At 39.3% G+C, this 288,358-nt stretch overlaps 1 long non-coding RNA gene across 15 annotated transcripts; it reads left to right on the plus strand.

Annotated features, from left to right (window-relative positions):
- The first annotated feature begins 33,315 nt into the window (after window positions 1–33,315).
- LOC147372256 (uncharacterized) lies at window positions 33,316–136,622 on the plus strand. 15 transcript variants are annotated; one of them, XR_015164857.1, is made up of 11 exons: window positions 33,316–33,388; window positions 33,644–33,792; window positions 61,446–61,596; window positions 62,172–62,276; window positions 62,856–62,966; window positions 63,501–63,692; window positions 64,732–64,860; window positions 94,582–94,742; window positions 101,053–101,256; window positions 132,182–132,344; window positions 132,441–136,622. It is a non-coding gene; the product is annotated as an uncharacterized LOC147372256 (long non-coding RNA). The 15 variants fall into 15 exon arrangements; XR_015164853.1 differs by having other exon boundaries at window positions 94,582–94,696; XR_015164848.1 differs by having other exon boundaries at window positions 33,318–33,388; window positions 62,168–62,276; window positions 62,770–62,966.
- The last annotated feature ends 151,736 nt before the right edge of the window (window positions 136,623–288,358 follow it).

Below are 288,358 nucleotides of genomic sequence, written 5' to 3' on the forward strand. Positions count from 1 at the left end.
TTTTATTACTGCAGAAAAAAAAATTGGAAGCTTTCCTCTCTTTTCTGTAGTCTGCAACAATTTGAAATAGAATGAGAATTAGCTGTTCTTTAAAAGTTTGTTAGGAGTTTTTCTGTGAATCAGTTAAGCCTTGGGACTTTTTTGGAGGGGGTAGAGAGATGAAGCTATTTCACACATTTCTTTATTTCTTCTACAGTAATTGATCATTCAGATTACATCTCTCTTCTGAAGTCAGTTTTACAATGTCACATCTTCATCTCAACCAGATTTTGAAATTAATTTGGAAAAGTTGTCAGTCAAAGCCATTTGAAATGATTTCTTAAATTTCTTCTGTATTTACAATTATTTCTTTTCTGTGTTTATATTCTCTCCTTTCCTGATTGTATTACTTAATAGTTTATCCATTTTACTGTATGTGGGCATGTTGTTGTTGCATTATATTTAAAAGCCATTTTTTAGATTTGTTAGCTCTCCATATGTTCTATATGCTAATTAAATAACTTTTGCTTTAATGTTTACTTTTCTGATTCCTTATGTTTACCTTATTAATCTCTAATATCATGAGTTGGATTCTTAATTCATTCTTCTTGTTTATTCATATGAGTATTTAAATATGACTTCACTGATGATTCCTGCTTTAACTGAATCATGTGGTTCTTATATGTAGGGTTTTATTGTCAGTTTTCAGACATTTTTCAATTTTGCTTTATGAATATTCTTTTTGACCTAATAGGTGTTTGAGTTTTTAAATTTTCAAGTGGTGGGTGGTTTTTGTTTTCTGATTTGTTCTGTTGCATTGAGATCAAGTATTAATAATATTTTCAGTACTGCTTCTTCTTGGAGTTTCTTGGTGTTTACTTTGAAGCTTAAATATGTCTTTCTCTAATGACTATTCATTTGATATCTAATAATAAAAATAATCAGTTTTCAAGTTATAGGATTTAATATATATCCATTTGAGCCACCATATTAATTTTTAGGCCTCTTTATGTATAATGTTTGTATATATTTATGTATAATGTTTGTACTTTTGATATGTTATGGACTAAAGCGAAGTAACTGTATTTCTTATTACATCACTTGTAGTTTTTGCTTTAGAAATAGTGATAAATTTTGGTAAGGAGACACTGAGAGCTTCTTTGTGGTTTGTACCTTTTCATATTATAAAGAGTTTATTTGTCTTAGTTAACACTGTGTGCTGAACCAAATGTTAGTCTGAGATTAGGATCACAGTTCCGGTTTCTTTTTGTTTTTATTATACTTGCTATGCATTTGCCTATCTTTTTGTTCTCAACTCTTCTGAATCTCTTTGCATTACCCATCTTTTATATAGCACACAATGGAGTTTTCTCTGTAATACTAGCTACACATCTTTTTCTTCTAATAGTTGAGATTAGACCATTAACATTAAATGATATGATAAATATGTTTGATCTTAGGTTTGTTACTTTGTTTGGTTTCTGTTTTATTACTTTCAAATACTTTTACCATGTAACTTATTTTTATTGCTTTATGTGTGTATGTTTTTTCTGATAAATTTGAAGATTTATGGATTTTTTTGTACTTGCTTATTGTTCCAAAGGTTTTCATAATTTCCTTTATCCTCCACTTCTTTAGCATTATCCATTAATTCTCTACCCTGAGTAACAATCTTATCCATCTTTCCTTCTTCTCTCTTGCTATTCAGTTTTAGAAGATAATCTTGCCTTTATTATATATATATTTTTTAGTATTAAACCTCCACCAATTTATTTTTTCCATTCAACTTCCTAGTTTTATTATTTTTAACTTTCTATTTTATATTGGACTAAGCCTCTTGAGAAACCTGTATGCAGGTCAGGAAGCACCAGTTAGAACTGGACATGGAACAACAGACTGGTTCCAAATAGGAAAAAGAGTATGTCAAGGCTATATATTGTCACCCTGCTTATTTAACTTATATGCAGAGTACATCATGAGAAACGCTGGGCTGGAAGAATCACAAGCTGGAATCAAGATTGCTAGGAGACATATCAATAACCTCAGATATGCAGATGACACCATCCTTATGGCAGAAAGTGAAGAAGAGCTAAAGAGCCTCTTGATGAAAGTGAAAGAGGAGAGTGAAAAAGTTGGCTTAAAGCTCAACATTCAGAAAACTAAGATCATGGCATCTGGTCCCATCAAACATGGCAAATAGATGGGAAAACAGTGGCTGGCTTTATTTTTCTGGGCTCCAAAATCACTGCAGATGGTGACTGCAGCCATGAAATTAAAAGACACTTACTCCTTGGAAGGAAAGTTATGACCAACCTAGACAGCGTATTAAAAAGCAGAGACATTACTTTGCCAACAAAGGTCCGGCTAGTCAAGGCTATGGCTTTTCCAGTGGTCATATATGGATGTAAGAGTTGGACTGTGAAGAAAGCTGAGCATCGAAGAATTGATGCTTTTGAACTGTGGTGTTGGAGAAGACTCTCGAGAGTCCCTTGGACTGCAAGGAGATCCAACCAGTCCATCTTAAAGGAGATCAATCCTGGGTGTTCACTGGAGGGACCGATGTTGAAGCTGAAAGTCCAGTACTTTGGTCATCTGATGCGAAGTGCTGACTCATTTGAAAGGACCCTTATGCTGGGAAAGATTGGGGGCAGGAGGAGAAGGGAATGACAGAGGATGAGATGGTTGGATGGCATAACCAACTAGATGAACATGAGTTTGGGTGGACTCTGGGAGTTGGTGATGGACAGGAAGACGTGGAGTGCTACGGTTCATGCGGTCGCGAAGAGTCAGACACAACTGAATGGCTGAACTGAACTAAAGTTGATTAACAATATTATGTTAGTTGCCTTTTTATAACCACCTTTTTGCATTAAACTTTTACTTTTTTCCATAATATGTCAGCTTTAATTGATTGACTTCCGTCTATTTTGAGAAAAACACTGTGCTTAAGTTTTTTTTTTTTATCTTCTATCTTCTCCAAGCTGTTGTTAGTTATAACATTTCTAATGTTTATATCACTATATTCTCTTATATCGGAGAAGGCAATGGCAACCTACTCCAGTACTCTTACCTGGAGAATCCCATGGATGGAGGAGCATGATAGGCTGCAGTCCCTGGGGTGGTACAGAGTCGGACACGCCTGACACAACTTAGCAGCAGCAGCAGCAGCAGCATTCTCTTCATACTTGTTTTAATCTTAATCCTGCCTTAAAGGGATTCAATTTTTGCCAGTGGTCTTTTGCCATAGTATTTCCCCAGTTATTTCTGAATTTGCTTAAGTTTACTTTATAGAAGATTCTTTATACATGAAGTTCTTATGTGAAATAGTCTCTGAATTATTTAATGTTTTAAACTGTTGATTATCTTTTAATGTCTAAATGGCATTTTGGCTGCTGTTGCTGCTAAGTTGCTTTAGTCATGTCCAACTCTGTGCAACCCCATAGATGGCAGCCCAGCAGGCTCCACCATCCCTGGGATTCTCCAACCAAGAATACTGGAGTGGGTTGCCATTTCCTTCTCCAATGCATGTTGGCTAGTTTCTGATTATAGGGGCTTCCCTGGTAAAAAAGTCCACCTGGGTTCAATCCCTGGGTTGGGAAGATCCCCTGGAGAAAGGAAAATCTACCCACTCCAGTATTCTGGCCTGGAGAAATTCATGGATTGTACAGTCCATGGGGTCGCAAAGAGTTGGCCATGACTGAGCAACTTTCACTTTCACTTAGATTACAGGATGACACTGTTCTTCAGGATCTTGTAGGTTGTGTATTGGCTTGAAGAAGTTTAAGGTAACCAGATTTAAAAATTTTAATTACTGTTTAAGGTACTCAGCCATTTTGCCAGGAGAAACTTTGTATTCTTTGTTTTGGTATTCTTTTAATCTATTTATTTCTACTTAGAGGATAATTGCTTTACAATATTGTGTTGATTTCTGCCATACATCAGTGTGAATCAGCCATAGGTATACACATGTCCCCTCCTTCCTGAATCCCCATCCCACCTCCCACCCCATCTCAGCCTTCTAGGTTGTCACAGAGCCCCAGTTAGTGCTCCCTGTGTCATATTCTAATAGTTTCTCAGTACTAAGTACTCAAAGTCATTATATTCTGGGAATACTGTACCTTCCCTGTAGGATGATAAAATTCTTTTGTTATTAAAAATTTTTTTTTCTTTATGTATTTTAACATTTGCCCTATTTCATTACTTCAGTTTTCTTTTTCTGAGACTCCAATTATGTACATGTTGGAATTCTTTTTTCTTTTTTTTTGCTTGTCTATTAGTGCTTGAGTTCTTTGTTTCTCTGCTTCCTCCTCATCTTTTTCTTTTCCCTCTCTCCTCTCCTCTCTCACGCTCATCTTTTCTTTCTTTCTTCCTTCCATTTGATTTTACTCATTTTTAAAATTTCTGTCCTTTGTATCTCTTACTGTATTTCAGCAGTGTCTGTACTCTCTTAATATGCCTAATTCATACTCATTTCTTAATTTTAATTTTTTTTCACTGTTTTTGCAGATCTCTGGGAACTCCTATCTCTTGTCCAGTTTCCTATTTTTCCTCTGGGGTCCTTTATTACAAGTTATGTTCTTGCTTCTTAGAAGTAATTGTCCTCTTAATAGTAGTAGTAACATTTAATTAGATATTTGTCATAGTTTTCATCTACTTCACTGAAACCTTTTTGCAAAAATATTTTGGTGAGTCTTCTTCATCTATCACTACGTTTGTGACTCCTTTTTTTAGTTTTTTTTTTTAATAGTATCTCTATATATTATCCTTATCTGTCCTTTACAAATTCACCCTGAAGTGGAAAATGTATCATCTTCTGAACCCACCATTTGCAGGAGGTTTCTATGTATGAGCAGGGAAGACCCGAGATCATGTTTTAGCTGAGTAGGAATTTTCTGTTTGACCCAGGTAAATTGAGATTTTGTTTAGCCTTACCTCTCCCCAGTTAACAGAAAGAGCCAGCTGTGGGGTGGTTCATGATACAAGCTCTCTTTTCTCCTCACTGCCATAAGTTGCCTCCTGCAAAGTTTAGCTTTACTACACTATTTTTATTTGGCTGGGATTCTTTTGTTTTTCAGAACCAAGTCATATCTGAGGAAACTCCCCTCTCTAGCTGGTTTGTTATTATTCATTCTGTAGTAGAGCAGACATTTAGATTTTTAATTTATGTTAGGGAAATAATAATTTAATAGGTCTCTATGATCTCTGCAGCTGAGGGAACTCCCCTCTTCATTCTTCTGCATATACCTCCACATGATCTATACTGCTATTGGTAGCCACTCCATCCATTTTCTGATATAAGGCTTCAACTGTATCCTAATTTCATCAGATATAGAGCTTTAATTTCTTACTCACATTCAACTAATTTCTTTGAGGGAGGAGAATTTCCAACAGGATAAAAGGAAAATACTAACTTTATACCACAATATTAGAACCAGAAATATTTCTGTTTCAGCAGCTTAACCTGAATATTTGATTAAAGTACTTCAGCCATGCTTTTCCATTTTGATCAGAAAAAATCATGTCTCATGTAACCCAGATTGACACTAGTGTTTCATTTACCAAACACTTATTCAGACCCCTTTTCTTCAACAAATTTTAATGATGTATTTCTGATTATTTTTAATAAAGATTAAATAAATAAAACCAATTTACCTTATAAAATTGATATTTTAGCCTTTATGCTAAAAGTAGGAAACAATGGTCCCCAAGATCTTATATGCAGAGTACATCATGAGAAATGCTGGGCTGGAGGAAGCACAAGCTGGAATCAAGATTGCCAGGAGAAATATCAATAACCTCAGATATGCAGATGACACCACCCTTAGGGCAGAAAGTGAAGAAGAACTAAAGAGCCTCTTGATGAAAGTGAAAGAGGAGAGTGAAAAAGTTGGCTTAAAGCTCAACATTCAGAAAACTAAGATCATGGCATCCGGTCCCATCACTTCATGGCAAATAGATGGGGAAACAGGGGAAACAGTGGCTGACTTTATTTTTCTGGTCTCCCAAATCACTGCAGATGGTGATCGTAGCCATGAAATTAAAAGATGCTTACTCCTCGGAAGGAAAGTTATGACCAACCTAGACAACATATTAAAAAGCAGAGACACTACTTTGCCAACAAAGGTCCATCTAGTCAAGGCTATGGTTTTTCCAGTGGCCATGTATGGATGTGAGAGTTGGACTATAAAGAAAGCTGAGCGCTGAAGAATTGATGCATTTGAACTGTGGTATTGGAGAAGACTCTTGAGAGTCCCTTGGACTGCAACGAGATCCAACCAGTCCATCCTAAAGGAGATCAGTCCTGGGTGTTCATTAGAAGGACTGATGTTGAAGCTGAAACTTCAGTACTTTGGCCACCTGATGTGAAGAGCTGACTCATTTGAAGGGACCCTGATGCTGGGAAAGACTGAGGTGGGGAGAAAGGATAACAGAGGATGGGATCGCTGGATGGCATCACCAACTAGATGGACATGGGTTTGGGTGGACTCTGGGAGTTGGTGATGGACAGGGAGGCCCGGCATGCTGCAATTCATGGGGTCACAAAGAGTTGGACACAGCTCAGCGATTGAACTGAACTGAAGATCTAGAGGACTAAACACCTAATTTTAAATTGTGTTTTTACTTTTCAGTAAAAACAATAATATGACTAGAAATATAGTTCCTTAGAACTGTTAATGTTTGATAACCAACCTGATTTCTGAATCAATTAGTCAAAGAGTGCTTATAGCTGCAAAATACAACCATATTGTTAGAGCAGCCTCATCAATGTATGAAATTAAGTCTAAGCTCACCATAATGACTAATTTAATTAAGAGAGTCTTTCTTAATTGGAGATACTATAATAGAAAATACCCCTAAATTATATGAATTGGAAATAAGAGGAAAACTCCTTAAAGGAATTCTCAGAAATTATATCAAAATAATAATAATAAATTCAGAAAGGACAGTCTATCACTTTCCTATTTCTTAAAACTCTTAAATATATTCCTATTCCTTTTAGAATAAAAATCAGAACTCCATGGGCTTCCCTGATGGCTCAGACAGTAAAGAATCTACCTGCAATGCAGGAGATGTGGGCTCAGTCCCTGGGTCGGAAATATCTCCTGGAGAAGGGAATGGCAACCTACTGCAGTATTCTTGTCTGGAGAATCCCATGGACAGAGGAGTCTGGAGGGCTACAGTCCACGGGGTCACAAAAAGTCGGACATGACTGGGCAACTAACACTTTCACTTTCAAGCATAATCAACCAAACTTTCTCTGGTTTGGCTCTTACCTACATCTCCAGCTCCATCTTCCATCATGCCTGTAAGTTGCCTTTTCTAGAACAGGAAATCTTGTCTATTTCCCTCATGCTTGGCATGTACTTTTCTGTTCTTGGGCCTTTGCACTTGTTTTCTCTCTGCCTATAGAAACTTGCCCATTATCTTTACTTATTTAACTAATATTCCTCTTCAGATCTCAGCTCAAGGGTCTCCTCTTCCAGGGAGCTTTCCCTGGCCTACAAGACTAGCTGTCTGCTGTATTTTCTCACAGAATCTATCCTTTTCTTTTGCAATTTTAATGTCTTCTCCACTAGCTATAAGGTCAGCAAACATGGCTGTTTTTGCTCAGTATTTTATTCCCAGTGCTCATCACAGTGACTTTCACATCATAGGCACTTTATAAATATTGGTTGAAAGAATTAATAATGATGCTTAGCATTTATTGATTGCTAACCTTGGGTCTGTCTAGTCACGGCTATGGTTTTACCAGTGGTCACGTATGGATGCAAGAGTTGGACTGTGAAGAAAGCTGAGCACCTAAGAATTGATGCTTTTGAACTGTGGTGTTGGAGAAGACTCTTGAGAATCCCTTGGACTGCAAGGAGATCCAACCAGTCCATTCTAAAGGAGATCAGTCCTGGGTGTTCATTAGAAGGACTGATGCTAAGGCTGAAACTCCAGTACTTTGGCCATCTCAAGTGAAGAGTTGACTCATTGGAAAAGACTCTGATGCTGGGAGGGACTGGGGGAAGGAGGAGAAGGGAATGACAGAGGATGAGATGGCTGGATGGAATCACCGACTCGATGGACATGAGTTTGAGTGAACTCTGGGAGATGGTGATGGACAGGGAGGCCTGGCTTGCTGCGATTCATGGGGTCGCAAAGAGTCGGACACGACTGAGCGACTGAAGTGAACTGAATTTTGGGTCAGATATCTGTGTTATTTTATTGGAGATGGAGATTTTTCTTTTAGCAATTATGAAGTAAAGCAAAGGAAAAAAAAAAGAAGAAAAGGAAATAAATGAATTTAATTAAATGTCCTTGAGGAAGAATTTTTGGTCTTGCAAAGTTTTGCATATTTACTTCTTATGTTGGTTGAATATGAAAGGTACCCAGGAGTCTAGAATTTGCATTGAAGGTATCTAAACTCTTAAGCTTATAAAAATATGCAAGGAATCTAATGATAGATTTTTAGAAGATATATTTGGCATTTTCTGCTTGTAATTGGATTAGGGTTACAAGCCAATCAAATTTTCCCACACATTTTTTTGTTGCCACCCTTGATCCTATACTAAACCAGAAAGCCTAAGGTAGCAAGGGGGGAATACATTTTTTTTTTCCCCTAGGGCTTTGTCTTCTGGAACCTAATGAGAAGTTTGCTTTGGCTTTTGATTTTTAATTTCTCATATTTATTCCACTTTGTGGCACCTTCTGGATATTCTCCTGTTCAGTGCTACTTTGAATTTTGAGAGAAGAAAGTGAAGTAGTAGGAGAAGGAAATGGCAACCCACTCCAGTATTCTTGTTTGGAGAATCCCATGGACAAAGGAGCCTGGTGGGCTACAGTTCATGGGATCTCAAAGAGTCAGACACAACTGAGCAACTAACACATAAGTGAAGTAATTAAGAATTACAGAAGGTTAGAGCTAGAAGAGGGTGTAGAAATTATCTGTTTGATACTTCTCATTTTACAGATGAAGAAACTGCTACCTGGACAGCATGCATGCCAGAACAGTGAAGAGAACTGTAGCTTCCACAGTCCATTCTCAACCATACCTGATCATGGAAAAAAGACAAGAGTTAGACCCAGTGTTGAACCTTGCTTATATATCAAAACTAATTTTCTCATAGACTTGGCTGAAACATAGAATTATTAAGAATATATGTTTTGAGAATACATGGATTTTATATAAACATCACAATGAAAACATAAAAGCATTTCAACTTTCAAGTCTATATTCTTTAAGTATGATTTTATATCATATAGAAGTTACCATTTTTGATCCACATGAAAACTGTACGGCAGAAAGCACATACAGATCTTTGCCATAAGTATGTCTGTGTTTAATTCCCAGCCCCTCCACTTACTAGCTGACATTGAAATAGAAGGGAAGGGGGCAGGGCACAACTTTAAAACACAGGCAAGGCCAGTGACATGGACATAGGACATGACAAAGACTGGTTAGAACCAAATGGGTCCAAGATGGTGGAAGAGTTGACTTCCAGTAGACCTCAAACCTCATTATGTGCTCACTGTAATACATTAGCATTCTAAATGACAAACCCACCAGCGCCATGCCAGTTCTGAGACCAACCAGAAGAGGTCAAAAAGTGGGCAGTGGCCCATTTCCTGGACATCTCCACCCCCTTAATAAGTGGAATAATCCCCCCACTTATTAGCCTATTAAATTACCCAGCCCATAAATATTAGCCCTGCCATATTTTGAAGCTTGCTCTCTCTCTGATCTTTTAAGATGGTCCACATTCTGTCTATGGTGTGCATGTGTCTCTAAATAAATCCGCTTCTTACTGTCATTTCATCTCAGAATTCTTTGCAATGAAGCAAAAACCTCAAATTCACCAGTAACAACACTTTGGGCAGAATACTTATACTTAGAACCTTGGTGTCATTATGTGAAAAATTAAAATATTGCTACCTGTTTAGAGCCAGACATTTTGGAGTGTGAAGTCAAGTGGGCCTTAGAAAGCATCACTATGAACAAAGCTAGTGGAGGTGGTGGAATTCCAGCTGAACTATTTCAAATCCTAAAAGATGATGCTGTGAAAGTGCTGCACTCATTATGCCAACAAATTTGGAAAACTCAGCAGTGGCCACAGGACTGGAAAAAGTGAGCTTTCATTCCAGTCAAGGGCAATGCCAAAGAATATTCAAACTACTGCACAATTGCACTCATTTCACAAGTTAGCAAAGTAATGCTCAAAATCCTCCAAGCTAGACTTCGACAGTACATGAACTAAGAACTTCCAAATGTCCTAGCTGGATTTAGAAAAGGCAGAGGAACCAAAGATCGAATTGTTAACATCTATTGGGTCATGGAAAAAGCAAGAGAATTGCAAAAAAAAAAAGCATATGCTTCTGCTTCATTGACTACACTATAGCCTTTTACTGTGTGGATCACAGCAAACTGTGGAAAATTCTTAAAAATAGGAACACCAGACCACCTTACCTGCTTCCTGAGAAACCTGTATGCAGGTCAAGAAACAACAGTTATAACCAGACATGGAACAACGAACTGGTTCAAAATTGGAAAACAAGTATGAAAAGGCTATATGTTGTCACCCTGCTTATTTAAATTATATGTGGAGTACATCATGTGAAATGCTGGCCTGGATGAAGCACAAGCCAGAATCAAAGTTGCTGGGAGACATACAGGTAAGCTCAGATATGCAGAAGACACTACTCTTATGGCAGAAAGCAAAGAACTAAAGAGCCTCTTGAGGAAGGTGAAAGAGGAGAATGAAAAAGCTGGCTTAAAGCTCAACATTCAAAAATCCAAGATAATAGCATCCGGTGCTATCACTTCATGGCAGATAGATGGGGAAACAATGGAAACACAGTTCCTGCAGATGGTGACCACAGCCATGGAAGTAAAAGATGCTTGCTTCTTGGAAGAAAAGCTATAACAAACCTAGACAGCTTATTAAAAAGCAGAAATATTAGTTTGTCAACAAAGGTCCGTATAGTCAAAGCTATGATGTTTCCAGTAGTCAGTTGTGGATGTGAGAGTTGAACCATAAAGAAGGCTGAGTGCTGAAGAATTGATGCTTTTGAACTATGGTGCTGGAGAAGACTCTTGAGAGTCTCTTGTATGTAAGATCAAACCAGTCAATTCTAAAGGAAATCAACTCTGAATATTCACTGTAAGGACTGATATTTAAGCTGGAGCTCCAATATTTTGGCCACCTGATGCAAAAAGCTGACTCATTAGAAAAGACCCTGATGCTGGAAGAGATTGAAGGCAGGAGGAGAAGGGGACGACAGAGGATGAGATGGCTGGATGGCATCACCGACTCGATGGACATGAGTTTGGGTAAACTCCAGGGGTTGGTGATGGATAGGGAGGCCTGGCGTGCTACAGTTCATGGGGTCGCAGAGTCGGACATGACTGAGCGACTGAACAACAACAGCACCTGTTTAATAGACAAATATTTTTTGGGATGTTAATAAGCAGATAAATACATATTTAATAACACAATACTTTACAGATAGCTATAAGGAGTACATGATATGACAGTGCCTGGAGTATAAAACCTGTGTGCTAAATCTTAATTTGCCTTCCTTTTCTGAAATTCGCGGAACTGCTCATCTCAATCAGCTTGGGTGACGTTTTGCTTTTCATCCTCCAGAGACAGACTTTTTGAGATCTCCTAGGGAAGACACCATTGGAAAATATTTCATGTCAATGTTACATGACATGGAACATGTACTGAGAATTTTTTTTTTTGTACTGAGTATTTAAGTGGTTTCTAAAATGACCCCTATGGTGGTTGCTGCTGTAAATGACAGGAAAATATGCATGCTTTTGTGATTGAAAATTGCTGCTTACTGGTACACGAAACTTTTGTTAACATATTGATGGAGAATATTTGCATACTAGTTTTAAAGTTCTGTCAGTTTAATATATTTGACTATCAACAAGAAAACAACACATTTTTTTGTACAAACCATCAAGTCAAATTCAGTATGCCTCATGAAGCAGATTAAATTCTTCAGAAGGCCATTGCTACATGACACTTGAAGAATATATCACTTCAGGGTGAAAAATTGCTTCAGATCCTGGCTTTTTCTACTTAGAACCCTATGGCCTTGGGGATTGGCAATAGAATTTAGTGGGATAATTAACACTGTCTTGGGCTTCCCTCATAGCTCAGTTGGTAAAGAATCTGCCTGCAATGCAGGAGACCCCGGTTTGATTCCTGGGTCAGGAAGATCCACTGGTGAAGGGATAGGCTACCCACTCCAGTATTCTTGGGCTTCCCTTGTGGCTCAGCTGGTAAAGAATCTACCTGCAGTGTGGGAGACCTGGATTCAGTCCCTGGGTTGGCAGGATCCCCTGGAGAAGGAAAAGGCTACCAACTCCAGTATTCTGGCCTGGAGGATTGCATGGACTATATAGTCTATGGCATCACAAAGAGTTAGACACGACTGAGGGACTTTCACTTCACTCCACTTCTTCAAGGTCCCAGAACCAAGAAGAAAGAGTTGAATTACCTTCCAGGTGTCATATTGTTGTGGAAAAGACATTGGACTAGAAATTCAGAATCTTGCATTTTCTCCTACCACTCTTTTTGTTGTTCAGTCACTCAGTTATGTCCAACTTTTTGACCCCAGGGACTGCAGCACACCAGGCTTCCCTGTCCTTCACCATCTCCTGGAACTTGTTTAAATTCATGTCCATGGTGTTGGGCAAGACCACCTAACCTGTTTCAATTCTCAGTTTCCTTTTTAATAAAGTTGTAGACCTGAAGTAAACTCTCAGTAAAGGAATAAAATTCTGAGTCTGTCTCATTTACTAGAAAGATATTTTCCCAAGAGCCATGGGGATCCAGAAACTGAGATTCCATTGTCCTAGAAGGGAGCCTATAATATGTTTACACCTCATTCTTTCCTATTCTGTGTATTCAGTGTTAGTCACTCAGTTCAGTTCAGTTCATTCACTCAGTCGTGTCTGACTCTTTGCAACCCCATGAATCGCAGCAAGCCAGGCCTCCCTGTCTATCACCATCTCCCGGAGTTCACTCAAACTCACGTCCATCGAGTTGGTGATACCATCCAGCCATCTCATCCTCTGTCATCCCCCTTTCCTCCTGCCCCTAATCCCTCCCAGCATCAGAGTCTTTTCCAATGAGTCAACTCTTTGCATGAGGTGGCCAAAGTACTGGAGTTTCAGCTTTAGCATCAGTCCTTCCAAAGAACACCCAGGGCTGATCTCCTTCAGAATGGACTGGTTGGATCTCCTTGCAGTCCAAGGAACTCTCAAGAATCTTCTCCAACACCACAGTTCAAAAGCATTAATTCTTTGGCGCTCAGCTTTCTTCACAGTCCAACTCTCACATCCATACATGACCACTGGAAAAACCATAGCCTTGACTAGACGGACCTTTGTTGGCAAAGTAATCTCTGCTCAGTTGTGTCCAACTCTTTGCGATCCCATGGGCTGTAGCCCACCAGGCTCCCCCTCCATGGGATTTCTTAGGCAAGAATATTAGAGTGAGTTGCCATTTCCTTCTCCAGGAGATCTTCCTGACTCAGAGATTGAACCTGAGTCTCCAGCATTGCAGGCAGATTCTTTACCACCTGAGCTACCAGGGAAGCCTCCTTAAAGCTGTTAAGGATGGCATTTTGTACTCCCTTCCCACTGTTGCCTTTTCTAGGCCAAATATCCTTATTACTCTACATATTGATGTGGTTTCAAGTTATTTTATCAACCTGGCTGTGCCATCTGGATGGGCCCCCACAGCTCATGGTCCCGTCACATGCTGGATCCCTTGACTTCAACATAATACTCTTTATAGAGTGTCTCCAGGGCTGAGGACAGAGGCCAAGATTTCTTAGCTACAGACCTGTTTCAGGTTTCTCCATCTTATCTGCAATAAGTCTTAGGACAATGATCTGCTTGTTTGGAAAACCCCTATCAAAGAAGGAAATATATTTTGTTCAGGATTACTCATTTCTTAAAGAATCCAGGGGGCCTTCCAATTTATTCTGTTTCCTTTGTTAATTGCTCATAACATAGCCATTCAATTATTTCTAGTAGCATTTTCTCCAGTAGTTGATGTCAGACTCACTGATTTATAGGCTCATAAATCTAGAGGACAAAAAATGATCCTACCTGTTCATCGTATTTGTGACTTGAATTTTTTTCAAAGTCCCTAAATGCTCTTTTTTAAATCATCTCACTTCTTAGTCCCTCTAAGCCAAACTAGTGCTTCCAGAAGCCTGGATTTGAATGTCTTTGGGTTGGTCATCCACTCTCCAATCCACTCAGTCCTTACTAAGCTTTCTGTTTTAATCTAGCATTTTCATACATTTCTGGGACAGGACTGGTTCATGGAGGATTTTGAGTCTATAGGCTATATTATTTCTGTCCTTTTTATCTTGAGGGTTATTTCCCTTGGTAATGAAGATGGAATCACAAAAGGAGTTGCTACCTTTGCTCACACTGGATTCCCTGTCTAGAATCTTCTCCACTTTTCCTACATAGACTCTTTCAAACTTTATATCACTTGAGAGCAACAATAACAACTATTTATTGTGCGCCTACCATATCCTGGTTGCTGAGAAATGAAAGGAGATATGAAAATGAATGTGTTCTGATCCCGGGCTCAGATTCTTGGTCCTATGTGATGGAGTAATGTGTAAAGCTGGACTTACAGTGTGGTGTGAATGATGTGTTTTTGCATGTGAACTCAGGAGCCAGACTACCTAGCTTCAGACCTAGGCCCAAAACCTAGTGACCGTTTAGCCTGCAAAAAGTTTTCAACTGCTCTGTGCCTCAGTTTCTTCATCTGTGAACTGGGGGTAAAATTAGCACCCCCTTGTAGAGCTGTTGCGAGAATTAAAGGAGCTAATGGCATCACTGACTCAATGGATATGAGTTTGAGTGAACTCTGGGAGTTGGTGATGGACAGGGAGGGCTGGCGTGCTGTGATTCATGGGGTTGCAAAGAGTCAGACTTGACTGAGTCTGACTGAGTACTGAACTGAATGCATATAAGATATTTAGAATAGTACCCAGCATGTGTAAAATTTCAGTGTTTGCTATCATTTCCATCATTCTTAAAATATAAGTATAATAAGGAAACCATTCTCTGATCACCTTCCTTCCCTCATATAACTACTTCCATGTATTAGATGTTTCTTCTCTTTGCTGTACTACTCTGTGTATATGTATATATTTATAACAGCCAATGCTAAAATGATATAATGTAATGGTCTCTCTCCAAGGTACTGGTGGTATTATATTGAAATCTTTCCTCTTGTTTGTTTTTTTTTTTTAATTTAATTTTATTTTTAAACTTTACAATATTGTATTAGTTTTGCCAAATATCGAAATGAATCCACCACAGGTATACCTGTGTTCCCCATCCTGAACCCTCCTCCCTCCTCCCTCCCCATACCCTCCCTCTGGGTCGTCCCAGTGCACCAGCCCCAAGCATCCAGTATCGTGCATCGAACCTGGACTGGTGACTCATTTCATACATGATATTATACATGTTTCAATGCCATTCTCCCAAATCTCCCCACCCTCTCCCTCTCCCACAGAATCCATAAGACTGTTCTATACATCAGTGTCTCTTTTGCTGTCTCGTACACAGGGTTATTGTTACCATCTTTCTAAATTCCATATATATGTGTTAGTATACTGTATTGGTGTTTTTCTTTCTGGCTTACTTCACTCTGTATAATAGGTTCCAGTTTCATCCACCTCATTAGAACTGATTCAAATGTATTCTTTTTAATGGCTGAGTAATACTCCATTGTGTATATGTACCACAGCTTTCTTATCCATTCATCTGCTGATGGACATCTAGGTTGCTTCCATGTCCTGGCTATTATAAACAGTGCTGCAATGAACATTGGGGTACACGTGTCTCTTTCCCTTCTGGTTCCCTCAGTGTGTATGCCCAGCAGTGGGATTGCTGGATCATAAGGCAGTTCTATTTCCAGTTTTTTAAGGAATCTCCACACTGTTCTCCATAGTGGCTGTACTAGTTTGCATTCCCACCAACAGTGTAAGAGGGTTCCCTTTTCTCCACACCCTCTCCAGCATTTATTGCTTATAGACTTTCGGATCGCAGCCATTCTGACTGGCGTGAAATGGTACCTCATAGTGGTTTTGATTTGCATTTCTCTGATAATGAGTGATGTTGAGCATCTTTTCATGTGTTTGTTAGCCATCTGTATGTCTTCTTTGGAGAAATGTCTATTTAGTTCTTTGGCCCATTTTTTGATTGGGTCATTTATTTTTCTGGAGTTGAGCTGTAGGAGTTGCTTGTATATTTTTGAGATTAGTTGTTTGTCAGTTGCTTCATTTGCTATTATTTTCTCCCATTCTGAAGGCTGCCTTTTCACCTTGCTAATAGTTTGCTTTGTTGTGCAGGTTTTAAGTTTAATTAGGTCCCATTTGTTTATTTTTGCTTTTATTTCCAATATTCTGGGAGGTGGATCATAGGGGATCCTGCCGTGATGTATGTCAGAGAGTGTTTTGCCTATGTTCTCCTCTAGGAGTTTTATAGTTTCTGGTCTTACGTTGAGATCTTTAATCCATTTTGAGTTTATTTTTGTGTATTGTGTTAGAAAGTGTTATAGTTTCATTCTTTTACAAGTGGTTGACCAGTTTTCCCAGCACCACTTGTTAAAGAGATTGTCTTTAATCCATTGTATATTCTTGCCTCCTTTGTCAAAGATAAGGTGTCCATATGTGTGTGGATTTATCTCTGGGCTTTCTATTTTGTTCCATTGATCAATATTTCTGTCTTTGTGCCAGTACCATACTGTCTTGATAACTGTGGCTTTGTAATAGAGCCTGAAGTCAGGTAGGTTGATTCCTCCAGTTCCATTCTTCTTTCTCAAGATAGCTTTGGCTATTCGAGGTTTTTTGTATTTCCATACAAATTGTGAAATTATTTATTCTAGCTCTGTGAAGAATACCATTGGTAGCTTGATAGGGATTGCATTGAATCTATAAATTGCTTTGGGTAGTATACTCATTTTCACTATATTGATTCTTCCAATCCATGCCCAGTTAGACCTAATTGATATCTATAGGACATTTCATCCCAAATCAATGAATTTCACCTTTTTCTCAAGCGCACATGGAACCTTCTCCAGGATAGATCACATCCTGGGCCATAAATCTAGCCTTGGAAAATTCAAAAAAATAGAAATCATTCCAAGCATCTTTTCTGACCACAATGCAGTAAGATTAGATCTCAATTACAGGAGAAAAACTATTAAAAATTCCAACATATGGAGGCTGAACAACATGCTGCTGAATAACCAACAAATCACAGAAGAAATCAAAAAAGAAATCAAAATTTGCGTAGAAACTAATGAAAATGAAAACACAACAACCCAAAACCTGTGGGACACTTTAAAAGCAGTCCTAAGGGGAAAGTTCATAGCAATACAGGCATACCTCAAGAAACAAGAAAAAAGTCAAATAAATAACCTAACCCTACACCTAAAGCAACTAGAAAAGGAAGAAATGAAGAACCCCAGGGTTAGTAGAAGGAAAGAAATCTTAAAAATTAGGGCAGAAATAAATGCAAAAGAAACAAAAGAGACCATAGCAAAAATTAACAAAGCCAAAAGCTGGTTCTTTGAAAGGATAAATAAAATTGACAAACCATTAGCCAGACTCATCAATAAACAAAGGGAGAAAAATCAAATCAATAAAATTAGAAACGAAAATGGAGAGATCACAACAGACAACACAGAAATACAAAGGATCATAAAAGACTACTATCAACAATTATATGCCAATAAAATGGACAACGTGGAAGAAATGGACAAATTCTTAGAAAAGTACAACTTTCCAAAACTGGACCAGGAAGAAATAGAAAATCTTAACAGACCCATCACAAGTACGGAAATTGAAACTGTAATCAAAAATCTTCCAGCAAACAAAAGCCCAGGTCCAGAGGGCTTCACAGCTGAATTCTACCAAAATTTTAGAGAGGAGCTAACACCTATCCTGCTCGAACTCTTCCAGAAAATTGCAGAGGAAGGTAAACTTCCAAACTCATTCTATGAGGCCACCATCACCCTAATACCAAAACCTAATAAAGATCCCACAAAAAAAGAAAACTACAGGCCAATATCACTGATGAACATAGATGCAAAAATCCTTAACAAAATTCTAGCAGTCAGAATCCAACAACACATTAAAAAGATCATACACCATGACCAAGTGGGCTTTATCCCAGGGATGCAAGGATTCTTCAATATCCTCAAATCAATCAATGTAATACACCACATTAACAAATTGAAAAATAAAAACCATATGATTATCTCAATAGATGCAGAGAAAGCCTTTGACAAAATTCAACATCCATTTACGATAAGAACTCTCCAGAAAGCAGGAATAGAAGGAACATACCTCAACATAATAAAAGCTATATATGACAAACCCACAGCAAACGTTATCCTCAATGGTGAAAAATTGAAAGCATTTCCTCTAAAGTCAGGAACAAGACAAGGGTGCCCACTTTCACCATTACTATTCAACATAGTTTTGGAAGTTTTGGCCACAGCAATCAGAGCAGAAAAAGAAATAAAAGGAATCCAAACTGGAAAAGAAGAAGTAAAACTCTCACTATTTGCAGATGACATGATCCTCTACATAGAAAACCCTAAAGACTCCACCAGAAAATTACTAGAACTAATCAATGAGTATAGTAAAGTTGCAGGATTTAAAATCAACACACAGAAATCCCTTGCATTCCTATACACTAATAATGAGAAAACAGAAAGAGAAATTAAGGAAACAATTCCATTCACCATTGCAATGGAAAGAATAAAATACTTAGGAATATATCTACCTAAAGAAACTAAATACCTATATATAGAAAACTATAAAACACTGGTGAAAGAAATCTTGTTTGTTTTAAAAAGTTGTTATCTCAAGGTTACCTTTCCATCCACTGTTCTCATTCACTCTCTCTTGGCAGCCCCATGACCTATCTCTGATATTGTTTGACTTCCTTAAAATATAACAACTAAATGTAATCAACTTAAAGTTAATTCCTGACATGGAAGGGTCTTTAGGATCTCACCCCCAGTGCTAGTTTTCATTATTTCATTCTCATTGGTCAGTGCCCCAGCTATACTCTTGTTAAATACTTTGAATTTCACTTTTGTTTTATTCCTCTGCAATTTATATAGAATATTTAGTTAAATAATTAGTGTTAGTCACTCAGTTTTGTCTGACTGTTTGCAACCCTATGGACTATAGCCATCAGGCTCTTCTGTCCATGGGATTCTCCAGGAGTGGGTAGCCATTCCCTTCTCCAGGGGATCTTCCCAATCCAGGGCTTGAGCTTAGGTCTTCTGCATTATAGGTAGCTTCTTTACAGTTTGAACCATCAGAGGAGCCCTTATACAGAATAGAGGTCCAAATTTTTTTATTGATGATTCCTAAATTAGAAAAGAACTGAAAACCAAGGTTTCTCCCTCCTCCTTCTCTCCATCTTCTTTCTTCCTTCCTTTTTCCTTCCCCCGCCTCTTTTTTCATCCTTTCTCAGAGATCTCTCTCTCCTTCAACTTATACTAAAATACATGTGACCACAAGTCTACACATGAACTGAGGGATGGAGTTTACAATCTTTATTTGTTATTCCATTTAGTATTAAACCAATATGTTTCACTACAAAATTGTTAATGTATTACAACCACTGCCTCAGACTATACTGGGGATTTTTTGAAATAGTGTGTATATTATTTTATATTTCCCCCACATTTTTGAATTCTAAAACATGTCTGTCTCCAAGAGTTTCTGATAAGAGATTTGTGGATTTTACAGACTTTCCCTTCAATTTAAACCTTGGCCCTTCTGTATAAAGGGCTTCCCTGATAGTTCAATTGGTAAAGAATCTGCCTGCAATGCAGGAGAGCCTGGTTCGATTCCTGGGTCAGGAAGATCTGCTGGAGAAGGGATAGGCTACCCACTGCAGTATTCTTGGGCTTCCCTTGTGGCCCAGCTGGTAAAGAATCCACCTGCAGTGAGGGAGACTTGGGTTTGATCCCTGGGTTGGGAAGATCCCCTGGAGAAGGGAAAGGCTACCCTCTCCAGTAATCTGGCCTGGAAAATTCCGTGGACTGTATAGTCCATGGGGTTGCAAAGAGTCAGACACAACTGAGTGATTTTCACTTTCACTTCTTTCTTCTGTATAAATTGTGTGATGTTGAACAATTTGGTTAACCTTTCTCTATATCAGAAACTCTCATCTTAAAATGGAGATAGTATTAATATCTCTCCATAGAGTTCCTAATAGAACTCAATAGCTAACATATGGAAACTGCTTTAAACGTTCCTGTTTCATGGTAGGCACTCATTTATTAGTAACTATTACTTTTACGTTTGTTGTTGCTGTTTTTATTTGAGGACAAGGTGTGCTTTCCAACTTCATGCTTGTATAGTACCAACTGCACAGTGAGAACTCTGTAACAGCTTGCTGGATAGCTGCATGAATGAATGACTTCATTTCCCCCCAGGAGTGAATTGATCCCTTTCCAGTTTTTTTTTTTTTTTTCCCCCTGAAAAACAGGTTAAACAGGTTAAAATGCTTGTTTCATTTTTCCCTTTCTGATAGCATCGTATAGTAATAGCTCTTGGGCCTCCTATTCTTTCCATGCTTGGATATATGTTTTTCTTTCTATCTTTTTTATATGACTCTATTCAATCAAGCACTTTAAAAATGTACACTGTCAAGCAACACTGCTTTCTTCAAATTTTCCTTATTCATATTTTTTTTATGCTAAAGTTATTCTAAGAATTCTCATCATCCTTGAGACCTCTTCCCTCTTGAGTTCTTCCTGGCACACATAGAATCCCATCTATATTTCCCTAAAACTTTCTGAAATCCACTTAACATAGTACATATTTCTCTTCTGTGGCTACTACAAACCACAAGAAATAGACATGTTCTTCCTAGGCTACCATCATTTTAACCCCAAGAAATATTGTCTTTTGTCCTTAGGGTCTATTTTGGTTTCCAGCAAAACACACAACAGCATCTCAGTACATTTTTGTTTTAAAAGAATTCAGTGCTTCCTTATTGGTCAGAATGAAGCTCAGTGACTCTGCCCCATTCATTGTGTATTCCATCTTCTGAGAGTCAAAACTATTGCAAGGGTTGACTTGGAGGTATCAGGTTGTTCCTTTGGAACAGAAGGAGACTTTCTGAACAAGCGCAGATCATTGGAGTTACTCAACATTGTCATGTCTTATTCCTATAGTTATTTATTTTATAAATTGTCTTTTCTAGCGGGGATATCTGCAGAACTCCCCAATGGCATTAGCCTTCTTGTTCCTTTTCTCTTTCATTTTTATTCAAGTTCTTTTTATCTGCATTTCTCTACTGGCATCCTCTTTTTAGGTACACTGTGTTTTACTTCCACCACTTCCATTAAACATATTGATTTTGAGCAAAATACACATTTTCATTGTCATAGTCTTATCATGACTCCTATCATTTCAAACATCAGAAATACTTTAAGATCATACCTGTTTCTTTTGTTGACTGTCTCATTTCAATTTATTGTCCAAATATTGCTCATTCATAAATATGTATTGGAATGTACATTTATTATTTATGACACATTTCCTGTTACTTGAGAACTTATGCACCTTTTACCTACTGTTCATTAGTCATATGAACCTCTTTTCTACAATTTTTGGGCCATTTTCCTCTCTCTCAAATGCAGTTTTATCACTCTTATGATCTAGTTGGAAAGTCTCTGCTAAGAACATTCTTCTTAGAACACATTGTCCTTTACCAGGAGTTTTTTATGCAGGAAATGTTTATCATGTTCCAGAAAGGCAACCCTGTTCCTTGACCCTATATAACTTTCAGGGCTTTAACTTCCTGTTACCAGTGGCCTGTTTCTTCATTCAGTAGCAGTTATGTACTCTCATGGTCTTGATTGGAACTATTCTCCCTCTGATATCTCAGTTTCAGACTGTAGTCTCACATCCTTCAGTCTCATTTATTGTCTTCAACCTTGTCAAAACCAACAGCCCATTAGCCCTACCCATTCTCATTTGGGAGGAGAAAGGAAAGTCTTCTTTTCCCTCCTTCTCAAGACATGATTCCATAGTCCATTAAAACAACACAGCCTAGCAAATGTTCCAATTCATTTTATCTAATATCTTTCTCGTTTTTCTTGGCAAAGCCCCAGACTGGTAACTTCTCAGATGAAATGGTTAAAGTTCATTGGGAAAAAAAAATCACACATGCATCCAGAGTTTTATTTCATTTAGATTCAAGACTGTAAACCTCAAATCTGCCTGACAGCTCATCTATATTTATCTAGTAAACTCATATTTCTACCCCACCAATGACAAAGACTCTCTCAATGAATGACAAACTCTGGACAGATTCCTCTGAGCCCTTTCATAATTAAGCCCTGACCTTGGGCTCTGTCCTTGGCTTGCTTAGTCCAGTTTTAGCAAAAATCCTGCTGAGTCAGTTTAGAAAAATCTACCATCCTTGGAATCTGATTACCCTTTTTTGTTGTTCAATTGCTCAGTCATGTCCGACTCTTTGCGACCCCATGGACTGCAGCACCCTGGGCTTCCCTGTCCTTCACCATCTCCCAGAGCTTGTTCAAACTCATGTCCATTGAGTCAGTGATTCCATCCACCCATCTTGTCCTCAGTCGTCCCCTTCTCCTCCCACCTTCAGTCTTCCCCAGCATCAGGGGAGTCGGCACTTCGCATCAGCTGGCCAAAGTATTGGAGTTTCAGCTTCAGCATCAGTCCTTCCAATGAATATTCAGGACTGATTTCCTTTAGGATTGACTGGTTTGATCTCCTTGCAGTCCAAGAGACTCTCAAGAGTCTTCTCCAACACCACAGTTTAAAAGCATCAATTCTTCAGTGCTCAGCCTTCTTTATGGTCCAACTCTCACATCCATACATGACTACTGGTAAAACCATAGCTTTGACAAGATGGACCTTTGTTGACAAAGTAATGTCTCTACTTTTTAATACACTATCTACATTTGTCATAGCTTTTCTTCCAAGGAGCAAGCATCTTTTAATTTCATGGCTACAGTCACCATCTGCAGTGATTTGGGGACCCAAGAAAATAAAGTCTGTCACTGTTTCCCTCTATTTTCTGATCAAATCCTTTATCCCCTCAACTCTTGGTATCTTATCACCCTGGCCTCCCTTCAGCAAGAATCCTGTCAGGTTGGTTTAGCTAGAATCCGCCTTACCCTTGATGTTTCTTTCTTCTTAAAAATTTACCACCCATTAACACCCACTGTTCTCCTTGGCTATAAATTTCCACTTGTCCTTGTTGTATTGTGAGGTAAGCTGATCTCTCTTCCCTACGGCAAACCCCCCAAATGCAGTGGTCTCTCTCAAATAGTCTTCCTACTGTCTTTCATGGGCTTCCCCGGTGGCTCAGATAGTGTCTTTAACAAGTGTTATGAATAATTCTTTAACACAAAATGACATATTTCGTGCTTTCTTTTCAAACTTCCAGATCCTTTCTTCTCCCCTTGCTCTTAGCTGATCACTTTGACTCACACTTTGTTCTCTTGATCTGTGAGGAATATCCTCCTCTTTTTAGCCCCAAATCTACACACCTACATGCTTCTTCTTAGATCTTCATTTCATTGCCGCCTGTGATACTGGTGGAACCGTGCCTTCTCTAGAAAGTTTCACTCTTCCACGGGTGCTGTAAATTCTACCCCTTCTTGCCTTGTCAAAGTCTTCAGCTCTTCCCTCGTTCTCTCTTTCTCCTCAATCAATAAAGTCTTCTTTATACATGGATGAATCCCATCATAGTTAACATGCTCCAGACTCTTCCATATTGAATGTGTAGAAGGAAGTCTCCCTCAACTTCACCTCCTCCCCAACAGTTGTTATACCATCTGCTTTCTTTCATGACCAAACTTCCCAAAGATTTGTCTAAATGTGAGATCTCCACTTCCTTACCTCTCAGTCATCCCTTGACCCATTTCAGTGTAGTTTTTACCTCTGGTATTCCATAATGTCACCAATGAACATTAAATTTCAAAGTACTCTTTTTTATTTCTATATTCCTTGACCTTTTCATAATATTCTACTCAGCTGACCATTCCATCCCTCTTGAAATAGCTTCTTCTTATCTTCTGGGGCCTGATGTCTCTTTGTTTTTTCCTTATCTCTTCGGTTGTTTCTCATCTCCTTTTGTCATACCTTCTGATGTTGACATTTCCAGATCTCTAGCTTAGGACTCATTTTCTTTTATTTTTTCTGTACAGATTTTTCCTAGATGATTTTTTTCCCCTGGAAATGAAGTATCTTTAAATACTACCTGCTGCTGCTGCTGCTAAGTCACTTCAGTCATGTCCAACTCTGTGGGACCCCATAGACAGCAGCCCATCAGGCTCCCCCATCCCTGGGATTCTCAAGGCAAGAACACTGAAGTGGGTTGCCATTTCCTCCTCCAATGCATGAAAGTGAAGACTGAAAGTGAAGTCGCCCAGTCGTGTCCGACTCCTAGCGACCCCATGGACTGCAGCCCACCAGGTTCCTCCATCCATGGGATTTTCCAGGCAAGAGTACTGGAGTGGGGTGCCATTGCCTTCTCTGTAAATACTACCTATATGCTGAAAACTCACAGTTTTATGTTTCCAACCCAAACCATATCTCTGAGACATCCAAAGATGTTTCAATCTAATGTATCCAAAAGTAAACTTTTGCTCTTCCCACCCCATCAAATATGTCCTTTTACTGTTTTCCCCTTCCCATAGTTGTCATTCACAACAATCTAGAAATTGTTACCTCTCACTTCTGACTCACTACCCACACCAGCCTATCCATCTCCACATGTTAACAATTCTTCCCCCTCCGTCTACTCAAATCCATCTTCATTTTCCCATCTTGACAGCATCTCCCTACTCTAGGGCACCAGCATCTCTTTACTGGGTCTCTACAATTTATTTGCTTGTCTCTACATTTGGGTTATTCTAATCTGTTTGAAACATGGCATCCAGAATGATCTTTAAAAATGAACTTTGATCACATCACTTCTCTGTTTAAACTCTTCAGTGATACCCTTATATGTTTAGGACTAACTGACTTGAAGCCACATTCTGTGCACTCTCTAATGAAATTATAAACCACCATCACCCTCACTCATCTTGCTGCATTCACATTGGTCTTATCTTCATCTTCTTCAAACAAGAATGATCTTCCTTTGTCTGGAACACTCATCCCATACAAGTGGTTTGTGGTAGCTTCATTCTTCTGTTCTTGCATTACAGATGTTGTTCTTGGAGGCACTATGATTTTATTTAATACAATATATATTTTATTTGCTTGTTAACTCCTTTTCCCCTCTATCTCCTCCTGACTAAGCTCCATGAAGGCAAAGATAATGGCTCTTATTTACAAATGTACACCAGACATCTACCAAAGTGTCTGGTATCTGATGTGTTCAATAATAATTTGTTCAGTCACTGAACCCAAAATTTTAACTGGCAAGGTCTTTAGTGCTTCTTTGACTCCCATTTTATTCTCTGTGAGGTTCAGTAGTATGGTTCAGTATATCGGTAGGAGATTTCTTTGTTTATTACTACTCAGTGTCTTCTCACACTCAACTACGCCACTAGCCAGGATAACTCAAGGGAATCCCTATTCCTTGATCCTCAAAGAACTTGACCAAAGTAGCATCCTTTAACAATGTCTACCTACCTTACCATCTTTTAAGATTCTCACCATATAAATCAACTCATGGGACTTCCCTGTTGGCTCAGTCAGTAAAGAGTCTGCCTGTAATGCAAGAGTTTGATCCCTTTGATGAGAAGATTCCCTGGAGAAGGAAATGACAACCCACTCCAGAATTCTTGCCTGGGAAATCTCATGGACAGAGAAGCTTGGTGGGCTATAGTCCATGGGGTCAAGAGAGTCAGATACAACTTAGTGACTAAACCATCACCACCACCAAGTCAACTTATACTTTTCTCTTTCAAAATCCATATTGTAGCTACTTTATCTGATGAAAGTGGAATGAAAAGAAGAAGAAATCTTATTATGGTATATAATTTTGTTCACACTGAATAAAAATTCAGAATAGCTAGCCTATTTAGGCTCTATGCTCTTTGGATATTAAAAAAAGAAAAAAACCTGACATGGAATAGAGTATTTGTTGTAATAGCCAAAGGGAAAAGTACATAGATTTCTACATCTTATGGAAATTCAAAGGTTTTAGTATGAAATATACAAAACTATATCTATTATGTAGCTTAAGTACATTGATAGAAATGTTATTTTTTTTCCTAAAATGACGATTATATTTACTGTCATTTCAATAGTTTAATATATATAAATAGAATATGTACTTCTGTGGTAATTAACAATGGTGCTATTTTCATCATAATCTTAAAAAACAATTAACAATGGGGCTATTTTCATCATAATCTTAAAAAACATATTTAAAGCTTAAAGTTTACTTGTAAAGCATCTATAGCATTGTGACAAATCCGATATATTTAATAAGTAGTTAGAGAGTAGACATTTCTCTTAGGAGTATAGCAACCTATAAGTAGGATTATTCAGGTGCCAACATTATTAAATAACATGAAAGCTGAAAGAAAAATCAGTTTAACATTTAAAATTCCCTTAAATGCTCAGTTTTAATAGGGAAAAGAAGTACATAAAACAGTGTACAACCAGATTAAGTACTGAGCCATTACTTTATCAAGGCTAGAAAGAAATGAGCAAATTTCTTCCCCAGGTTTTTACTGTTTTGCTAAGGACAGTCTAGATTAATTTGAAAATGCAGTGCACTTTTCTTAACAGAAAAAAATTTGAATCAGCTGATAGATAAGAAGAATAAACACTGAAGTAAACATTGCAGCCGAAACTAAAGTAACTGAAGTGAAAATGTTTTCATAATGAACTTTTATGTTTAACAAGCCCAGACACTTGGAACAGTGTAAGCTATATTAAACCCTTTTATGAAAGGATTATGTTTTGTATGATGAGTGTTTTAATATAAGTATGGTACACAGCGTAAAATACAACTACATTTAACTCAAAGTAATTACGAGAATTCAGGCGAAATTATTTTCTCCTGTACTATCACATTGATACAGAAAAAAAAATTCTTCTGGAACCTTTCACCAACATGTCTCTGTTTCAATTATTTTTGGCAGTATATATATTGCGTCTCTGTCTCAGCTACCTTTTATATCGACAGTTGGTAGCACAAGCCTTTTAACGCACAAAGGGTAGCAGCTCTTCAGCCAATCTGTGATAAAAGGGAAAAAATGAAATCACTATGGAAACTGCAGGAAGGATCTAAAAGCTCTCTTTATAAAGTAAACGTCTGATGTTTGTGACTGCAGGGGTAAAAAATTCATAAATCTGTGTGATGCTATCATTTCTGATTTGTTATCACTGCAAATGCCAATTGGAAGCAGCCTGACCTTAGCTTCATTAAGTGTCTGTTCAGAAATAGTTACTATTCAACAGGAGGAAGACGGGGGCCTGCGGAGAGGTCAGGGGTTTAAGCGGGTAGTGTGGGACAGAGGGAAGAAACTAATTTGCTTCGAATGTTTCTTTTCTCATTTGATTGTCTTTTTCTTTTAAATCACAGTGACTTGATGGAATCGGGCACAATGAATTTGTTCTGCTCTATGTTTTATTTTGGTTTGTGTTTCATTCAGAAATGGAATAAACCTCAGACCCAAATTCAACTTAGAAAAGTATGTCTGTTTTTGCTTTTGAATTGAAAGAAAAGAGGGGGAAAAAAAAATCACTCACCCTCTCCTTTCAATCAAAAAGCAAATAAATACCAAGGAGAAGTCTTCTCACTTTAGCACCCTGGACCCTTAGGAGTCAAAAAGGAAGGATCCTGACTACACAAGCTGTGATGAATTTGATTTGACAACAGACAGCAACAAACACCTGTGTTGAGGAGGAAGTTTCAGAATATCTCATCAATGCTCAGAAGTTAAGTGACTTTTAAAAGAGTTATATGGATGTTGAAATAAGGAACTTTTTATTTAATAATAGTTCACCTGTGGTGGAGGGACTATGAGGTCAAGAGGACACTGAAAAATTCTCCAGTGTGAAATTCTGCAAATTCAATAGTAGCCTTAATTCAGAGGAAGATGAAAATTCAAGTAAGTAAACCAGTTTCAGCATTGCATATGCTACGATGCTTGTCTTTTCAATGTTTGCAATTGAATACTACTTCATTAGTCAGATTCTCAGGCAATAGAGACTGTGACTTCTTAAAAAAAAGTTTATGGCAACTTTATCACAGTTGTAATGCATTGAAATGAAATGTCAAAGATTGATGTGCATGGTAATTGATTTCATATCGTCACGCTCTATTTAGACAATTATAAACATCGCTAATCTAATGTTTCAAGGTACTTACGAACAATTAGTGATTCTGTACCAGCATCTCAAACACACTTTTGATGATGATAATATACTGAGGTGAGTTCTATAAATCCTAAAAGGGCTGTTGTGTAAATTATGATTAGAAAAAATATTAGAGTTTTTTTTTTTTCCCAGTGAAATGATTAAGGATTTGAAAATAAAAACAGGAGCATTCTAGTTGTAAGCATGTAAAAATTCAGCACAATTAGCAGAGAGAACACTTTGCTTTATAATAATATACTTGTTTAAAATAAAAGAATATGACATCTACCATTTCAACTTTATTTAACTTCTACAATTACTAATGACTAACTTGGCTGTTTGTGCAGCCTTTTCAATTTCCATGGTGCTCTCGTATTAAAAGGGTGTCGTTAAATGGTCAGTGATACAGAGTCGAATGAAAGTGTGTATTTGGGTAGCCAAACATAAATATGTGCAGGCTTTCATTTGAAAATATTTAAATGCCTCATACACACTGACTTCACTGATGCTTTTTGTGCATATAATGAAAACCAATTATCTGTGGAGAAAACTTGACTGGGTGGAAGGAAATTAAATTGGTTTTTAAAGACTTCCTTAAACAGCAGTAGCTAGGGAAAGCTCCAATAACATTTTCCCTGAAGATTGTAATGACTTTACCATATTAATAAATCATGCTTTATCCTGACTTTTATCAAAAGACTTGGATGGGAAGACTTCACGTGACAGAGTGAAGAGAGGGGAGCACTTCCAGTTGGAGCTGTGGGGCATCAGCCACTCTCCCACTTCCTGTGAAGCTCTGCAAACAGCTGTTGGAGAAGTCAGGTAGGTCCTAACTTACCCGAAAAACAGGATACAGGATACTTTTAACAAAACTTCCAATTGTAGTTTCTTGAAGGGAATATTCTGTGATTTTTAAAATGCTGTACAAAATAAATGTGAGGAAATCTTGACTAACTTTTCTGCCTAATTTCCTCTGGGAGTTTCCCAACTTCTTCCCTATGTTTTTGTGTTGAATATGAACTCTCATCAATCAGCTCTATGTTAATTTTTTTTTTCTCATTGTGCTGTAAGTCTGAGACCCCTTAAGGAGAACATTTATGGAAACATGGAAAACATATTGTTTCCTTTACACATGGAACAATGCAAATGTTTTTCCTTTGTTACTATTCAAAATATTAGCATTCTGTTGTCTCTACCTATCTTGTCAGATGTGACTTCCAACAGCTCTTGGAGAATAAGGAAAACAGAATACCCTTATCTCCAAATATCTGGTTGCTTACTAATTAATGAATAAAATATATGGAGTTTTTCTGAAACCAAATGTTTCCCTAATTTAAACTCTGTATCAGAAAGTTGATTATGGAGACTCTATATAATATGTATTATTCTGCTGCAGTGAGGGGATTGTTAGGGAAAAATGCATACTTTTCCTTCTATTAATTACCAAATGGCTGAACTGTTAAATACTGCCGGCATTTAGGTGGTGTAAAGTAGTCTCTAATATTTTCCAACAAATTTTCACTAACTTTTCACAACAGTGCTCCTAGAAATAGTGTTTTCACTTAGTGAATTAAATGGAAATGTAAGTAGCATTTATCCCATCTTGGATCTTAAATGTTGAGAAGAGAATTTATATATTCCACTGTGTGTTTTCTAGTCAGCCAGTTGCATGATCAAATTTTTAAGATATTGGTTTTGAATATAGCAATACTTTCCTCTCACACAAGAGAAATTTTGTTTCTCTCCAACTCTCAAGAAAGTAAAGTTCTGTGGAATACATCCACGAGGAATCTGTTTATGGCACTAAATACCCAGGATCTAAAGGTGGTTTCTGAAGTTGTTTGTAGTTTTGTATTTTTTTTGTCCTATTAGAAATACTTCGTGATACTGCCAAGCATGGCCAACTTGCAGCTGTTAGAAATCTCAATTCCACATGAGCTTTCACTCTGAACCAGAATTTACTTTCTAATCTCAAATCGGCCAACTGAGATAAGACAAAAACTTTTAATTAGAATTTTAATATGTAATCCAAGCCATTTATAGATTATGCACAGAGGTGATCTTCTATATATTTAAATAACTGTGTGGAGAAGTTAGATAATATTTAATTTGGTGGGGAGACTATTTTTAACTTTGCTGGAGTCTGGTTACCTGCGATGTTCCCGGAGAGTCACTCAGAAGTTCTATCAGCATGAGGTTTATTGTGTGAATGAGTAACTGAATGTGTCTGTAGCAAGTCCTGGGGGTAAATTATAAAAATTGGACTATTCTGTAATATAATGAAGATATTCTGTTTTCCTTTCACGTTTCTTCTGGGAAGCCTAATTTCGCATCTCCGTGTTCAAGTTATGTGGATGAAAAGAGAGAGAGAGACGCAGCCGTGTACCAGGGGAATTAGCCAACCCCTTGCTACCGTTAATGAGTGGTGCCCCTCACCTCATGGGTTTATTCCTCAAAAACCCAGCACATGAAACAGTTTTTTTCCCTTTCCTTTCAAGAAACAGTTGGCACTTTATGTTGGACTTCTGCTTGACATGAATTATTTGGCAAATTGGGGACTGAAGTGTGAATTATAAACTTAGGGCTGTGTAATAGGCTTCAGGGGTGTTCCAGGGACAAAGTCATCCTAGCAGAGTTCTCACAAAGAACTTTATTGAGAAAAAAAAGTGATCTTTTCCCTCACTCATAAAAGAACAACAACAAAAATGTATAGCTGGCTGAAATACTGATTTCCGTTTATACACACACACACTTTGCAGGAGTGCATCCTCGGGTTTTTTATTTCCATGTGCACATGACTCTCATTAATGTTGATAACCCTCTGCACATGCTTCCAGAAAATAATGGACCCCGACTGTGAGAACTGTCAATATTCAAACATAGTAAGAGCTGAATATTTAAAATCTGTTTGGCACACCAAGCTTGGTTTTTTGAAGACAACAGAAGTTGGACAGAAAGATCAAAAGAGAAAAAAAAAAACCACCATAAAAGATAATGACATCTGGATGGGGCCTGGGTAATGCTCTAATTAAATGTACTTACACCTAAGTCTTATCACATGCTCAGGAGCAGAGCTTGGATGCCCCTTTTAAACTGGTGCATTAGAAGCAGTCGTGGGAGCCTTGCCTGCTAGCTGTCCCCTTCTCTGTGATCCAGTTCTGTTCTATATGTGTACCTATAATCTATCTTTCTTTCACTGAATGGCCTTCTGCTATTTTGCTATTAAGACAGTCATGATAAATTGGATTATCCCTTAAGCTTACAAAGATATGTGTGTTCTTTAAAATGGGTTTGAAAAATGTCTGTTTCTTCCACCTAGCAAAAGCAGGCTACAGGATTCTCTTGTTTTGTTGCTGTCTCATAGGTGAAGATGAGTTTAGTAAGAGACCTTGCATACTTTTCCTCCCTGTTCAGGTAACGTCTTGACATCCTTTCCTATCTGAGCATAATAGAAGCTCTCCCTGAAGACCATACAAGAGGTAGACTTCCAGAAGTCACCACATCAGGCAATTTTAACTTCGAAAAGAGTTCTGTGTTAATTGCACAGAGTTCTAGGTAAACTGGCCTAACTTGAACTGGTTTCAAAATGCTGCCATTTAGGCTGTGAGACAGTATGAAAGGAGGGAACTGCATTTGTTACGTCTTGTTTTTTGTTTTTTGTTTTTTTTCCTTTTTTTTAAATAGTCTTGAAACATCATGATGCAATCTCTTATTTGGTTCTTAAAAAAAAATAAAACAACACTAGGTATTTAGAAGAAGCTCCTGGGCAGCATGTAAATATGTATAGCATATCTCATTACTATTAATAGCCATGCATGCTTTAACCTTCCCCTACAGCTTTGAGTATTTCCCCCCTGGCTTTGTAAAGTGATGCTTGAGTGTGGGTCTTACCAAGGAATTTCATAGCCATTTTATAGACTCAGCAGCACACTTACTATATCAGAATACGCACACTGTTTCTTGCGTAAATGTGAACAATTAATAACATTAGTGTTCTTTATGGAAAAAAGTCCAAAGTGCTTGTGGATTAAGGCTTTGCGGGGTGCATAAGTCTATCTCTTATTTTAACTCAGTGAGAAGCTACTTTTTCTTTTGTTTTTCTATTACCTGCCTTTTAATAGTGCTAAACAATCAAATGCAAGGAATTTTGCCTTCTTTCACTTTGCAGAATAAAATTATTCAGTTGATACAGAAGATAAAGGTTAGAAACCCACTGTCATCTAGAAGGTCCAGGAATTTAGAGAATCAGAGGTACTCCCTGGGTCTCAGGATCCATCAGGGGAAACAGAGCCCAAGTTATTTTTCTCTGAGCTTCCTTAATTTTATTTTACTGCCTTGGGCATGATTAGGACAATGGTGAGGCTTTGAGGAGGGAAGATGTTTGGGGGGTGCTTGAAATATCTAATGGGGTCTTCAAATGTCTAGTCCTTCTGGAGACCAGAAAGACTCCAACCCCTAGGAAAACAGAGGTCTCCTGAGCAGTTTTTGTGCGGAAGGAATTTCGTGCGCCACACCCCTCTGCAAAACGTTGGGACCCCTTTGGCTCAGGTAACCCCCTTCATATTCTAGGCTGCTTTCCAGAGCCACAATTGCTCCCCTCCTTTTAAGACTGGCTGTTCTGTTCATCTTGGGTGCCAAGATTTTTCTTTTACTCGCTAAGCCTTCCCCATATAATCTAATGCTTCATTTCTTCCCAGAAAAAATAAGATAGTTGCTTCAAATTCAGCATTTCAATAATAGTAGTAAAAAGTCCTTCTTTGTAAAAGGTACAGGGTCAGTTCCTGCCACAGAGCTCATCTGCATCATCTCCGTTTCTCTCTTGTGGATGAGGAGAAGACCTTTGCATTTGACCAAAAAGCACTAGTAAATAAGGAGTTAAAATGAAGGCAGGCTCACTGGTTTGCTGAGATCTGTCAGAGTCTGACTGGCTGGCTACATATCTGTCTCTGGAACAATAGGTACCTGTATTCTGCACGGACTGCTGGGCAGCGCTGACACTCTGGAGAAGGTCTGCCTCTGCACTTTCCTGGTGAGAATCCCCAATGACAGTTCCACTTTTCAGTGGAGGAGAAAAAAATATCTGTCTGCTCTCCTGATGAAGGGCAGAGCTTTGATCATTTTTATTCAGGCTTGTCTTGGCCGGAGGTTTCAGGTTCTTAGTCTCAAGTCAGCAGTCTCTCTCTCTCTCTCTCTCTCTCTCTCTCTCTCTCACACACACACACACACAAGCACACACATCCACTCCCTCCCTCTCTCTTACTCTCTCTCTCATTTCCCCTCATAGGTTCTATGCAGGCAGATGAGTACCACAGCTGTAACTGAGGCACACGGCAATAAACACAGTGGAGCCAATTTCTACGATGGCGAGAGAGGGGGCATCAGAGTTGACAACAATGACAAGGACCCAAGGACCGTCCTTCTGACAAGTTTCAGGTAAGAAAATATTTATGCCCCGATTCTTGTATTTTGCATCCTTGTGGCTGAGAGAGACATTGAGCTAGAAAGCAGGAGTCTCGATAGGGAAATATTTGTCTGAGAGTATCATCTGCTGTCACTTGCCTGCAAACCTGTGTTCTCAGAGCTTTGTTAGTAGAATCATCGGAGGTGAGGTGTGAGCGGGGCTGGGCAGAAGGGTGAGTTGCTTTTTAATGTCTGTCTGGTGACATTTATCGTGCTGTTTAAATTCATATCTGGAAAAAATGCTGTTTGATGATAGTTAGCAATGTTTTGGGTAACATAGAACATATGGCCGCGTAGAATTCAAGGATGCTCTCTCATTCTTAATTTGTAATTATTTTTACACTCAACTGTACTGAGGTCAGAGAGTTTTAAAAATTAATGAGATTCCCTGTGGAGTTCAAATAGTAATGCCTACGTGAGCTGTTACAGAAAGATAGGATTATGCGGATATATTTTTATCATAGATTTAACTCTCTTTTTTGAATGTACTCCATTTGAAATATTTGAATTGTACAGTAGTTTATGGAAGCTTAAGTATTTAGAGATTTTTGTCCTTAATTTTTTTTGTTGTTGTTAATAACCTGGAGAAATTTTGTCAAAATTAGACTGTGGAAGATGAATATTTTCTGTGGAGTTATTGCTAAAACTTAACAGATATCATTGCTATGACAATGGAGAATACCTTATACTTTCGAGGAAATGACAAATAAGGAATGAGACAGATGCTAAGAAAATCTGCAAATTGCTTTCACCTTAAGTAATAGAGAAAAATTCAGGAGATGGGGTAAAAACTGCTGGCATGAACAAAGAAGCGGGTGTATACAGAGATGAGAATTCTTTGTCACAAAAATGAATCCAGGGCATGGATTTAGGAGGTTAAGTGATTTCTACATTCTTGGTGCCCCACAAAATGGGTGAGTCCAGGCATTTAAAAACGTACCGAAAACTTTCATTTCCCACAATTTAAAAACATTGTTTGTGTTCCTGATACAACACATTGTTTAAAAGAGGGGAATTGGAAAGCAGTCTGAGTATACAGTAATCGGGGCTAAAGATGCTTTTTATCCTGAGTTCCCCATTTACAAGACCCATTCTGAGCTTCCTGTGATATATTGTTATGTAAATACTGTGCAGCCAGGGAAAGCAGTACTATGGAGATTCAATTTACTTTGAAAGTTGTTCATTATAGCAGGGATGAATGTTATTTATTTGATGTGATTCAAAGGCTGGAAATGACTTTTTCATTGTGGCGCCTTTTGTAATGGGTGCAGGGTGATCTAATCTTTTTAATTTTGGCTTTCACACCAGTGGAGATGAAAAGAGATCTGAACTCATTTATCGGTTGCTAGGTCCTTCTAGAGACCCAAGTCCTGTTCTTGGTTGCTATGGCCAGTCTGACCTCAATCTCTGTGGTTTTGGGGACTTAAGCAGTCTTTTTTTTTTTTTTTTTAATTGAGGAGCATGTACCTTGATTTATGTCCAAAATTGTGGCTGAACGTCTTTGTCTGCAAGTGATAAATGGTGGCGAACCATTCATCAGTTCTTACAAGTAAACACTGCTGTCCCACTAAAAATATGTTTTGTTCTGAGTTAATGGTATGGAACAAGGCAGCCTCCACACTCAGCTATCTTTTATTGTGGAGGGGCCTCGGAAACTTGGAGCAAAGTGGAGGAAATTGGCATTCATTTTCTTGTCTGTTAGCATTTCATTCCTGATTCGGATGATGCGGCTGTAGGTGGACGGAGGATGAGAGGGTAAACCTTCCAATTCTTTCCTTTCTCTTTAGTTGGGGCTCCTTATGAAACAGGCCTTCTTCGGATGCCAGGATTCTGCTGGGGCACTAAGAAGTCAGGAGTAGTTTCTACGATGGGGTTGGCCTCCGCTTGGCAACTGCCACGAAGAGCTGAGGCATAGACGGGCGGGTGTGCTGCGACTGGGTTGCCTTCAGTTTCATGCCGACTCTTTGAGGGAAAGTTGTATCCATTATTGGTGGCTCCTAGGAACGTTCTGCCTCCATGCTTACTTAATGGTCCCCGGACGTCCTTGCATTCTAGAACCTTGTTAAAAGGAGCCTTGGTGATTAAAGAGGCTGTGGAGTATACAGCTCGTGCTTAGCAGATGAGCCTGCGTGCATTTCCCCGTTTCCTTAAAAACTGATTAATTGATGCTGCGGGGAGCACACAGTCTGCTAATAAGATGATGATAACAAAAAGGTATCAGGAAAGGCATTTATGGCTTATAACTGCCATCTGATTCCTTCCAAGAGAGATTGCGGCTTTGTAGTGTAGTTTTCTCTTTTAATAGTGATATGCTAATGGTTTTTATTCTAAATTGGCCAACACTGAGTATCTCCAGGAAAAATGGGTTCCATAAGAAGTGGCATCCTCCTGGAACTGAAAGGTAAAAATTAAACATTTTTTAAAGTGCAATTTTCAAACCGTTTCCGTGTACTTCTTACCAGTAACATTAGAAAACTGCTTTCTAAATGAGTGTTTAAAATTTAAACCCTTGGTCTAAACATAAAAGGTTTAAAGAAGAAACTATCTTAGGGAATTTTATTGTTAGTCATTTGCTAAAGATTGCCTAGGTTTTATTAACAAAAAACAACCAGACAATTTGTATGTTTACTTTCAGCCTTGAGAATAAGTAGATTTTTATATTTTAGAGAAAATGGTCATTTTGAGGATCAATTAAAATAATCTTTATCTGTTTTATGTAAACTTTGTTTTTAGAGCTGGTTAGAGAAAACAGGATTTGGTGATATAGATGGTCTCTTCCAGCTTAAAAATTCTTCAAAATGTGTTAGTTTTCTGAAAATACACACAAGGATGCATTAATTAGTGTAATTGAACTAATTCAACTAATGTTTAGCTCTTTAGTTGAACAGCAGTTAAAAGTTCTATGTTCTGTTGAACAGGCAATAATTTTGGTGGATGTAATTTAAGAAAAATTGATTTTTGAAGATATTTTTACTTAACTGCTACTTTAGCACTTTAATAAGAGTGAGGTTTTGCAAAGCTTAATTGTGGCTTCTTAACTTGGGTTTCTTACTTAGGTCTTCTTGAAGGTAATGCATTGTATGAGTGGTTAATTTCACGAGGAATATTGAATTCCAGGTATCGGAAGGCACATATTTCCCAGGATGTGGTATGTATGTATGTGTGTATATGGACATATTTTAATATAAAATGTCTTATAAATTTCACATTGTGTTTTGCTTTACTGTTATTTCAAAAGATTTAAGTGAATGTCGAATAGCGCTCAATTTCCTGAAATGATTAAATTCAGTCTCTGAAGAATCTGGGGAACAGGCCTGTAATGACATTTTGATGACTTTCATTTTAAGGTGTAATAGAAATTGAGTAAAATATTTTAATAGCTATTGTCTAATATCTCATTCCAAATACAATGTTTTTATTGCTCATTCTAGCTTACAATTTTCTGGTGATAATAATGTTGGCTGCTGATTGTTTCTTACATAGAAATCATTTTATCCTTATGTAGAAGTATTTTAGAAATGTCTTCATGAATTTATCTCAGCTGAAGCAATTGTACTGAACTCTTGAGACAAAATAGTATTTCCTGATTCCTCCCATTTTAATTTGGTACTTCCTTACAATATTTAGGTGTATCTTAAAGGAACATATTAAATATTACATATGATAGTTTGTGGTTTAAAGAAGAAAAAACAGTCATTCATATAAGTCAGGGAAGGCTGAGGAAAGAGAAGGAATAAATATTGTTACTGGCCATTATCACAAAATTAATTTGATTTTTCTTCCAGATATCATGTATTTTTAAAAAATTTTAAACGTGCTAACAAATAAAAAATATGTGTAAAATACGCAGTTATTATATCTCTTTACCGAATAGGTAAGTGTAAATATATAAACTTATATGATTGCACCTAATGTTACCAGAAAAATCTTTGCACCTCAATTCTTTCAGGAGATGTAGACACAAGTTAAGTTAAGCATATGGCTTTTAAAGAAATCTTTTGAGAACTGGAGTTGTGACACATTAGATCAATTTTCATGTTAAGTCAAAATGAAATCCTTAAATCAGTTTTTCTGTGTATGTTACACAAAGCCATTAGCTTTCAAATTGCATTGTTCTAAATGCTAATTAGAAAAAATTTATGTAATTTAACTCGACTGTAGTGAATATTTAAAGTCAGAATATAATATTATTGCTGAATTAACATGCCATAAGTACATTTTTTAAAGTAAAATTATGCTCTAGTATCAGATTATTATCCTCTTCTAATGTGTTTATTGAATTTTCCCAAGTTTGGTTTCTTCTTGTAATTAATATTCCTTTCAACACACCAGTGTTGCAGGGTTATAGGTTCCTCTTAGTTGCTTTCTGCCTCCTATAGCTTTGGTTTTTGTCTTTTTGGTATAACATTATTCTGTCACCTAGAAAGTTGTATTGACTTTGAAGGTATTTGTCTGAACTATTTGTCTGAGTTTGGGGTTAAAAAAAAAAAAGAAAAAAAAAGAAAACCCCGAACTTGTTTTATTAGAAATTGTGTATAAAGTGCTGAAAGAGTTGAGATGGCCTTGGGATGTTGTTCAAGGGGTTGATTTTAGGATATAGGATTTTCCCAGTAGTGGCAAGTTATTTGTATAATTCAATAAAATCTTTCCTTCAGCTACATGAGTTTATTTTCCACAAAATAGTTTGCCAGGTGACAAGCTGTAAATGACTCTGACCATCAGCAGGGAAATTCCTTATAGAGAAAGAACGGGGAAGGGAGGGGCCTTTTAGACAGCTAACGGGCTTGCCCCAACTTACTCTCCAAGCATGGTGACAAGGGCACATGGGAAGGTTTTATCTACTGATTAATCACCTCCAAGATCCAACAGCAGATTTTAATTTGCACAGCCAACAGTCAAATACTTTTGTTTAAATGATACCAGCATGATTAGAGAAAATAAAAGTTTTTCTAAAAAGCTGAATTGTATACTCTAGCACTCACTAATAATTAACTGAAACATTTAAAACTTATTCAGATTTTAAAATTTGAAAATTGTAATTTGCTTAATGGTGTTTATAATTTTTTAATTAAAAAAAATGGCCTATATAGACTCATAATGGCCCCAAGTCCTTCTAAAGGCTTTGGACTTTATGATCCTACACCATATAGTAAACAGAACCTTTTTCCATTTTTAGTTATGTCTCTAAGCCATTATTTGTATTCTTAATGTTGTTTGGCATTATTTAATCACAATGATTCATAAATCCTTGAATTTCTTGCATTTTTCTGACAATTGAGTTTACAGTCCAAAAGTAAAGACTCAAATATACCATAAGGCTAGGAGTGTCCTTAGAGAAAGGAAGACAAGGTGGCTTACCATGGTCAGGAACATATGGTGTAGAGTTAACTATCACAATCTTAAGGGTTTAAACATAATTTACTACAGACATCTTTAAAAATATTGGATTTTTAGGAAATGCTTGAAGACAAATTCAGTTTGCTAGAAGTTTGAAACATAGGTATCTAGTAAATTATAGCACTATCTTTCCATAAGGATTTAGAAAATATTCATTCATTCATTCCACCAACACTGATTCAGGGCCTACCCTGTATCTTTGTAGCTCTTAATTTAATATTCTCCAATGATTCAATATTCATTATTTGCCTGATTTTGCAGATGATAGCAAGCTCACCAATTATTCATACATCATCGATCAATCACGTCACAATCCATATCATTTTGGAACTTGTATTTCTCTTGCCTCTTCTTTAGATGGCTTAAAGTAAATTCTAGGCATATATACCAGTTTAGAAGAATATATTGGCAAAACAGTCACAGTGAGTTTTAATAAGCTGTCTTATTGATATTCAGGCCCACGATGCAGCAAACAAGTTGGATTTATCGCTTTTTATGCTTTCTTCCAATGCCTCTGATTCTATTTTAAGGGACCTCTACTTCTAATTATTAGTGGCTAACGTTTCTTTTCCGTTTGCCAGTCAATTTCCTAAGCTCTTTATCTTTGTTCTTTCAATTACATTATGAGAAAGGTGGCATCATTGACCCTCCTTGCAGATGAGGAAAATGAGGCTTTAAGAAGTAACTGCCTGGGGGTCAGCAAGCTAGTAAGCAGCCAAGATGACTTAAACCCCAGGTCTTTCAGGCTCTATTCATTCCTCTAGTCACTAAGCAAATATTACTGAGCATTTATGATGGCCTTGGCTGCTCAATATGTTTAGAAAAAAGAAGCGTCTCTAAGAGGCAAACCTCTGCCCTTACGCAGATACGCACAAGCACTTTGACACTTTCATTATGTTATTTTCCTTTGCATCTATGGATTCCCCAGAACCCATAGGATAACATTTTAAAATTTCAAAACTTCTTCAGAAATCTCACCATTTGACTTCAGTCTTTTTTTTTCTTTTTCGATTGTGTTATTGTCTATTTGTAGCCAGGCATTTTCTACACTGGAAGGTTGATCTGCTCATTGCCCCCACAAAGTTTGCCTTGCATTTTCTCTGATGAGTCCTGCACCTGAAACACTTTCTGCTGCTTTCTCATTGCCTCCCATCCTTCAGTGTCTGGGTCAAAGCCAACGGTTGCTATGAAGCCTGTCTTAGAAATGAACTCCTAAGATTCTTTTATCTGTGCTGATCATTTGACATGTGGCATTTGTAATAAGTAAAGTGGCTTGTGGCTGGGTAACATCTCACATATTTCCTGTGTCCCAGTCACTTCGCTGTTTATAGATGTGCCCAACTGACATGTTGGCAAAGAGTTCAGAGAATCCTCAGTAAAATCAGAAAGTAGAAAAGCTAAGAGTGGAAAGTTTGGCAGCAGGGGCCCCACTGCCCATTACAGTGCCTGGCATAGATCATACAGCTAATACACACTTGAGGTGGGGATATAAGGAAGAGAGACCAAAGAGGGGGAGATGGACAACAGACAGAAAGTTCACAGAGAAAAACAAAATAATATTTCCAAATTTACAGCCCAGGGCATTCAAAGAACTTTAAATATTTAATAAGGGTTGGGGAGCCTGTTAAGGGTTATATAGCTACACACAATAAGCTTTACTTTCATGTATTTTTGCTTCTTCTGAGAATAAACTGTCACTTGTATCAATATATATCCATGAGATACATACTGAACTTTCTGATGTTCCTAAGAGAAAATACAATTGTGTCCTGTTTGTACATGTTTTCATCACTATTAAGGCCCACAATACAGAAGTTGCTGGCCCTGCCTTTTTTTCCCCACCCCCTCCCCATCAGAAAACAGCCAGTCTCTTAACCAACATAAAGCTATATTAGTTAGGATTTTTTTTTTTTTTTTTAGTAAAATTCAAATTCAGCATTCAAACTCCTCGCACAAATCTCTTATATCAACGAGCAGCTCTTCTGGTTAATCTTACTTATGTTTTTACTCAGTTGTATTAAAAAATGTAGCCTTGAACTCTCAAGGGAAATATTTATGTCTTTATTTTTACAGATTCTCAAACTCAACTGCTGAAGTTAGGAAGTGTACTTCATAGGAAAATACAGGTGGATATTTCTTAAAGCAACTACTATATCTGACCTCTGCCATGGAGCTGTTTTACTGACTATAAGAGTCATGACTTGTGTACATAGATATGAATATAGGGCTTACTTCAAGAAGGTATTATTCATACCTGATACATACATAACATGTACTAATTTTCTTGGGTGAAGCAAGTTGGAAAGGTTGCACCCTGAACCACTGAACATGATGGCCGATGTGCACCCTCTAATTTATATGGAGGTCCTCTGCTGAAGCATCCCCATTCTTTGGGCATCCCTGCAAGCTAATTGAGATAAGTGAGGATGCAGCTTGGGCCATGAGGCTTTATCCTGCTCTTAAGAAACAAGAAACATTACTGCAGTCAGTATTGTAATAGTTGCAGCTGAACTGTCAGTAAGAGTTCCAAATATGAAACTGTTCCAAATGCGTATCTGCTTATCTCATGCTGTGTTGCTGTTGGTAAAATGCAGAGGATGAGCTTGCCTCCCTTTTAACCCTAACTTTCTTTGGTCCTTTCATTTTGACACTAATTTCAGGCATGAGCCTTGGCACTCAGCTGCAGTGTGTAATTGTTGGTATCTCGCGGGTGCACAATGGAGAACAATATTTAGTCCCTGTGATTTGCCGTAAGGACACACCACATGCAGTTGGAAAGGGAAATATTTAATCACCCAGTTTTCTCCATGCAGTTTCAATCAGTTGAATCCTTTGAAGATTTTGTTTTCTCTAAGTTAACTGGTTGTTTTGTTACTGCTCAGGTAAAACCTTTAGATCACTCTTGAATTTGGACTGTGTAAATTTGGGGACATTACGTATCAGTCTGAATGGACAAACAAAGAGAAGATATTTTTAAATATGCTATGTTAATAACTCATTTTGGTCAGAAGATTTTTTAGAAAAGTTCCTTGAGTCCTCTGTTTCATTGTTGGCTGTGGACTTAATATGTAAAAGGCTCTAAGTGACACATGAATAATACCATTCCCTTTTTAGGCATATTGTGTGATGATGCTGTTGATCTTTAGAGGAAATTCCATTTGGTGACATTTACAAAAATAGTTTCATGTTAGCAGCTTTTAATTTTAATTTTTTAAAAATAACAAGAATGGTATAACTTGCAAGTGACAAGAAAGTCACCCAAGAGGCATGTATAACTACATAATGGAAATATGAAACATACCTTGTCACCCACCTGATGTTGTGCTTATTTGCAGTCCAGGGAAATAGCTTTGACAAATAGAAAAAATGGCATAAGAATGGAATTATCTGTGTAAACAGGCAGTGTGTCATATTAAAGATTGAGATCTATGTTTTTTTAATTTTTAGGGCTGGTGCTTTCAAAGTGCAAGAAAGATTTGAGTCCAGAGTTTAGTCTTCATTGAACTTTACTCCTGCAATGCAGTGCAATGCAATGCAAAAAAAAAAACATTTCAATTCACCTTGCTGCTTATTGGATTTCTAATATTTATGAAAATTTTAACCTCCTCTAGACAGTTATCTCTTTAAATTTTTATTTAAATACATTAAATAAATACATTTAATAAATACATTTATTAATATATGTATTAAATACATTAATACATGTATTAAATAAGTACATTAGGGAATATCAGTACATGTGGTGAAGAATTTGTGATTCTTTACTGCAAACAAAATATTTTTAAAGTTTGGGATTTCTACCGGTTTAGGGCATTTTATTTTTCCTATTCCAGGTTGAGTGAACGTTGGTATAACATATGATGTTCCTAACTAAATCAGTCTCTCTTTTACTCAATAATCATAATTATTTCATAAATTTGGGAAGAATTCAAATCATTTATTTACTTAATTATTCAATTGGCTTTTCCCCCCTTAATTATCTTGTCTGACCAGTGTTGCTAAAGGCACTCTAGAGGATTTTATAAAAGGAGAAAATATGATCTTTCTCTCATCAACTATAGTATAATTGGAAAGAGAAAAAGAACTCTAAAGAACTAATTGGATAATATAATAAAATTACTCCTAGTTATCATGCTTCGGTACTGTGAAGGGAGAAGCTATTTTCTCACAGGTGGAAAACAGTATTAACAATCAAATATAGCTTTGGGGTTCAGAAGATTGTTTCAGATTATTTGTTGTGAGAACAATAATGACAGCATTTAGAATAAAGGCTAACTTCTTGAAAATAGATTTTACATCTTTTAATTGATTTCATCAGCAAAAAATTTTCCTTTCATGACGATTTTAAAATATCAAGTGTGTTGCAAGGTTAGTCAATTAATTCAACTGTCCAAAACTTTTAAATGCCTTACTTTAATCAATTATTTATAATAGAATATGTGTGTGGGGATTGGTGGAGTTTATCATTGCCTTATTTGCACTTCATGATATTCTTCCAAAATTTGAACAGACATGTAAATTGAAGTTTTTTTTTTTTTTTTTTTTTTTAATACTTCAACTTCCTTGCTATCTTGAGAAGACAGGCTAACATAATCTCTAAAATGGAAAACTTTTCAAAGCTGTCTTTAATAGAATCTCTGGTTGTTTAAAGCCCTGCCCATAGTTTTGCTCTCTGACAGAGGTATTACACCCATTCACCCACAATAAAATAAAAACACTATTCCAAATAAAACCTAACATTAAGCAAAGAGCTTGGGGATAGGTTTAATTTTAGTTCCTATCTGGAATACAAATTTTTAAGATTTTAAGAAAAACCAGCAGTTTTGCTTGCATATTGATTCTCATCTTCCAAAGCCAAAGACTAGTCAGTCAAAAAAAATTTAAACTTAACAAGCCTTGAAATGTTTATCTTTAGTTACATTGAGAACTGTGTTGAAAAACCCAATAATAATTATTCTTTTATCTTGAGGAGTATATATTTTGTAGACATAGAGAGAAGAACCTTGACCCATTTCTCTTTTCTCAGGAAAGGAAAGAATTGGGGAGGGAAAAAACACACTCCAATCCCACCAGAATTTCCTATGGATAGGGTATGGCAGCCACCAAGCAGGGGAAGACAGATGTCCTGTTTTTAAGGGTTTCTGGGAGGGCAGCAAAGAACTGTTTCTCCTGGGGATCCTAGTGTGTGAATGGACTTATAATAGATATTCATCATGGGGAAGATCAGACAGAAGGATACTTAATGAGACCCACTTGGAGACTAGACAGAAGCATCCTCTCTAGAATGTAGCAATTCTCGATTCTCAGTGTCTTCAGGAAGCAAGGTTCACCATCTACCTGTCTAAACAGGTAATGAGAGCAGACACATGACACACCCCCCTGTGACTTATAAATTCCTTCACTGCCCAAAGAAGGAACTCCTCTCACTGCTGTCTGCTCTCAGCTGTATTTCATCTTGATAGCTGTTTGCAGTAGAAACTTTTGAACTCCATGCAATGTAAAGTTATGGTTGAAAATTCCTCAGTAGAATTTCTCTTTTTTTCTCTCAGGACAATTTGGAACATGAAGATTAGAGACTTAGAGACAGTCTGTCTAACCTAAAACTATACATTTGGGCTCACACCACTTGAAGAAAAATGAAACAAATGGAAAAAAAAAAAAAAAAAAAACACTTGAGAAGGTCAAAGAGTCCTACATCTGGGAATATGGAAAATGGTTAAATTTGTGAACCAAAAGAAATAAAGTGTTTAGGAAAAAAAGAGATCAAGTTTGTGCTGAGTTAGAGATTCACTGTTCTCAGTTGCATTTGCACTTGCTGCATCATGAAGTCTTACTGTCTTCTCCAACTGTAATTTTAGCATCACACTTCTCAAAGTAAATAGGTTTGTGTGTGGACATTGTCACCTTGTTCATTCTTTCAGGGGTTGACACGCCTCTTTGGTCCATCTCCTGCATGATCACACTTAATTTAACTTCGGCACAGCTTGCTCATCGTCATACAGTTCTTTCCCCCAATAAAGTAGCCAAAGTGTTTTGATGGATGATGCTTCCAAGGGCAAAGGCTGCATTTTATGTTTCATTTGGAAATATGTAAAGGTGAAATTGAAATTAGAGTGTCCCATCCATGTCCAGGAGCATGGAGCCGTTTTCGTTGCACCTGTAGTGAATACACATCTTTCCAGTAATCTACGAGGGTCAGATTTTTCAGGTTTATGTTCATTTTTTAGGCAATGTTGACTGGCCATGGTTTTGATCCTTTTTACTTTTGAGTTTAGTGCTCCATGATTTGAGGATCTTGAATAGTTTCTGAGAATCTAATATTCCAGTATTTGAATAAACATTTTGGAACAAAGGTGTATTAGAATGCAGGCTTCCTAGAATAATCATCAGGATGGCATGTAGAGGATCTTCTCAGCTGATGTCTCCTCTTCTTGTTCACTTCAGAGCTCTAAGTTAAGCAACAGCCTTTGGGGCAGGAAGGGTAGAAACTTTGGAAGCAAATCAAATTAGATCCAATCCCAGACCTGCTGTAACCTTGGACCAATTGTTTAGCATCTTTGAAACACCATTTCTTCCTCTGCAAAATAAGGATTATAACACCCACTAGTGTTTCTTGGCCATTTCCCACATTCCAGATATCATACCCACATGCCTATGAGGCAAGTACTATTATTATCCGCAGTTTCCAAATTACCACACTGAGCTTGGAGAGGTAAAGAAAACCTACTTAAGCATACATGGTTGTTAAGTATTGGGGCCTCTTTTTGGTTCTTTTATTTCTGTAGAATTTGTTTTTAGGAAAAGACTTTCAGGATCAAAAGGTAGGCACAAAATAAATTTAGTTAATTTTCAAAAATGTCATTTAGTTTCAAGTGTTTGACTCTGAGAAGCAGTGTTAAGGCTGTAATTTATATTTCACTATGTAGCCACGCTGCGGACCGAGGCTATTTGAGAGTGGCTCTGTAAGTGGCCGTGGAGGACTATATGCTATGAGAGCTGCTTTATGCTTTTATTCTTGAAGATGGTGATGGTGCTTCTCATTCCGATGAGCGCAACTCCTTCTCAGTAAAGATTCTGGATAAATGGCTGTTACGTGGAATTGAATGCTAGTCTACAAGGTAATTGTTGTGCCTCAGAGGAAGAGTGGATGCCATTTCCAGAAGAGCTTGACATTCTCAGGGAGGAGTTTTGTAGCCTTGAAGAATTTTATATGTGTGATTTTTATGACCCTTGATAAAGAAAAAAGTGAGTATTATTTACTATTATTTACTAGAAATTTCAGGCTTTCATTCTATTGCGGCTTCACCTGCTGCACGTTCCCCATTCACAAGACATGTCTAACTTCAGCTTCTTCTCCTACTTCATCTGCAGGCTCTTGAAGTCTGTGGGAAGCCCCGGTGTGTGTAGAAACACGGAAATAGCACAGTCTCTTTGGTTGAGAATAACATGTCAGTTTTCTTTCCTTGCTTTTGTGTGCTTTCTGGAGCTCACCCATGCATGATGTTCCAGTTGACTTCAAAGACAAGTCTGTGGTTGGATTAGCTCCACAGGACTGGGAGCAAGGTTTTTTTTTTTTTAAAAAAAAAAAAACAGGCTTAGTGCTTTCTAAGCCCACTGAGGAGCTGATAGAGCTATGTGGTTATTAAGACCACATAGCTTGTGGTTCATTATGTCCTCCTGGAAGAACAGGTAAATTTGCATACCAGTTTCTAGATTATTCTCACTATTAAAGTTATGTTTTAAGTGATGATTGAACAGTACCAGAAAGGGTTGACTTACAACTATATAATTCTTGCACTTGGGAGCTTAGTGTCTAATAAAGGAAATACAGATATAATACATTTGGAGTGGGAAAACACCACTGAAGTTATGAACATATAAGACATGCAAATCATAGGGTAGTTTTAAGTGTTGAAAAAAGGGATGGTGTAGTGAGTGGCATGTGGTTGAGAAGTTACAATGAAGGTATGTTTGCTTTCCAGACATTGCCAGCAAAGGCAGACTTCTTACATAAGGCTGAAGCCAGGAATTGCGAGGGAAAAAGGGGAGAAGACTGAGTGAGTTGAAGGCATCATCACAAAGTTGGGACGCATTTTGGGAGAAGGCCTAGGAATGGAAGGGTCATGAGTGGGCATCAAGGGCTTGCTGGAGAGGAATACGGCTGACTCGAGAGGGCAAAGAGACAGGGCAGGGTGAGGTGCCGCTATGGACTGCGAAGCTAGGAGAGCCTGTGGAACAGAGTGTCCATGAAACGTTGACTATTCAGGAAGTAGGAGTCATGAGGTCCAGGAAAAATAGGGAAGCAGCCCTAGCAGTTCTGCTGTGTATTGACCATAGGCTTGCTCATGAAATTTGAAAGCCGTGTAAAGGCAGATGAAGAGTTTTAATTTTCAGAAATCAGAGGACCAGATCAAAGAGGCCATAATAATTCAGGCAAGTGACTGCCAGGTTCTACACTGGGTCTGTAGATGTGACGTGAAATAAAAGGGGGAAAATTTAGTAGACGTGAGTTTGAGCAAGCTCTGGGAGTTGGTGATGGACAGGGAAGCCTGGTGTGCTGCAGTCTATGGGGTTGCAAAGAGTAGGACGTGACTGAGCAGCTGAACTGAAGGGAATAATCACACAAAATAACATTGATGAAATCCAACAGCACTGAAGGTGTACTCAGAAACAGTGAAGGACAGAAAGGAATTAAAAATTGTTCAAAGGTTTTGCTTATTTGATGGGAAAATTACAATAGGGTGAGATTGAGTGAGGGTATGTAATAAATTCCAGAAAGAGGACCCAACATACTTACTGCGTGTTTTTTCCTTCTGTCTCTGGAATGAAGAAGAAAGAGACGTAAGGCTATTTCTTTGCACTTTGATTTATCCCATTTTAGATCCAGGATCACCAAGTATTAACATATATTCACATATTGAAAGCTAAAGCATTTTTCCTTTCCCAGCTCCCATACACTAGAGTTCTCTGAGGTCCTCTCATCCGGCATTGTCTAGGGAGACACTACAGAGAGAAACTGCAGCCTGTGCGGTAACCAAAGGCACAGCCTCTGTATTACTGAACCTCAGATTGAATCTCGACTGTGGTTATGCTCTAGTGAATAGAGCTGAAAGGGAAACGAATCATTTGTCTCCAGAAATTGTCATTCTGACTCTGCCTTTGGAGACGCTGGCATGTGTGCTGTGGCTGGAACAATCCTGCTTTGATTTGTCATCAAACACTTGATATTGGACTTTGAAAAAAGAAAAATATTGTGTGATTCAGATGACTTTTCATTAAAAAAAAAAAGGACTACGTGTATAAACTCTCTTTTCTAATTCTTATCAGTAGGTATGTCTCTCCCACGATATATGCCATAATTTAATGACCTTGGAACTGTTGATTTACTTCAGAACATATTTGATGTAATTTCCTAAATCTTAGAAAATGTAATGGGAGTTTTGGTCATAATTTTCTTTTAGCTGGAAATTCTGGATGAGGAAACCATTTCATAGTTAAAATGAAGACTGAACTTAGAGGAGGGACTTGCATAAGGTCACAGGGCTAGGTGGTGACAAAGCCAGGAGACTCTCAATTCTATTTATATCCAGATGAGCCTCTATTTATGCTGTGCTGGCCTTTCCCAGTGTAGGAGACTCTAAACTGTAGAAAACTAACGGCACGTATATTTGCCATCAACCAACAAATCAGATCATTTTTTTCTATGTCTCATAATGTGGCTGCACATCTATCACAAAGGCATTATTAGGAAGTATTATCACTCTAGTAATAACTGACAGGGCTTAAATAGCGGTTAAGAAAGAGATTTTTTAAAACAGTAATTATTTAAGAAAAAAAAATCTGTTCTCTGATTTCTTCAGGAAATATCATCAAAGAATTGTGGATCTGCCTCTATCTTATTTCATGCTTGCTTGCTAAAGAACCTGCAATCCCAGGACTAGGGTTGATTGTCCAGAAAGTTTCTCCGTGTGAATGTAGTAGAACAAAAAGGACAGTTGGAAGAGAAAAGGGAATGGGGTGGAAGGGACATTGGTGGAGCCATAGCTGAGTTTACTTTGGTATGGGTTGGCACTCAGGCATCTAAGATGACTCAGGTCATCTGTTCAAGCGTATCCCTGTATTTTTCCTGTCTGAAAAGTCCTTTCCCTTGCCCTGTCCATCTTCATTCCCATCTCTCTACTCCCCATCTTATTCAGACCTCTTAAAAATGTGACCTGTATGTGCTTTGCTCTTTGTCTTGTCTCCACTTTACAGTTCCCAGCATCTAATACCTGCTTTAACTTCACAATGGAGCTAACGATTCTTGGATTGCTACATCCAGTGGGCTTTGAGATCTTTCATGAAGCTCTGAATTTCTGGTGCATTGATCATTCTTTCCTCCTCAAAGTTCCCTACTACCCTGGCTTCCATGGCACCATTCCCACCAGATCATCTTATTGTTCCTTCTCTGTCTCTTTCATGGCCTTCTCTTCTTTTTCTTCCCCAAAGTTCATCCTTAGCCCATTACTTTTCTCACCCACCACACTTGCCTTTTATACTCTTATTTACTGCCCGTGATTTACAGTTACTCAGAAATTTTAAATGTAATTTGAATTTCCTTACTGCAATTCATACTTGAATATCCAACTATCTGCCCTGTCCATTGGGAGCCCTCCAAACAAACATGTGTAAACAAACCTCCTCATTGTTCCTGTAACCTGATTTTTCCATTTGTGGTCTCTGCATAGTCTTGTTTCCACAAGACTTCTGCCTACTCATTTACCCAAAACTACAGACCCCAGAGTCATTTTTGGCTTCTCATTTCCCATCTCTGTTGCTTTTCAAATCAAACCCATTACCAGGACCTGCTAACCTTCCATCCTAAATACTTCTTAAATCTGACTGTACTGACCATCCTTACTACCACTGTTGCAGGCCAGACCTGCTGCCACTTGCTGTGGTTTATCTCTTGCTTGGGCATCTGTGCTATTCAATGACTTTTCTTCCACCAGCCTTGGCACCATCATATCCGTACAACCCAAAGTCAACCTGCCACTTGCAAGTTTAAAACCCTCCCATGTTTTCCTGCCATGCTGGATAAAGCCCCAAATGGTCGCATCTTAAATTCTATTCCTAAATGTACTATTTCCTGCCTCTTGAAAGTCTTATCTCTAACGGTTTCCTGTTTTAAACTTTGCTCTCAAGCAGTACACAATAGCTGCAAATTCTACATATAAACCACATCATTGCTTTGCTTTTACAGACTCCTTGGTCTCTCAGTCACTTCTCACTCCTCTTCCCTCGCCCCTCCTAATCTTCCTTCCATCAACACAAGTAAGTGTGTTACCTCCTCCAACAATCTTTTCTTTACATGTCTCGTCACCCTCCACCTGTCTGTTCTTATCAGTACCCTGTGCATATGCCAGTCATTGAATTAACTCTGATTTTCTGATTTGTATTTTTGTGAGCTGTACAGTCCACCAGTAGCTGTGAACAACTTGTTAGTTACTTACTTCCTTCAACTAAATTCAGATGTTCTTTGATAAGAATTCAGTACAGAAACACTTGGTCCCACTGCTGGCAACTGAGTCAGGAAGGTGAACATTTAAATATACATGTGTGTATATATATCTTTGTATATGTGTTGTGACTTTAATTTAATTTTACTTTTCCTTCTGAACAGTACTTTAGTCACAAATATACAAGTATCTTTAACCTCTCTCCCAGCATCCACACCTTACTTATGTTTTACTCCCCCAGAAAAGCTGAAATTTAAAAAAGACTAAATTATTGACTTGCACAGAATACCACAATTCATTTAGAAGAGTCGCAAGAGTCAGTTACAATGTCAGAGAAAGTATTTTAAAGGTGTATTTATCCACATTTCAGATATATATATTTTTTGTACCAATAAGTAGCACACTGTGCTTTGCTGTCCTCCAAAATATGACAAATGTTATTTTCTCAGGGAGAAAAGTAAGGTTTATTTTTTGTTAATGAAATGCCAGACAAGCCCAGCCAACTTGCGGGGCATAATTAAATTGGAGCATCTTTGGCAGTTAGCTATGTAGCTCCATCCATGCAAATGTTTTGCAAAAATTTATCTTAAGCAATTTTTTTTTTGCCAGATTCTTTTCAGGATAAAGTTGGGACATTCAGGAATTGGGGCAGTTCTCAAAGCATCATAAACATGTCTAAAGACTGGTTAAATAAGATCCATTATTGTCCTAATTATTCAACTCCAGCCTTTCTCCCTACTCCCGACTACAGACACCCGAACTTTAGCACCTGGCCCATATGGGAGTGAATGAAGTGGCAAAGTTGAGATTTAAAAGCTTTGCTTGTAAAGTCACTCCAATGTTAATTTGTATTCTCTCTACCTATGTTTTACAATGCTACTTACTCACTGTACCTTTTTGTTCTTCCTAGTATCAGAGAGGAGCACACATTCCTTAAGAATTTACGAATCTCCTACAGAAATAGATTCCCAAAAAGAACACACCAAAGACTTCCCTGTCAGTCCAGTGGTTAAGACTCTCTGCTCCCAGTGCAGGGGAAACAGGTTTGAACCCTAGTCAGGGAACTAAGATCCTGCCTGCATGCTCAATGTAGCCAAAAAATAAACAGACACACACCCCAAAGTGGAAAATAGACAGATAGGTGCATTCTGTTTTATAAGCACATGGTCCAATTTTACTTAACTTATTCTTTGTTCTAGCTATTCACCTCTTCTGTTGTAGTGCAAAAGCAGCCACAGATAATACATAAATAGACGAGCATGAGTGCCTTCCAGTGAAACTTTACACAAACAGAGGGCAAGCTGAATTTGGCCCAACAGTCCTAGTTTACAAACTTCCCATTTAACTCCCTGCCTCTGTTAGTAGCTCTTTTATTTTGATTTTCAAAGGGTGGACATAAATATTAATGCTCACTCCTACAATGAATAAGATTTTAGGTTATATTAAAGACACACACATGAATTCTTCAAAGTTTAGAAAAGATGGATTTTTAAGATCTTTACTATATTTGAAGTTATTGCTTGTACAGTTTTAAGTTTCTTGAGGAGAGTGAATAGAGGATAATTCGTCTTCTGATCTCACTTTACCAAAGTGCCTGGTTCATGGTAAAGGTATATTTTTAAACAAATGAACAATTAGGGCCAACTCATAAGTCAAATTGGTCATATTGTAGATAAAATATTAGACCCAGTTTTTAAGACTCTTAGTTCTTGTGCTCTGTTCTGTCAAAGGATCCTAGCTTAGCTGCATTGATAATGGGATAAAGAATGGTGCCCTTGGCAGTGGGGAAGCAGTGTGTGCTACCTGGGCCTGTGTTCTAAAGCTTGTGGGGATTTTCTATGCTGAGTATATATGCATAGGTTTATAATAAGTAGGGTGCAACTTTTACTCTACTGCCTTAAATCTGTCCCATTAAAAACAAGAAGGAAAACCCTTTTAGCTGTGAACGTGGGCTGACAAGCATGAAGGGTTTACTACTATTTTCGATTCCTTAGATTTCAGGTTATTGTGGGCATGGTGTCCTGGGTGAAACTTTGAAAGCTCCTGTGATGGCTAAATGCCAGAAAAGATGCTTACATCAGTCAAAAATAGCTCTTCTACAGAACTCAGTTACCACCATGGAGTAGTAGGCTTAATTATAAAAGACATGGATATATATATGGGCCTCCTGGTGGCTCAGACGGTAAACAATCTGCCTGCAATGCAGAAGACCCGGTTCTATCCCTGGGTCAGGAAGATCCTCTGGATTAATCATTCCATGCTAGCTGGAATATCCCTCATTCTTGTTTATGAGAGTACTGCCCATTATAAAACTACTTCATAGTTTTCTCCCCCGCCCCTACAATAAGTGCTGTGAAGTGCTTATAGCAGTATTCCAAAGATGCTTGTGTTAATTACTTAAAAGAGATAAAATAGTCCTTCTCATGGTGGGGAAATGAATATCTACTTTTATTCATCTAGTTTTAATTGGTTCATGGATGATTGTTGATAGCTTTGTGCCAAATGTGTCCTGTAACATATTTTTCTGTGACTATTTGCATTTATAATTATACAACTATAAGAGCCTATGCCTGCATTTGCACACGCATGCACATAAGCAGATTATTAATTTCAAGGAGACAGTTCAGATGGTCAAGCTCAGAGCAGGGATCATGATGACATGTATCTGCCCTTTGTGACAATGGTGTCCTAATAGTACAGATTTCGAGCCTCAGAATATTCTACCATCCTACAATAATTGCTCCATGCTTTTAGCCATATTGAAAAAGAGCATCTTTAGTCCTTTACGAAAGTGAAAGTGAAAGTCGCTCAGTCATGTCTGACTCTTTGCGACCCCATGGAGTACACAGTCCATGGAATTCTCCAGAATACTGGAGTGGGTAGCCTTTCCCTTCGCCAGGGGATGGATCTTCCCAACCCAGGCATCAAACCCAGGTCTCCCACATTGCAGGCCTGGTTCTTTACCAGCTGAGCCACAAGGGAAGCCCTTTATACCTTACTCTTCAGAGACAGTTATTTTTAAAATTTCCAAATTCACTTGCACCTCTATTCTCTATGGGATCTTCCCATCTCTTCCAACTGTGCCAAACTATGCCAAAAATAGGAGAAAACAAGAAGAGACTATACATGTCATTCATGTTGGCTGAGAGATAAGCTGAGAAAGCAAGAATTGTATGATGGAGGATTAAACTGTACCATCATTTGAAAAACAAATTCTTTTCTTTCAAGCTATATATAACTTATCCTTTGTAAACTGAGTGAGACTATTAATAGTAATAATTATAGTAACAACTTTCCTTACATTCCTCTATGCCAGTAACTTCAAAGTCCTCCTCAAACTTGAACTCATTTCATCTTTTTGACAGTCTCATCCATTAGTCAGGACAGAGCTTATTATTTTGTCTTTGCTTCCCACCTCTGCAGTTACTTCCTGCTGCTCTTTCCAAACCTGATGCACCAGATTCAGAGAAGTAGAACTCCTGCCTTGAACACCTAGAAGTCATTATGCTTGGGCAGCATGCTTGGGGATATGTTAGAACATTTCTGCTGTGGTTAGCATCGCCTTAGAGCACAAAATCAGTAAAGAGCTCAGGTCAGGTAACTTAGTATTACTGAAGTTATGCTACTTTTTTGAAATAGAGACAGATGACAGTATAAAAATGGATAGCATGACTTAATTCTTCAAATTTATTCTCAGTTATATCACAGAGTGATTTCAATTCCTACCATTTCTCCAGTAAATTAGTCACTGATAATCATAATTATGACCCTTAGGTGCAATACAATAATGAAATGCCTCCTGAATTATTAAAATAGTATTAATTTATGTCTACCCTGTATGTCATTTTGAGGATTTTACTGCATTATCATTTTTTGAAAACTGGTCACCTGTACATATGATATATACATAAGATTAAATTTTAGTAATGGTAATATTTTTTAGAAGAAAGCCGTATTCCTAGTGTTGAATAAACATGATTATATTTTATGTGGATTTGTCCCCTAGATTTCTGTTTGGTGTCCATGACGTATTTGCTCATTAGGTCAAAGTTGTTATTTGAGAAGAGATAATGCCAAGCATTTGTATGAGGTTTTATTATGAATCAATGCTTTCATTGCCACATACACTGCCCAATTTATCATATAAGCTTCAAGAGGTATTATTACCAGCATTTTATAAAGTAAGCCTCAGGGAGTATGTGTGGTTTGCTCAAAGCCACATGGCTAATAAGTGGTAGAGAGGAAACCCAATCCCATTTGTTCAAGTCAAGGATTTTTTCCATCAAACCACAGCCATCTCAGAAACTGGTCTCCCAGAATTGTGGCAGAAGTTTTAGCCAACATTGGCCTCTCTACTTGTAAACCCATCTGGCAGAGTTCTTTTCCTAGAGCTTGTCAGAGGCGTTAATATCAACCAACAAATCCGAGATTCAGAAAACTTGTTGTAATCCCGATTATCAGTGAAAAGGGATAATGTCCCCAGTATTAGATTGCATTCCATCCACCTGGAGAGGTGCATAGAATGCAGCGTTTCGCAGAGAGATGACTTTATTTATCCAACAATACAACCAAGACTGTGATAAAGTGGGACCCTTTGTAATAGCTTTTTACCATATATGAGAATAGTCAGCTTTGAAAGGAACTGGAGATGTGGGCATTCTCCATTTACCTTGGATACAAAACAGATTTTCTGCCTTTGATGAAAAGAACAGGCAGTGCCCATTCTAAGGACAGAGTGTGAAATAAGAGAGAGCTCTGAGCTCAAGGTTTTATCATCACCTCCTGGTTTTATTTTTTCCATTCTAGTCAGAAAGCTGCTTTGAAACAAGCTGCCCTGATATTAAAAAGTGACATAGAAAAGTCACTGCCTTGAACTTGCTCATATGAAAAGTGGTACAAGAAGGTGAGGGTCACCTCAGAAGGAGAAGTGCCTTCACCATTAACAATAATCTATAAGGAACAAGCAGTGTTTGGGAGGTAGGGCTGAATTCAGAGAAATAGAAATCTGAAACATTAGGGCGGACCTCTGCTTATTCATGAGATATGACTGGTGCTGAATGCAAATTTCCAACTAGAATAAAACTCATAACAAAGCTTTCTGCACTCATTCATTCTGGAACAGTAAAGAGCATGGTCTTGTATTTATTAAGCCATTTCTAATTATTTCTGACAAATCAAATACACTGAGGATATAAAGAAGAGAAGATTGGGGAGGGGGGTTTATGATGTCAGTCTTCAAAGAATTGAACAAGTGGCCCAGAAATGAGGCCCCATTTCCTTAAGACTGACACTGCCACCTAATAAACCAACAGAGAAAATATTTAAAGGAATTTTGTCAATATTCAAGGACTAGTGTAATTTTAAACAATCAGGCATATGGCAAGATCAAGCTTGATGTCATGGTCATTTTGTGAAAAGCTTGTCATTTTGTGAAAAGTTTTTGTGAAAACTTGTGAATGAAAGGGAAGGAGAAATATTTAACTGTGGAGTCGAGGTAAGGAGATGGATACAGGAAGCCTGAGATTCCAGTTCTATCTCATCTGACCTTACTGATAGGCAAATTATTCCACTGAGTCAAAATAGCAGAGATGAAACAACCAAAGTTTCCAAAGAAAATAATTTCTAGTTTCACCACAGAAAAAGTTAAGTGTTGTATTTGGAACATCTGAGATGTGTTGTCTCATTAAAATTTATGATCAGAATTAACTCACATTCATTCTAAGAACCAAATCACCTGGGTTTGATCTGTGTAAGCAATCATAAAAAAAAAAGGGTAATGAGAAATGACAGCAGGTCCACAGAGTGGTCAGTGAGGACCACTCGGCAGATCTGAGTTTTCTCTTCTCCTCCATTTTTTTTATCTTTTGGGTGTTGGGAAATCAATGTCATTGGTTGATGTTTGCACATGATAAGAAATAAGTGACATCCTTTCTAAAATCACTCTGGTTAAAGGATTTAAGTTACCTTAGTGAAAAGTGAAAGTATTAGTTGTTTCAATCATGTCCAACATTTTGTGACCCCATGGACTGTAATCCATCAGGCTCCTCTGTCCATGGAATTCTCCAGGCAAGAATACTGGAGTGGGTAGCCATTCCCTTTCTCCAGGGGATCTTTCTGACTCTGGGATCAAACTGGGGTCTCTGGCATTACAGGAAGATTCTTTACCATCTGAACCACCAGGGAGGCCCTAAATAGCCTTAAATGAGACCTAAATATGTGGTGATAAGGAAAAATAACACTGCTACAAGAACATGAGAATTTTATTTGTGAAGGATAGTTTTGTGCCTGGCACATCACTCCATTGATTTAATGATGCTTGCAGATAGAAAGCCTGAGCATGGGATAACCTTCCCACAGCATTGCTGAGGCAGTCCATTTCTTTGCTCTGGATGGCTCAGCATTTCAAGTGAGAAACCAAACTGTGCTCTTTGGCTCCTCATCACTCCCGTTCTCCACATGCTTTTGGTTGCAGAACACCAAGCAGAGCATCTCCTCTTCACACCCCTATCATTCGTGTAGATAATTCCCAGATGAGGCTGCTGACCTATCTTGCCAGTAGAAGACGGTTGTTTCCAGGACTTTCCACTTTCCTCAGAAGAATTGAGTTGCTATCAGGAAATGTACATTTCCTGTAACACTTCAGCCACCTTCTTCTACCTTCATGAATTCTAATCCTAGAATTGCCCCTGACTCAATGATCTTTTAGGCTGATGGCTTTCTGGGATGCACCATTGTTATCTGGAGAACTGGAGACTGATTATTGAGGAAACTTCCTTTCAGAATGAAAGGTTTGTGTGTTAGTAAGTCTGAGCCTTCTGAAGGTTGATGGTGGTCAGCTTCTGGACGTGCACATGTAGGATCAAAATGAACACCTTGTGTATTTCTCTTACCATTCCTATTTCTGTCTTTTTATGCCAGATGAGACTACACTCTGACCCCTTTATTCGAAATTTTAATTCTTGACTAGCTTTTTACATCAATGCTTTCTTCTCCTCAGGATTGTCAAAGAATATCTATCCCATGTTTGAGGCACTGGGAAATGAGGCAAGTGCCCCCTACTCCACCCCCCTGCTCACTGCCAGCCCCTTGGGGACCGGCAAGTGGTTCCCAAGTCCCATGGTCCCTGGACCAAAAAAGGATATTCAGTGTATCCTGAGAATATTCAGTGCATCCTGGGACTATCCAGCTGAAAGCGTGAGCTTTACCTCAAATAGCTTCTCCGTAGTTCTCTTTGGGGGCCTCCAGGCTTCTTGCTCTCTCTCTGGTGGCCGTGTCCATTTTAGAACTGAAAGAAAAAAAGGTTCCAATCTGTTCCTTTTTCTCTGTATAACTCTTAGAGAAGAGCCCGATGCTAGTAGGCATTCTGCGAGTCATCTTCTTCTAGTGCTTACATTACTCTCTCTTCGATGGAAATGTCTATTTTAGGTTCCTAAGTAGCCATTTCTAAGTCTCCCTTTTGACCTGAAAGAGTTAGGACTTAAACATAAGTCTAAGTTTTTAGAATCTAAAGAAAAGAAGGGAGCAGAGAAGGAAAAGACAAGTGAGGAGGGTGGACACTTTTCCTGCTGCTGAACAGTACGGTTTTAAAATTGCATCTTTGTTGTTTGTGTCAATGTCTCTTCAGTAAAGCTGTGCAAAAATATGGATTGTGATATAAAAGACAAACAATTAAGCAAGTCATCCTTTTATGCTACTTAAAAGTTAACCATATAGAAAAGCCTACTGGCTCTTGAAGTGAGTTTCTGACAAAATTTTAAGCTCTGATGATTTTTTCATATTCTGTAATTTGTCTGTGCTCTCACCAAATAGAGGAGAATGAAATTATTTGTGGAGTTATGTCATGGTGAATTTTAAAAACCAAATTGTCCGTGGGTTGAAAGAATTGCCTGTGACCACAACCAATTTTCCTAAAATCTATATTAATGCTTTTACACTGAAATGGTAAAACTTTTGATGGTCAGTGCTTAGTTGCAGCTCAAGTCTAATCTATACAAACTAAATGTAGTAATAACAAGACTATATTTTTTCGAGCGCTTGCTCATGCCATGCACTAGGTTAAGTGTTTTGTGGGGATTAGTTTATTTAATCCTCATAACCCTCAGTGTTAATACCATTTTTATTCCCATTTTATAGATGAGGAAATTAGGTTGTCGAGAGATATTAGTAAATAACTCATGCAACTTGTGAAAAGTAGTACTGTTAGGAATTGACCTCAGGAGGCCTGACTCCATTAGGCTACAATAGGTACCTGCTCTACTGAAAGTCCCTATTCAATCATTTTCCATTCTTGCAGTTCCTTCTATGATTTGATATATATTTTATGTTCAGTGAACATCTTCCAGAATTTAAGTTTTAAAGGAGTAAATAGTATCCCGAATGATGATCAGTGAGAATCAGTTTTGCTCTGAGGTGCATTGAACTTATTCTGACAGAAGGAGATGCTGGCTCTATATAGACGACAATGCCCCAGGAAGAAGGGGATAAATGAGCCTGGGGCTCATTCATACCACGTTTTGATATGAATCTCTACACATAATGACATTGGTTTGGTGGCTGTGGCCAGGCAAGTACAGGAAAATCAGTGTCACATGACTCTGAAGCCAGACTGCCCTGATTCAAATCCTTCCATTTTCAAATCCTACCATTTGCTGACCAGGTGATCTGGAGTGAGTGCCTTGCTGCCTCTGTGACTGTTTCCTTATCTGTAAAAGAGAGACAATAGCACCTCCCTTACAGAGTTGTTACAGGGATTAAATGAGTTCATGTCTATAAAGCATTTAGAACAGTGTCTGGCACACAGGAAGTACCACAGCGTGCTTGTTATTTCATCATCATCACCACCATTGTCATCATGACATCATCGTCACCACCGTCATCATGACATCATCGTCACGGTGACACTATCAACATCATGAGGTGCTCAGACATGGTGTGGCAAAAACACCAACAGTGGTTTTATATTTAGACATTCTTAGGGCTTTTGCATGGGAAAAGATACTAGATTCAATTTATCTTAGATAGAGTTGGCTACATAAAGTGATTCTTAAATCACCTAGATTTATTTTGGTTTTAGAATGAGTGGTAGTTTATAAGTTAGCCAACAAATGTCTTTTCATGACTTGGTCCGGAGGTGGGATTTTGCGCCCTGCCAAGGGGACCTTAGCATCTAACTCGAAAGATTATTAAATGGAGAGACTAACCCCAAACCTAAAAATCTGAAGATAAGAGTAGCAAAAAGTGGGGGGAGATAAGTCTACCTGCATTAGGGTAACTAGAGTTTGGGGTTTACATAGCATAAGCATAGCTAACTTATTTTGGGGCACTGTAAAGTGAAGCTCTGAGAGTGCAGTTCTGATTCATTCCCACACATTCTTCCTTTCTTCAAAGGGTTGGAATGGATGCTCCCTAACACACTCTGAGGCATCTGTGGGCGTGAGAGAGGCTTTATTCCTTCAATGCAATTTGGTCCAACTCTGCCTTCTCACCGATGGGGGGATCCTGGCAAAATTCCAAATGTGATTAATGTTGTATCTATTATTTCACAGGGTGGAGTGTGTTTGGGTGGATGGAGGGGGAAGCCTATAATTTCATAGCTGTTAGAAGAACATTTCTGCTAAATCTCTTTTTATTCTAAAAATTAATTAAAGGATCTCCATGTTCAAGATGATTTGATGGTATAGTACTGTCCCCAGAATAGAATGCAATCCCAGTTGCTACTAAATCTTAATAGTGCAAGTTAGAAGAGTGTAAATACTTCCTACAAAATATCCATTACCATTTTGACCCATTTTTTTGTGAGGTTGAACTAATCTTTTTAATTAGTTGAACTCTGAAGATTGTTCTCAATAAATATAAAGTCAGAGCTATAAGTTTTATCTAGATCAGTTAAGAAAAGGTACTGCATTTTAAAATCATGCCATCACTGTCTTGTTTAGGAAGAATATGACTTGGATTCAACCAAATGTTGAATTATCAACTATTTTAATATCCACATTCATTGTCGCCTGTGAAGTGTAAGCGTTCTTATTTTTTGTAGGGTCTTTGAATTGCATCCTAAATGACTACCATGTAAATAAATTAGAATAACAATCACGCCATGCCTTTTTTGTCGTCATGGGTCATTCTCATCAAATGCTTAGTAGTTTCATTGCAGTTGTGTAATTAGGTGCAGAACCTCCACCCGAGCCTCCATGGATCAGCTATGTGGACTCTAGCTGCCAAAGGCGCTTCTCCTTCTGAACCGAGCGCTTTGCTCAGCCAGTGTAGACATGGCCTGATAAACAATGGAACTTCTCCTTTGAGAACTGGAGTCTGGACTGATCTAATTCTTTAACTCAAAAATGTGCACAGGTTTGATGAGCAGTTAAAATGCCTATGTTTTAGTAAAATGGGAGCTTAAATTGACAGTAATGTGAAGAATACCATAATTTCTAATGAACTTGAAGGCAGTAGCACTCTCTGTTGTGCAAGCTAATCAAGGGACGATCAAATCAAAGTTTTAACATGAGCTTAACTATCTGTGGCAGGGAGGCTGTTCTTGCAGGTTTATATCTGTCAGATCTTAACACTAAACCTGTCACAGAGCAACATGGCTGTGTCACTTTTAACCAAGATGTCACATGTCACATATATTGTGAGAAACGACCTGCTTTGTGTTTTCCTCTCTAGGATTTTACAAGGAAAAGCGAAGGAAAAGGGAATTTTTTTAACACTGCATTTTTTATTTTGCAGATTTGCAGCCTCATGGAGCGAGTGACGGAGTGGGTTGCCAACTTGTAGTGACTCCACTCAGCAGCGCAGAATGGCTTCGGGAAATGTGTATTCAGATAAGCCCAAAGAAGTCTGCCCAGGGTGAAACAAGTACCTTTGAAGTTTAAATCAGGTGTGTGAAGAATGCTGGAAACATGACTTCTTAGGTTTTAGATTTTTTTTTTAATATTTATGTTTCTCAAGGAAACTGATGACTCTTGCCTGTTCTCCTAGCTCTTTTAATGCTAAAGAACACACCCTAAAGTGTAACCCACCCTCTCTCCTAGGATTCAGTATGCTCTATTCCACTGCCTGGAAGGGTCTTCTGTTTTATCAGAACTTTTGATTTTCAAGGCATGATTGTGATTTTCATATTTAAAAAAAGGTTTTGATTTTGGAGGTATTTTTAAATTGGGAATTGAAGTTTGATAGGCTTTACCATTTGTCTATTTTCTTAAAATAATAAGTAGTAATTGTAACATATGTGTTAATTGCAACATACTTAAGAAAGTAACAATCAAGTTGCATTTTAAAACTATATGTTCATGTTATCCTTAAAAAGTTAAGTGGATCAGAAAAATCAAGCGAAGCTAATAAGTTTTTTAGAAAGTGTAAACCACATTTCCTTGCAGGATGAAGTTGTGCTTAATAGCCTTTTTAATTTATTCAGAAACTACACAACTTTTGTTGCTATATTTTGTTAGAAAGGAAGGAGAGGCTGTTTCTACAGGTGTCAGAGAAAAATCGATACTGAGCCACGGATTATTGAATCCCGTAGAACCATGGAGGCTTGGCAGTGAAATTCTTCCAAAGGTGAGTAAGGCCATTGATTTTCCTTTTCATACAGAAGAAATATGACACAAGGAATGGAGGCTAAATTTAGACTGGAAACAAGTCTGATTTGAAACTATGCCTTTAGAAAATTGGTGACTTTTTTTTTTTTTTCAAAAAAATTAAATGAGGCAATCCAATGAGAATTTGGACCATATATTTTTCTTAAATTCACTTCTTTTCTTTATTCCTTTGGGGAAAAATTATCTTCTGACCAACATCTTATCTATAATTCAGATCCAGTGATTTCCTTGTGGAATACTTGTGTTGTACAATACAAAACAGTCTCTCTTATAAACTTACAACCAAGGAGGCAATATTCCTTCAGTTTCTAAGAGAAAGCATGTTACTTATGCAATCAAACTTAAAAATATGTGCCCATTACTGATCTTCCTGATTTAAACTGTGTATTCTTCCTGCTAATCTATGCCAGAATTTTTAGACACATACTTGCTTGTTTGTGTACTTATTTTAGGGTTTCTTCTAGATTTCACAAAGTTGAAAAACTATACCTAATGCATTGGTGGTTTGACTGCATTGCTTAGCGTTCCGTCCATGCAGGCAGACGGTGTTCCTAGGTTTGGAAACATAAATCCCAGGGGAAGTGAGCTGAAGAACATCTTATGCATCACTCATCCTATTATGAGCCCTATGCTGCTCCATCTCTGCAAGGTAAGCAATATATTGTGAGTTGGCTTCCGGCAGTCGAACATGATGTATGCTCATGGCTCTTGCTTCCAAGCGTATGTTTTTGGAACTCATAATGGGGAGTATAGAAATCCTTTTATAAGTAAAAGAATAATTGGAGCAATTTAAGTTACTCACACATGCTCTAGCTTGCTCATCTGTCCCCAGGTAGCATTTGATTGTTCTACCCTGGGACCTACATTCTATAGTATTGTCTTCCTCATGTGAAGTGAGGTGGTAAATTGGTCATTTTCATAATGAATTTGAACAGAGTAGATGATCAAGGAAGATAATTCAGGCCTCCAAGTAGAAAACTGCCAAATTACCACGCTTTGCTATGTCTGGGGGTAGGTAAAATTTCGATTTTCATACTTTGTGGGATCAAAAATTGATTAAAAGGAAGTTAAAAATATGAAATGCTAGCAAGTTTGTGGTAATGCATAGGATTATCTTAATATTTCTTTCTTTTTGATATCCAGTGGGAAATTCTTAGCACTCTTTTTCATCTTGAACTTTCAGATTGGCTGAAGCAATAGTAACCGCAAAAAATTGTTTATGATTTGCATTCTAACTTTCCATCATTTGGTTAATACCCTGACTCTGATTACCCAAGAAAACAATGTTCTAAAAGAAAGACTATTAGAGGGTTGCTGCTGCATTATTGGTGAATAACGTGGAAAGTGCAACATTCTAGATGTCCCATCATAAGAGGTAAGGTTTTATCATGTCTCATTAAGTTGAGATAAAAGTTAATATTATTTATTATGGTCCCAGCCTAAAGAAAATTTTGCATTTCAGTTTGACACAGAAAACCATAATATAAAGCTTTACATGCATTGTCTCAATGGTGACCAGTTTCAGGGATTTAAAGCTAGGCTGTTTAATGTATTTTATTTCTGCATAAATTATGTTCTTTTTATTGTTTTCCCATCCTTTCCAGCTCAGACAATTATAACTCAATGTATCATGCATATTTAAGCAAAAATAAATTATGTACACGGTAATTCTTTTGGGGGGAAAAGGCAAACTATTCTCTAACCTTTGATGAAGTTTAACTTTTGATGTGTGAGTTCTTAAATGCGATCAAACCAAAGACAGTGAAATGCTTGCTTTGAAGTATTCTAAAATTAACGTAGGAACTAAAGATTTCATGGTAAGTGGCAGCCTTGTGTTTACTGTTATAATAATATAAATTCTGCATGGGAAGAAAAAAAGTACAAAGTATGATGGAGAGGTGATGGAGGAGTCAGACATACGGAAAATTCCAGGTGCCCGTAGATACAGTGTGAAGATTCTCAAATATCTAGTCATCTCTATTTGGTACAGATTGGCCAAAAGATCTCATTGGCTCTTTTTTGTAGCCCAAAAAGCTTAGTGTTTTTAACATCACTATGCTTTAGGTTTATACAAAATTCTCCCACAATATGTACAATATATCTTATTGATGTCTGAGCAATGTAATAGCAGCCATTCTCTCTTTGGATTAAGTACATCCTATGACTTTTCCTAACATGTTGCAAAGAATTTCCACTAGATAATTTGTAGTTTGTAAAACATGAGTTTTTGAGGGGGAAAGTGGCAATTAATGGAAGCATAATTATCTTCAGTGTGAAAATAGTCTGGGAGGCCAGCTTTGGCAAGCAGTCTTTGACTCATTACCATTTTCTTTGCTTGCTTTGTTCTCATCCTTCGGGTTCTTTCTGGATCCATCTCTCTTTTGTTTCCCTTTGACTCCACTGTTGTATTCCAGTTGGCCCTTAAAGAACAGAAACAGAGCAGTAAGACTGCGTGGCTACATTTTCCCAGTGCCACCAACTGAGAGTTAAGCTGACTAACGTGTTGAAAGCCCAGCCCATTTCGTTCACAGCAGGCATGGCAGGTAAAAGCATTTCTGTATTAAAGTACATGCTTTGTTTCTTCAAGCTCTTGGTCTCATTTCTCTTGTTTGCCAGTTGGGGGGAGAAACAAAAGTAGGTTGGGGACCAAATGCCTGGGGTATTTAATCAAATGCCCAGCGACTCTTGATTATAGGATACAGAAATTTCACTTTTGAGGATTAACTCTGGTGGATTTTGTCAATCCAAATAGGTATCTCCTTCTACTCAGCATGTTATTGGGCTACTTCCTACCACTGACGAAATCAGATGTCATGGAAGAATCTCAAGTAGTTTTAATAACTCTTGGGTTAGCAGAAACTAAATGTGCAGGGAGAAAATTGCCATTAAATATAGGTTTTTGTGAGGGTTCTCAAGTTGTACATTTTACAACTTGTGTTATTGTTTGCTTCTATTAAAACAAGAAATTGAGAATTGATTTCTCTGTGTTCTGTTAATTTGACCCCTCTTTCCTAAGTGGTAGGTATAAACCTCTTTAAATATTTTATGAAGATCACTTAATCAAGCAAATATCCTAACACATATCACTGTGTTGATCCCTGACCCTTTGACCTGTCACTCTGCCACGTTGGTTGCCTTTTTCTGATATCCTTGCAGAGGAGAATTTAGGGAGCAGAAGGCATGAGGAAAGGTGTTAGTCTTCTCCCTGAGCAGCAGTGGGCAGTGGAATTGTCCCCTTGGAGGTGATTTCCTTGTGAGTGGTGAAATTGGGATGAATAATATCATTTTGCATTTGTACTGAATATATTATTAAGGAGGCTTAAGGGTACGATGTAAGAGTCATCTCAGAGGGATAAATGTAATATACATTTAAGGTGGGAAGACTAGTGCTCTGAGATACATCTGATTATTGAGATACAGCTGTAGCAGGCTTTATGAATAAATCAAAATATTCCTCACATGGTGCCCACATGTCATATATTAAACAAATTTTACCAAACCTCTTCTTTCACTGGAATTAGAGGCTGTACTTATACCTTCTTACGGTGACGTATAAATTTTGTTTTATGTTCTATGACCATCCTATGGCTATTTCTTATCAGACTCAATCAAAAGTTAACAGAGATTGCCATGGAAAAATAACTCTCCTTTAAAATGTTAGCAAAAATTCAATTGATAAATATATGTTTTCACATATATTTTTTCATTTATATATCTACAAACACATGCATACATATATATGAATGATTAAAGGCTTATGGATATCCACGCCATAACTATATCTGGAATTTTTTCAGGAGTGTGAAGTCCCTCCATTTTAGCCATTAGATGGATTCTTTAGCCAATTTGACCTTAAGCTGACAAAGATTTTCTATTTATAAATATCCCTTGGGGTCCTTGAAGAATCTCTGACACTCGTTTATTTTCTAAAGAAAGGTTTAGGATCAATAAGTTCAAAATATTTCAGACTTACCATGTACTTCTTTGCTTAACTAAATCAGCATTGTCATGAGGATAGCCAGAGTCTTTGGGACACTTGAGATGGCTGTATTTTAGTGGATGAAGTGACCTCCCAGTGGTCTAATAGCATGATATCTCACATTTGGGTAGTTAGTGCTTTCAGGTTTTCAAAACCCTTTCCCAGTATAGTCATGGTTGATAGCCATCCCTTCTATAGGCAAGGGACAGAAGGGTGGGGGATAAGAATGATTTTTTTTTTTTTTTTTTGCATTTCTATCTGTGTGTTTCTTTTTCTAATTTGTTGAATGCAACATGCTGGAGTATTAAGTGTCTTTCTTTTGTTTTTGGATCAAATAATTGCATGAAGTATGAATACATAATTGTTGTGATGAGGAGAGAGGGAAAGAAACGGTTTCTTTTCAGCTACTGTGGTTCTTAGGGGCCATGGTGCTCCCTGTTAATGAGCTAAGAGGAAGGATGCACCATTTCTTTCTAACAGAGCATAAAGACAACAGATCCTTTAAGTCAATTCACGTTTAAATATGAAGGTCAGTGATCCATGACCAGCTTGCATATGTGCACACGCATATTCATATGTATATACTTGTCCAGATTTTTCAGCCAAGTTAAAAAAATGGTGGAAAGGAGAGAAGAGAGCCTCTAGAGCCTGGGGAGTGGGGTGCTGACCCAAACAGGTGCCAGAGCAAGTCTGTTTTTAACTTGAAGTTTTAGGTTAGACATTCAGTTACATTTTAAAATATTTTATTCTTTATGTATTGTGATTGCTTTATTATTTGAAAAACTTTTAATTTACTTTTCTTGGGCTTCACATTTATTGAGCTTCTCCTATGTGCCAAACACTATTACCCCTCCCCCAACACTGTCACATATTCTGGATAGTCCTATTAAAGCCTGAAAAGCAGAGAGCAGAGATATATACAAGTTTGTGAGCCAGATGAATTGGCAATAGATAGGTGACTTGTTGGAGAAGGAAATGGCAACCCACTCCGGTGTTCTTGCCTGGAGAATCCCAGGGATGGGGGAGCCTGGTGGGCTGCCGTCTATGGGGTCATACAGAGTCGGACACGACTGAAGCGACTTAGCAGGTGACTTGTAAATCACTAATTACCCATACTGTGTACATTTTCTACCTAGGGATTTTAGATGAGCATTGTCAGAATTTAGTAAAAAGCCCCATCAAATCTGTAGGATTTTGTTGAACTTAAAGCAATTCCTTTAGAAGGTTACATTTTTATTGTCTGTTTTTCAGAGCTACAGAAAGTTCTTTTTTTCCCATTTCTACTTTGATAGATGTTCCACACTTAAACTTTTATGTCTTTCCACTTTCACTCTTTCTCTCCTTGTTTCCTGTCTTTTCTGAAGCTAAACTGCTACATTCTTTTCCTTCTTAATCCAATTTTTGTATATTTGATGTATATTAAACCAGGAGATTAAGAGCGCAATAGGTGGAAGGCTCTGGCTTCTTTGCTACTGAGTGCTAAGTTGCTTCAGTCATGTCCAACTCTCTGCGACCCCATGGACTGTAGCTCACCAGGCTCCTCTGTCCATAGGATTCTCCAGGCAAGAATACTGGGGTGGGTTGCCACATCCTCCTCCAGGGGATCTTCTGGACCCAGGGATTGAATCCACATCTCTTGCATCTCTTGCATTTGCAGGTGGGTTCTTTGTGTCACCTGGGACTGGGTCTAGAATATTGATGTGTGTGTGTGTGTGCGTGTGTGATGACGAAAACACTGCAGCTTAGATTTGGTGCACAAAGGTAGTTGTTAAACTGAAATTAGATTGACTGGTTTGAATTCTCGTTTTACCACTTACTAGGAGGAGCCTGGTAGGCTGCAGTCCATGGGTTGCTTAGAGTGGGACATGACTGAGCAACTTCACTTTCACGTATTGGAGAAGGAAATGGCAACCCACTCCAGTGGTCTTGCCTTGAGAATCCCAGGAACGGGGGAGCCTGGTGGGCTGCCATCTAAGGGGTCACATAGAGTCAGACACGACTGAAATGACTTAGCAGCAGCAGGAGCTGTAAAAACAGTTTCTAAATTTACTTCTTCAGCTATAAAATGAGGAAAGCAGTCATACCCACCCCCATTTGGTTGCTGTAAAGATTAAACAGAATAATAAGTATAAAACACAGTGCTTGGTAGATAGTAAGAGGTCAGTAAATACAAGCAATGATCAGAGTATTACTAATTTTTATTGCATGTTAGTGCAGATACATGCATACGCTGTATACACAGTTTTCTAAGCAGTGCCTTATTCAAAGAATAATGGCTAATCTTAGGCAAGTTGTGAAAAGTCAGTATCTCCCTTCAGCATTGCCAGCTTTTATTGTGTAGCTGCATTCTCTCCTGACTCCCTTTGAATGCCCAGTGTTTGCCTCTCTTCTTGCCTTTACTGGTAAAACCTCCTTTTAAGTAAGGACCTGAAAGTTATCCTCACAAAAGTCTAGATGACTGAGAACTTTTGAGCCGTTGTGTTTGTCAGGGTCCCTGAATTCTTATCAAAGATCAGATGCAGAGCTGATGAGATTCCAGGCACCTGGAAGCAGCTGGAGAAGTTTGTTTGACAGTGTGATCTCTCCTTTGCCTCTTGAAAGTCTCCTCAGAGTGGGAACAGTTAACTGGGCCAAGGAGTAAGGTTCCTTCTGCTGCCCGAGGTGCCGGCATGGGTTCTCCTGGAGGTTGTCTGACATCCTCAAAGGCTGCCTCTCTCTAAGCCCTGGGGCCATTTAGGAATGTCTGTCTGCTTTTCTGTTGTTGTTGTTTTTTTTTTTTCCCCATTTGTGTGTACGGGTTTTGTATTTAGTGATGCCTTAGACCACAAGCATTAATCCTTTGAACATTTTTTCCTAATACTCTTCTTTATTTTTAGATATACATCCACTCACATATTCATTCTTGGTTATTCGCTGTATTTCTTTCACTAAAGCCTGTATTCATGATTTAAAGTTTTTCACACATCACACTATTATTCTGAGACACGCTCTTGAAATATTCTTTTTTTTTAATAGCACCCTATTTTTTTTTATTCAAACACGTCATATTGTGGGATACAAAGTTGGAATATGAAGTCGTGAAGGAAAATAATTATGCATCTATACAAATGGCCATCGTCAGATTAAAATGTAGTGCTTACTTAATTCCTTACATAAAAGTATATGGCTCAAAAATTTAAACAAAAAAGACTTAAAAACGTTGAAAAATATGCAAGAATATGTTGATAATGTTTTTTTATTTTATTTTTTTCTGGAAATTCTTTTTTTATTATTTTATTTTATTTTTAGCTTTACAATATTGTATTGGTTTTAATGTACCTCTACTTTACCTGTATTTTCTGTGCATAAGTTTGAGGATTTGAAGGACTGGGTTCATGTTTCAGGTATGCCTACACAAGGAACTTATGGCTGGTAAATCGTTTCTCAGCTTCAACTGGTCAATGGAGGGGGCACCGCTTTGTGTTGTAAGCCTCAGCTGCAAGTGTGTTGTAAACTCAAAAGTGAGGTAGAAGCTTTTATGGCTTTCTTTTCAACCATTGTGACTGCCTTCTCAAGCAACATTTTTCTGGAAGGGCATGAAAAGATGCATTGTGTTTAGTAATTTGTGAAAGAGGAGACAGGATTTTCTCCCATTGACATTTTTCCTTATTATCTAAAATAGCTCTTCTGTGTATTCTTATGATACCTCTGTCCGTTACCTTCTGCCAGCATCATGCCATATAATGCAGAGACAGCCCAGACAGAAATTCTTAGATGAAACTGCAAGAGGAGACACGCCTACTGGAGTACAGAAGGGGCCTGTCTGGATGGGCTAGATCCACAAACTGTTTTCTCAAAGGCCCCAGATCATTCTTTTGAGCATCTGTGTGCAGCATGGTCAGTCTGAAATGCTGCTAGGTCACTCGAAAGTTTGGACTGAGCCCATGAACCATAACAAGATCCTCTATACAAATGAGAAGAGATGATTACCTACTATGCTTAGAAAAAAAAAAAAAAAACTTTCAATAATAATAACTGCTAATTTTGGGGTTTTAGTAGATGCCAAGTAGGTGCTGAGTTACAGACATTACCCAGTTATCTAATCCTTATAGAGGCTTTGTGATATGGTATTATTATATTCATTTTACATTCGAGGAAACTGAAGGCAGACACCAAAGCCAGTGTTTTCAGTTTTTTTCCCACAGATACTGGGATATAAACAGCATTATGTGCATTTTGCAGATAAGACTGTCGAGACACAGGGGTTTGAAACAACTTGTCCCCGTGGCTCTGGGTGGAAGCACTAGACTCTCCTGCAGGTCTGCCTGACCCTGCACACCAGGCACCACTGCCATTCTGAGTCGTGTTTCCCTCTTAATTTACAATCTGATGCAGATTAATACTTTCATAAAATAGGATAAAATTGAATGACTGGAAAGATAAAGTTAAAAAAGGCATATAAAACACAAATACTTCTTTATTATAAGATTCAGCGAACATTAAATTACTCTCACATGGCTACAGGCACTTCCAAATCCTTGCTTGCAGTTTCTGGCTTAGCTCGTTGTGGATCAGTAACAAAACTGCTTGCTCCAGCATCCGTGCAGACAGTGCTTTGAGGAGCACTGTCTTAGGCCTTTGAAATATGAAGATGAGACAGTTTCCTCATTCGACAACCTAAGTCTTATAGCCATAGATTTAATTTAATAATACCCGGGTTGGAAATATACTAAAACACAGTTAAAAGTCAGGGCCCTTGTTGTGTGTGTGTGTGTGTTTTAAATCTAACTGAAGTTAAATAGAATGTCGTAACAACATACCAACAGGAACGAAATTAATTTTGTATGGAATGTGGCTATTACATGAAGGCCTATCCTCTTGTAACCTCCATAACTGAGATATGTAGACCACTGTAAATTAGCTTATTTGATATAATAGAGATAGCCCCATATTGAGAGTATATCCGTTTCTCTCCAGAGGACATGTTCATTGTTGTATCAATTCATTAATATTCTCTCCCACTGTCTCCAAGTAGGTGAAAGAAATGAAAAGAAGTATGATAACAAAGCCAGCAAAGCAAACATTTCTGGTTAGTTTCCACTGTGACTAGAGAAATGCTTGTCACCTGCTCCTTCTTGCTGGACAGAGCAAGTTAGCTTCACCATGGTCCCTTTTTTGGCATTCCTAAAAGCAAGTCTTAAAATAGAATGGCCATGAAAACAGCGAACACACGTTTCCTGGGGAGGACGGGGTCTGCAGCAGGTGCCTGTCTCCATATCCATCTGGAGAAGCGTCTGCAGGAAATGGATGAGGGGGGAAGGCTTAATAAACAGAATATGTCAGAGTTGCTGTTTTTGATGTTAATTAGCAGAATTGTATCCCGGATTTCAAGAAAATGCTTAGTTTTTGCCTGATTCCTAGCCCACCTTTCCAAGCATATGACGGCTGTTCATGCTGCATTTACATGGTATTAGTGTTGGTTATGGAGAAGGCAATGGCACCCCACTCCAGTACTCTTGCCTGGAAAATCCCATGGACGGGGGAGCCTGGTGGGCTGCAGTCCATGGGGTCGCTGAGAGTCGGACACGACTGAGCGACTTCCCTTTCACTTTTCACTTTCATGCATTGGAGAAGGAAATGGCAACCCACTCCAGTGTTCTTGCCTGGAGAATCCCAGGGACGGGGGCGCCTGGTGGGCTGCCGTCTATGGGGTCACACAGAGTCGGCCATGACTGAAGCGACTTAGCAGCAGTGTTGGTTATGGAGCTTCCCTGGTGACTCAGAGGTAAAGAATCTGCCTGCAATGTAGGAGACGTGGGAGATTGGGTTCAATCCCTGGTTCAGGAAGGTCCCCTGGAGGAGGGCATGGCCATCCACTCCCGTTCTTGCCTGGAGAATCCCATGGACAGAGGAGCCTGCTGGGCTACAATCCACAGGGTTTCAAAGGGTCAGACAGGACTAGAGCACACACAGTGTCGGTTATGGTTAATCTTAATTGAGTTTTAGCTTCTCGGAAGAGGTGCTAGATTTGAGGATCTGTTTGTATCGATCATTGTATCATGTTGTGTCACAGATTCTCTGCAGCCAGTGGTGGTAAAAATAATGGCAGAAAATACAGAGGATCTTTATTTCTCCTTATAACGGAGCTCTTTGCTGACCATGACATTGGTTATCTTAGTACACTGAAATTCTAATGAAACTCCATTCTTGTCCTTAAGCAATGCCCTATCTCGATATCTAGTTTGTTATTCAGATTTGCTGCAGTCATACACACAGCGATCATTCATTTATGGAGTATATACTATGTGCCGGGTCATATGGGAGGCACAATTATGAGGACTTGATTCCACCTTCAAAGAGTTTCCGGCCTGACTGGGGAAGCAGAGGGATGCAGAGATAGATTTAGAGTTTTGTAGCATCTACTACAATAAACAGGGATGGACTGACTTGTGAATGTAGGAAAAGTGACTCACTTGGGGTATAGAGTCAGAAAGTGCTTCACAAAATGAGTGACAGGCAGCCTAGGTATATAAAAATCAAGAAGCATTTTAAATTTAGTAATGGTAAACATACGGGCTTCTCTGGTGGTTCAAAAGGTAAAGAATCTGCCTGCAATGCAGGACACCCAGGTTCTATCCCTGAGTTGGAAGGATCCCCTGAAGAAGGAAATGGCTACCCACTCCAGTATCCTTGCCTGGAGAATTCCATGGACAGAGGAGCCCAGAGGGCTATAGTCCATGGGGTTTCAAAGAGCTGGACATGACTGAGTGACTAACACTACACTCCTAAAGACATATCAATATTTTTGCACAGTGTCAGTTTCCTTGGGTTTTCATTCATGGTGTGTTTTCTTAGGACTCACTAATAGATCTCCCAGTGGAACTACTATTTTTATGGAATATTTTGTATTTCTCTACTTCATGCATCATATTGCTTGTGTCTGGACAATAGCTAAAAGTTAGGAGTGGTTTAAAGCAAAATTTTATTTATGATCTCAATATCTCCCTACTGACTATCTTTGCCATATTGATTGCCAGCAGCTTTCTTCTAGTTTCAAAAACTTACCATCTGCTGATGGTTTTTATTTCCTTCTTCCCCTACAATAAAATTCATTAGTAATTAATGAGTTCCTAACTGTTAAGTAGGACTTTAGCCTTGCCTCAAAGATATTTAAGATAAGACATACCTAAAAAAAAAAAAAAAAAAAGACATACCTAAGATAGCGTTTTATTTTTTAGAAAGCTTATAGTTAATGAGTCTTAGCTATAGGAACCTTGACAAACAGAGGCTTTTGTTTAAAAAAAATAAAGAAAATTAGTAAAACCAGAAGGAGACTAGAGAATGTTTTAAAACATCCTTCCCCTTGCCTTGTTTTGTTTTTTTTTGAGGATCCCAGGAAAAAAGTATGATACTTTTAACAAAGTAAATAAGCATTTTTTAAGAATAAAGATTGTCACTATTTATTGCTAACTGACAGTTTAGACAAAGCCAACAAGGAAAAAAGATTATATTAAACAACAGGAAAATTTCCCATGAGCTAAATTGCTGTCTCAGAATTTGAGACATTGGATGAGGTCACAAAGAATTTAAGTGTCATTGCTAAGAGATGCCATAACTATGGTATATGTCAAATAAAGTGTGAAGGTAGCACATCTTTATACAAGTTGAGAAAGTGGTGAGAGTGAATCCCAGGATTGTATTTTTGAACAGACACACACTTTGTTCCCATCCAGAATCCTGCCGTTCTGACATCAATAAAGACATCTGAACATCTGAAGAAGCTGATAGGAAATGCTCGATAAATGTCAGTCGCTGTTCACTTATTAAGTTAGACTGATATAATTAAAACACTATTTTTAAACAGAAAACCAGAAACTTGGCACCAGACTTTTACATGTGCCAGACACAGTTCTTCTAGGGATTGGAGACACAGCGTTGAATGAGAAAGAGTGCTTCTTATCCTGTAGCACTTAAGATCCAGACAGGGAGACAGACACTCACCCAGTGTGAAGCATGTGACGACAGGTTCAGTAGAGGGTACAATGGGTGCAACTAAGGAGAAAATATATACAGGTCTTGGGGTGTCTGTAAGAGTTTCCTCAGGAAGTAAGGTTTTAGTTTGAAGTTGAAATATCAATTGAAGCTAGAGGCTAGATTGGGTGAAATATGGAGTCTAGGGATAGGATAGAGAGGGGGAAAATGTTGAGCAAATATGAGAGATAGGATTTCCTAAGAGAGTAGATTCTATAAATTCCAGAATATAAGCATTAGAATATAGGTCAGGTACCTTTGATGAGCAGGAAGACCAATTATCAGAAGATGAAAGATCTAAGACCTAATGTCAACTTGCATGCTTACCAAAAGTCAGCTTAGGGATGTGTGTATCTCATAACAGATTCTCCAAGCAAGAACACTGGAGTGGGTTTCCATGCCCTGCTCCAAGGAATCTTCCCAGCCCAGGGATTGAACCCAGGTCCCCTGCATTGCAGACAATTTCTTTACCAACTGAGCCACCAGGGAAGCCCAACTTCTTGTCTTTCATCTGTAAAATGGTAGAAATGATATGGACCTTGCTTAGCTTATGGGATGACTGTGTGGATCATACTAATATATGAAAATTCTTCATAAGCAGTGACGATATTTGATAATGAAGCTTGTTGATTAGTACTTTACATGGAAAAGGAAACTACTTGGGAAAAATTGTTCCAAGACATAAATCCATTTTGGAAGATCTAAATCTAAGATTTATGAATTCCAGTGAGCCAGCCCTTCACGTTAATGGTGAAGGGAACTCATGGCGATGATATAGAATAGTGGGGACTGTGACAAAATGGAAAAGGCCTGGCCTGTCTGAAAACCAAGACAATGCACTGTTATATAAAAATATGGCAATGCCAGGTCTTGTGATTTTAACTTTTAACTATCTTCTGGTTATAAAGTTGGAAATTCAGATGTTTCTATGAAACTGGTTGGTGACTAGTTCAAATATTCAACAATGATCCTTTTAACAGCCCTCTCCCTCTAACACACCCACACATAAACACACACACACACACACACACGAGAGCTGTGAATTCTGACCTATGGATTGTGACATCAGACTTAAATGAATAATGTAGAGTAAATATATCTCTAATCATTTGAAATTAATGTCAATGGCATATAAATTATCTCCATTCTTTGGTGCACAGGGCAGAATGTGTGTGTGTGTGCGTGCATGCGTGTGTGTGTGTCAGTTGCTCATTTGTGTCTGACTATCTGTGACCCCATGGATTGTTGGCCACCAGCCTTCTCTGAATTCTCCAGGCAAGAATATCGGAGTGGGTTGCCATTCCCTTCTCTAGGGCATTGAACCCAGATTCCCTCATTGCAGGCAGATTCTTTACCATCTGAACTGCCAGGGAAGCCCACAAGGGCAGAATACTAGGGTAGAATATCAAATGATGTAAATGGCAGTCTTTATGTCCCTTGTCACTAGATTCCCAGACATTTTGCTTACCCTTTCATTTTTTCATGTCTGTAAAACCCATTGCAGCCTTCAGAGTCATATTTGCTCACTTTTATGTTGAATATGTCACTCCTTGCTCAAGATCTTTTAAGTATTTCCCATCACAGACATCAAACTCAAAACCTTCTTTCTCTTTCTCTTGCTTTGTGTTTCTTTTCACTCATACCACCAGATCCCTTCTTGCTGTTCTACTCTTTGCTCGCTACATCTTACTAAGAGCCAGCTCTGTCTTCTTCATGTATATTGAACCTTCTGAACCCATTTTATTAACTGTCAGCTCTCAGAGTTCTTTAGAACCACAATATGCAATTGCAGAGCTTATAGTTATTTTTAATGAACTTCCAGAAATTTTCTTAAGCTGAACAAGAAATATGGGTCTTGTTAATCATTTATTAGTATGGCCCTGTCTTACTAAACTATAGTGTCTCAAGCTCAATGGAAATAGATGTCAATACCTGATTGAGAATGTACACACACACTCATTTAAATTACTCGGTTTAGTCTAAATTTAAATGGCTGGATTTCCTAAAATACACTTCATACTTTACATTAGCATTATCATTATAATGTTAAAATATTGTCCTAAAAGTATTATTAGCACAATAACGTTCATGTGTAATGGATGTAATATCATAAAATCTCAGCGTCAATCACTGGCTTTTGTATTCCCATAAAAGGACTCTGAGTATTATTGTGTGTCATTTTAGAAATATGAAGAAAAAATTCTTAGACAGAATTACATTTGTCAAAAGTGGTCAGTTTTATTTATTCTTATATTTATTTTCACCATATCTTCGAGGTGGCTTCCCAGGTAGTGCTAGACAGCAAATGCTTGGATATGACAACAAAGACTGAAAAGGTTCACAGTAGAAACTGAGATTCTCAACACTTGTCTTCTGCAGTAGTGACTATTTCAGGTTTTTTACTGTGACTACAGACGGTTCCTTTCGTGAAAACCGTAACAATATATGGTAACAATGCCATGTATTACTAACTCTTGTTCTTTTGACCCACCAACTAACAAAATGTACACAGTTGCTGTTGCATATTAATAATGGGTGGGTAATACACAGGTGGCTTCTGTTTTACTAAAATTACTTGTTTTTATTCTTCTAGAGATTTCAATATAATACAAAGAAAAATTTAAGAATTAGGCTTAAGTTTTGAGATCACTGCCATGACAGTTTTTAAAATGAATTTAAGAAATATTCTACTTATATTGATTTAATTGCCAAAAAAAAAGTTAGTCTGATTTGTAAATTTTCTGATAGGACAGAAAGAAAGTATGGTCAGATCTGGGTACCTGAAAAGCAGTTTATTTTCTTATGCATTGTCAAAGAGGATAAATACACAACAAATTTTATATATGAAGGTATTAACCATTTAAAACATTTATTGACTTCTGTATGTATGAAGTCATTTTAATATTAAAAAATTATTTTAATAAAAAAGGCCATTATAGCTGGAAGGGATTGGGGGCAGGAGGAGAAGGGGACCACAGAGGATGAGATGGCTGGATGGCATCACTGACTCGATGGGCGTGAGTCTGAGTGAACTCCGGGAGTTGGTGATGGACAGGGAGGCCTGGCGTGCTGCAATTCATGGGGTCTCAAAAAGTCCGACACGACTGAGTGACTGAACTGAACTGACGGCTATTGTAAATACATTTAATGGTAAGTTATATTCTCAATATATATAAATTAGATAAGTAGACTGAAAAATATAAACATATATGACTATATAAGATTTTATATTATAGTTGACAGTAGTGCATTTGTTATCAAACAGTCTTAATTGTACAAATATGCCCCGTAAATATAGTTTATAAATGACTTAAAAACCTACTGTCTTTATGACATATTTACCTAATTTGTAAAAGTAATGTTTGTGTTTAACCTGGTAGACTTATTGAAAATAATGGTGAGTTTCTTTACCTTACTATATTCCCATCATTAATTTTCAGTGATTAATGCCAAATATGTACGCATCAAAAATGTATTAATTTGATATTTACTAACTTCTTTCTATAATCAAGGCACTCTGCTAAAGCTCTGAAGGTACAGAGATGAGTGAGATAAATTCTCTGTCCTAAAAGACTTCATTGTCAAATCAGAATGACAGGAAAATGGATACATTGCCACACAAGAAGTTAGAGAAGGTTTATTGGTTTCAAGAACTCTATGGGTAACTGAAAAAGGTTTTACCCAGAAAGATGAAATTCAAGCTGTTTACTAAAAGATACAGAATGAAGACATAGTGAGAAAAGCATTCTAGGCAGAGGAAAAAAGTAATACCTGCAAAGGAGCCTCAGAGTTATGGTGGGAATTTCAATATGGTGAAGCTTGGAGTCTATGTGGATGTGAAGGAAGAGAGGTAATGAATTAGAAAGATGTGATGAGGTCAGATGGCAGTGAGCTTTGAATGCAAAAGAAAGGAATCTAAAATTTCTAATCTTGTAGAAAATAGTCAACCAACATATATGATTATATTTTTGTTTTTTAAACAGTCTTGTGGTTTGAAATGCTTCGTTGTTATTATTTCTAAGACGGTTTACTCTGTCACCATGGAAAAATATATTTACTGGCTAAAAGGAAAAACAAGACAGAATATTAAGGAAGATTTTATAAGCTTCCGGTGGTGGTTTAGTTGCTTAGTCATAGCCAACTCTTGCAGCCCATGGAGTGTAGCCTGCCAGGCCTCCTCTGACCATGAGATATCCCAATCAAGAACACTGGAGTGGGTTGCCATTTCCTTCTCCAATAATTTTCTAGCCTCCCCAAATAATAAAAAAAAACCTGATTTTAAGCATAATGATAAAATGAAGAAAAAAGATATGATACAATAAACATTTCTGAGTTAGTATTAATAAATGTCAGTGACCTACTGAATGTGGTGAGACAGAGAGTGGGAATCTTTAAGGGTGGCACTGAATGTTCAGGTTTAAAAGATTGGATGGATGATAATACCATTATGGCTAATACTGGATATATGAAAATGTACTGGGGATAGGGAGGGGAATAAATTCTACATTTGAAATACTTGAAAGGAATCCTAGTAGAGGTCTCCAGAGATTAGCATTGTGCGTGTGGAACTCAAAAGAGTTGTGACTATTCATTATTATTTGTGCCTTTTGAGGCAGGTGACTCTACCAGAGGACAGAGTATTTATTTACCAGTTGAGAACCTTTCCCCCAAGCCCCCAGTCGAAGGGAAGGGATGAAAGTATGGAAGAGTCCCACAGCTAGAAACTTGGTAAACTAGCTCACATTTAAAAGATGAGTAAAATGGAAGTCTTCCCTGGTGGCTCAGTGGTAAAGAACCTGCCTGTCAGTGCAGGAGATGCAGATTTGATCCCTGAATCAGGAAAAACCCCTGGAAAAAGAAATGGCAACCTACTCCAGTATGCTTGTTTGGGCAATCCCATGGACAGAGGAGCCTGGCGGGCTACAAACTACGGAGTCGTAAAAGAGTCAGACACAACTTATCAAGTAAACAACAATAAAGACAGAATGGAAGGGTCTGTCAAAGGAGACCAAATGAATCCAGCAAAGACTTAGGGGAAGAATGGATTTTGAGCAGAAGGGAATCTTATTGATGCCAGATTCCACTAAGCTGCCAATCAGTATGGAGATTAAGCATCAGCCTTTGATTAGGAATAATGAAGTTTATGGTCATCTCAAAGATTGAATTAGCAGGAATGTATGTCAAATTATAAGGGGTGGAATAATAAATATAACTTGAGAAAGTGAGTCAGTAAAGGCAGGCCACCTACATTTTCTACACATTTGGTATTGAAGGAAAGGAGGGAAATAGAATGGTAGCTACCAGTACTGCTGGGATCAAAGGAAGGCTCTTGAAAAAGTAAGTGATTTGAGAACATTTTGTTGGGAGTGATGTTTGTAATGAAAGAGAAACAGAACAGAAGCAGATTACCTGATGGAGCAACTCCTGGTGGAGATGGACAAGGATACAGTCCACCCGGAAAAGGGATCTTGGAAAAAGAACCTCTCTCCGCCCAGAGAGGAAGGAAGAAGCTTAATACAATGGTCAGATGGTAAAAGGAAGAGGCTTCTACCTCTTTGGCTCTTTCATTCTTTAGAAGGTAGGAAGCAAGGTAGTCAACTGACAGTTGACAAGAGAGGAAGAGTAGAAAAGATACATCACAGCCTGCCTGGAGGACTAGGACAGAGAGATGAATAAGTGTAAGCAAAGGAGCTCTAAAGTTATCCCTTTGCAGTGGCATCAACCTGCCCAGTAGTGTAAGTTTTTTGAGTATCATTGAATAGCATTGAAGCAGGAATAGAGTAGAGGTATTAGTTAAATTATCCTAAGTTAGAAATTGATCCAGGGGTATGAGAAGGACAGTAAGGCAAAATATTGAAGTCTGAAAGTGATCATGTAATTATACAGGGAAGGAGAGACTAAATAATCAAGATTTGTAACATTGTTTCTATTTTGCTTCTATCTTGGCGCTTTTAGGCAGAAAAACTTAATTTATTCTAAGTCAGCTCTAAAAGAAGACAAATATTTAGACAGAAATCAGCTTGCCTTCCCTTCTAGATTCATCATTGTGTAAGGCAGCATAAGTGGAGGAAACCTACACTTGTTGGCTTAATTTTCTTGAGTTTTTGTAGTAAAATGAGTTCTCAGAAAGTTCATCATTTGAATAGGATTTTAACCAGGAGACCGTCATTACTTTGTCTCAACAGCTATCTTTGTAATTGCCTGAATTCACACTTGCATTCTGGTTAGTAAGAGATAATAAAGATAAACCTTTAAGAAGGGATAATTATAAATTTATTTAGAATAATTGCGTTGTAGGAATACAGCTTTTATAGGAATAGAGTTGTAGGAATTGTAGGAATAGAGTTTCTTCTTCTGTTGGCAGTCTTAAGTCAAACCTTTAATTTCCTGTCTCAGAAATTCGTTGAAGTCTGCCTTCAAATAGAAAAAGCTTTGTCATTTATACATTCTCTGGGGTGTGACAAAGTGGACTACATACTGTATTTGCTGGTCTGATTCTGCTCTCAACCACTTAAATCCAAATATGTCACTTTCTATCTTAGGGCTACAATGTAATCAGAATAAAAATAACTGCTTTTCTCCAAAGTTCAGGCTGAGAGTCTGCAATTTAGGAGAAAGCATCTTAAAATAAAATCCTCTTAGATATTCAATTAAGATGGTTTTACCTTCTCTTAGTACCTTTCCCTTTCTCCTACCTGCCCCTTTACTGAATGAGGGCAGAATATTCCAGAAGCAAATACAGGTTGAATCAAACAACTCTTCCTTACCCATCACTCCAATCCCCAGCACAAGTAAGTGCCCAGGCTTTATGCAGGTGCCTCTCCTCCTTGTTCTTAGTGCAGTGTGATTCATTTACTTGTTCCTCTAGTCAACAGATATCTATTAGAGTGCCTACTGTGTGATGGTCATGTTTCTGGGGACCAGTGACATCTGTGAAAGTAAATGATTCTCTGTAATGCTATTTTTACCCCCACTGTGTTGAAAATTTACGTTCATATTTATGTCTTACCCACTAGACTGAACCTACCTGAAGGGAAGGCATTAAACCTTATTGCTTCAAATCCCCATAATCTAGCAGTGTTTGACACGTAGTGGGTGACCAGAGCTCTGTTGACTACATTAATTATACTGTGAATAGCTCAGCTGACATGAGCTTGTTTACTCTCTGAGACTTATGATGGAGCAAGCATATTTATAGAAGACTTGGATTAACTGTCTAGTAAGACATAGTGATCTGCCATGTTAGAATCAAAGACATACATTTAATTAATTTGATTTATTTGGTGGCGTCAGAAATGAAGCAACTTCATAATTTTGATGAAAGTTACAGTTGAACTATGAGAAATATTTTCTGAGAGTGACGACAAAATATGGAAGCATTAGAAAATCCTCTTCGTGAAAGCCAGAGAGGGGCAAGTTAAACTCTGAGAGAAAATAAAACCTTTGATTTTCATCATTGCCAAGGTGATTTCTATGAGTCACTTATTCATTTTGTAATTGAAAAAGTCATACATATGAATTGAATATCCACAAAATCTGTTGGAAACGAAGCCATCATGTACTTTCATTTTCTAAGAAATTGAATTTTCAAGATAGTTGAAAGGCTTGGCATATTGTACAGTCATAATGCCGTGATTCAAACAAGTGATTGTCTAGTTTGTCTCAATAGAGTCCTAGCCTATTTAAGGGGAATGTTTTTACTAAATTGTCATTGTTTGAATTATTTGGTCAAAATCACCCTGATCTTTTGTCACTTAGGGAGTTTCCAAAAACCGGGTAAATGATGACAACTTTTGTCATGCATGTTTACTCTATGTGACACCCACCAAAATGGTCAATTTTTAAAAATTAATCTTATCACTAGCCTATGTTGACTTATTCCCACCAAACAAGTAGATGTGCTGAATTTTTTATGCACATTTTTTTTACATTGAATTTAGTAGTTGATTTGTGATTGCACAAACAGAATTTATTCACATGGAGTCCATGACTGGGATCTTGTTTCTCCTCTTGTAAACTTTTTTTCCTGCTTTCTACCTCTGTCAACTTCTTCAGTCATAAAGACTGAAAATTCAAATTCTGACAGATGTCAAATTTGAAATTTCTTTTATTGTTTTGATCTCTAACTGAAACTCTAGAGCAGAGAAGGAAAGTTATCTTAATAAGAATTGTTTTCTACCGAGAACATAAAATAAACTTTTTGGCAAAGTTCTTGGCAAAATACTTTGGCAAAATACTTCTAATTATCAGGAATATACAAATTAGTCTAGAAGGTCTTCATTGCCATTTTTCCCTTTCATATTCTTTCAATTTTCTAAAGAAGGAGAGCATGAAATAGTGAAAAACGTATTGGACTTGGCCCAAAGGTACCTGAATTTGAATCTCACCCTGAAATTTTCTTATAGTGTGAGCCAGGGCAAGTTGCCTCAGTTGTCTCATGTAGAAAATGATGAGTGTCATTTTGAAAAGTAAATGTAATAAGTAATTATAGCAGGACTAAAGGTGGGATGAGTAACCTATAAAAGGGGGCTTCCCCATGGCTCAGCAGTAAAGAATCGCCTGTGATGTGGGAGGCTTGGGTTTGATCCCTGGGTTGGGAAGATACTCTGGAGGAGGGCATGGCAACCCACTCCAGTATTCTTGCCTGGAGAATCACATGGACAGAGGAGCCTGGCAGGCAACAGTCCATGGGGTAGCAAAGAGTCAGACATGACTGAGTGACTATGCACAGCACATTTATAAATTGGAGTATCTCAGAAGACAATGCCATGAATTTTCTGTAACCATGTGTATGGTAAATGGCGTGCTGAGAGAAATGGATGAAGAAACTAGATAATGCCCAGAGAAGAAACAAGTCAAAAGAAGTGACAGGTGACCTTAAGTATTTAGGGGATTGATTCAAAGGATAGGCAACAGACTGACTTTACATTGTTCTGAATATGGGACTAGATGGGAGATTGGAATTGATACGTATGCACTACTCTATATATAGATAACTAATAAGAACCTGCTGTATAGCACAGGGAACTCTACTCAAGATTCTGTAATGACCAACTGGAAAAAGAATCTAAAAAAGAATGAATATATGTATAACTGATTCACTTTGCTATACAGCAGAAACTAACCAACATTGTAAATCCACTCCAATTAAAAAAAAAAATGGGAATAGAAGCAGGAGTGATAGCTTTTTAAAAAGGAGATTTCAGCTCAAGACAGGGAATTTTCGAGGTAGATGAACCTAAAGCCTATTTTACAGAGTGAAGTAAATCAGAAAAACAAATATCATATATTAACATGTATGTGTGTGTGTGTGTATATATATATATATATATATATATATATGAAATCTAGAAAGATGGTATGGATGAACAACTGGACAGCAATAGAGAAACAGACACAGTGGACAGACTTGTGGAGACAGTGGGGGAAGAAGAGGGTGGGATGAATTGGGAGAGTAGCATTGAAGCATAAAAATTACCATATGTAAAATAGATAGCTAGTGGATATTGGCTGAATGACACAAGGAGCTCCAACCCGGTGCTCTGGGAAACCTCTGTACACTTTCTACTACACAACAAAATGAATCATCTAGACATATGCACGTGTATGTTGGTGTACATGTGTCAAGTCGTTTCAGTCCTGTCTGACTCTTTGCAACCTTATGGACTGTAGCCTGCCGGGCTCGTCTGTCCATGGGATTCTCCAGGCAAGAATACTGGAGTGGATGCCATGCCCTCCTCCAGGGAATCTCTCTGACCCAGGGATCAAACCCACGTCTCGTCTCTTATGCCTCCTGCATTGGCAGGCAGGTTCTTTACCACTAGCACCACATAGAAAGCCCCTACTTATACATATATTCCCTCTCTTGAACTTCCTGTTCAGGCCAACACAGTACATTAAATAGAGTTCCATGCATTATACAGTATGTTATCAGTCCATTCTGAAGGAGATCAGCCCTGGGATTTCTTTGGAAGGAATGATGCTAAAGCTGAAACTCCAGTACTTTGGCTACCTCATACGAAGAGTTGACTCATTGGAAAAGACTCTGATGCTGGGAGGGATTGGGGGCAGGGACGACAGAGGATGAGATGGCTGGATGGCATCACTGACTCGATGGACGTGAGTCTGAGTGAACTCTGGGAGTTGGTGATGGACAGGGAGGCCTGGCGTGCTGCGATTCATGGGGTCGCAAAGAGTCGGACACGACTGAGTGACTGAACTGAACTAAACTTTATACATATATGCTATACTTCAAAAAAAGCCCCGGAGCCAGTATATTTCCAATGAGAGTATATCTGTCTTTATGGTTTCGTACAATTTTGCAACTCTAGAAGTATCTCTTTACCTGGTAAGTTTTATAGGTAAAGAAAAAGAAACTTTTTCTATTTATCAACCATATTCAAGAAATGTTTTCCTGGTCTGTAATTTCACTTTTGTTTTTTAAAATGGCAACCCCTTGGAGATTCGCCTGTCTAAATCCATTTTCTTGTCAGGATTGGAGATGACAGGTTATTCTAATATCTAAATATTAATTTCTATGGCATATCTATGTATTTCATGGGCTAATCTTCTGTGAATTTTCTGGATTTCGATTAGCTTGTCCTAAACTCCTGGCAAGCTAAATTTCTCTAACAGTTTTCAATTCGTTGCATTAAATGCCTGTTCAGCCTTGGAAGATATATTGATTTTTTTTCTCAGCAAAGTGACAAATACCATTTTCATGACTATAATAGAGATTGATTACATTTTATGGCACACGGAGAGAATGCTGATCTTAGTGAGACAACCTTGGGGCTTACAAAAATGAAAAAATCATTTGAATTAATAATGAAGTTAATGAATTCATTGGTTGTAGATGAAGCAGAAGTATTTGGCGGAAAAAAAAATGAAAAGTTCTGCAGCTGCACAAATACTAAGAAGAATTAAGATCAATTTCAATATTTTGGAAGTGCTGGTTTTGTGAAACATTTTTAAAAAGTTAATAGTAATGGTTCTTAAACCCAAAGCTATGGCATTAACTCCCAGCATACCTGGGCAGATTGTTTCTCATATGATTTATGTAACCTAAGTTTAAAATGGAACCAGTTTCCTTCTTATCCTAATTTTCTCAATGGTTAGGCTTAAACTAAGACAAGTGTTATTGTATTATTATTATTATTCTGCCTTTCTGTATAAAACCTAAAAAGATATTTAAAAAACAAACAAAAACTATGCACATGTCATAAGCTTAATGCATCTAAAGGGTGTGTACTGTGTTTGTTGAGAGCAAATAGAAATAGAGAACAAAGGTATGTATTTTAAGGTGTTGAAATAAGCAATGTTGGACTTGGAAAACACTGCTAAGGAAAGATTATAGAATTATTTTCTCTGAGAGAATCTTTAAAACAAGGACACCAGCTCCTGTTTGTTTAGGGACTATATCCGTTTATTCATCTTCTGTCCCCCCTCAGCTAGCATTGTACCGACCATCCTACCTAGCACATAGGAGGAGCAGAATAATATTTGTTAAATAAATAAACAAGTTACCCCAATAGCTACTGCTGCTGCTACTGCTTAATGGCTAAACTGTGTCCAAATCTTTGCAACCCCATGGACTGTAGTCACCCAGGCTCCTCTGTCCATAGGATTTCCCAGGCAAGAATACTGGAATGAGTTGCTATTTCCTTTCTAGGGGATCCTCGCGATCCAGGGATTAAACCCAGGTCTCCTGCTTGGCAGACGTCTCTTGCTTGGCAGGTGGATTGTTTACCACTAATCCACCTGGGAAGCCCTCCCTGATAGCATAAAGAAATAAAAATCATCATAGCAAACAACGTTTGTTGAGCTGCCAATATATGCCTTTGGAGCTTTACCTATTTTATTCTCAATTTTTTCAGTTCTTCCGTTACAACATGGTGATAAGTCTTAGGGCAGGAGTGGAGCCTCTAGCATTGATAAAGCTGAAGAATGCATATTCTAAGAGATGTGCTTACATGTTTGTTATAGTTATGAGGAAATACAGCCAAACCTGAATATTTGAGAAACACCAGAGAAATTATGATGAGTATTTTTGTGGCCCATCCTTTTATTCTATGATTGTACTATGCATAGTGACACTATTTTTAAGATATTTTCTTATTGTTTCATAGGTATGTGTTTTGTCTCATTTACAAGCTTTTTGTTGATAAATAATTTTTGGTTCATCCTAGATGTTCTCTGGATGAGCTTGATTGTAACCTTGCATTCCAAGGTTTCAAAAGTCTTAAGTCAGTAAGAGATGAAATCTCTAGTTTTAATGTATTGATGTCAAAATAATGCAGAAACTACTCCAGGAATAGCTGGTCATTTAGCAAGAGAAAACCTTTTATATAATATTTTATTCTATTGAATTTTTCAGTTTTACACTTATAGAAAGGATCCAGATCAGATCAGATCAGATCAGTCGTTCAGTCGTGTCCGAATCTTTGCGACCCCATGAATCGCAGCACGCCAGGCCTCCCTCTCCATCACCAACTCCCGGAGTTCACTCAGACTCACGTCCATTGGGTCAGTGATGCCATCCAGCCATCTCATCCTCTGCCGTCCCCTTCTCCTCTTGCCCACAATCCCTCCCATCATCAGAGTCTTTTCCAATGAGTCAACTCTTCGCATGAGGTGGCCAAAGTACTGGAGTTTCAGCTTTAGCATCAGTCCTTCCAATGAACACCCAGGGCTGATTTCCTTTAAAATGGACTGGTTGGATCTCCTTGCAGTCCAAGGGACTCTCAAGAGTCTTCTCCAACACCACAGTTCAAAAGCATCAATTCTTCAGCCTTCTTCACAGTCCAACTCTCACATCCATACATGACCACAGGAAAAACCATAGCCCTGACTAGATGAATCTTTGTTGGCAAAGTAATGTATCTGCTTTTGAATATGCTATCTAGGTTGGTCATAACTTTCCTTCCAAGGAGTAAATGTCCTTTAATTTAATGGCTGCAGTCACCATCTGCATGATTTTGGAGCCCAGAAAAATAAAGTCTGACACTGTTTCCACTTTTGTTGAAAAACTCAATGTTTAAGTATTCTCACAGTTTATAAAGCTTGACTTTAAAAGTAATTTAAATAAAATAACAGCTGTAAGACTTGCTAATTGCCATCAAATTCTATGAAAACTCTGCTGTAAATAGTTTCCTCCATATTATTTCCTATCTGAACAGGCTTTGTAAAGCTGTTCCTTTCGCTGTAATGTAACAGCCGACAATGATAACAAGTATACCATTAGTATTATTAAATATACGAAAATATTATTTCATTTACACTATAACTATTTTATATTTTACTTTCTCCCTCATGTTTCTTAAAATTAGTTGAGATTCAGATTAAAGCCAGTTGCTTAAAGTTGGAAAATTAAACCTGAGAAATACATAAATTACCTAACTATAAATACATAAATTACTTAACTAAATTTCATGATGAAATTATTTTTTAATAATGTGTAAAAGTTTAAAGATATTTCATAACTTTTAAAAAATTATATAAATTTCTTAATTTTTAATTGCTTTGTTGGTGTAGGAAAAACCTATCTTTAGTACAGTATAAAATTAGTGATTTAAATAGCATCTATTGAATGAAATTATGAGAAATTGTTGCTACACTTAAATGTAAAGTAAATGTTCGAATTTAACATTCCCATAGGGGTTTCCCTCAGCTCAGCCGGTAAAGAATCTGCCTGCAGTGCAAGAGAAATGGGTTCGATTCCTGGGTTGATTCCTGGGTCGAGAAGATCCCCTGGAGAAGGAAATGACTACCCACTCCAGTATTCTTGCCTGGAAAATTCCATGGACAGGGGAGCTTGGTGGGCTGCGGTCCATGGGGTCGCAGAGTCAGACACAAATAAGTGACACTTCTCTTCAACATTCCCATAAATTATGTTAGGATGTTTTATGGGAACTAAGCACTTAATAGTATTAAATCAGAGAGTGAGTGAAAGTGGTCTTATGAAAAGTATCTAATGAATGATTGAAAGTGAAAGTGAAAGTCGCTCAGTCCTGTCTGACTCTTTGCAACCCGATGGACTACATAGTCCATGGAATTCTCCAGGCCAAAATACTGGAGTGGGTAGCCTATCCCTTCTCCAGCGGATCTTCCTGACCCAGGAATCTAACCGGACTTGAACCGGGGTCTCCTGCATTGCAGGAGGATTCTTTACCAACTGAGCTATCAGAGAAGTCCTAATGAATGATTACATAGCATAATTACATACTTTAGTCTATAATCTTTAATATTAAGGGTATATATTTATTTCATACAATTTAGAAATGTAAATATAGTGTTCCTTCCATCAAGTGGAAAGATTGATAGGTAATTAAAAAGGAAATGTTTTTGTAAAGTAGAAGTCAGTATGTGCATTGATAACTTTCATGAATGATTTTTAAAGGCTGCAATTCTATTAAATTTTGAGAACTAATTAATTAAAATGAAAGGAAGCCAGTTTCCCCTCAACAGCACCTTCAAAAGTGATGTTATTTTCAGAAGTTATTTAAAATCTTTAACAAGCATTTAATAGGCTGTAAATACTATATTTTTAGCTACTTAAAAGTTAAATTTTAACATTCTTTAAGTTACTTAAAAGTGTGTTTTCTCATTGTTATAAAATCCTAAGTGATATAGACACATGTAAATTAAAATGTGAAAACCCTACCCTTCACTTCCATTCTCCAATTCCATCACTGTTAGCAGAACTTTTTCTGTAAACAAAGAAACATATGAATACACATTTTTTCCATCAAAAATTGAATAATTATATACATTAAAAAATAATTTGTACTTAAAATTATGCACCTTGAATATTGTTCTATAATAACATTAATTTTCAGAATTTATGACTGTAACTGAACAGTTTTCTGTAACACTTATTTCAGATCAGATCAGATCAGTCTCTCAGTCGTGTCCGACTATTTGCGACCCCATGAATTGCAGCACGCCAGGCCTCCCTGTCCATCACCAACTCCCAGAGTTCACTGAAACTCACGTCCATTGGGTCAGTGATGCCATCCAGCCATCTCATCCTCTGTCGTCCCCTTCTCCTCCTGCCCCCAATATATACATTAAAAAAATAATTTGTACTTAAAATTATGCACCTTGAATATTGTTCTATAATAACAAATTTTCGGAATTTATGACTGTAACTGAGTAGTTTTCTGTAATGCTTATTTAACCTGATGTAATTCTCTTAATGTTCATGTAAATTAACGTCCCTTTTTTCTGAATATCAGTGGTTATATGAGCATCTATGTGTGTGTGCACATGCATGTGCTTTATCTACCCTCATGCATCTCTATGGTTGCTTTTCTAAAGCTAGACTACTAGAAGCATTATTTCTTTTGTTAAAAGTGTGGGCATTTAAAATTTTGTTAGGTTTTAACAGCTGCTCCTGGAGATGGTGTGCCAGTTTAAACTCTCAAAATATATATTAATAATTCTTTTTCTCAATACCTTCATCAGCAATGAATATTATTTATTCTCTTAATTTTTAAGCACTATGATAGTATTTATGGATGATTTTCTAATCTCTCTAGTGATTGGCCACCTCATGCGAAGAGTTGACTCATTGGAAAAGACTCTAATGCTGGGAGGGATTGGGGGCAGGAGGAGAAGGGGACGACAGAGGATGAGATGGCTGGACGGCATCATTGACTCGATGGACGTGAGTCTGAGTGAACTCTGGAAGTTGGTGATGGACAGGGAGGCCTGGCGTGCTGCGATTCATGGGGTCACAAAGAGTCGGACACGACTGAGCGACTGAACTGAACTGAACTAGTGATTAACCAAACTAACGTTTAACTGAAGAATTAGAATTGTGTGAGACCTTCTGAAGATGGGCACTTTAAACAGAATTATCAGAAGAATAGCGTACTTTTAAAAAGTTTTTCTTTAAGGAAATAGTAATGTCTTATAAAATCAGTTGAACTTCAAAGTCAGTCTTAAAACATATTGGAATATTGATGGGAAGGAATTTCTGATGAGATTTTGGATTAAAGCCTTTTGAGAGAAATGAAAATATCAATTTTTCTTTGGAGCAGAGGTGATTTTTATCACCACAAACCCAGTTAAAATAAGAAGTTCTGGGTTGGGCTACTTGCCCAGACTTTCTTTTTGTCTCCGTGTTCTCCCTTCCTCAAGTTCTAACATATCTTTCAGTTCACATCTCCCTGACTTTAAAGGTTCCCTGTTACCTCTAAAAAATGAAAAATAATATCATAACTTGCAAACTTGTTCAAAAATCCAGTTTCTCAGGTCTCATCCCTGAAGATTCTGATTCACACAATTTGGAGTGGGTCAGATCATCTGGGTTTTCAATGGAAATGCCAAGTGATTCTCCGGACTACATCTAGAGGAAGACTGGAGTAAACTAGTAACTAGTTTAGTACTATCAAAGTCTTCTAATAATTACCTGTTAAACCTCTTCAGGCTAGCTTCTCAGGTGTCTCAGTTGGTAAAGAATCTATCTGCCTGCAACGCAAGAGAAATGGGTTCAATCCCTGGATTGGGAAGATCCCCTAAAGAAGGGAATGGCTACACACTCCAGTATTCTTGTCTGGAGAATCCTATGGACAGAGGAGCCTGGTGGGCTACCATCCATGGGGTTAAAAAGAATCAGAACTGACTGAGCGACTAGCACTTTCACTTTTTTCAAACTATTTTAAGCTTACATTTAATGTCTGTCTAGCCAATGGAATGGTGTGCTGTCTCTCAAACTAGATTCTGGGTTCTTCTATCTGCACTTTTCCCCTGGAAAACCAATCCCCCTCTCCATTTACCTCTCTCTTTACCTTATCCCTCATATTCTAATCGAATCTCACCTGCTAAACAAAGACTTCTATTTCCTCATCCCTCAATGATCCACTTCTGCAAGAATTTATTCCCATCACGCATTTGGTGTTGTGGTGTAGAATTGTTACTTATGGTTCATGTGTAATTCTCTGTATCTCTTATTGTGCCTTACACATAATCAACACTAAAAATGTGTTGGTTGGCTGGTTGAGTGAGTGAGTGATAATATAATTAGACTAATAGGGAGCAGGTCAGAGATTGCACTTCAACCCCATAAAGCCACTTCTTGACATTTTGCAACTTGTTCTGCTCCTGAGAGATTTCCTTGCTCTCACTTCAAATTTGATTGCTTGTTTTGGTGAATAAAACAAAAGCTAATGCTTACCATTTATTTAGGTCTGTTAATTACATATTTAAATCACCCTATGTGAAATGCTTGAGAACATTAATCCATAGCAGAGCCGGAGTTTAAAAATTAAATGTGAAATCTGCTGTTACAAGTCTGGACAATTTTTATCCCAGCAGGTCTGGGTTGCTAAAGGCCTGGATGTCTTAACTTTCTTAAAGCAGGTTAGCTTTCTTAACAGAAAATTATTTTTGTGTTTGGAATAATTTCTTATCAGAAGCTACAAAATAACATTGTGGTGAGGTGTTTAGAATAAATGTATCATTTGTCACAGGCACAGTGCTTGAAGCGCATTTGGCTTCTACGCTGTATTCTTGCTATTTAGAACCAAATTACACAATTTAGCATAGCTGTGAGTATAACCCAGAACTGTGTTCATAAAAACATGGGCTACACTTAAAAAAAGATAATTTCCTGAGAATGGAAAATGGAACTAGCATTTATTTACTAATATTATTCAAGATTGTCTCGAGAAACACTATTCATTTGAAAAAACTTAATCATGGGGTAGGCATTGTCCTAATACTGTTTAATGAAATAGGAAAATTTGCACTATATTTTTTTTCAGTTTTGAAAAGCAAGCACTTGGTAAGTCACCTTGGAAAAATGGAGGTGATTTATTAATTTGTCATTTTCTGGGACTGAAAACAAGATCTTGACAAATAAGAAGACATCCATTGGACATATATTCTTTTCTCTTCAGACTAGCGATTTAGTACTTTAGTGGAACGTCTTGGCCAGGCTGGTCTCCTGTAGGTTTGACTGTGGAAGAGCAGGTGTGCGCTTCCAAAGTGTCTTTACAAGTGTCTCAGTGGGGCTTCCCTCCCGCGCCTCTGCAGGAGACAGCTCATCTGTTTAATCCTTATGTTTTAGTCAACCTTTCTTATTATGCAGACAAGGCTCCGAGGCTCAGCTGGATCTTGACTCTCCGAATGAATTGATGGGGCTCTTTGATCTTAACTGTGTATTGCATCTGTTTCATCTTTCCTCTTCATGCATAGTCTTCCAAACTCCAGTTCTAGCTGGTGCTCTTAAAATAAATGGATGATTATAGAAACAAATAAAAATTGCCATTTAAAACTCAGGTACAAACATGTCCACTTTTCGTGTTGGACATTCTTGTCATTGTTGTCCTGATAAACTTTCTTGAAAAAAAAAATTCCCAAAGCAATTAAATGATGTGACTCTGGAAGGGACCACCGGAGTTTTTCACTGTGTGTGTGTTTGAGTGTGCACACACAGTGCTTTGTAGGACCAGACTTGCACGGAAAGTAAGAATGACTGATCTTTGCAATTTAGTTTATTGTATGTTAGCGTGATATCTTATTGATGGACCATATTGAAGTAAGAGGCATAGCGCTTGCTTAAAAAAATCCATCATAGAACTATAAAGACCCTGCTAGGCAATATTCCTCTTTTTGATTGGACTGAAAAAAGGCTGAGTTGCAGGGAAAATCAGTTAGAATCAGAACTAATCCATATGGAAAAATCATTGTAGGGTATAGGATGCTAAAATAACATTTCTTTAAAAAAGTCTAAAATGAAATACGGATGTAGCAACTTGTGTGAAGTGGGAATGGAGGGGTGTTGAGGGAACAGCAGGGATTGTTTGCTTCCCGCATTAAAGCACATAAAGTTATGATTAATTGAACCAGAAAATATCAAGTTTTTATCTGAGTAACCTTTGATATTCTCATCTGGTATTTTGCAGACTTGTGTTAATTCTTTTTATTTTTAATTTCCCGTGAATCTTCATTTAAGTGTATCACAGTCTTGTGATGATAATGTAATGTCAAAGCTGTCAGAGTAATTCAGCTGAGCAAAAAACTGATGTTTCCAGAAGCCCTTGAGAGGGTTATGAACAAGTTTCTCTCTGAGAGGAAGAATATTGTGGTATGACCTGCTAGTCTATTAAACATATACTTTATCCTGACATGCATACACTAAATATACTAATAACTATTGGTGAATTATCAGAATAAATAACTTCCTTTGAACCATTTAGAGATAAAAAATATAAGGAATTTAATCCCCACCCATAACCCTATCATATTGCTGTTTTAAAAATATTCAGCTAACTTCCTTACACTCAAAGTAACTCTCAAGCCCCCACATGGTATTCAACACTGCACTGGGGATTCTTTCATCACTATTCTTGTATTTCCCATATGGAATCAGAGAAGAACTGTACCGGAAAGAATAAGGAATGTTACTCAATCCTTCAAGCAGAACTCCTCTGTACTACCCACTCAGTAGTGTTACTCTCCTCTAAACAGTTTGTCTTACTACCATCTGGAACGTGCTTTCCATGTATTTATGTACTTATTTACTTACTTCTCTGCTACCTACTTACTTATTACTTAATGCTTCCATTGAGGGAAAAAAAAAAAGATCTAGCAACCAACCAAGCAAAGATACGTGGTTTCATTGAACTTCATTTAGGTTTCCTGATTTTATTTCCTTTAGTTTCTTATCTCTCACACTTGACGGCTCTGTTTCTTCTTCTGTATAACTGAGACAAAAGTGCCTGCACTCTTCTTAGTCTGTAATATTTCTGTGCTGCTTGAACTTCTGAAAGATTTGTCCTTGCCCACATAAAGTGAGTCAACACAAGCCAAAATCTTATTTTATTTTTATGTTTGTCTGTGATTTACAAGTCCCAAAGAGTTCCAGTTTATGTTAGAATAGTATTCGTTTGGTTCACCAATGTAGCTCCCAGGTCAATGCAGTTTACTGTATTAGAATTTATTTAAAAGACTCTACATTGCTACCTGCACATTTCCTTATGTTCAACAGTTCTGACCCATATTAATTCTTAATTTGCTTCTTAAATAGTAATTGGGTCATTTGACCTCCCTTAATCCTACCTAAGTGTGAAAGGTGATTTTCTTATATTATCCTCCAAAGAAAGAAGGGGAGAAAACATTTATATTAGGTGTATTGGTGGAGATGAGGTTTCTAATTTTTAGCTGCCATTGAAATGCCCTTGTACAGGCTCTCTGACATGTATTTTGGTCTATGACCATCATACATGTCTTCAATTCTTGAATATCTGTTGCATCTATAAATTTCCAGAGAACCAGAAGTTACCCAAGGATGCATTATTGTCAACTCAGAAGTTTGAATAACTAATTAGTGGGCCATAAAATCAACTGAGTACGGAAAGCATGACCAGCATTAAAAGAAAAAGGTAAAAGGAAAAATAGAAGTATCAGAGTGTGTTGCATATAATAAAAGTAAGTACTGTTTGATAAACAATGTTTTCAAAAATATTTTGAGTATATTTGTGGTACTTGGTTGTGCTATGAATATTTATATTTTCGTACCACGAATCTCAGTTTTGTTTTTTCTTTTTTTTCCCAAGCCTAAAAATCCAAACCAAAATTGAGCTGGATCATATAGCTTCTAGGAATGTTTTTGCCTGTGTGCTGAGTTTTAGAATTTAGAGTATTATTTTACCATATTTGAATTATATTTTTCACCAGTTAACCTCAAGCAAATAAAAGGAATTCTTGCATAGCAATACAAATAATAATGAAAGCTTAGCAGATGTTTCCAGAATTCTTAAGAGCTAGGCTGTATCAGCATACTGAGTGTACAGTGTTCTTACCTATCAAACTATTTAGCTTTCAGTAGTTTTTTTAGATACATGAATATTTAGTTACACCAGAAAAAGGATTTTGTTAATACCTTGTTTTGTCATTGGGTCAGAGTGAATATAAACTATGGCTGTATACTTCTATTATGATAAGAAAGGAAATAACAATTATCCGTCTTTTAAAATATCTCAAGGTTAAAATCTTTACCTTTTCACTTAAAAAGCCATTGTAAATGTGATCCTTTCATTATGAAAGATATTACTGGGGTTTTCCCCCTTGCCTTTGTATCTACTAGGAATTAATGTAGGGAGGACGTTCTACTTGTCCTTCCATTGCACACTTGCATTTACTTCAGAACTAAGAAATGTAACTGCTGCTCGATGAGGTAAGCATGAGAGAAAAAGAAAATTCTAATTTGGTTGCACACATGTGTATGTTGTTTAAGATTCATTGCCATGTCATTCTCACCCTTTGTGAAGTCCATGGTGGTATGTGCTTGGTACTCTGCAACTAGTAGCAACAGAGTCATTTCAGAGCTTGTCAGAAATGTGGGGTGTCAGGCTCCACTCCAGACCTACCAAATCAAAATCTGCATTTTAACAAGGTCAAAAAGTATGTCACATGATCATGAAAGTTTGAAAAGTGCTGGTATGTAGGCTGAGTATTACCTACTACTATATGGACCCAATGGCATTGTGGCTCAGATGATAAAGAGTCCGCCTGCAATGCAGGAGACCCGGGTTCAATCCCTGGGTCGGGAAGATCCCCTGGAGGAGGGAATGGCAATCCACTCCAGTATTCTTGCCTGGGAAAACCCATGGACAGAGAAGCCTGGTGGGCTACAGTCCTTGGGGTCATGTAGAATCAGACACGACTCAGCGACTAACACACACACACATATGGAACCATAGCCATTTCGTGGGTAACATTTTCGCTGGAAAAGAAAAATTGATGAATGAAAAGAACCAGCAGTTTTTCATATCCTAGAGCTGCTGTGAACCATCTACTGGTGTTTATAATTAATGACAACAATGCCGCTGTTGCTCATCAGAGCACCCATTATCAAGTGCTCCCATGCCTTGGCCATTGTGTCTGCTACATCAAGTTACCCATTCAAGCATCTTCTTCACCTACCAGTTAGATGCTGTTTTACAAAAGAGGTAGTAGAGGCCAAAGATTGCCTGTTGTGAATCCAAGCATTTTGATGGCTAACATCTGTGATTGGTAGTCTCACTTTTTAAAAATAAAAAAGCCTTATTTGTTTCAAATAGGGATAAAATTTGCTAGTTGAAAGATTCCTATGAATGTAACTATTGACACTTGTTTAGATAATATTTTTAATTAATAATGAGTTCTCAAATTTGCATATTTGAAAAGACAAGAAAAGTCTTAAATTTTAATCCCACATCAAACTGTAGGGTTACCTACCAGTTCACAATCTATTATATACTAGGCTTTGCTGCTGTGTTGCAACTTGTATCCCGTTGGCTCTAGATATTCTGCTGGTATCTAGGGAACTTAGCCTTGAGAGTGAACTGCCTGTCAGAGGACAAACAATTGTACATTTGTAACATGAATAAAAGGTGCCTTACTTGAAACAACTCTGAAATTGTATGGAATGTAAGAATGCAGTTTGTCTCTCATGTGCTGAATTAAATCCTTTGTAAGGAAGAAAGACATCCTTTGAGAAAGGAGGTGCTGTAGTAATGTCAACATTTTGGCATTTACTGTATGAGGAAAATCAACTTACGTAACAAATGCTATTAAAAATGTTATTGTTGTTCAGTCGCTAAGTCCTGTGCAACTCTTTGCGACCCTGTGGACTGCACCACTCCAGGCTTCCCTGTCCTTCACTGTCTCCCAGAGTTTGCTCAAACTCACCATGTCCATTGAGTCAATGATGCCATCCAAACATCTCATCCTCTGTTGCCCGCTTCTCTTCCTGCCCTCAATCTTTCCCAGCATCAGGATCTTTTCCAATGAGTCAGCTCTTCACATCAGGTGGCCAAAGTATTGAAGCTTCAGCTTCAGCATCAGTCCCTCCAATGAATATTCAGAGTTGATTTCCTTTAGGATTGACTGGTTTGACCTCCTTGCTGTCCAAGAGACTCTAACATGATTTTTTTTTCTTTTCCTTTGTATTCATATGAGATGATGGATGTCACTAAACTTATTGTGGCAATCATTTCATGATGTATGTAAGCCAGACCATTTATACTATATAAATCATTATATCAGTTTTTATAGTGCTATATGCAATTATTCATTAATAAAACTGGAAGAAAAAATGAATTATTTAGAACTGGAAAAAATAGCATTGAAATGAGAGCTGGAAGCAAAAGTTGCCAAGGTCATGTTATGGCACAGAAAAGCAGTGCTGTGTCCTTCAGATCAACTGGGCAAACATAAGCAGGTGAAGCATGTCTAGTAACACGGGGAAATGGAGAGTGTCTGGGATTTTTTGTAAAGAAACAAAAATATACTGATTGCACACTCAAGTAGGGATGATGGAAAAAATTTTTGTTAAATTTGTTAATGTTTCAAATAAATAAATAACACATAAATTTACACAATAGCCAAGAATAGACTGTGAAGAGTAGTTCTCACTCACTCCTGCTCCCCAAGCACCAGTTTCCATACTAATGCAAACACTGTTAGCAGTTTCTTGCATATTTTTCAGAAACATTCTCTTTATATACAGGCATTATGTACAAAATCCTAATTAAATTGGTAACATACAATAACATGGTTCTGTACCATTCTTCTTTTGCTTAAAACTATCCCAGAAATAATTTCATATCAGTAGTTTGTTGATTTTAATGCCATACAGCATTCTAAAGTATGGATATAATAGAACTTATTTAACCAGTTTCCTTTGGTGATATTTTTTAGTTTTTAGATCATTCTCGGTTTTTGCTCTTACAAATAGTACTGCAACTAGGATTATTGGCCATATAATGTCAAGCATATGGAATATATGTATTCTTAGGTTTTCATGTACAGTAATCAATGTATGTACAATTCTTTATTCTGCTTTCTTCAGTCAGCATAGTCAGAAGAATTTTGTTTTCTAAGTCATCCTCATTATCATTTCATGACTGCATACACGTAATTGCCATAAATAATTTAATAATATCCGTTTTGGGGTACATTAGTTTCTATTTTCCCATATTTACTACTGCAGTGAAAAACTTTGTGCACATTTTAATCTCTTGGAATTTCATAAGGAAAAGTTTCTTTTTTCTTTCAAATAGTAAAGAGCTTTTGGACTCATTTTGACTTTCTGATTCAGAATTATGTTCAAGGGAACTAATAACATTATGGAAACACTTATTTAGGAATCTTACGAGAATGTCTATTTTGAACTCTTTTTAAGTATGAACTCTTTTTCAGTATTTTAAAGATATAGTTTTGAATGAATACATACCCTAGTTAATAGATAGCCATCAACATAACCATCAGCATAGGGCGGCTGGCTGGTTGGTCTACAGGGTACAGTTCTTGCCTCGGCATGAGAGGTACCAGGTTCAGGATCCGGATGAGCCCTTTCTTTTTGGAATTCCCAGGTGGCACTAGTGGTAAAGAATCTGCTTGCCAGTGCAGGAGACTAAGAGACATGGGTTTGATCCCTGGGTTGGGGAGATCCCCTGGAGAAGGGCATAGCAACCTGCTCCAGTATTCTTGCCTGGAGAATCCCATGGACAGAGGAGTCTGGAAGGTTACAGTCCACAGGGTCACAAAGAATTGGACACGACTGAAGTGACTTAGCACACATCAACATAGTCCAAGGGAATAATCTCTTTTGCATTATTAATTTTCAAATTAGGCCTTGAGGGGGATGTGTGCAACAGTGTTCATTCTTCATAACAATGTATTTCTCAAGAAAGTACTATGTGCCAGACCCCATGATGGTTGCCAAGGCTATGACAATGAATGTGATTGGCACAGCTTACTTCCTAACAGCATCTCTAAAAGCTGTATCTAAGATGCTTTATCCTTGACATTGTGTTACAACACATTCTTGTCCTCCAATAATTTCAATTTCTTTGTTCTTTTGCTTTTAGGGCATCTAACTCATTCCTTAATATCAGGCCAACATGTGAAGAATAAACAATATCTTATGCTCAAAAAGATACATATATATCTTAGAATACACATATATGTATACATATGTATTATATATAGTTTAAGAATCCCTGAAATCATATTTCCCCCTCCCTTTCTGAGATTTAAGGAGCATTTTGTCTTCCTAGGATGAAAGTATCTTTCTCTGTAGTTTGAGGGCTCTCTAAATGATCTTATCCTCATTGTATATATTTCAGATTGCCACTAAATACATTTATCTTTTCAGCAATTTAGCCTAAATAAACCAAGTGCAGGGACTTCGGCCCTCTGTTACAGGAACATCTTCATGTGAAAATAAAATGTATATTTAGGCTGCACACTACGATCGATTAACACAGTGCCTGGTAACTGCAGTTTTCACAGGGAGACATAACCATTTTGGTCCCTTTTAGGGAGTCAGATACAAAGAATCCTTATGTAAAATGGCACCTCAAATTTGCATTTTAACTTTTCACAAAATTCTTCCATCCCAGACCTACTAATTTCTTGATGAATATAACTTTTATTATCATAGTGTATTTTATTCTTTCTAAAGCTTTGCAGTGCAGACTTTTTACTTCATTGATGCTTAAATATTTCAATGGAGAAAATAATTCATTAGTAAATATTACATCAGTTTAATGGCTTAACAAGCAGATCAAACTCTTCATTGACCAAGTGAATGTTTCACTCTCAAAGATACTGTCATATCATTTAAAGGAATTTTATGTTAGCTAATATGCGTATAAATTTTACTAAATTCTCTATATGTACATTCATGTATATCTACACATTTCTATGGGCTTCCCTGGTAGCTCAGAGGGTAAAATATTTGCCTGCTATGCAGGAAACCCAGGTTTGATCCCTGGGTCAGGAAGATACCTTGGAGAAGGGAATGGCTACCCACTTCAAGTATTCTTGCCTGGAGAACTACATAGACAGAGGAGTCTGGTGGGCTACAGTCCATGGGGTCTCAAAGAGTTGGACACAACTTAGCAGCTATCACACAAACACACACACACACATTTCTGTATAATTCAATAGGCTGACTTTTAGATGGGAAAATGTGTATTAGGATGTAATGATAACTATCTCTGAATCTAAAGTTGCATGTTATTCTTAGTAGAGACACCCAATTTAGTTTCTCATTATTTTGCCTAAATAGAATTTGCACTTTTATGTAAGGATATGTTCTAGTAATCAGAATTTATAGACTGCTCTTCTTGATGAAAAACAGAAGAGTAGAGACTTCTTAACGTCAGCATATCACTTCTACGAGTTTACTTAAAGCTATTTAGCCATTAAGCTGGCTCCTCGTGCTAACAACCTGATCATAAGACATTACCAAGGTAGCTCAAAGGTGGAAAAGTAAAGACAAAGGCATCTGAAAACAGAACTCTGGTAGATTTAAAAATTTTTCTCCTTATTCTAATATTCTATATCCTTAACATTGAGGTTGGAGTCCTCCTTATTGCAACTTTGCACATACCCTACTGTTTGAACTAAAAACCCCAGGAACTACCTGTCTGAGATCTGAATGTATTCTTGGTCCCAAATCAATCTTGTCACTTCTCAGGAAAGCAACAGAAGATAATAAGTAGTATTCACCTGATTGCTTTCCTGCTCCGAGACAGCTGGTGACGCGTGTCTTCCTGATAACCAGGAGTTTCAGATCTGAGGCAGGGATAAAGAGAAGCTCGGAGCTGGCAGAATCTAAATTTGACAGTCGATGGCTGAGGAGAGGGTCAGAAGGGATGGAATCTGTGACACGTATGAGAAAGGAACAAAATTTATCTGCTCTGGTTGCAATGATTAGATGTCTCTTTGTCTGGCTCTCCTACAGCGGTTGACTGATTGTACCTGCCAGCTGGCTAATATCATAATTAACAAAGTTGCTACTACGTCTGCAAAGTTTAATCGAAAAATTTGCCAGTGATATGATGGCATTGTCACAAAGATCACAAGGGACTTGAAGTCGACTTTCGCTCAAGGTGGAACGGCAGAGCTGTGGAGGCAAATGAGAAATCTTGAACTTGTTCAGCCAAAGGTAGGTTTCTTTCATAATCCAACATCCTGGGCTCTCTTATTAAGATTTTTATTTGATGGTTAGTGGGCTTTTTTTGGTTGTGTGACTAGGACGATTCAGAGAAAGATCCATATGCTTCTTGAGCATTTACAGCACAATCTCAGAAAGCTTTGAGTTTTTTCCAAATATAGAAACTCAGAAATATAATGAAATAGCTTTTGATGCTGAGAATGGAATATAAAGCAATATATTTGCCTGTTACTGTATCTAGCAAATCTTTATCAGTTTACAGAATTACTGTTTGGTAATAAATATCAATTGAACAATTATATTGTATAGCACTTGGATTATTTTGTTCAACAACATAAAAGCTATTACTCCTCTTTATTCTATTGTGTCAACCTAGTTATAAGAGTGAATAAAAGCAATCGTAGTTATAGAATGTGTAGAAGTTCTATTTCACTTTACAGAAATGCTCAAAGTGGAGGGGGAGGAGGTCTAAGGTCTTAAGTCAAGCAAGAGATTGGGGCTTTTTCTTTATAACACTCAGAAAAACTGCTCCTTTTTGAGATCATGCGCTATTCCTCAATGCCAGTCTGGCCATTGACTATTGTACCTGTGTTTTCTTTTTACCATGATTTGCTTTGCTTGATTGAATATTCATGCTCTGGGGAGTTTCCCAAATGATAGCCTTCACATATTGCTAATTAATGGATGTGAATATTGATGAGGAGGGGTGTGCGCCTCTGTGTCTATGCGTGTGTGCGTCTTCTGAGTACAAAGAGAGAGGAAAGTATATCAAAAAATCATGCGGGAGGCAAAGTTTGGGTTATTTATGCTGTGTCACAGCCCTGCTATAATTCCAAGGCAATCAATTTGCAGTGTAATTGGGAACAAATGTTAAGGGTCTTTTACTTTCCCTTCATGGTCATCTAGGCACTATGTCATGGCAGAAAAAAGCACAATGATTTTTTTTTTGTCAATTGCTATTTATCTTTGGTGTTAATAGCAGTTTTAAAACATCATGAAATAACATTTCAGAAACGAATGCACAGCACGTATATTTTTTAAAAAGTCCATAAACTTTCTTGTGGTTTTATTCCTAGCCCTAGGAGACTAGACATTCTGAATATGTTCATTTTTAAAACTTGACAGATTTCATATTCTAAAATTTAAAAAATGAATCTTTTTTATGGGAGTGTAAATTGTAAAGCCTTTAAGGGTCTGGATAGTTTACAAAACCGTTTATTGAAATTTTGGTTAAATTTTTACTTAATGCATTTCCAGTCTTCACTAAAATTTAATGACGTTGATAAGAAAAGCTAGAAGTACTGTTTTAAATCATGATTTTATTATATTCTGGACATCGTTTTCGGAAGAGAATGTTATTCTCCTGATAAAGTCTTTCTCTTTTTCTTCTTTGACTTCACTCTCTCCCTTGGTAGTATGTGGCACATAATAGGCACTCGATGCATTTTTATCAAGTGAACGAATTAATGAATTTGAGTCTTTCTACTGCTATTCAAATATTGTTAGCATCTGCTGCCTCCAAATCGATAACTTTTGAACGTGGTAAACATTATGGACAGAAACAAGTAGATGAATGGCACAGTCACAGACAATAGGGAGGATTAAGTTCCTAAAATAATATAATGTTGTTTTAACCTAAACCTCCATAATATTTTGTGTAATTGAGATTTGCTATTGTAGGAACTCAGTTGGAGGAGCAAAGGTCTATGAGGATTAGAAAGGGCCAGGAAAGTGGTTCACAGCTGATGCACCCGTTCTTTTAAACAGGATTATCTCCTGAGATGTGTAGAAATGAACTCTTGTCAGAGTTTCAAAGGAATTAATATTTTTGGTAAAATGTGCTAATGTAAAGAGTTAGAAGATTAGTGATGCATAATGAAAGCAATGCATTCTTTCACATGGAAATAGGAATATAATAGATGTCCTGCAGGTGATTGGGGCTGTAGCAATTTTATTCAAGATTAAAGTTTGATTGACCTTTGTTAGGGTGATTAACCCTTCTGAAATTAAAAGCCAGAGCTGAATTATGCTGGCCCATTTAAATGCAAACATTGAGCAGGTCGTATGTCATTCAAATAATAATAATAAAAAACCCTCCTATTTTAATTTTCATTTTTGCACGTCTGAATGAGATGCTGCTTTGGAAGGATTATAGTTCAGGCAAAAGCATGCTGGTGGCAGAGCATACAGAATAACATATAGATAATTGGGGGCACGTGGAAGAGTCCCAGGCTTCACCCCCTCCCCATTCAAAGCATCAAAACCACCACCCCAACAAAAGCAGGGAGTCTGAAGACAATCTTCTCACACTTAGAATGTGTATTGTCAATAGAAAAAGAGTATAGAAATAGCTGGAAAAGGGTCGGAATAAGTAACAGTGACATCTATTCTTACCCAGTGCTAACCACTATATTGCGTATTAGATCCATATTAAATCCACGTGACACCTCCTGAAAAATGGGGGCTTTTGGGTATGGTTGCTTATGAAGCTGTTCGCAAAAGTTGATTGTTTCCGATAACTGGGATTTTATTCCCCATGGTCTCTCATAGTCTACGGATAACGTAGGTCTTTTCAAAAACGTTGTATGAGGAGCAAACTAGTTCTTTACAAAGCTTTTCAATGGCTTGGTTTTATTTCTCTTTGTTAAATTTTCCTGAAGCCTTGTGAAAAGTTGCATATTCACATTGCTTCAAAAAACTGATTCCATTTTTCATACTATATTAAATATTTTTATCCCTAAGTCAGTGAATATTTTTAGTTTTAGTTTCCACCACATGATGAACGCATCTTCCTTTTACGTATCTGTGGACTATTAAAATGATAATAAAAGTTCTCTTCCTTCCATATGTAATTTATTTCTCTCTAGTCATCAAAGAAATTAGTCTGAATGTTTCAAGGTAGAAAAGTCCAAGGTATTATGGTGTAAAAATTAAGAAGCCCGAGGTACTATAGTTTATTTTTATATAAGCTTTTCATGTGCTCTTTTAACATCCTTCATAATGATAGGCTTCTACTCCAGGCCTATGAAGAAAGTCAAAGATGAAAAACTTGTGATAGACTGACTGGGATTATTCAGCTAACAAAGTGACTCTCACATCCTCCAGAGAGTGGGATAATACCACTCAGCACAGACTAATAACATGCTTAACTAAGATCTGTTTGCTATAAGGATAATTTCCTAATTCTTAATCATGGGGTTAGTATTCAACTATAAATGGTAAACAAATACTTTCTGTACCTTGCCTGATAAAGTGTAGATTATCAGCTTTAATTTTGGTACATTGGTGTCAAACTTAAAAAAAAATCCAGCTGTTCCCTGATAATATTTTCACTAAAAAAAAAAAATAAACCCTGCCGCTAAATCAAATCCCTAAAATAAACACTACTAATTCTTCAGACATATCAACAGTCTTCTCTAATTTGATTATTCTTTTTTCACCTCTTACCAGAACTGAATGAAGATAATTTGGGGCATTCTAATTTATTGTAAACACACCATTTTCTAAACATAAAGAGCTAATGTGCCAGACTACTGATAACATCTTCTCTGTGCTGCAGTTAATTGTCAGCCGTCTTTCCCATAACACAAAATCATAGATCAGAGAAGAGAAATTCATATCATCTTAGGGAAGTGAAAGAGCAAAGACAAATAAGATTATATTTTGTTGAATCCCAAATCCAATCATTTGTTTTGCTTCAGTGTGTTTAGAAGATGCTTTTATTTCTCTGTTGCCTTTGTTTCTGACAATCCATTCCCTTCTAATCCATCCAGTCCCAGACCTGACATTTTCACTTTTAGTTGTGAAATAATATTTTTTGCCATTAACAGGCCAAAATTAATTTGTTTGACATTTTCATGGGACACATATTCTAGTTGGAGTCCTGTTCAATAAAACATACAGTTTAAAAAGTGACCAGTGGTATTATTTTATACATCCTGTATTATTTGTCAGTCAGCAATTTAATTTCACAAAAATTTAGAGTAGGGTCACCGTGAGCAATTTTATTGTTCTGGGCTGAAGAGGGAGAACAAGTGGCAAACTTGAGGATTTTCAGGGTATTAAAAGTCAATAATAGTGAAAAAATAAGTCACACGAATTTTCCAAGATGTTATTCTCTTTAACAGACACTCATTCTGGAAAAAAATTAGTGGATTTTGTCAGTCCAATGAATTATTTTTTGTAATTTGTTTGACAAAATAATATGCTCTCAGACAATAAATGCTCTGATGTTGACTTTACAGCTAATTGCGAACGTTAATTCCCTAGCTTTAGTTTTCAAGTGAATTGGAAGTTGCCCTAATACAGTGCAATGGCCAGTGGACTATTGATGCATTACCTGCTATTTGTATTAAAACGATCACACCACCTCTACATAATCCCTTGAAAGCTAGAGAACTGCTTAATATAACTTTGACTAAAACACCTTTAGCGTTTCTGAAGCCATCTCTGTCTGACGTTTATTCCATTTCAACATTTACTGAGCACCTCCTGTGTTCCAGGTACCCCTTCAACCAAGGAAGGTGGATCTATGAACCACATTTTATGAACCAGAAACTGAGACTCAAGGGTGGAGAGTGATTTGCCTAAAGTCAAGTCAATGGCACAGCCAGGGTTGGAAGCCAGTGCCATATTTCACGGTCTTTGAGACTGGAGCTGCCCTTGCATTATCCGCAATCTTCCACTTCGCCAAAACTTGCTTATTGTGAGCACAGGAATGTTTAGCACTTTCCCCAGATGAAGGAATTTCCTACATCACAGGATCTTCAATGAAATAATTAATTCTCTAAGAGAAGAGGTGCTTTAGAACAGTTCAGATTATTCCAGGAAATGAACGTCACTTATTGGCTCATTTCATGGAGACCAGAAATTGTCCTTTACAAATATTGGCTGTTTAGTTCAGAAAAAAACAACCTTTAGGCTCTTTTAAAAAATATGTTTAAAATGTGTTTGCTTACCTATCTTTCATTTAAAATTCATAAATAATTGGGTCTAATAGAGTCCAAGTAAGAGGTACCTTCATTCCTCCTCATCTACTTTGGCTGGTTGAATAGTTGGACAATCACTGATAAATGTGCCTCCAAGTTTTATAATTCCTGCCTTTGAAACTGGATTTGAGCACAGAGTCTGATAGATTTCTGTTCCATAGGGAATTGTCCAGTTGTTTATGCCAATTGAGTTTAAAGGAATATATGGGGAAGTTTTTTTTGTTAAGTATTTTAAAGATACAAGTTCTATGGGGTGACTGCAATATGAGAAAAATACACCATGCTATTTAATGAAACAATTTTGACTTTCGCTTCCTGATTTATTATGAGACTAAGGGAATTAACATGGATGAGTTAGAAAAAAATAAACCTCTAAAACATTAGCCTCAGAGGTCCCAAAATCTGGGATTGACAGATATATTTTCCCTTGGAAATTTGTTCCACCTTTTGAAAGCTGGCTCTTTTGGTCTATAAATTCTCAGAGTGTGGCTCACAGAATTGCAATAGGTCCAAATATATCCCTATATCTACCCACAAGGCCTAGGAAAGTGCCTGATACAGGTAGGTACTGAGGAAATGTTTGTTAAATTGGATTGAAAGTGACTATTACCATTAAATAAAGCTTGGGATGCTAACTAAACCCAATGCTTCATTTAAAGGCCTGGTGTCTACACTAAGAAATAAACTAAGAAATAACATTTTAGACCTTCTAACTTCAGAGTTCAAAAGAGAAAGGAGAGTTGAGAGAGAGGAATACAGGTGTAGAGATAGTTGTATTTTCCCATATGCGTGTTAGGATTTTTGTGAAATGATCCACTTTTTTCCTTTTCATAGCTTTACCTCTACGCTTATCAACCTCACCCAGTCCTGACTTGTTAGTCACTAGTCACTTATAACCTACCAACAGGGAACCTAGCTTTTCTGAACTGATAAGAATATTTAATCTAAATGATACAATTGGATTATGTCTATAAGAATACAGGGGAAATAATTCACAATATTCATTTTGAAAATGAATGGAAAAGCAACTTAAGGGCACTGCATAGAACCAGGAAAGTTTAAAAGTGTTTGCAGGAAAATAAGAAATTCTGTTGTTATTCTAACTACAAATGAAAGTACTTGGCAGCAGAGAAAATTAAAATGTGTGATAAGATGAGATATACTAAAAGCATCTCTACTAAGAGATGCTACGCAAGACGCAAGATGGGAGAGCAAGTTTGACCAACACCTCTACAAATGGGATAAATACTTGAGCATTCATTAACCATTTGAGTCCTGTTTAATGATGATTAAACCCTTAGGCAGATGTGAATCAACTTTACTATGTGGAAACATTGAGGAAAACATTTATGAAAAATATGATCCAATTTCTGAAAATACAGGCCAATTAAAGTTTGAGGTTTTTTTATGCTGTCTGCATGATGTATATATTAATAAGGATGTCTATCCTCTCATTCTTCATCTTCTTAAGCAAAAGCGGATTTTTACTTATTGACATAATACTGAAGAATCTAGTTTTTCTCCAAAATTATACATTTTTTTGCATAAATGTGCCTAATTACCTGAATTCAGTTTTGATTAGCAGTGTTAATTGATGCAGCTGCGGATGGTATCTGTTTACCTAAATTACCATGTGCAAACAGCAATATGTCTGGAAGTGAATATGCTAAACTGAAAATACTAATTAGCTAAGACAGATTGTTATTCAAGTCACATCGTAGGGCTTTCTAATGAAAGCCTGGATGTGTCAGGGCTTTATGATATTCAGACAGAAATGTCTATATTACATATGATTTCTAAATTTAATTCGTAAGAACAGATGGGATGTCAGCCAGGGTTCTTCTGCCTTATTCCAGTATTAATGTGAATATTTTACTCAACTGGAGATATATTCATATGTTTTTTGTAAGAAACTAGTTGTGTGCCTTTGTAAGAAACTGGTTGTGTGTTTTGACTGTGTGCCAGCTTTGCACATTCAGAAACATCTATTTCTTGACCGATATATTCCTAGATGGTATCAACCCACTGTCCCAAACAGGAAGATAAATAAAACATCTTGCAAGCTTAATCACATCAATTGGCTAATTTAATGAAATCAAGTAGCAGAAAGTGTAGTTAGAAAGACAGCTTACATTGAGTAATAATTTATGTGTGTTTTCTTGCATTCCAAATTAATAAATTAATAGTAATAATAATAAAAAAAGTTTGCTCATAGGAATCTTAAGAATCAGCAAGCAGTTTGCAGGGCTGAAAGGTGATTTCTCATTGTTTTCAGATTTTCTTCCGTCTCTAATCATTTAAAAATGAATAGAAAAGCAGTGCTTATTTTCAGCTGCCCAGTTTTGAAGTATTAGAGCTTTTTCTGTGTCTGTGATTCCCATTCCCTTTGTCCTAAAGCATGGTCTCCTTTGCGTAAGGATTCTCTCCAAAGAAAGCATTAATCTTTTACTGTCTGCTGAGGTACTCAGCGCTCATTAATTGCAGTGTAACTTAGATGTACCCAAAGATTATAGTACAAATCTTGCACATCACGTAGTGAAGAAATAATGGACCCATATTCCTTTTCCCAAGAGGCAAAATAACTATGCTTAATGCATAATAAGTCTCTTCTTCCCAAAAGCTGTGAAAATAAGGCCTTTTGACTCAAACTTAAGAGTTTAAGATCCTTTATTAGATGTTTAAAGATGCCATGAGCAAAATGGGGATAATTTTCATGATGCAAATTTGAACATAATTATAGTTTGGCATATTTAATTTAGGTTTAAGTGAGAATTATAATTACCAAAAATTGAATTATTTCAATTATGCTAATTTCTATCCCCAAAGTTTTGTGTAATGTGGGTTCTCTAGGATAGGTTTAGATCTAGCAAAATTACAATGGAATCTACTAGTAAAAATAAGGAATTTGTGAAAATGACTCTGCTATAGTTACATTTTAGCTGCAAAATGTTAAAGCACTGTTAACTGGCCCAGGAGAACATGAAGTGCTTGAAATAGCTTAAATCAAAGTAGAGAAAAGGAACATAATGCACTGCTTGGACCCTTTGCATTCCATTTTCTGTATCACTACCAGTTGCAGCATAATATTGCTATTTGTTGTCTAATCAATAAAGTTAATCCCAGTATTTTTAAAATAAAATTCATGGATGTGACAGTTATGATTATTTAATAGTATGCTTTGAAAAGTCACCTTCAGAATTGTCTTGCCTTTGATAACCATTTGACATTAGGCTTTTCAAAGAGGCTTAAGGTAAGATCCCTCTATTCTCCTAATTTCTTTATTCTTAAAAGCTTGAGGAGGAAGGTTTTCTTTCCCAGTGGCTAATTGTAATGTGCTTTATTGTTCTGCAGACAGTCCAAGAAAGTTCATTGTTATAAAACCAAAGTGTGTGCGTGTGTGTGTGTATGTGTACACACATTCATCAAATCACCTAAGTGAAGAGTTGAACTCAATCACTGCTGCTGCTGCTGCTAAGTCACTTCAGTCGTGTCCGACTCTGTGTGACCCCAGAGATGGCAGCCCACCAGGCTCCGCTGTCCCTGGGATTCTCCAGGCAAGAACACTGGAGTGGGTTGCCATTTCCTTCTCCAATGCATGAAAGTGAAAAGTGAAAGTGAAGTTGCTCAGTCGTGTCTGAGTCTTAGCGACCCCATGGACTGCAGCCTACCAGGTTTCTCCATCCATGGGATTTTCCAGGCAAGAGTACTGGAGTGGGGTGCCATCGCCTTCTCCGGAATTCAATCACTAGAGCTAGTCAACCAGTTTGATTGTCAGGTGTGTTTACTGTCTATGCTGCTGGATTCACCAAAGCAACTGCTGCATTAATGTAAGTCTGCTTTCCAAGCATAGATAAAAGAAGAAACATCCTCTCTACAAAGTTTAGCCATCTATTTTATTCAAAGCAGTGTTTAGGGAACTCTTTGCTCACCATGAGATTCTGTAAATACTGTAGTAAACGAGTTTTTGTTTGTTAGTTTGTTTCCATGTATAGACATGAACTTGTTCTGTGTCATCATCTTTTCTAGAATCTTTGATGACCCATGTGAGCATTTCTACGTAAGAATCTTAAAATGGGAAAACAGGTCAGTGATGTGAAATGTAGAATGGAGTTAAGGCATCTTATCAGATATTTCAATGAATTGTCTTTAGGCAAATCACTTAACTTCAGGGTGAAAATTAGTTAATTTTAAGAATAAATATAGCTCTCTTTCTGACTTATTAAGGATTTATCACTTGTGCCCAGGGTTCAATGGATCTGTAAATGAAATGTATGAATCTTTTCTTTGAACTCTAATTGGCATGTGGGGGAAGCAGGTCAGACTGAGTTAAAGGCTGAGGGACTTAATCCTTTGAAGAAATTTTTATTTAGTTTTATTGCTTCTAAGTATTGCTAATATATTCTAAGATGAATCTGACACTTTGCTTCATATATGCTGGTTTATTTTCAAAAAGGTAGACTGTAGGCTCCTTAAGGGATATATTTTACTTCTTTGTTAAATCTTCCCTCTGTCTTCATGCAGCTTTATCACAGCAGAAGAGTTACATATGAGGGTTCTCCCTGGGCAAACTGTGGCCACCAGTGAGTAAAACTCATGGCCATTAACCCCATTTATAAATCTCAGTAACTTATGTTACAGGAAACCATGTATTATCTAACCTGGGGACTGGAAACCCTCTGAAGACAACTAAAAATTTTTAAGCTCCTGTTTATTTTGAAAAAAGTGCATATTTTTGATCAGTTTATGTTCTGGTCAAAGGAACCCTAACAATTCACAAAGGATAGAATTCATCTGAACTTACTCCCTGAAAAGTATAAAATAGGCTACATTTGAATTAATGCAAATTTCAAATGAATGGGATTTGAATTGGTAAACAAAACTTGATAGACAGACCTAAATGCAGATTTTGCCTGTCATGTGTCAGCAGTGTATTCTTGGGGCATTTTTCTGAATTCTTCTGGGCCTTAGTTTACCCATGTCACAGAGAATCATACATACTTATAGGGGTGTTATGATGAGCAAATTATATAATGTATGCAAACACCTTAACCTGATGCCTGTCATCAAGTTGATAATAAATAATAAATATAATTACCATATACAATACAGTAGTTCTATATTAAAAACCAACAGAGGCAATTAGAGAAATGCTTTTGATGTGGCATTCATTAACTCTTAAAAATTGTATCCATTAAAGTGATTAAAATTCCCCACCAATATATACATACAAGCCCATTTTATCACAGGCATATATTTGCACATAAACATATGTGTATACACATACACGTATAATTTGTATAAGAATGAAATTAAACACCTGGCTTTCCAAGGTATATGGTACATGAGTTTTCTCTTCCTATAGTTTCTTACAGCTACCTAACGCTTCATAGCTCAAAAATTATTCTGTACACATTATCATATGTAATCTTCACATTAACAAGATAAAGCAAATGGCATTTCATTCTTCTTTATAAATAATTTATGCAAAGATGCTAAGTGACTTAACCAATGCCTCTTACTATATTGAGGGGTGGGGCGGATAGGGGATGAGGCAAGGAAAATGCACTCAGAGTCTTTATCTGAACTGTTTGGAAAAAAGAAACTAACGATGCTGTTTCTCCATGCAATATTGGTAGAGGAATGTCCTAAGAGAATATTACTATGTATACATATAGGAACCAAGGATGAGAATATTATGAAATCCAGGACATTATCCAGATTTTGACAGGTGGAGTGGAATTTGTTTCTCTTCAACAAACTTGTATTAAGATATTCTGACTGGTTGCACCATTTGCACTAGTTAGACATTATCTTTTCCAAAGTTATTACTAGGGCTTATGTGGGTCTTATTTGCAAAAGCTAGGATCAAGAACTTAGGTCCCAGGTCTGGAAAAAAGCCCAGAGGTCCACACATGAGTGTACATCTAGGGATTTCTTAAGAAATTAGCACCTGGAGCCAGATTTACAGAAAAATGTATTCTTCCTTCATGTAAAGAGCTAACATAGGAGAGGGGAAAGACCCAAATGCCATCTCACCCATTTATAATTTGTTATGTTAAGTTAAATTATTTCACTGATTCAGCAAATATCTTACAAATACCTTGCATGTGTGAGATATTGCAGAAAGCACTGTAGGTATATAGAACTTGAATTTAGAAAGATTCAATACCTTCAAGAATTTTAAATAACCATCCTATCATTGTATACCTATTATTGCAACAGTGATGTACTTTGGGTGGTAAATTTTTCCTCCTTTAATTCTAAAGATATTTAATAATTCATTTGTCCATTCATGTACTCATTCATTTAGAATTTATTCCTTCCTGCACCGAGTAGTAGAACGTGAATGTGTTTTTTGCAACTGGATGGCCTGGGTATATAAAGATCATTGTGCTGTCTTAGTCACTCAGTCATGTCTGACTCTCTGTGACCCCGTGGACTGTAGCCTGACAGGCTCCTCTGTCCATGGGGATTCTTCAGGCAAGAATACTGGAGTGGGTTGCCATGCCCTTCTCCAGGGGATCTTCCCAACCCAGGGATCAAACCTAGGTCTCCCACATTGCAGGCGAATTTTTTACTGTCTTAGGTACCAGGGAAGCCATTTAATGCTCCTCTAATTATAGGTGGGGCAAATTATTTGAATCTTGAGCTTGCTTATCTATAAAATTGGATTGATCATAAAAAGATTGATTGGAGAATTTATAATATAGAGAAGACACTTCCCATGTTGCAGGGCACACCTGAGTGCTATGATTTCTTGAATGTGAATGCTCTTCCACTCGAGGGACATTAAAGTAGTTGGAATGGATATACACATACCTAGAGCAACTAGAGAATTCTAAAAGGGTCCAGCCCCCATAGGTGCTAACAGAATTTAGAAACAGGAAAGATCATTTTATTAGAGAAGAGGAAACAGTAGCAAAAGTGTTTTCTGAATGGTGTGGCTCGAGATTCTAGCCATGCCTTTTTCAGTATATGCATGCAGCCTGATGACCATCTCCCTGGAGACCACTGTTAATTTAGGAACCTACAACATCTGTGCAGTTTAAATAAGCCCAGAGCCCAAACCCCAAAACACATAGAGTGTGATTTCTTATTCAGTGCGATTGAATAGGACAACATCCATACCCAGGCTTTGATTCATAAACTATATGGACCTAATTGACACCAAGTTGTTGCCTTTTCAGATAGCATGCATGGTAGAGTTCTGGTGTATTTGGACTCCTTCTAGGTTCATATCCAGAAATTTCAAATTAGATTTTTGTCATTAGCTTGTCAAGCTTGTCTTAAGCCCACTTAATGAGATCTGCCAGTGGAATGCCTTTTATGTTCTGTGGCCTTTATGCTTAGCCTCAGCTACTCTCAACTGTGGCTGAGAAGCTAATGAAGTTACCACAGTGCTCGCTTGTCTGCTGCTTTTGAAAACACACCTCGTATGTGTTTGGGTATTTAAATTCTGTTTTCTAGCTTTTAGGGTTTATATTCTCGTAGTGCATTCAAGTGCTATGGAAATAAGACCAGATGGATGTGACAACCAGCCATTCGGGAAATTACATACACATTACATTTTTGAAAACCAGTGTACATATGTCTTTCTGGATGTATTCATATGCTGGATTATTTTTGTTGCATCCAAATGGTTGGGGTTTCAATGAACCAGTTACCTAGAATGTCAACTGGAGAATTCCTTTCAGAGGAAAAGCGTGGCCTGCAGTGAGCCATTTTGTCAAACACAGCTGAATATGGAAACAGAATAAAGGTCACTCTGCCTTTCTCTGTCTTTGTTTAGTTTTCTCCTTAGTAATCTTCACTACAGACATTATACAATAAATTTGTCTATCATCCCCCTAGAATGTGAACTCTATAAGGACAGGAAATTCTAATACTGCATGTAGTGTTTAATACTGTACTGTTCGACGTATCTTAAGCATCCTGTATGTCATAGTGAATAAGTTGCCTGTGACTGAGATAAGTGAAATGGTGTTTAATTCCCCCTTGTGCTAAAACCAGTATAACATGCGGGTTTTCTTTTGTCTCTTCAATGAGGAACATATGATTGTGAATAATGATGAATACCTAAATGCATAATGTTCACTATGTATCAGGCACTGTTCTAAGCACTCATAAGAACCTTTAGTGTCAGTTCAGTTCAGTTCAGTTCAGTTGCTCAGTCATGTCTGACTCTTTGCATCCCCATGGACTGCAGCACGCCAGGCCTGCCTATACATCACCAACTCCTGGAGTTTACTCAAACTCATGTCCATTGAGTCAGTGATGCCATCCAACCATTTCATCCTCTGTCATCCCCTTCTGCTCTCACATTCAATCTTTCCCAGCATCAGGGTCTTTTCCAATGAGTCAGTTCTTGGCATCAAGTGGCCAAAGTACTGGGGTTTTAGCTTCAACATCAGTCCTTCCAATGAATGTTCAGGACTGATTTCCTTTAGGATGGACTGGTTGGATTTCCTTGCAGTCCAAGGGACTCTCAAGAGCCTTCTCCAACACCGCAGTTCAAAAGCATCAATTCTTCAGTGCTCAGCTTTCTTTATAGTTCTTGCCTGGAGAACCCCATGAAATTTTTGGAGAAGGGAATAGCAGACCACTTCAGTATTCTTGCCTTGAGAACCTTTAGTGTGGGGGCTATTATTCTCTCTGTTTTGTGGATTGGGGTATTTGAAGCACAAATACTATGATGCGACAGCTCAAATTCAAACTTATCAGCCTGCCCTTGTATGTTTCATGTGCTGTTAAAATATGGCTTCCAGGGTTTGAAAATAAGTCATCTAAGGAATTTATCCATCTTTTTTCATTAGCAAAATCATCACATAACCATGATTTATTAGTTCTGTGCTATTCTTAAATATGCTCTTTAGTTCAGCCTGGTGGTGCAAGAATTACTCATACTTTGCTCTAAGAAATGGGAATCTGTAGAGGCAATCGCTTTTCTTATTTTGCCTTACCCTCTTCATTGATTTGCTTTCTTATGTGCTCTTATGTGGAAAAGAGACTAGATGATAAATGCTGTAAATAAATATTTCAAGTTTCTGTGCTCATTAAGATATTATGTTAATATCTACTGCATATTGTCCAGCTAAATGGAACTGTTGGTATTGGGGATTCTATCTTGGCTCACTCATGGTTGGTCAAGTTTCATTCTTACTGACACAAATAGTGATGGAATAATCAAATTTAGATTTGAGATAAAAACATAGAACTTTGATCAACAAATGTGTCTGCCCGATTGGGTTTATTTAGGTTGATGAAAGATAAGTTTCTATACCTCAGCACAGACCTCTCATGGTGGTATAGGCTTTGTCTCAGGTGAATGCCAGAACAGAATTGTTAATTCCCTACTATTTGGCAAAAATCACCTCTAGACACATAGGTATTCAGGGTGTGGACAGTATATAGAACGAAATGGCTAACAGATCTTCAGAATAGCAATTTTCAGAGAGATGCTTTTGTGTATTGAGAGAACAGTGTTCCATAGCCCTAAGGACCATATTTCCACTAGAACTGGGGATTGTGTTCACTACCTGTATATTTTCCTGCAACCTTTCTTATTGTCTATCCATAGGGCAGTATTACTTTACCAACTCGTTTCCCTGACACCTTCTGATATTAGTCCAGGGGTTCAAATCAAACTTCCTCCATTCCTTCTTTTCCTGAGTCTAAAAATTCCATGAAATCCCATTTAAAAATGAAATACCTTTATTTGGGGTTTACATAGTCCATTTATTTCTTTTGTGTATACTGCATTTATGTGGTAAGCAATTTTAGTATTACTTAATATGGTAGGTCATATGTCAATGGTCTAGTGATTTTCCCTACTTTCTTCAATTTAAGTCTGAATTTGGCAATAAGGAGTTCATGATCTGAGCCACAGTGGGAGTGAGAAGTAGATTTAAGGGACTAGATATGGTAGACAGAGAGCCTGATGAACTATGGATGGAGGTTCATGACATTGTACAGGAGACAGGGAGCAATACCATCCCCAAGAAAAAGAAATGCAAAAAAGCAAAATGGCTGTCTGAGGAGGCCTTACAAATAGCTGTGAAAAGAAAAGAAGTGAGAAGCAAAGGAGAAAAGGAAAGATATATCCATTTGACTGCGGAGTTCCAAAGAATAGCAAGGAGAGATAAGAAAGCCTTCCTCAGTGATCAGTGCAAAGAAATAGAGGAAAACAATAGAATGGGAAAGACTAGAGATCTCTTAAGGAAAATTAGAGATACCAAGGGAACATTTCATGCAAAAATGGGCTCAATAAAGGACAGAAATGGTATGGACCTAAAAAAAGCAGAAGATATTAAGAAGAGTTGGTAAGAATACACAGAAGAACTATATATATAAAAAAAAGATCTTCATGACCCAGATAATCACTCACCTAGAGCCAGACATGCTGGAATGTGATGTCAAGTGGGCCTTAGGAAGCATCACTATGAACAAAGCTAGTGGAGGTGATGGAATTCCAGTTGTGCTATTTCAAATCCTGAAAGATGATGCTGTGAAAGTGCTGCACTCAATATGCCAGCAAATTTGGAAAACTCAGCAGTGGCCACAGGACTAGAAAATGTCAGTTTTCATTCCAATCCCAAAGAGAGGCAATGCCAAAGAATGCTCAAACTACCACACAATTGCACTCATCTCACATGCTAGCACAGAAATGCTCAAAATTCTCCAAGCCAGGCTTCAGCAATATGTGAACCATGAACTTCCACATGTTCAAGCTGAATTTAGAAAAGACAGACAAACCAGAGATCAAATTGCCAACATCCACTGGATCATCAAAAATGCAAGAGAGTTCCAGAAAAACATTTATTTCTGCTTTATTGACTATGCCAAAGCCTTTGACTGTGTGGATCACAACAAACTGTGGAAAATCCTGAAAGAGATGGGAATAACAGACCACCCGACCTGCCTCTTGAAAAATCTGTATGCAGGTCAGGAAGCAGCAGTTAGCACTGGACATGGAACAACAGAATGATTCCAAATCTGGATAGGAGTGCCTCAAGGCTGTATATTGTCACCCTGCTTATTTAACTTATATGCAAAGTATATCATGAGAAATGCTGGGCTGGAAGAAGCACAAGCTGGAATCAAGATTGCTGGGGAAAATATCAATAACCTCAGATATGCAGATGACACCACCCTTATGGCAGAAAGTGAAGAGGAACTAAAAAGCCTCTTGATGAAAGTGAAAGAGGAGAGTGAAAAAGTTGGCTTAAAACTCAACATTCAGAAAACGAAGATCATGGCATCTGGTCCCATCACTTCATGGGAAATAGATGGGGAAACAGTGGAAACAGTGTCAGACTTTATTTTTTGGGCTCCAAAATCACTGCAGATGGTGACTGCAGCCATGAAATTGAAAGAAGCTTACTCCTTGGAAGGAAAGTTATGACCAACCTAGATAGTATATTAAAAAGCAGAGACATTACTTTGCCAACAAAGGTCCGTCTAGTCAAGGCTATGGTTTTTCCAGTGGTCATGTATGGATGTGAGAGTTGGATGGTGAAGAAAGCTGAGCACTGAAGAACTGATGCTTCTAAACTGTACTATTGGAGAAGACTCTTGAGAGTCCCTTGGACTGCAAGGAGATCCAACCAGTCCATCCTAAAGGAGATCAGTTCTGGGTATTCACTGGAAGGACTGATGTTGACGCTGAAACTCTAATACTTTGGCCACCTGATGCAAACAGCTGACTCATTGGAAAAGACCCTGATGCTGGGAAAGATTGAGGGCAGGAGGAGAAGGGGATGACAGAGGATGAGATGGTTGGATGGCATCACCAGCTCAATGGACATGAGTTTGGGTAAACTCCAGGAGTTGGTGACGGACAGGGAGGCCTGGAGTGCTGCAGTCCATGGGGTTGCAAAGAGTCGGACATGACTGAGTGACTGAACTGAACTAAACTGAATATGGTAGGATATCAATTCCTGCCCCTACTAATTGAGACAATTTATGCAGAACTGCTTAAAAGCCCGGTAAATGAAGTCCGTTATTAGGCATCTATGCCTTGTAAACATCTCAAATACACTGGAAGAAAACTAAAGAAATCCATTTTACACAAGAAGTTTTGGATGAACCCTTGATTTTTCCCATTCAGTGTCAGATAACCAAAATCATATGTTTATGATTTAAGTTACGCTCCCAGACTTTGATATCATACTCACTCTAGTCTGCTTCCTCAACTCTTTCCTTTATATATTATGAAATTAACTGGTCCTCATCTAACAGTCAGGTGTCCCAGCTGGCGCTAGTGGTGAAGAACCCACCTGCCAACGCAGGAGACATAAGAGACACAGGTTCGATCCCTGTGTCTCCAGAGGTTGGGAAGATCCTCTGGAGGAGGGCATGGCAACTCACTCCAGTATTCTTGCCTGGAGAATCCCATAGACAGAGGAACCTGGAAGGCTACAGTCCATGGTGTCCAAACAGCTAGACGTGACTGAAGCAACTTAGCATGCACATATAGTGATATACACCCATCATTATAATATGGCACAGAGTATTTTTATTGCCCTAAAATCCCTGCTCTGCCTATTCATTTCTCACCTCCCCAATTCCACCCCTGGCAACCACTGATCTTTTCTCTGTGTCCATAGTTTTGCCTTTTCCAGAACTGCACATAGTATTGGCTTGTTTCATTTAGTAATGTGTATTTGAGGTTCCTCCTGGTCATTTCTGGCTTGATAGCTCATTTCTTTTTTAGTGTGAATACTATTCCACTGTCTGAATATGCCACAGCTTATTTATCCATTTGCCTACTTAAGGACATCTGAGTTGCTCAGGTCATGGAATTTGATGAGGAAAAAATCCTAGGGATATAAAAGGTCTATTCATTAATATTTCTAATATTGCAGTAATGTTACTATGACTCCGCACAAATATGTCTAACAACTTTAGCATTGAAGAGATGAATGGGGTGTGGTTTTTATAAATTATATGTGTTGTTGGGTGGAATGATAAATGAGAATGGCCCAGTTCTTATTTAAACAACAGTGTACCAGGTGACAAAACATTCAAGATAACAGCAAGGCCATATCTGTGGGTGTAATGTTGAAAGCTTAGTCATTGCAGGCACAAGAGGAAGTGGGAAATGGAAGAGGTTGGCTTAGGAGAAATGAAGGAGATACACTTCAATCATTATTATGAACAAATAACTATTGTTCTTTTTCTATCATACATCCCAAATTTGGATGCCTTCTTCATCCTCCAAGTGCTTGTATCATAGAAGAACATCAATATTTTTGTTAACTTATTTTTCCTTATCACTGAGAATATTTGTGTATATATGGAAAGTTATGACCAATCTGGATAGCATATTTAAAAGCAGAGACATTACTTTGCCAACAAAGGTCCGTCTAATCAAGGCTATAGTTTTTCCAGTAGTCATGTATGGATGTGAGAGTTGGATGGTGAAGAAAGCTGAGCGCTGAAGAATTGATGCTTTTGAACTGTGGTGTTAGAGAAGACTCTTGAGAGTCCCTTGGACTGCAAGGAGATCCAACCAGTCCATCCTAAAGGAGATCAGTCCTGGGTGTTCATTGGAAGGACTGATGTTGAAGCTGAAACTCCAATACTTTGGCCACCTCATGTGAAGAGTTGACTCATTGAAAAAGACCCTGATGCTGGGAAGGATTGGGGGCAGGAGGAGAAGAGGATGACAGAGGATGAGATGGCTGGATGTCATCACCGACTCGATGGATGTGGGTTTGGGTAGATTCCAGGAGTTGGTGATGGACAGGGAGGCCTGGCGTGGTGCGATTCATGGGGTCGCAAAGAGTTGGACACAACTGAGTGACTGAACTGAACTGATATATATATTTGATGATAAAGATTTAGTCTTTTCACACCTATGGTTTTAATCAAGGAAATGTTAATGCCAGAGTAAATTTTTGTAACTTTGACTATTTTGTTGTTGTGAGAGTGAAGAAAAAATATTTTGATCCTAAAAAGAGCAAATGAAGAAAATTCTACTAACTGAATATTAAAAATAACCAGTGGAGGTTGACTCGGAAGGTTTACATTTATTTGATCAAACTCTAACTGACTCTAAGTTCTGAAAGCAGAAACCTTGGAGGAATAGTGATAGAATGATTTGGGAATGTCGACTGAAGGGGAAAAAGATATTGCAATCTGCAGAAATAGAGGGCTGCTCATTCCCTACTACTCACCTCTGAAAATGATGCTAGAACAAACACATATGCATGTCATTAGCTTTAAAACCAGGCCCTGTAACAAGTCAAAATATCCTTATCGGCAGAAATCGGTAGACTCTCAAATCCTTTTTGGATTTCAGAAGAGAACATGTTTTACCTTATCGTATGACTGGTAGAGTGTTTAGAATACCTGTTGTATACATGTGTTTTTATTTGATTTGTGAAACAGGCCCTTTCCCTTTATAGCCACAGGAGCCATTCTCAGAATGCACACAGGCAATCAAAATATTTTCAAATCCCGAGAGCCACAGAAACACTAGCTTTCGGTTTATTCACTGGGCTGTGGCTTTCTAAACATTTTCTTTTTTAAACTGACCCTAAAGGGCAATAAACTAGGCCTCCACTAAGCCTGAGCAAATAGAAAAGATGAGGATTAAGTGGAATGTCATGCAAGAATGTCATGCAGATGAGGTCTGTCTCAAGACTGATGGCACATAAGGTAAGTTTAAACAGGACCATTGCTCTGTGTTCATACCAATCAACCAAAACTTACTCAGCAACATGTTTATTACAGACTCAAGTAGGTAGCATATTTATTAACAAAACATGCATATGAAGGGTTTTCTTTCTAGTTCCCTCCCTCTCCATCTCATTACTATGGTCAGCAGTGTGCTGTGTCTTAATAAAGCAATATAAACGTTGAAGAAATCGATGGGTAATTTTTTTTTTTAACTGAAAGTGTAACTGTTGACTTAGAAGCAGGCTTTGATAACAAAGGATAGTTTCAAGACTAGCGCTCTGCAAAAAGATAATGAAAATGACATAAGCCAAGTTGGAATTTCAAATCTCTGCAGAATTCAGTATTTTGTAATGAATGCTTCCTTTGCTGTTTTATATTCCGAGAGACCAGGTTAAGTAATTAGCATCCATTAAAAGTTCAAAGTTGAAAACAAATTGAGAAAATCAAATGGTAGTATGGGCAAAAGAACCTTGCCTAAAGTTCTAAATGCTTAATTGAGAGTCATTAAAAGTAGCAAAATATTATAAGAATTGAAATTATGTAGATAGTGTCCAAATATGGGGACATTGGCTATGTTTTGACACCCCAGCATGGAACTTGTTCAGGGAATTCACCTGTGTCAGATAATTTAAGATGTAGTTGACAAATCTTGACTTCCTTTGAATTATAGAAAATATTTGTCAGTTGCTGCAAAGTTAAATTTAAACACACACACTTGGCTTTGTGAGATGAAATTTATCTGTACGATCTTTATTTTCTTGCCTTTATTATTTCCAGTGCAATTTATACTGTCACCTTCATAATCCCCTGCCACCAGGGATCCAAGACAAAACATACTTCTGTAGTATCTCACCTTAATCAATGTCTTTCGACCATATGTTCACCCACATATCAGCCAAGTAGGATTGGGGAAGTGTGGTTGAAAAGTAGGCTTAGCAAATCCCAGAAACCCTAAATTATTGAGTTGTCACCTAAGTTGCTGAGGAAAGTAAGTTGAACTACCTTTATTGAGCACCTACTATATTCCAGCTTATATATACAGTTCTGTTCAGTCACTCAGTTGTGCCCGACTGACTCTTTGCGACCCCATGGACTGCAGCATGCCAGGCTTCCCTGGCACCAGCTCCCAGAACTTACTCAAACTCATGTCCATGGAGTCAGTGATGCCGTCTAACCATCTCATCCTCTGTTGTCCCCTTCTCCTCCTGCCTTCAATCCTTCCCAGCATCAGGGACTTTTCAAATGAGTCAGTTCTTTGCATCAGGTGGCCAAAGTATTGGAGTTTCAGCTTCAACATGAGTCCCTCCAATGAATATTCAAGACTGATCTCCTTTAGGATGGACTGGTTGGATCTCCTTGCAGTCCAATGGATTCTCAAGAGTCTTCTCCAACACCACATTCAAAAGCATCAATTCTTCAGTGCTCAGCTTTCTTTATAGTTCAACTCTCACATCAATAGGTAACCAGTGGAAAAACCAACCACTGCTATCCAAAAAGTGGAGCATCTTATGGCATAAACAAAGAAGCAGTTACCTGGGACACATCTTGGTAACTGATGCACAGAATAAATCGAGATAAAACACAGATGCTCACAGACAAGGTTCAGAGGTACGGAGCCTGGACGCAGAGACACAGAGCGAAGGGAAGGAACTGGGCAGGACTGATCTCAGAGCAGGAATACACTGCCTCAAACAAACAGCGAATACTCTTTTTGCTTTTCTCTCTTCTCCATAAGAGTAAAAATCCCCTTAGGATTTCTAAAACAGATACTAATATAGGTCTTTCATAAAAGTGAATTGGCCTAAACTTTCAAAAATCAGAGGACACCTGTATAACCTCTGATTGACACACAACAATCCAGAAAAGTAGACCACACTATCACTGTTTTATAATGAGAAAACTGAAAAAATGTGTTTAATGTGCTTTTCCAAGGTTACCCAGATCAGATTTTTAAATGAGGATTGACTCTAAAGACCATATTCTTTCTCTCACAACACAGCATGCTTTCTTACTACCTTGAGAGGCTGTACCAATTCAAAGTATAAAAAGAATCAGTGGTGTTCATGGTCCACTGTTAACAAATACAAAGCCCTGTCCTGCTGGCCCCTGAGTCCTCCTGGTAATTGAAACGAACAGGCCTGGCATTTCTTATGCCATCTTGGGGAAGAGATAACATTAGCTAAAGGAGGGAAAAAATAGGAAAAAGAGAGTATTAGCTCTGTCTACTTGGTGATGGCTTTTAGAGGAAGTAAATGAAAGATATATGTTTTCCTGTTAATTTTTTCTGTTTAAAAGAGAATGAGGGGCCTGGGTGAAGAGCAAATAGAGAATATTGAGGCTGTGATAATGAGCCAAGGAGCGTTGGTTTGGGGCTTATTTCTCTATTGCCCTGGTCATTTCATCCTTCACAGAATGGGAATATCCTGTTCAGCTTTCAGGCTGGGGTTGTCATGCGAGAAGTGTACAATAATTTCATCCTTTTTTGTAACTTTCTTTTGGGGATAAGCGTTTTGGTTTTGTGCTGTTTATTATTTCAAAGGCATCTATATGCTAATATGTTTTATGCTAATTATTTTCATGTTTTCCCCTTAGGTTGTGCTTCATATCACCCACCAGGGAGGATCATCTCTCATGAAAACTTTCAAATTTGATTTTGAAAATTATTCAGAAAAATTTAAGCCATACTATCTCCCAGGGTAGGAAAGAATATGCTCTAGAGACTCCTATAATTCAAAGGCAATGGACTGGGATAACATTTAAGTTATCAGGCTGACAAAATCCTCTTGAGAACAGCCAGGTACACAAAACATTTAACACTGTGACACTGAAATGTGGGAAGAATAATTAAAATAAACATCTAGTAACAGGCTTTCAGAAATCACTAAAGTACCATTTGATCCAGAGAGGAGAAAGGAAAGGCTGTTTTCATTCTCCACCACGGCTGAGGTGTGCTAACTGCTTCCATTACTATGAGTATCATATTTTAATTGTATGTCAGCATTCCTTAGTGTCATTTCTAGAAATTTAATTGTAATGATATTAATGCCTGAAACTGAGTTTGTGCTTACAGGGAGGATAAGGTGAGAAAGGATTTCATATAATGAGCTAGCTTGATGTTTTCTTCCAGGTTTTTTTTGTTGTTGTTGTTGCAGAGATTTTTTTTAATGAAGTTTCAATTTAGAAAGTAGGTTACAATTTTGGAGGAAAAAAAACCCCTGGAAGTCAGTCAATTAACCTGTCTTTAAAAACCTTTTTGCAGGCATCTTCTTTTGAAGATAGCCAAGTCTTAAAAACTGATTCCTCAATATGAGATACTAAAACTTTATTTTTAAAGTTTTTTATATTACAACTTTACATTTTTTCTTTGTTTAGGAAATGGACTTGTTTTGTTCCCAAGCACTTCAGGGATGCAAAGAAAAGGTCCCCATTTCCCACTCCTCTGCATTGTTCTCCGCCTTGCTCTGTGTATAAGTAAAGAAAGGATTCAGAAGCGCTGGGGGAGTCACAGTCCAGATTCCAGCTCATTTTGTGGGCTGTCTCTTTTGCACCTATTCCTCTCTCCACCTTTGATAGCTGCACCCCATTTCATTTCTCTTTTTTAAATGCTTTCACTTTTAGACCTCAATAGTGTCTTCATCCTGCAAGAAGTACAGCCCAGCTGCTGCTCTTTCTCCTCTTGATTCATTCTAATACCTCTTGAACTCTAAGACAGCTTTGTCAGTAGGAAAGTTCACTTTCGGGCTTAGAAGAAAGGTCTCCCTCTGGAAGGGGGCCTGACAAGTAAGCTAGACTCTCCCCCAGAGAGGAAGGACTCAGAGGTAGCCTCCAAAAGGCAGATGAAGACAGATACTTGGACGATCGGTTCTGGAACTGCCAACCAGCATTTCAACACATAACTGTCATCACCTCTTTCCAAACAGGAAGAATCATTGCTAGGGATATGTTTGGTAAATTGGTTAGAATAAATGATTGTCAGTTAAAGGTAAAATAACATTTTGTTGAAACCTGGCTGTGTTTGGTACATTCAGTTGAAATAAAAGACCCGCAGTAGTTTATGTGCTAAACCCTGGTGACCTATCATTATTTTCCTTTCATTCCATTTATCTGTCAGTGACAATAACAAAATAGCTACACATTTTCCCTTTTAAAGTTGTGTTTAGAGAAGGATCCCTTGAGCTAACGTATTCGATCTTAATGCAGCCCCAGCTGAGAAAAAAACTTTCTCTTCTTGCTCTTCTCTGAACATAATTCAAGGTAGTTCAAATAGAAAAGCACTTTGTGTACAATTAGGCTCCAAATTTATGAGGTATAGGTGAACCATGCAATTTGATTAAGGAGGCTGCTATGAGTGTATTATTCCCTATGAGAACTAAATTCCATGAGGACAGAAAGGAGATCTATCAACAACTGTTAGCCTGTAGCAGCTCTAGAGGGGCTTCTCAGGTGTCACTAGTGGTAAAGAATCAGCCTGCCAATGAAGGAGCATAAGAGATGCTGGGTTGGGAAGATCCCCTGGAAGAGGGCCTGGCGACCCACTCCAGTATTCTTGCCTGGAGAATTCCATGGACAGAGAAGCCTGGTGGGCTACAGTCCATAGGGTCGCACAGAGTCAGACGTGACTGAAGTGACTGAGCATGCATGCACATAGCTCTAGAAGGTGGCTGTGGTTGGTGGACTTGAAGCAAATATTTGGTGGGCTTGACTCCGTCTATCTGAGCAGTGAGATCAGCTCCACATGCTCCAGAAGTGCTGTATGATCTGAGAAGAGTAGCACAACTGGGTTAACATGATTTTGAAATGATAGGGACTGGAATCAGAGAAACTGGATTTGTATCCCATATCAATACCTTAGAGTCATCTGACCTGGATGAGTTTCTTGGCCTCATTTTCCCCATGGATAATATAAAAGTAAGATACATTCTGGCACAGTGCGTGCGTGTGTGTTTGTGTGTGTGTTAGTCATTCAGTCATGTCCAACTCTTTGCCACCCCATAGACTAGAGCTCCCCAGGCTCCTCTGTCCATGAAATTTTCTAGGCAAGAATACTGGGGTACATAGCCATTCCCTTCTCCAGGGAACCTCCTGACCCAGGGACTGAACCCACATCTCTTGTGTCTCCTGCATTGACAGATGAATACTTCACCACTGTTCCACCTGGGAAACCCACATGGATAATATGGGAGGAAAAAAAACCACACTTATTGTTTTAAGTGGAATGTGAGGATTAAATGAGATGACATATTTTCATGGTGCCCGCAGATCAGACATCCTCAGTGATTGTTACTTCTATTTTTATCACTATTCTTACTTGTAAATGATACTTTTAGGATTTTTATGATCATTATAATCATTATTGGTATTAATAGCAATGTGAAAGATTCATTTATTTTTTCCTTATGGAGAACTTAGATAGCTGAAATTCAAAGATGCACACACTGGGTACTTTTGTCACTAATAATACATTTCTTGTGAAATGAAGATGTGGACAGGCTTAAGCTTTAAATGATTCACTGGAATCCTCTGGAATGCCAGTGATTCACTGGAAGTCTTTATACCATCGAAAGCTTTTGGCAAAACTTTTTTCACGGTCAAATCTAAGATTTTGGACAAGTTGAAAAATTGTTTTAAGCCTATTAAATGTTATTGCTTGTATTAACCAATGCCAAATATTCAGTAATATAGAAAAAAAGTCACTTGCTCAATATTTTTACACTCACTGCCAAGAATTCAGCTATCCAGCTGATGAGCTGTCTTTTTCACTTATCTTTTCCGTACCTGAGATTATGAAAACTTCTAGTGTTGCTAGTATGAGTGGTCTTGTTGATTACAGGGTACAGCTTGAAATTCCTGAATTTCATGAGGTGTGGGATTGCTTAGAATAAAAGTCTTCTAGAGGAAAAGTCATCTTGCTGCTCGAAAAGCTCCCTCAGTAGTGAGCTGCCAGGTCATATTCATGGAGCCAGATCATCTTATGAAAGCATGCAGTCAGGTCTCAAGGTCATTGGACATCTCACTTGCTCGCAAAATGGGAGAAGAGGAAATAGGTTTGTGCTTGCCTCTGTTCCCATACAGAGAAGTCAGATGTTAATTAAACCGTTGCAGGGTTAGAATGAGTGAGTGAAGTCGCTCGGTTGTGTCTGACTCTTTGCGACCCCATGGACTGTAGCCCACCAGGCTCCTCCGTCCATGGGATTCTCCAGGCAAGAATACTGGAGTGGGTTGCCATTTCCTTCTCCAAAATAAGGTTAGAATAGATCATGCCATTCTGGTTTGAAAAGTCAGCAGTGACTTCTAATTGCAGTGCCCGCCCCCACAAAAAAAACCCCAAAATCCACAAATGCATTTGCTTACAAAGTTTTTATCAAATGCAAGTCACATTTAAAGTAAAAAGAAAAATATTTTTTCATTGTCTGTAGAACAACTTTAGTCACAATAGAGACTTTATTAAAATAATATCTTGAGTATATGTTTTAATTGTCATCCTTGGGATTTAATTTTTTATTTAATTTTCATCCTGTGCTTTCTCTGTTTCATGAAGCCAGCCCTCAAAGTAAATGCTTACAGTTAATTAACTCTGGTGTATTTTAAGATGTTTCATTTTAAATATTCACACTTGGATTAAAGCGCAGTATCATCTACCTTTCACAATGCTTAGCATGTAATAGAGGCTAAATAAATAGCAATTACTAATAATACAGCATTTCTAGAGCTATACTGTCCTCGATTTCCTTTCCATTCGTCATTCTTCAGTGTAGTTGGTGTAATTTCCCCTTGAACGGGCAAGATTTCGGATTGTTCACAGTCACAAGTAAGAGAACAAAGTAAGAGAGATTTTCATTTATAAGATTGCCTTTCTCTTATCTACTAGTCTTGCCTCCCAGACTGTCTGTCTGTCTCTGGAAAGCAAAGTCAATAAAAATGATTAGAGCTGACATCTCACAAATGTACACCCTTAAACCATGAAGCAGTAATGCTGTGCAGGAAATATTTTTCTGACCTTTTCAAATTGCATCCAACTGTCTCGGGAATTTCTCAGTGACTAGAGGTAATAAGGTTCAATCCGTTTTACTGGCTGACTTCAAATTTAGTTCCCCCGAATCTCTAACTTATCTATTCTTTGCATCTCGGCTCTGGCTTCCATTCAGCATAGAAATCCATGCATTTCATCTTTTTTTCCCCTCCTCAGGTTTTGCAAAAAGATCACCGTGTGGAATCTACAACCATGCCAACTCTCCATTTATTTTCCTTTCAAAAACAAAGTATGAGCATGGGGGAGCTTAGTGGGCATAATGTCTCTTCAGTAACCCTTATTGAATTTAATTAGCTTGTAGATTTCATCTCCGTCTTACATCTCAGTTTTTACCTCAGTAATCTTCATTATATAAAACTTTCCAACTTAACTATACCACAGGCACTCTATAGAATATTAAAGAAGCAAAAATACGTGAATTTCTTTTGTGTTGACTTGACTTTGGTTTTTCTTCTGTGAGTCCAAATGCTATGAACACACTCCCTGAGTAAGGATGGGAGTCATCCAAGTGTGACTTGCTAAAAGGCAGCTGGGCAGTCCCATTTTTCACTGTGTTCCCTGAAGGAGAACAGAAAACAGAAGCTGGGGACACGTTTCATGACCTCACCAAAGTGTTGGATGTCAGGAAGCCTTGACAGGGAGTTAAGAAGCTTGTCTTACTTTTCATATTTAGAGCATCTCTGTGCTGAATGTGATGTGGGGGAGATGTCAATGTTTTCTCATTTGTAGGAAACACCAAATTCGACACATTTTGTTGCTCCCATCCATCGCCTTTGTACTGCCTTCTTCAGCAGTGATTAGAATCTTGGCTGAAAGCTTCTGTGGTCAGTGGAGCTTGAACTCTCTTTCTGCTGCCTCTCTTGTCACGGGCAAACAGCCACCAGGAGGAGGACACCTTTTTGAAGTTGTTGTTCCAAGAGTGTGTATTTGTACAGTAATTGTCAAGTTTGATCATCACAAGATATTTGGCTTTGTAAAAATGAGATAATTTCAAATAATCCTATTCAGAAAATAGATTTAGAGGGAAGAGGATAAAGAGTAGACATTTTTTTTAAATTCATAGTGATGCATGTATTTTTCTTGAAAGAAAAAGTTCATCTTCATATATAGCTTAACTTTACCATTTTAGAAAATGGAAATAATGATGTTGATGAAAGTTAAAAGGTAATTTACAAAGTATGTTTAAGGATATGGTGTTTTCTTGAAGTTGCTATTTTGTCATTTGAAATTCAGTGTGTGCAGTTATGTGTGTGGAATGCACAATAATTTGAATTTGGGGTCAGAAGGCAAAAACTCCAAAACCAGTGTTCAGCACTTCCACTGAAAGTGTAAACTGATCTAAATCTGCCGGAAGAAAGGAGTGAGGTGGTGCCGGGTTTCATTTGTAATGAGTTATTTTGCTTTGGTGGGGTTCTTAGAGATTGGGGAATGGTATGGGAACTTGTCAGGAGCCTCCAGGTGATGAGGCACAAGAGGAATGAGTAGTCTAGTTAACAGTGCCATGAATAGTAATAATTGCTCCTTATTGACTGCCATCTACCAGGTAGATGTTACCATCAGTTACCAGTTACCATAAGTAACTCATGTAGCCTCCCGCAATCTTCATAAGGAGCCCCATAAGACAGGTATAACCATCTTCAATTTACAGGGGCTGAAAGTAAAATTTAAAACACTGAAAACTGAGTTTGCTTATAAGTGGCAGGGGTAATGTATGAAGAGAATTATTTTTATATGGAATGTAAAGCAGTAATTCATTTACTGAACTCAGCGAGTTTTTGACATTTTCTCTCTTTTTTCTTCTCCTCCACTACCTCCTTGCTTCTTCTTTGCTTTTCCTTCTCCTATTCTTTTCTCAAAGAAAGAATGAAATGAGGCCAAAATAGTAAAGCACTCTCTCCCACTGTGTCTTCAGCAAGACACCATTCTTCCTTGCATCCTCATAGAATTGTTTTCAGTAGAGCTACATATAGCATTATTTTGGAAGTTTAATAAAGACCGAGCATTCTGGCCAGTGGCTTATATTATTGCCACATAAAGTAATGTTTATCACCTTAAATAATACTACAGAATATGATGATTCTATGCTGTCTTCAAAAGCTCACATTCAGCCCTGTCTAATCTGTCTTTCATCTGATTAATGATTAACCAGGATGAAAGAATGGATGCAGAACACAGAAGTTGAAAAGTATTTTTGTGAGTAACCTGGTAAAAACCACTTCCGCAAATACAATGTTTCTAAACCAGGATATCTAGAAAACTAAATTCCTTCACATATACAACTAGGATCCTTTTTATTCTTCTGTCTGCTTCCCATTTCCATATTATAAAAATATGCATTCTTGATTACCAAACAGGCTTGTTATTGTGGTCTTAGCTCAATGAAGATATTGATGCATAAGGATTAGATTTCACTCTTAAGGGATGCCTGATATACTTCCTTTTGTCTCCTGGTGAAGGGGCTTGGCTGTTTATTCTGGGCAAACTGGGTTTATGTTGCCTCAGCTCTGTCTGCTCTCTGATGCCAAGGCCAGCAACCTGACGGGGCCGCCTGTGTCCTCGACATATCAGACAGAAAACTAATTCAAATCTAAGCCCAGTGGTGGAATCTCAAAGCTCTGTCACTACTATTCACAGCAAATCTATTTCTTCCTAGAGTGGGTGTTCTGAAATTTTGATCTGCATCTCACTTGAGATAAATAACCCTCTTGAAAAAATTTCAAACAGAACTACACAGGAAAGGCAGTAAAGCCTTAGACAGAAATATAATTTCAAGATCCCTTTCTCCCTCTGAGGTCTCTGGAATATGCATGTGATCCCAGTTCAGAGTTCTTTCATGAAACCCTTTCTGTTTTGCACAAGGACCCTCCGAGTCCCACTATCACCTTTATTGCAAACAAACTCAAAATAATATAAACAAACAAGAATAGATTGTTCTGAAATGATCCGCTGCACGCAGTTCATCCTTCCATCACTGCTGAAGGGAGGGAAAAGGCAGCATCGGCTTTAAATCTGTAAACTGAATGGCGGGCCCCTATCTGTCCTTCTGTGATACAGAGGCAATCTCCCCTTATTGTTGAGATTCAGCAATCCTTATTATTACTTAATTGGAACCCCACTGATGCCCTGTGGGATTTCCTTTCCTTGGCGAGGCAATATATCCATATAGACATAGAGCATAACCACCATGGCCTACTGTAATATTATAGTCAGAAATATCAACATTGGGATCAAAATTAAACCAATACCTAGGTGAATAGAGTTTCTAGATCGTCTTTTGATATTATTAGGAGCTATCTATTTTTCTGTGTTTATCTTTGGATTTAGAGTGAGGCCAGCAGAAATTCAAATTGAATACCCTTTATCACAGTGTTTCCTTTTCTGTTTTAATTCCTCTTTGCCTTGCTTCCAGAAGTGAAGGGAGAACTGGTAAAATTACTGACAATTATACTTTATGAGCAAGGACACAACAAACACCAGAGGTCTGGGCACTCTGTATAGAAATATTACTGTTTTATTCAGTCTTTATTCTACCTTCTCTGTTTTTAGGTGAATAAATATAAGGTCAACTTTATGAAAATGCCTAGAAAGCCTTAATTTTACTAAAATTAAGTTAATGAAAATGAAATTGACAAGTAAATCCCTCTCATCTTAACTCTCAGTGCCCAAACAGGACTCGTTACCTTGGACATCAGAGGGCCACTTCATTGTCTTTATTTATGGTCACAGCATTTGCATTCATTTCTCTCTTGTGCTATTTTTATTTTTGTCATTGGAGTCCATGAAGACTTAATCATCAGCCCTCTAATTTTCCAGAAAAAAAAAAAAAAGTTGATTTATCAAACTGGCGGCAGAGAAGGAAGAAGATCAATCTAACATTGTAGGTTAATAGTAGGGAACAAAACACATTCATAATTAGAAGAGAAAGGGACTTGCCTTGTTCATTCCAGTTTATAATAAAAAGCCCCTCGCCAAAGCGTCTTAGAAAATAATGCATTCAGACTGCGTCGAATTACCGCCTAGCAGATTCTATTTATCTGTAGCTTAAAAAGCAGCTGCGTTTTTGTAAAAAGCAATGAATGTGGCAGTCCTACTTAAAGGTAGAAGAAAAAGAACACCCCTTGTTTTGTAATAAGGGGATTTTCCATTTAAAAGAGAGAGCGAGCCTGTTGTGTGAAGTACGATTATTACATTCACTGTATTCTATCTCACCCACCAGGAGGTTAATAATGAAGGGCCAGAGAAGGAGGCCAGTGCTACCAGGGTTATCTCGCAGCCTCAGATGTTGGATAAGTCGAAGGAGGCAGGATCGCTTCAGGATGACATTCAGAAAGGCTGGAGTGATTATTGGGAAGAGAAAAGCCTACCTATTCTTTTCTAAGGTAAACAGTTCATTTCATCTGTCAGCTGCATGTTTTATTATAAAAACATGTTTATATAACGATAGCTCTAAAGTTTACCTTTAAAAATTATTTTAGGTGCCTGAATATTCCCCTGGCCTGCCTGTCCAGGCACTGATGCATTATTAGCAACCTGCCTTAGACAAAGGAGGCACTCGGAGCCCCACCACACCTCAAACCACGCTTTGAAGGATCTGCCAAGCTCACTTTTAATCATGAGGAAGGAATTACCCACATGGAGTCAGCAGAAAATGAGAAAGTGGAGTTCGTGCTGCGAATAATTCCAGCAAGTGCCAAGGGGCTAGTTGAGGAATGGTTTCATGAGGTGAATATCTTTAGCTTGTACTTAGGGTTTGGGTAGCATATAATCCTTTTCTCTTTTAGGAGCGATGACTATCCTAAGTGTCCTTCCCAACTCAAGAGCGCTCAGAGCATTTGTCAGGCTGTTGACAGATTTGCTATCAGTCTGGTCCTTGTTGTTATTTACTGTAACTAATTTTACATTTGCAAATATGCAGCAGTCCACTGGGGCTGCTAAACCCACAACTGTTAATAGCTGTGTGTATCTGTGTGAGTGCATGTCCGGTAATCTGTCTCCGTGTGTATATGTGCCCTTGTACTCGTCTTCTCTCTGTTGCGCACGTAGGTGGGGAGGATTGGCCAGCCAATGGGTTCTCAGATGTGGTCTGAGGCTTTTATTTGATTTTTGGACCAAGAAAAAAAGAACGTGTCACATCATGATGAATGGTCAATCTGAATTTTCAATTCATACAGAAGGAGAAGCGGGGAGGAGGCTATGAGCCCAGTGATGAGACTAACCTTTTCCCTTTGGGAAGAGCTTGATTCAAATTAAACATCACTTTCAGTGTGAAATTAGTTTGAAGGTCTCTCTCCTTTTTTTTTTTTTTTTTGGTGCCTGGTTTAACTCCTTGATGGGCTGCTCTTTCAGGGAGGAACCTTCCGTCCACCTTTGTGCTTGTCTCTGTTCCCAGCAGCAGCCCATAGTTCTTTGTCCTTTGTTCTGGTTTTCTAAAGATCAGGTCCAAAAAAAATTTTTTTTACTATTTTCAAAACTGCCATTATTCCCAAGATAACATTCTCCCTAAAACATGTTATTTCTTGATGTCCCAAACTCATATCTGAAATAAATAACGTTCTGCTTCAAAGGACAATCTTGCTGGGGAGGAGGGAGAGGGAAAATTTGGGATCTTTTCCAAAGAAACTTCCAGTGTCTCCTGCTTTAGGCCAGTGTCTGCTGGCCAAGGGAGTCACAGAGGAGGAGTAGCAACCCTAAAGCCCAAGTATGCTCTCGTTTCTCTAGTTCCCCACATAAATAATGAGTCACAGGATCACCCAGGCCAGCCTGCTCCAACTCTGGCCTCAAACACACAGGTGCCAGGTGGCTTTTGAAACCTCCATTCAGTACTCCCTGGTCCAAGGACTAAGACCCGAACATGTAAAGAACTGCTGTCCATGGACATGCTAGGCTGCTTGCCCATCTGGGCACACCCTTGCTGCTTTGGTTAGGCACCCACAGGACTAAATATGTGATTGACTCTCTTTCTGGAATTTAGTGGCTTGTGGGAAAAGGGGTAGTATGGAAAAGACTAAGAGACAAGCCTATTCTTCCAGTGAATCCTCAGAAGGAAAATGTTCGGGTTTTTGAATTCCTAAAGAGGAGTGTGGAGGTCAGGCAGCTGGGTTTGGAGTGAGGCTGGGGAGGTGAGGCAGCTGGGGGTGGAGGTCGAGGTGTCGTGGGGGGTGGGAAGTGGAGGCAGAGGAGCAGCTGTGTTTATTTTAATCCATCTCATTTAACCCTCACCTAAAAACAAATTGGAGAGGTTTGGGAGTGCATTAATCTGGACCCAATTAGCATGTCTTTCTCCTTCAAAAGTGCAACCTGAGATTAATGAATATAAACTAGAGTTTCAGATGCAGTGCTTAAATCATTTGCATGTTTCATGCATGATAATTGAATTTATGTCTGCACTTCCTTTCACTTAACTATTTCCAGTCTCCTTCCTATGAGTCACATAAAGCAAGATTTCATTCTCCTAACCTTTTGGTGGAGTTTGCCTAGCTCTTGCTCCTAATGAGAAACTCAAGTGCTTGTTCCTTTTATTTGAATTTGAATAATACAATATTTTCCACAAAGCAGAGGGCAGGGCTTAATAGACTGGGATGCTGTTTCAGGAACTGGTAAACAGGCACTCCAGGTTTATTTTTCAAAGGCCAGAAAACCCATGGGAACTGAAGGCATTGAGTTTTCAGTGGTCTCAGAGAACTGGGTTTCAGTGTGACCACTTTTAAGTGTATTAATAATGCCAAGAGGAAGGTCACTTTAATGCAACATAAAGAATGTTCTCAGGCTCTGGACAGAGTTACTTACCACATGGGATTAGCGCACAGTACTCTTCTGGCATAATTAGACATATGCTTCTGTGGAAGGGGGAGGCGGGTAGTGTCAGCCTTCGTGAAGGTGTGTAGATGAGCAGTTAGCAGTTGTGGTTGCTTAGCATGCTGTAGGTTTTTTCCTTCCTTCTTTCCTTCTTTTTTGTTATTTAGGTGTAGAAGGCTTAACGCTGACTTAGTGCAAGCAGGTGTTAAGGTCCCCCTCCCCACCTGCTCCAACCTGAAAAGCCTAAAAGCTGGCAGTGAGCATGAAAGAATGCTTCCTAGGGAAAACGTTGAGGCCAGAGGCTTGAAATAACCCACCCTGGTTTCAGTTTGTATCAGTGATTTGTCTGTCTTCTGTCTTTCCTCATGTGTTTCCAAGTTCAATGTCCAAGTGATGAGCTTTTCTCCAGGAATTGTCCCCAATGTCCTTTGTTTTTGGTGCATTCAGTGGTTGAGTGTTGCTGAGTGTCTTCTGGTCTTGTTTCCTGGTCCTTGTAGCTAAGCATGTGGCTGAAGGATAAAATCTTGTTAATTTGTGATGTCACTGTTTAAGTGTGCTTCCTGTCACTTATGTGTAGTTTAAAATGTTCCTTAATGTAGCATGAAATGATTGGTTAGCTTTGCAATGGTTGTGAAGTCATGTGAAGAAAATAAGTTTTGCATCCGACCAAGATAAATTCACTCTAGTGCTTTATGGCTTTTTATTCCTATGTGATAGTAATAAAGTCTCATGTAGGGATGGAAGCCATGAAATACATTGTGAAAAATCATCAACTAAGAAGGGGCCATCAGTATAGAAAACGTTAGCCTATGGAGCTATGAACATGCTGGAGAAATGATTGGGCGTATAACTTTGCTACATTCATGGTGTTTCTTTGAGCTTCTTTATCCTGGGATTTTGAGAGCTAAGGAATCTAGGTTACAAGAGTTGATTCATCTCTGTAATCATTGATTTACATGCTCATTTGGGTTTGCACCTTTCTGTTTATCACACATTTTTCTCCATTGTCTCTTAATGAAACTTCTCTAGAAACTATTGGTAGCCTGCCCATCCTGAGGCTGCATTTAGTTTTCCTAAGCCTCCTTCCTCCTCTTGTGGCCTCTCTTCTGAAACAAAGAAGAAACAGTCCAATCAGACTTGCCCTCTTGTAAATGTGGTCCAGATTGCTCTACTCCCAAGCTCCTAAAAAGGTAGACATTGGGTGGGCTCGATCTACACCTTCTCAGATCCATGGAGCCATTGAGAGTTGTTTCAGCTTTACGAGTGTAGTGTAGTTGAGAAAGTCTGGGTGTCAGAGGAAATGGGGGGCTTTGGAGAACTGGGTTCTAATCTCTTTGCCACTTTAATTTGGAGACCTGGGGCAAGTTGTTTAAGCCATGTGAGCCTCTTTATCTTTAAAATGAGGACAATAAATACATCTTGGGAGAACATTGTGAGGATTAAGTGAGTGTTAGGCATACCTAACAAAGCATTTAGCATATTAAAAAGAAGTTCATGAATATTGCTTTTTCCCTGTCCTGTCTCTTCTCTCTTCTGTTCCCATTTCTCCCCACTCCCTTCAGTGGAAAACTAGCCCCTTTGAGAGTGAAAAATAGAATGCCTAATAAAATACAAACAAACAACTTAAAAAAAAAAAATGTTTAGTTGCCTCCTTCCCATATGTGACTGAAATCCCTCAGTTGGATCAATAGCTTTTTTTCCCTTGAACTGCTTTAAAAATGATTGACCTATTTCACTTCTACTGTTTTCTGTATATTTATTTTTGCTTGACTGTTTTAATACTGACTATTGGCCTCTACTAATTTTTACTGGTTTTCTGTTATTTTTTTCAATGAGAATTCCAATAAAGCTTATTTTTGTTATCCTTTGTCTCTCCATTTCCTCTGCACAATGAGATTGTAGCCTGTGACTCTGAAATGTCTGGACTGCTCCAGAAAGATAAATGATGCCTTTCCTTAGAAACTACCCACTCCTGCTACCAAGAAAACGCTGGTAGCTACCCTCCCAACATTTGCATACCAATGTCTTTGGGGAGACTGGTCAGTTTAGTTGTAACTTTGATGCAGTTTAATTTTTAAACATATAGAAATTACAACTAACTTTATCACTAAAGCCTATAATTGTGGATAAGGAAAAGGACTTCACAAATACACAAATGCTGAAATATTAAAAAAATTACAGTCTAAGTGTATTGCTATAAAAAATAGAGTATAGTGAAAAATCTGTGACACCATATTTGTATCCAGAGTTCTTTTATTATAATTGAAACCTCATCTTTTAAACCTCATTCTCACCCCTATGTATCCAGATCCTACTAATATCCTTAATCCTTAGTGAGTATTCAGATATTAAGTGCTGGTCACTCAGTCATGTCTGACTCTTTGCAACCCCATGGACTGTAGCCCACCATGCTTCTCCATCTATGGGATTCTCCAGGCAAGAATACTGGAGTGGGTTGCTATTCCCTTCTCCAGGGATCTTCCTGACCCAGGAATTGAACCCGGGTCTCCTGAATTGCAGGCAGATTCTTTACCATCTGAACCATCATGATATTAGTGGAATACTTAATGGGATAGGAAGGAAGGAAGAAAATGATGGGGGAAGGAAATAAAGAAGTAAAAGGCCATATCAACATAAGAAGTCAATTGTATGGTTAAGAAGGCCATTTAGAACATTTAAGATAAAATGTACAAATGACATATACAAAATCACTCTGGGGATTCAGAGCAAGAAAAATACCCTAGGATCAGGGATAAGACCCATGTCAGGATTTAGGACATCAGCCAAATTTCCATGGGCAAGAGTCAGGGACTTAAGAATTAATTTATCAAGGAATTTATGATAAGCTCAGGTAAAGTAGTTCTTGAAAATCTTGTAAGAAATATTCAACCCTGGAACACATATTTACTTCTAAATATCTTCACAGATACAGGTAGTAGATCTTAATGGACACACTTACTTAGATTAATTAATTACTGCTGAATCTCAGTGGACTGCAATCAGCTCTTACCCATGTGGGACAGGACAAGTCTATGCTGCCACCATGCCGGTGATTTCAAGGATAACCATGTGTTTGCCCAACCTTTCCCCTCTTTTATTTTTGTATGGTTGTCTTTAAACTCCAATATTTGCTATAACCATGAGGCAACTTGTGCAAAAGTGGTTGCCTTCAAGAAGGGCTCAACATCCCCCAACCACTCTGGATACTGAATATGTCACTAGACACCAGCCTTTCAGAGTCATTTATTGGCAATAAATCCCATGGTACATTCCTATGTAAATGCCTATAAATTTGTTGGCCAGTGGAACAAAATGCTGCAATTAAAAGTGGTTTCACTCAACAGGTGAATGAGCAAAATTGTGTTGCAGCAAAGGATGAGAGTGTGACTATGAGCCAGAACAATCCTTCTCACTTTGTTTCCTTCCCACATCCTTATCAGAAATTTCACTTCATCAGAATTTTCACCAATATTATGTTAATCAATGGAGGATAATATCTGTGAGATCTGGGTTTCGGCAGCTTAAGAAAAGCTACACATTGTCCAATACGTTCAAGTCCCAAAATGATGCTGTGGAATTATGAGGCTTTCTATTTGGTGAAATAAGGAGTGCAGAATTTTTCTCTCAGTCTTTGGATGGTCCCAGGAACTCCAAAGTTATGTTTCAAATAGCAAAACCTAATTGTTTTAGTCACAATTTGGACCTTGCAACGTAGGCATGTACTCTGAGTTGTCTTTGCTTGAGTAAGAATGAGCTTATAATGGCCTGTACTCTCACCTGCCTAACTTTATGAACTTTAAGTCACTCAATCTGATGTCAGGCATGGCTGAGGGTTCATTATCAGCTCCGGATCAGAATGAGATCTACACAGTAGAACAGAGCCCAGGAACTCTGCTAAGTCACTTCAGTTGTGTCCGACTCTGTGCGACACCATAGACAGCAGCCCACCAGGCCCCGCCGTCCCTGGGATTCTCCAGGCAAGAACACTGGAGTGGGTTGCCATTTCCTCCTCCAACGCATGAAAGTGAAAGTGAAGTCGCTCAGTCGTGTCCGACTCTTAGCGACCCCATGGACTGCAGCCTACCAGGCTCCTCCGTCCATGGGATTTTCCAGGCAAGAGAACTGGAGTGGGGTGCCATTGCCTTCTCCACACAGGAGAACAGAGCCCAGGAACTCAGTGAGCACCAAATAACACAACCCTCTTGGTCATGAGCTTCAGGTCTTCCATCCCTAAACCATTCTTGGATCCAGATCTTCCAAAGATAGCTACTCCAGAAAGAGTTGGCCCAGACCCTGTACTTATAGACTGTCCTTGGATTTGAAACACTGGTGGGCAGAGGGTGGAGTGGGATGGGGGTTTGAAGAAATCAGTCAGACACTATTGGATGTCTCCTCTCTTCACTACCTTCCATGAAACAGACCCCTAGACATGTGACAATCTGCTAATGCCAACCTCCTCACACTTATTTTCGCCTTTAGTCCTTATCAAGATGAATGTAGAATATATTGGTTGATTTTAGGTAATAATACTAGCAGCCCTGGAGTTTCATTCCTTCATTCCATTACTCTTTTCTCTTTCATATGTTTAATGAGGCATGACGAAATAAACTTTCTAGACAAAAGATGTAAAAATATTCTGGGAGCATGTTTTAACTGGGAAGATATAAGCAACTAACTGGTCATCCAAAATCAGGTTACACAAAGAGGGCTCAATAAATACTGATGACTTAATTGCTTGCTGAATTAAGTTTGAAGTGCTTCTAGTAATCCACAGCACCTCACCAGGCATTTGTCCCCTCTTTCTGATCTCATCTCCTGCCCCCTCATTCAACCAGTCTAGGCTTGTGAATTTGGTCTTATTCCCTGAATATACTAGTTACACTTCTACTGCAGAGCCTTTGAAATTGCTGCGCCCCCCACCCCGCCCCAACCCAGAATACTCTTCCTGAAAATCTACAGGTCTCACTCTCTCATTGCCTCAAGTCTCTGCTCAAAATTCTCATTCTTACAGTGAGATCTATCACGTGACTATTCTCTACAAAATAATAATTACTTGGCTGTACAACTGAAACTAAAACATTATAAATGAACTCTACCTCAATAAAATAATAATAATTCCCCTCCTCTTTCATACTCCCAGCACCTTGCATGCTGTGAGTGCTCAATCGCTTCAGTCATGTCCTACTCTTTGAGACCCTATGGAGTAGCCCACCAGACCCCCCTATCCATGGGATTCTCCAGGCAAGAATACTGGAGTGGGTTGCCATGCCCTCCTCCAGGGGATCTTCCAAACCTGAAGACTGAACCCTTGTTTCCTGTGTTTCCTGCATTTTAGGCAGATTCTTTACCCACCAAGCCATGTGGAAAGCCCTCCCAACACCTTACCTTGATTCATTTTTCTTCATGCACAACACTTTTCATTATCTAATATACTACATATTTACCTGATTTTTTAAAAAATGATTGATTGATTGCCTTTCCTCACAGAACATCAGCTTCAGGAATCCAGGGGATGTATCTATCTGTTTTATTTACTAGTTTATCTTCAGAGTCTAGAATCACATCTGTACATAGTTGATGTTCAAATATTTGTTGGAAGTAATATTCATTGGGTGCTTCCTGGCCTCTATGTGTCAAGATACTGACAATATATATCCTAACAGCAAAGAATCTTTGGATTTCTCATCATTTGAATTAACCATGCTTTAAGCATTGTCTTCTCATAAGACAAAAACCTTTTCTTCTCCAGTTTCCCTTCTTATAAGTAATAGCATGATGTGCATTTTGTCCATCAAATTTAATCCAAATTCTTCCCTAGGAAAAATTCTGAGTTGTGGAATTACTGAGTCACAAGCTAGTGGGTATTTTTAATGGCTCTTTATTTATATTCCCAAATTGCTTTCCAGGCATGTTTTACCAATCCACACTCCAAGAAGAGGAAAACGTAAGAAAAATTTTTGTTTGCCTTTTCTGAGTAGCATCACACTGATTTTTACCATGTTCACTAGATTCCCTTGCTCTCTCGGTTCATTTGATTGATTCCACCTGAGAATATCAGCTAGTGCCATTTTAAATTTATGTTTTGAACTTTGATTCAAGATTGAAAATAAAAGAAATTACTTTAGAGATGGAAAGAAGTCAGAAACTATATTTTCCAATTCCTCTATTAGGTGTGGCAGGCAGTGAAGTTCCAAGACCATCCTGTTAGTTGGAAGAAAGGCTTGGACTGAGGGACTCAGGTCAGCACCTGAAAAAATGTGGAAACAGTGAGTCAGCTCACAGGAATTAGAGTACACCGTGCTACTTCTGAACTATCAGTGTCTCCCTGTTCCTCATTAAAATTAATGTCAAAATGTCCACAGCAGTGTCTTTTGATGTCTTAAGAGATTGGTGGTATTTATGGCAAGTAGGATATAACTTTTAAGTTGAACTACCTGTTCTACTGGCTGTGTTAACTTGTTCTGAAGTCTTTTATCTCACTCTCTTGCACAATCTGGCCCCTTCACATTTTTATTTCTGAATTTCATACAATTACAAAACAACCAAGAAATGAGTAGCATTTGTTGCATTTCTTTGAATATAAGTAAAACAATTAGATAACTGGTCTTTTGTGCTTCTCTGAGCTACCACAAAATTGTCATTTGGACACTTTGGGAATGACTATTCAAACCAGCTCAGACTTTGATAAAACCTATTAGATATCTATCTCACATGTAAAAACACATAATCTTCCATTTCTCTCTAAAGAAATGTACACTGACAAAAAAACTTGGAATTTTATTTGCCTTTCCTTTAAAATTCTCAAAATTGGTCCTCTATTTTTTTCTCACATGTATATGCCTTTATAAGATCTCTTGTCAGATAAGGTGTTCTTATCTTACTCATGGATTGAACTGTTACAAAAAATGCCAGAGGTAAAGATCAAACACTGCTTAACATCAGTGAAAAAAAAGAATAATTAACAGAATTCTGTTCACTTCCAGAAAGATCTTGAGAGATGAATCAATTGATGGCTTACATAGGACAATGTGTCCTGATAAAAACCACTAGTGTATGAATATGTGTCTTAACCCAGGTGTCTCCTCTAAATGCAGGAAGTCTGAAATTCCAAACTTTCTATGGATAATCCACTACTATTTACTGATAGGCATTAATATTTCTCAAGAAATTTACCCAGGTGCCCAGGTAAAATAAATAGCGCAAATTGATAGGAAACCTCCAAAGAGAACCAGAATGTCATTCACCATAGCCATGTAGGCTATATGTGTACTGTGGACATATTCAAATTTTTCAGGAGCACAAATTTATCTTCAATTCAAGGGCAGAAAGCTATGAGGCCCCCCTGAAAGAAACCAGACTCTGTGCAAATGAAATTCATGATTTTTAAAATTTCATTTTTACTTTAAATATCTATTTCTTGGTTATGGCCCCATGTGTCCGACTCTTTGCAGCCCCATGGACTGTATAGTCCATGGAATTCTCCAGGCCAGAATACTGGAGTAGGTAGCCTTTCCCTTCTCCAGGGATCTTCCCAACCCAGGGATCAAACCCAGCTCTCCCACACTGCAGGTGGATTCTTGACCAGCTGAGCTTCAAAGGAAGCCCAAGAATACTGGAGTGGCTAGACTATCCCTTCTTTTCCCAACCCAGGAATAGAACTGGGATCTCCTGCATTGCAGGTGTATTCTTTACCAACTGAACTCTCAGAGAAGCCCCTCATCTTATTTAGATTGTAGGAAATAATTTCAATAAATATTTCCCTCAGTTTTATCAAAACCAAATCTTTAAAACCAAGCCCCCCACCAATGTCTATCAACAGCTATGCTCTCTCAAGTCTAGAAAATAAACTTTTCTTCAGATATTCAAAGCCTCATTCCCTCTCACACCATTTCCACAATGTCTTCCCCCTCCAAGATGCTCAGAAAGTAAAAAAACAAAACAAAACACAATAATCCACCACCAGCCTGTTCCAGGCCGTGTCATTTACATACATCATTTTGATTAATCTTCTGAGCATCTCACCAGGAAGTTATTGTCCTTATTTTTTTTCCTTTTCAAATTTAGAAACTGAAGGGCTGAGAGATAGTGATTCACCAGCTGCTTTTCACATATTCTCATTACATCCTTAGTGTCCATCCTCAAACTCCAGACATGACTCATACCAGGTGTGCCAGCTGTTGAGATATTGTGTCTCAGCTCTAACCCTGCCCCCTCTATGTCTTATATACGGTGATACTAGGGCTTCCTTGGTGGTTCAGACAGAAAAGAATCCGCCTACAATGCAGGAGAGACCTGGGTTCGATCTCTGGGTTGGGAAGATCCTCTGGAGGAGGGCATGGCAACCCACTCCAGTATTCTTGCCTGAAGAATCCCCATGGGCAGAGAGCTTGGAGGGCTACAGTTCATGGGGTTGCAAAGAGTTGGACATGCCTGAGCAGCTAAGCACAGCACACAGGATCCCTTATTCCTACTTCTCCTTGGAGGTTTGGGGTTGGAGGGGGCCAGTCCCACCCTTCCTACGCGTGCGCGCGTGCACACACACACACACACACACACACACACACACACTCCCTTTCTCATCTCTTCTAATGAGTGAACCTGTCCAGGAAAGAGGAATTGTGACCCTCAGTCACTCCATACTCCCTGCCATCTCAGCTGCTGTATTCTGTATATTGTTGCTAACATTTTCCAATAATTCTGGCTAACAGTCAGAATACTGCTAGAAAAGGCAGAAGTGGCCTTATAGGGGCAAAATGTTTCTGAATACCGAGCAGTAAGCGTCCTGCTACCCCTGAGGGAAGTCACTGGGTCGCTGGGGAGGCTTTCCAGACCTTCCCCCACTTCTTTGTGTAAACAGTACAGTTGAGGAAAGTAAAAGTGCAAGTCTCTCAGTTGTGTCCTACTCTTTGCAACCCCATGGGCTGTATAGCCTGCCAGGCTCCTCTGTCCATGGAATTCTCCAGGCCAGAATACTGGAATGGGTAGCTTTTCAGTTCTCCAGGGGATCTTCCTGACCGAGGAATCGAACCAGGGTCTCCTGCATTGCAGGTAAATTCTTTATCAACTGTGCTACCAGGGAAGCAGGTCCAAATCTTAATTCTACTAGGGCAGGTGACATCAAGAATAAAGGTGAGTGGTGAGACAGATATTTCAGAACGACTCAGCCATCCTTTTGCAACCATGAGAAGCTTTCTGTCTTTGAAGAGTGCATCGTCTGATTATGGCTAGTGAACATGTAGTAGGATTACAGTGGGAGGGCTCAACTCTGCCCCTGGCGAGATGCATGAGCATGTGAAGGTCACTTGTTCTCTTGGCCCAAGTTCCTCATCTGCAATCTGGGATAATTTCCATCCTTACTTCAGGTGGTTTTGAGGCTCAAGTGATATGTAAACAGAAATACTTCAGTGAAATATAGGACTTGGAGATGTAGCATCTAGAGGGTTATCAGGTTGGACATTGACACAAAATGGCAAAAATTTAATTTCACTTGAAATTTAACTTGGTGATGTTAAGTTCATTCACTGGTTCGTGTGCCAAGCCCTGTGTCAGGGGATGAGGTGATGCCAAGAGCAAGGCAGGTGCAATCCACAGTGGGGATTAGTGGCAGTGGTGGAAGACATAGACAGAACCAGTGGTCAGGGTAGAATAAGGGTTATGAAAAGGGATGCCTGGGGTTCAATGGATGTATGGAAGGCTCCCTTCGGCAATAAGAAAACTCGTCTTATTCAGAAGCTCACGACTGAGCTGGCGCCACTTGCCGGGGTCCAGCCCCAGTGGATCCAGGGAAATTCGAAGGAGAGATGGCGTTGGCGAATACACTGGCTTTAATTAGATATTAATTAGAGATATAAAGAGCAATAGAATGAGGATAGCTCAGCAGGAAAATTCAGTGGAGAAAAGAGGCTGAGTAGCTTGGTTTACGCGGGAAACCAATACAACTTCAAGACAAGAAGTTTGCACCACTTACGTAGGCCGCAGGCGTCCCGTTCTCCCAAAGGAGAGGAGACACTGAGGCCTCCCTGGTCAGATCTTAGAAGCCCAGGCAAAATTAATAAGCTTGGTGGGCTCCGCGCTCCAGATGGAAACTCAGCCAGAGTTTGAGAGAGAGAACGACATGAGGAGACCAGTATTTCGAGGAACTGATCCCATTTTTTATTTTTCCAGGGTCTGTTTTTATACACTGAGATGTTACACAAAAGTCACACGGGGTCAGCAGTCCTGACTTTTATTAAAGTCAGGTGCTTCATACAGATGTATACAGAGGTCTTAGGGGTGTTACATCATCTTCTGGCCAGGGGGCCTGCTGACAATTTATGACCCTCTCCTTGTGACAGCGGTAAGTCAACACTTATTTCTCCAGGGGTGATTATTCTTAAAACAGACGCCACCCAAATAAAGTTACATTCCTATAGGGTGAGGATGTAGTGGGTTTTAATTAAGGAAGGAATTTAACGTGATTACTATCATGTTAATTTATTAATTAATAACGTGATTGATTGATTAATCAATTAATTGATTAATTACGTGATTAATATCAAAGGTTAATACTTATTTCTTCTATTGATTCATTAATGTGTGTAAGGGCAGGGGATGTGGAGACTTGGCAGCAAACATTGGCTCAACAAATGATTGGCTCAACAATACAATTTCTAATCAGCCCACTATACTTATACTAATAGTTTTCTAACTTCTCTAAGGAACCTGTTTTTAGAAGGTTTAAAGCATCTCATGCCTCTCACGGTTGGGAGGCTGTGAGCAATCACATGTGGCCGGACAAGCCTGTCAGGCAGGCTAGAGAACCTTCAGAGGAGTTTGTAAGTTTGGAACACTCCTGTCACGCCCAGGAATTATTATTAACTGGAGCTCTAAGTTAACTCTTTCTCCGAAAGAGGTGGTGGGGGACAGCCCCCAGTAAAGTCAGAGGTGTAGGTGAGAGCACAAAGTAGTAAAGTAGGCAGGCTCTGGTTATGGAGGTAGATGCTCGAGGATTTCCAGGGGGACTCCTGAGGCTCGATCCCACCTTTGCGTATGTCAAGCCTCCTTCCTCATGACCTTTGCCATGGGTGGAGGTCCTCACGCCGGCTCCCGGCAGTCTTAGAGACTTGACATTTAATCCTGGTATCAGAGGTGGAAGCCACAACTTTCTGAAAACCCTAAAAAGCTCTCCCACTCTCTGCTTTCCACACCATCCATTGATACTATGTATAAAATAGATACCTAATGAGAACCTACTGTATAGCTCATGGACCTCTTCTCAGTGCTCTATGGTGACCTAAATGCAAAGGAAATCCAAAAGAGGGGATATGTGCATACGTATACCGGATTCACTTTGCTGTATGGTAGAAACTAATACAACATTGTAAAGCAACTGTACGCCAATAAAAATTTTTTTTTAAATGTCCGCCCATTCCTTCTACTGTCACACAGGTATAAAAGGAATTCTTAGTCTAAGGATGATAACTGTTTATACAAAGCATTTTCCATTCTGCTCCTCTTTGGCTAGCTAAGCAGGGCTCAGTATTTACTGACCCATGTTTGGGACATGCACCTCCATTCTCCAGGAGGGTATAAAATGGGAACCATATCTCCATTTCTTTGACAGGATAAAAATATGTTTTCCTGCCAAAGCAGGAACAAACCAAGGGCTTCCGTCTAAGCTGTTTTTAAAGTCAATCTCTCCAGCTACTTTCTTCAATAAATCTCTTTCATGTACAAAAGTTTTCAGAGAATTGTCATTGTGTGTGACCTTGGACAAGTTACTTAACCTCTCTATGGAGGAATAATTAAAACCATAGGGTGCTTCTTATAGGATTGTTGTAAGTTATGAACTAAAATAGTGCCTGAAGGATTTCCTTGGTGGTCCAGAGGTTAAGACTCCAAGCTTCCATTGCAGGGGGCTCAGATTCAGTCTGTGGCTGGGGAACTAAAGATCCCACATGCTGTGGAAGCACAGCCAGAAGAAAAAAAATTGAATTTGAAAGTAGCACCGGGAATATTTGTTGTTGTTCAGTTGCCAAGTCATGTCTGACTCTGCGACCCCATAGACTGCAGCGCACCAGGCCTCTGACAAGCATAAGCCAATATTATTATGATTATAATCACCATCTCTTTTTTCCTAACGCCTACTTACTTTCAGTTCACTAGTTCACTACAATTTGCTTATAATCCATGGCTCATATCCATAAACAGCTCTTGTTAAAGTCACCAATAACCTCCATGTAGCTGAATCTAAGGGGCTATTTTAGTTCTTGTTTTACTGACTTCTTCATAGCGATCTAACCTGTTGATCTGAACCTTTAAAACATTTATATATATCCTCCTCTGTTGACATCTATGACACAACAATTTCTTGTTTTTCTTTTAATCTCTCTGGCTATGGGTCCATTTCTTTTGTTGGTTTTTTAATACTTAATATGAAGTTACTCAAAATTTGGGCCTGGGTCTTTTCCTCCTTTCCTCTTCTCTCCCTGGGTAAGCCTCTTTAGGTCTGTGACTTCATACCCTTGTTGTCTGTCTCTTTTCTGAGCTCCAAATCCATATAAATAACTACCTTCTAGTTATCTCCTAACCTATCTGTCTAGACATCTTCACTAGGATGTTTCAAAGGTATATCATTTACAACATGTTTAAAACAAATTAGATATCTTGGGCCTCCCTAAACCTGGGCCTCCTCTACAGGTGAACTTTATCCATTTCTTATCCAATTCTTTCTGTGAATTATATCCATTGCGTAAGTAGAAATCCAGGCATAATTCTTGGTATAGTTCTTACCCCACTTTCTTTTTTTAAATTGAAATATAGTTGATTTGCAATGTTGTGTTAGTTTTTGGTAGACAGGAAAGTGATTCAGTGACATATATATATATATAAACTGAATATACATATACACATGTCTGTATATTTCAGTATATTGTCTTTTACCTATTCTTTTCCATTACAGCTTATTACAGACATTGGATATCTTGTAATATTCCTGTGCTATATAGTTGTAGTTGAGTCTATAAGTCGTGTCCAAACCTTGGCAACCCCATGGACTGCAGCATGCCAGGCTCCTCTATTCTTTACTATTTCCAGAGTTTGCTAAAACTCATGTCCATCGAGTCAGTGATGTTTCTAACTGTCTCATCTTCTGCACCCCCTTTTTCCTCCTGCCCTCAAACTTTCCCAGCATCAGGATCTTTTCCAATGAGCCGACTCTTCACATCAGGGGCCAAAGGATTAGAGGTTCAGCTTCAGCACCAGTCCTCCAAAATATATTCAGGGGTGATTTCCTTTAGGATTGACTGGTTTGATCTCCTGCCAGACAAAGGGACTCTCAAGTCTTCTTCAGCACCACAGTTTGAAAGTTTCAATTCTTCAGCACTTAAGCCTTCTTTATGGTCCAACTCTCACATCCATATTAGAAAAAGAATAAGTTTGACTTACAGTGTGTGTATCTGCTAATCCAAAATTCCTAATTTATCCCTCCCCACAACCCATTTCTAATTTCAAGTTAAATCTTTTATGTACGTATTCAACCAATCCAGTTTTCTCTGACTCCACTGCCATGATTTAAGATCAAACAGCAGAAGGACCCACAAAAGCCTGCAGTTTATCATTTCTAATCTGTTCTGAACCCTCTTGGGGTCTCCAGTCTCATGGCACAGCCAGACATAGCTCTTCAAATTCAAAAGTGACACATCAACTTTATCTCCTTCTTAAAATTGTTTTAGTGTTTTCCAAAGCCGTTAGAAAAAAGACCAAAGTCATCACCATGCCTTCCAAGAAACTCCAGGATCTGGTCCCTGTCTACCTCCTTGTCCCCATTGCTCTATGCAATCCATTCTCTTTCGTGACCGTCAGTCCTTTAAACACATTTGTCATTCCCACCTCTTTACACTCAAGTCCTCCTCTGTCTGGAAGCCTCTCCAGTTAACCGATCTACCTTCTTTCTGGAAGGGATGTCTACTCAACCTTTACACTTTCCTCCTGCCATGTGTCACCTCTCAGCTTCACAGGCTAGATCTGGTTCATCTGTACCTATCTCCATAGCAGTGAGGGTCTTTCTTTAGGAATTTTGATTCAGTTTGTAATTAACTATTCATTGTGTACTTAATTAGTATTTCTATTCCTAAATATAACTTCAGTTAGTTCAGTTCAGTTGCTCAGTTGTGTCCACCTCTTTGCAACCTCATGAACTGCAGCACTCCAGGCCTCCCTGTCCATCACCAACTCCCGGAGTTTACCCAAACTCATGTCCATTGAGTCAGTGATGCCATCCAACCATCTCATGCTCTGTCGTCCCCTTCTCCTCCTGCCTTCAATCTTTCCCAATATCAGGGTCTTTTCAAATGAGTCAGCTCTTCACATCAGGTGGCCAAAATATTGGAGTTTCAGCTTCAACATCAGTCCTTCCAATGAACATCCAGGACTAATCTCCTTTAGGATGGACTGGTTGGATCTCCTTGCAGTCCAAGGGACTCTCAAGAGTCTTCTCCAACACCACAGTTCAAAAGCATCAATTTTTCTGTGCTCAGCTTTCTTTATAGTCCAACTCTCACATCCATACATGACTACTGGAAAAACCATAGCCATGACAAGATAAGAGAAAACCAAATAAGACGGTAGGCACCGAAAGAGGGCATCACAGGGCAGACAGACTGAAATCACAATCACAGACAATAGGCCAATCTGATCACATGGACCACAGCTTGTCTAACTTAATGAAACTAAGACATGTTGTGTGGGGCCACCCGAGACAGACAGGTCATGGTGGAGAGGTCTGACAGAATGTGGTCCACTGGAGAAGGGAATGGCAAACCACTTCAGTATTCTTGCCTTGAGAACCCCATGAACAGTATGAAAAGGCAAAAAGATAGGACACTGAAAGATGAACTCCCCAGGTCAGTAGGTGCCCAATATGCTACTGGAGATCAGTGGAGAAATAACTCCAGAAAGAATGAAGGGATGGAGCTAAAGCAAAAACAACACCCAGTTGTGGATGTGACTGGTGATAGAAGCAAGGTCCGATGCTATAAAGAACAATATTGCATAGGAACCTGGAATGTTAGGTCCATGAATCAAGGCAAATTGGAAGTGGTCAAACAGGAGATGGCAAGAGTGAATGTTGACATTCTAGGAATCAGTGAACTAAGATGGACTGGAATGAGAGAATTTAACTCAGATGACCATGATATCTACTACCGTGGGCAAGAATCCCTTAGAAGAAATGGAGTAGCCATCATAGTCTCTGAACAAAAGAGTCCGAAATGCAGCCCTTGGATGCAGTCTCAAAAATGACAGAATGATCTCTGTTTGTTTCCAAGGCAAACCATTCATTATCATGGTAATCCAAGTTTATGCCCTGACCAGTAATGCTGAAAAAGCTGAAGTTGAACGGTTGTATGAAGACCTACAAGACCTTTTAGAAATATAACTTAGGCTCTGTGAAAGAAAGAACTTTTTCTGGTCTTGCTCCTGTTTTCCTCAAGCACTTACCCAGAGGGTCTATTTTATAAGTAGGAACTCAATATTTGTTGAATAATTGAATGAGTGACTTCTCCTTCCTGGGTTATCAGAGTATTTCATGTTTCCTTTCAAAACTCCCATATCCCTTCCAAAGCTTGGTTGTATCACATTGTAAGAAAGATTTGAAAATTATAATTAAATTTGGGGCTAAAACATAGTGAGGGTTTCTTTCTAATAGATGAGGTTTCCCTATAAAAGTGAGGTTCATTAGAGCACAAGTTTAACAAATATGTGTAAACAGCCTCCAATCAAGTACACAAGATTCAAATAGGAGAGAAGCCACAATTAATTTGAAACCTAAATTGTATTTTTGCATCAACAAAGTTATAGAAAAACAAGCCATTAAGTAATTGCTATTGTGACATAGATTCATGCTACAGTTGAAGTACTTTGCACAGCTGTAATCTCAAACTACCTTGAGGCTTGTCACATTTTTAAATTTTCTGATTGATTAAATGGATTATTTGACATTTTGGCAGATCATAGAAACTACGGAATAACAAAGACTTCTTTCATTCCTCATTATTTGCTCTTTCTGAGCTTAATGCAAATTCTTTAGAAACAAAAGTGTGATATTTCCTTTTCTATAATTTTATTTCAGTGTTGTAGTTTTACTGATAATAGTAGCAGTTCTTACACAAAAAATTTGCATAATTAACTTAGCATTCTTTCTAATTAAAATGTAATGCAGGAAAAGATATGAACTTCATATCACATTCAGACTTTTATCTTCTTGTCATTTGTACAGAGAGTTGTGTACTTTTATATTCTTGTCATTGGAACAGAGGATTAAAAAAAAAAAACTCTCACTGATGATGGAAAATTCAGTTTTGGCAGCCAATTCATCCTTTGAAAGACTAGGTATTTCCAGGTGGCCAGTTAGGGATGGTTTGGACAGTTTTACATTGACTAGACTGGCCAGAGAAGGGCTTTTTGATTCCAAGCTTATTTTCTCTAATCTGTTCAGTTGATACTGATTATATAAATATTACATAGTTGTCACTCATCCACTGGGACACCAACAGACCTCAGTTTACAACTTTCATCCAACTGCTAACTCAGGTAAAGTTTTCTTAGGTAGACTCTCTAATCAGTTTCTTATGCTCCCTCGAGGAGAGAGGGTATGTGTTTGGGGCTGACTGCCTTTCTAGGCAACCCCAATATATAAATACATATATACTGAGTTTCTATTAAGTGACAGGAGCTGGACTAGACATTAGAAATAGACACTGAAAAGACACCAAGTTCTCTTTAGCACAGGATCCTCAGACTTAATTGGGAAAATAATCATGATGTAGTAGAATAACTGCTATTCTGGACAATTTAACTATTCCCTACCCAACTTGGCAAGCAGGGAAGGCTTGTCAAGGAACTGACATCTAGCTGAGATTTGAAGAAGTAGGAGGAAATTCAGGGAAGAGGGGAAGGTGGAGGGGGGAAATGCAGAACTTGGAATGAAGGAGAAGCCTCTGTTAAGCTTGGAAACATCACCCGCCATGACAAGATTCAAGATATGTAAGCAAATCCAACTCAGTATGTCGCCAAACACAGGCTTGAAGAGGGGCAGCTTAAAAAGAGGCGATTCAAGCAGAAACCTGAAGGTCAATAAGGAGCTGGATTTTATCTCTGTATGTGATGGAGAACCACTCAAGATTTTGAGACAGGAACACTGCACTTAGCTTTGCTCCTCAGGAAGATCTCTGCAGGGATGAAAGGAAAAGATAAGACGGAGAAAGGCGACCCATTTGGAGGCCAACGCAGTCATCCAGTACTATACAAATCAAACTACTGTGATAGCAGTGAGGCTGGACATCTCAGCAGACAAACCAGAAAGCTATTTAGGAGGGACATTAGGTAGGAATTTGCAACCACTAAATGCAAGCAGGGAAGGAGGGGTGAAGCTGAGCAATGGTATGGCTTCCTCGAGCTCCTGTGTGGAAGGCATCACAGTCCATGATGTTACACAGGCGTCCTATTGACAGTGCTAATTACAAATAGGTAGAGATACACTCCTGGATCCTGGAAGATTTAAGCAAAGAGGATCCAAAGCATTCCTTAACCCATCACTTTCTGGGCAAGAGATTTGAGGTTATGGCCTTTTCCCTTCAACAGAGTCTTCAATTAGGTGGCTTCTTGTGTTCTCAGGTCACCCTCCCTCCTGGATTTCTCTTTCTTAGCACAAATCGGATTGTACCGTAGTTGTCCATTTCCTTACCTGTTTTCCTCAGCAGAATACATTTCAGCAGAGAACTATGTCTTATGACTCAGACATTCGTGAACTCAATGAAAGTCTCAACACCCATGGTGTCTACTAGGCATCAGGCACTTATTACGCACAGGACCTTACACAATGCCTGTAAGCTCAGCGGTAAAGTATCTGCCTGCAATGCAGGGGACTCAGGTTCAATCCCTGGGTCAGTAAGATCCCCTGGAGAAGGGAATGGCAACCACTCCAGTGTTCTTGCCTGGAGAATTCCATGGACCAAGGAGCCTAGAGGGCTATATTCTATGGGGTCGCAAAGAGTCGAACACGGCTTAGTAACTAAACAACAACGTGTCGATCTGAAACTCTCCTGTGTTGTTCTATCACTCCTACCCTTCTGACCAGGCTGCATGATGGGAATACCCAGGACAGAGAACAATAATATCTGCTGTTTTTTCAGGATTATAGTGATGAATGGTTGGTGCTTTGTAATCATTCTATCAATGTTCAAATCCTGACTCTGTCACTCATCAGTGGGATGTCCCAGCTGCTTTCTTTTATTTCCTGAGCACCCATTTTCTCATTAGTAAAATGGGGCTAATAATAGCATCCACATCACAGGATCACAGTGAGGAATAAATGAGGTATTAAGTGTCTAATTCAGTAATTGACACATAGAATTCATTCAATTTATCTGCAATGATTTCATTTATGGAAATCCTTTTTAACTTTCCAGCAGTTATTTAATAACACTTATTAAAGATTTATGGTGCATAAAACCTAAAGCATAGAGGATGCAAAGATGCATACCTTAAGTTTAGTGAAGGAGATAAACAAACAGGTAGACCATGTATTGTACTTATTGTACTAAAGAGAGAACATCTAATAAGTGCCACAAGTATGAGCTGTTGTTACAGGTCTGTGGTTCTTAATGTGGCTTTTATGGAATACTGATAACAGAGCCTATGCCCAGATATTTTGATTCACTTGGCATGAGCAGCTGGTATTATTTTTAAGTGCAACCTGGATGGTCCTATGTATAGCAGGTCTCAGATCATATATGTAAAAAATCCAAAGGGGGAGAAATTATTTAAGGATGAGATTCCTGAGGAAGTCTTCATATAGAAATGGAGGAATATGATAATTTCTAAACTTAATTAATCATGCATTTTATTATAAAAATTAAAATGGTAAAAGACCATTTAAAAAATACATAAACCCTTCCCCAAATCTCATCATTCTTTTATTTCTATATTGGTTTTTTTCCTTTTTTTTTTTTTTTTCAGTCTCTGGGCATACATATTTGTCATGCTAAATCAAAACTATTCAATAGAAACATATTGTGAGCCACAAACTCAAGCCAGACATTAAATTTTAAATTTCTCAACATCTATACTATAAAAATGTAAAGGTACAGATGAAAGTAAATTTTAAAATGTATTTCATTTAACCTATTATATAAAAATAGTGTCAATACAAAGTTAATGATATAAACTCATATCTAAATACATTCTTTTGCATGTGAGTTGTTCAAAATCCAGTGTACATTTTACACTTAACACAATCTTAATTCAGACTAGCCTAATTTCAAGTACTTAAAAGCCACATATGGATGGTGGCTATCATGTGTGTGCTTAGTCACTCAGTTGTGTCTAACTCTTTGCAACCCCATGGACTGTAGTCCACCAAGCTCCTTTGTCCATGGGGATCTCCAGGCAAGAATACTATGTGGGTTGCCCTGCCCTCCTCCAGGGGATCTTCCCAACCCAGGAATCGAATCCAGGACTCCTGCATTGCAGGTGGATTCTTTTCTGTCAGAGCCACCAGGGAAGCCCAAGAATACTGAAGTAGGTAGCCTATCCCTTTTCCAGGGATCATCCCTACTCCAGAATTGAACCAGGGTATTCTGCATTGCAGGCGGATTCTTTACCCGTTGAGCTACCATATTGGACACCATAGTTTTAGAAGACATGAGCTATACAAGACATTTAAGGGATTCCGAAATAGTGAATAGATTTTAACCATTATTATTATTGTGTTTGCTCTTGTTGTTGATATAGAGATCTGATTAAGACAAATCCCATAGAGTCAGACCACTGTGTGGATTACTTAAATACTGAGTTAAGGGATTTGAATTTTATTTAATGGCCATGAGAAAGCACTGGAGATTTTGAGTAAAAATGCTAACTTAACTGGACTATGTTAGATGAATTGGAAGAAAGGGCAGTTGGAGGTGAGAAGACCAATTAGAAGTCCAAGGGAGAGATAATTATGGCATGGATTCCAGCCAAGGCAGGAAATGAGAGGAAAGGAACAAATGGGAAAACATTCACAAAGACATGGTGATTGATTTCATTTGGGAACATGGGTAGAGAAACAATAGAGGCAAAGATGACTCCGTGGCAGATGGGAAGGTCGGGGGAGGAGTGTGTCTAAGGGGTACAGAGTGATTCTATTCAGGTTTATACATGTGGAAGTTGAGATCTAAACAAGATGAGGACCTGATTCAAATATATAGCAGGTAATGATTGGTATATGGACTTGGATTTTATCTAGAGCGATGGTTAAACCAAAGACGTTAAACCAAAGAAGAGTATAGAGAACATAACAAAGGAGATCCACAGGGGAATATGAAAACTGTCTTTAAATACCTAAAGAACTGATATTTGGGGAAATTAACAGTTTGCCAGTGCAGCTCACCAAAGCAAAAATGGGATTAGTCAGAAAAGTCATAGTGAAGCAGAGTTTAGCTTCGTATGTAAATAAATTACCTAACATTTAGATAATTGTCCATTTATAAAACAAGTGGGCCTCAAAATTCCTTGAACCTTTTCAGAGCAAACATTTGGAAATAAAAGCACATGTAAATACAAATCAGATGTCTTTGTTGCTCTCGAGCTAGAATTTGCATCATTTCTGTAAGAGCTTATCAATCTTAAACACATAACCAGAATAGATAGTTAACCTCTATTAAACTCCTTTATTCATTGGTGGCTGGGCTTTTGCCATCCCCATTCACAGCTTAAACACTGGCAGACAGGTTTGATTAGCCTACCTGGAGCCATCCGTCCTCTGCTTGTTCTCGGATCCTTTCTAACAAAATTCTCTCATCATATGGCTCTTCTGTTCTCCAGCCAGGGACTCATCCTCTTTTGACTTTCTTTTCTCTAGTCTACCAGGGCATGAATGTGTTGTCTTCTAGGAAGATTTTATTACTTCCTTTCCTCCTCCTCCCTCTCCTTGAATTGAATCAGAATGAATAAAAAGAACATTCATCAATTGTGGGGTTAAGCTGTGGTATGAGTTTGGTGTGATGTGAAAAGAAATAAAACGTGAACCTGCTTGAGTCTGCATGGTCTCTGTCTCCCTTCCCTCTCCCTCCCTCCCTCTTTCTTTCCTTCCTCTTCCTTTCCTTCCTCCTCCTTTCTTCTTGGATCTTTTTCTTACTTTGGTCTGATACTAGAAATAGCGGTGGTTAGAAATAAGCCCAATATCCCACTGAGGATAAGAATTCTTTCTCTTCAATCCTCATCTTTTTAGAAAACAATCAAGATTCTGGGAGGATTTGGAACACTCCAGATGACACTTTTGTGTGTGTGTGTGTGTGTGTTTTAGGTTTAGGTATAAATCCTGAAAGTAAAAGTTTTGGGGATCCACAGGGCCCAGGTTGTTAACAAAAACCAACTCCATTAGAGAGAGTACAGTGTAGTCGGCAAGAGCATAGACTCTGGTGTCAGGCTGCCAGGTTCTGTCCTGCTCTTCCATTCACTAGTTGTATGTCCTGGGTCAGATTGCTAACCTATGGGTTTCTCCCATTCCTAACCTGTGAAACAGGGATGCGATATTTCTACAGTTGTGTGGCAGGCACTGAGAATAAGGCAGTAACAAAACAGATAACATTCCTGTTGGGATAGACTTTCCATTCTAGCAAAGAAGACAAAACACACAAAAAATAAATATATGATTTTTTTGCATAGTGATCAGAGCAAAGAAGAAAAGCCATACAAGGTAAAGAGATAGAGAGTGTTGGAAGATGTACTAGTGTAGGGAGCAATCAGGTAAAGCCTTTGTGAGGAATGATGTTTCAGCCAAGACCTTGTATATACCCGGGAGACAAATGTCCAAACTGAGGGAACATCAGGTGTAAGGTCCCAAAGAGAGAAACTTCCCCAAGTGTTTAAGGAGCGGCAAGGAGACCAGCAGAAACTGGAGTAAAGTGAGGAAGGAGGTGGTGCCAGGAGATGAAGCCAGGAAGTAGACAGAGCACAGATCATTCTGGCCATAGGCCATGGTACAGACGTCAGATGGTCTTCTAAGTGAAACAAATTCCCTGGAGAGGAGTTAGAGGTGACTGAGAAGTATTTTGCTGGTGCAATTAGAGTTCTGCATAAAGTTGTCATTTACTGAGGGAGAATCAGAATGGGGAGATCAAGAGTTTATAATCAGACACATTAAATTTGAGGTGCCTATTAAATTTTTATTTGGAAAAGTGAAATAGAAAGTTTAATATATATCTTCGTAGTTCAAATGCTGCTGTGAGTCCATAGGAAATGAGAATTAAACATTGACCATTCAGTTTGATAAAAAAAAAAAGAGGTCACTAGTGACCTGGACAGGAATATTTCAATGTTTTAATATTTCAATATTTCAATGTTAGGACGAAAGCCTGACAGCAGGGAGTTAGAGAGAGAATAGAAAGAGTCTGCTTCTGGCTATGATGATTGAGCTTGTATCAAACCAATCTCCTTCTGAAATGACTAGAAAAGCTGGATTATAAAAGTCTGTTTGAAGATATTTGCAATATACTAAGACCAACAGTATGTGAAAAGCCAAGATACAGAGAGAAGGGAAGTGCATGGATGGAAGTTCAATATTTGATTCTCGTTCTCCACCCCCTCCCATTTAGGGCGTTTGCCTGTTCATAAGTTGTACTGAATAGAGGCTAGGAAACAAGAAGAACGTGACAGCCAAGGAATTAAGAAGCTGACCTGACCCATGGACAGTCAAATGGAACTACAGAGGAAAAAATAGAGGAGAGGGAGTTGGTAAATAACTCAGGATTTCATTTGGAGACCCTCGAGGGCTTCATCCTAAGAACAAGAGCAACCAGAGATAGACCACATTTCCCAAAGAGTAAAGCTCAGCTCTACTCACTTCAATCACAGCCTGGAGTAACAGTTTTCCAGAAGCAATAATAAATCCTCTGGAGCAAAGTTGTCCAAGACAACCTTCCATGATGATGCAAATGTTCTATATCTATGCTTCTAATGGGTTTCCCCAGTGGCTCAACAGTAAAGAATCTGCATGCAATGAAGGAATCACAGGAGATGGGGGTTTGATCCCTGGGTGACGAAGATCCCCTGGAGGAGGGCATGGAAACCCACTGCAGTGTTCTTGCCTGGAGAAGCCCATGGACAGAGGAGCCTGGTGGATTATAGTCCATCAGGTTGCAAAGAGTCAGACACGACTGAAGCAACTTAGCATGCACGCTTCTAATGAGGTAGCCACTAGCCACATGTGGTTATACTGAGCACCTGAAATGAGACTAGTATGACTAAAGAAAAATGTAATTTTACTAATTTTAATTCAAATGAATTTAAGTTTAGAAGGCCACATGTGCTATTGGACAGTGTAGCTCTGGAGGAAGATAATGTATTTAGTGACTCAAATTATCTCTATAATTTTTTCACACACCATGTCTACTTTCAATCAAAAAATTGCCAGGCATGTCAGAATATAAGAGTAAATGAACAAAAGACAAGATAAAGAAATTATTAGCTTAAAATATATTGTAAAAACTTAATGAAAAGATGGGGAATTTCAGCATAACACTGGTACTAGACAAATAGAAATAAAAGGAAATTCTAGAATAAAAAATATGAAAACTCAGTAGATAAGTTTGATTATAGAATGGAAACAACTTATGACAAGATTAAGGAACGGGAAGATAGGGTAACTTGAAAATGTCTGGATAGAAGTACAGAGAAAGAAGAATGGAAAATACAGAAAAACATCAATATGTCATATGAAACACAGTGAAAAGATCTGACATACATGTAATTGAAGTACTAGAAGAAAAGAGAAAGAATGGGGTATAAACAGTCATTCAAGGCATAAAAGTTTCTAAAACTGATGAGAGACTTCAGACTATAATCAGGGGGTTGGGTTTTAATTGTATAAATTTCAGAGTCATGGGTTCAAATTAATCTTACAATTCCCTTTCACACATCTTATATCAGTTCTTAGCCTAAATGAATCAAAGCACTGTATCTCTTACCAATAGAAGCTGACACAAAACTATGCCCAGTGCTAGATTAGTTACCAGGTTACCCCTATAAATCTAAGTAGTTGAGTTTATTAGAATAACCTGGGAAAGATTGAGAGCAGAAAGAGAAGGGGATGACACAGGATGAGATGGTTGGATGGCATCACCAACTCGATGGACATGGGTTTGGGTGGACTCAGGGAGTTGGTGATGGACAGGGAGGCCCGGCATGCTGTGGTTCATGGGGTCACAAAGAGTCGGACATGACTGAGTGACTGAAATGAACTGAAGAATAACCACAGTTAAAACAATTAGACACAACAGAACAATGCATTGAAGAAAATAAATGAAAGTAATGATTTTGTGTTGAACACCTGACTACTTTCCCTACCACAATGGAAACTGCCAACATAAAAGAGATGTGCCAATTTTAAACTCTCATTCACCTCCATTTTGGGTTTGTTTTTTTTGGGTTTGGTTTGTTTTTGTGTGTTTGTTTTTTAATATGTTTTAATGTGGACTATTTTTAACATATTAATTAAACTTGTTACAGTATTGCTTCTGTTTTATGTTTTGGTTCTTTGGTCCCACGGCACGCAGGATCCTAGCTCCCTGACCGGGGACCAAACCCGTCTCCCCTGCATTGGAAGTCGGAGTCGTCTTAAGCACTGGAACACCAGGGAAGCCCCTCCATTTTGTTTTAAGAAAATAGACTGGATGATATACTTTAGAGTAATCTGACTCCTACTTCTCTTTTTCATATTAATCAGAAGTACCTCATTTACTTTAACTTCTATTTTAGGAAAAGATTGCAGAGAATGAAAGTACCAACAATGAATCAGACACTTAGAATGGAAAGCTAACTTTGAAGTAAAGTAACGGAAGGAGAAAAGACCTAAAGGCTATTTAGTTTGGGATGTCTTGGAGGTTTGAAAGAAGGATGGGATAAGGCAGGGTTTGGACAAAAGGTCCATAGGGAATCTTCTGGTTTCCTTCTTCAACCACCACTGTGCTGAATGCTCGATTATAGTTTTGTTTGAAGAAATGTTTCCACTGATTCCATGAAGATAAAAAAAAAAAGAACTTTACAAATTAAATGGCAGCCACTGGTCTAGCCTAACCCACTCAGTGAAGAAACTGCCTCAGAGAAGAGAACAGCAAAAGTTTAGGTTACAATTTTGTGGAGCTTCATATCAAACTTTTTTTTTTTTTTCTTTTTGCTGCAAAACAACCTCCCAAGCTTCATCTGGCAGGAGTGCTCATGTGTGAAACCTTACATTAGTCAGGTTGAGAAAATTACCTGGATAATTTTACTAGCAAATAAATCAGTCATTTGAAATGATTTAGCATGGGACTAATGACACTTTATATCATTTTAAGTACAGTTAAACTTATTAATTACAGACACTCTAGAGACTTAGAAAAATGGCTACAATAATGGCATGTCGTTAATTCTAAGGAAACACAGCTTCCTAGGCAACACCTGCTAGGTACATGTAACTGCCAGGTTAATATGGACTTTTACAAATTAATAGTTTCCTTGCTCTTAAGCAACAGTGAACTCCTGAAATCTCTACCCAGCTATGCCAATGTCCACAGTGATTTACTTCAATTTTTGTGTTGATATGCTTACATTTCATAACTTTCCAAGGTTGGAAAAATTCAGGATGAGTATTGAATAAGTAGAGACTGACTTCTCAGAACTGCAGAACCTAAACATGAATATTTTAAGAGGAGTAATATGTGTTTAGTGCAAAAGTATAGAAGAGAAGATAAAAGATGACACCCTTCACATAACTGTTTCATTTCCAACTACAAAAGTTGAATAAACAGTAATGCACATTTTTTTTTTTATCATTTCATATGTGTCCAATGGGCTAAGAAACATATTTATGTTCATTTTCTTCAGCCTTGATCAAACGATCCTTCTGCTTTAAACATGAAAGCTTTCAGATCTTCCAGTCCTTAAATTTCAGGCAGGATTTTGCCTTTATTGGCTGCAAGTATTATTGAATTGTAAGAAGTTAACTGCAGCCATGTGACATGTCCATGTTTTTTCATATTGGGGGGTGTGATAATAACAGTTAACACTGAATACCAACTGCATGCCCAGTCATGGCTTTGCACACATTTATCTCAATACCATCCATCCAACAACATGATAAATATTGTGTTTATACATATCTTATAGATTCAGAAATATACATTCAGAAAAAAAAGAAGTTACTCAATGCCACAGACTTCACAGAATCTAAGCTGAGCCTGTTACCCTGCTTCTTACTCCAAAATGCCTGCCCAAATGACTATGTTAGTTAACTCTGCTTATAATACTATAACTAGAAGAAAATCCTATCTCATACAATTAATATTGCTTTGTATTTATAAAATTCTTCATATCTCTTTGTCTACTTGATATATTAATACAAAATTCTGTATGTGAGATAGGAAATTGAAAACCTAATACATAAAAGACTGTGATATACATTGTCCTATACATTATTTTTGCTCCAGAGCCCAAACTCTTCCCACTACACCACACCTCCCATCCAGTAAAATACTGAATAAGAATAATAAAATAATTTAAGTGTGTATGTGAAATGCCACATGCCAAGAGGCATTTATCCTATCTGCCATTATCTGTATTTGAAAATTTCCACATTCTTTAACAGCTTCATGTCTACAGTAATGTTAAAGGCCCCACAATTGTCTCAGTTTTCAATTTGGATTTATCTTTCTATTATGTGCTGTCCCAAATATCTGCACACATTATTCAGGAGCCATGTGGATAATTCTCCTATACATTTCTTCGTGTTCCTAATATCACTAATCTAGTGCAAGATCTCTTCATTTCACACCTGAATTACTACAGCTTCCCAATCTTCTTTTTTTTTTAATCCTTCATTTATAGAGCAGATGTTGATTTACAGCAAATTTGGGAGGAAAGTGCAGAGATTTCCCATTTATCCCCTGTCCCAACACAGGCATAGCTTCCTCTATGATAAACCTCATTCCCCAGATGGTGCATTTTTTTTCTTTCTTTCTTTTTTTTTTTTTTAACCAAGGATAAGCCTACATTGACATGTCATAATCACTTGAAGTCCATAGTATACTTTCAGTTCAGTTGAGTTTAGTCGCTCAGTCATGTCCGACTCTTTGCGACCATATGAATAGTAGCATGCCAGGCCTCCCTGCATCACCAGTTCCCGGAGTTCACCCAAACTCATGTGCATCCAGTCAGTGATGCCATCCAGCCATCTCATACTCTGTCATCCCCTTCTCCTCCTGCCCCCAATCCCTCCCAGAATCAGGGTTTTTTCCAATGAGTCAACTCTTCACATGAGGTGTCATTGGAGTTTCAGCCTCAGCATGAGTCCTTCCAATGAACACCCAGGACTGGTCTCCTTAGGATGGACTGGTTGGATCTCCTTGCAGTCCAAAGGACTCTCAAGAGTCTTCTCCAGCACTACAGTTCAAAAACATCAATTCTCAGCGCTCAGCTTTCTTCACAGTCCAACTTTCACATCCATACATGACTACTGGAAAAACCATAGCCTTGACTAGACAGACCTTTGTTGGCAAAGTAATATCTCTGCTTTTTAATATACTATCTAGGTTGGTCATAACTTTTCTTCCAAGGAGTAAGCATCTTTTAATTTCATGGCTGCAGTCACCATCTGCAGTGATTTTGGAGCCCCCCAAAAAACAAAGTCTGACACTGTTTCCACTGTTTCCCCATCTATTTGCCATGAAGTGATGGGAATAGATGCCATGATCTTAGTTTTCTGAATGTTGAGGTTTAAGCCAACTTTTTCACTCTCCTCTTTCACTTTCATCAAGAGGCTCTTTAGTTCCTCTTCACTTTCTGCCACAAGGGTGGTGTCATCTGCATATCTGAGGGTATTGATATTTCTCCTGGCACTCTTGATTCCAGCTTGTGCTTCTTCCAGCCCAGCATTTCTTATGATGTACTCTGCATATAAGTTAAATAAGCAGGGTGACAATATACAACCTTGACATACTCCTTTTCCTATTTGGAACCAGTCTGTTGTTCCATGTCCAGTTCTAACTATTGCTTCCTGACTTGCATATAGGTTTCTCAAGAGGCAGGTCAGGTGGTCTGGTATTCCTATCTCTTTCAGAATTTTCCACAGTTTATTGTGATCCACACAGTCAAAGCCTTAATAGATGTTTTTCTGGAACTCTCTTGCTTTTTTGATGACCTAGCGGGTGTTGGCAATTTGATCTCTGGTTCCTCTGCCTTTTCTAAAACCAGCTTGAACATCTGGAAGTTCACGGTTCACATATTGCTGAAGCCTGGCTTGGAGAATTTTGAGTATTACTTTACTAGTGTGTGAGATGAGTGGTTTGCTATTAACGGTGTACATTCTGTAGGCTTGGTTGAATGTATAATGACATACAGCCATCATTATAACATCATAGAGTATTTTCATTGCCCTAAAATTCTCTGTGCTCTGCTTTTTTCTACGCTCTCCCCAATCTCCATTCCTAGCACCACTGATGTTTCTACTGTGCTCATAGTTTTGATTTTTCCAAAATCTCAGATTGCGTTTTCAAGTTAGCTTCTTTCACTTAACAATATCCATGTAAGTTTTCTCCATGTCTTTTTATGGCTTGATAGCTCATTCCTTTTTAATACTGAATAATATTTCATTGGCTGAATATGCAACAGCCTATATATCCCATTTGCTTGGTTGCTTCCAAATTTTGGCAATTATAAATAAAACTGCTATTAACATCCATGTACAGATTTTTGTGTGGTCATAAGCTTTCACGTTTGGGCAAATATGAAGTAATGTGATTGCTGGACTATATAGAGTATTCTTAATTTTTTAAGAAACCACCAAATTGTCTCCCAAAGTGGCTGCACCATTTGGCATTTGTACCAGCAATAAATGAAAATGCCTGTTCATCTATATACTCATCAGTATTTTGTATCGTCAGTGTTCCAGATTCTGGCCTTTCTAATAGGTGTGTAGCAGTGTCTCACTGTTTGTTTGTTTTAAATTTTGGCCATACACCCTGTAGCATGTGTGATCTTAGTTCCCCAACCAGGATCAATCTTGCATCCCCTGCATTTGAAATGAAGCTTAACCACTGGACTGCTAGAAAAGTCCCATCTCACTGTTATTTTAATTTACATTTGCCTGATGACATATGATGTAGAGCATCTTGTATGTGTTTGTTTGCTATCTCTATATCTTCTTTGGTGAAGTGTCTGTTAAAATCTTTGATTCATTTTTTAATCAAGTTGTTTTCTTGTTGAGTTTTAAGAGTTCTTTGTACATTTGGGGTAACACTTATTTATCAAATGTATCTTTTGCAATATTTTCTCTTGGTGTGTGGCGTGTTTCTCATTCTCTCAACATTGTCTATCACAGAGCAGATTTCTTAAACTTTAATTAAGTCAGATTTGTCAATTCTTTCTTTCATGGATCATGTCTTTGATGTTGCATCTAAAAAGGCATCACTTAACCCAAGTGGAAAATTCTGAAAGAGATGGGAATACCAGACCACCTGACCTGCCTCTTGAGAAACCTATATGCAGGTCAGGAAGCAACAGTTAGAACTGGACATGGAACAACAGACTGGTTCCAAATAGGAAAAGGAGTATGTCAAGGTTGTATATTGTCACCCTGCTTATTTAACTTATATGCAGTGTACATCCTGAGAAACGCTGGGCTGGAAGAAGCACAAGCTGTAATCAAGATTGCTGGGAGAAATATCAATACCCTCAGATATGCAGATGACACCACCCTTGTGGCAGAAAGTGAAGAAGAACTAAAGAGCCTCTTGATGAAAGTGAAAGACGAGAGTGAAAAAGTTGGCTTAAAGCTCAACATTCAGAAAACTAAGATCATGGCATCTATTCCCATCACTTCATGGCAAATAGATGGGGAAACAGTGGAAACAGATGGGGAATAGTGGAAATAGATGGGGAAACAGACTTTATTTTGGGGGGCTCCAAAATCACTGCAGATGGTGATTGCAGCCATGAAATTAAAAGATGCTTACTCCTTGGAAGAAAAGTTATGACCAACCTAGATAGCATATTAAAAAGCAGAGATATTACTTTGCCAACAAAGGTCCGTCTAGTCAAGGCTATGGTTTTCCAGTGGTCATGTATGAATGTGGGAGTTGGACTGTGAAGAAAGCTGAGCACTGAAGAATTGATGCTTTTGAACTGTAGTGTTGGAGAAGACTCTTGAGAGTCCCTTAGACTTCAAGGAGATCCAGCTGTCCATTCTAAAGGAAATCAGTCCTGGGTGTTCATTGGAAGGACTGATGCTGAGGTTGAAACTCCAATACTTTGGCCACCTCATGCAAAGAGTTGACTCATTGGAAAAGACTCTGATGCCGGGAGGGATTGGGGTCAGGAGGAGAAGGGGACAACAGAGGATGAGATGGCTGGATGGCATCACTGACTCGATGGACGTGAGTCTGAGTGAACTCTGGGAGTTGGTGAGGGACAGGGAGGCCTGGCGTGCTGTGATTCATGGGGTCGCAAAGAGTCGGACATGACTGAGCGACTGAACTGAACTGAAACCCAAGGTAATGTAGGTTTTCTTCCATAGTGAATTAATCTTGGCCAAGGGTGTAAGGTCTGTGTCTTGATTCTTTTTTTTTTTTTTTTGTCATATGAATATGTTGTTTTAGCACATTTGTTGAAGAAACTGTTTTTGCTCCATTTTATTGCTTTTCTTCTTTGTCAAAGATCAGTTGACTAAATTTATTTGGGGGTACTCTATTATGTTGTGTTGATTAACTGTTAGCTTATTCTTCTGCCAAAACTACCCTGTCTTGATTACTATCACTTTATAGTAAATCTTAGAGTCAGCTATTGTCAGTCCCCTAACTTTTTTCTTCTCCTTGTGTTGGCTATTTTAAGTCTTCGAATCCATCTTCCTGCCTCCTCCAATTTTACTTATCATCTTGCTTCTCTAAAATGTTTTCCCTTAGCTCTATGCTCTTGAGCAAAGTAAATTATCTCACAAATTCTCTTTCTCCATAATTAAAGTACTTGTATTAGAAAAAATTATCAAAAAACTAAAAAAATTTGATATACCTTGATTCCAAATCATTCTTTTATCAGATCACCTCTCTGTTTAACCTTTCATGGCTTCCTATTTATCTACGTTGTAAACTGCAATATTTTTTAACTTAAGAAAATGTTTTTTTTAATTGTGTCCCAACCAACCTTTACAGCCTCCTGTCCTTTTGTTTTAATCATGACTTATTCCATGAATGTTGGCTGGTGCCAGGCTACATTCCGTGTTCTTCCTACTTCCATAATTTTTCTCTTTAAGTCATATAATATTCCCCACAGAGAGCTCCAGGAGACTACTACAAGTAAAAGAGTATAATCTGAGACAATAAAATAAAATGCTTAACATATTTTAAGAGACAAAGCAAAATCAATAGTGAATAAAGAACCTTATGAAGTATAAAAAAAAATTCGAAAAGGAATAAAATGAGTTTCCATAATGAAAAACTAGATGGCAGATGAAAGCATGAATTAAAAATAGCTATAAAGAGAATCAGTGAACAGGAAGATTGATTTGGAGAAATCATCCAGAGTGCAAAACAGAGAGGTGAATAAGTAAAAAATTTTAAAGAACATTTAAAGATATGAAAGCAAGAATTTTCAAAGAAATATAGATTGAAGTCTTTTCTTTAAAAATATAAAGATTAAAGTGATTAAAGAAACACTGACTAGAAAGCTCTTGCAGAAAACAAAAATAAATCTAGTACTATCTAGATCCTTGTAAAATGTAGAACATAAGAGGCAACTAGAAAATATCATATGGAACAAGACAAAAGTATAGATTGTCTCCATAACATTTTCAAATTGACAATCCAAAATTCTGTATTCTGCTAACTTGCCATACCAGAATAAGAGTGAAATATGAATGTATTCTTTATCTTTAAGGAATTTATATGCTACTAGAGAAGAGGTGATTAGCTGTCTAATATCATCTAAATGAAGGGTCAAGCAAACTCTTTCTGTAGATATTTTAAATACTGCATGAATCTTTTAAACATTTTTTTTAATCACATAGAGTCTCTGTTGCATACTCTTTATTATTTTACATCCCTTTAAAAATATCAAAACCATTCTTAGTTGGCTCATGTGCTGTGTAAAATCGGGCTTTAAGTAGATTTACCTGAGTCATATTTTCGGATCCTGATCTAAATTCTCAACTTGTCATTTAATGACCTCTACTTTCTTTGCAAGCGGTTTTCTTCTTTTTTTAAGAACTAATTTGTTGAAATATCAATCCTACATTGGATTTTCTTTGTACCTTTGGCAAAAATCAGTTGTACCTAAGTTCGTGGATCCAGGCTTTCTTTTAAAAGGTGTCCCACAGAGACATTATACTCTGAAATATTTAACAGAATAGAATATATTTACTACAAACAGTAGCAAAGGAATATATATTGTCTTTCTTTTCTGTCCTAAGTGCTGTGAGTTGACCCAGGCAGGGCGCAATTTTTGACCAGTTGGATTCAGAAAAATGTGCCTCTTTAAAGAGTTTTAAATCACAGTTGTGATTTAAAAGTGAAGCAGTTGACTGCAGGCTTTATTGGTTTATATTTATCTTTGGAATTATGATTATTCATACCAAGACTACAACAATTCATAGGATTCTCATCATAAATGTGAACAACTCAGTTGAATATTTGCATTTTATGAATACCCTGAGCAGGTCAAGCACTGGCTATATTACAGGGGTTATGAAGATGAATATAACAGTCACCTACTTGGAGGACCTCAGAATCTACAAAGAAGAGAATCTACGTGAATTAATTTATATTCATATCATTAGTTTCAAATGATTTTCTATTAAAAAGACATTGCAGGCAAAGTCTAGAGGTTAATTTTTGATACTTACTATAAGTCATTTAAAGAACAGACCCAAGATGCCTCTGCCATACAAAAAAAATATCTAGTTATTTCATGATTTTGTTTTCTTTGGGTTATAATTTATTACTTACACACAAATTTTAAAATATATCTATTTCCAGGTGGCTCTAGTGGTAAAGAACCCGCCTATCAATGCAGGAGATATAAAAGACACAGGTTTGATACCTAGGTCAGAAAAATCCCCTGGAGGAGGGCATGGCAACCCACTCCAGTATTCTTGCTTGGAGAATCCCATGGACAGAGGAGACTGGCAGGCTACAGTCCATGGGGTCACAAAGAGTTGGACCTGACTGAAACAACTTAGCAGTCACACACACTCATTTGTTCAGATACATTTTGTCCTCTTGGTATCAACCACTAAGCTCAGAGAACATTTAGATTAAAGACTATTTTAAAGCTTTCTTTCTTTCTGCGTAAATTGTGGCTGTCTAAATCCCATGGATGGAGGAGCCTGGTAGGCTGCAGTCCATGGGGTCGCTAAGAGTTGGACACGACTGAGCGACTTCACTTTCGTTTTACACTTTCATGCATTGGAGAAGGAAATGGCAACCCACTCCAGTGTTCTTGCCTGGAGAATCCCAGGGATGGGGGAGCCTGGTGGGCTGCCGTCTATGGGGTCGCACAGAGTCTGACACAACTGAAGTGACTTAGCATAGCATAGCATAGTATGTGTGTGTGTTTGTGTGTAACAGTGGAGAATTAGGGGAATGTATATTGCTGTTGGTAGAGAAATGGGAAGATCTCCTTCAAAAAACAAAGAAATGGCTTCACTTTCTTGATTTTTTAAAAACCAAAAATCCCTTTGACTTCTGCTTCCAATCATCAATTACATCACTCAATCAAAACCCCAGCACCATTACCTCTTAGCTCCCCACATAGCTAGTTCTACACAATATGACTCTAGCCATCCCAGTGCTGAGGCCACAGTATTAACAGAATGTATCAAGTTGCTTGTGAGGCTTCATTCACAGTAATCAGGAAAAGAAGTCAAGTAGACACATTTATCATGGTGACCTCGGAGTCTGTAGGTGAGGTGCTCCAAAGGGAGAAGATACCTTTGATTAAGTTAAGACAAACTATAATGGATGAGAGTTCTGCTCAAGTCCAATAAATCACCAGAGCCTTCCCAGGCTAGCAGGGATAGGAATCATTGGTAAATTAAAACTTGCTGCAATGGCTATGCTGATACCTTTAGTGTGGGCTCTGCCTGGACAACTCTGCGAAGGAAAGCTGGAAAAGGAAGTCTAAATAGTCTTGAGAGGATCTCTGTGATTGATGACTATAAAATGTATTACCCAGTGGACTTTTTCAGGGCTATACTTTAATAAACCTCTGTCCCTTTTAAGTGTGGGATGTGGCGAAAGGTCACTGGGCTCAATTTTAGCAATCAAACTGGCAGGCTAAAATAGAAGTGGTGTTGGGACCATTTGTGTATGTGGATCAGTCTCTCCTCTGAGGGTCTGAGAGTCAGAAGGTGTCATTGGAAATAAGAAAGTGTGAGTCTTTTTGTTTTGGATGTCTCTGTGCCTATAAATTTTTGAACTTTTTTCCCTGGGATTCTGAGGCCATGAATAAAATATGAGTATGTTCTATTTCTTTTTTTACTTAATGAGAGATTGCCTCGGATGGTAGGCCAGTCCCTGCACAGAGAAAGCCACACACTGGATTTATTAACTCTTCGGAAATGTTTGTTCGGTGCTGAGTAATGAGGAGGTTTGCCAGGGCGGCAAGATAAAAGGCTTCCCCATTTTGTGTTTATCCTCTGGGTAATGAAAAAACAAATTGGTGATTTTGTATTTTTCCTGTTGGAAATTCGTAAGGTCACCGGAGGAAAACAGAGAAGGTTAACTGGCATGAACATTTGCCTGTAAGCATGGGGTCAGGAAAGAAAGGTCACAAATGGATGAAATACCCCACACCACAACCAGTGCCACTGCAAATGCAGAGCCCTAGGACAAGAAATTTCATTCAATGAAAGCAGAATCTTGGGAATAGCACTGACTGGTATACAAAGAATCCTTCATTTTCAGCATGCATGCACTGGGGCGGGGGGGGAAAAAAAAAACCTTTTGTAAACCAGTAGGATAATATCTTCCTTTCAAAAGTTTTTCACTTTTTGCCATGTTCCATTATCTCCCACTCTGTGGGCATTTTTTTCCTTCCTGCCTTTGTGTCCTGTTCCTCTACTCCTTTTGCTTTTATATCTCTCACTGCGGAGAAAAGCTACATGCTGACGGTCAAAGGGAGGAGAAGCTGGTAAAACTGAAGCTGATAATCTCCGCAGAGTTCAGGACATTCAGACCTGCCTTAAGCTTCATCTGATAACTTTTCTTAACGTGGAGCAAGATAAGTCCTTTGTTTCCTTTGTGAGACTCATGAGGAACCAGAGAAATGCGATTGCTGGCATGTTTGCAGAGAATCTCAGTTGAATATTTTGCTGCAAAGTTACATCTGTCATTCCCTTTGGATGAATATATCAGTTTGGCTAAGGATTCTGTTAAATTAGAAGGCAAAGGCCATGGTCATTTCTTACCAGCTATTTTATTCTAGTCCTTTAGGAATCCCTAGTCTGTTTCATGACAATCTAGATGAGGAGAAAATGGGAAGAAGAAAACTCTTCTGGCTGACTGTTCCCCAGAGTATAAAATAATCCCCGTCCTTGATGGGGACCTGTCACTAGGATAGGAAAACTGAAGGAAGAATGAGAGAAAGAAAGACAATGGAAGATGGAAGAGGGAAAACTGGCAGGAGGAATGGAAAGATGACGGGAATAAAGGACCTGTCTTAAAAAATTAGGAAAATTACAGAAAAGAGAAAGTAATTAGGAAAAACTGAACTAGAAAGTGAAGTAGGTATAAGCTAGGGTAGACAAAGGTCTTGGGAAGTAAGTTCATCCAGAAAACAATAATGTTGGATTTCAGTTACTCCATTAGTTTCTTCTGTCCTTCCCAAGTGGAAAATTGCAGGGTTCTGACTGGAAAAATAACACCTCTTCATTCTCTACAGGAAGGACAAGAAGACTGGGAGGTGCTCAGAGGAAAAGGTCTGTGCATGTGTTGACTCTCAGCTTTAAAGCTTTGAAGAACACGATACGGTCACAGAATCATCAATTAAAGAGGACCATTGACATCTATCTAATCTAACATGCTCATTTTGCAGATGAGAAAGTCAAGGTCCAGATTATGGGGAGGGCTTATCCCACATGTAGATTGTTGGTTTTAGTGATGCTGTTGGGAGCTGAACCCAAATTTTCTGCCTCCAGTTCTCATGACTTTGATAACTGCTGTTAGAGCTGACCATTTATGTCTCATTGTTGGTGCCTGGTCCATGATAGGGCCCTGGGCTCCTGCCAGCTGCTCACCCCTCACAGCCCTGACACTAGAAACAATAGGGGATGGTAAGGTTTCCAAGCAGGGGAGGGATATAAAGAAACTGGGTTGGCAGAGAATCATTCTAGCAGCTGAGTGTGGTGAGCAGGTGGGAGAAAGAAATCGCATGGTAAAGCCCTGATAAAGTACCTGTGCAACCTTGAACCAACCCGTTAATCCCTGAACTCAATCTTCTCACATATAAAATAATGGCATCGGATGGTCCCACACACCTGTGACGTTTTATGATTCTGAGCCACCCTTTCCTGCAGTCATGGCAGTTAATGTTACTTAATTACAACAGCTGACAGGCTGTGCCATGCCTGTCATTTATTTCCCTTGATGTTGGCCACCCAGGCCCTGAGGTAAATTGGCCACTCCACAAACAAATCCCTGAGAAATGGCAACTCTAGTGATTTGCCAGAGGCTACGCCATGCCATCCAAATGGGGAAAAGACAGGCGCACACAATATCTGTTTAACACTCCTCTCTGTGATTAACGAATATTACCCATGGTAATAGCCATAAAATACAAAGAATTTACACAGCAAGAGACTCCACCAGTTTCCCCAACCAGCTAATAGGAAAAGAATCCCAGGGGTTCTGACTGAAATGGTTCAGTATCTAACTGAGGGTAAAAAATAACAGTCAGCTAATTCTATCACTGGTAACATCGTCATCATGAAGAAAACCCAACTCCTTGATAGTTTCAAACCAGTTACTCTCTTATCTTACATTTTAAAAGTTGTCATTTCAAAGAAAAGGCTGTCTCCTGTCAGATTTTACCCTTTAGAATCAGGTTGATAATAGCCCATTAAATGGAGAAAGAGGTCATTAATAAGAGTTCTGAAAAAATTGTAAGCTCTTGTCATGTAAAGATGGAAATTTTTTCCAAAAGAGAAAAATGTTACAGACAGAATATTGTTCTAATAGTTTCAGAAATCTTGTGTGGGTTGCTCACGAAACATTCTCTGAGGTTTGAGAAAAATTAAAGTTACAAGTGCTAAACTAACAAACAGCTTTGGGATATTTGATAAACATGGGGAACGAAACTAGAATTTATTATTGGATAATCAGGCTTTACACCCCCAAAAATTGGAGGAGCAGAAATGATGTCTGGGGCAATGCATTTGTCTGGAGGAAACGCAAGATAAGCCTTGAACGTCCACCCACTTAGAAATAAAATGGTGTGTAAGTCTAACTCACTGAGCAGACTGAAGAAAGACCTGGGATTAAGAGAGGCATCTCATTCTTCACTGGATTTTTTTTTTTTTCCTTGAAAGAAATTCACAGGTCAAATAAAAGAATTAGCCATTGCCTAACTTTTGCTGTTGTTTAGTCTCTAAGTTGTGTCCAACTCTGCGACCCCACTGACTGTAGCCCGCCAGGTTCCTCTGTCCATGGGATTTCCCAGGCAAGAATACCAGAGTGGGTTGCCATTTCCTCCTCCAAGGGATCTTCCCTACCCAGGGATTGAACTCGCGTCTCCTGCATTGGCAGGTGGATTCTTTATCACTGAGCCACCAAGGCTTTTATTTTCACAGTACCCATTTATTACAGGTCTTCATTTATCTTAATTGAGAAGACTTTTGTTTGATTTCCTGGTTAGAAATTTTTCTTGGGTGTTGAATGACTGTTATCTAACAAATGCTTTCAGTCATAACTTATTGGAAGTCAAATATTGGATTAATAAAAAGAAAAGACCCTGATGCTGGGAAGAAGGCAGGAGGAGAAGGGGACAACAGAGGATGAGATGGTTGGATGGCATCACTGACTTGATCACATGAGTTTGAGCAAGCTCCAGGAGTTAGTGATGGACAGGGAAGCCTGGTGCTGCAGTCCATTAGGTTGCAAAGAGTCAGACACGACTAAGTGACTGAATTGAACTGAACTGAAAAAGAAGCACTGCCACTCTCAGTTCTAATATCTGATAGTCTTATAACTATAGATAAATTGATATATTTCTCAGCACAATTTAAAAAAATATCTCATGGTTGTGAAATTTTAAGTGAGGGTAATATCAACAAGACCCTTTTGTCACCTCTCTCTCCTTGCCTCTTTTCCCCAATTTTTTCAGATGTAGAATATAAAAGTACTTTTACTTTTCTATTATCAAGGGTGATAACATTTACATTTTGTTCCCCAATTATAATGGAACCTTTATTGCTTTACCTAAATGCTGAAAGCGTTTAAAAGCATTTCCATTATTATGACTGTGTAAATGTATTTTACTGCAGAGCCAATGTGTACTCATATGCCATCTCTTTATGTGTCTCTCTGCCACTTAAAAATACAATGTTTTCAGAACCAAGGTCAAAAGGTTTCTTTATTCCTACACTTCATTAAAGCCTAATTTGTTTTATTTGGGGAACATAATATTCTTGTTTGTTTTCTGAGTTTTTGATCATCTCTTATCCTGAGGTGGGGAAATGTTATTGATGTAGTTCAGCTCTTAATCATTGCAAATAGTCTTTGAGATCCATTCCTTTCTACCTAAAGCCATGCTTGTTGTATGGCAATAACTTTTTGTTCTATAATTAGCTTTTTTTTTTTTTTTGTCCTGTTTTACAGCTGTCATCTTATCATGATTATCCCTGGACTTTTGGTTTAGCTCCTCTATCTTGTATATCCGACATCTTCATTTTCTTGTTCTTAATCTCTGTTTTGCCTGAGTACATCCTTAAAGAAGACTTTAAAATAAGGAGATAAACTTGAAGAGTTCTCATGTGTCTGAAAATGACTTGATTTTGCTCACATCTGATTACTAGCTTGATTAGTTGTAGAATTCTAGAATCAATATAATGTTCTATGAATTTTGAAAGCTCTATTTTATTGTTTTCTAGCATTTATTACTGATGATGACCTACTTTTTGTTTTTTTATAGGTTATCTTTATTTCTCTTCGGTAACTTTTGAGATATCTGTTTTTGGTGTTCAGAAATTATAGAAATTATGCAATGGTTTTTGCTGTGGACTTTTTTGGCACTTGAAACACTATTTTGAAGGAAAGTTTCATCTTCTTTGCTGGAAATTTTTTTTCATTTTCTTTTATTAAAATTTTCTTATATATATAATCTACTTAGAGAGAAATGCACAAGTCATAAGAGTACACTGATTTTTTTACGAGCTGAAAACATCCTTGTAACTAGCACTAAGAATGAGAAATGGAAGGATTCCAGCACCCCAGAAGTCTTCCTTATGCCCTCTTCTAATCATTCTGCCAACATAACCACTATCCTAATGTCCAATGGCAATTTTCATTCTGCCTGTTTTACCTTTTATATAAATACACTCAACATATTACTTCTTTCCTAATTTCCTTCTACCAGCTTTTCAATTCTTCTTCCAGAACTGCTAGTAGTCAGGTTTTGGACCTTTGGGATTGATACTTTGTATCTATTAGGTGTTCTCTTATATTTTACCTCTTTTTGCTCTTAGTAGTGAAACATGTTCTTAGCTTATCTTCTAATATTTCCCTTTTGGGCCACTTTTTTTCCTCTGGTACTTTTTCATATTATGTAGGCTATTGATGTAAATCTGGGCTGCTGTTACAGTAGGCCCCCAAATATAGTGACTTAAATAATATAGAAATTGATTTAAATAATATAGTGATTTAAATTATATAGGACTTTATTTCAGGCACATGTAACTGACATGTGCAAGATAGATGGAAAGGCTATACTACCTGAAGACTTTCAGGAATCCAAGCCCCCTCCATCACGTCACTCTGGATGTACACGTGCATTAAAACATTGAATTTCCACATATGAATTTGAAAAAAGGACCTTACTCTCCTTCAAGAAACTGACATCTTTTTTGTCTTCTCTTAGGTTTTTAGAGAACTATTACGCTAAGGGAAATCTTTCTGCTACCAGAGGTTTGAGGGTACCTAGTTTGGTTCTTGACTTCCCAGATGGCACTAGTTATAAAGAATTGCCTGCCAATGTAGAAGTGGGTTCAGTCTCTGGGTCAGGAAGATCCCCTGGAGGAGGAAATGACAACCCACTCCAGTATTTTTGCCCGGAGAATCCCATGGACAGAGGAGGCTGGCAGGCTACCGTCCATAAGATCTCAAAGAGTTGGACACGACTGAGTGACTGAACATACACTCACATTTTGGTTCTTACCTTCTGTTCTTATACATATATATTGTATCTCATAATATTTATATGATTTTCCCCCTTGGAGTCATGTTATTTTCTTTTCTGAATTGGCTATGGATTTTTCCACTTATTTTGCACTGTTCTTGTTTCTTGTTTGCTTTTAAGAAAGTGGAAGAGAGAAAGTACAATAAGATGATCATAAGCAACATGTGCCCACCATCTTGAAACATTTTTTCTGGAAGGAATATCTGTAAGACATACTCAAGCCTTGAGAAATGATGTGATTCATATTAGATCCACTGGGTAAACATTATCACCATAAAAGAACCTAGATCTGTCCAACAGTGTTACTGGAATATAGCAGAGCAACAAGGCAAAGCTATATTCTTTTCATGTGTAGTTGAAAATGAAAGGAAAAAAAAAGTTATATCCTAATGTTTTTGAAATGTAGATCTTCTTTTTTGCCCTGAAAACAAAATTTCAAGAAAAATACTTGATCTGCTTGATTACTTATAAGTTTAGCAAAGATTCCAGTTGGGCATAAACTTGGTGTGAATCATCAATGTTGTGCTATTATGAAAAGCTTCCATTATCCTGGGTCATGTTAAGTAAGTATGAGGTGCAAGAAATCAGAATCAATGCTTCTAGTAGTCTTTGTCAGACCTTTATAAAAAAGTATCTAGTTTTGTTCATAAATATTTATTATGTATCTTTTATCTATCCCAGGCTCTGTGCTGGGCATTGGTGATGTAATGGGGAAAAGCTTTATCCCCCCACCTCCATGCTTTGAAGTTACCTATACTGCATGAGTCCCAATGACCAGAAGCACTTTTCTCAAAATTTCCCAGGGGAAATTGGGCCAGCCTCACTTAAGGGCCTGGGTATAATAAGAATCTGGTGGTGGATGATTCCCCAAATTATATTGGAGTGTTTTAACAAAGAAGGAAAATGAGCTGGACAGGAAAAACAAGCAAACAGCAACAAAATGAAACAACTCTCCCACACATGTATGCATATATATGTCCTCACTATCGTTTACACACTCTTTAAAGTCAATGTTTACCAAGTTTCATACCTTAAGATTATGAATTCAGAGAAAAGCATTCCTAGACTTACTAAATTATACTCTGTGATCAATTATGCTTTTGCCATCACGCTCCACAAACTTGTTTTGCTTCCATCCAGCACATTTTACAGTGAAAGCCAAGGCAGAAAAAAACTAACTTCTTGGCTGTGGGTCACCCAATAAAATGTGTTCCCATATACGCTCTGGACTGGCAACACCTCTTGGCAAGAAAATAATGGAACTAGCTTCCTGCACCACGAGGGAGAAGAGCCATGCGTAGCTTATGTCTGGAATAAAAAACCCAGTGTACAACTTTCAAACAACAGATTGTCCCCAGCAGTAGTGAGCCATGGGCAGTGACAAATGAAGCCTTCCCAGGCTGTCCCCTGTACTTCAGTTGAGTCCTGAACTGAGCAGAGGCCCAAGCTGAGAGTGGTTGAGGCACTGTGCCCAGTTAATCCTTCGCGCTCATGCCAAGACTGCCAACAAAAGGTCTCATTGTCACGTCACAGGGGGGCTATGGTACCAATGCACTAGGAGCTGGATGGGTGCTACCAACTCATTGACTGAATGCTCTCTCCTACTCCCTTCCCCAAATGGAAATCAATGGTTGGCACTTAGCATTCATGAGCAGTCTGACAGCACCATTCTTGATGTGCTCATGCTTGTGAGGAAAAGGAAATGGATAAGCTAAAAGCGGCCTTCACTTCCAAACCTCCAAGGGGCTGCACACATCATTGAGAAAAATTGATTTAGCAAAATTATGACTGGCCCTGACTGCCTTTTTAATTGCATGCTGAGTTCGGTGATGCTGTGTCTGATTTTCCTCATGCATAACAAAAATAAAAGAAGGAACAGAAAGGAAAAACATTGAAATCAAGAGTCCCTGAAATTTCCTTTAAAATTTTCAGTCTCAGCACTTACTGTGCTGGCTTTTCCTCTTTATTCCTTACTAAAAATGATCTCACTTTCAGTGTTGGAGGTTATTCTCTTGAACCGTTTCAGACAGTTTTCTGTTATTACTTTAATTCTCAGTAAGCTGTTGGCAATTGCTATCAAATTGCTTCATGGATCAATTCTTCCCTCATAGCCTATTAAATGTTGCTTTCTCGTCCTGAGTAAGAAGTCACAAACACATTTGGTTACATTTGGTCAGTGGGCCATAAGCCCTTAACTCCTCTTTAGAACTAACTGTAATAGACTCCCATTAGAATTTCTGAATGCCCTATGTTCATGGGGCTTTACGTATTCAGCACCGTATCTTGCTATTATGGAAAGGGCTGTTGAGATTCAGTGTTGTTTGCTTGGATATGTAATCAGGAAGGGGTGTGAGATACTGGATGTAGTTATTGGCTAAATCCCAATAGTCCTGCAGTTTGCAAAAATGGCCACAGATTAGCCCTTTCACTTTATCAAGGCCACTTGGCAATGTGACTTTGCAACTCCTTTTGCCAGTCAGTGTCTCTTTCCCCACCTCGCAAATAGGAGCTGGGCCTGTGACTTGCTTTGATCAACAGCTGTGGCAGGAGGCATCATGTGTTTGTTCCAGACTGTACTTCAAGAGGCTGTGCACGCTTCTGCTTCCTCTCCCGGAAGCCTGCCTCCCCCAGGGGAGCAGGCCCAGAAGAGCTTGCTGGCAGATGCGAAGCCACTGGGAGGAGACCCACGGAGTCCCGACCTGCAATAAACCAGACTTCAAGTGGCTCCAGACATGGCCCAAATGACAGACGACCCAGCTAAATTAATGGTTATTGTTTTAATCCATTGACCTTGTAGTTTATTATGCTATAAAAATAAATTGATAAAATCCTTATCTTAGTGGATTTAGTGGTCCTTGCCATTCGTAGCCTATAAATATCACCTTCTAGCTTCAGTCCTAAACTAAGAAATCCTTGCTGTATGCATAATGATGATAAGGATCTATGGCGATAACATTTTTATCTATGATGGTATCAGCCCTCTGCTAAAAGACTATGAACAGTTGGTTATTGCCTTTTGAATGATGTTTAAACCTATCAACCCAACATTAAGGCCCTTCATGATTTGGTTTTAGCTGGCCCTTTTAGCCTTGTATCTAAATCTGTTCCAAACGTGTGTGTGTGTTTTTATTTTTTATTTTTTGGTCTGGACTATCCAGAAAACTCTAATAAATCCCCCAAATTTTGATGCTTCCTCACCTCCTTCCCTTTCCTTGTTCCATTTCTACCACCTGGAATGCCCTTCTCCTCCTCTCTGTGCTGAAAAATTCTACATAGCTATCAAGTTCAGTTCAGTTCAGTCGCTCGGTCCTGTCTGACTCTTTGTGACCCCATGAATTGCAGCACGCCAGGCCTCCCTGTCCACCACCAACTCCCAGAGTTCACTCAAACTCATGTCCATGGAGTCGGTGATGCCATCCAGCCATCTCATCCTCTGTCATCCCCTTCTCCTCCTGCCCCCAATCCCTCCCAGCATCAGAGTCTTTTCCAATGAGTCAACTCTTCTTATGAGGTGGCCAAAGAAATGGAGTTTCAGCTTTAGCATCAGTCTTTCCAAAGAATACCCAGGAATGATCTCCTTTAGAATGGACTGGTTGGATCTCCTTGCAGTCCAAGGGACTCTCAAGAGTCTTCTCCAACACCACAGTTCAAAAGCATCAATTCTTCGGTGCTCAGCTTTCTTCACAGTCCAACTCTCACATCCATACATGACCACTGGAAAAACCATAGCCTTGACTAGACGGACCTTTGTTGGCAAAGTAATGTCTCTGCTTTTGAATATGCTATCTAGGTTGGTCAGAACTTTCCTTCCAAGGAGTAAGCGTCTTTCAATTTCATGGCTGCAGTCACCATCTGCAGTGATTTTGGAGGTCCTTTTCAAATGTTACCTCTTCTGTGGTGCTTTTCCAAAACATTCTGATCAGAAATGATCATTTATTACTCCCTTGGAATAATGAAAGGCCTTGGCTTCTAGCCCTTAAGAATCACCAAAGAGTTTGGGGTTCTTATTGCTTTAAGCCCTGTGTTGCCCTGGTACAGGACATCACCTCTACCATTGTAATCATTGAAACTACTCATCTGAAGCCAGACTCTCACATTTTATTAGTAGCTCATTTAGTGCTCTTAATTACCCTGTCCTGTAGTTCTATTGCTTTCAGTTCATATGTGATCAGAGTGAGGCTCAAAAACCTAAGCAACTGGTGCATGTGTTTGTGTGCATGCTTAGTTGTTCAGTTGTGTCCAATTCTTTGTGACCCTTTGGACTGTAGCCCGCCAGGCTCCTCTGTCCATGGCATTTCCCAGGCAAGAATACTGGAGTGGGTTTCCATTTCCTCCTCCAGGGGATCTTCCTGACCCAGAGATTGAACCCCTGTCTCCTGTGTCTCCTGCACTGCAGGTGGATTCTTTACCCGCTGAGCTATCAGGGATGCCCAAGTAATTGACTCAAAGTACAGCAACTTCTTGGGCGGCAGGTGGAGTATAAACCCCAAGTTTTTACTCTGTCCCTTAGGTATCCCTCGCAGCCCCTTGTGCAAGGACACACAGCAGTTGCTAAGTCAACTGGAGAGAGTATAGCCAGAGCTTTGACCACATGTATTAAAAATGAACCTCTGTATGGAGTTTGAGAGTAAATGAAGGGAAGAAATTGCTGAAAAGAGTCAATGCAGGTAGCTGGTCAATAATACTGGGCTCTATCAAAACTTATTTCTTCAACTTCCTTTGGCTAACCTAGAATGTTCTGAAATGTTTTATGAGTAATTATTGCCAAACCGTGGCTCACCTCTACAGACAGTTAATAAGTTTCCTGTTGTTTGCTGCTAGGTGGGAACTAATAACTTCCCCAGCTCCACCCCTTCTGTTCATAATGAGTTTCTGTTTGTGGAGTCTAGCTTGTCTGTAAGGTGGCTACATGACACCCATGAGGTTGGCCCTGAAAGTGAAAGTCGCTCAGTGGTGTCCAACTCTTTGTGACCCCATGGACTATCAAGTCCATGGAATTCTCCATGCCAGAATACTGGAGTGGGTAGTCTTTCCCTTCTCCAAGGGATCTTCCCAACCCAAGGATCAAACCCAGGTCTCCCACATTGCAGGTGGATTCTTTACCAGCTAAGCCACGAAGGAATCCCAAGAATATTGGAGTGGGTAGCCTATCCCTTCTCCAGGGGATCTTTCCAACCCAGGAATCGAACCAGGATCTCCTGAATTGCAGGCAGATGTTTTACCAACTGAGCTATCAGGGAAACCCAGTGGATCAGGTTTCAACATGGCAGCTGCCTTTTGGTCCAAGTACTGGAAGTACATGTCAACAGCTGAGATGCAAGATAAGAGATGGAAAGTTTGCTTTGCCACTGTGGAGGTACAGCAAGCCTCTTTCCTTTTATGAGAATTTTACTGGGGCTTAGTTTGTTAGTTTGTTTGTTTGGATAGGCACAGATTACTCTCTCACACGCATCAGAAAAGTGGGACAATTTCCCTATACTTGTGAGTGATTTCTTCTTAAATCAGTTTAAAAAAAAAAGAAAGAAACTCAAAAGGCATCATGTTTGGGACTTCTCTGATGGTCCAGTGGCTAAACTCCACACTCCCAATGCAGGGGGCCTGGGTTCAATCCCCGGTCAGGGAACTAGGTCCCACATGCCACAATTACAAGTTCACAAGCTGCAACTAAGATCGAAAATCCCGAGTGACCTAGTAAACCTGAATATACAAATAAATCTTTTTTTTTTTTTTTAAAGCATCCTGTTTTGGTTATGGAAAGGTGTTCTTGTAGACAGAAGCATCTGGATCCTTACTTTAAATGGCAGGAATGATGAGGCTGACTTCATGTCCTGCAGCCTAGCCATGGCCTTGGGCACAAAGACCAATTTGGGCAACTCTGGTTGGGTCAGGAGGTGGCATCTGCTTGGCAGGGGGAGCCACACCTGGAGTCCTACATTTGGAGAAGTTTGTCCTTGAACCTGGGTTCTATGGGAGGCAGGCTTCCTGACCAAATCTGTGCTCCCAGCAGGTAGTTTCCTGGGTCTCAGTCTGAAATGGTCCTCCCTCATCCCAGTACCTTGGGTGTGGCTGCCTCAGAACACAGCGAATGAGCCTTGAGGACTGAAGCTGGATTCCACGTCACATGTGGAAACAGCCGCCCTCTGCAGAAGGCTCTGGCTATGCATGGATTTTGTTACCATGCAAGCAGTGCCTAATTTGCAAGATGGCAATCTGTGCCAAGCTCCCTCCTTGGCTCCTGAAATGTCTCGACCACAGTGGAGCTGCAGCAGGCTGGTGCCAGAACTGATCTCAGTTCCATTTGATACAGCAAATATCTGTAGACACGAGGAAGGCCTGGCAGCATGCTCGGCCCAGTGGGGGAACTGACTTGGTGTCTAGTCTCCAAAATCCCTTCCAGGCTATGATATAAATACATGGCTTGGAGAGAAAATACAGACAGAATTTATAGTACAAACTGCTTCTTGTTGTGTTTTCCATGCTCTTACTCCATTGGGTTTCATTTGCTTCCTCATTCATGAAGTCACTTTCTCATATTCTCCAAACAGCAATGACAATAGCCGAGCCATGTTTCTTTAGCCTCTTCTTGCCAATTACTGTGCTTCACTCTGAATAACCTGCCATTTTCAAAAAGCCGTTGTTGGAGGTTCACGATCGGACTCTTGCACATAATCAGTGTGCAGAACATGCGTACTGATTGGAAGCATTGCTCAGCAATCTAGGAAAGAGAGTCAAGTGGTTGGAGTGTCTGTTCTTTAATATTAATATGCCTGAGTTGGAAGTGTGGCCCTGCCACCACCTGCGGTGACACTGTGGGCAAATGTCTTTGTCTCTCCGAGTCTCTTAGTGTCTTTGTCAAATTGGGATAATAATAACCATACCTAATCTGAGGGTTGTTATAGGGTTGAAGCACTTAATAAATATTATTATTATTGGTATGTTGATGATGATTTCTTTGCTAAACATTCCACAAAGTGTTTAATCTGCATTTTTTCACTAGATGTTCATAATGTACACTTTGAAACAGTGTGTGTGTGTGTATGCATATATATATATGTATATCCCAATGGAAAATCAAGGCTCAGAGACATAATTAACTTATCCAGAGCCAAAGATCTATTCTCTCAATCCCCTGCAGCCACAGAAGGTGAAGGTGTGAGAAAAGAAAGGTTCTTTATGAACTAAAAAAAAATTTTTTAACACAATGTAAAGATTGTGGGGGGCTTATTTTTCCAGAACTGATGAAGGTTATTCTACACAGCTCTGTTGATTAATAAGTCTGGCTGCCCTTGAAGCAAGATAATTCAGTTCAGAGCTAAGTTTTCTCCGAAATCTTTTGGCAGAATGCTGCCATTATTTCCCATCAAATAGAACACCTGGGCTCTCATTTCCTTTATTAGCGGAAACTTTTCTTTTTCAGGCCACTTTTTATACCAAGAATGTGCAGCCAGGTTATTGTTTAGCATCTCTTCAACAGTTTCAGGTCCCATCCAAATTTGGGTCTTCAGGAAAGAAAACTACCGACGAACATCCCAGACAGATCCAGGCATACATTCACTCACTGTGACTCTAGGGACCAGCGCAGCCTTTAGCAGGGTGGATGGAGCTTGAGCTTCTGCACAATAATATCTCTTCAGCATTCAAATTTGGAATTTGGTCCCTCCTGGTCAGTTATGACCTTGGAGCTCTCTGCAATAGCTTCTTTTCCTATAAAGCAGATTGATGGCAGCTCCCAACAGCAAGGTCTTCCAAGAACTACTACTTGTTCATGGACCTTCTGTGGGTGATACAATGCCTGCCCTTGGGGAACTCCCATGTAGCCTGGGATTCCTGGAAGCAGCATCTGTCGGTGATAGCAGCTATTGGTTTCCTGTACTCATGGCCTGGACCATTCTGCTGGCAACTGCACTAACCTCCAAACCCCTCAGGTTCTCTGGGGTCTGAGAGCCCACCCTGAGCATCCTACCAGAAGGCAGCCTCCAGTTGGGCCTCTGCAGCGCCCTCTACTGGCAGCGGTGAGAAACAAACTCTCGAAAAACCACCTCAACCTTCAGAACTGCTCAAATAGTAACAATCACTACTACTAATGATAATAAGTTTATATTCACAATAGCTAGTAATACCATTGTTACACAGTTCCTGCATGCAGGCACTGTATTAATATATTTTATCTTCATCACAATTTTTTGAGGTAAATACCACAAAACTCATTTAAGACATGAGGAAATTGAGGACTAGAGAAGGTAAAGGACTTACTCAAGGTTACTTGTTGGCAGATGTCAGAGTCAGCATTTTGAACTCAGATTTGTCTGACTTAACAGCTTTTACTTTTGGCCTCAAAATTCCATTTGTCAAGTGACGGGTACCCCTGTGAGAGCTGTATCCAGTGTTGCCTCATGTGAAGAACGTGTGGGGACTTCCCTGGTGGTCCCAGGGTTAACACTCTGCCTTCCAACACAAGAGGTGCAGGTTCCACCCCTGGTGCCTCATGGCCAAAAAACCAAAGCATGAAGCAGAAACAGCATAGTAACAAATTCAAAAGACTTTAAAAATGGACCATATCAAATAAATCTTAAAAAAAAAAAAAAAAAAAAACTATGTGCAGGCAGTGGGTGCTGCACCCACCCCCCATCCTTCTGAGATGGCCCAGGGACCCGTCAAGCTCAGGTGAGGCCCTCAGGATCCTGGGGAGGCATCCCTGCCCCCTGGAAGCAGAGTCACATCAGGACACTGCTCACTCAGTCGTGTCCGACTCTTTGCAACCCGATGGACTGTACCTTGCCAGGCTCCTCTCTCCATGGAATTTTCCAAGCAAGAATACTGGACTGGGTTGCCATTTTCTACTCCAGGAGATCTTTCCAACCTAGGGATGAAACCCACATCACTTGCGTCTCCTGCATTGGCAGGTGGATTCTTTACCATTAGTGCCACCTGGGAATAGACTAAGGTATATTTATACAGTAGAGTATAACACAGCAGTTAAAAGTAATGACTCACAGCTACAAGATTAAATATCAAAACAAAGAACACTGAAAGAAACAAGTTGCAGAAGACAAAAAGAGTACGATACTCTTTGTATACATTGTGAAATTTGTCAGCAATATATTGTTTACATACATACATTCTATGTTCTAAAATGTGGATGGGAAAGATAGTAGCTTCCAAACAAAAATCATTTCTGGATAGGAGAGAGGTAAATGCGATTAGGGAGGAACATGTAGGTTGATTCAACTATAACTGTAATGTTTCGCATGTGAGCTCAGTTGTGTCCGACTCTTTGCAACCCAGTGGACTCCTCTGCCCAAGGGACTTTTCAGGAAAGAATACTGGAGTAGGTTGCCATTTGCTCCTCCAGGGGATCTTCCCAAACCAGGGATCAAACCCAAGTCTCCTGTATCTCCTGCATTGCAGGCAAACTTTTTACCACTGCACCACCTGGGACACTGGCCACAGCTGAAATTCATCATAACTCTATCTTCTATCCTTGGAGAAGGCGATGGCACCCCAGTCCAGTACTCTCGCCTGGAAAATCCCAAGGACAGAGGAGCCTGGTAGGCTGCAGTCCATGGGGTCACTAAGAGTTGGACACGACTGAACAACTGCACTTTCATGCATCGGAGAAGGAAATGGCAATCCATTCCAGTGTTCTTGCCCGGAGAGTCCCAGGGACGGGGGAGCCTGGTGGGCTGCCGTCTATGTGGTCACACAGAGTCGGACACGACTGAAGCGACTTAGCAGTAGCAGTAGCAGCATCCTCTCCACCACCCCCTCTTGCTCCCACCCCTACAAAGCAAATCTCTAAGACATGCAAACCAGATTTCCAATTTTGGCTGATCTATGTTCCCTGATAATCAGTGGTAAAGAATGCATCATACATGAAATAAAGTGATTTGTGGGTCTCCCAGAAAGCAAACTGAAGTCAAGTCTAATAACTAGCATACAACTGCAACTTTGATTATCCATGAGTGTAGTATTCATTGCAAATGTTTAATCCCATGAGGTTACATATGCGAAAGGGCTTTGAAAGGTATAAAATATTCTGCAAATGCCAAGTATGATTATTATTGCCAATGCCACACTCACCCTCCCAACAGGTATGTGCTGGGGGAATATACTTGCTGGAGCCAAGCATATTGAGAATGTCGAGAGTGTGACACAAGGGCCCAGTGATGTCAGGGTAAGAGCCCTCATATAATAGTCAGGAAACCTGGATCTGAACTCTGACCCTGCCATTAACAAGCAGGGAAACTTGACAAGTCATTGGCCTTCTCTGATCTTCTATTCAGTAATAATTCAATAGCAATAATAATAACATTTATAAAACAGCAATTGCAACTATTATCATTTAAAGTTGTGTACTTGTCTAAGAGCTTTGCATACAGCAGTTTGGTTCTCATGACAGTCTGCTATACTGTTAACATCCCATTTTACAGATGCATAAACAGATGCTCAGAGATTTTAAATGATAAACTGGCTTCATAGCAAGTATGGAAGCATATTTGGAGCTAAGCCAAATTCCATTTTGCTATTCACTGCAAAATCAAGTGATTGGGAGGTTATTTATGCTCTGTTTCTATTTCACTAATAGGAAAATTAGCTATGGTTAGATTTAGAATTTGTTAGAATTCCAGAGGGAGTATATAGGCTCCTAATAAATGAAACAGGCAAGTGATTGATTATGACATTTTCCTAATATGTGGGCTATGCCTGCTCTCTCTTTGGAAAATGCCTTTCAGACTGAGGGCATTGCTCCCACAAGAGGCTACCTTGCGAGAAAATAGAATATTGTACTTAACTCCTCATGTCGCAGCTATTGATTGAGCCTCCTCTCTTGCTGCTTCTGGGCTGTGAGTTTTGTTTTTTTTTTTTTATGGAAAGTGCTAGAACTTGTCTACATCCCCAGCACCTACCTCATTGCTTGTCACATGGTAGATGAATGTTCAATGGCAGGATGAATAGACATGTTTGAGGATGAAAGTGGAAGTGTTAGTTGCTCAGTCATGTCTGACTCTTTGCAACCCCATGGACTGTAGCCTGCCAGACTCCTCTGTCCATGGAATTCTCCAAGCAAGAATACTGAATTGGGTCACCATTCCCTTCTCCAGGGTATCTTCCCAACCCAGAGATCAAACCCGGGTCTCCTGTGTTGCAGGCAGATTCTTTACCATCTGTGTACCAGTAAAAGTATAATGAATGAATGTCTGACTCCTTGCTGTTGTAATTCTTTGTTCTTTTCTAGAAAACCTAACTGACTTCTTACTAGAGCAAAATGACTAATATTGTCCTTTGTCACTTGAAGTCTAAGAAACCTACTTCAGAGGCTTATGTATTGGGTCAACCTTGGCCCTCCTGTTTCTCTGCTGTTGTAAGTCTCTGTCTGACTTATAAAAACATAGTGTACATTTGTTGTTTGTGAGTACCTCGAACCCATTTTATCTTCTTTCGGCAACACCTACTCCCTCTTGTTTTATATGACTGATTGGGCTGACACTGCTTCCTTCCCTCCACTCCTTCTTAGTGAGCCCAGGGTCCAGGTATGAAAAACTGAGCCCCGTGGTGGCTCAGTGGTAAATAATCCGCCTTCAATATAGGAGCTGCAGAAGATGAGGGTTCAATCCTTGGATCAGGAAGATCCCCTGGAGGAGGGCATGGCAACCCATTCCAGTATTCTTGCCTGGAGAATCCCATGGACAGAGGAGTCCATGGGGTCACAAAGAGTCAGACACGACTGAAGCAGCTTAACACACAGTACACATCTTCAGGCCAGAGTAATTGCTTGGCTTATAAAAAAGCACATCACTCGTGCTGCTCCAGTGAATCGCAGGACTTCTGCTGAGCCAATAAGGAAAAAGCATCTCTTTCCACTAGGGACAGTAGACTAGTTCGCCCAAGCCTATAGCTGCTGGTGGCCGTCTTGCTGCCAGCAAGAGAATAGCCTGTGTGAGAATGCAGCCAAATTAGGAAGACTTATGTTAAGAGGTGAAGAAAGGTATTCTTGATGACACAGTGAATGCACTGTTTAAGAATTTATCCGCGCTTGGAATCAATTCTGCTAGTGAGTGAGTCCAAACAACCGGAAACATCAAAGTCTGGAGCAGAGGAAGGTTTACTAGAGGGCCAGGCAAGGAGATGAAGTGGCTCATGGCCTAAAAAAAACCTCCAGCTCCCAGAAGAGTTACAGCAAAGCATTTTTAAAGGTCAGGTGAAGCAGGCAAGAGTTGGGTCACAGGGTATGTGATCAGATTAAGCACAATTCTCTGATTGACTGATAGTGAGGGAACAGAGCAGTGTCACAGGGTTAACTTTATCAGTCCTTGGGGCTATGTGCTCAAGGTCATCAAGTAGTTAACTTCTTCCTTTTGGTGTGGAGTTTTTACACTGCAAAACAACCTGGGAAATTTGCATCAAATATTATCATCTAAGTACTTCAGAGACATGATAAAGCAGAGGATATAGGAGAAGGCCTGTCCTGGAAAGGCCCCATACAGACCTGCTTAGTTACACTGGTAGACTTTCAATTATGTAATCCAATAAACCCAGCCCCCTTGTGTGAGTGCTTGCGTGTGTGTGTGTGTGTGTGTGTGTGTGTATCTAAACACGAGCTTGGACTGCCATATACCATCATTGTTGAGTACTACGCTTTAAGGACCTAACCTAACTTATTCCCACTACAGAATATTCTTCCTGGGCGGCTCAGATGGTAAAGAATCTGCCTGCAGAGCAGGAGACCTGGGTTTAATCCCTGAGTTGGGAAGATCTCCCGGAGAAGGGAATGGTTACCCACTTCAGTATTCTTGCCTGGAGAATCCCCAGGGACAGAGGAGCCTGGTGGGTTGCAAAGAGTTGGACATGACAGAGCAACTAACATTTTTCTGACCAGTGTCTGCTGCAGGCTGGTGATTGTATGTAGTCTCTAAGTTCTTTAAATGTGGAACTGTTCTGTCACTGACAGAGGCCTGACGCTGCTCTTTTGACATGTTCCTGGGTAAAACTGGTGGTTTTCAGTTAAAGATACAGTAGCATGGCTTAATAAGTAAGGGCCTTCAGTCTCAGGTAAACAGAGTTCGAATTCCACTTTGTTCAGAAGCAATGTAACCTTAGAAAATTGCTTTATCTCCATGAAAGTAAGCTTTTTTGACCATAAAATGGGGATAAAAGTATCTTGACTGCAAGGAATTAAAGGAGTTATGTAAAGTGTCTAAAACTTGGCCATACATAGTAAATGATCTTTAAATAGTATCTATTACATTATTTTTTAAATAAGCCTTAAAGGTAATCTACCAAAAAAAAAAAATATCTTTGGCACCCTTAAAGCTCTATACTGATTTAAAGCTGTAAATGTATGAAAAACAGATGCGTATGTACTTGGAAAGAAAAAAAGCTATCTTAAAGAATGATCATTATGGGACTTCCCTGGTGATACAGTGGATTGGAGTGTGCCTGCCAATGCAGGAGGCAGGGCTTCCATCCCTGGTCCAGGAGGATCCCTCATGCCCCAGGCAACTGAAGCCATGCTCTACAACTACTGAGCCCTGTGCCAACTACTGACTCTGTGTGCTGCAACTGCTGAAGCCCGAGTGACCTAGAGCCTGTGCTCAACAAGAGAAGGCACTGCAATAAGATGCCCACGCCCCTACTTGCCACAACTAGAGAAAGCCCACATGCAGCCATGAAGACCCAGTGCAACCAAAAATAAATGAAGTTAAAAGAGTTCAAAAAATGTTAAAAAAAAAAAATTTAAAAAGAATGGCCATGATAACAGATTGTGTCATTCTAAAATCTTCCGAAACTGGAGGTGGTCAGACATAAGTAGTTGTGTTTTATGGTCTTTGGAAGGAAAACAAAGATTCTGAGGGGGTTTTTTTTTGTAATTGAGAGGTCTTGGGCAGAAAATAAAGATATTCCATGGGCAACAAATAACTTACATGAACACAAAAAATATGGAAAGTCATTTTAGATTTCATTAAAAAGGATTAGAGAAATACGGGTAGGACTTTTTGGTATGAGACCAGCTAAATCAAATATCACAAGTAAACAAATATGTGGAGGGGTTTATTACAATAATTTATTTATACATATGCCATATTATACTATGAAATTTTTAAAAGGCAGGAGAAGGAGACAAAAATAGTCTCTGTGTAATTTTTTTGAATGTAAAAAAGTGAAGATAAAATATGGCACTCCATGTTTTAAAAAGCAACATTATTGTGGCAGAAAAGAAGTATTAAGGAAAACATAATGATACATTGAGAGAGCAATATTTCTAAAGATGTGACTGTCCTTAGAAAAAGAATAATGTGTAGTTGGCCGAGGCAGTAAAATGTGATGTCCAGGAGGGGAAAATTTTTGCCTCTGCCCCCCTGGAGTTCTTGCAGCTGAACTAATAACAGAATTGACACAAGACAGATTAACAGAAGAAAAAGAAACACATTTAATTCGTGTGCAAGAAGGTCTTGTAGAAATGGGATCTAAAGAAGTGGCCAAAGCAGGCAGCTTTTATACTTTTTAGACAAAGAAACAATGGATTTGAGAGGAATTGACAGCACAAAGTTTAAGCTTGGCTGCTTAATTAGTAAGGAATTTAAAGAAAGTTTGGGCCTGGGTAGTAAATTAGTAGAGAAGCAAGGCTTCTTTTATACTGTCTTCTCAGTCTTGAATCCCTTGTCTCTGGTGCCAAGGATGTCTTTCTACCTCCTAGTACAAGGAAGACCATTTCACAGGGGAGATTTGCTTCCTGCTTTCAGGGAAACAGAGGAGGGTTGGAGCGTCCCTTTTGCAGTTGCTGTTTCTTATGTAACTTTTAATTCAAACTGATCAATGTGCCACTGGGGCATATTTTTTGTCTTCCCACATGGCTCATTGCTAAAGAATACATCTGCCAATGCAGGAGACTCGGGTTCAATCCCTGCGTCTGGAAGATCCCCTGGAGTAGGAAATGGCAACCCACTCCAGTATTCTTGCCTGTAAAATAGAGAAGCCTGGCAGGCTACAGTCCATGGGGTTGCAAAGAGCCGGACACAACGGAGTGATTGACCACAAACACACATGCACACTTTTTTTTTTAATCGAAGTATAGCCGATTAACAATGTTGTGATTGTTTCAGGTGACTGAAAAGAAAAAGGGACTTAACCATACATGTACCATTGAGGCATATTTTGAGGCGACATGCCCTTGGCCTCCATGTTACCGAGCAAAGGACTCAGTGCCAGACAAGTATAAACTAGTCCTATGGCACCAGCTATTGAGCAAAGGAAGAATGCTGTTTTGAGGTCCCATAAATCCTAGCAAGGAGGCGGGAGGCTTGGCTCAAATCTGTTTCCCTGATTTGGTGTTCAGTTTTATGAGTTAGGGGAGGAGGATTGGTGTTCAGATGTACTGGGGGGGTAAGTTTTGATTAAAAGAACTTATTTACAACACAGAAATAGACCCACAAACAGACAACAAATTTATGGTTACCAAAGAGGAAAGGGGAGGAGAGATAAATTAGGAGTTTAGCATTAACATATATATGTTTTATATATATATATATAACTCAGACAGTAAAGAATTTGCCCATAATGCAGAAGACCCAAGTTAGAACCCTGGACCAGGAAGATTCTCTGGAGAAGGGAATGGTTCCCACTCCAGTAGTCTCACCTGGAGAATTCCATGGACAGAGGAGTCTGGCAGGCTATAGTCCATTGAGTTGCAAAGAGTCGGACATAATTGAGTGACTAACACTTTCATATGTAAAAACATATATATGCTATATATAACATATGTATACTACTTTATATAATACATATATATGTTGCTGCTGCTGCTAAATCACTTCAGTCATGTTCGACTCTGTGCGGCACCATAGACAGCAGCCCACCAGGCTCCCCTATCCCTGGGATTCTCCAGGCAAGAACACTGGAGTGGGTTGCCATTTCCTTCTCCAATGTATGAAAGTGAAAGTGAAGTCACTCAGTCATGTCTGACCCTCAGTGACTCCATGGACTGCAGCCTACCAGGCTCCTCTGCCCATGGGATTTTCCAAGCAAGAGTACTGGAGTGGGGTGCCATTGCCTTCTCTGAATGCGCATATATATATATATATGTGTGTGTGTGTGTGTATAAAATAGATAACCAACAAAGACCTGCTGTACAGCATGGGAAAATCTACTCAACACTTTGTAATAACCTATAAGGTAAAAGAATCTGAAAAAGAATATATACATATTTCAGCCCAGCATTTATTTACCCTAGGAAGCACTTAAATGTATTAATAAATTTTAACTAATAGGTCTAAATTTATTCCATATACATATATATATATATATACATATTTATAACTGAATCATTTTGCTTTACACTTGAAACTAACACAATGTTTTAAATCATCTATATTTCAATTAAAAAAAGAACTTTGTTCACAGTAAGATCTGGAAAAGGGATGTCACCAAGTCTTCCTGGACTTGAGCCCTCCACTTCTGAAAGGATCCTGTCCTTCAGGTTCCTGTTCCTGTCCCTTGGTTTCATGGGGGGAGTGGAATTTTGGTTTCAGGTATTATTTGAGAACAAAATTTTCTCCTCTGCATGCACTTTGGCTACATGACTTGCAATTTTATTCTGTTGTCTCTGAAAACCAACTCAATATCTTGTTAGAACAGGATAGTGCCCACTTGGGGTTGGTTCTGAAACTACATTTCTATACACCATCCATACTGAGTTCTTTTCTTGTCAATACATTTCTACTTTTGTTCACTCCCCTCTACAGTTGGCATTTATGTATCCTAGGAAGAACTTAAAGGTATTAATAAACTTTAACTAATGGGTCTAAATTCAGACCTCATCCTTGACAAGCATCACCGACAAAAGCCCTCTTTCTAGTTTCTCAGAGCTGGCTCTTCCCCCCCAAATTGATTGTCTTGGGAAGAAGAGGAGTGAGATGTGGGTGCCCTCCTAGAAGGTCCTCTGATGAAGAGATGAGGGCTCTGCAACTGAAACCGATTTCCTTTTCGAAATGAAGCTGAATTCCATCTCCGTTGCCTTTGGGCCTCTCCATCGTCCCTTTAAATGTCACATCTGCCTGCATCACTCACTATGTTTTGCATAGGTCAGGATGCTTCCCCGTCTCAGCCAAGATGACGTCTTGGGCACCAAGGATTCATCATCTTTATAGATGTTGAATCTGCTCAGCCCTAGAAAGAAAAGCCACAGAGCAAGGCCTTTAGAGCAGGATCAGTGAAATCCCTGAAAATCATTAATTTACTCGAAGGAAATATTTCAAATGTCATTCTGGGGCTTCTTGAGTGGCATAAGAGAAGAGCAAATCCTAATGGGTTGGTAAAAACCACTTGCTAATGGTTATGTGGCTTGTGTGTGGTTATTATTATCTTCTCATTCCTGAGTGTAAACACCCATCAGGGATGCACAGCCAATGCTGTGGATGTTGGCCACAGATCCATCCAGATTATTGGATGGGAGGTCCTGCCTCTTAGCCCCCTGATGAGTATTGCAGAATCCAGGTAATGCTCCATGTCTAGTATACATTGTTTCCTCAGCAAAGTTACCCTTGAATCTTTTCCTACTCCCCCACTGAAACTTGTAATTGGTGTATTGTGTTTAAATCATAGTCTAAGTTGTGTTTGCTGTTAACTCTCCCAGGATATCTATTTTAAACAGAATAGCAAGAATAGGAGGCAAGTGTTTTGCCTAGAGAATTAATCTAAGAACCCAAACAGAATCCTTTCCAGAGGCAAGAAAATTGACAGAAAATGATGGGTGAGACACAGCTTGCTGTCAGAGTAATCATCTTCAGTTGTGGGAAGTGGGGGTGGAGGGTGAGAATGATCACCATTAAATGAAACAGGTATCACAGAGGATGCATTTCTGGGAGCACATTTTTGATGGAGATGCCTCATCAGCTGCCAAATCTCTCTGCAGCTCGGCCAGGATCATTCTGCAAATGGCCATTGCGGCCTGGATTTCATCGCTTCACATTTTGCACCTTGCAGCTTTTAAGGGCCATTAGAAGCTAAATACTGCCCCATCAAAGCTCTATCTGAAAGGAGTTGTTGCTGGCAGCCAGACAGCCCATGGAATCTCAGCCTTCGACAGTTCTTAATAGGTAAATACCTTTGCTTATGAGACAGAATGATGATCTGGAAAGGGTGATGCTCTAAAACACAGACGGCATCCATGAGCAGTTGGAAATTTGACATCAACACCCATCACAGTCAGGCTCCTATCCCCGCTGCTCGGAGTGGGCTGGAATGTCAGAGATTTTGCCTTTTGAAAATGTTGCATAATGTGAGACATTAAAATTAAAGGTGATGTTTACTGTTCAGTTCTTATACAGATATTTCCAGATTCACAGTGGGATATTACTTCCCTTGAAAATGCTTTGTGTCTCCGCCAGTTACTGAATGCAATCAGATAGCTTTGCGTGGGCTGGCATACCAATTAGAGGCCTTGTCTGGGTTACGTGTGATGTCTTCCCTCTTAAACTCAATAGCACGTCTGCACATGAATAGATTCAGAGAGGAGAAAACCCAATTGCCAGAAAAATCTAAGGACTCTTTCTGTTCTTAACATTACATGTGTATGTACACAGTCACAAGGTGGAAGGCAAAACAGCCATAAAGTGTGGTGAATAAAAGAAGATTAATGAGGGAAAGAATCTGACAAAAATATTTAATTAGAATGCAATGGCTTGGCCCTATTATCTTGTATTATTATACATCTTGTCATTAACCAAATCTGTATCTAAACTGTGGGCATTTGTCTTCATTATGTAATAAAACGGTATAATGAGCAGGTTCCAAACAACCAATAGCTACCCTGAGAAGCTCACAAATGTGGGGAATGGTAAATGTTTCTATTTTGATTCCATGGCTTCTGGTAGCTAGAGCTCAGCCCTGCTTTGAGAGAGGAAGGAATGTTTTTGTGTTTAAAACTGTGGGTAGATAAATCAAATCAAGGTGTCTTTTAGCCTGACATCCAACCATCTTGGTGTCCAGAGGCCTCTCTCTGCTGGAAACTCACCAGGAGACTTTTTCTGGATTATAGTTTCCTTATCTGTCAGACATGATGGATCTGTATCTTCTCGAAGGTCCCTTCTGGTACTAATACTCTGTGTTCAAGAAAATGGTATGAATTGTTAATTCTCATTTGGGGTCTAGTTTAACTGATACGCAAGAAGCCATTCTTCATTCATTCATTTGTTCATTCACTAAACATTCGTTAGAATGTTAATAGAGTGTCAGCTGCTGCTTCATGTATGAATGGTCCAGAGATGAAATGTCTGCCCCTAAGCTAGTTCTGTGGTTTCCAGTCCTAACTGCATATTGGACAAACTGGGGAGGTACTTTAAAACCCCGATGCCTGGGCCCTAGCCCCAGAGATTCTAATAAATTGACTTGCAATAGGGTGCCTTTCTAAAGCATAATCTGGCTTGAGAAATTCTAAAAGAAGATGCAGAAATTGCGATATATTATACTGTAGTGTTGGGCTTCCCAGGTGGTGGTGCTAGTGTTAAAAAAACCTAACTGCCAATTCAAGAGACCTAAGAGACCTGGGTTCCATCTCAGGGTCAGGAAGATCCCCTGGAGGATGACATGGCAACCCATCTAATACTCTTGCCTGGAGAATCCCATGATCAGGGGAGCCTGGCTGGCTTACAATCCATAGGGGTGCACAGAGTTGAACACGACTGAAGTAACTTAGCATACACAAATGCACATACTGTAGTATGTAGTATGTGTCTCTAAAAGACACACTTTGTGCTCACTGAGAGAACTCACAGGCTGCAGAGGGAGTTCTCCTGTAGGAATTAATGTCTAGGGTCAATTTTAGAAGATGAGCAAGAATGAAGCTGGTTGAGAGGTGTTGGGATTCAGGTGGGTGACCCCCAAATATATTAATACCACAATAACATATTGATTATTTTGAATTGAAGTTACTTATGACACGGCCAATGCAAGAGGGCCACTCTGACCCTCCTCTGTCTCTCAGAAAGCAGGAAATGAATCTTTCATGTGGAAGGTGCACTCCCAGCCTCTGGAGGTAGAAGGACACCATTATTGGCAGAGACAGGATACGCAGAGTGAGAAGCCTGTATAAACAAACCTGTCACTTCTTTAAAGCCCTGACTCAACAAATTCTTTGTTTGGTAAAACTTTTTATTTTGTATTGATGTATAGCTGATGAACAATGTTGTGATAGTTTTAGGGGAATAGCAAAGGGACTCAGCCATACATGTACATGTATCCCTCCTCCCCCAAACTCCCCTCCCATCCAGGCTGCCATGTAATATTGAGGCGAGTTCCATGTGCTATACAGTAGGTCCTTGTTGGTTATCCATTTCAAATAGGGCAGTGTGTTCATGTCCATCCCAAACTCCCTAACTATCCCTCCTCCTCTTCTTTCCCCTTCCACCTCTCCAAAAGTTCATTCTCTAAGTCTGTGACTCTCTTTCTGTTTTATAAGTTCATTTGTATCATTTCTTCTTCGATTCCACAAATAAGGGATATCATATGATATTTCTCCTTCTCTGTTGGACTTATTTCAGTGTGACAAACAAATTCTTTCTAATTGACCACCTGAAACCTATGTTTCTTTGTCCTGTCAATTCCTCACAAACGTATTGTTTTTTTATCTAAAAATATAAACGCTACCTGCTTTGACCACTTCTTATGTCTTATTTCTATGAGACCTCCGAGCACAAGAATTAAAACTTATTTCTTTTCCTCCTGCTAATCTGTCTTGTGTATTAGTCTGGTCACATGAATTCAAGTTGGGGGGAATTTCTCCTCCCAACCAAGGAAAAACAAATGTGCTCCCAGAAGAGAGAGCTGCAGAGACATCCACTGGCCTAGAGATGCCTGTAATCACAAGAAGTTCAGTATAGCCAGAGCCAAAGGGGCAAGGCTGCCCAGATGAGGCTTAGGAATAAAGCACTTTGGTAGAAACTGCTGGTTATTCCCTGATAACCCTTCATTTTATGGGGCCCATAGCTACCTAATAAACAACCACATTCCCTAGCTCTCTGGAAACTAGGTATGACCACAGAACTAAGTGCTGGCCAGCAGGAATGTGAAAAGGAATCATGTGAATAACCTCTAGGTCTCATCCTCAGGAAAAAAAAAAATATCTGCTTACCACCACATCGTCTTTCTCTCTGTGCATGAGCTGAAACACAAAAATAGTGCTTCAACCATGTCGGTCAATGACATCCAAGAGAATGAGAGAGAGCAGATCGGAAGAAATTTTCTAAATGATACTCAGATCATTCACTAGCTTGGACTTACACCCCAAGTGAGAAATAAAGCTTTTATTTTGCTTTACAGACTCTTTGATATTCTTCGTTTCAATAGTGTGTGTGTGTGTGTGTGTGTGTGTGTTAGTCACTTAGTTGTGTCCAATTCTTTGCAACCCCATGTACTATATAGCCTGCCAGGCTCCTCTGCCCATGGAATTTTCCAGGCAAGAATACTGGAGTGGATTGCATGCCCTTCTCCAGGGATCTACCTGACCCAGGGATCAAATCTGGGTCTCCTGCATTACAGAAGAATTCTTTACTCTCTGAGCCACCAAAGAAACCCCACTCTTCTCTGATGTATATCCCGCCAGAAAGTTACTTTCTGGTGAGGAGACAAATCACTGCTTTCAGAGGGGTGGCTTTTCTAAACATCTACTTTTGTGAAGTTCTGTTGTAGAATGTGTATCACATACAGATTCTTTACAAAAGCCTAGTAAAGGAAGAAATTTCCTGAATCATAATTTTTCACAAAAATTTTAGTGTCTTTAATTTAGGCCAGTGTTTCTAAATCTCTCAAGATTGTAGATAAATACTCCTCATTTTCAAGATCAAATCTGTCTTTGGCTAATGAAGGCCCAGTCGTAATTCCAAAAGATTGTTAGAATGGGCCTGGAGCTGGCCTTTTGTTTCATATTCTGGAATACGATTTTTGTATACAATTCCCAGGCTTCAGGGTAGAACAAGCTCTCAGACACTTTATTGGGTTTTGATTGAGAATATTTGCAGGAGCAATTTCCAGGGGAACACTTAGGTGATCAGCCTCAGGAGCCTGCAATCTCAGGTCCCAAGGGGACAGAAATCACCAGTGGAAACATGACTATTACTGGGGAAATCGATCTTCTTGACAGAACATAAATCAGAAGCGCCGACCAGACATGGCAATGAAAATGCCCTCAGTCATCCTATCAGAGCAGAGGTGTTAACATTGTCAGGGCGGGAGAGCAAAGAAAACCAGTTTGAATGCCAGAGACTTCCCTCCTGCTTCACTCTGTGTGGTTCACAGACCTGCTTGCAAACGCTGGGCAGTTGGGGGAAGTCCAGTCCTGTGTGTCATGGGGCCTGTCCCCACAACTGGTGGTGGTTTCCACATTCATTCTCTGGGGCTGAGCGCCCTCATTCAGTCTTGCCCCTAAGCCTGTATCCAGGCTGAAGACCCTCACTCTACCATCTCTGAGGCTCCATTTCTCCCTGTCTCTCTTGCTGCTGGCTGGGTTCGCGTTCCCATGGTCTTTCATCTGAGCTGCTGCTGCAATTGTCTCCTAGCAGCTCTTCTGTTCTCCCTCAGTCGTCTGCACACCAACTTCTCACTGTAGACACAGACCCTTCAAGAGCACAAATCCAACCATGCTACCTTCCCCTGCTCTGGCCCTCCCATGTCTTCCCTGTGCCCACAAGGTTCTTTCTTTGTTTCTTTCTTTGGCTTTATGGGGTCTCATCTGAGGCCCGTGGGATCTTCATTGCGGTGTGTGGTTTTCTATAGCTATGGTGTTTGGGCTCAGTATTTGCGGCTAGCGGGCTTACTTGCCCCACCGCATGTGGGATCTTAGTTTCTGGACCAGGGATTGAACCCATGTCCCTGCACTGGAAGGCAGATTCTTAACCACTGGACCACAGCCAAGTCTTGCCCACAAGTTGGCCAACTTCCTATAGCTCCCTCAGTCTTACTCCCCATTTTTCTTCCCTAGATTGGCAGATGCATTGCTTCTCTTGCCTTTGGGAGGGGGTGATGCCATTTTCATTGCCTGGAGCCAGGGAGACACTCTGGCCCCTAAGAGCATCTCTGAGCCAGAGTTCTCTCTCTGCCTCTGTTTGTCTCAGCTCCTGGGGAGCAGCATTTCTGCATGGTGGGTGCCGCCAAAGAGTCCACTTGCTGTTAGCATGCCTGTAACTGGCTTCTCACTATTCGCAGTGCGTCTGCTCTCAGGAAAAGAGATCAGATCGGCTATGGATGTTTCAATAATATAACTAGCAAGTGGTGGTAGATACTACCTTTATTTTTAAACTGAAGTATACTTTTTGGCAGCAAAAAAGTATACTTATTTGGAGATTTAATATTTTAGATAAATATTGTACTTTCCAGTTTACTGTGGTGCCCACCACCACATAAATTAAATTTTTTTTAATTTATTTTGAAGTAGAGTTGATTTCCAACATTGTGTTAGTTTCAGATGTACAGCAAAGTGGTTCAGTTTTATATATGTGTGTGTGTGTGCCCACACACACGCTAAGTCGCTTCAGTCATTTCTCTTTTCGACACTATGAACTGTAGCCCACCAGACTCCTTTGTCAGTGGGATTCTCCAGGCAAGAATACTGGAGTGGGTTGCTGTGTCTTTTTCCAGGGGATCTTCCCAATCCAAGGATCGAACTCATGTCTCTTATGTCTCCTGAATTGGCAAGTGGGTTCTTTACTACTATCCCCACCTGGGAATCTCATATATATATGTATATGTGTATATAAATACACATTTATTCTTTTTCAAACTCTTTTCCCTCATAGGTTACAAAATTAAGTAAATGCCACTTTCGCATGTAGTATGATTCTAAGGAAGAAGAATAAGTTTCCTCCCAATAGACACACACACACACCTCGTTCCTAGGAATCAAAACATTATTTAAAACACCTAGGGCAGCAATAGAGAAGAAGAGAATAGTAAATGGAGTGACAGGGTGTCAAGAAAAGAAGTGGAGAGAGACAGCCTTGAAAGGGGATTAAAGAGACCAATTTGGAAACCTTGAGCATTTCTACTTTTGTCAAGCGACACCCTTAGGTGCGGGCATTGTGGTTTAAAACCAGAATTGATTGGGTTTAGGTGGCCAGGGGATTGATGACTTCAGAGATGCCTAACATTTGTAATACCTATGCGAAAACCCTCTGAGGAGTTGGGATTCTGGGTTACTAGTCTTCTTTCTCTGACTCTCTTGAGAAACAAAGAAACAAGAGATTAAAATGCAAGAAACACAAGCACTGAGGATAAGAAAGATTGGCTCTCTGTCCCAGCCTTCCCATTTACTAGCTAGGTGCCCTCAGATAAGTGGTTTAACCTCCCTGAGCCTCGGTTTATTTAATGGCATACACAGGAGCACGAACCCCTACTTACCAGCCTACTGTGTTGCAATGAGATAAGGATGTTCAGCGGCAGCACCGAAGCAGCACATAAAAGTGATCAACAGATAGTTTATATCATCTCTTTCGAGTATGAGTCCCATCTACGTCAAATGGTAAAAGGACTATTTGCCCTGTCTATCACAGCACTGTTAGGTTCTATCAGTAAATAATGCTCATTGAAAGTCCATTGTACATCCGATAGTTATTTTTGTTGATTTGTTAATTATTGTTATAATTTCTGTAGTGATTATTTATAGAGACTGGAAATTAATATTCTGTTTTTTAAAAGGTTAATGATTCTTAGTCTAAGAAACACAGATACCAGGCAATGCATGTCACTCTTGACAGTTGCCCACTCATACTGGAGAGAAGGAAGGAAACCAGTATCAGAGAAAGGCTTGACAGTGCCCTGGGAAGCAGAGTGAATGGAAACTTAGGCTGGGATCTGGTTTTTGTTTTCAGATGACATGAGAAAGCTTAGAATTGCTTTGATGAAGCAAGGTGATGGTGAAATTATGATATGGTGCAAATCTTATATGGTGGTCATCACTATCGTGGTGAACTTCTACCCTACCTGAAAACTCCTCTCAGGCATCACTTACTTTGTATGGACTTGATTCCTTCTTCTTTCTGCTCTCAAGGCACCCTATACTCACCTCTATTCATGCAGCTATCATGCCACATTAAATGCTATCCATCCATCCCTCCTCCAATAAATATGTGTGTCTCTCATGGGCTGGACACTGTGCCAAGTACTTAAGTCATACAGGTGGTTCATTCACCTATTTCTTCCACTAGAGTGAGAGTTCTATGACCTTTTTTATTCATGCCTATGTTCTTGAGGCTTAATCCAGGGTTTGGTTCATAATAGACACTCAGGAGATGGTTCAGTGCGTGATTAAGAGCATGCCAAGTCCTGTGCAAGTTGCTTAAGCCTTAACCCTCATTTTCCTCGTCTGTTATAATAATACCTACCTCTATGTTTACCCTAAGGATAAAAATAAGATACTCCCATAAAACACTTGGAAAGGTACTTAACATCTGGTAAGTGCTGTATAAATACTAGCCACAGTCATAATAACTGACTCCAGCTTACAGTCTCAGGCATAGGAGACCCACCCATCACTCTGGATGAGGGCAGCTCACACCTCCTTGTCCCCCTTTCTTTCATCCCTCCCCTCCTGCCCCTCATTACCAATGCCCCTGTAACCACATACATATTCAGAAGCATCTTCTGCATCCCTCTTGTTCTTGGAAGCTCACCTGGGGTAAAGAATTTGCTAAGATCTCTGACAGCCCTTCCCAGTACCAGCTGCCGTCTGTCCAGTTTTTAGCAACTCTGCCTCTCTCTGTTCTCACATCAAGAAGCATCTCAAGGGGCAAAACTCATATCTGAGCACAAAACACTTTGCTTTAGAAGCAATACCGAAACTGTCTGGCCACGAACAATGTCCTTTCCCAGGATTAATGTTGCCTTTTCATAACTGCTGATCAAATTAAGACCACAATATGAGCAAAAGCAGAGGATGGCAGAAAGGAAACTACAGAACACAGAACTCTTTCCACTCACCCCCCACCCCCACCCCAACCCCCAGCCAATCACACAAGGCTCGAAGCTAAAATAAAATTAAAGGGAAAGAAAAAGAAACGGATCAAACTGATTAGGTGCTGGTATGCAGTTTAGAAAATCAGTTTAACTGAAGCTAAAAAAAAAAAAGTGCTGTGATGTTTCCTGTGATTGGATTTAAAAATTCATCTCCTCAGTTAAAATCTACTTTGTCACTACATTGCCATCTGTCCTGCCTCCCAGTCATCCGGATGTAGAGTCAATAGTCTCTGAATCGTGTTTCCTAACTCCATGGCCAGTCACTAGGATGTTCAGCTAGTGATAGGCATCAGGAAGAATCTTAATCAAAACATGTGTCTGGGGTCAGTTTAAAGCTGGGCTTGTTTGCAGATCATGCTCTTTGAGCTTGTAGCTTTGAGAAAGTTTTTGAACTTCTCTGAGCATTTATTCTTGTCTGTAAAATGGGTGTAATTAACACCTACCTTCCAAGGTATCTATGATGATTGCATGTAAGTATACATTTTTCAGCATACTGGAGGTACTCCACAGTTTGGAGTTCCTTTCTTTTTGACACCTGGATATGTTACTTTTGTTTTTGTTTTGATCTCTTCTAAAAGGTAAATCTCCATTAACAGTGTAACTCTTTAGTTCAGTTCAGTTCAGTCGCTCAGTCCTGTCGGACTCTTTGCGACCCCATGAATCGCAGCATGCCAGGCCTCCCTGTCCATCACCAACTCCTGGAGTCTACCCAAACCCATGTTCATCGAGTCAGTGATGCCATCCAGCCATCTCATCCTCCGTCATCACCTTCTTTTCTTGCCCCCAATCCTTCCCAGGATCTTTCCCAATGAGTCAACTCTTCGCATGAGGTGACCAAAGTATTGGAGTTTCAGCTTCAACATCAGTCCTTCCAATGAACACCCAGGACTGATCTCCTTTAGGATGGACTTGTTGGATCTCCTTGCAGTCCAACGGACTCTCAAGAGTCTTCTCCAACACCACAGTTCAAAAGCATCAATTCTTCGGCACTCAGCCCTCTTTGCCGTCCAACTCTCACATCCTTACCTGATTACTGGAAAAACCATAGCCTTGACTAGACGGACCTTTGTCAAAGTAATGTCTCTGCTTTTAAATATGCTGTCTAGGTTGGTCATAACTTTCCTTGCAAGGAATAAATATCTTTGTAACTCTTTAAGGCATTATCAATTATTTGCTCCCAAATGGGTTTCAAATTATTATTTTTTTTTTTTTTTTTTTTCTGAATGCAGGTTGTTATAGAGGAGATGGATTGCAGACAGAATGTGATGGATACAGAGTAACCATGGAATTCCTGGGAGAAGACAAGGATTACAGAACTATTATACCCAAGACAACCACATGTGTGCCAGTTCAGTTCCTTCAGTCATGTTTGACTCTTTGCAACACTGTGGACTATAGCCTGCCAGGCTCCTCTATCCAGGAGATTCTCCAGGCAAGAATAGTGGAGTAGGTTGCCATTTCCTTCTCCAGAGGATCTTTCCGACCCAAGGACTGAACTTGTATCTCCTACATTGACAGGCAGATTCTTCACCAGTGCACCACCTGCAAAGCCTCAAGACAATCATACCTCCTTTGCTGCTGCTGCTGCTAAGTCGCTTCAGTCATGTCTGACTGTGCGACCCCATAGACGGCAGCCCACCAGGCCCCGCCGACCCTGGGATTCTCCAGGCAAGAACTCTGGAGTGGGTTGCCATTTCCTCCTCCAATGCATGAAAGTGAAAAGTGAAAGTGAAGTCGCTCAGTTGTATCCGACTCTTAGTGACCCCATGGACTGCAGCCCACCAGGCTCCTCCATCCATGGGATTTTCCAGGCAAGAGTACTGGAGTGGGGTGCCATTGCCTTCTTCCTCATACTTCATTTAAGACCTACCTATTTTCTCCCTTCTTCTTTCCTTCCTTCCATCTACCTTCGTTCCTTCTCTTCTTTTTAAATTCTTATGCAAATCACAGTGGTCACTTTGTACAAGGAAGTGAATGAGAAGTCCAAAAAGTGATCTATTCCCTAAACTAAGGATTGAAAGTGTCTTCACATTCACAAAATCACCAGATTTTGTAGCTGTGGGCAGAGCCATGACTTGAAGCCTTGGCTATTTCTCTGTTTCTTGTCTCTTTAGGCAACTTTCATGTCCTAAACAGAGACACACACATATATACACACACACATGCATGCAACATGATTTATTAAATTTTTACCATACACCACATATTAAGTGTCTTATGGAAATTATAATTTAAGTCCCCAAACTCATGTATAAATTAAGTTTATTTTAATTAAGATTTTTGGAAATCCAATTCAAGCAACCCAATACAAAAGGAAAATTTATTGACTTACAGAACCCGCAAGTCTAGAGCTACAGCAGAACCCAAGGACTTAGCTCTGTCTTTCTCCATCTCCCATCTCTGACTGTCTCTGCCAGGTTCTTGCTTGGATGGGCTTTTCCAAGACTTTCAGTAGCTTCTGATCTAATTTCTACTGGCTTAGTTATTCCAGCACCCAGAGATCCTTTGTCTAATAATCCCCTAAAATATCTTCACTGGGAGTCTCATTGTCCCCACTGTGTTGCTGTAGCAGAAGCTAACTGAGGCACCCCATCATGTTAGCCCTTACCCAGCCCTGTTCTCTCCACCCATTTAACCGAAAGATGTTTGTCCTCCTCTTTCTTGCTCAATTGCACTCTGAATATGATTGCCCTCTAGCTATACCTGATGTTTACCCCTCCAAGACAAGATTCCTAGTACTCCTTTACTCTGGGAGCATTCTTTACTCCAGAAAGAATACCTCAGGAAGACGACCTGGAAAACCAGCAGAAGCTGTCCTGTAATCTTGGTCTCAATGCCCCCAGGAGGAGGAGAAGAATGCAGGACCATATCAGCTCTAATCCTTAGCTTTAACCCCATTTTCCATCTTAAAACTATAAGGCCTCTTCAGGGAGAGGGTCACAGTCTTGAAAGCATTAGCTTGTTGTGATCCTCTTTTGCCTGGCAAAGCAATAAAACTACTCCTTTCTACTCTGTCTCTGTTTTTTTTTTTTTTTTTTCTCTAATTTTATTTTATTTTTAAACTTTACATAATTGTATTAGTTTTGCCAAATATCAAAATGAATCCGCCACAGGTATACATGTGTTCCCCATCCCGAACCCTCCTCCCTCCTCCCTCCCCATACCATCCCTCTGGGCCGTCCCAGTGCACCAGCCCCAAGCATCCAGCATCATGCATCGAACCTGGACTGGCAACTCGTTTCCTACATGATATTTTACTTGTTTCATTGCCATTCTCCCAAATCTTCCCACCCTCTCCCTCTCCCACAGAGTCCATAAGACTGTTCTATACATCAGTGTCTCTTTTGCTGTCTCGTACACCGGGTTATTGTTACCATCTTTCTAAATTCCATATATATGCGTTAGTATACTGTATTTATGTTTTTCCTTCTGGCTTACTTCACTCTGTATAATAGGCTCCAGTTTCATCCACCTCATTAGAACTGATTCAAATGTATTCTTTTTAATGGCTGAGTAATACTCCATTGTGTATATGTATCACAGCTTTCTTATCCATTCATCTGCTGATGGACATCTAGGTTGCTTCCATGTCTTGGCTATTATAAACAGTGCTGCGATGAACATTGGGGTACACGTGTCTCTTTCCCTTCTGGTTTCCTCAGTGTGTATGCCCAGCAGTGGGGTTGCTGGATCATAAGGCAGTTCTATTTCCAGTTTTTTAAGGAATCTCCACACTGTTCTCCATAGTGGCTGTACTAGTTTGCATTCCCACCAACAGTGTAAGAGGGTTCCCTTTTCTCCACACCCTCTCCAGCATTTATTATTTGTAGACTTTTGGATCGCAGCCATTCTGACTGGTGTGAAATGGTACCTCATAGTGGTTTTGATTTGCATTTCTCTGATAATGAGTGATGTTGAGCATCTTTTCATGTGTTTGTTAGCCATCTGTATGTCTTTTTTGGAGAAATGTCTATTTAGTTCTTTGGCCCATTTTTTGATTGGGTCGTTTATTTTTCTGGAGTTGAGCTGTAGGAGTTGCTTGTATATTTTTGAGATTAGTTGTTTGTCGGTTGCTTCATTTGCTATTATTTTCTCCCATTCTGAAGGCTGTCTTTTCACCTTGCTAATAGTTTCCTTTGATGTGCAGAAGCTTTTAAGGTTAATTAGGTCCCATTTGTTTATTTTTGCTTTTATTTCCAATATTCTGGGAGGTGGGTCATAGAGGATCCTGCTGTGATGTATGTCGGAGAGTGTTTTGCCTATGTTCTCCTCTAGGAGTTTTATAGTTTCTGGTCTTATGTTTAGATCTTTAATCCATTTTGAGTTTATTTTTGTGTATGGTGTTAGAAAGTGGTCCAGTTTCATTCTTTTACAAGTGGTTGACCAGATTTCCCAGCACCACTTGTTAAAGAGATTGTCTTTAATCCATTGTATATTCTTGCCTCCTTTGTCGAAGATAAGGTGTCCATATGTGCGTGGATTTATCTCTGGGCTTTCTATTTTATTCCATTGATCAATATTTCTGTCTTTGTGCCAGTACCATACTGTCTTGATAACTGTGGCTTTGTAGTAGAGCCTGAAGTCAGGTAGGTTGATTCCTCCAGTTCCATTCTTCTTTCTCAAGATCGCTTTGGCTATTCGAGGTTTTTTGTATTTCCATACAAATTGTGAAATTATTTGTTCTAGCTCTGTGAAGAATACTGTTGGTAGCTTGATAGGGATTGCGTTGAATCTATAAATTGCTTTGGGTAGTATACTCATTTTCACTATATTGATTCTTCCAATCCATGAACATGGTATATTTCTCCATCTATTAGTGTCCTCTTTGATTTCTGTCTCTGTTTATATCTGTCATTGGTGAACAGAGGCTGGTTTTGCAGCAACAGTGTCGCATGCATGAACTTGAAACAGCCCATCGGGCCAGTGGCCATAATGCTCATAAAGGCCAGTCTACTGTCCTTCTCCCCAGAGCCAGAGGCGGGGCCATCCTCTTGAGAGTGCCTGAGAGTGGAATGCGCGCTCTTGCAGTGATAGCGAGACTCCTGTTCCTGAAAGCATAGGAATAGTGAGAACTTGTCTTTGGTTTACAGATAATGAGGAACCTGCTCAAGAGCTGGCAAATGATGGGGAGCTGGATCTTGAGGTGACATGGGCCCATTTCGGGGTTTTTACCCTTATCTGGGGCTGTGTGAAATAAATTAGGTTGACACTGAGTGAAGCAATTAAGTCATAAATGGTCCCTAGATTGAGAAAACTCTTAAAAAAAAAACAATATATCATGAGTGTTCCCTTCCCTTTTCACTGGGCTCAACCTCTCTCTCGCTTCTTACCCTGGACACATAATGGCTCTCCCTGTATACACTTCCACTCAGGCAGAGCCTCTGTGAAAATGAGTTCTTATTAGTAAATCTGGGGGCATATCTAATCTGCATCCAGCATTTTTTTTTAAAAAAAGGAAACAAGAAGTTCCCAGCAATGTCAGCCTTGTCAAGTTGAAATGTGTAGAAATCTAAGTGTGGCAGCCAGGGGGTCCATGGTGAGGATAGATTTTTTTAAAAAAATTTATTTCTACATTTGTGTTAAGGTCAGTGTATTCATTTCACAGTAGGGAGGGATGAATTTTGACATTTTTTAAGGGTGATTGATTGGGTTGTGTCCATTTGTGAGACTCAACATGGCAAAAGGCCATGGCTAATGGAGGAGGAGGGGGGAAACTCAAAAACAACTAGTTTTGTCAGAAATCTGCCTATCACCATATTGGAAGCTGCCCAGAAACGTGGACACAGATCTGAGCAGAATATAGAAAAGTGTTCAACACACATTTATTAAAGTGCAAATGGAAGGTTATTGACAAGGACTTCATTTGAAATATGTGTCCCAGCTGCTGTGAGAGAGTCGTCTGCTTTTTACTGACAAGTATCTTGTGTCCCTCACCCGGAAGACTTATGGAAGAATGTCATTTTCACAAAAGTGACCTTTTGTCTGGAACCCTCTTGCCCACATTTCATGGTCTCCATTGAAGGTCCAGCTTATATGGGCCTTTCTTGGGGGTGTTGGAGGCTTCCTCAGCCCCCAACTAACTCTATATAGCCTGACCTTTGACCTCCACATTGTGAAATGAAAATATCTCCTACCATATCAATAATCAAGAAATGTCACAGCCATCATCAATTTCCGGCCTCCAAACATGAATAAAAGTGAAAGTCACTCAGTTGTGTCCGTGTCCAACTCTCTGCAACTCCATGGGTTGTAGACTCCCAGGCTCCTCTATCCATGGAATTCTCCAGGCCAGAATACTGGAGTGAGTAGCCATTCTCTTCTCTCGGGGATCTTCCCAACCCAAGAATTGAACCCAGGTCTCCCACATTACAGGCAGATTCTTTACCATCTAAGCCACCAGAGCAGCCCAGGGCTCCGAAAACTGAGATCCAACTGATGCTGCCACCCACCCAGCGGTGGCTGCTAAGGAGCTGGGGGAATACAAGAAGCAAACATCTGCCACTCCTTAAGGTGGACAAGGAAACACTATTGGTTTCCTGTTTCCTTAGCTGAAAGTGAAAGTGAAGTCGTTCAGTCCAGTCCGATTCTTCGGGACCCCCATGGACTGTAGCCTACCAGGCTCTGAGGAGCCTCTCAGTCCAAGGAATTTTCTGCATATGAAAGGGATGAATTCAATGAGCCCAGAGGCTTATATCTTCCCATACATAGAGTGCTAAATTCCTTAACTTGATACCTGATCTTTGAAGTTCAGATTGCCTGCTTCCTTTGTTGCAAACTTGTATATAGGCTGATTTCCCCTCCTCCCTTCTTGGAGAAGTTTTCTCAGAGTCACTGAGATGCTGTCTTCCGGGCTCTGAGTTCTAAACATTTCCACCAATCAAAACAACTCTCTGCTTTAAGATTGTGACTTAGCAGCAGCAGCAGCAGCATTTTTTAGTCGACAACATGATTATAATCAGAGCACCTTTAACTCCTCCCTCAATCATTGTCCTCCCGGTTAGACTGAGTTTCATGCGTTGATGAGACATGTGTGCCTGCTCCTCGTTGTATCTCAAGTGCAAAGAGGAGGGCATAAAGTTTGTAGTAGGCATTACCAAATATTTGTTGAATGAATGAATGGCTTTTAAACCATTTCAATCTCCACCTTTTGAGCTGTAGCACAGAGTCATGCTCTCATTTGAGGGAGATATGCCCTGGTTGATATTACTCAACCACATTCTGGAACCGTGGACAGAGAAGTGGACCTTTATCAAGCAGATTTAAATTTTGGAGAGCTATGAGTAAGTGGTAACGTGAGTGCTTCTTATCTGCCTAGATCATTGGTAAAGAATAGCAGAAGTAATGAGGCTGCCAACGTATATTGTTTTAGTTACTGCTTTAAACACTGATTCCTTTCCTTCTCAGCAAGGATGAGACTAAAGCTTCATCTAAATTGTTATGCTTATAGGTGATTGACAGGGAGTCATGAGTATTTACCTGGAAAACATTTCTCTATAAAAACAGAATACCATTCCTTGGTGATTCATCACCTTCTTCTAAGATGACCTCACTGTTTAAACACACTGAAGCTTCCGTATTAACCCAGGACTGCTTATTCTTGTGATCTCATGTACATTAGGAATTTTTTTTAGAACATCTGAGGTCGGAGACCCCTGTGTGAATGTCAGTGCCAGTTATTCCAGAGTCCTACAGCTAATTCTTCCAATGGTGATGGCCCCAGATTTGAGCAACCACAATACTAGGGATATTTCCACAGGATCTGGAGGTGGAAGTCACGTGGTTCTGTTGACTACAGACAGTTCCCCAAATAGTTCATAAGTTACACTGTCCAGGGATTCCCTGGAGTCAATAGTACCTAGAAGAGTAACCTCAAAGGTTCCATTTTCTGTTTTGGTATTTCATTTACCTCCTATCATAAAGGGATGAAATTATTCACTCCTGGATGTTCCCCACCTGTCCCCTTTCCTCTCTTTTTCCTAAAAGAGTTGTGGTTTTATGGTCAGTTATTTCTCCTCCTCTGTTCTAAAAAATTGCCAGGGCGGTTCTTTGGATTTTCACATTGCAGAATCTGAAGGGTAGGGGAGAGTATAGCTATTGTTTAGACGCCAAGCCATGCCCTGCTCTTTGCAACCCCATGGACAGTAGCACAACAGGCTCCTCTGTCCATGGGATTCTCTAGGCAAGAATACTGGAGTGGGTTGCCATTTCCTTCTCCATGGGATCTGCCTGACCCAGGGATTGTACTCATGTCTCCTGCATTGGCAGGCAGATTCTTTACCCTGAGCCACCATGGAAGCACAGGGGAGAGTAGAAAACAACTAATCCAGGAGGGCAGCAGAATGTGCCTGATCAAAGAGCACTCCTCAGAGGCCATGGAATAAGTTGAAGAGAAATGAGCATAATGCATAGGGAGCACATTCGTGCTTTCACACCTGCCTTACAGCCTGAGATGGAAGTACAAAGAGAGATCAAATAGTATGATAAGGAAGTGAGTTGGAAACTCCCAGATATTGCAAGATACTAGAAAAATAGATGATGACTAAGGTCACTAATAACAGTTTATATGAACTATGTACAGCAGCCTGCTATATGATTTTCAGGAGACTTGAGGATGATTGGAAATTCTATTTTGACCACCTTTTTTTGCTAAGACCACTACAAGTAGGTCAGGACTCAAATGAATAGACAGGGCCCGAAGCATTTCTGCAAGTTTCCATGTGTCATCAAAATAAATGGGCTTCCTCCACAACTTGTCTCAGGCCCCTTCCTAAGGATCCTTCCCCTGTTTTATTACTCTCTGATTCAAGTCCCTTCACATCTGAACCAACCTTGGGATTCACTTCCAGACTAAGCTGACTGTGGAACCTATGTTGGGGGTGAGTGTCCACCTGTGAACACTGTCTTATTCCTCCTTAGGGTATAATTAAGGACATGGAAACCCAGGTTTATCACACAGGGTCAGGCTGCTGCTCATTGGCCAAGGGATCTGTATCTGACATGGCCCTCAGAATTGAGTTGAAAAAGTGCATGGATCCTGTCCCTGATGGTTGCTTCAAATTAACCCTGTGAAGTGGCCTCAATAACCATTTCCCTGTGCTGTCTCCTCTAACATAATGTAAACTTCTGAGGCTGTGGTCTATACTGCATCCTAAATCATCACTTAGAACAAAGTGTGTTCCCAATGTACAACACATCTTGTGCCTTTTTCTAAATTTTCCCATTTCAAAATTCAAAGGATAGCTAGCCACACACATACTTTTCAAATGTTTAGCCAGCCACACTCTTGTCTTCTTCAATAGCACAGCTCTTCCCTCTTCCCCAAATCCTATTTATCCCTTCATTTTTTCACCCATAAATTTGGAATCTACCGTTCCACCTTCTTCCAAGAAGCACTGCTCTGGGCACAGGGAGAGCAAAACCACTGAGAAGTTTCTCTTTCTAAGGTTCAGCAACTAGCTTAGTATTTGAGACAGAGTTGATGCCCAGTAATAGTCACTGCATGGATGGCTCTGCTTCAGAAATACCTGGGACTGTGCTGTCAAAGTGTCAGGAAGAGTGTAGAGTCAAGTTATCTAATTAACCTAATCATTCATTAATGATCATTAATCTAATCATTCAGTAGCATTGCATAAGGTTTTATTCATTCAAAGAACTCATCTGCATAGGCTGAAGGGCAACATCTGGGGCCATGGTCTGGTCTTTTTCTACCTTTTCAGATGGATAATGAACTCGAGTTTGGTTACATCAAAGATTTTGATTCAAATCTGGTTTCATCACATTCTACTTGTGTGAACTGAGGTAAGTGATTCCACCTCACTAGCTCTCTTCTTGCCTGTCTGAAAAGTGGGGATGATAATGTCTTCTTCACAGAAGAGAAAGAGATAAGAAAGCCTGGCACATGGTGAATACTCAATAAATGGCCCCTGATAGTATTGAATGATCCACTGAAGAGGCTACTCTAGAAAATTAGAAGTTTTGAGTAGGTAAGTTAGCATGGATTCACTTGAAGGAGAAACAAAAATTGATTTTTATTTTTATCATAGAACGTTGCTCCATTCTCCCTCTGCAACTCATCTATTCTGTATCAAAAAAGTCTCACTATTAGAAAATTCAAGCTCACCTACCTAGGCAATGGGCTACTTTCCTCCATAGAGCATAATTTCTCATAATCCTGGGCATAATAACTCTTCTCACTTCTCGTCTGCATGGGGGCCATTAGTCGACATAAAGCTCCACAAAGTAAAATTTTCATTTAATTGAACGTGTTTGTTGTTTTCCCAGGCATAATGGAGACAGGTCTATGGTCACAAGCCCTGCATCCTGGGCCATTGCCCAGAGAGGAAAACTATCACTAATTAGCACCTTTGTGGGGCCTGTGGAAGGGCTGCTTTTTTATTCTCCTGCTTTCATCCCTTTTGGCAAACATCCCTGGAAAGCTAGCCACAAATGCTAATGAAATCGCAATTTCTGTTGGAAAATGTGATCCCAGAACATTTGAAAGCTCAAAACCTCACTTAACTGTGTGGTGCATTGTATGTACATTATATTCTTTTGAGACCTGCTTGTTTATACAATGTAATATCTATTTAAAGAGCATTTGTCCAGAAGTGAGGCACTGGCTTATGAAGCTTCCCACCTCGCCACCATCAGCAGGGAGGGCTCATCCTAGTCACCTGGTGTGGATAAAATACATCCTCTCTCTCCTTTGAGTTTCAAGGTAATTTGATGATAAGAACTACATAACTACGTAAGTGGGTGGGTAGATACAAACTGTCAGTCTCTCAAGAGGGATATACATATGAATCCTTAAAGAATATGAAATGACTTTTTCAAGTGATGTGCTTTGTGAGAGCTCTGGCTTTGCCAGGATGTAGCACCCATCAAAAGCAGAAAACTAGATGCCAGGAACCATCAGCAATGGAACAGCAACATATTGCATTTCCTCTTCTTGCTAAGCAAGGTAACCTACTTTCCGATCCTAGCAATAGTCTCATGGTATCAGCCCTAAAGGGGCTTCCCAGGTGGCCCTAGAGATAAAGAACCTGCCTGCCAATGCAGGAGACATAAGAGAGGCAGGTTCAATCCCTGGGTAGGGAATATGCTCTGGAGGATGCCACGACAATCCCCTCCAGGATTCCTGCCTGGAGAATCCCATGGGCAGAGGAGCATGGAGGGCTACAGTCCATAGGGTCACAAAGAGTCAGACATGACTGAAGCAACTTAGCAAGTAGGCAAGCATTAGCCCTAAAATCTAGGCACCCACCTTAGGACATATAAGGACACACAGAGGAGAAAAGAAATATACACCCTAGTTAATAAATGACTTAAACATTGACTGAGCACGCTCTGGAGAGTGACCTGGTATTGGGTCCTCTGCTATCACTTTTTTTCCCAGCCTCCCGGTCTATTTTAATTTCCTTGTTGCTGTTCTTGCCTCACAGCCCTGTTCGCTGGCTTTATCTGCGATTACACACTGGTGTCTGGTGCTTCACTATAGAGTTTTGGGTCTTGACAGTGTTTCCCATCACAGTGTGAGAATTTTCTATTTTCCCAGGCCCTAGAGATCAACTCTGTCTTTTGTGAGAAGGAGGCTTTCAAAAGACAGCTGAAGTGGATAAGAGCAACGTCTGGGCTCGCCAAGGAGGAGGCCGCGCATGAGCTGCCAACCGCGGCGTTAGCCCTGCTCCAGCTCAGCCCTGGAATGGCTTGTTTTGAGGGGGTTGGCTTAAGCCTATGGAAATAAAAAGACTTTTCAATTTTACCTGTTCCCCGGGAAGGCTCAGAGTTATCATTCAGAAAACACAGCAGCCCTGGCCTAGAGGAAAGCCAACCAAACTTTTTTTAATTGAGCAGCGAAGTCCCACAGCATAAAGGCTCTTACAAGGTCAAATACAGCTTTTGCTTTCCTGGCCTCGGCTGTTTCCTTGTTTATGTATATATTCAACACCTCCATCAGTGGGAAGATGAACTACTCCCTCCTCCAATCTGCAATGCTAGGAGTAGGCGTCTGAGCAAGAGCTTTGACAGATCCGTCAACAAGATTGTTGTGCAGGTTAAGTACAGAGAATGTTGTCATGTGTGTAATACAAGAGAAAACCATTATGCAAAATCAATATCTCCTTAAACACAAATTACTCTCATTAGGTTGGGACAATGGAGGGACTGATCTGTGAAGAAGTGAATAGGCTTATTGTGATAATTATTTATTCTTTCAAAATAATCTTTCATCAGGTGAGTCAAGACATTTGGAAGCTCTTCCTTACACCCCAGAGCTGACTACCCTTGACTCCCCTGCTTTTTTGAGCTGCAAAAAAAGACTAATGTATCATATAAAGACTATTAGAGGTGGCCTAAGAATTGGAAGCAGGCATTAATGTGAACTGGGACTGGCCCTTAACATAGGCTATAAGGTGCATTTATTGTATGGTTCTGTGGGAAGCAATGCATGGAAAGAATATTAGTATTATTTTGGGCTTAGGTTTCAGTAAAATTAATTTTCATTTCATTGTGCTGAAAACAACAAGCAAACAGAAATGCTGCTATTAAAAACATTACTTTCTAGCACAATAACATCTTAGAAGAAAATCTTGGTTTTGGAGGAGATATAATTTCACATACAGAATTTCTGAACTTTTTGCCATGAGTAATAAACAATCTGGTACATATAATTAAAAAGCAAAAAGATTCAGATAATAGCAGACAGTTACTATCTAGATTGGGATCCCCTGGTGGCTCAGCAGTAAAGAATCTGCCTGTAATACAGGAGACTTCCTGCAATGCAGGAGACATAGATTCATTCCCTGGGTCGGGAAGATCCCCTGGAGAAGGAAATGGCAACCCGCTCCAGTATTCTTGCCTGGGAAATCCCATGGACAGAGAGCTTGGCGGGCTACAGCCCATGTGGTTGCAAGAACTGGACACGACTTAAAGACTAAACCACCACCACCACTACGTAGATCACCAAGAAAAACCTAATGAGAATGATATTAATGTTCAAGCCTGTATCTTAGCAGTGTTTGCAATTCTGTTCTTCAGTGGGAACAATAAATGTGCTTTTATCAGGAGCTGTATCATAGTCAAACATTTAATTTTCTCCAAAATCTAAAGGAAAATAATGCACGACAGCTCCTTGGCATGATGGTTTGGCTGATGGAATGAAATGTTAGCCTGACTATAGCTTGTGGAAGCAGAAGTTTCAGCATGGATGTTAAAGTGCCATATTTATACTTAAATGCTGGGCTTCCCAGGTGGTGCTAGTGGTAAAGAACCCACTTGCCAATGCAGGAGACATAAGAGACATGAGTTTGATCTCTGGGTTGGGAAGATCCTCTGGAAAAGGACTCAGCAATCCATTCCAAAATTCTTGCCTGGAGAATTCCATGGACAGAGGAGCCTGGTGGGCTGCAGACCATGTGTTCACAGAGTCAGATATAACGACCATGTAAGCAGTTTCTGAAATGGCCCTTAATTGTGCCTACCTCCAGGTTTTCATACCTTGGGTAATCTCCTCCCCTTAAGTACAGTGACTTAATTATGACTAGAACATGGCAGAAAGGATGGAATGGAACTTCCAAGATTAGTTTCCAAAGAGATAGGGACATCTCTCTTATTCATATGCTCTTTCTGGTACTGCTTGCTTGTTTGCTCTGGTGAAGCTAGCTTCCTTGTTGGGAATTTCTCTTTGGAGAGGCTCAAGTGACAGGGTACTGAGAATGAGCTCCAGCCAACAGGGCAGAGGAACTGAGGCCATCAGTCCGGCAACCAGCGAGAAACTGGATCCTGCCAACAACCAAGCCTGCTTGGAAGCAGGTCCTTCCCCAGCAGAGCCTTGGGATGACTACAGCTCAGGCTGACACCTCTGATTACTGCCAGTGAGAGAGCCTGAGCCAGAGGAACAGTTAAGATGCACCTGGTTTCCTGACTCAAAGACTCTGCAAAATACATGCCATTTTAAGTCACTGAGTTTGGAGGTAATTTTGTACACAGCAATCGATAATGAATGTAGTAGGAAACTGAAAGTTTTATCAAGTTTATCAAATCAGGCACCACTTCTGGAATGATTCAAGCCTCATTATTCCTCTTTTCAAAGGATTCAAAACAATAATCTTGTCTATGGCTTTTCCTCTTTTTCTAGCCACTCTCAAAATACTCTACTTGGTCAGGGTCTGGTTCTAGTTACTGTGATGCTGGATTTGATTCCTCAGACCCTCTGATTTGAGGATTTGATGGCTTTCTGATGACTGATAGGGTCAGTGATCATATGGGTTATGATGATGGAAACAGTTGCCATAGATGGAAAAGCGTCTTACTCCCAAAGTTCTCCAGAAGTTGACTGCAGTTCCAAGGGATAAGGGCATTAGGCCTGCTCCATGGAGCTCTATAGGGCTGCACCAGGGCTTCCCTGGTGGCTCAAATGGTAAAGAATCTGCCTGCAATGTGGGAGACTTGGGTTCGATCCCTAGGTTGAGAAGGTTCCCTGGAGAAGGGAATGGCTACCCACTCCACTGTTCTTAGCTGGAGAATTCCATGGACAGAGGAACCTGACAGGCTATAGTCCATGGGCTCACGAGTTGGACACGACTGAGCAGCTAACACTTTCATGGAGCTCACAGTTTTCACCTCCTACATTATCTCGTTGACAGCTGTGTATCCTGTGCATGGAAAGAACCATGCTAGGTCTCTGAGGAATGCCAAAATAAAGGAAACAGTTCCTGCCCTCTTAGAATGCCCAGTGTAATGATGGAGAGAGACATATCTGTAAGTAACCCTAAAAAGCAGGTGAGCAAACATTCGAGTGAAGTCCTCTCTGGCTGCTGCTGCTGCTGCTAAGTCGCTTCAGTCATGTCCAACTCTGTGCGACCCCATAGACAGCATCTCACCAGGCTCCTCTGTCCCTGGGATTCTCCAGGCAAGAATACTGGAGTGTGTTGCCATTTCCTCTGGCTATTTCGATGTAAATGACTAAGAGAAGGGGAAGCCTGGGGAAGTTACTTTCTTCAGGACTCTGTTAACCTGAAACAATTGAAAGAGATGTTTTTCGTTGATCAAACTTTTAAGTATCCTGAGGGAAGATGAAGTGAAAGTCGTTTGAACTTGAGATATTTTCTTATTGCTGACACAGTATGGTTTGGGCCATGCTATCATACTGATCACTATGTGACCTCCAGAAAACCTGGTTAAAATCCAAGCTGGTGGGTGGTGAGTATAGCTGGACTTGGGAACTAGAATGGGAATTACGTATTGCCCTGGATATAGTGGGATCTTAGGGCTGACTTAATTAACATCCTCTTTCTTCTACTTTTGACAACTTGTGAGAGCAACACCCAACTTCCCAGATATTACACTGATTTTCTTCTCCAAAGCAGTCAGGACTCTCATGGACAATAGGCTCTAAAGACAATTTTTATTTATTTATTATTTACTTTTGGCCGCACTTAGTTGCAGCATGTGGGATCTTAGTTCCCTGACCAGGAGTTGAACTCACATCCCTGGATTGGAAGGTGGATTCTTAACCACTGGACCACCAGCAAAATCCCTGGACAACAGGCTTTGTCTATAAATTCCCACAGGGTAACAGGATAAAAAGATGGAGAGGAGAGGAGCAAGAGTAAAACATTTGCCCTTTTCCAAGGCTGTGTGTCCACCCGTCTTTAATTCTCTCTTAAAAAAAAGACTACTGATCGTATTGGTAGACTCATAGGATGCTGATTAGAATCCATGTACTAGATGGTGGGTTTGTCTTATCGAGCATGTACCTCAGCCTCTTCTTCCACCTTTAGCTATGTGGCTGAGGGTTAGGTGGGGAGAGGTTTGGGCCAAGATCTGCCACAAGGAATCTCCACTGTCTTTGCTGCTGTACTTCCATCTCATGACCTACTTGGGACTCCTACTGAGACCTAGTGAACAAAAGCCCTCCTTGGGTTCAGGGACTAAGCCACAAGTTCCAACGTAGTATTATAGCAGCTCTGAACTGGAAGCATAAGGTTTTGGCCTGATATGTGACAGGCACGTTCTTTCCTATTTGGCTGTTGGTTTCCATGTAAAAATGCATATTCCTTCAGGTTTTCAGATTTACTATCATAAATATGCACAATGCTGTGGTGCTTTTAGGAATAAAAAAATTAATTTTGATGAAAGCAATCTAGGAAAACTTTATGAAGATATGAAGTGATTCTTGAGGAATGGGTACGAATTTAGTTAAGTGGACAGGAAAGATCAGGTCATTCCAACCTGTTCCAAGCTTAGGAAGCTAGCTCTGCTGGTCCTGTGAGTAATGCCTTAATGTTAGAGGCACTGAGAGGCATTGAGAGACAGCAGTTGCTTTGAATGAAGCTTACAAGATCCTATAAAGAATAATACTCTCTAGAGAGTGTGGTGCCATCAGAAAAGGCATGGAATGGGTCATTTTTTAATAGAGGACATCTTAAAAAACATCCCAGTCAAACTTGTAATTTTTTTAAGTTTTTTTTTTTTTTTTTTTAATAATTGCTTTACAGAATTTTGTGGTTTTCTGCCAAACATCAACATGAATCAGCCATAGGTATACTAGATAGATCTTAGGGGACTTCCCTGGTGGTCCAGTGTTTGGGAGTCTGTCTGCTGGTGCAGAGGACTTAGTCCCCTGGTCCAGGAAGATTACACATGCCATGGGGCAGCTGGGCCTGTGAGCCACAATTACTGAGCCCATGTGCCCTAGAGACCATGCTTGGCAACAAGGGAAGCCACCACAGTGAGAAGTCTGTGCACTGCAACTGGAGAGTAGCCTTTGCTCACCACAACTAGAGAAAGCCTGCATGCAGCAACGAAGATCCAGTGCAGTCATAAATAAAGAAATATAATTTTTTTAAATGATGTAAGGAAAGGAAAAGAAATGGTTTTTAAAAAGGTATATCCTAAGCTAGAACATGAACTATGTTTAAAGCATTATATCAGGCAAAGAAGTGTGATAAAAAGGAAACAAAATGCTTGGGATCCTTCTTTGTGCAGACTTGTAAATAATCTATTTTTACAGAAAATACCAAGATATTTGAAACGATTGAAAAACACTTCTGAAAAATTTGCCCTTTAAGTGCAAATAGATGTTATTCCTCCATCGCCAATTTTGAATTGTGAAGAATAGTGCTGAATAGAGATGGAGAGGTGAGGATACCTGAGGATGAAAGAGATGAGATGCCTGAACATGTTTAAAGATGTACAAGAGTACATTGAATTCGTGAGCGTTATTTATTTTCATCCCTGGGCATTGTGCTTGCTTGTGAAGATTCAAAGCTATATAATAAATGATTCTGACCATAAGATCTTCCATCAAGTGTATGTCATCTTGAAAAGTAAGTTCTCAACAGCTATAAGGAGAATAGGTGCATCTGTTGATGGAAACAAATAGGCTGCTCATCCCAGTTAGGAGAAGAGAATTGTTAAGTGGAGGGATGTAGAAGTGATTTAGGACCTTCCCTTGGTAGGAGAAGCCAATGGGCTTCCCCTATGGCTCAGCAGACAAAGAATCTGCCTGCAATGCAGGAGACTCAGGGGACATGAGTTCTTGAGTCGGGAAGATACTCTGGAGGAGGACATGGCAATCCACTTCAGTATTCTTGTCTGCAGAGTCCCATGGACAGAGAAGCCTGGCGGTCTATATTCTGTAGGGTTATAAAGAGTTGGACATGACTAAAGTAACTGAACACAGCAGGAGATGAAATCTGGAAAAAAGTAGAGGTGGGATTTGAGCAGCTTTGATGGCCAGCTGAATGTATTAGTAGAAGTCTTGGTGATGGATAGTTTTCCAATAAAATCTGAAGGATGAGAAGAAGACTCGAACTAAGAGCATTCTCTTTGAAATGGACTCTTATTTTGCATAGGCAATAAACTCAAAGCACAACTACCTTAGAAAAGCTAACATATTAAGCTGATTTTCCATCATTCACAGTATATTCTTTGTGCCAAAGAATGCTCAAACTACCGCACAATTGCACTCATCTCACACGCTAACAAAGTAATGCTCAAAATTCTCCAAACCAACATGTTTGGTTCAACACTACATGAACTGTGAGCTTCCAGATGTTAAAGCTGGATTTAGAAAAGGCAGAGGAACCAGAGACCAAATTGCCAACCTCTGCTGGATCATCGAAAAAGCAAGAGAGTTCCAGAAAAACATCTATTTCTGCTTTATTGACTATGCCAAAGTCTTTGACTGTGTGGATCACAACAAACTGTGGAAAATTCTGAAAGAGATGGGAATACCAGACCACCTGACCTGTCTTTTGAGAAACCTGTATACAGGTCAGGAAGCAACACTTAGAATTGAACGTGGAACAACAGACTGGTTCCAAATAGGAAAAAGAGTACATCAAGGCTGTATATTGTCACCCTGCTTATTTAGCTTATATGCAGAGTACATCATGAGAAACGCTGGGCTGGAGGAAGCACAAGCTGGAATCAACATTGCCAGGAGAAATATCAATAACCTCAGATATGCAGATGACACCACCCTTATGGCAGAAAGTGAAGAAGAACTAAAGAGCTTCTTGATGAAAGTGAAAGAGGAGAGTGAAAAAGTTGGCTTAAAACTCAACATTCAGAAAACTAAGATCATGGCATCCAATCCCATCACTTCATGGCAAATAGATGGGGAAACAATGGAAACAATGACAGACTTTATTTTTGGTGGGCTCCAAAATCACTGCAGATGGTGACTGCAGCCATGAAATTAAAAGGTGCTTGCTCCTTGGAAGGAAGGTTATGACCAACCTAGACAGCATATTCAAAAACAGAGACCTTACTTTGCCAACAAAGGTCCATCTAGTCAAAGCTATGGTTTTTCCAGTAGTCATGTATGGATGTTAGAGTTGGACTATAAAGAAAGATGAGCACTGAAGAATTGATAATTTTGAACTGTGGTGTTGGAGAATACTCTTGAGAGTCCCTTGGACTTCAAGGAGATCCAACCAGTCCATCCTAAAGGAAATCAGTCCTGAAAAATTATTGGAAGGACTGATGCTGAAGCTGAAACTCCACCTGATGTGAAGAACTGACTCATTGGAAAAGACCCTGATATTGGGAAAGATTGAAGGGGGGAGGAGAAAGGGAGGACAGAGGATGAGATGGTTGGATTGCATCACTGACTCAATGGACATAAGTTTGAGTAAACTCTGGGAGTTGGTGATGGACAGGGAGGCCTGGCATGCTGCAGTCCATGGGGTCTCAAGAGTTGGACACGACTGAGCAACTGAACTGAACTGAACTGACACTTATATTGATAATTTAAATAATACAATGTTTTCTTCTGAAATCAATTTATCCTAAGTTAAAAGTTTTCAGAAACAAGGAAAGGACTCAGAAGACATTTAGAAGACTTGTGTATTGCCCAAGAGGGACATCTCAAGTTAAGTATCTCAGGAGGGTGTATTCTTAAAGAGAGAACAGACTAATGAGACTAATGAGACTGGACAGAGATGGATTAGAAAGTTACAGAAAGATGGAAGTAGGAGCTAGACAAAAGTTTGCAGAAAATTCTCTGCAATAGCCAAGATGCCTCTCTTCTTTGAATCATGGTCCTGAAAAAAGATCAACATAGGTGTTCTAATTGGCCTTTGCCACTTGGTAATCCATGATAAGTTGTTATCTTAGGATAGGGCAGGCCAAGAGAGTTGTTGATAGTCTTAGGTCTGGCTGGAAGGTCAGGATAGAGAATGCAGAAATATAACAAAATGCCACATCTGGGGCTTCTGTTAGTATAGTACAGTGGTCAGCAAAGTTTTACTTTAAAATTCCATATATTAAATAGTTTAAGTTCTGTGGGCAGATGATACATTCTGCCATGATAGTGTGAAAGCAACCACAGACAACAGAAAAATGAATGAGCATGCCTGTATTCCAATAAAATTTAATTTACAAAAATAAGCTACAGGCCAGATTTGCCCTAGGCCATAGTTCGCTCACACTGTATAAAACAAATGTACTGCTGGTACAATGACTTTTTAAAAAATGGAACCAAGGCTAGATTCAGCATATCTCAGCCAGTAAGTAGCTATAGGTAAGGTCCAGAGTTGGGATCTAGGAATCAGGATTGAGCAGGATGGCCGAGACTGCTACCATGTCTATCTCTTGGTAGAACTCCTTGTTCAGAGTTCAGACAGGCCAAGAGAAGATGGGTCAGGGTTAGGGGGAGAAAAAGATGTTAATTCTTACTCTGGCTCTCTAGTAAGAATCTGATGAATCAACATATGCAAAAGTGTATTGTAAAACTCTGTAAGAAGCGTAGGTATTACTATTCACCAAGCATTTATTTTATTCTTAGTGTATATCAAGAATTGTGCAATAGATGAGGGTATAAAAATGAACAAGACTAGTCTCTTCTCTCCAAATACAAACTATATCAAATGGGTAATTACAACAGGCAGCAATTTCATGGTATTCACTATGTTTTAAGCACTCTGTGTATGCTTAATTCAACCTTTACGGTATAAGTACAGTTATTATTTCCATTTTAAGATAAGACTATTAAAAGAGAGTTCACTTAACAAAGAAAGGTTAAGTAATTTGCCCAAGGTCACACAGCTTGTAAGTGGTTGAGCCAGAATTTCAATGTTGTATGTTTGAGTCCACTATGCTTGTGCTTCATCATCATGACGTATTGAATATTAGGACTATAAATACTTAACTGAAGGTGATTAGAAAGGCATTAGTGATTTTAGAAAGCAAATAATTAGGAAGAAATAAAAGTAGAGATGGCCAGAAGAAAAACAATATATTAAAAACTAATGTTAGAAAAACTAATATATTAAACTAATATATTTCTCTAAATGTTTTCCATGAAACCTAAGTCCCATAGATGCTCTGTGCAAAAAAGGATTTTGTAATCAAATATTCCGGAAATATCTCGACTTTCCTCAGAGGCTTAATGTATAGTAACCTGGTAAAGTTTTGCTTAAAAGTCCAGCAGAAAAGATCACTGTCTCCTTTTGGTGGGTCCAGTGTTTCTTAAAAAGATTCGTGCTTAGGATCCTTTTTCACTAATATAGTTAAATGATTTCTTCTGAATATTGTGTCTCCCTGAGACAGTAGCATTGAACTTACCTTTGAAGAAACTTGACATGGAGTAGGGTAGTGATCTAAAACAGCTAACTGAGAATGAGAAAGCCACTGAACAGGCGCAAAGGAAAGATCTGCTAAAGAGCTTGTGAGTGCAGCTGTCTTGAAAAGCCATCATGGGTGATCATGACAACTGGTGTAGTTATGGAGTTATCTCCAGCTGCACGCAGTAGTTGTGGGATGTGTGCATGCATGCTTAGTTCAGTCATGTCAGACTCTTTGTGACTCTGTGGGTTGTGGAGTAGGGGCAGAGAAAGTGGAAGTTAGAATCGGTCTAGGATAAAAGATCTGCTGCAAGGCCGATGAAGTAGAAGATAAGACGGGAGGAACTGAATTTGCTATATTTTAAAAGACAAGGCAAAAACAATCTTGTGTTTCTTGTACATTGTACAATCTTACAATTTTAATAGACCTAGAGCCTTCAGAAATGTCACTATATGAGTAACGACAAAAAAACAAAAAACAGAGAAACATGCTTTCACTATTTTGAGGGAAAGAGAACTCTCTCCCAAAGTTAATTTAACATTGCTTACTCATTCCTATTGGACCCCCACTGGTGGTTCATATGGTAAAGAATCTGCCTGCAATGCAAAAGACCTAGGTTCACTCTCTGGGTTGGGATGATCTCCTGGAGAAGGAAATGGTGACCCACTCCAGTATTCTTGCCTGGAGAATTCCATAAACAGAGGAGCCTGGTGGGCTACCCTTGGGGTCTCAGAGAGTTGGACATGACTGAGCAAGTAACAACACACTTTCACTCATTCCTACTAGGGTGTTCTGATAAAGACTTTCAGAGCTCAAACACCTCTGCCATTATTCCCAGTACTTATAGTAAATTCAGAAGTCTCTGAGGCAAATGCATATCTTGATATGGAAAGGTTCTAGCCTATGGTGGTTAACTTAGATGCTGGTTGCTGGATAAATGGTCTTGCTCACTGTGACTAATGCCATGCTGCTGCTGCTGCTAAGTCAATTTAGTCGTGTCTGACTCTGTGCGACCCCATAAACAGCAGCACACCAGGCTCCCCCATCCCTGGGATTCTCCAGGCAAGAACACTGCAGTGGGTTGCCATTTCCTTCTCCAATGCATGAAAGTGAAAAGTGAAAGTGAAGTCACTCAGTCGTGTCCGACTCTTCACGACCCCATGGACTGCAGCCCACCAGGCTCCCCCATCCATGGGATTTTCCAGGCAAGAGTACTGGAGTGGGGTGCCATTGCCTTCTCTGGACTAATGCCATAGAAGCTGGCTAAGGAAGGCAACTCACATGGCAATGAAGAGTGTTGGAGGGTAGATTTCTTGAAAGAGAAAGACAGGGTAGGGCTCAGAAAACAATAAGAAAGGTTAGGTTCTCTCAGTTGTTCTTCCAGAAATAGTGCCATCTTGCAGCAAATCTCAGTTGAGTTAGTAAGCACATCACTCTCTAGGGCAGTGGTAAATAAATGTTTTAAGTCTTCAAGACTTTACTCCTTTACATTCTTTTTTTATTTTATTTTATTTTTAAACTTTACAATATTCTATTGGTTTTGCCAAATATCAAAATGAATCCGCCACAGGTATACATGTGGTCCCCATCCTGAACCCTCCTCCCTCCTCCCTCCCCATACCATCTCTCTGGGTCGTCCCAGTGCACCAATCCCAAGCATCCAGTATCGTGCATCAAACCTGGACTGGCGACTGATTCCATATATGATATTATACGTATTTCAATGCCATTCTCCCAAATCATCCCACCCTCGCCCTCTCCCACAGAGTCCAAAAGACTGTTCTATACATCAGTGTCTCTTTTGCTGTCTCATATACAGGGTTATTGTTACCAACTTTCTAAATTCCATATATATGTGTTAGTATACTGTATTGGTGTTTTTCTTTCTGGCTTACTTCACTCTGTATAATAGGCTCCAGTTTCATCCACCTCATTAGAACTGATTCAAATGTATTCTTTTTAATGGCTGAGTAATACTCCATTGTGTATATGTACCACAGCTTTCTTATCCATTCATCTGCTGATGGACATCTAGGTTGCTTCCATGTCCTGGCTATTCTAAACAGTGCTGCAGTGAACATTGGGGTACACGTGTCTCTTTCAATTCTGATTTCCTCAGTGTGTATGCCCAGCAGTGGGATTGCTGGATCATAAGGCAGTTCTATTTCCAGTTTTTTAAGGAATCTCCACACTGTTCTCCATAGTGGCTGTACTAGTTTGCATTCCCACCAACAGTGTAAGAGGGTTCCCTTTTCTCCACACCCTCTCCAGCATTTATTGCTTGTAGACTTTTGGATCACAGCCATTCTGACTGGTGTGAAATGGTACCTCATAGTGGTTTTGATTTGCATTTCTCTGATAATGAGTGATGTTGAGCATCTTTTCATGTGTTTGTTAGCCATGTGTATGTCTTCTTTGGAGAAATGTCTATTTAGTTCTTTGGCCCATTTTTTGATTGGGTCATTTATTTTTCTGGAGTTGAGCTGTAGGAGTTGCTTGTATATTTTTGAGATTAGTTGTTTGTCAGTTGCTTCATTTGCTATTATTTTCTCCCATTCTGAAGGTTGTCTTTTCACCTTGCTTATAGTTTCCTTTGCTGTGCAGAAGCTTTTAAGTTTAATTAGGTCCCATTTGTTTATTTTTGCTTTTATTTCCAATATTCTGGGAGGTGGGTCATAGAGGATCCTACTGTGATGTACGTTGGAGAGTGTTTTGCCTATGTTCTCCTCTAGGAGTTTTATAGTTTCTGGTCCTACGTTTAGATCTTTAACCCATTTTGAGTTTATTTTTGTGTATGGTGTTAGAAAGTGCTCTAGTTTCATTCTTTTACAAGTGGTTTACCAGTTTTCCCAGCACCACTTGTTAAAGAGATTGTCTTTAATCCATTGTATATTCTTGCCTCCTTTGTCAAAGATAAGGTGTCCATATGTGTGTGGATTTATCTCTGGGCTTTCTATTTTGTTCCATTGATCTATATTTCTGTCTTTGTGCCAGTACCATACTGTCTTGATGACGATGGCTTTGTAGTAGAGCCTGAAGTCAGGCAGGTTGATTCCTCCAGTTCCATTCTTCTTTCTCAAGATCGCTTTGGCTATTCGAGGTTTTTTGTATTTCCATACAAATTGTGAAATTATTTGTTCTAGCTCTGTGAAGAATACTGTTGGTAGCTTGATAGGGATTACATTGAATCTATAAATTGCTTTGGGTAGTATACTCATTTTCACTATATTGATTCTTCCAATCCATGAACATGGTATATTTCTCCATCTATTAGTGTCCTCTTTGATTTCTTTCACCAGTGTTTTATAGTTTTCTATATATAGGTCTTTAGTTTCTTTAGGTAGATATATTCCTAAGTATTTTACTATTTCCGTTGCAATGGTGAATGGAATTGTGTCCTTAATTTCTCTTTCTGTTTTCTCATTATTAGTGTATACGAATGCAAGGGATTTCTGTGTGTTGATTTTATATCCTGCAACTTTACTATAATCATTGATTAGTTCTAGTAATTTTCTGGTGGAGTCTTTAGGGTTTTCTATGTAGAGGATCATGTCATCTGCCAACAGTGAGAGTTTTACTTCTTCTTTTCCAATTTGGATTCCTTTTATTTCTTTTTCTGCTCTGATTGTTGTGGCCAAAACTTCTAGAACTATGTTGAATAGTAATGGTGAAAGTGGGCACCCTTATCTTGTTCCTGACTTTAGAGGAAATGTTTTCAATTTTTCACCATTGAGGATAATGTTTGCTGTGGGTTTGTCATACATAGCTTTTATTATGTTGAGGTATGTTCCTTCTATTCCTGCTTTCTGGAGAGTTTTTATCATAAATGGATGTTGAATTTTGTCAAAGGCTTTCTCTGCATATATTGAGATAATCATATGGTTTTTATTTTCCAATTTGTTAATGTGGTGTATTACATTGCTTGATTTGTGGATATTGAAAAATCCTTGCATCCCTGGGATAAAGCCCACTTGGTCATGGTGTATGATCTTTTTAATATGTTGTTGGATTCTGATTGCTAGAATTTTGTTAAGGATTTTTGCATCTATGTTCATCAGTGACATTGGCCTGTAGTTTTCTTTTTTTGTGGGATCTTTGCCGGGTTTTGGTATTAGGGTGATGGTGGCCTCATAGAATGAGTTTGGAAGTTTACCTTCCTCTGCAATTTTCTGGAAGAGTTTGAATAGGATAGGTGTTAGCTCTTCTCTAAATTTTTGGTAGAATTCAGCTGTGAAGCTGTCTGGACCTGGGCTTTTGTTTGCTGGACGATTTCTGATTACAGTTTCAATTTCTGTGCTTGTGATGGGTCTGTTAAGATTTTCTATTTCTTCCTGGTCCAGTTTTGGAAAGTTGTACTTTTCTGAGAATTTGTCCATTTCTTCCACGTTGTCCATTTTATTGGCATATAATTGTTGATAGTAGTCTCTTATGATCCTTTGTATTTCTGGTTGTCTGTTGTGATCTCTCCATTTTCATTTCTAATTTTATTGATTTGATTTTTCTCCCTTTGTTTCTTGATGAGTCTGGCTAATGGTTTGTCAATTTTATTTATCCTTTCAAAGAACCAGCTTTTGGCTTTGTTGATTTTTGCTATGGTCTCTTTTGTTTCTTTTGCATTTATTTCTGCCCTAATTTTTAAGATTTCTTTCCTTCTACTCACCCTGGGGTTCTTCATTGCTTCCTTTTCTAGTTGCTTTAGGTGTAGAGTTAGGTTATTTATTTGACTTTTTTCTTGTTTCTTGAGATATGCCTGTATTGCTATGAACTTTCCCCTTAAGACTGCTTTTACAGTGTCCCACAGGTTTTGGGTTGTTGTATTTTCATTTTCATTCATTTCTATGCAAATTTTGATTTCTTTTTTGATTTCTTCTGTGATTTGTTGGTTATTCAGCAGCGTGTTGTTCAGCCTCCATATGTTGGAATTTTTAATAGTTTTTCTCCTGTAATTGAGATCTAATCTTACTGCCTTGTGGTCAGAAAAGATGCTTGGAGTGATTTCAATTTTTTTGAATTTACCAAGGCTAGATTTATGGCCCAGGATGTGATCTATCCTGGAGAAGGTTCCATGTGCGCTTGAGGAAAAGGTGCAATTTATTGTTTTGGGGTGAAATATCTTTAAGTCCTATAGATATCAATTAGGTCTAACCGGTCTATTGTATCGTTTAAAGTTTGTGCTTCCTTGTTAATTTTCTGTTTAGTTGATCTATCCATAGGTGTGAGTGGGGTATTAAAGTCTCCCACTATTATTGTGTTATTGTTAATTTCTCCTTTCATATTTGTTAGCATTTGTCTTACATATTGCGGTGCTCCCGTGTTGGGTGCATATATATTTGTAATTGTTATATCTTCTTGGATTGATCCTTTGATCATTATGTAGTGACCATCTTTGCCTCTTTTCACAGCCTTTGTTTTAAAGTCTATTTTATCTGATATGAGTATTGCTACTCCTGCTTTCTTTTAGTCCCTATTTGCATGGAAAATCTTTTTCCAGCCCTTCACTTTCAGTCTGTATGTGTTCCCTGTTTTGAGGTGGGTCTCTTGTAGACAGCATTTGTAGGGGTCTTGTTTTCGTATCCATTCAGCCAGTCTTTGTCTTTTGGTTGGGGCATTCAACCCGTTTAAGGTAATTATTGATAAGTATGATCCCGTTGCCATTTACTTTATTGTTTTGGGTTTGAATTTATACACCATTTTTGTGTTTCCTGTCTAGAGAATATCCTTTAGTATTTGTTGGAGAGCTGGTTTGGTGGTGCTGAATTCTCTCAGCTTTTGCTTGTCTGTAAAGCTTTTGATTTCTCCTTCATATTTGAATGAGGTCCTTGCTGGGTACAATAATCTAGGCTGTAGGTTATTTTCTTTCATCACTTTAAGTATGTCTTGCCATTCCCTCCTGGCTTGAAGAGTTTCTATTGAGAGATCAGCTGTTATCCTTATGGGAATTCCCTTGTGTGTTATTTGTTGTTTTTCCCTTGCTGCTTTTAATATTTGTTCTTTATGTTTGATCTTTGTTAATCTGATTAATATGTGTCTTGGGATGATTCGCCTTGGGTTTATCCTGTTTGGGACTCTCTGGGTTTCTTGGACTTGAGTGATTATTTCCTTCCCCATTTTAGGGAAGTTTTCAACTATTATCTCAAGTATTTTCTCATGGTCTTTCTTTTTGTCTTCTTCTTCTGGGACCCCTATGATTTGAATGTTGTAGCGTTTAATATTGTCCTGGAGGTCTCTGAGATTGTCCTCATTTCTTTTAATTCGTTTTTCTTTTTCCCTCTTGATTCATTTATTTCTACCATTCTATCTTCTAATTCACTAATCCTATCTTCTGCCTCTGTTATTCTACTATTTGCTGCCTCCAGAGTGTTATTTCATTTATTGCATTATTCATTATATATTGACTCTTTTTTATTTCTTCTAGGTCCTTGTTAAACCTTTCTTGCATCTTCTCAATCCTTGTCTCCAGGCTATTTATCTGTGATTCCATTTTGATTTCAAGATTTTGGATCAATTTCACTATCATTATTCGGAATTCTTTATCAGGTAGATTCCCTTTCTCTTCCTCTTTTGTTTGGTTTGGTGGGCATTTATCCTGTTCCTTTATCTGCTGGGTATTCCTCTGTCTCTTCATCTTGTTTAAATTGCTGAGTTTGGGGTGTCCTTTCTGTATTCTGGCAGTTTGTGGAGTTCTCTTTATTGTGGCATTTCCTCACTGTGTGTGGGTTTGTACAGGTGGCTTGTCAAGGTTTCTTGGTTAGGGAAGCTTGTGTCAGTGTTCTGGTGGGTGGAGCTGGATTTCTTCTCTCTGGAGTGCAATGAAGTGTCCAGTAGTGAGTTATGAGATGTCTATGGTTTTGGGGTGACTTTGGGCAGCCTGTATCTTGGAGCTAAGGGCTGTGTTCCTGTGTTGCTGGAGAACTTGCTTGGTATGTCTTGCCCTGGAACTTGTTGGCCCTTGTGTGGTGCTTGGTTTCAGTGTCGGTATGGAGGCGTTTGATGAGCTCCTGTCAATTAATGATCCCTGGAGTCAGGAGTTCCCTGGAGTCAGGGTTTGGACTTAAGCCTCCTCCTTCCAGTTATCGGTCTTATTTTTACAGTAGTTTCAAAACTTCTCCTCTATACAGCACCATTGATAAAACATCTACGTTAAAGATGAAAAGTTTCTCCACCGTGAGGATCACCCGGAGAGGTTCACAGCGTTACATGGAGAAGAGAAGAGGGAGGAGGGAGTTAGAGGTGACCTGAATGAGAGGAGAGAGTGGGTTAGCCAGTAATCACTTCCTTATGTGCACTCCACAACTGGACCACTCAGAGATGTTCATGGAGTTATACAGAGAAGAGAAGAAGGAGGAAGGAGACAGAGGTGGTCAGGAGGATAAAAGGGGGAAATGAAAAGGAGGGAGACAGATCCAGCCAGTAATCAGTTCCCTAAGTGTTCTCCACCGTCTGGAACACACAGAAATTCACAGAGTTGGATAGAATAGAGAGGGGTTAGGGAGGAGACACAGGCGACCCAGTGGAGAAAAAGGAGAGTCCAAAGGGAGAGAGGACAGTCAAGCCAGTAATCTCGCTCCCTAGTGAAAAGTGGGTACTAAAGATTGGGTTCTTAAAGGTACAAAATTGGTAACAAATACATAAAAGCAAAAATTAATAATCTAGAGTAGAGTTGGGAATTTCAAAAATACAATGTTAAAGAAAAGAAGGAAAAGAAAGAGAAAACAAACAAAGTCGCAAAAATTATAAAGAAAATATAGGTACAAAATTGATAACAAATACCAAAAAGCAAAAGTTAAACATCTAGAGTAGAGTTTGGAATTTCAAAAATACAATGTTAAAAAAAAGAAGAAGAAAAAGAAAGAAAAAACAAACAAACAAAAACAAAATCACAAAAATTATAAAGAAAATATCGTACAAAATTGATAACAAATACCAAAAAGCTAAAATTAAAAATCTAGAGTAGAGATTGGAATTTCAAAAATACAATGTTAAAGAAAAGAAGAAAAGAAAAAAAAAAAACAAGGTCACAAAAATTATAAAAAAATATATGTATGAAGTTTGTTAAAAAAAAAAATAGGGTCTTTTTTTTTTGCAAAGTAATAGTAGTTTATAAAAGTGAAAATTAAAGAAATAATAGAGGACTTAAAAATTTTTTTTAATTAAAAAAAAAAGAAAGAAAGAATGATCGTAAAAATAGTAAAAATATATCTAGGACTTTCTCTGGTTTTGTTGTGAGTATTGTGGGGTCAGTTCATTTTCGACTAGTTCCTTGGTCCGACTTATATTTTTCAAGATCTATAGGCCCCTTCCTAAGAAGTCAGTACTGACCACAGGGTTTAATCTATTGCCTGTAGCTTCAAAGCCGGTTCCCTCTGTTATATCTTCTTCTGTTTGCTGGTCTCTTCAGTGTCTGGTTTCCGCCCTGACACAAAAGGGACGGTGGTGGACACTTTTTTTTTTTTTTTTTTAGGCTCACTTGTTTAGTCGCACTGTGGGGAGGGAGGGAGGGATGCTGCAAACAAATAACACTGGCGTGTGCTCGCAGTGCCACAGCCACACTGGGCCTGCCCCCACTCACGGCACATGTAGCCTCCCTGCCCACACTGCTCAGGCTCTAGGCTGCTCCACCGGGAACCATCTGTGGCCGGCCCTGGGCTGCCTGCCCCTCCCAGGTCCAAGCCGCTCAGGTTCAGGCACTTGGGTAGTCCTCAGAGGTGCAGACTCGGTTGGGCCTGTGCTTTGTGCCCTTCCCAGGTCCGAGCAGCTCAGGTGAGGTGTTTAGCGAGCGCGATTGCTGCGACTTTATCGCCTCCCCGCCGCTCGGTTATCTAGGTGTACAACCGGCGCACCTTCTTAGGCGGATGTTGACCGTCCAGATCCCCAAGAAGTTTTAGTTAGCAAAAAAGCCTGCTTACAGTTTTATAGATATTATCTCTCTGGGGCTGTGATTGCCCCCTTCCGGCTCTGGCTGCCTGTCACCGGAGAGGGATGGTCTGCAGCCGGCTATCTCTGTTCAGTCCTTTGTTCCGTGAACGGGCCTGGCGGTGTCTTAGGTTAGGGCTGGCTTTTCACGTGGTAGATATCCCACAGTCTGGTTTGCTAGCCCAAATTATTTCGCTCAGATAGCGCTCAGGGTATTAGGCCAGATCCTTACTCTAAGCGATGCAGCCCGCGCCGCACCTCCCTGCCCAGCCCCCGCTTGCTAGTGGCGTGTGCAGGCGTCTGGGCTGCTTCTCCGCTGGGGGAGTTACCGTAGGGCTCGCAATCTGCAGGTTTTGTTTATTTATTTTTCCTCTCTGTTATGTTGCCCTCTGTGCTTCCAAGGCTTGGCACAGATTCGGCAGTGAGAAGGTTTCCTGGTGTTTGGAAACTTCTCTCTTTTTAAGACTCCCTTCCGGGGATGGAACTCCATCCCTCCCTCTTTTGTCTCTTTTTTTGTCTTTTATATTTTTTCCTACCTCCTTTCGAAGACTTGGGTTGCTTTTCTGGGTGCTTGATGTCCTCTGCCGGCATTCAGAAGTTGTTTTGTGGAATTTACTCGGCGTTTAAATGTTCTTTTGATGAATTTGTGGGGCAGAAAGTGTTCTCCCCGTCCTACTCCTCCGCCATCTTAGCTCCTCCTCTACATTCTTAAAATTTATTAACGTCCCCAGAACTTTTGCTCCTGTGGGTTATATCTATCATTATGTTTTATACTTGAACTCAAAATAGAAACATTTAAATATTTATCAATTTATTTAAAAATAGAAAAAATATAGGACTTTCCTGGAGGTCCAGTGGTTAAGACTTTACCTTCAAATGCAGAGGATGCAGGTTCAACTCCTGGTCAGGGATCTAATATCTCACATGCCTTGTGGCCAAAATCCAAAACATAAAACAGAAGTAATATTGCAAAAAATTCAATGAAGACTAAACAAAGCCCAAAAAAATCTTAAAAAAAAAACAAATAAAAATAATAAATCCACTACATGTTAACATAAGTAAAATAAAATTTCCTAAGAAGAGTGTCATTGATTTGCATTTTTACAGATCTCTTTAATGATGGGCTTAATAGGAGACAGAATCTCCTATCTGTTTTTCCAATCAGTCTGTCATGATCTGTTGCCCATATACATGTAATTGGAAAAGAGAGAAGCATTTAATTGTTTTTCCAGATAATTGTGAACATTCTTTGTTGTTGTTACTCAGTTGTTGTAAGTAAAAGTTGTAGTTTCATAATGGTTAGTTGCAATGTAGAAGCGAAATCATATGAATGAACTCCTGATACTCTGTTATATTAAAATTCATTGATCCATCTCAGACTTATATGGACGTTTCATCCATGCAGGGCTTTTTAACATCATGCATACACTATTTGGAAAATATTGGTTCACTAAGATATGCAGATCTTCAAATGTTGATGTATTTCATGAAACAATATAAAATATTTCATTTATTATCATCACCTTCATCTAATCAGAAAAGTCTTTAAATTTTGGAAAGCTGACAAGCTCTTGGTTGCCAATACAAGATTTCCAAAATACAAATTTATGCTCAAAAGCTCAAATTTTGTCATTTGCAACAAAATCTGTCAATGTTTTCTTTGAAATGACAGGTTTACTTAGGGTGCCCAACCATCCTGCTTTGCCCAAGATTGAGGGGCTCCTGGAAGAGTACTAAGGTTTCATCACTAAACCCAGAGAAGTCTCTGGCAAACCTGGATGAGGCAACTTAGGTTTATTCGCTTTTGAGAAAATATTCATCAAAAATTCAAATCAGAGTAACTATAGCTTGTCTGTCTGTCATTCTTCCCAGCAAAAGGTTGAGTTCCAAACCAAACACAACTAGTTCAGTTTTTAAATCAAATAACCATGCAAGTGCCTTTTCCTCAGATAATCATAATTCTTTAGTATGCAGTGGATATGCTTTGTGGCTATTTCCCATTTTGTCATCCAGAATATTAACAACATATGGAAGCAATTTAAATGTCCATGGACAGAGGAATGGATAAAGAAAAGGTGGTACATATATACAGTGGAATATATCTCAGTCATTAAAAATGAAATAATGCTCTTTGTAGCAACATGAAGGGACCTAGAGATTGCCATACTGAGTGAAGTAAGTCAGAGACAGAAGAAGAAATATTGTATGACATCCCTTATATGTGGAATCTAAAAACAAGTGATACAAATGATTTTGCTTACAAAACAGAAGCAGTCTCACAGATTTAGAGAATGAACTTTTTATTGATGTAGGGGCAGGGGATGATGAGGGGAAGGGATAGTTAGGGAGTTTGGGTTGGACACGTATATACTGCTATGTTTAAAGTGGATAACTGGCAAGGAGCTACTGTATAGCACAGGGAACTCTGCTCAATGTTATGTGGCAGCCTGGATGGGAAGGGAGTTTGGGGGAGAATATATACATGTATATGTTTGGTTGAGTCACTCTGCTGTGCACCTTCAACTATCACAACATTGTCACCTACACAAAATAAAAATTAAAACCAAAATAAAATCAAAGTAAAAATTTAAAAAAATTAAAAACTACTCAAGGGTCAACATTTAATAAAGATATTAATTTCTACTGCTTCATTATAGGCATTCTTAAATGCAACTAGCATTTTTTTAAATGTAGGCTTGTGGCTGTGAAGTATGCCATAAGTACAGTAGTTTGGTGCCCCTGCCTTAGCTCACGCTTAGATAACAGCAGTTTGTCCCACCATGGCTTCTGCGACATGTGAATACCAGGTCAACAGAGAAAATAAAAAAGTAAATAATGTCGTACTATATCATGAAAAGAGCTTTGATTTCATGGACTGTCTATCTTCAAGAGTCTAAAAACCGTCCTTTGAGAAACCCTGTCCTGGGGCATAAGCCTTGCCAGGGGCTCTGTGTAAGAACTGGTGTAAGCATCTGCCCCTTGGTGAACCCAGAATTACCATCCTCTTTTCCTCCACTCCAAGGATCTTCCCAGGGTTTGGGGAGGTTTTCCTTTTAAGTTTTTAAAGCACATAAGCTTTGAATACACCTTCTTTTTGATAATATTCAATAGAATTCTGACCCTAAGCTTACACTTCTGAATAAACTTACTTTCAGCGATTCAAAAGTGCTCTATCTTCATCCTTCTAAGAGAATCCACCTTCTATGATCCCAACATGTTTCTCTAGCCCCATCCAAATAAAGAGTGAATACAAAACAAAAATTAAATCTCCATTAAATTGTCATGGAGAGGTTAAATGATTACAAATGGGTCACGAAGTACACTTGAGTACTCTGTTAGTCATAATAATTGCCAACATTTCCTGGATCATAAGAATTGCCAACATTCGCTGGATCGTACAGTAAGCACAGGAATTCTGGAAAAACATCTACCTCTGTTTCATCGACTATACTAAAGCCTTTGACTGTGTGTATCATAACAAACTGTGGAAAGCTCTTAAAGAGATGGGAATGCCAGACCATCTTATTTGTCTCCTGAGAAACCTGTATGTGGGTCAAGAAGCAACAGTTAGAACCCTGTATGGAACAATTGATTAGTGCAGGATTGAAAAAGGAGTATGACAGGGCTGTCTGTTGTCACCCTGTTTATTTAACTTACAAGCTAGCACATCATGAGAAATGTTGGGCTGGATGAGTTACAAGCAGGAATCAAGATTGGCGGGAGAAGAATCAACAACCTCAGATATGCAGATGATACCATTCTAATGGCAGAAAGTGAAAGAGAATGAAGGAACCTCTTAATGAAGGTGAAGAATCAGAGTGAAAAAACTGGCTTAAAACTAAATGTCAGAAAATACTAAGGTCATGGACTCCAGCCCCATTACTTCATGGCAAAGAGAAGGGGAAAGGTAGAAGCAGTGACAGGTTTCCTCTTCTTGATCTCTAAAATCACTGCAGATAGTGACTGCAGCCATGAAATCAGAAGACGATTGCTTCTTGGCAGGAAAGCTATGATAAAACTAGACAGTGTATTGAAAAGCAGAGACATCACTCTGCCGACAAAGGTCCATATAATCAAGGCTCTGGTCTTCCCAGTGGTCATGTACTGTTGTGAGAACTTGATTGTAAAGAAGGCAGAGCACCAAAGAATTGATGCCTTTGAACTGTGGTGCTGGAGAAGACTCCTGGGAGTCCCTTGGCCAGCAAGGAAATCAAACTAGTAAATCTTAAAGGAAATCAAACCTGAATACTCATTGGAAGGATTGATGCTGAAGCTGAAGCTCTAGCATTTTGGTCAACTGATGCAAATAGCTGACTCATTGGAAAAGTCCCTGATGCTAGAAAAATTGAAGGCAGAAGAGGAGGGCAGCAGAGGATGAGACGGCTGGATGACATCAGTAATGCAATGGACATAAACTTGGGCAAATTTCGGGAGATGGTACGCAGGGAGGCCTGGCGCGCTGCAGTGCATGGGGTCACATAGAGTCAGACCCAACTGGGTGACTGAACAATAGTCATAATCAAGGTAGAAGACTAGCATTGAAAAAAGAGGAATGGGATGGTTTTCAAATTAATGTGCTACTTTTTATTTTTTATTACACATATTCTTAGATTTTATTTGGGGCTGAGACATGTACTTAGAACTCTACTTCTTTTTAACTTAAATTTTGGCTACAATGCACGGCATGCAGCATCTTAGTTCCCCTCAGATCAGATCAGATCAGTCGCTGAGTTGTGTCCGACTCCTTGCGATCCCATGAATCGCAGCACGCCAGGCCTCTCTGTCCATCACCAACTCCCGGAGTTCACCCAGACTCACGTCCATCGAGTCAGTGATGCCATGCAGCCATTTCATCCTCTGTCGTCCCCTTCTCCTCCTGCCCACAATCCCTCCCAGCATCAGAGTCTTTTCCAATGAGTCAGCTCTTCGCATGAGGTGGCCAAAGTACTGGAGTTTCAGCTTTAGCATCATTTCCTCCCAAGAAATCCCAGGGCTGATCTTCTTCAGAATGGACTGGTTGGATCTCCTTGCAGTCCAAGGGACTCTCAAGAGTCTTCTCCAACACCACAGTTCAAAAGCATCAATGCTTCGGCACTCAGCCTTCTTCACAGTCCAAATCTCACATCCATAAATGACCACAGGAAAAACCATAGCCTTGACTAGAAGGGCCTTTGTTGGCAAAGTAATGTCTCTGTTTTTGAATATGCTATCTAGGCTGGTCAGAACTTTCCTTCCAAGGAGTAAGCGTCTTTCAATTTCATGGATGCAGTCACCATCTGCAGTGATTTTGGAGCCCCCCAAAATAAAGTCTGACACTGTTTCCTCTATTTCCCCATCTATTTCCCATGAAGTGATGGGACCAGATGCCATGATCTTCGTTTCTGAATGTTGAGCTTTAAGCCAACTTTTTCACTCTCCACTTTCACTTTCATCAAGAGGCCTTTTAGTTCCTCTTCACTTTCTGCCATAAGGGTGGTGTCATCTGCATATCTGAGGTGATTGATATTTCTCCCGGCAATCTTGATTCCAGCTTGTGTTTCTTCCAGTCCAGCGTTTCTCATGATGTACTCTGCCTAGAAGTTAAATAAACAGGGTGACAATATACAGCCTTGACGTACTCCTTTTCCTATTTGGAACCAGTCTGTTGTTCCATGTCCAGTTCTAACTGTTGCTTCCTGACCTGCATACAAATTTCTCAAGAGGCAGATCAGGTGGTCTGATATTCCCATCTCTTTCAGGATTTTCCACAGTGTATTGTGATCCACACAGTCAAAGGCTTTGGCATAGTCAATAAAGCAGAAATAGATGTTTTTCTGAAATTCTCTTGCTTTTTCTATGATCCAGGGGATGTTGGCAATTTGATCTCTGGTTCCTCTTCCTTTTCTAAAACCAGCTTGAACATCAGGAAGTTCACATACCATAGATTAAACCTGCACCCCTGCAGTGTGGAAGCATGGAGTTTTAACCACTGGACTGCCAGAGAAGTCCTGGCTATAATATACACTTAAGATTTGAGTTTTCTATTGCCAGTAAGAAACCTCAGTTGAATTTATAAAAATAAAAGTGATATCCTGTAACCTTGAGGCCTCTGCATAAAAACAAGACTTTGTAATAGAAAGTAGACTCTAAGCCACTTTTCCTCAAGTCTTAGAGTTGTCCAAGGTTCTCATTATCTGTCAGAACATTTGCCATAGGCTGATGAAGAATGAAATAAATGTAGTACAGTGGTGACATTTTGCTACATATAGGGTTTGAAATAGCTTTTTATTTTTTTCTAAAATAAAAAAAAAGGACCGATGAAAAGAAGTTCAAGATAAGATTGACAGGTAGATATATTCCCTGAAGATGCACACTGCTACTCTTTGGAGTCAGAAACATAAGCCAGAATTAATTTAACTACATAATTCTTCTTTCATTTTATGTGGCATTAAACAGTTTATTGAACATTTAACATGCACTATCTTATTCCTCTTCACAGTAATCATATAGTAGGTATATGCTGCTGCTGCCGCTAAGTCGCTTCAGTCGTGTCTGACTCTGTGCGATCCCAGAGATGGCAGCCTACCAGGCTCTTCTGTCCCTGGGATTCTCCAGGCAAGAACACTGGAGTGGGTTGCCATTTCCTTCTCCAATACATGAGAGTGAAAAGTGAAAGTGAAGTCGCTTAGTCGTGTCCGACTCTTCGAGATCCCATGGACTGCAGCCCACCAGGCTCCTCTGTCCATGGGATTTTCCAAGCAAGAGTACTGGAGTGGGGTGCCATTGCTTTCTCTGAAAGTAGGTATATACTTTTTCCATTTAACTAGAGGAAGCCAAGGCTGATTGGTTTGCCTAAGACACACCAAAATAAGTATCCTACCTATGTCTGTGGACCCAAAGAGCAATGTTCATCCAGTGGACAGCAGTGGCTTTATGGAAACCTTGATGGTGGAGAGGAAAAAGTGGGGGCTTAGAAGTTAAATATATCAGACTGAAGTTACTTGTTGATCTCTGCTAGCTTTGCTATACCACTGGGAACATAGCATCATTACCCTCTGCCTCTCCCTAGGAAACACATTTCCTGCACCCCTTGTCAGAGCGTTTCCAGATTAGGTGGAAGGTGGAAGAGAACAGTTGTTGTTCAGTTGCTAAGTCATGTCTGACTCTTTGCAACCCCATGGACTGCAGCATGCCAGGCTTCCCCATCCTTCACTACCTCCCAGAGTTTGCTCAAAGTCATGTCCATTGAGTTGATGATACCATCCAATCATCTCATTCTCTGTTGTCCTCTTCGTTTTCTGCCCTCAATCTTTCCCAGAATCAGGGTCTTTTCCAGTGAGTTGGCTCTTCACATCAAGTGGTCAAAGTGTTGGAGCTTCAGCCTCAGTCCTTCCAAAGAATATTCAGGGTTGATTTCCTTTAGGATTGACTGGTTTGATTTCCTTGCTCAAGAGAACCCCATGAATAGTATGAGGAGAAGAGAGACAGATGTAATTTTATTGGTGCTTTAGCAGGAGTGTGTGGAGATGTAGCCTCAATGTATCTGAGGTTTACTGTTGCCTCCTGGTGGTTTGTAGCCCAAACTCAAGGTTGTAAACATCAGTGATCACTATAGGTTGTTTCTCATGATTTCTGCAGCTTCCTGACTTTCCAAAAGCTAGCAGTGACCTGCAAACAAGCAAAGGCTTTGATTGCTTGACCTTTGAAACACTAATTCTTTCTAAACATCTATATTCCCTAAATTAAATTCCTGCCTGCTTGAAATACCTGAGAAGCTTATTATTTTCTGAAAAATGCCAGCTCAACCCCACAAAAATGACAGTAAGATTTTTTTTAAAAAGAAGTATAAACCTTTAAGGACAATGAGAATGTGAGTTAGAACAACACAGAGATATCAATAGTTTTTGGATGATAGAATTGAGATGAGTAGGTAGTAACTGACATATCAGAGAGGAGAAAACTAAAACTCAACTACAAAAAAGAAAAAAAACAAAAACAACAAAAAAAACAACTCAACTACATGTAGTGTTGAAATGTTGATAAGGAGTAAGCAGATGTATGCTGTATTATTGATTCCTGGAAAGTTTCAGGTAATTTTGATGGCACTGGATGAGTTTGAAATAGGTGGATTAATTGAAAGTCTGTGTTAGTATAGTTTGCTACTGCTGCTAAGTTGCTTCAGTTGTGTCCGACTCTGTGCGACCCCATAGATGGCAGCCCACCAGGCTCCCCCATCCCTGGGATTCTCCAGGCAAGAACACTGGAGTGGGCTGCCATTTCCCTCTCCAATGCATGAAAATGAAAAGTGAAAGGGAAGTCGCTCAGTCCTGTCCGACCCTCAGCAACCCCATGGACTGTGGCCTTCCAGGCTCCTCCATCCATGGGATTTTCCAGGCAAGAGTACTGGAGTGGGGTGCCATTGTTTAGGAGCTGGAAACCTTTTTCTGTAAAGGGCCAGATAGTAAATCTCTTATGCTTATATCTCAGAATTTATCTTTATGCCTCATATGGTCTCTGCCAAAATTATTTAACTCTGCAGCTGCAGTGCAAAAGCAACCATAGACAAGACTTAAACAGTTGACACAACATGTTCCATTTTATTAACAAAAACAAGCTGCAGGTCAAATTTGGTGAATGAACCATAGTTTGCTGACAGAATCTTCCATTGATTTGCGTAGTTTTCCCCAATCTGGATAATATAAGAAGTTTACTCTCAGGAAAAGCTGAAATAAAGAAAGTCTATAGGTGGGGAAACTAGACACAGAGACATGTGGATATGGATTGAAGAATCATACAGAAGATAGAGGAACTACCTGCAAGCCTACAAACTGATCCATGGAAACCATAGAGACCTTACCTCCTAGCCTCATTCCTAAAAAGCATTTTTTTTTTTTTTGAAAAGTGGAAGTTAAATAAAAAGGGAAAATTGAAAGTGGTTGCCTAAAGGGAATGAGATTCAGGTATGAGTTGTTCTTTCACTTTATAGTTATCATAGTGATTATTTGACCTTTAAAAACATAACATATATTATTTAAACAAATTCAAAATTAAATTTAAAAATTAAAGTAGAAGAATTCAAGGTACTGTATGTATGTTTCATGACCCATGGAGTAGGCAGGACAGGTATTCTGATTTTCCAAGTAAAGAGGCTGAGGGATTAAATTCTGAAGCTGAATAACATAGAGGGAAAGCTATTACACTGGAGAAAGGAAATATGTTGGGCTTAGCTGGTGAAAGTAGAATAAATTATCAGTAAATTAATGGGAGGTATTGGTAGAAATGCACAAATGTAGAAAGCACTACAGAGTGTTTAGGCTGTTGTGATAACAAGTGTGAGCCAAGAACATCATTGGACACCAACAGCTCCAACTGAGTGGAGAATCTTGGCTAAGGCTGAGCAATGTTGGCATCACTCCTGGTTGTCCCAGCTATGCGTACCCTCCTCATGTTAAGGATATAATGAAAAAAATGCAAATGAATTAAACAATAATTAGGTGTAGCACAGCAAATGGCCCAGTTAACTCCATCTTGGAGGAAGTACTGGAATGGGATTTGCAGGGCTGAGGTGTAGACAAACGATGAGCTTGTGAGGAGATGGACTTGGGTTATAAGCAAATGTGAGTGGAGATTCTCTTGATTGATGCTGACCTGTTCCGTCTCTTTCTGACACTGAAGTAGGTGTATGTCGAGTTTTCGATCCCTCACCCTCTGTTCCACTTAGAGCCCTCACTTGAGAGAAGGAGACTACAGGGCAAGTAGATGACAGAGTTCATAATCCACATGAGCTTTGGAAATTTACTTGGAAGTATCACAACTGGTTTCCCAATTGGCTTCCCCAGTGATAGTGGCATTTTCTGCCACTATCAAGACAGGAAAAAAAACCAAAAACTACTTAAACAAAAACTTCCTTGGTGGCTCAGAGGGTAAAGCATCTGCCTACAATGTGGGAGACCCGGGTTCAATCCCTGGGTCGGGAAGATCCCCTGGAGAAGGAAATGACAACCCACTCCAGTACTCTTGCCTGGAGAGTCCCATGCAGGGAGGAGCCTGGTAGGCTACAGTCCATGGGGTCGCAAAGAGTCGGACATGACTGAGCGACTGAACTGAACCGAGGCGGGAGGAGTCCACAGGAAACTACGTTTTAGCAACCAATTCTTAGAATCATATCTTCCTCATATATCCCGGATGACATAAGGCAAATTCCATAGAACCTCAACTTCCTCTTAACAAATACTTGAAGGATTGTGATGGTTAATTGTATATGTCAACTTTGCTGGGTTGTGAGGTACCCAGATATTTGGTTGAACATTGCTCTGAGTGTTTCTGCATGAGGACAACATTCGAATTGGTAGATGAATAAAGCAGATTGCCCTCCCTAAAATGGGTGGTCCTCATGTGATCTGGTGAAAGCCTGAATAGAACGAAAAAGCTGAATAAAAAAAGAATTTGCTCCCTCTCTCCCTGTCTTCAGGCTGGGACATTATTCTCCTGCCTTTAGACTTGGACTGGAACTTACACCATTGGCTCTGCTGTGTCTCCTGTGACTGAAGGTCTTGGGACTTCTCAGCCTCTATAATCATGTGAGCCAATTATATATATATGCTTCCCTGGTGGCTCAGATGGTAAAGAATCCCCTTGCAATACAGGAGACACAGGTTTGATCCCTAGGTTGGGAAGATTCCTCTGGAGAAGGAAATGGCAACCCACTCCAGTATTCTTGCATGGTGAAGCCCATGGACAGAGGACCCTGGCAGGCTACAGTCCATGGGGTTGCAAAAGTCAGACACAACTGAGCAACTAACATACAAACACACATATGAAAGTGAAGTGAAAGTCATTCAGCCATGTCTGACTCTTTGTGACCCCATGGACTATACAGTCCAAGGAGTTCTTCAGAATACTGGAGTATTCTGAACCTGTTCCCTTCACGGGACTTTCCCAACCCAAGGATTGAATCCAGGTCTCTCACATTGAAGGCAGATTCTTTACCAGCTGAGCCACCAGGGAAGCCTCCCACCCCCCAACACACACACACACACACACACATATATATGTATATATACATATGTGTATATATATATATATCCTATTGGTTCTGATTCTCTGGAGAACCAGACACAAAGATAATAATACCTTACCTTTCTCATTTTCTGAGAAGTTTTATTTTGCACCAGTATGTGATCAATTGTAAGTATATGCACACTCACAAAAAAATAGGTCTTATTATTATAACAATCTTCTTGGGAAAAAAACTAAAGAAAAATCTAGAGGTGTATATATTTGTTGATTAGTCTTTGAGAACATACAGTAGAGGTAGTAGATTAGAATATGGATTTTGGGGTTAGATAGAAACCCTCCTGCCACATATTTATTATAGGATTTTGGACCAATTACCTACCTTTACATCATCTCAGTATATTCTGCTATAGAATGAAGTCAATAACAGTTGCTTTCTCCTGATTAGTCTGTTTTGAGGATAAACTGTGATAACATAGATACTATCTCTTATGCAGTGCATGATGGCTGATATTGTTAAAGGTTAAATGATTATCAAGATCACCTGAGTAATAAAGATGAGGCCCCGTCCCTGGCTTCTCAGTCCCAGGACCTCCCCTTTATCAGACCCATTATCATAACCATTGTTATGGTTGGAGAGCCATCCTCTGATTTTTCTGGGTGAAAAAGAATTCCTCTGGTGTTGCTTGAAAGTGAATGGACACTTTCTACATGACCTTTCTTAACTATGCACATTTAATGAAAGAAGGGAACCTTCATCTGGCATGAACTGTTCCTTTTTTTCCTCTGCTAAGTGCTGAAGTTGGGCTGTCCCCTAAATAGAGCCTGTGATCTCAAGTTTTGGGCTCCTTTTGATCAAACTATGAATAGCTAATGAGCAGCCTGCCAAGAGTGGCAGTGGGGTGAGAGCCCAGATCCAAGGAAGTCCATAAGGAATAATACTTGTGGTTGTACAGACTCTTGAATACCAGGCATCTAAGATCATTATTCATAATTGCTCAAAATGATTTCTTAGACTTGGCACATGTGTATCAGGCACACATCCACCAAATGCCTTCATCCATCTGAGGCAGCAATGGGGCACTTCCTTTTCAAATGGGAAATGCCTTTAAGGGCTGCATAACTGAAGACACTTGAATTCTGCAGGTCAGCAACAAATAATGATAATTCGTTTCTGGATAACATCCTGAGTCTGTCATCTTGTTCAGAGTATTGTACAATTCCTGGGAAGTAGGACACAGCTTATCACAGTCCTGAGCAGTTTTCAAGAGTGTGGATTGGATATCCTGATACAGTGAGGGGCAACTCAGGATACTATTCCACTTCTGATACCAAGAGTCCCCTGAAGGCCTTGCCTACAGGTAGGTGAGTGCTTTGAAAACTGTAGAAGCATTTAAAAAGTTTTTATCTTTCCTCATTTTGTATTTATTTTATGAAAATTAATCCATCTTGTATAATACAACAAACTATCTAGATCTGTGGTTCTTTTAAAAAATGTCTTTATTATTTTTGGCTGTGCTGGGTCTTTGTTTCAGCCTTCTCTAGTTGCTGCAAGCAGGGGCTACTCTTTCTTGCTGTGCACGGGCTTCCCATTGCAGTGGCTTCTCTTGTTGCGGAGCACAGGCTCTAGGCTCGTGAGCTTCAGTAGTTGCAGCACGTGAGTTCAGTAGTTGAGGCTCGAGGACCCTAGAGGGCATGGGCTCAACAGCAGCAGTGCAAGGACTTAGTTGCTCCAGGGTACGTGGGATTTCCTGGGCCAGGAATCAAACATGTGTCCCCTGCATTGGCCAGTGCAACAGCAGGGAAGTGCACTCCAACAACAGGGAAGTCCCTGGATCTGTGGTTCTTAATTCCTTTAGGAGGTTGGAGGAAGCAGAACTCACAGACTTCTTGGACCCTCTATCCACACAGATACCTACACACATAGACACACACACACACACACACAATTTCACACTGGATTTTACGGAATTTGTGTTCTATGAACCATTGATTGGGAGAAGGGATGAAAACTGATCGAGGAATACAGTAAGTTCTCCACACACTTTTGAAGAGTGCATTCATAAGTCCAATCAGTTCTTAAGTCCAACAAAGTTAGCCTAGTCCAACTAATACAATTGGTTATATAGTACTATGATGTAATGAGTTATAGTACTTTTCACACAAATAATACATAAAAAACAAACACACACAAAAGAAAATATTTTAAATCTTACAGTACAGTATCTTGAAAAGCACAGTAGTATAGTACAACAGCTGGCATACAGGGGCTGACATTGAGTGAACAGACAAGAATTAATGACTGAGAGATGGTACTGTACTTCTTTATACAGTACTGTACAGTAAAGTAAACAAAAGCACAACCACTTGTAGATGACGCACGCACGTGACGATGTACTCCAGACATGTGACAATGTACTCCAGGCGTATGAACTAACTTACGTGACTGAACATGCAAATGTGGGTTTGCATCTTTGAGTTTGCAATTCGAAGGTTTGTATGTAGGGGACTTACTGTGGTGCATTCAAGGGCATAGGAGGAGGATTCTGGGGAAGCGGCCCAGATCCTGGTATGCACTTTCATGAGTCAGCTTCTTGAAGAGCTCGTTAAAAGGGTTTAGGTCCTAGAAGGAGAAAAGAAGGAAGGGAAACCAGATAGAAAGAAGAAAGGTGGGAGGGAGAGGGAGAGCGAGAGACATGGAGGGTGAAGAAGGCAGGTGGGCAGAGACAATCAGAGATGTTCAACCAATGCAACTGATTGTCTCCTCTACACCAGGTACCGTCCCAGAAACAGGCTGGGTAGATGCACATGAATGCTGTTTTGTCTGGAAGGGGTTCTTAGAACAGAAGGGAACAAATGTGCCATCATTTAGCTCTGTAGAGAGGTACACACAGTACCTGGAGAGGCCAGAGTGGGACACTCATGGAAAGGCTTCAAGACAGAGAAGGGATTTGAGCTGGGCCTGAAATCTAACATGATTTCAGCAGGACACATCAGTTCAAATATTTTTAGACCTCTGGAATGCCTGAGAAATTATATTGGCAGCATGATTAATCTCATTGTTTGGAACTCTTATTTCAGCTGGACTCATTCAACAAGTATGGGTGAGGCATCTGCTCTGAGGCATGGACTGAGGGAGAAACAGAAGCAGCATCAGTATGAAGAAGCATGGCCTGCAGTATGCAGAACTTAGGTTCCAGACGAGTGAAGGATGCTGGTGAACACAGACTAGGGGGAGGCCAGGGGAGGCAGAGACCAGGAGGCTGGGGCGAGGCAGTCAGGACAGCCCGAAGCATGAAGATTCTTCTGGGTTCAAAGCACCAAGTGCAGGAACTGACAGCTGAACCCAGAGAAGCGGGTTCTCCTGGCTCTGTCGTGTCTAACTCTCTGCAGCCCCATGGACTGTAGCCCACCAGGCTCCTCTGTTCATGGCAATCTCCAGGCTAGAACACTGGAGTGGGTATTCCTCCTCCAGGGGATCTTCCCGACCTGGGGATTGAACCCATGTCTCTTGTGTCTCCTGTGCTGGAGGCAGATTCTTGACCACTAGCACCACCTGGGAAGCCAAACCCCACCTCCACCGCCCCACGAGCAAGGAGAACCTGCATTAATTAGATACTGAGGACATGAGTTTGAAGTAGGCTCCGGGAGTTGGTGATGGACAGGGAAGCCTGGAGTGCTGCAGTCTATGGGTTGCAAAGAGTCAGACATGACTGAGTGAGTGAACTGAACTGAGAATTTTCTCTTCTGCCTCTTCCTCCCATTTTCTCAGCAATGTCATTTTGTGAATGATAATTTTTAAAAGGTTATTCCTGTTTGTCTGTCTTTGTTTTTATATAATTCCTCGAAAACATAGGTATGCTCATCTGGAATAAGAAGATCCTAGGAGCCCAGACTGTTGGCGGCTAGGCTTATAGACAAAATAGCAAGTATTTTAAAAATATAATTGTGGTGGTTTTCCATTTTTAAAAATCTCTTTCAGCTGTGCAGGGGAGGTAAACTGTCTGTTCCTTCTACCCTTCTGCGTTCTCAGCTGGGGCTCTGTAACAAAAGACAGATTAACAAGAGACAAGTATACAAACTTATTTAATATCTATATTTTTGTGACTGAGCCACCATGAGGAGTGAAGAGCCTAAGTGGTGGTTGACTCAGAAAGCCTCTCCAGCACCTGCGATTTCTCAAATTCCTTCAGCTTAAAACATTCAATATTCCAAAGCGCCCTATTTGGAGGTGCTGTGTCTTGAATCCCATCCCCTGCTCTCCCTATCTTCTAACAGATTTTATTATACCTCATCTGATTCCCTATTCTTCTTAGTTCTTGGCTTAACTTCCTTAAACGAGAAGGAAGTAAATTCCATGTCATTAGAAGGGCAGCTAAGGAAGATGGAATAAGACATATCTGGCCCCCTCAGAGACTGTTTGAGTGTCTAGGAATATAGACACTCAATTTGTCACTGATTTGTCATTACAAACATATTTATCCTGAGCCTACAGTATACTCGCCACAGTCCCAGGAGCTGAGGACAGAGCAAAGGAGGAAAAATAAGTAAAAATACCTCCCCTCCTAGATATTACATTTGCCCAGGAGAGAGGCACTAAAAACAGGCCATTAAAACATATAATATGTCAACTTGATAAAGACAAATAAATGAATTAAAGCAAGGAAGGGACATGGGAATGCTAAGGGAAAGGAGGGTGGCAGGTTAAAAAGAGGTCAGGAAAAACCCTACTGAGGGCAGCATCTAAGCCAGTGGCAAAGACTTCCATGAGTCCATGAAGCCCTGTTTTGCCTCAAGAGAAGTATTTTTTTGGAAAGGTCTTTTTTTTGGTGGCAAAATAAGTATAATAAAAAATTTACCTTTTTTTTATTTTAAAACTTTTTTTAAATTTTATTTTACTTAACTTTATAATATTGTATTGGTTTTGCCATATATCAAAATGAATCTGCCACAGGTATACATGTGGTCCCCATCCTGAACCCTCCTCCCTCCTCCCTCCCCATACCATCCCTCTGGGTCATCCCAGTGCACCAGCCCCAAGCATCCAGTATCGTGCATCGAACCTGGACTGGCGACTCGTTTCATATATGATATTATACATATTTCAATGCCATTCTCCCAAATCATCCCACCCTCGCCCTCTCCCACAGAGTCCAAAAGACTGTTCTATACATCAGTGTCTCTTTTGCTGTCTCGTATACAGGGTTATTGTTACCATCTTTCTAAATTCCATATATATGCGTTAGTATACTGTATTGGTGTTTTTCTTTCTGGCTTACTTCACTCTGTATAATAGGCTCCAGTTTCATCCACCTCATTAGAACTGATTCAAATGTATTCTTTTTAATGGCTGAGTAATACTCCATTGTGTGTATGTACCACAGCTTTCTTATCCATTCATCTGCTGATGGACATCTAGGTTGCTTCCATGTCCTGGCTATTCTAAACAGTGCTGCAGTGAACATTGGGGTACACGTGTCTCTTTCCCTTCTGGTTTCCTCAGTGTGTATGCCCAGCAGTGGGATTGCTGGATCATAAGGCAGTTCTATTTCCAGTTTTTTAAGGAATCTCCACACTGTTCTCCATAGTGGCTGTACTAGTTTGCATTCCCACCAACAGTGTAAGAGGGTTCCCTTTTCTCCACACCCTCTCCAGCATTTATTGCTTGTAGACTTTTGGATCGCAGCCATTCTGACTGGTGTGAAATGGTACCTCATAGTGGTTTTGATTTGCATTTCTCTGATAATGAGTGATGTTGAGCATCTTTTCATGTGTTTGTTAGCCATCTGTATGTCTTCTTTGGAGAAATGTCCTTTTTAAACTATTTTAAATCTACAACTAAGGGCATTAAATACATTCACTATGTCGTGCAATCACCATCACTAATTGCAAAACTGTTATTTCAAATGGGAACTCTGAAAACCATTAAATGATTAAGCAATAACTCCCCATTCCTCTTCCCCCCAGAGACCCTGGTAACTTTTAATCTACTTTCTGTCTCTATGGATTTGGCTATTCTAGATATTTCATGTAAGTGGAATCCCACAATGTTCATTCTTTTATGTCTGGCTTATGTCATTTAGCATAATGGTTTCAAAGTTCATACATGTTCTAGAATGTGCCATAATTTTCTTGATTTTATGGATAAGTAATATCCCATATGCTACATTTTGTTATCCATTAATCTGTTGACAGGCATTTCATTTGTTTCCACATTTTGACTATTGTGGATAATGTTCCAGTGAACATTGGCATGTAAGTATCTATTCAAGTCACTGTCTTCAGTTCTTCTGGACTTCTACTAAAAATGAAATTGTTGGATCATACAATATTTCTATGTTTAGCTTTTTAAGGAAGACACTAAAGTATTTTCCATATGGTTTCACCTTGTATATTCCCACCAGCAATGTAAAAGGATTCTGATTTTTCCACATCATTGCCAATATATTTTGGGTTTTTTTGTGTTTTTTCTTTTGTTTTAATATTATACCTGCCTTAATAGGAGAAAGTGTTAAGTGAAAGTGTTAGTTGCTCAGCCATGTCTGACTCTTTGTGACCCCATGGACTGTGGCCCTGCCAGGCTCCTCTGTCCATGGGATTCTCCAGGCAGGAATGGGGATCTTCCTGACCCAGGGATCAACCCCAGATCTCCCTCATTGCAGGCAGATTCTTTCCTGTTGGAGCTACTATGAAGAAGTATCTCATATTTACTTATTGTGGTATCAATTTGCATTTGCCTAATGACTAATGATGTCACCCATCTTTCATGCACTTATTGGCCAATTATATATTTTCTTTAGAAAATGTATATCTAAGTCCATTGCCCATTTTAAAATCATGTTGCTTTGCCTTTTTGTTGTTGAGTGTTAGGAATTATTTATATGATTTGGATATTAAATCTGTCTTAGATGACTGAAAAACATTTTCTGTTTGGAGAGATCTTTTAAATAAAAATCATATTGTGTGTGTGTTAGTCACTCAGGCGTGCCTGACTCTATGTGACCCCATGGACAGTAGCCTACCAGGCTGCTCTGTCCATGGGATTCTTCAGGCAAGAATAGTGGTGTGGGTAGTCATTCCCTTATCCAGGGGATCTTCCTGACCCAAGGATCAAACTAGGGTCTCCTGTATTTCAGGAAGAATCTTGACTGTCTGAGCCATCATGAAACCCTAAAATCATATTACAAAAGGTTAAGGAATGTGGAGAAATAAAGAAGTGAAGGAAGCAGAGAGTAGACTACTCTTTGGGAATGAAGTGGTACAGAGAAGGAGATAATTAGGGAAAATGTGTGATAAAGCTGAGGGATAGTTAAATATAATAGAAGATAGAAAGGAAAGCAGAAACAGTGAAAAATGATGGCTCTAAAGAGAGGACAGTTGATGGGGAAGATGGCAGGGATTCCAGAGATGGGGGTGGATGTGTTGTGCACTGTGCTCAGTCGCTCAGTTGTGTCCAACTCTTTGTGACCCCATGGTCTGTAGCCCGCAAGGCTCCTCTGTCCGTGGGGATTTTCCAGGCAAGGATACTGGAGTGGGTTGCCATGTCCTCCTCCAGGGGACCTTTCCAACCCAGGGATCAAACCCAGGTCTCCCACATTGCAGGCAGATTCTTTACCATCTCAGCCACCAGGGAAGCCCATGAACACTGGAGTGGGTAGCTTATCCCTTCTCCAGGGAATCCTCCTGTCCTGGGAATAGAACTGGGGTCTCCTGCATTGCAGGCAGATTCTTTACTAGCTGAGCTACCCGGGAAGCCCCAGTGGGTGGATAGAATGCTCTAGAAATATGGAAGGAAATATGAGTCTGGCAAAGGACTGACAGTAAAGAATGACCTCTTTTTCCTGATTTAAGAACAAAAGTGACAAACGAGGGCTCCATGTCCTCCTTGCTGTCTTCATGGATGTGAGAAGTCAAATTAAAAGTAAATCAGGTCAGTATCACTTAGAATTTATAATTTCTCCCTCATAGCTTCAATAAGTTTCATGAACAGTTACTCATCAAAAAAGCCTCCAAGGTAAGCATAAAACCTATACCTGTATGTGACAAACACAAGCTCAAGTGTCTTTCAAAAGCCCTACATCTTCTGGGGCCCCCAATTTCCAGGCCAAAATGTTTTGTGAAGACCTGCCTCCCATGTCATTATTAATGGTAGTGATGAGGGAACTCTTTATTTTGATCAGTCCATGCCTGTAATTAAGAGCCTTGACCAGTTGTTCCTGCAAACCAGCTTGGTATCGCCTCTGCTCTTGAAGTGGTCCTCACCATACTAAAAGATCTGCGTGTGTGTGTGTGTGCTCAGTTTTGTCCAACTCTTTGAGACTCCATGGACTGTAGCCCACCAGACTCCTCTTGTCCATGGGATTTTCCAGGCAAGAATACTGGAGTGGGTTGCTTTTTCCTTCTCCAAGTGATCTTCCTGACACAGAGATTGAACCCGTGTCTCTTGTATCTCCTGCATCGGCAGGCGGATTCTTTATCTGAGAAGAAATCAATCCAAATTCGTTAAACCAGATTTTAAAAGACTCATTCAAATAGGAAGCATTGCATTTTATGTTAGCAACTATTTGCCTCCCAAGGACTGAAATTCTAGAAAATACACTTTGGGAAATGTTGACCCAGATGGACAATTCCTTTCCTGGAATATTCTGCCTCTCCTTAGTTTTATCTTACGAATCTCAGAAGAAAACCTGCTTCATCTCCACCAGTGTTTTTCTTTCCTCTTCTGTAGTTTCTTTGATCGTTGCTTTTCTCTAGGAAGCATTAAAAATGTCAGTGAATGACATTCTGCAGAACTGAATCTCATAATGAAAGCTGAAATATAATTAAATATATATATATAGTAGTAATGTTAGTCACTCAGTTGTATCCAACCCTTTGCGACCCCATGGACTGTAGCCCGCCAGGCTTCTCTGTCCATGGAATTCTCCAGGCAGGAATACTGGAGTGGGTTGCCATTTCCTTCTCCAGGGGATTTTCCTGACTCAGGAATCAAACTGGTGTCCCCTGCACTGAAGACAGATTCTTTACTGTCTGAGCCACCCGGGAAGCCCATATATACATATATGCATTCAAAGTACAAAACCATCTATATTATTGTTGTTATTATTATTGGTTCAAATTCTTTCTACTGTTCTAATCTTTGACACCCCTATGGCAGTTTTATGGGCATGTACCATCACATGGAATTTTTTAGCAGAGATATTAATAACTCAGTAGGGGTGTGGAAATGTGCCCATGGATATTGTGAAGACTGAAAATTGAGCCCCGTCTGAACACACAGTCTAACAGCAAGGTGGTGTGGCAGCTCACGACCATCATGCCCATTGGTACTTAGAAAGGGGCAGTTGGTTCATAATGAGCTGGTTCAACAAGCCTATAGCTTCTTTCCTGCTGCTGTGATCGTGAGCCCATACTGTAATTATAACAAGTGATTCCATAAACATTATGACCATGTATTAAACATATGTGATAGCATCAGAGAGACACCATAATAACAGCAGAATGTTAACAAGCAAAAATGTGTTCGTGTTTGACAAAGCATAACACGAAACTTCCTTAAGCAGTGCTTTTCCTTTTAAAGAATGCCAGCAAATTTGGAACATAAGATTTACATCAGCTAAACAACCAAACCAGCAACAGTACACTGGGGAAAAGAAACCCTACAAAATATGAATCCCAATTCAAAAGTTTCAGAAAACATATTGAGTTTCTTATCCTCAGCCTAGACTTAGAATGACAATGTTATTTAGGAATAAAAACTTGAAATTTAGTATAAGAAGGAAGTACACTTGTTGGGTAAATAAGTTTTAATTGAGATATTTAGAGAACAAAGAGATATAGGACCAAATGCAGGTCAAGATGAAATGACAGGCATCTATTAGAGCAGGGTCCCCAAACTCTGGGGTCTAATGCTTGATGATATGAGATGGAGCTGATGTAATGATAACAGAAATATAGTGCACAATAAATGCCATGAGCTTGAATCATCCTGAAACCATCCCCTCTTTCTGGTCTGGGGAAAAACTGTCTTCTGTGAAACTGGTCCCTGGTGCCAAAATGTTTGGGGACTAGTGTGTTATAGGACATGGGTCACATTATAATGATTGCAATGATGGTGGACCTCCCTGAGGGTTAAGACAAACGAAAAAGCATGAAGAGTGTAATCTCAGTATGATAGCTACATATAGAATTCAGAGACATGTGCATCTGTGAAAAATACAGAACTGGTGGGAAATCAAATAATCAGAATCTGAGATGCCTGTTTTTGAGAATACCTTTTGACTCATTGTGCTGGAAAGTGGGAAAAACATGTACTGAACATTAGGAGAACATGTACTCAGACATTAGTTTGAACTCCCCCAGGAAGGCTAACTCCTGTAACAAACATCTCCCAAATAATACATGTTTATTTCTCACACATTTCACAGAGCCATGTTGTCCAGCAGTGGGTTCTGCATCACCAAGGCATTCAGGGACCCAAGTTGCCTCTATTGGCTCCATGATTCCTAGGGCTTCACAGTCTTTCAGACCATGTCTGATCAGGAGAAGAAGAAAGAGAGTAAGAGGGCTGGGTGAAAAGCTTGGTATGCTTGGAACCTGAAAGGTGCAGGTATCACCCCCACCCAAAGTCCTCTGGCCGCAAACTCCACCATGTGGTCCCACCTATTTTCTGGGAAATGTAGTCTCCCTAGAGTCAAGGAGGAAAATGAAAGGAGTTAATCTCTGCCACATGAACTACAAGTGACAATTTTTTCTTTCACTTTTCTTATCAGTTGTCAGTCCTCAAATCAGACAGAACTGAGTTCAGTGACAGGTTGCCCCATTTATTAATTATATATACGGCCTTGGACAAGCTACACAAACTTTTGGAGTTTCATTCTTCTTCACTCTTAAATTGAGTAGTAAGTGAAAGTATTCATCGTTCAGTTATGTCTGATTCTCTGCAATTCCATGGACTGTAGCCTGACGGGCTCCTCTATCCATGGAATTCTCCAGGTAAGAATACTGGCATGGATAGCCATTTCCTTCTCTAGGGAATCTTCCCAACCCAGGGATCAAACGTGGGTCTCCTATGTTGCAGGCAGATTCTTTACCATCTGAGGCACCATTGGATAATAATAGTATATTTACCATAGAGAATCCATGAGGTTTAAGCAATATGAATTATATAAAGAAGCTAGCATAGTTTCTGGCATAAATAAACATTCATGAAAGGTTAATTTACTGCAAGATTCATATCAGGTCTAAAGTTTGAGATTTTGTTTTTCTTATATTGGTTAACGACAAGTCAGCTCATAGCTCATAGTCATCAAAGAAGGAAACGTTTCCAGGGTTGGAAAACATTTGACATCTGTGTCACTGCTGTCCTCTTTCATATAGATAGATAGATAGATAGATAGATAGATTGTGTGTGTGTGTGTATGTGTGTGTGTGTGTTCAGTCACTCAGTCATTCCTAATTGATAGCCACCTTTTTCCCCCTTTAAGTTTAACATGTCCTCAGACTCCTTATAAACTCAGCATCAGAGCTGGCATGAGTGATGCAACCTATCTGCCACCATGACTTTAAATTTTATCCTAATAAAAAGTGAGATCAAATGCTCTGGGACCAGTTGTACCATACAGGTAACAGGTTTGATTGCATGAAAGATCTCGATTTCAAAGTTGAATTTAGCATGACTCAGAGAGGAGAAGAATATAAAGTAACATCCAGGTATATGAAGTCTAGCTGGGGAGCATGTGAGCCAGAAAAGAGAATAAGGATAACTGAAGCTGATAAAGAATTTTAATGACCAATTGAATCCCCAAATCAGAAGAAAATTAAATAAAGTCAGGGCTGATGAAAACCTATTTGATTTGAGCACAATAAGAGGTTTTCAGTGGGCCTCTGGATGCTATTTGGGTGCTGTGAGGAGCATAGGACTACAGGTGGAGGACTACAGCTGTAATTGTTTGTGTCTGCAGATAAAACAGGTTGAGCTCCTTTCTCAAGCAACATGGCCAAAAATACAAGGGAAGAAATTGGTTCATGCTTAGGCAGGATTTGATGATCAAGCAAGGATTTTTTAATAATAGGAATCACAAAAATATGCTTAAAACTGTATGGAAAGAACCCCAGAGACCAAAGTTCTCTTTCATAATCACAGCAGAAAAAAAAAAAAAATGGAAAAACCCCAAAGAGAAAACCTGTAGGAACACAGCCGAGTGACAAGAAGCCAGAGGAAATTAGTAAGAGGCCAGACACAGCCCTCACAAACCAAGGACTCCAAGTGGCAGGAGGAAAAATGGCAAACTTCCTGCAAATTAGGAATGGTACCGAGAACCTGGGAAAACCAGGGCAAATGGATCTAAACTGAACGTTTCAAAGTAGGAACATAAATTCCATTTTAGATTAGGACAGGGCTGTAGCTGAGGAGTCTGTGAGTCATGGGGTGGGACTGCCCACATATAGTGGCTTTGCCAGGCCATGCTTTCATCTCCAGTTCCTCCTTTAGCCCTAAAATCGTCTTTCCTCTCTGACAGTCCCTCATGAACTGCCATCCTGTCTTCCCATGTGACTCAAGCAGGGGAGAGGAACACAGTGGAATAAACCAGTGCACAGTAAATAGCCTAGGGTCCAAATCCTAACTTTGTGAAAGTCACTCAGTCGTGTCAGACTCTTTGAGACCCCATGGACTGTAGCCTGCCTGTGAGGCTCCTCCTGTCCATGGAATTCTCCCCACAAGCATGCTGATGTGGGTAGCTTTTCCCTTCTCCATGGATCTTCCCAACACAGGGATTGAACCCAGGTCTCCTGCATTGCAGGGGGATTCTTTACTGTCTGAGCCACCAGGGAAGCCCAAGAATACTGGAGTGGGTAGCCTATCCCTTCTCCAGGGGATCTTTCTGATCAGGAATCACACTGGGGTCTCCCGCATTGCAGGGGAATTCTTTACCAGCTGAGCTACCAGGGGAGCACTCAGTGCTTACAACCACTATTTTCCTCACTTGTTAGATGAGAAAATATTAATAATACATCTTTTAAAAGACTGTTACAAGAATAAAATAAGAAAAGACATATAAGACATCTAGCACTGTTCCTCATGTTAATAGATTCTCAATAATGACTGGCTATAATTATTTAAAAGCAGAAGAATTCCACGCTATGGTTCTTCTATAGTTTGGTACCCTAATTATTTTATTTGATTGCTTTGGACAGCATTAAAAAAATAAATGGAATAACTTCTGTTTCTGGCCATGAAAGTCTCATAGGATCCAGACTCATCCTGCCACCATAAATAACTAGAAAACTGGACAAAAATATGCAAAAAGCTGTTTTCAGACACTGAACCAGTAGTAGAGGACAATGGACTTTGATAAATAAGGGAAAACAACAGAGGTAAGCCCTGTGATAGCCTTGGCTTTTTTCTTAAAGGCAATTTATGGATCAATATGCAGAAAGGAGAACTCAAAACGAAGCCCTGCAGTCTCTCAGAGTTGAGGAAATTGAGATTGTACATTGGGAAGGAGAGGGATCTAAAAATTTCAGGGAGAGTGTCAGAACAATGCAGCCGTAAGCAAAAGAGTTTCTGAAAGCTATGTAGGGGTCACTTCTAGTCTTTGGTGAATACTAATAGGTATGCAGTATGGCTGAATGCCTTAAGTAAGGTAAAACTTCCTAAAATCAAATGAAGAAAAACTTCCAAGGAAAGAACAATTCTGAGAACGTATAAGCTAAAGTTCCCAGAGCTCATGCAGAGCTAGAACTCTTTATGTTTCCAAAAGGCAGAGTGGAAAGACCAACCTGAATACATGGGCATTCAGTAGAGACTTCAGAACACTCACAGCTTCCTAGTGGGACTAAAGTGGACCTATACTTACTATAAATAAAGCTTAAAATCAAGTCTCAAAAGGATCAAAGTGATCCACAAGTAACTTCATGGCCACCAACGCTTTCTAAAGAAAAAGGAAAAGCAAAAAAAAAAAAAGAGCACTCAACATTATAAAATTCACAAAATTCATTTAATTAACTCTTTAAAATGTGTGTGTAAGTTTAAGCTATATCAAATAGTTGTGGAAGATGTGTAGAAATCACAATTCTTTTAAGTATCAACTTAAACATTTTTTCTAAATAGTAATTAGGATAAAAAAATTTTTCCATCTAAAATAATCACTGCTAGATATGCAAGGAAGTAGGAAGATGAGTCCTATAAACAAAAGAGAAATCAATCAACCAATCAATCAATATAAGCAGATCCAGTCATGACAGGGAAAATAAAATTTCCAGACAAGGATGTTAGACATGCTCAGTGTGCTCAAAAATTTGAAGGAAAGTATAATGTAACAAGGATAAGAATAGAAGATATAAACAAGAACCAAATGAAATTGAAATGAAAAATAAAACATATGAAATAAAAATTTTACCAGACAGGACTTATAACAATTAGACACTACAAAAAAATTCAGTTAAGTTGAAAAACCAATAAAAGAAGCCACTCAAAACTTAAGCACATAGAATAAGAAACACTTAAAAAAATAACCAAGAAGAATCTCAAAGAAAATATCAAGTGGTCTAACAAATACATATCATCAGAGTCCAAGAAAAAGAGTTGGTGGACAGAACAGAAAATATACTTAAAAGAAATAAAGGCCAAAAAATTTCCAATTTTGATAAAAATAATAAATCTATAGATCTAAGAAAGAAACAGAATGCAGGGGGAAAAAATCAAGATTCACTACAATTAAATTATTAAAAAACAGAGATAAAGAGAAAATCTTAAACATGGCAAAGGAAAAAAGTTGAATAGGTATAGAAGAAGAAGAATCACCTCAGACTTCATGGGAATTATGTAAACCAGAGTCAACAAAATGATGGATTTAAAGAGTGGAAAGAAAAATGGCATTATCACTTTAAAATCTTAACATTCATCTTAAAATACCTTCCAAAATTAAAGTGAAAACAAAAACTGTTTTAGACACACCAAAGCTGACAGAATTTATTGCTAGTAGACCTGAGCTATAAGAAATATCAACTCGAGTCAAAGAGAACAGTATTTTTTTTCCTTAGACACATAGAAGATCCAAAGGAATGTATTAAAGCATAGTAGAACGAGTAAGTCATTTTAGCAAAATTGCTAAAATACACAGGTCAAAATACTGAAGTATGTGTTGCTCCATACTAGAAATAAGCAATTGGAATATTAAATTTCAAAACATCATACTATTTGGAATCTCATTATGAAATTTCTTATCAGTTGTATTTATAGCAGTAAAAATGGGAAATAATACATAGGTACATGGAAAGATGAATAGACTTTTTAAAATGTGGCATATTTATACAATGGAAAACTACTCAGGAGAAAAAAAGTAAAAAACATGTATGAATCTCAAAAACATATACGCTAAATAAAGGAGCTGGAGACAGAATAGTCCCTAGTGCTCATTTCAATTTTTATGAAACTTTAGATAAGATAAATCAATATATAGTGAAGAAAAGTTGATCAGTTGCTACCTGGGGTTTGAGGATGAGGAGGATATTGGATGAAAAATGGAATGATTAAATCTTTTGTGCTGGTAAAATATTCATCATGATTTTGTTAGGAATTATAGCTATTTATCAAAACTTGAACTGTATTCTTTATTCCTTTAAGTAGACAATTGGCAAATATTTTTTTATTTTTTATCATATATTTTATATTAAAAAAAATTTTTTTGTATTGGGGTATAGCCAATTGACAATGTTGTAATAGTTTCAGGTGAGCAGTGAAGGGCCTCAGGCATACATATACATGTATCCATTCTCCCCCAAACTCCCCTCCCATCCAAGCTGCCACATAACATCCAGCAGAGTTCCATGTGCTCTACAGTAGGTCCTTGCTGGTTATCTGTATACTTTAAATTATTGTATTTTGTGCATGCATGCATGCTAAATTGTTTCAGTCAAGACCAACTTTTTGCAACATTATGGACTGTAGCCCACCAGGCTCCTCTGTTCATGGGATTTCCAGGCAAGAATACTGGAGTGGGTTGCCATGCCCGCCTCCGGGAGATTTTCCTGATCCAGGGACCCACCCCAAGAGTCTTATGTCTCCTGCATTTGCAGGCGGGCTCTTTACCACTAGTGCCACCTGGGAAGCCCATTGTATTTTATTTTATGTTATGTAAATAATGTCACAATAAAGTAGTTAAAAAAATAAGGAGTCTGCCATTCTTTCTCCATTAGGACCAGTCCCTAGGACTCCCTACTGCCTCGCGCCAAGCCCACTACATCCTATGAGAAGGACAAGAGCAAACTGAGGCAAGTAAACAAAGCAGAAGGCAAGATTTAAGAATGCTCTCACTCTCAGGGTCATGCGCAGCCCTGTTCTTTTGCGTAAATTGACTTGCTCTGCAGCCAGGTTTCCCATCTCGCCATTCTTTTAAAGTTCACCAAAACAACAGATTTTCTGTGCTTCTACTGCTGTCCATACAACTTTGAGCAATGTTTCCAAACCTAATCATCTGGAAATCTTTTATCCTTATTAGCTCCCAATTATAGGTATGCTCTGGCTTTCCATATACTCCTCATTAGCCTGTCCATCCAGTGCTGTGGTGGCAATTATTCTGCTCTTCAAAGGGCCTCTACATCATCCTTTGAGCTTTGCTGTCTATCCTGAGCTCCAGATCTGAATTTTCTCCAGTCACTGTACAGTAACACAGGAAGTCTCATATTTATTTTACAATTCAATAGATAAATATAAAATCATCAACTTGGCTTCAAATTACCTTCTGACTTCCTTCTTCAGAAGTTCTCCCATCACACTGCTTCTTTCCATTGCCACATCCTGTCAACTCCATCTCTTATAAATGTTATTGCTTTCCTTATTGCTTCTACCACCTACCTCCCCTCAAACTTACAATTCAGTATCTTTTACAAGTGCTGCCTGAAGACTAGCTGCTGTATGCCTCTCAGTTTCTCCTATTCTAATCCACCTGACCCAATTCCTGAAAGTACATCTAACAATTTACTCTTGTTTTTCAAAATTCATTTTTTTTTAAATTGGAGTATGCCAAAGAAGGCTCAAACTACCACACAATTGCACTCATCTCACACGCTAGTAAAGTAATGCTCAAAATTCTCCAAGCCAGCCTTCAGCAATACGTGAACCGTGAACTTCCAGATGTTCAAGCTGGTTTTAGAAAAGGCAGAGGAACCAGAGATCAAATTGCCAACATCCGCTGGATCATGGAAAAAGCAAGAGAGTTCCAGAAAAACATCTATTTCTACTTTATTGACTATGCCAAAGCCTTTGACTGTGTGGATCACAATAAACTGTGGAAAATTCTGAAAGAGATGGGAATACCAGACCACCCGACCTGCCTCTTGAGAAATCTGTATGCAGGTCAGGAAGCAACAGTTAGAACTGGACATGGAACAACAGACTGGTTCCAAATAGGAAAAGGAGTACGTCAAGGCTGTATATTGTCACCCTGCTTGTTTAACTTCTATGCAGAGTATATCATGAGAAATGCTGGGCTGGAAGAAGCACAAGCTGGAATCAAGATTGCCAGGAGAAATATCAATAACCTCAGATATGCAGATGACAACACCCTTATGGCAGAAAGTGAAGAGGAACTAAAAAGCCTCTTGATGAAGATGAAAGAGAAGAGTGAAAAAGTTGGCTTAAAGCTCAAAGGTCAGAAAATGAAGATCATTGCATCCGATCCCATCACTTCATGGGAAATAGACGGGGAAACAGAGGAAACAGTGTCAGACTTTATTTTTGGGGCTCCAAAATCACTGCAGATGGTGACTGCAGCCATGAAATTAAAAGACGCTTACTCCTTGGAAGGAAAGTTATGACCAACCTAGATAGCATATTGAAAAACAGAGACATTACTTTGCCAACAAAGTTTCGTCTAGTCAATGGTATGGTTTCTCCTGTGGTCATGTATGGATGTGAGAGTTGGACTGTGAAGAAAGCTGAGCTCCGAAGAATTGATGCTCTTGAACTGTGGTGTTGGAGAAGACTCTTGAGAGTCCCTTGGACTGCAAGGAGATCCAACCAGTCCATTCTGAAGAAGATCAGCCCTGGGATTTCTTTGGAAGGAATGATGCTAAAGCTGAAACTCCAGTACTTTGGCCACCTCATGCGAAGAGTTGACTCATTGGAAAAGACTCTGATGCTGGGAGGGATTGTGGGCAGGAGGAGAAGGGGACGGCAGGGGATGAGATGGCTGAATGGCATCACTGACTCGATGGATGTGAGTCTGAGTGAACTCCAGGAGTTGGTGATGGACAGGGAGGCCTGGCATGCTGCGATTCATGGGGTTGCAAAGAGTTGGACACGACTGAGCTACTGAACTGAACTGAACTGATAATTGATTTATAATGTTGTGCTAGTTTCTGCTGTACAACAAAGTGAGTCAGCCAAATGCATACATATATCGCCTCCCTCCCACCCCATCTCATTCCTCTAGGTCATCACAGAGCACTGAGCTGAGCTCCCTTTGCTGTACAATGGGTTTCCACTAGCTATCTATTTCATACGTGGTAGTGTATTCATGTCAAATTCAATCTCCAAAATCACCACACCCTATCCTCCTCCCTCCTGTGTCCACACATCCATTTTCTATGTCTGTATCTCTATACCTACCCTGGAACTAGGTTCATCTGTACCATTTTCTAGGTTATATATATTTATTGAAATTGAAAGTTGCTCAGTTGTGTCTGATTCTTTATGGCCCCATGGATTGTACAGTTCATGGAATTCTCCAGGCCAGAATACTGGAGTGGGTAGCCTTTCCCTTCTCCAGGGGATCTTCCCAACCCAGGGGTTGAATCCGTGTCTCCCTCATTGCAGGTGGATTCTTTACCAACTGAGCCACAAGGAAAGCCCAAGAATACTGGAGTGGGTAACCTATCCCTATTCCAGGTCATCTTCCTGACCTAAGAATCAAACCAGGGTTTGCTGCATTGCAGGCAGATTCTTAACCAACTGAGCTATCATGGAAGCCCATATATAGAAGCCTGAAACAAAGAATCCTGCTGATACTTTGATTCCAGGCTTCTAGCCTCCAGAGTGGTGAGGAAATAAATTTCTGTTTTTTAAGACTCTCGATCTGTGGTGCTTTGCTGTGGCAGTCCTAGCAAACCAATATGATCACCAGCAACAAAGGTTAGACATGTAGTAGGTGGTATATTCAGGGAAAGTGCAATTTTCCTCTAAGATGATTTGAGTAGAGGAATAATGAGAGATAAGTGTGAAAGACCTAGAATTTGTCATACAGGGTGAAGTAAGTCAGAAAGAGAAAAACAAATATTACTTCATATGTACTGAAGTTCACCCTGTAGGACAAACTCTAGGTCCATCCACAACTCTAAAAATGACCCAATTTCATTCCTTTTTATGGTTGAGTAATATTCCATTGCATGTATGTACCACATCTTTATCCATTCATCTGTCAATGAACACTTAGGTTTTTCCCACTTCCTGACTATTGTAAATAGTGCTGTAATAAACACTGGAGTGCATTGTCTTTTTGAATTTTGGTTTTATCAGGGTATATGCCCTGTACTGACCCTCCTTCACATACTGAATAACAGATCCCTAGTTTATGTTCAAGGTTCTCTATTCTTAATCTTAAACACCCCTCCTTCACACTTATCTCTCATTACTCCTCTACTCAAATCATCTTAGAGGAGAATTGCACTTTCCCTGAATATACCACCTACTACATGTCTAACCTTTGTTGCTGGTGATCATATTGGTGTGCTAAGACTGCCACAGCAAAGCAACACCAAGATTGAGTGTCTTAAAAAACAGAAATTTATTTCCTCACCACTCCAGAGGCTAGAAGCCTGAAATCAAAGTATCAGCACGATTGGTTTATTTTGAGAACTTTCTCCTTAGCTTATATATGGCCATCTTCTCCCTGTGTCTTCATATGGTCCTGCCTCTGCATGTGTCTTGGTTCTAATTTTCTTTTATAAGGACATTAGTCATATTGGAATAAGGCCCATCCATGTGACCTTATATTAAGTTAATTACCTCTTTAAAGACCCTATCTCCCAATAAGGCCATATTTTGAGGTATTTGGGGTTAGACTTTAACTTAACAAATTTTGAGGGAGACACAATTTAGCCCCAAACAATGACCGTTGGTTTAGTGTGTCCTTGCTCTTTGTTACAACCCATCCAGTCTCTATCCAGCCTCAAACATCAGATCAGATATTACCTTCATCTTGAAGTTTTTCCATATGGGCAAACCAGACAGGCCCACTTACTATTCTGAGCCCTGGGAACATTTGGTTTGTACATCTGTCAGTATATGAATCATAGTTACTATGCATTAGAGCTACTAGTAAAATTTTCTTCTCTCTTCTATGATGTAAATTCTGTGTAGCCAGAGAAGGTGTTGTTTTCATTATTTTGACATTGTTCTGGCACAAACAAATATTTGTGATTGAATATGGTACTCCAAGATAAGTAAGCCTTCAAGATAGGACTTTGGGAACGAAAAAAGTTTGCTTCCTTTTTTTTTTTCTCCTCCTTTTTCCTCACATCCTGATATACTTCATTAGTTACTTATGGCACTGGCAATTGATTGTAGATGAAGTACAATATCTTGATAAGTGAAATGATATTTTAGGCTTTTAGAGTAGATGTTCATGGTGAGAAAGCATGAAGACTATTGAGAGTTTGGCAAAGGAACAAGGTAAAAAAGGGGTATAAACATTTATTGAGGATTTACTACCAGATAGGACTGTTAGTCCCAGTATTTTAATCACCAGATGCAAACTGCTGACTCACTGAAAAAGTCCCTGGACGCTGGGAAAGATTGAGGGCAGAAGGAGAAGAGGGCATCAGAGGATGAGATGGCTGGATGGCATCACCGACTCAATGGATATGAATTTGGGCAAACTTTGGGAGGTAGTGAGGGACAGGGAGGCCTGGTGTGCTGCAGTCTATGGGGTCACAAAAAGTCTGACATGACTGGGTGACTGAACAACAGCAGACTTTTAGAAACTTTTTACTCATTTAATCCTTATGACAATGCTATGGAGATAGGCTGTATTTTTCACATTTTACAAAAGAGAAACCTAAGGCTCAGAGAAGCTAAGTGACATGTAGTTCATAGCTATTGTTACTTCAGGGCACAACCTGAATTCCAATGCAGGTCCAGCATGTTTCCATTACTTGACCTCAACCTCTTCCTACCAAGTCCCACTCAATTGTAGCTCAGGTAGTTCTGAGAGTAACACAGGACATGGTATTTCTTGGGTGGGAGACACTGATCCAAGTGTCTTAGATACAGTTGCTGTTGTTGCTGTTTAGTCAGAGTCCTATCCAATTCTTTGCGACCCCAAAGACTATAGCCCACCAGGCTCCTCTGTCCATGGGATTTCCCAGGCAAAAATACTGGAGTGGGTTGTAATTTCCTTCTCCAGGGGATCTTCCTGACCCAGGGATCAAACCCATGTCTTCTGCATTGACAGGTTGATTCCTTACCACTGAGCCACCTGGGAAGCCCACTTAGATATAGTAATTCATTTCATTTTTAAAACTCAGTGAGGGAGGCCCTATATTATCACCATTTTACATAGGCAGAAACTGTGGCACAGAGATGTGAAGTAACTCCCCCTAGTAATAATAAGTAGAAGGTCCGAGGTCTGACCTAAGCTAACTAAATGCAGAGTTGCAGCCCTGAACTACCACCTCTCTTCATAAGAGGCCAACTTCCTGTAGTCACCCTAGACTCATGCTCCCACTCGGAATCTCTGCTCATCAGCTGTCTGATGAAAAGCTATCTGGAGGCCAGCCAGACATAGACACACGAGGCAGTTCAGCCTTTTTCCCGTTTATTTCTTTCTCGGACTTTTTGTAGTGCAGTAACTACTGAAATAATAGGTACTAGACATTCACTTTTCACCCTCTGGGAAACATGCTTCCTAGTCCACATTCCAGCACGCATACCACCCAGCCCAAGCTGGGAGGTGAATTGTTTGTTTGTTTTAGGAAAAGTGCATTTCTCACATTTAGTTGATCTCCATGGGTTGCTTTTTTGTTTTGGCTTTATTTTTACTTTTTAAAGAGGAATGTATAAAGTGGGAAGTTGTCCAAAAGTATATCAATTATTTACACACAGCATTGTATGTGCAGGCACTGTATTTGTGCAGACACCGTCCCCAGCTGCTGCTAAAAGGCAAGAAGGCATTTTGCTAAAGGTTTTACCTGTAGCAACTTGCTTCTATTTGTTGCCTTTGAAGAAGGAAATTGGATTTTACCAAGAAGTAATGTGAGATGTGTTCTGAACATTGCGTCTCTCCTTCTGGTTTCCATGATGAGGGGGAGGACTCTTTCAGTTCCTTTCCTCACTTTGCCCCTATGGGGATGAAATAATTGATCTCACTGGTAAATATGGGGAGAATGGCTGGATAAAATGCTGTTCCTCTTTTACATTGCCTTGAACTGCTTTCATGGCTAAGAGAGGTAATTCACCTTAAATTTGCAAGGCAGCTTCATCCTGCAAAAGACACCCCACAGGAATTCAAACTGACTTTAGATTTAATCATTACATTAAAAAGTAGAAGGCTTCTTGGGAAGTTCTCTCAGGTCTGAGCAATTCCAAGATGAGAATCAGTGTCAGCGTATACGGCAGCATACAATCAAAACACTCATAAGATTTGGTGGAGACCAAAATACTGAATAGATTTCACAGTGTCTGGAGCTGCCACCATTTAAATTTTGAAACATTGCTAGAAGGTAGGAAGCTCTCTAGGGACCTTCTGTGAGAATGAAGTCAATATGGAGACAAATGCTTTGTCTCTTATACATGGTAAATGCAGCGTGCCAAAATTAAGCTCTTGCGGGAACATTTCTGTCAACAGTGTTTAAGTTCATAGATGTGACTTTGGAACAACTGGCACTACTAGATTTTATATATATATATCAGTCCTTCATTAATCATAACATTATTATCCTACCTTCTCAACCCCGCAAAGTCCCTTTTACAACAGGTAGTTTTGTTCTGTTTTTTACATCTTTTTACAATATTTTTATTGGTGAGTAGATAAGATAAAATAAGCTATAACTTTTTAAAAAATATAATTGATATGGCGGGCTTAACTTCAGTGGAGTGTGTCTGTAGAGCTGTGGAACAGTGACTCTAGTTCCTCTCCCACTGGAATGATGGGTCAGTGACAGATATGACCATTAGCTGATGTCCCACCTAGACGCCTCAACCGTCACACATGACACCTGCCACAGGATTTGCTAAACTGATTCGCCAGCATTGAAAAAGTTACCAATTTGATTGCTTAAATATTATTCCTAAGTCAGTTCTTTTCAGGCAAGCTGCATCACTGTGGCTTGGGGAGGAGAATGCATGAAAGTTTGAATTTCAGAAAGCATGCCAATTTTTCTTGAATCGTGAAAGACTCTGAAAGGTTTTTTATTTTTTAATTTTTTTTGCAAGACATTAACTCTCAGTAAATGTTTACCTTTAATTTTAACTTGAAACTAAGTTTGAGAAATTCCAGTCCACATGGATTTTGTTTTCACAAAACTCATCAAGAAGGCTTATAGAAGACTGCCTCTGATAAAAGATGATGAAACTACTGCTTCACCTCCAAGAGAATCTAGAGTATTTTATTTATTATGACCTCATTTACAGACAAAGTTCCAATTGGTTGAAATCTAATTTATTTATTTATTTTTATGTTGATAGAAGTAGACTTTATTTTTTATTTATTTATTATTTTTTTTTGGTGCTATTGCTTATAACAAATCACAGTATGGATAGTATTTATTCCCAACAAATGTAAAATGGGTATAATCGTCATGATACTTTTTTTTTTTTACAATATTGTATTGGTTTTGCCATACATCAACATGCATCCACCACGGGTGTACACGTGTTCCCGATCCTGTTCCACCTCCCTCCCCGTACCATCTCTCTGGGTCATCCCAGTGCACCAGCCCCATGCTTCCTGTATCCTGCATTGAATCTGGACTGGCGATTCGTTTCTTATATGATATTATACATGTTTTAATGCCATTCTCCCAAATCATCCCCCGCTCCCTCTCCCACAGAGTCCAAAAGACTGTTCTATATATCCGTGTCTCTTTTGCTGTCTGGCATACAGGGTTGTCGTTACCATCTTTCTAAATTCCATATATATGTGTTAGTATACTGTATTGGTGTTTTTCTTTCTGACTTACTTCACTCTCTATAATAGGCTCCAGTTTCATCCACCTCATTAGAACTGATTCAAATGTATTCTTTTTAATGGCTGAGTAATACTCCATTGTGTATATGTACCACAGCTTTCTTATCCATTCATCTGCTGATGGACATCTAGGTTGCTTCCATGTCCTGGCTATTATAAACAGTGCTTCGATGAACATTGGGGTACACGTGTCTCTTTCCCTTCTGGTTTCCTCGGTGTGTATGCCCAGCAGTGGGATTGCTGGGTCATATGGCAGTTCTATTTCCACTTTTTTAAGGAATCTCCACATTATTCTCCATAGTGGCTGTACTAGTTTGCATTCCCACCAACAGTGTAAGAGGGTTCCCTTTTCTCCACACCCTCTCCAGCATTTATTGCTTGTAGACTTTTGGATCACAGCCATTCTGACTAGCATGAAATGGTACCTCATTGTGGTTTTGATTTGCATTTCTCTGATAATAAGTGATGTTGAGCATCTTTTCATGTGTTTGTTAGCCATCTGTATGTCTTCTTTGGAGAAATGTCTATTTAGTTCTTTGGCCCATTTTTTGATTGGGTGGTTTATTTTTCTAGAATTGAGCTGTAGGAGTTGCTTGTATATTTTTGAGATTAGTTGTTTGTCTGTTGCTTCATTTGCTATTATTTTCTCCCATTCCGAAGGCTGTCTTTTCACCTTGCTTATAGTTTCTTTTGTTGTGCAGAAGCTTTTAATTTTAATTAGATCCCATTTGTTTATTTTTGCTTTTATTTCCAATATTCTGGGAGGTGGGTCATAGAGGATCCTGCTGTGATATATGTCGGAGAGTGGTTTGCCTATGTTCTCCTCTAAGATTTTTATAGTTTCTGGTCTTATGTTTAGATCTTTAATCCATTTTGAGTTTATTTTTGTGTATGGTGTTAGAAAGTGTTCTAGTTTCATTCTTTTACAAGTGGTTTACCAGTTTTCCCAGCACCACTTGTCAAAGAGATTGTCTTTTCTCCATTATATATTCTTGCCTCCTTTGTCATGAAATCTAATTTAAATATCAGAAGTTTTTGTATTTCCCAAACCAAGTAGGGGGGTGGGGGAGAGAAACAAAGAAAGGAAGGAAGGGAAGAAAGGAAAGAGAGGGAAAGAAGAGGGGAGGGATAAGAGATTGAGAGAGGTGAGAGGGAAAGGGAAAAAAAAGAGTGTTACAGGAGGCTGGGTTGCAAACACACCACTGTAGATAAGAGAGATGACCCATGGGGACCTACTCTACAGCACAGGGAACTCTATCCAATACTCTGCCATAACCTGCATGAGAAAAGAATCTAAAAAGAGTGATTATATGTCTCTGTATACCTGAATCACTTTGCTGTACACCTAAGACTAACACAATATTATAAATCAACTATACTCCAATAACATTGAAATATTTTTTAAAAACAAGATTGCTACAGAGCTTCACTGACTTTCTGAACTGCATTCAAAACAGGCAATAAGAACAGGAAGGGCACTGAGTGGAGTCCCTGATATATGTCCAGAAGAAACTTCTCGATAAGGGCTCACTCAGGACACCACCGCTAACCACCTCCGTGCTTTCTCTCCATCTCTCCTCATTCCGTTCTGAACCCGAGCTTCCGTCCTGCTTCACCCTGGATGGAAATGAGCCCCGCTGCTGAGAACAAATACAAACCATGCTTTCCAGTGTCTACCTACACTTCACATCCCCTGAAGGAGGGCATGGCAACCCACTCCAGTATTCCTGCAGGTAAAATCCCAAGGACAGAGGAGCCTGGTGGGATATAGTCCATAGAGTCTCGAAGAGTCAGACATAACTGAAGCGATTTAGCACACATGCATGCAGGTATAATAGCCTGTGCCCAAAGTCAGTGGCTCTCAGCCTTCATGAACACTGGCATCACCTGGGAGAGCTTTAAAAGTTACTGATGCTTAGATCCTACCTGTGGAGAGTCTTCTTTAATTGTTCCAGGGTGCACTCTGGCATGAGAATCTTCACAGTCTCCTCAGGTTTATTAGTCCCCTTGGGCTGCTGTAACAAATTATTGTAAATCGGGTGGTTTAGAGCAACAGAAATGTATTCTTTCAGAATTCTGAGCCCTGAAGTCTGACATTAAGTTATTGGAAGCTCTGGGGGGTTCCTGTCCACATTCCTTGGCATTTGACTGGGCCACATGCCTCCAATCTCTGCCTCCCTCTCTCTGTGCGTCAGTTCCCCTCTGTGTACCTCTTAAAAGGACACTCGCCATTGGATTTAGGGCCCCCTTGGATAATCCAACATGATCTCCTTGCAAGACTTCAACTTAATTATATCCACAAGGATCTTTTTTTCCAAATAAGGTCACGTTCACAGATTCTGGGAATGAGAACATGCACCTATCTTTTGGGGAGCCTGTGTTCAACCCCAAACACCAAAGAATTCTGATCTATAGCCTCCCTCTAAGTAATGTGCACATGTTTGTCAGTGGGCTGTCACATCAGTGCCCAGGCTTGTGTGGGGGAATGGTCACTTCTCCTGCCAAGTGAGAAGGGTCATTTTGGAGCATTCCTTATCCTGACAAAAGAGGAATAGAAGGTTAAGGATGAATGGTGAGGATATGCCAAGCTAGTGAGACAGAGGGGATTCAAAGCATGGATTTAATAATCAACTTCCCTGTTCTTTGTTCTTCCCTATGCTCTCCATCAGAATTATCTTTCCCTCTATAAAGGAATCTGAACTATCCAGACTTTTCTTTTATTTTCTTTCCACTTTCTCATTTGAAAAATCCCGTCTTAGACTGAATAGCTACAATCTTATCATCTCATCTTGTTTCAAAGACAACCATGCCCTTACTGTGATCAGACTTGTAGACAAAATTGTGGGCAGGTTTTTTGTATGTTTCTTTGAGTAACTGAGACATTCATAGTTATGATAAAGGAAATCCTGCTCTTCTTTCAGACTAATTGAGGATGGAAAGTCAGATGTGCCCCTACATTTCAGTGAACCCAGAGCTGCTGTCTCACACTGAATCTGAATCCTTTGAAAACTGAAAAAAAAAAAAAAAAAAGGAAAATAAATGAAATGGGTAATTCTCATGAAATTAGGACTCCTTCTTGCTTCTCTGTTTGCTGTTTAACTTTGGAAAGTCATTTTAGTTTTCATCAGAACCAAGTTTGAATACCTAACAGTGATGATTATATTCTGGAAGGAGGTCATGGGATTGGAGATGGAATGCTCGGCTGCTTTTAGGTTTTTCCTCTTTGCCATCTTTAGGGAACCAAACATCATTAGAAGTTCCAACAATTGCAGTACAAACAGTACTTTCATGACAGTCCTTCAGCAACCTCCTTCATAGGAAGTGTCTAATCTTTATTTATAATAACATAATAACGTGATTTTGAAAGAAGCAGCATGAGTATGGATTTTTTTTTTTTTTGGGGGGGTGAAAGAAGAGAGGCAGCATTTTTTTTAAATGGAGGAATGGGAGGCTGTTGGATGCTATTTAGATAAGAAGTAGCAGGAGGAGTGTACTCAGTGATGCATTCTATTACCGGGCATGTGAGCTAATTCCAACTGCTGGCATCAACTTGCCTCTGCCATTTTGTTAGAGAGAAAAGAAAAAAAAAAAAAGAAGAAGAAGAAAATACCCATTCTGCCTGTTTTCACTTTATTGTCTCATTCTTATTCTAATCCTCTAATAAAGAGGGCAAAGTCCTTTCTGCTGATTCAAGACTTTTTGCAATTTAGAGGAAAATCCTATTTTTTTTTTTTTCTCCTCTCAATTTTGATGAGATGATGAGCTATCCTGGTAGGCTAATTTAGGTAACTTTTCAGGTATTCTCAACTGAAGTGAGAAGTGCCAAAAAAAATGCGAAAAATGCTAGCACTTATCAGAAATGCAAATGTGGCATTTGTTCAGCTTAATGTGAATAGCCCAGCCCAGGCAACAACAGAAGAGACAATTAGAATGCAGTCATGGTTCCCCAAATTCACTCTTTCTTCCAGCTAATATGACAGTCTTTCAAAAAGAAAAGAAAGAGAAAGAAAAAAAAAGAGGAATGTGGTTTTGCTTCAGTTACCAACACGAAAAAACGCCAATTTGGTACGAGTTTTATTTTAACTAAGAAAATCTGTTATTGTGCAAGTGTTGTCAGAACAAAGTAGCAATAAAGGAATTTTATGTCTGTGCTGCATTCATTATGGCTAGGTTTTAAGAGCAATGGAACTCAGGTCAACCAATGTTAGGAGCGACGGTGGGTGTTATTTGCCACTGAGGACTGTGGCGGAATAGCCATGTTTATTGCCCATCATTTTTCAATGATTTTATGCCATCATTTGGGAGATGAATGAAATAACTCTGTAGCAGGCATGCATGTAAATAAATTAAGCATTAAGAACCAGCCAGTTGTAATCATCTTTCTTTGAGAATGTACTAAATAGTTGCAATCAGTGAAATGGACGAGAAATTGCATTAAATTGCAGTTCCAGTTACACAGCATAGCAGCAAAAACAAGACTCTGGTTCGAGAGGATGTCTGCAGGGAGGGAAGAATGCAGTTGTCTTCTGGGTGTGTTTTAGACTACAAAACCACACTGGGCAAATAAGGCATGGGTCACTTAGCCTTCCTAAGTGAGATTATCTATTATTGATGAACAAACAGCAATGAATGAACTCTTTAGCTGCATATTACCATTTCCCTCATTTAACCATCAAGCCTTCGAGGCCTGAGAACCATGGCAAATATAAAACCAACTGTTCCCTTGTATCATAATGCCTCTTCCACAATGCCCATTTTGATTATTCAGAGGATGCTTTTAAACATTAAGATTGATTGGGAATGAGAAGAGAGAGCTTGATGAAGAAATGTGGATTTTTTTTTTCCCCCATTTCTTTTGGAAGAAAAATGAGAACTGTGTACAGGGACACATTTTCTTCACTTTTACTGAGTTAATGGTTGGACTTTAAGGGTACAAATTTTCTAGCATCTTCTCCAAAGTAAAAAAAAAAAAAAAAGGTGCCCTCCCAACTTTTTCTGATTTTCAGTTGAATAGAGGTACGTTTGGCCACTTTGAATATGTGCTTTATTTGTTTGTGGTTTTTCTGTTTGTTTTTTTTTTGCTTTTGGTTGTGCCATGTGGCATGGTGGATCTTAGTTCCCTGACCAGGGATTGAACCCAAGCTCCCTATATGGAAGCTCAGAATTTTAACCACTGGAATAATCAGGGAAGTCCCCTCAGATACATGCTTTAGTCAGGAGATATCTTTGGCCTAATATCTTGATTTGTGATGAATATGAGCCAGTTTATCTGGAGAAAATCTCAGTGCAGAAGAAAAAGTATACGTTCAGTCATCAGAGTTGTTCAGTTGTGCCCAACTTTTTGTAACCCCATGACCTGCAGCACGCCAGGCTTCCCTGTCCCTCGCCATTTCCCAGAGTTTGCTCAAAATCATATCCATTGAGTTGGTGATGCCATCCAACCATCTCATTCTCTGTCCTCCCCTTCTCCGCCTGCCTTCAATCTTGCCCAGCATCAGGATCTTTTCCAACGAGTCAGCTCTTCACACCAGGTAGCCAGAGTATTGGAACTTCAGCATCAGTCCTTTCAGTGAGTATTCAGGGTGGATTTCCTTTAAGAGTGACTAGTTTGATCTCCTTTCTGTCCAAGGAACTCTCAAGAGTCTTCTCAAGCACCACAATTGGAAAGTGTCAATTCTTCGGCACCCAGCTTTCTTTATGGTCCAACTCTCACATCCATACATGACTGCTGGGAAAATCATTGCTTTGACTCCATGGACCTTTGTCAGCAAAGCGTCACCAGAGACTGATTCAAATCCTGATCCTGTCACTTACAAAATGTTTGTCCTTCAGTTAAGTTTCTGACAAACTATTTGCCTTTTGTTGAGTTTCTTTGCCTGTCTGAGCCTTTTTTTCCTCATAGATAAAATAGACATCTTATGCTCACATTATATTAACTTCCTGGTACAATGTTTGGTCCAGTATTTGCACAATTGGTAGAGGCCGAAACTTAGTCTTACAATTCAGAAAACTTGCAAGTCTAAATTGTTCTTAGAACAGTGCAGCCGACAGACAGCTAATGTTTATCGAGCTCCTAAGATACACCAGGAAGAGTAATAGATACTCTGATGTATGTCATCTCATTTATTTATGACACTCAAGGTGTTTTGCATAATTCCCATTTTGCTATGGGACAGAACAAAGCTCAGGGAGTGGTGGCCTGCTCACAGACTACTCAAGTACTAGAAGCTAGGGTTGGATTTAGATCTGAGTAGTCGAATTCCAGGTTAAGGCCTCTCTCTCTCCAGTGTTCCCTAAACCACGTGTGCCAGTAGACTTAGGGGGTCAGAACTCAATGTTTGAAAACTAAAGCCTTTATCTATGGCTACATTATTACTCCCGACTCAGCAATTTGTTTATATTCATCAGAATCCACTGTCACAAATAAGTAAAATCTAAGTTTTACTGGATTATGAAAAAGGAGAATTTATTAACTCAAATGATGGAAAAGTTCAGGAGCAGTCACAGGTGGATCCAGGGACCCAACCAAGTTCAATGACTCTTCGTTCCTCCTGACTCAGGTACATCTCAGTGGAATCTTCCCCTCCTTTGATATGATTGCCAGCATTTCCTTGCAAATAGTTGCAGAGTGGAAATAAAAATCCTCTCTTCCCCAAAAGAAAAGTCTTCAAAGTGATCTTTTGTTTGTTTTTGGCAACTTGGAGACACATGCCCATTTCTTTACCAGTCATTCTGACTAGGAGAGCTGGCCAAAACTGAGTCATATATACTCACTTCTGGAATCAGGAGTAAAGTTCCATCAGCTGAAAAAACATAAACAAAGATGCAAGAGGGGTGTCCCACGAGAAGTGTCTGGAATGAGTGTGAGTGAACCAAGTTACAATCACTGCTCTGGACAGAAAACTGAGAACCAAGTCTCTCGTCTCCACTCTGTGTGATCTTGAGCCAATCAAGGTGCCAGACAGACCAGATGAATTCTGGCTCTATCACTTCTCAGCTATGTGACACTGAGCAGGATTCACCATCTCTCTGTTCCTCAGTTTCCTCATCTACAAAATGTCACAACTCATAGAGTTTTGGAGGAAGACTAAATAGTTTAAAATATACACATACATATGGCTAGAAAATGCTTGGCATACAGTAAATGTTCATTCATAGTTGCTAGCTAACATTTAAAAAATGATTATGCCTCCATTTCCTTGAATTTAACACAGGATTTTGCCTTCCTTGCTTAACACACAGAATATAAGTGAGAACACATACATGATGGCACACTGAAGAATAAAAGACGTTCTAAAATGGTTTTGTGGGAGACTACCTTGGTGGTCCAGGGGTTAAGAGCACACTGAACAGGGATGCAGGTTTGATCCCTGGTCAGGGAACTAGGATCCCATGTGACACAGAGCAATTAAGCCCCAGAACCACAACTTCTGAGCCTGTGCGCTCAGAACAACTAGAGAGTCTGAAAGCCTCAACAAAAGATCCTGCATGCTGCAAATAAGACCCAATGCAGCCTAAATAAATAAATAAATATTTTAAGTGCCATTGTAATGGCATTGTGACTGCACTCACAGGGATCAGATGCCCTTCCACTCCTCAGATGAAATTTGTCTGACCAGTCCTGTGCAGTGATGTTGCTGGAGTCCTACAGCACTTGACATTTTCCAGTGAGCCACTCCAGCACAACTTTGTGGATGAGTCCCTGGCTTTTGTCTGAATGAAAAAAAAGGGGAGTCGTTGATGGTATTTGGCTGATCAGCTCTCTCCTCTGCTCAAACCTTCCAGTGGCTTCAAATCTTACTCAGAATTAAATGCAAGGTGCTCACTATGGTCTAAGAACTCTGCAGAATCTGTCCTCCTAACTTCTTTCTCTATCACCTTAGCATTTCACATTCCCCTCTTCTTTCACTGGCTTTATCCACACTGGCCTCCTTGATCTTTCTAAAATGTGAACATAGTAGGTTTGGTGCAGTCTCAGGGCCTTGACACATACTTGTAATTATTCCTTACCTATCTTCTCACTTCAGTTAAGTATCTGGACAAATGTCAGCCTTATCTGTGAAATCTTTTATAATCCACCCATCACAGAATATAGCCCTCAGTCTACCTTACCCTGGAAAAGGAAATGGAAACCCACTCCAGTGTTCTTGCCTGGAGAATCCCAGGGACGGTGGAGCCTGGTGGACTGCCGTCTATGGGATCACACAGAGTCGGACACGACTGAAGCGACTTAACAGCTACCTTACCCTGCCATACTTTTATAAACACTCAGGTTTACTTGCCATTTTACACATTTATTTATTAATTTGTTTATGATATGTTTCCCCTAACTAGAATAAAAGCTCCTTACAGGAAGGATTGTCATGGCTGTTGTTCATGGCTGTATCTCCAGAGCCTAGAAGAGTCTGGCCATAGTACTAGAGCTTCAATATTAACACATATTGGTGGAATGAATGAATAAATACAAGATGTAAAAGTACCTTGGTGAAAAGTTTAGAACATAATCAATATTCATTAAGTCTTTGTTTAAACATATTTTTTTAGCTAATCCCTCAGTGAGATTTTCGGCTTCCCTGGTGGCTCAGATTGTAAAGAATCTGCCTGCAATAGAGGAGATCTGGGCTTGACCCCTGGGTCAGGAAGCTCCCTGGAGAAGGAAATGGCAACCCACTCCAATTCTTACCTGGACAATCCCATGGACAGAGGAACCTGGGGCTACAGTCTTTGGAGTCCCTCAGAGTCGGACACAACTGAGTGACTAACACTAACACTACAGTGAGATTTAGTTGGTACTTAATGAGTTATTGGAGATACTATCCAGCAGTTGCACTCCTACATATTTACTCAAGTGATTTAAAAATTATGTTTGTATGAAAATCTGCAAGTGAATATTTATAACAACTATATTCATAATGGCCAAAATTTGGAAGCAACCATAATGTCTTTCATTAAATAAGTGAATGGATAAGCAAATTGTGGCACATCTAGACAATGAAATATTGCCCAGCAATAAAAAGAAATGAGCTGTCAATCCACAAAAAGACACAGATGGATGTAAAATTCATATAACCAAGTGAAAGAAGCCAGTTTAATAAAACTATACACTATATGATTCTAATTACATGGCATCTGGAAAAGGAAAAAATCTAGTAATGGTAACAAAAATATCAGTGATTGCAGGGAATTCAGGGGAAAGAGGTGTGTGTATGTATGCTCAGTGGCTAAGTCATGCCCAGCTCTTTGCGACCCCCCACCAAGCTCCTCTATCCTTGGGGTTTCCCAGGCAAGAATACTGGAGTGGGTTACCATTTCCTAGGGGAAAGAGGAGGAAGGGTTAAATAAGTGAAGCATGGGAAATTTTTTAGGGTGATGAAACTACTCTGTATTTATGGATACAAAACCTTACATATTTATCAAGTGAATTTTACAGCACAAAGAGTGAGCCTTAATTTTTCTAAATTATTTCAAAAATCATTTTAGAAGGTCTAGTAGTCATGGGATACAAAGCAGACCGTCACAAAGTAATCTGTGTTGCAAATGTTTAAAACAACCTCACTGGTAAGGATGGGAGAAAAGTGCTTTGGGAATGAATAGAATATAAAATTAAAGGCAAAAGAAGTTGCAGATAAGCACTGTATTCTAGCTGATAAGGCCATATGCCACAAGGGTATCAGTTACTAATTCTGATATTGCTATACGTGTGGACTGGAATTGAACAGTTAAGTTAATGGATGGTGGATGGTGGAAGCCAAGCTTATCACTGCTGGAGTGGAAGTTTACAGATATACACAGGGTAGAGGCTAGAGTTATCCGTGTTGCAAAGTATCAGAATTTGAGACATCAGTATGAAATCATGTTTAGCTTAACACAGATAGAAATGGTTCCATATAAAAATATGTATAGATATACATGTATCTGTAAATCAAGACACACATATACGTCCTTGCTGTCTCAGCTGAGATAGCCTAGAAGCAAAATGAGCACACCTAGTAGGCAGCCCTTGGTTTTCAAGACCACTCCCCAGCAAAAGGAACAAAAACTCCTTGAAGCCAGTCAGAATGGCCGCAATCCAAAAGCCTACAAGCAGTAAATGCTGGAGAGGGTGTGGAGAAAAGGGAACCCTCTTTCACTGTTGGTGGGAATGCAAACTAGTACAGCCACTATGGAGAACAGTGTGGAGATTCCTTAAAATACTGGAAATAGAACTGCCTTATGATCCAGCAATCCCACTGCTGGGCATATACACTGAGGAAACCAGAAGGGAAAGAGACACGTGTACCCCAATGTTCATCGCAGCACTGTTTAGAATAGCCAGGACATGGAAGCAACCTAGATGTCCACCAGCAGATGAATGAATAAGAAAGCTGTGGTACATATACACAATGGAGTATTACTCAGCCATTAAAAAGAATACATTTGAATCAGTTCTAATGAGGTGGATGAAACTGGAGGCTATTATACAGAGTGAAGTAAGCCAGAAGGAAAAACAGAAATACAGTATAATAACACATATATATGGAATTTAGAAACATGGTAACAATAACCCTGTGTACGAGACAGCAAAAGAGACACTGATGTATAGAACAGTCTTATGGACTCTATGGGAGAGGGAGAGGGTGGGAAGACTTGGGAGAATGGCGTTGAAACATGTAAAATATCATGTATGAAATGAGATGCCAGGCCAGGTTCAATGCACGATACTGGATGCTTGGGGCTAGTGCACTGGGACGACCCAGAGGGATGGTATGGGGAAGGAGGAGGGAAGAGGGTTCAGGATGGGGAACACATGTATACCTGTGGTGGATTCATTTTGATATTTGGCAAAACTAGTACAATTATGTAAAGTTTAAAAATAAAATTAAATTAAAAAAAAGAAAAAGAAATAGCTGAAATGACTGAGTCCAGGAATAGGATAGAAACTATACAAGAGGAGTCTGGAGTGCCAGAAAGTAAGTGCTAAGAAACCAAAAACAAACAAGAGCCCCACAATAATGAGGGTGTGTCAAAGAGACACAGAAACAAACTGAATGAGCTCCCTGTGGGCAGAGCTGGAACAATTTGAGCAACAAAATAAATAAAGTAGTACTGGGTTATTACCTAAGATTTGAAATAAATATCCATGAGCCACACTAATATAAAGTAATGAAAAATAAATAAATAAATGAAGAAGAATAGGCAAGTTCCCCATGCCGAAGAATTCCAAATAATATTAGGTATTTCACTTTCTAGAATATGGAGCAAAGTCGTGTCTGACTCTTGTGACCCCGTGGACTGTCGCCTGCCAGGCTCCTCTGTCCATGGGATTCTCCAGGCAAGAATACTGGAGTGCTTTGCTGTTTCCTTTTCAGGGGATCTTCCTGACCTAAGAATCAAACCCTAGTCTCCTGCATTGCAGGCAGTTTCTTTACCAACTGAGCTACAAGGGAAGCCCAGAATATGGAGCATAGCTCCCAAATCATTGAAGTATAGCTGCACACACTGTGGAGAAGGCAGACATACACAACCTCAGGTGATGGAGTCAACAACCTCAGTGACTGTTGTGTTGATGAATGTACTCAACAGGATGTGACGAACATAATACTTCTCTGTGGTCTTCCTCCCTCAAATACATAACCCCAGTCTAATTACAAGAAAAATATCAGCCCAATCTCAACAGATTAGTCTACACAATACCTGACCAGTATTCCTCAAATGGTCAAGGTTACTAAAAAAAAAAAGCACAGTCTGAGAAACTGTCACAGGCAAGAAGAGCCTAAGGAAACATGGTAATTAAATGTGCCATGGTGTCCTGGATGGGGCCCTGAAACTGGAAATGAAAAATAACACATTATGTAGAAATGAAGGAAATCTGAATAAGGAATGAGTGCACTCAGTCGCTCGATCGTGTCAGACTATTTTTGACCCCATGGACTGTAGCCCACTAGGCTCCTATGTCCATAGAATTTCCCAGGCAAGAATACTGAGGTAGGTTGCCATTCCTTCCTCTAGGGGATCTTTTGACCCAGAGACCAAATTCGTGTCTCTGGCATCTCCTGCACTGGCAGAATAAGGAATGGACTTTAGTTAGCAATATCACTATTGGTTCATTAATTGTAATAAATATTAATATAATATATTATTAATGGGGGAAACTAGATTTAGGATATGAGGGAACTCTCTGTACTATATTTTCAATTTTTCTATAAATATAAAAGTGTTTTTTAAAAATGATGTTTATATAAATTAGAAAAAATTACTGAAGACAGTCCTAGGTAAAAGCTCATTGAATAAGCATGTGGAAAACAGATGAAAGAGGTGAAGAGGATAGAGGTCCTCAGTGTCCCTCTGGGGGCACTGGGCTGATTTAACCTGAGCTGATTAACAGTTTAATCGACCTTCGTTAATACATACATCCAGCACAGAGCCATTGCACAGCTGCATTTACCAGGAGCTGTACCAGGAGATGGGGATACAATGGTGAACCAAAAAGGGCCATGTCTGCTGTCCTAAATGACCCAAATGAGTAGGGAACACAAACATTACTAAAGCGATCACATGAGTAAATATTAAATTCCGGTGGTAGGTAGTGTTACAAAAGACAAGTACGCAGAACCATGAGAACACAAAAGGGGGCATCTGAATCCATCAAAGAAGCCAAAGAATGTGTCCCTGTCTCCACATTGAAACCTCAGTGGTGAAACGGTGTAGGGAGATACTTGAGCTATTTACCACACAAAATGGAACTGCTTGAGATTTCTTAGCTTCATTTTGTCTGTTGCAGCCTGAACAGATCGACTGTTAAACAAACAACATCCATTTTGCTTAGTTTTTGATCATTTTCATTTTGTTATAAGAAACTTCAACTGCTTCCTGTTTGAAGTGGGAAACTCAGTAAGGAAGAATTCAAAAGATTTTAAGACTACCTTACAGGATTGCTTCATGATAACAAACAGAGCCATGAGAAATGTTTTAAGTGTGAAAGATTACTTCCTCAGGGTTTTGGTATTTTTGTTGTTGTTGTTGCTGTTGTTTTTTCCTGGGTGCACCTTCTCAATGATCTCCCCTGATAGATAAGAAATAATTGCTTGTTTCTGGAGGAATAAAAAGAAGGAATATCCTCAGGCTGATTTCCTCATATTTGGTGTGAATGTGACTAATATCTATTCTAATCCTTGAGGCATTCTTAAGAGCCAGCAGATGAATTTAAAAAAGGCTTTAACCTTTTTCCTTTTTTCATTATGTGAATTCTACTTTTTAGCTTCTTTTTATCCCCCTTCCAGTCTCAATGCTAATCCCCCTCCCCTTAATTTTTCTGAATGAGCATGCTTCTCTTTTGTCATTTTCCAGGATTTGAGTTCTTTGTGGGTAGATGAGTATCTATTAGAACTATGGATGTGTTTATCAGTTTACCCCTTTAGAAGGTAGTGAAGGACAAGGGAAAAAAATGATTAAGGAGTCCTCTGGATAAAGCCTAGGAGCTGATGGTCACGGCAAAGTTCTTTGCAAGCATTATGTAGTAATCTGGCTGCATGGTTGGAGTAAGCAGGGTATTGAGCATTCTAATCTCTTATGGGTAACAACAGCCCAAGTATATTAATTGTAACTTGAGAAATCCATGTATCTAACACATAGGCACATTTTCCTCCAGGCAGGTTGAAACAGCGTGAGCATAGACATAAAATAATCATCTGACTCACTGCCAACCTTTGCCCTCATTTTCATTCCTGGTTTTATGCAGGAGTAACTAAGCAGGTTAATGTCACAGAACTGGCTATGATTATTTTTAGTTTAAACAACAGTGTCTGCCTAAGATAAATTCGTGTGCAAGATAGATTTCACCCTGGAGAGCAGTTCATCTTTCCTTTGGCGTGCCATTTTCCCTTTACTGCCCCTCAAATGGATTCTAAATGTATAGATTGCATTATCACATTAAATAAGGATGGGTAAACTTCAAAGGATTCAGAGTTAAGATGCACCTGGACTTTTAGATTCGGACTTGAAAGAGAGCTCACATTAGCTGAAGTATGAAGCTGTAATGGAGACACCTAATGCCGTTGTCAAATTCCTTTGAATAGTTTGTAAATGAGGCAACCAAATGTAGGACTTAGGGGCTTTAGAATTATCCTCTCTAAACTGATGCTGCAAAGGAAGGGGGAGGAAAGACTTAATATTTTTCTAAAATTATGTAAAAGTACAATGATCTTAGTACCTAGAGTGAAACTTAGGTCTCGTGTGTCTATGCTAAGTCACTTCAGTCGTGTCCGACTCTGTGCGACCCCATAGACGGCAGCCCATCAGGCTCCCCCGTCCCTGGGATTCTCCAGACAAGAACACTGGAGTGGGTTGCCATTTCCTTCTCCAATGCATGAAAGTGAAAAGTGAAAGTGAAGTCGCTCAGTCGTGTCCGACTCTTAGCGACCCCATGGATTGCAGCCTAACAGACTCCTCTGTCCATGGGATTTTCCAGGCAAGAGTACTGGAGTGGGGTGCCATTGCCTTGGGTGTCTATTTAGTCATTTAACAAGGAAAATGTGTGTAAATCAGTTCTTGGCACATAGAAACAATGCTTTACATACATCATTGCTATTTTTGTTTATTGCTTTATTTCTTCAACATTCACTGGGCTTCCACTATATCCACCTTGCTCAGAAGCTCAGTTGTGTCCAATTCTTTGTGACCCTATGGACAGTAGCCCCATAGTTGTTGTGTTAAGCCATGGGGTTTGGGGATGGACTTGTTATTGTAGCACAACCTAGTTGAATCCTGACTAATAGAGTGGTTCACTGATTACCTAGTAATCATGATGATAAGGGTTGCCATTTAATAAGTTCATAGCAAAAATTCTTTGAGATAGATATTATTGTTCATACTTGAGGAATTGAAACTCAGAAGGTCAAATAACTTACTCAAAATCATATAGTTTATAAGAAACAGAGAAAGGTTCTGAATCAAAGCCTCATGTTCATGAATATGTCTCCTATCATAATTAGGAGCTACCCACAAACATAAAGATCTTTCACAATATCAGGAAGATATTTACTGATTCCTCTATGTAGTTCAAACATAAAAGAAAACTATGCTTAGAGCAATGCATCTTGAAATGTGTTCAAAAAAATTCTGGATCCTCAAGATATTAATAAGACTGGTTCTATGGTCAAATGAAACACTCTACACAATTGTATATAACTCAATTTAATCACCCATTCAGACTGATTTAACTTCTCCTGTGTCCCCCAGCTTCTACTACCTGGCTTAGCCACTACCAGTATGACCAGCTATCTTACCAAGTACTGGGCTCCAGCAAAGCCTCCATCACTCCTCTGCTGTGTAGTTTATACACAGTTCACAGATGTGTTAGCAGGACGTATCGGTGCTTGCTAAAGTAAATTGCAGCTGCATAATGGCTATGCAGTGGGTGAGCCTGAAGCCCTCGCAGTGTGTAGAGCTGCAGGTTGTGTATTACAATGGGCCATATGCTTGGTATGGAGGAAAGGTGCCTGGGTTTGAATATTCAATGACTTCTGGGCAGTACAAATGGGCTGCTTGTTTGGCTGTGCATGTGCTTTCAGTTGCTTCAGTCATGTCCTACCCTTTGCGACCCCATGGACTGTAGCCCACTAAGCTTCTCTGTCCATGGGATTCTCCAGTCAAGAATCCTGGGGTGGGTTGCCCTGCCCTCCTCCAGGGGTTCTTCCTGACCCAGGGATCGAATCTGCATCTCTTGTCTCCTGCTTTGGCAGACTGATTCTTTACCACTAGTACCACCTGAGAAGCTTGCCTGATTGGCTAACAAAATGGAAAAAACAAGACTGAAGGATTGATGAAAAGAAGGTCTGGGATAGAGCTATATAAAAGGACCCATGCAAATGGATTCAAATGAGCCAGCTTTGACAGCTTTGGAGATTGAAGTACATTATCTCTGAAAAAGTGCAGAGTAGAAGGAACTATGATAAGACTTCCCTTGATACCCAATGCCCTTCTGTTGCCCACCACTATAGCTCTCATAATCACCTATCCATTCTTGACCCCAGTACAGAACCAATCTACATTAATAGGAAGCACCAGTTTATGGTATGAATAATGGTATGCATGAATAAATTAATGCATCACGCTGACAAAATAACATTTCTGTCTTAGTAGAGGTCTTCAGAAGTCTATTGTAAATGAGCAGGTGGCAGGGGGTTTTCCACTACAGCAGAAAATAGCAGAGGAAAAGTTTCTGAGCAGGCTTCTTACATTAGGTCATCAGTGTTGCCTGAGGAAGACCAATTCTTCAGTGATATTAGTGCCTCCCAAGAACAGACTCATTCTTCCCAGTAGGTAGGGTCATAGTTAGGGACACACTGAGAACTCTTGAGACACAGGAGCGTACCGCAGGACTAAAATGTTTGGTGGAGGAAGGAAAGGTAGATATACTACTACAAGCATGTCCAGAATCATTACTCCTCACAGTTGATTTTCTGGGAAGTAAGCCTTACACAATATGACAGTAATTCTGTAGATGAAGTGGTGAACTCCCCTAAGATGACCTGGGCTTAAATCTTGGCCATGCTGCTTAGTCAGTAAATTCAGTTCAGTTTAGTTCAGTCCCTCAGTTGTGTCTGACTCTTTGCGACCCCATGAATCGCAGCACACCAGGCCTCCCTGTCCATCACCAACTCCCAGAGTTCACTCAGACTCACGTCCATCGAGTCAGTGATGCCATTCAGCCATCTCATCCCCTGCCGTCCCCTTCTCCTCCTGCCCACAATCCCTCCCAGCATCAGAGTCTTTTCCAACGACTCAACTCTTTGCATGAGGTGGCCAAAGTACTGGAGTTTCAGTTTTAGCATCATTCCTTCCAAAGAAATCCCAGGGCTGATCTTCTTCAGAATGGACTGGTTGGATCTCCTTGCAGTCCAAGGGACTCTCAAGAGTCTTCTCCAACACCACAGTTCAAAAGCATCAATTCTTCAGTGCTCAGCTTTCTTCACAGTCCAACTCTCACATCCATACATGACCACTGGAAAAACCATAGCCTTGACTAGACAGACCTTTGTTGGCAAAGTAATGTCTCTGCTTTTCAATATGCTATCTAGGTTGGTCATAACTTTCCTTCCAAGGAGTAAGCTTCTTTCAATTTCATGGCTGCAGTCACCATCTGCAGTGATTTTGGAGCCCCCCAAAATAAAGTCTGACACTGTTTCCTCTGTTTCCCCATCTATTTCCCATGAAGTGATGGGACCAGATGCCATGATCTTCGTTTTCTGAATGTTGAGCTTTAAGCCAACTTTTTCACTCTCCACTTTCACTTTCATCAAGAGGCTTTTTAGTTCCTCTTCACTTTCTGCCATATGGGTGGTGTTATCTGCATATCTGAGGATATTGATATTTCTCCTGGCAATCTTGATTCCAGCTTGTGCTTCTTCCTGCCCCGTGTTTCTCATGATGTACTCTGCATATAAGTTAAATAAGCAGGGTGACAATATACAGCCTTGACGTACTCCTTTTCCTATTTGGAACCAGTCCGTTGTTCCATGTCCAGTTCTAAGTGTTGCTTCCTGACCTGCATATAGGTTTCTCAAGAGGCAGATCAGGTGGTCTGGTATTCCCATCTCTTTCAGAATTTTCCATAGTTGATTGTGATCCACACAGTCAAAGGCTTTGGCACAGTCAATAAAGCAGAAATAGATGTTTTTCTGGAACTCTCTTGCTTTTTCGATGATCCAGCAGATGTTGGCAATTTAATCTCTGGTTCCTCTGCCTTTTCTAAAGCCAGCTTGAACATCAGGAAGTTCATGGTTCACATATTGCTGAAGCCTGGCTTGGAGAATTTTGAGCATTACTTTACTAGGATGTGAGATGAGTGCAATTGTGTGGTAGTTTGAGCATTCTTTGGCATTCCCTTTCTTTGGGCTTCCCTGGTGGCTCAGACAGTAGAGCGTCTGCCTGCAATGTGGGAGACCCGGGTTTGATTTCTGGGTTGGGAAGATCCCCTGGAGAAGGAAATGGCCACTCCAGCACTCTTGCTTGGAAAATCCCATGGACGGAGGAGCCTGATAGGCTACAGTCCATGGGGTCACAAAGAGTCAGACACAACTAAGCGACTTCACTTTCACTTTCTTTGGGATTGGAATGAAAACTGACCTTTTCCAGTCCTGTGGCCACTGCTGAGTTTTCCAAATTTGCTGGCATATTGAGTGCAGCACTTTCACAGCATCATCTTTCAGGATTTGGAATAGCTCAACTGGAATTCCATCACCTCCACTAGCTTTGTCCATAGTGATGCTTTCTAAGGCCCACTTGACTTCACATTCCGGGATGTCTGGCTCTAGGTGAGTGAGCACACCATCGTGATTATATGGGTCATGAAGATCTTTTTTGTACAGTTCTTCTGTGTATTCTTGCCACCTCTTCTTAATATCTTCTGCTTCTGTTAGGTCCATACTATTTCTGTCCTTTATCAAGCCCATCTTTGCATGAAATATTCCCTTGGTATCTCTAATTTTCTTGAAGAGATCTCTAGTCTTTCCCATTCTGTTGTTTTCCTCTATTTCTTTGCATTGATCACTGAGGACGGCTTTCTTATCTCTTCTTGCTATTCTTTGGAACTCTGCATTCAGATGCTTATATCTTTCCTTTTCTCCTTCGCTTTTTGTTTCTCTTCTTTTCACAGCTATTTGTAAGGCCTCCTCAGACAGCCATTTTGCTTTTTTGCATTTCTTTTCTATGGGGATGGTCTTGATCCCTGTCTCCTGTACAGTGTCATGAACCTCCGTCCATAGTTCATCAGGCACTCTATCTATCAGATCTAGGCCCTTAAATCTATTTCTCACTTCCACTGTATAATTGTAAGGGATTTTATTTAGGTCATACCTGAATGGTCTAGTGGTTTTCCCTACGTTCTTCAATTTCAGTCTGAATTTGGCAATAAGGAGTTCATGATCTGAGCCACAGTCAGCTCCTGGTCTTGTTTTTGTTGACTGTATAGAGCTTCTCCATCTTTGGCTGCAAAGAATATAATAAATCTGATTTCGGTGTTGACCATCTGGTGATGTCCATGTGTAGTCTTCTCTTGTGTTGTTGGAAGAAGGTGTCTGCTATGACCAGTGCATTTTCTTGGCAAAACTCTATTCATCTTTGCCCTGCTTCATTCCGTATTCCAAGGCTAAATTTGCCTGTTACCCCAGGTGTTTCTTGACTTCCTACTTTTGCATTCCAGTCCCCTATAATGAAAAGGACACCTTTTTTGGGTGTTAGTTCTAAAAGGTCTTGTAGGTCTTCATAGAACTGTTCAACTTCAGCTTCTTCAGCATTACTAGTTGGTGCATAGACTTGGATTACTGTGCTATTGAATGGTTTGCCTTGGAAACGAACAGAGATCATCCTGTCATTTTTGAGATTGCATCCAAGTACTGCATTTTGGACTCTTTTGTTGACCATGATGGCTACTCCATTTCTTCTAAGGGATTTTGTCAGTAAATTAACTCTGGAGAAATAACTAACCCTAAATTCCTTCATCTGCACAATTGGTTGTAATAAATAATATCATATATAATATCATTATATATATAATATATAATATAATATCATTATATATATACTATCGTTATATATATTATATAATCATATAATATAGTAACATATGTCATTTTATTATACTTTTTTAAAAATTCATGGTTCTTCCATTATTTGTATAATCATGGACAAATAAATTGTCTGAGTCCCATTTTCTCCATATCAATTATCTATTCGAGGCCTTGCTCAAATAATCAGCAAGATCCTTCTAGCTCTGGTGTCCTAGATCTCTGCATATGAAATTGTTAATTGGGAAGTATTAGAGAAATGTAAATTTCATTGCCCTTATGATTTATAACGTTTGTATTAGTATTATAGTTTTGAATGCAGTAGTTCTCGGGAAGGAGATATCTCTAAGAAAGGAGAAAGCATAGCTCTGATAACTTCCACATGGGACTACTGTCAGTGGCAGAGATTTGTCTCTGTGAGGCCATTGGTCAGAAGCATTGAGCCCTTTGCTCCTCCTGCTTGAAATTGATGACCCCCTGCTCAGCCACCAGAAGGGAGACATCATCTGTTTCCTGTTCTGATTTACACCCAGGAGCTTCTAGCGGCAAGTCTGAGATTAATGAACCTATACCCTCTAGAAGTCAGAAGCAGCAGAATCATCAATTTCTCATTGATTTCAAGGAGGAGGAATGAAACTCTGCCCTCTCACCTCCTCTCCTCTCCTCTCCTTGGAGGATCGATAGAGTACTACAAAGAAAATTTGGTTTCCAAAGGGTCATAAAAATGCTCTTGGAAGTTACTTCCTGTTATCATTCCTTTACAATGATGATAAACCACTTATTAAGACTTGACTGTGTACTCAACCCTGAGACTGTTGTGTGCCCATATTTTCTTATTTAATCCTCACAACAACTCCATGAGGTACATATCACTCTTTTGTCCAGGATGTGGAGGCTTAGAAAAGGTAAATAACTGGGAAGTCAGTTATAACCTATACCTGTTTGACTCCAAAGCTAGTAATTCTCTCTTTTTTTTTTTTTTGGTATCAGGACTGCTTTACATTCTGAAAAATTATTAAGGGCTCCCAAAAGATTTTGCTTCTCATATCTACTGATATTTACTGCACTGAAAATTCAAGCTGTGAAAAATTTAAATCATTAAAATACACAAGCAAACATTTCATTAGTCATTTGGGTGATGTGATCACTTTATTTAGCCTCTGGAAAACTCCATTATACACTCAAAAGTGAATAAAAGAGACAAATAACATTATAGGACAATGTGAAAATAATTTTAACCTTGTGAACTCCTTGAAAAAGTTTTGAGGATCAGTAAAGTTCCCAAAATCATCCTCCAAAAGCTGCTGTTGTAAACCTTCATATTCTACATTCTGTGCTACCATGACTTATATGTCTAACATAATGGTAAAATGACATAAATATTTTCTACAAATCAGACAGAGGTTTACAGTTCTCAAATGCTTTATTTCCATAGTTAGGAATTCATACCCTTCATCCCTTTTGAATATGAGAATTAGTCTTTTTTTTCTCTTCTCATGGTTATTACAAATGAAAGGCAGCATTATTGTTATTATTTATGATTCATAACTCACTTGCTCATGCTTTTCTCATGGGGTCCTGAAATCAAAGTGTTATAACATTTCATCACCTCACTCCATAAAAAGAGATGATGCTGAAAGTAGTTCATTTACCTTCCAGAAATCTTTGCTGTTGTTTAGTCACTAAATCGTGTCTGACTCTTTGTCACCCCTGGACTGGGGCCCGCCAGGCTCCTCTGTCCATGGGGTTTCCCAGGTAAGAATACTGGAGTGTGCTGCCATTTCCCTCTCCAGGGGATCTTTCTTAGCCAGGGACCGAACCCATGTCTCCTGCATTGGCAAGCAGATTCTTTGCCACTGAGCCACCAGGAAAGCCCCAAGAAATCTTTATCCAATGCCTACTATGTGCCAATCACTAAGGCAGGACAAGATTTACAATGAATGTATGCCAATCCCTGTGTTCAAGAAACTTAGATTCTGATCTGATAGAAAAGGATAGACAAATCAAAAAGTAATTTATAAAAATAATGTGATGTTAGGAATATGGGACCACATAGTAACTGTATCTAATTCATCTCTCAAAAACCAGAGAAGATTAAGAAATATACTAGTAATTTTACTGCTATATTTCAAAGAGCCCATTTTTAAATTTAACTCCATTATCCAACTTCATGTCACTTTCAACATTGACTCCTAGTTTTCTCTCCTCTATTTAAATGTTGAAGGTTTCTTTTTCATATTCAGACACATCGCTTTGCATTTTCAAAGTCAAGTCTCATTGTTATTCCTTCTCTAGGTCCTTTTGTATCATTTTCCTGATATCCCTGGTATTCATAATATCTCCCAAATGAGTACCATCTGTGAATGTCATCAGCATGCTGCCTGCTCCCTATTCTGGCTTATGAATGAAGATGTTAAATAAGAACAGACATTGTAGGGCAGCTGCTTCCTGCGG

This window comes from Bos grunniens, chromosome 5 (assembly GCF_055505025.1).
Source record: "Bos grunniens cultivar Pamir isolate PY7600 chromosome 5, Bosgru_T2T1.0, whole genome shotgun sequence".
In the NCBI taxonomy this organism is placed as follows: domain Eukaryota; kingdom Metazoa; phylum Chordata; class Mammalia; order Artiodactyla; family Bovidae; genus Bos; species Bos grunniens.